This window comes from Macaca fascicularis, chromosome 10 (genome assembly GCF_037993035.2).
Source record: "Macaca fascicularis isolate 582-1 chromosome 10, T2T-MFA8v1.1".
NCBI classification, from domain to species: Eukaryota; Metazoa; Chordata; class Mammalia; order Primates; family Cercopithecidae; genus Macaca; species Macaca fascicularis.
In genome coordinates this window covers 114,451,204-114,708,208 of record NC_088384.1, presented here as the reverse complement: position 1 = coordinate 114,708,208, position 257,005 = coordinate 114,451,204, and the positions used below count along the sequence as shown (strand labels likewise).

At 46.8% G+C, this 257,005-nt stretch overlaps 2 protein-coding genes, 2 long non-coding RNA genes and 1 pseudogene across 9 annotated transcripts; 2 read left to right on the top strand and 3 right to left on the bottom strand.

The window, feature by feature from the left end:
- Window positions 1–67,121: 67,121 nt before the first annotated feature.
- On the bottom strand, window positions 67,122–73,724 carry LOC141407945 (uncharacterized). The gene is made up of 2 exons (XR_012419579.1): window positions 72,086–73,724; window positions 67,122–70,720 (listed from the first exon to the last, which is right to left on the bottom strand). It is a non-coding gene; the product is annotated as an uncharacterized lncRNA (long non-coding RNA).
- Window positions 73,725–85,625: 11,901 nt separating this feature from the next.
- Window positions 85,626–127,510, bottom strand: LOC141407946 (uncharacterized). The gene is made up of 2 exons (XR_012419580.1): window positions 127,269–127,510; window positions 85,626–87,605 (listed from the first exon to the last, which is right to left on the bottom strand). It is a non-coding gene; the product is annotated as an uncharacterized lncRNA (long non-coding RNA).
- A 102-nt stretch (window positions 127,511–127,612) lies between these two features.
- On the top strand, window positions 127,613–179,971 carry APCDD1L (APC down-regulated 1 like). The gene is made up of 4 exons (XM_045363191.3): window positions 127,613–128,347; window positions 168,314–168,452; window positions 171,437–171,989; window positions 177,532–179,971. The coding sequence occupies exons 1-4, from the start codon at window positions 128,299–128,301 to the stop codon at window positions 178,294–178,296; spliced, it is 1,506 nt and encodes a 501-aa protein (XP_045219126.1). The 5' UTR covers window positions 127,613–128,298; the 3' UTR covers window positions 178,297–179,971.
- On the top strand, window positions 144,012–144,384 carry LOC102140749 (large ribosomal subunit protein eL43-like; annotated as a pseudogene).
- Window positions 179,972–194,883: 14,912 nt separating the features above from the next.
- VAPB (VAMP associated protein B and C) lies at window positions 194,884–250,745 on the bottom strand. Of its 6 annotated transcripts, XM_045363190.3 has the most exons (6): window positions 250,456–250,745; window positions 221,448–221,600; window positions 205,721–205,824; window positions 201,445–201,525; window positions 199,376–199,552; window positions 194,884–196,357 (listed from the first exon to the last, which is right to left on the bottom strand). In XM_045363190.3, the coding sequence occupies exons 1-6, from the start codon at window positions 250,511–250,513 to the stop codon at window positions 196,199–196,201; spliced, it is 732 nt and encodes a 243-aa protein (XP_045219125.1). In that variant the 5' UTR covers window positions 250,514–250,745; the 3' UTR covers window positions 194,884–196,198. The 6 variants fall into 6 exon arrangements, with proteins under 6 accessions (XP_045219125.1, XP_065379416.1, XP_073861708.1 ...); XM_065523344.2 differs by lacking the exon at window positions 201,445–201,525; XM_074005607.1 differs by lacking the exon at window positions 205,721–205,824.
- Between the last annotated feature and the right edge of the window lie 6,260 nt (window positions 250,746–257,005).

The following is a 257,005-nucleotide window of genomic DNA, read 5'->3' as shown; positions in this document are numbered from 1 at the left end:
AAAAAAGCGAGAGCTCCAGGCAGTCTGGCCGCGCAGCCGCCGGCAGTCGGGGGTCGTTGGGGGCGCCCGCCCTCCCCAGCTGCCGCTTTCTGTAGGTGGCACTACAGGGTCGTGGAATCTCAAGTGGAAAAGTTCCCCGAAAACTTTGACACCTCCTGCCCCCGTCCCCGCGAAAAATATCTCTGTTCCCCGCCTGGGCCCTGGCCCGGAGCACCCCGCGCCCCTGGCGTCCTGGGCCCGGTTTCTCGCCGTTGGCCAGGCCCGGGGCGCCCTAAGCACCCCGGCTTGCCGTCCCGGGCCAAGTCGGCGGGGTTCGTGCAGGGGCTCCTCGGGGCCGCGTCGGGCAGCAGCTGCCCGGGCCCGAGCACGGCGCCCAGAAACAGGCGGGCGCCCAGTGACGGAGGCTCTGGTCCGGCCCGGAGCCGCCCAGGAAGCCTGAGGCCAAGGGCCTGGCCCAGCGCTCGGCGGGAGCGGGTCGAGGGCGCAGAGCTGTGCTGCTGCGCCTTCCGGGCCCCCGGTCTGTCTAGGGCCGGCTTCCCCTTGCCGGGCGAGGGTGCGGGCCGGACTCCGGAGTGGGGTTCCAACAAAACACCTAGGCCCCAGAAGCGGCCCCCACGCGTCCTTTGTTTCTGCGTGGAACAAACTTTACACACGTGTGTTTTCCGAGGGTTTCCCGTGTGCTGAGCGCTTGCAAAGCGGAGTCGCGCCCGGGGAGACGCGAAGCCGGTGCCCGCGGCTCACCCAGGGACCCCGGCCGGACAGCGGCACCCGCGGGGCGCGTGCGGGACCCCCAGACGACCGGGGGAAACGCCGGTAACCGCCCCCCGCCGTGCTTTTTCTCTCACGGAGAACGTTCCCGCGCGTTCGTTGTGGAACTAAAAATTAATGTCAAACATATCCATTGAGGCAAATAACAAAATGCATACAACGAAACCCACATAAAATCGAGAGAGCCGCGAGCGGGGCTGGGCGAGTTCACTGTGAGAACCCGCCAGCTTCCGCTCTGCGCGGAGAGCAGGGCACTCGCCCGGGGACGCTTCGCTGCGGTGGAAGATTCGGGCGACAGGGGACCGGGTCGCCTCGCGGGCCGGGTTGGGGGCTGCAGGGGCGCGCTGACAGGCCATCCAAAGACAGAGGCCCTGGGGAGGGAAATTCGGGGAGCCTGTGTGCTTAGCGCGGTGCCCCAGGAAATATTTGCCCAATAAGGGAGAGTTCTGTCCTCACCCGCGGCAGATCCCCCCGCGAGCTCTGACCCCAGCAGCACGGCCAAGCCTCCCCCCTCGCCCCTTTAGGGGACAGTTATTTGTAAATAACAACTGAGCTGGTTGTCGGTAGGAGAATCAGATTAGAAACATGGTCCCCACTCTGTTCCTATCTCCCCAGCACTCATCACCTCGCAAAGCAGGGGGTCTTGTTTACTTTTCCTGGCGTTCTCCCCCAGGCTAGAACGTGATCTTCCTACGCAGGGACTGTGTTTTATTCATCTTTGTACCCACTGCCGTCTCATCTGGCTTGGAACAGGCTCCGGATAAATATTTTTTTAAAATGTGCATGAATGAATGAGAGACCTGAGATTTAGTCCCCAAACTCTCTGACCTCCCTCGAGTGGCTTTAAGCCTTTAGAGCCCTTATCTGTTAAGAAAGAAAGAAAAAAATGTGGGTTTTTCGTAATCCTCGTAATCCGTGCCCTGTCTACTTCTCTGGGGTTATTGTGAAGATCAAATAAGATAAGTGAAAACTCTTTGTAAACTACCAGGTGCTGAGCAAATATTGTATAGGATGGTTATTCATTCATTCCCTCCGTTCAGGAAGCTTAACAGAATAATTCCTGGTCTTGTGTTTAAGCAGATGGTGGTCGCCTTTCCTGGTCAGTCTTAAATATTTATTACAGGACAATCTCATTCTTACATTTAGGAAATCAATCAAGCTTCCATTTCTTTGAGCGAAATGAACACTGCTTGCACACATAAATAACGGAAGAAAAACCCTCGTATTCCCAAAACAGCCACCCCAAGCAACTCAAGAGCCCAACAGCAGGGAGGTCATGAAAATCCAAGAAATTGGCATAACAGCCCAAAGGTAGCACCGTGCAGCTCTAACCAGGCTGTGTTTAGGTATGGGATTGTGTGCCTGAAATAGTGTTAATGAAGAGGAAACCCAGAGAGGACATGCACTCCTGGCTCCAGTCACGTCCATGGTCCGTGTTCGCCCTGACCCACACTGGAAGGGAGTTGGGGAAGGATGTAAATCATTATGTTTGAATGTTCGTTGGCTGTTTTATTTTCCTGTCAAGTAACTTAAGCTTGATTTTTTGTTTTTGTTTTTTTTAAAGCATTCCCCGATGGCCAAGTATGTGTTTCCTTGGAATTGAAATCTAGGTTGATGGTTTTACATTTTAAAAGCTTTCATTGTGACTCATTCTTGGCCTGGGCTCGGATTCCGTCATACTCCTTGGGCTTGGTGAGGCTCAGCGTCCTGTTTCTTGGGCTTCATACCCACTTTCTAACATTCTGCCAATGAATCCAATAAGTCACTTTTGGGGACAAGTGTTTCATTGTTGTCATCTCATTCAGTACAGAAGGGAACCCCAGTGAAGCCAGGCCATGACTTGGGCAGGAGCAGGTTTTCAAGTACTGAGAGGGGATGGTTAGCACAACAGGTCAGCAGTGGGACACACACCTTTGGTGAAAACAATTTAAATGAAATAGGATTTGTGAAGCCCTTATGCAACCTCAGCATAGAGTAAGTGCTCCACAAATGGGCAATGTGATTTATCACAACAGTAGTCTTGCTGTTGGAAAGCTCACGTGGGCTCTGCTCTCCCTGGAAGGCATCATAAACTCCAAAGAGAATGGCATGATATTGAGAACTGAACACTTGGAAATCTAAGCACATTTCTGAGCTTCTTGTTCTGGACCTTGGGAATCCAGATGTGTCTGTGGTGCACGCTCATGTGGAAGAGGGTGCTAAACAGTCTCAAAGACACCTTTTAACATTGGCCTTTCTCCCACCTATAGAAAGACAGATGATTGTTTGTTTATCAAGCAGCAAAAGCCCCCAAGCCTAACACATGTCTTGTCTGCACAGATCTAACAGACAGATACGGGCCAGGTTCAGGTAACAGGAGTTGTGTGTTCTACGTCTCCAAACGGTTCCTCAAAACCTTGAGTATTTCCAACAACAGAAAACTCCCTACCTGGGTCTGTCGTCAGCTATGATGCCTCTCCCAAGAAGGGAGACTCCGGAGAGAGGCAACAGTTTTGTTTTGTCTGGAGTCCCGTAACTTTTAGTACCAGACAATTCAATACAGTAGGCATTTCTAAAAATCTACCAGTGGCTGTGCCTAGCTCTTGCTGGGCACTGCTAAAAGAATGAAACAGAGCAAAACTTTTGCTTTCAGGGAATTTGTATCTCCACTGTCTCTGCCCAAATTCTGGCTCTCATCTTGTACATTTTTCCAGCAGTCTGCTAGCAGCCACCCGTCTCTTCCCTCCTCATCCTGCAGCCACAGTGACCTTTCCAAAGCACAAATCTGATCATGTCACTGCCTGATTGAGGCCCTGAAACAGCTCCCTCTGGCCTATGCCAGTCAATCCAAATGACACTCAGCAGAAAACAGGTGCTGTCTAAGTTGAACCAAGCTGGGCATCACTAATATTAACTAATGATGGTGTTTACTTGGTTGTCAGAAAAAGAAAAAAAAGAAGCAGCAGCTAATTAATAGAATAGTCTCCATCTTAAGTGTTTCTCTTCTCACTTTCTCTTAAACCTTCAGTTCCTGCTACCACTTGGCTGTATTAGAATATAGTATAAGACTAGATCTGACTTATTCCAGAATCATGGATTTCATTACAATTTTTTTCCCCATATATCAGTATTTTCTGGAGTTCTGCATTTAGGTTTTCTATGCTCTCCACATGGTGGAGTACCCCTGGGTATTCAAAGCCCTGCCCAACAGGCCCCACCCAAATGGTGAGCTTTTTTCTTTCCAGGACTTGGCTCACAGACCTTTCTCTGCCTGGTGGGGGTAGTGGCGGGGGATGTGTCTTGCCCCTTGTGCTTGGTAAACCCTTCCTTCAAGACTTAGCGCCTCCCCACTGTCAGGTGTGATAAATGTTTGCGGAATGGATGAATGGATGGCTTGATGCACAAAAGGTGAGATTAAATATATTAAGTGCTAGAGAATACCAGATGGTCAAGACTCAAAATGGGTGGAGAGATTAGGGCAGCTCCCTGTCCCCCTCACTCACCCCTTTTCAGCCACACTAGCCTTCTCACTATTCCTCACTCCTCCTTAGCACCCGCTCTGCTCTCCTTCCTGGCTTCTTCAAATAACTGGCTCCTTCCCACCACTCTTGTCTCGGACCACTCAATAGAAAGTAATCCTCCTACCCTGTCCACGGTGTGGGGAGAGGACTCTCCTCTCCCAGGGCCCCTATGTCACCATCATACCAGGTGCCTGCCCATGCTTGGTCAAGTTCAAGACTGAAACAATGTCTAACATCGTGGCTTTTGGTCTTTGAGGCCAAGAAGAAACCTCTTGGGTCACAACACATGCCAGCAAAGCATATCTGCATTTTACTTCTTTTTTGTCCAGGATGATGTTGACACATGTGTACTCAAATAAATCAACCCTCCCATCTTAACCATCTCCCTTGGCAGGAATAATAAGTTAATGTGCCAAACCAGGACTGACCTGGATGACTCAAGCCCTGAAAAACATAAAGGAAATCATTGTGTTTTTCCGCTAGCAGGTATTGAAACATAGCCAGCTCACTCGTTTCTAGTTTTTTTCCCATGGCCATGGCCACTGACCTGCTCATGGTCATTTGTGTGATGTGCAAGTGCAGGGCTCGACTCCAGCCTTCCCCAGACGCTGCCTGTGCAACCAGCAGCTTCTTATTAGCTACGTGGCCATACATGGCTCAATACTCCTTTGGTCGCAAGGGACAGAACCCAAATCAAATGGACTTAAGCTTCAAAGCAAATGTGTTGGCCCAAACATCTATGCGTGGCTGGATCCAGAGGGGGAAAAATATCAACAAGGAGTTTCTATCTCTCAGCTCTTCCTTTGCTTGTGCTAGTTTCATTCTCAAGCCAGTGAACCCCAGGAGGTGGCAAATTGCTCTCTGGAAGCTCTGCCCTGTTATCTCACAGGACAGCAACCCAATAGATTGAGCATTTCTCTTTTCCAGTGGTTTCAAAAGTCCTAGAATTGACTCTCATTGGCCTGTCATGAGTTACATCCTTATCCCTGAATTTTTTTTTTCTTTTTTTTTTTTTTTTTTTTTGAGCCAAGGTCTTACTCTATCTCGCAAGCTAGAATGTAGTGACACAATCACAGCTCGCTGAAGCCTCAACCTCCCAGGCTCAGGTGATTCTCCCACCTTAGCCTCCCAAGTAGTTGGGACTACAGGCATGTACCACCATACCTGGCTAATTCTTATACTTTTTTTTTTTTTTGAGACAGAGTCTCACTCTGCCACCCAGGCTAGAGTACTGTGGCACGATCATAGCTCACTGCAACCTCAAATGATTCTCCCACTTCAGCCTCCCAAGTAGCTGAGACCATGGACATGTGCCACTATATCCTGCTAAGTTTTATATTTTTAGTAGTGATGGGGTCCTGGCTGTTCTCAAATTCCTGGGCTCAAACAATCCACCCACCTCAGCCTCCCAAAGTGCTGGGATTACAGGTGTGAGCTACCACACCCAGCCATAATTTTTTATACTTTTTGTAGAGATGGAGTTTCACCATGTTGCCCAGGCTGGTCTCGAACTCCTGGGCTCAAACTATTCATCTGCCTTGGGCCTTCCAAAGTGCTGGAATTGCAGGTATGAGCAGGTATCCCAAAATTCTAAACTTAGCCAGAAAGTAGTGATTATCAGAGGGGGTCAGACCAGGATCATGTGACCACTTCTGAACTCAGGGTAGGTGGCAGGGTCTGATCCACCCAAACACAATGGGCTACAAACTCGCCTCTTCTGAAATCAGTGTGTTGGAATGAAGGAAAGCGATGTTGGGTGCTCGCATGCAACAGATTTCTGCCTCAGGTCTGTTTTCAATCCACTTTGTGCCCTTTGCACACTGCCATATGCCTCTCCTTCAAACCCACTCCTCTGGCTTCTGGAACTTTGGTCATGCCTGATTCTTCTCCTTCATAATCCCTCTGAGGCCCAGCCCCTAAATTTTTATTCTCCCCAGTGTTAGGTCCTTGCTTTTCTGTTACCTTTCACCTAACCACAGTGGCAGGTCCCGCCTACCTATGGGCCTCCTGCACACACTCTGCCACTCATTCAGAGCATCCATGTGGATTTTCCATTGCACGGAGCTGCCTGGGCGTCTTACACGCTCAACAGTGAACCACTGGCTGCCCATCTGAGCATTCCCTTCCTTCTCCTCTATTCCTTATCTTTCAGTGGCACCCCTAAATAGAGCCTTTAGTATCATTCACCATCCTTGCTCCCATTTGCCCCCACCACCTGCTAATATACCACTCAGGTCCACAGCGTGACAGATTCTGCATCCTAAATATCAACAGTCTGCTCTCCTCTCCATCTTCACTGCTCTCATCACCTCTTTTGCCTGGAAAGTCACAACAGACTGTCTAGCTGGCCGTCACACCTCCAGGGCTGGTCCCTGGTGTGGAATGCTCTCCAAACCATCACCTTTCTAAAACTATCAATCTGTTCATGTTCCTTTCCTGATTAGGTAACTGCTTTGTCTTCCCACTGCCTACTAGAAAAAAATTAACTCTTTAATTTTGCTCTCAAAGCCGGACGTGTCCAGGGTCTTTCCAGCCACTCCCGCCTTGAGTCCTGTGCCCTGCAGAACATTCTCTGCATACTCCGTGCTTCTACCTTTTTTTTTTTTTTTTAAAGACAGGGTCTCATTCTGTTGCCCAGGCTGGAGTGCAGTGGTGCGATCTTGGCTCATTGCACCCTCTGCCTCTGGATTCAAGTGATTCTCCTGCCTCATCCTCCCCAGTAGCTGGCATTACAGGCTCGTGCCACCATATCCAGGTAATTTTTTGTATTTTGGTAGAGATGAGGTTTCACCGTGTTGGCCAGGCTGGTCTCAAACTCCTGACCTCGAGTGATCCGCTCACCTCAGCCTCCCAAAGTGCTGGGATTACAGGCGTGAGCCACTGTGCCCGGCCTTCATGTCTTTTTGACGGAAATCAAGGCTGATTGAGTCAGACCTGTGTCACATTATCTCTGGAAATATGACTGGACAGGGGGTCTGGGTGAGTCTCATTTGATTCTCTCTGGGTGCTCCATTTCTCCTGAGGAGCTAGCTATTCCAGAATCTCGGGACCCAAGACACGTGTTATCTGTGTCTTCCAAAGGAGAGACTTCCATAGGATAGATATTTTTGGGGTCCATAAAGACGCTAGAGTGATAAAACGTGGTGTAACTGAGAGGTTCGTTCTTGCAGAAGTGCCAATGTAGGTAGGGTGCGGTAGGAGGATAAGAGGAGCTGCACTCCAGTGGACTCCCCCATCTAAGCGTGCTTCCTACTGTGACAGTTACCAGCACGATGATTTCCGGCACCTCTATGGTGCCCCAGGGACAAGGTTGTTAACAGTCGGTACCAGGATCTGACTCAATCCATGAAAGAACCAGTTGACTGACCAACACAGAAGTATAGAGTAGCTACCATGAGCCCAGCCTTGTGGGAGACGCAAGAGTTATATAAAGAAGTTCTGCTCTCAAAGAACTCACAGTCTAGCTGGGGACACAAAACCAACAGACGGGAAACAATTAGTGAGCAATGGAGCTTGAAAAAAATATGCCAAAGTGACTATAAAGGCAGCAGCAGTTCAGAAAGGGGAGAGATGATATTTCAGTGAGAGCATCCTTCATGGAGGAGGTAGGGGAAGACCTGTGCCTTGAAGGATGGAAAGGGGCTTCAGAAAGGGAAGGGTGTTCCAGACAAGAGCAAACAGTAGGAGCAAAGCTGAAGAAGCAGGGCTAAGAATAAGGTGGGCGAGAGAGCCTGGCTGATCTGTGCAAGCCTGGGCAAGGTGTGGACACATAAATTATAATGGAGCAGCCAGGCATGGTGGCTCACGCCCGTAATCCCAGCACTTTGGGAGGCCGAAGCAGGCAGATCACCTGAGGTCAGAAGTTCGAGACCAGCCTGGCCAACATGGTGAAATCCTGTCTCTACTAAAAATACAAAAATTAGCCTGGCGTGATGATGGGTGCCTGATATCCCAGCTACCCAGGAGGCTGAAGCAAGAGAATGGCTTGAACCCAGGAGGCAGAGTTTGCGGTGAGCTGAGATCGCACCACTGCACTCAAGCCTAGGGGACAGAACAAGACTCTTTCTAAAAAAAAAAAAAAAAAAAAAAAAAAGAGCAAGATTTGGAGGCCCCAAAAGTCAGGGGTTTAAATTTGATGTGTATTGAATTCACAAACATTTATTGAGTATCTACTGTGTGTCAGGTACTGTGAAATTGTGCAGGACATTAACAGATGAACAAGTCACAGGGCAAGTCAGACACATCAATATCTCATGGTAAGTGCTGCAGTGAAAGTAGCTGCCTAGCAGGCCAAGTGGGGCAACCAGCCAACCCAATTTAGGAAAGATTTAGGTGGGCTTCATGGAGGAGGTGATATTTATGTTAATCCTAGAGAGCACTGGAAGTAGAAGGGGCAGGAGCATGATCTAGGCACATGTAAGGATGTTCACTGCAGTGTTGTTTATCCTGGTGAAAAATGAGAAACAATTTAAACATCCAGCAAAAAGCAACAAGTTAAACAAATTTGGTCCACCCACATGAAACCCCAGGCAACCTTTAAAAAGAATAAAGAATTTCTGTATATTTTGATTTGGAAAGATCTTGGAGATACAGTGTTAAGAGAAAAAAATCACAAGATCCAGAAAAAATATATTGTGTGCTGTCTTACATGTGAGAAAAAAAGTAATATACATTTTGTGGGTAAACGACTAGGCCATCTCTGGAAAGAGACATGAGACATGTGGATAAGAGTTGTTTCCAGATAGAAGAATGAAGAGGGGAATACAGCTGAGGCTGTGACACAATCTTGATGTGAAATGACTCCAAAAGGAGGTATTGCTTAAAGCTTGAGTCTTAGAAGGTGCTGAGGGTTACCCAGGCAGATGGGCGAGGAATAGGGTTCTGGACATAGGGGACAGTCCAAATGAGCCCGGCTGTTTAGAGACCCTGACGGGGCTTGGAGAGAAGGTAGACTTTGGACAGGTGGCTGATAGGCAGGCAGAGGCTGGCCCCTGAGATTGGTGTGCCACATAAGGAGTTCACACTTCAGTCTAAAACCACGCCCTCTCTCCATCCATCAGCATTGATGTGGACCTGTGATGGATTCAGAGACTGTTAACTTGGCCACGCTCAACTGCATTTCCTGGAACTATCTTTCCTGCATGTTTGCAGTTAAGATGGACCACGAGGAATATTCTTGGAAGAGTCTTGCAAGATACAGAAGGCAAGAGAGGCTGCAGCTGTGTTTTGCAGTTGGCACACATTGCTGCTGATCTGCTGACTCACCTCACTGGAGTGAAGCAGCTGCCACAACACCCGCAACCTTCTCCCGCATCTTCTTGCTGCTTTTTGACTTCCGGCCGTGTGTATGTGTTCAGCTGTGTGATGAAGGGCTAGGCTTCTGCAGGACAGCCTCATCACTGTGGTTAGAGGCCACAAGAACAACCGTGGGCTTCAGGCTGCAATCCTGGGACTCTGGCTTGTGCTGGTGGGTTTCCGCCCTCCCTACTTGACATCTGCCTTTCCTCTCGACTGCCTATCCTGTGGACCTAACACCAGCATCAGACTTGAGACGCAGCCTTGCAAAGACTGTTTACCTGGTTCCCACAAATGTGTAAGCCAATCCTCCATAACAAATCCCCTAAAATAATTTATATGTATATATGTCCTATTTCTACTTTTTCAGTTGAACTCTGGCAGATTCACCCATCCTGTGCTAGGCGCTGTTGTGGACTCTGAGGATACAATGATGAACAAAACCAGTGTAATTCCTGCCTTCCTCTCCCCCATGCCCTCCCCACCATTCACTTTCTAGGAGGAGGAATCAGAAAATAACGAATAAATAATGCAATCCCAGAGAGTGATAAATGCCAGGAGAAAACCAAAAAGAGTGACCTACTTGGACCAGGGGTAGTTCAGGGGTGCTTCTCAGAACAAATGGCATTTGAGCTGAGCCCTGAAGGGAAGGAGGGGACAGCTGTGCAGGAGCTCTCTGGACAACAGGCACTTCAGGGCAATACTCCAAGGTGGCATGAGCCCGGAGTCTTTGAGGAACAGAAAGGAGACAGGCAGACCAGAGGGCTTGAGGAGGGAGAGAGATCAGGGTAAGCTGGAACCCAAGGCTGGCTCCGACCTTGTTGGGCTTGGAAGACAAAGCAGGGAGTTTGGATTTTATTTTAAGAGCATCCTGGAATTAAAGGATCTTTCAAAGTTGGCCGAGTAAATGCCCACACACAGCTTTGCCTTTGAAAAGCGGGGATAAAATGTGGTCTTGCTCTGTGTGTGTGGGTGGGGGGAGGCGATTTGTGTCTTGGTTTTTGCCTCGGCGTGACTTACAGACCTTTCCATCCTACACCAGTGCCAGGAGAGTCCAGCTCCCTACTGCTCTCACCAGAATTCCATCTTCCCAAGGAAATCAGGCTTCCTCCTGCTAAGGAGTTCTGTCCAGGCCTGTGATAAAAGCATTATGTGAAGCTGAGTAACTTGTGTGATTTTACGCTTCATTTCCTTGGGATGCCATTAGGAACATCAAGCACTTCTATCTTTATTCGACACAATTTCCTATCCTGTTCTGCCTTGGAACAGAAGAAAAATGAAAAGAGGGAAATGGTATTGGGAAGTTGGATTGGGAGTGGTAGGGCAGCCATTTCAGGGCAGGGCTTTTGAAGCCCCCCAGAGGGAGACGCTCTGGAAACAGGATGGATGGCAGCCACCTTCCCAAGGGGTCACTGGTCAGCCTCACGTTCTCTGGCTCCTGTTCCAAGCCTCAGCATTTCTGTCTAATTGATTTAAAAATAATGTATTTATCGGACAGATGCCTGGAGATCAGGTAGCCCAGAGAAGGGAAGCTATTTGCCCAAGGTCACGCAGCAGCTCTGTAGCATAGTTTGGCCTTGGAGATAGCTCTTTCGACTGCCAGGGCAGCCCTGAGCACCCCTCAGAGAAGAGTTAGTTTCTTCCCCAAGTCTCCTACAAAGACCAGTACCTCCTGTATTTGGTTCTCTGGGACAATTGGTGTCTTTTCTCACTGTGGAGATGTGATCACTTAGATCTTGATTTAGTTCACAAGCAAGAGTGGAGCAGGGTGGGGTGCACAGGCTGGAGGCAACCAACACAGGAAGCATATGGCAGGGTAAAAACGCAGCCCGCCCAGCGTGCAGTGCCGTGTGCCCCCACTGCATTGGACGAATGGGTCAGTAGGTGGATGGTGGTCACACGTGAGTGCTGGCTTCACTCTCTTCTCTCTCATAATTTAAAGACCTGAAGTTCCACCTCCAGGAAGCCTTCCTGGACTAGTGGAAGATCAATCTTTGGCCTGAATCAGTTACCTAGGCAACTTCCACTGTTTCTGGACTCATGAGTCTTTCTGGTAAGGGTCCCAGGACTGAGTCTCAATGGCCTGAAGCGGGTCACTTGCCCATACCTGTGACCACTTAGTGGCTATCACCAGGGGTGTGAGGCTCATCTGGTCTAGCCTGGTCACCTGCTCATGACAGAGCTAGAGCTGGACCAGGCCTCCTGATGTGTGGACTGAAGCACCAGGGTGCTGTCCTGAGGAAAATCAGGGTGCTGTTACCAGAACACCCTGGCAAGCAAGAAAGAACAGCGAGCCCTACAGATGGCAAACAAGGATTTCCTTATCTCCTGGTCAGAACCACTAAGAACCGTGGAACCATGTGTACTTAATTCATGTCTGTACTATCCTCACGCAGAGTGAGGGCTTTGTAAATATTTGCTGAGTGAATGAATAAATGAATAGTAAGTGAATGAATGAACCTCCCGAGTGATAAAGGCAGTCTTTACAGTGGGCACGAGGCAGGGACTACTGTGTGCAGGGAACGGCTGCGGGCTCCACACTCGGTGTGATTGGCCAGTGAGACAATCTGTGGTGCCCAGGCTGTTTGGAGTGTGCAGGGCCACAGCAGGCAGGATAGCGCCCCTGCCAAAGGCACTTGGGCTTGAAGTTAGAGCAGGGAGGCTGGCATGCTGGTGGCAGGGCTGAGGCTCAGGGTGCAGCTCAGTGTGAAATGAGGGCTGCTCTTCTCAGACATGGCAGCCTTGGCCAGCGGCCCTCGTCCTAGAGAAACTTTGGAGGCAACAGATGGATCTGGAGTGATAGGCATGCTAATTTCTCTCACTTCATGGAGGCTGAGCCATCACAGATCAGAACGGAGAATGGATAGGCATTTCTGCTGGGATAGGGGTGGTTGCAGAAGGCCTGTAGAACATCTGGGAGCAAGGATGGGACAGCATCTCTATCTACCCCAGAGGCAGACCTCAGCCTGGCTGGTGTTCCCTTGCTGTCCTTAGTTCAGCCCTCCGGGTCCCAACCAGCAGGGCTGAGCCAATGACAATGGCAATGGAACTGAAGATTTTTGTTTTCAATGCAGGAAGTTCCAACAGGCAATCTTCAGCCTTGGGAAGGGGTGGGCAGAAGGGGCCACCCATGTCCGAAGGCAAAACAAGGCTGCTTTGGGATGTGTTTCATGCAAGTCCTGTGATTGAGTTTCCCATGCGCAGGGAACAGCTTTTTCACAGAGTTTTGGTCTTTTAAAATGAGAGGCACATGGAGGGTGGAAGAATTTGGTGGTCCCCAAGGACCTGCTAGGAAAGAAGCATCCCCAGGCTCTTGGCTCAGGCTGATGAAGCATCTAGGTTTTCAAGACCCCGCCTAACTGGGCTTCCCCTAGTGGGAAGGCAGGATGCCACAGTTTGTTCTGCGCTCAGCGCTGAAAACAGTCTGTCTCACTGAGCTCTCTTTTACAGACAAAGAAGCCATTTCAGAGAGCTCGGGTGACCTGAGGTCATGGAGAGGCAGAGTCAAGATGGAACTCAGGTACGTCTGGCTCCAGTTCCCACCTCCTGACCACTGAATCATGTTGATTTGGGGGAAACCTACCAGCATCACCCATGATAATCTTAGTTAAGGCCACTCAGCTGAGAGCACCTTGTAACCAAGTCCTTGGGGACCTCACAGAGCCGCCAGGAATAGGAACTGGACTCAACCACGGACAGATACTGACAGAGCAGCTACTCTGTGCCAGGCAGGGATCTGGCTGCTGGGGATGCCACTGGCAGCCAGACACAAGCTCCCTGCCCTCTGATGGACCGGAGACACACAAGAAGGATGGTCAGGGAAGGCTTTCAGGAGGAGGTGACATTGATTCAGAGACCAGTAGTAAGCCACGAAGCTGTCGCAGGGAAGAGTATCACAGGGAGTGGGAAGAGCAGGGAGCGGAGGGGAAGCCGTGAGGCTGGAGCATGGCAGGGGCCAGAGGTGAAGAGCCTACCAGGCCATGAGGACTTTGGGTTTGTTGAGTGTAGTCAGGTATTGCTGTTTCCTGGAACATCTACATGTGGGCATCTCAGGGGCTCCCTCTTCGGCTCTGAAAATCTTCAGGCCCCTGAAGGGCTACAGTTCCTGAGGGGAGCAGTTCCTCCAGGCCAGACACAGCCATTCAGGCCCTCCCAGCTACTGCTATGGAGAAGGTTTGGGGTGGCCTTTCCTTTTAATGTTGGTCTGGTGAGCTCCCACCACCTGGGTGGTCTCATCCCCACATCCTGATGGTCACCTGCGCTTGATATCACTTGGGATGAAAGGATTCCAAAGCCCTTCTCCTGAAATTTCTACAGAACATCTCTACGTGACACATGCACAGAGGGCAGTCAGGGAGATTTACCGGTTAGAACCAACCCTTCCTTCCTTCCTTCCTTCCTTCCTTCCTTCCTTCCTTCCTTCCTTCCTTCCTTCCTTCCTTCCTTCCTTCCCTCCCTCTCTCCGTGCTCCCTCTCTCCCTCCCTCCTCCCTCCCTCCTTCCTTCCCCCATTTCTTCTTCCCCCTTCCCTCCTTCCTTGCTCCCTCCCCTCCCTCCCTGCTTTCCTTCCTTCCTTCTCTCCTTTCCTTCCTTCCTCCTGCCCTTCCTTCCACCCTCCCTCTCTTTCTTTCGTTCTTTCTTTCTCCTTCCTTCCTTCCTTTCCACCCTCCCTCCTTCACTTCTTCCTTTTCCTCCTTCTTTCCTTCCTTTTCTCCCTCTCTTCTTCCCCTCCCTCCATCCTTTCTTTCTTCCTCTTTGATCTTTTTGTCTCTCAGCATCAACGAACCTCCAGCTGGCCCTGCTTTTTTTCCAGGAATGTTTATGGCACTCTTTCCCACTTGTTTTTATTTCCAAACATGTGACAGGCCACCTATCAAAGGATGGAATAGGGAAGAAAATGAGAAGAGAGAGGTCGAGGGAGCAGCCGTTGGGTAGCTGCTTCTGGCCTTTGAGTAAGTCCTTTGCCCACTCGATTTGTCAGTTTATTTGGCTCTCGATGGGGAGGCATCCGTCCTTGACCCTCGGAGAGTCCTGAGGGACAGGAGGAGAGGGGTTCTCCATGGCAGTGAGGGGTTCCCCAGCAGGGAGCCTGGAGAGAAACGGCTCCAGACCAGGCTTTCCTGGCTCGGTGATGCTGACAGTGGGGCTGGTCTGCTGTGGGCCGTCCTGTGCATTGGAGGATGTCTAGCAGCACCTCAACCTTAAACTCTGACAACCAAAAATGAACCCAGACATTGCCAGGTGTTCCCTGGACACAAAATCACCATCGGCTGAGAACCATAGGTCTCCATGTCCAGAGACCCTGCAGGGTGCCCCATGGCCAGTGGCCGTCTGGACTTGCTGACCCACAAGAGGCTCTTGGTGACACAGGGCTGCAGCACATCACATGACATGGAGCAGATTTGCCAGCAAGACCCCGATCCAGGAGAGACTCTGCCCCACAGCAGCAGGTGTGAGGCAGCCCCCTACTCCCGCGCCACAAGCATCATTGCCCAGGAGGCCGGTCTGGGTGTCCTGGAGTGGGTGTGGCCTCCTCTGATTAAAGGCAGCAGAGGTGCAGAGAAGCCTCCAGAAGCCTCTGGGGCCTGCTGCTCTGTGTCCTGTGGCAGTACCAGCCCCTGCGGTGGAGGGAGAGATGCAACGACAGGCAGGAGTGTGAGTGTCTCCAGCCATCAGGTTCTGTAGGGGAGCACGCCGTCCCAGGGGAGGCCCAGATGGGCCCAGCAGACCGTTAAGAAAGCTCTCCTCTATGGCTCTCCGAACTGTGGTGAGTATGGCCTGACCTTGACTTCCCGTACACTTGCATTTTTCTTTTATTTCCCCTGGTTCTTGGCTCCGGAAAAAGTAGGGAAACATATACAGTGACCATACTGTTGACGTCTCAGTCAGAGAAGAGGAACGATTTCACAGTAGCGGGGGGAAAGCGCCGGATACCATGTGCACTCATAAATCACGCCCACGTTTATGCATCTGCGGGTGTGGGGCCGCAGATATTTTTCCTTTCTCAAGAAAAGAATTTAAGCTCTAGAAACTCTGACAAGGCCCCAGTAAATGGAGCTTTTCTCCTGCCTGCTAAGGGTGGCTTTCAGAAGAGCGTTTGTCGAATGGAACCTGAGTCACCTTTTCCTGCTCTGCTGGATGGGCAGAAGCCGGGCACACCAGGGCAGGGGTCTCCCCTCTGAAGACCTGACCCCTGGGAAGGCAAGCAAGATTTTCTTGCAGAAAGTTCATGGAATTAGAGACAAGCAAGGTGTCTTCCTGGGGGCGTTCATGGCACCCTAGTGTCAAGGGCAGTGGCAGGCACAGCAGAGGGACTTGACAGGCATCGAATGAGTGACTTCTTGTTCCCAAATTGGCAGGAGGGTTGACTTCTGTGTGCAGAACATTTCCCATTGCCCATCTGGCAGCCGCGTGCTTCCACCCCATCACTGTCATTCCCTCTCTGAGTCGAGTTCACAGTCACTAGGCTGCGAAATGACTGCTGAATGCACTATCGATCAAACAGCACATGTTTTGAACATCTATCATGTATATGCCGCTAGGTTAAGACCTAGAAAGTATATGGGGCTTTGGGGAGGGGAAGGAGGTTCTGTTAGGAAGGAGGGCAAATGCATGGCACACCTAACCCCACCCTCCCCATCCCACACTCCTAGCAGACACTGCTAAACCATCACCACATGTGGAGCTTCAGAATGCTGGTTGACAGAGAGCTCTGGGCTGCTCTTTCTTGGGAAGGGCTTTCTGTGCATGGCTCTGGGAGGTAAGGGGCCACCCACTTGACCAGCCGGAGATGTGCCACACGGATCCTGGCGATCAGTGGTGTAACAGACATCACAGACCAATCACCCGCATGCCACCCTATGCTGAGTATTAGATACCTTTAGGAGGTCATTCCAGCAGTGGCGGCGGGAGAATTAGAGGCCTTTGGGAAGACACCCAACCCTCATAATACAAAGAATCTTAAGAGACAAAGTCACAGATGGTGATGGCCAGTTGAGACCATGACAGTAGGCCCAAGCTTTCTGTGATATTGCGGCTCACCTCCACAAAGGCAACCCTGAAAGACTTCCTGGAGGTGGTGATGTGCCATTGTGTTAGCAGTTTCACCTCTCCTAGGTGAGACGGTGCCAAACTCCTCCTCCTTATCGGAGCCTTCCAGACCTTTCTGTTTGCTAGCCAAAGTGGCCTTGGGCACATGCCTAGAACTGGCCAAGCCCTTCCCCACCTCAAGGACTCTGTTCTCTGGCTGCCTCGGCCAGGAATGGTCTTGCCCTAGCTCATTTGATGGCTGGCTCCTTCCTGTCCTTCAGGTCCCCAAGTCCCTTCCTCGGAGAAGCCTTCCAGCCACACTCTCTCCTGTAAGTCTCTGTCCTGGTTCCTTGTTCATTTCCTTCACGTGTCTCTTCTACTAGGATGTGAACCGGCCTGGCCTGCTCACCATGGTGGGCCTAACGCCTAGTGCTAGGCATATTTAGGTCCTCCATAAATATTTGTCCAAAGAATGAAGAATGAGTGCACCTGCAGTGGTCTCCATGGGAAGTACCGGCCACAAGGCCAGGGCTGTCAGGTTGCTATAGAGCAGTACTTTGCATTAAGTATTTCACCGAATCCTGGTTGCTACTCTGAAGTTGTCCATAACTCTTCCCCTGTGGAAAGCCGCACAGCAACTTATGTCCCCAGCATGAGCTCATCGGTCCTCTGCGAAGTTACTTCTGCATCTCTCCCGACCCCGATCAGTGGGGGCTCTGCTTTCCCTAGGTAAGCACAGGAGGCAAGGACTGGTGTGGTCAACCCACTGGCTGGTGGCTAGAAAATCATCCACAAATCATGTAACCTTGACATGGAAAAACATAAACATCAATGTATTCACTTGGCCAAGGCCCAGTTCCAGAAACCAGAAGTCTGAAATCAAGGTGTGACCATGCTCCCTCCAAAGGCTCTAGCTGAGGATCCTTCTGGTCTTTTCTGGATTCTGCGAATTCCTGGTATTCCTCGGTTTGTGGCCGCATTGCTCCCGTCGCTGCTCTGTCCTCACACGGCCCCTCTTCCCTATGTGTCTTGTGTCCTCCTCTGTTCTCAGAAGGACACCATCATTGCATTTAGGGCCCACCCTAAAACCAGGATGATTGCACCTCAAGATCCTTTACTAATGACATTGGCAAAGAACTTATTTCCAAATAAGCTCACTCAGGTTCCAGTGGACATGGAATTTGGAGGGATTCCCAGGGTCATCAGGGTGTTGGCTGGCTATGGGCAGATGTCCCTGGGTACCCAGGACTTCCCACAGGCCCAGGGGACCCCAGAAGAGCAGCCAGACTGCTGCTGTTCACGTCCTCCTGGTGGTCCTCACGCCTCCAGCCCTGCTCCTCCTTGGCATGGAGCTCTTTCTCAGTGGGGTCTGCTTCTGCCCCCTCACTTTCCGGAGTCGTTTTAGAGATGCCACACATCGCATTTCTTTTCTTTTGGGGCCTGGTGAAGGTAAGATCACGTTGGATTCTATCATCTTCATCAGCATCAGCAGTTTTCACTTTGTGTTTTGTTGGGTATGTGTGTTTTAAAACTTTGTTTTGTTTCTTAAAAGGCTCACTAGGGCCAGAGTGTTTTTAGGGCCTTGTAACGTTCGCCGCAGCTGACAGAGGATCCATTGTCCACGGGGCTGGCGTACTCTGGGGAGATGTAGGTCTCCTTCCTCCTGGGGCCTGGGGCTGGTCTCAGCTGCCCTCGAACCAGGCTTTGCTGGGGAGTGGGCTGCAGAGTGGACTCAAAGAGAGTCATAAACCCCAGGTGGGAGTGCGGCATGGGTCAGAATGCTTGGGTTGGAATGGAACAATTGACAGCCTGGGAGATCAGACTTCTCTCATTCCAGGCCTGGCCGTTACAGGCTGCAGATGCAGGGACTGTGAGGAGCTCAGCCGGGAGGGTGCGCAAGACCGGGCCTCCTTTTCTTCCTGCTGGGGTCTGTGAGCAGGGACAAGTAAACCAGGGCTCTGCCCTCATGGAACCCCCCATCCATGAGGCCAAAAACATGCAAACAAGAAGCCCCGATACAGGGCGAGGAGGGCTGGGGACAAGGGGATTGGAGGGAGTGGAGGGACCCTGAGCTGGGGTCCAGGGGCCGGGAAGAAGGCTTCAGAAGGCCCTGGCTTTTCTCGCTCTCCTTTGCCCACCCCCACCTCCCTGGTCCAATCCAGGTCATCTGGGCCACTGTGAAAGTCCCCCACGGGACTCCTGGGTTCCCTCCTGTACCCCTAAACATTCTCCACACAGGAACCAGAGGGAGCTTTGATAAAGAAGGTAGAGGCTGGCGTGGATGAAGTTACATCAGATGGTCTGACTGGACGTGACTACAGCAAAGTTTCCAACTCTGTATCTTCCTAAATCTACCCAGCTCTCCGACCTCAACCTTCTGTACTGTCTCACCTTATTCCTTGGCCAGTGAGAGCAGTAGCTGGGACATGAGTGAGTTCCAGCCACGGTGGGCATGGTTTGTTCCGAGCTCCCCCAGCCCAGCCCACCCCTCTTTGGAGAGCTCCTTCTCTTCTGGCGTTTCTCTGACTTCTTTGGGGGAGAGGTTGACAAGGATCTCCACCTACAAATCCTCTATTCTGTGAAAGTCACACACCGCTCTGGAGGCCAAAACAACCAACTTCACCTAGATTTGCAGGGTCCTTGACGTCGACCCAGGGCCTTTGAGGAAAGACTTCTCAGTCAGGGGATACGTGTCTCCCTTCAGTAGAAACAGCTAGAGTTTGCAACTGGATTCCAGACGGCTTTGGGGAAATTCACGGCTACCATTTTCAAGTGGCTTCAGCAGCACCAGGCATGGAGGGTGCTCAGTAGCTATTCTTGTAAACCAGATAATAATACGAATAACAAGGTAAACACTAGTGGTTCTTTCTTGGGCCCTTGTGAGGTGCCAGTGTCTGTGCTAAGCATTTTGCATGCTAAACACTTTACCTGTAATGGCAGGACACAGTCCTACCCTCTGATGGTGATGACCAGATGTGTTTGGACCATGGGCACAGGAGACAGACACGGGTGGACATTTGCACAGCCCTCTGGAAGCTCACATCGAGTTAGAAAGACAAGATATCGAAAACTGCACTGCTGATAAGGGTTAAACAGCCGTTTGATACAACAATAGAAGAGATATTCAAGGCAGGGCATGATTAATTGCCTGGCAAATCGTAGGGATGATAAATGTTTTAGGAACTCAGAGGAGGAAGCCGTTTCTCCAAGCAGGGCAGAACAGACAGACACTGGGGGATAACTGTGCCTTTTCAAAGGGGGGCCATGAGGCTGCTCTCTGAGGAGGTCATTGTCACACAGTGGGGGTTGGAAGGGTGCCCTTTGACCTTTTTTTCTTTTCAAGGACTAGGTCAGTATTCGGTCGCCCACTTGCCACAGTCTAGCTGCGCTGGAGTCTTTAGGAAATCAGCTAGTTCAGGGAATTGGAGAAAAAGCGAGAGCATGCTTTTTATTCCCTTTCCCACCATTTCAACCTCTCCAGGACAAGCCATCCATCTGCAGTCTCCCCTCTAGAAAGTGGTACTGGAATTTGGTGTTCACATTATGTGAGAAAAGGCTGAAGGTGCTGGCTTGGAGCCCCCAAAGCATCTGGGGCATCTCCCCCTTGGCAGGTGGGTCCCACATAATTTTACAAAAACATATCATTTTCATGGTAGTGGTAAGACTGATAAGTGTTCGGATTTTGCCCAAAATTTCAAGAGGCTGGAGCTGAGAAGTTCCTTTGAAGCTCTCAGAGCCCTGAATTGTGTTCCGTTTGGGTATCTATTAAGAAAACAGCCATTTCATCACGGCTCGTAACATAAATTGGTTCATGGATGCCCAAGGCTTTATCTCATTAAATCCCGTTGCTCTCTGTAAATGGTGTTCAGGCTGTTTCTCTGCGAGCAAGGTTATCTGACTGTTCAGAAACTCCAACCCTGGATAGTGAGATGCTGCTATCTGCAGATTTGGGAGAGACAACCGGCATTTCCCAAATGCAAACAATCTCAAAAAGCTCACAGGTCTGGAAGGGCGGCAGTGGGGCAGGGGGCAGCTGCTGCCCAGACCAGCGGGGCCTGCTCTGGGCTCTGGCTATCCCCAGCAGTGAGAAAGCAGGTGGCTGATGGTAAATCACAGGGCTGTCATCTGCAGAGGCTGACTGGTGACATCACAGCTGGGGAGGGGGCTTCGGGAGCCAGAAGAGGCCCACAGAGAAGTGTGTTGGTAGCTGAATTAGACATAATGGCTCTACACATATTCTCTCTCTTTTCCTCTTTCCCCCTCAAATCTGACTCGAATTTCTCATGAACAAACCAACATCTGCAAAAGCACATCCTTGTCGCCAATGTTAAGAGCAAATAAGTGGTCCTGGAGCCCCTCCCTGAGCTGTGATGCAGTCTTAGAAGGTGGCCACCATGGAACCCTAGCCAGTGCAGTTCTAGGGGGCAGTCAAGGGCTAGGCTTTGGGGTCAGAATTTGGGTCAAATCCTGCCTATACCACTGGACTTTGAATGAGTTACTCAGCCTCTTTGTCTCAGTTTCTCCACCTGTAAAATGGGTTTGTGATGAGGACAAAATCAATCAGCGCATCCCAGGAGTTAGAAAGTGCAGGGTCTGGGCAGGAGCAGCCATGAGTAGGGTGTTGTCTGTAGGAGGAGACCCTCACACTCAGGGAGGTGTCAGCCTTGCTGGGACAGCAGGTACAGTTCGACTGAACCCCCTCTAATTTTTGTCCAAATCATCTAAAGATTTGGGCCATGGTGTTCTTTCCCATAGCCCTGCCAAGGACAGGCAGAGGACGGCTGCTAGAGAAGGGAGTGGCGTGGGTCAGCTTGCCTAGAAGTCAGAGGGATGCAGGGGGCCGAGATGGGGAAGGCTGAGGTGCTTATGGGTTTCCTTGGTCTGGCCAGGGCCTTGGCTTGGCCCCTGAAGATAGCCCAGCAAGAATTTCCAGGCTGGACACGATGGCAAAGCCGAGAGGTAGCAACAGCCTGGTGTTCACCGCATAGCCAGGAGCAGCGGCAGGAGGCGGGGGAGGGAGGGGAAAGGGGATGGGGAGTCTGTTGTTCTTTTAAAATTAGAAATAAGTTCCACATGGGGATGGTCCCCACGGAAAGTGGCCTCGGCACTGAAGGCCCTGGCAGTCATGTGAAGGCAGGCTCTCAGGGGGACGGGTCTTAGGCAGCACAAGGCACCAAGTATTTCATCAGTTGTCTGAGTCATTAGAGGAAAACAATATTCCGTGAGCCCCCTGGCACACAACGCCATCAGGACACGAAGCTGGAAGGGAGGAAGAAGACAGCCTTCCAGAAACTCTAGACAGGATGCTCCCCAGTGATGAGGCTGGGGAGAGAGAGAAGTTCCTAGAAACAAGAACAATAGTGGCTGCTCTACAGCCCCCAAGGCCCTTTGCCCCACTGGCCACCAGTAATAAGACTGGGCCTGGTCTGCACAGACACTTTCAGAGGCTGCCACCCCTTCTCCCCTTCTGCCAGGATAGAGCCCAAACCCCTCATCTGGCCCCCGAAGCCCTTCAATAGGGGGACAAGAACCACGGTGAGAGGAGCATGGCTCCAGAGCTGACATGCCCAGGAGGATGCCGGCTCCAGGAGCTGCTGGGCAGCCGCTTCCCTCCAGGGGACCCACTTCTCCAGGCATGTGGGCATCATGGTGGTGAATCCTTCCCATTGAGTCCTTGTCATGAGCACTGAGTGGCAGGACACACACAGCTTGCAGAATGCTGCCTGGCACATATAAGTGCTCATTAGCACACAGTAAGTGCTCATTAGCAAGGGCTTCTAGGATTACCTTTCTAGGCTTTTCTGCACGCCCAGCGATGTCTCATGCACAGCTTGCCTCTGTTGTCAAGTTCATCAAGATATTACGAACCACATTCTGAGGATATGCCAGGCAGGGGGCAAACACACAGCAAACGTCATCTTGTGTCATTCCTTTGCAAGGTAGGGCCCCTTTCACTTGTCAGAAAAGAGGATTCAGAAGTGGAAGTGGTTTCAGCAAAGGTCACATGGCCAGAAAGCTGTGAAACAAAGATCTGAACCCAAGACTACATCTTCTTATCCACTTCCCTTTTTTACCTCCTCCTCAAATGCCTTTCTCTGCCCCCTCACCACTTCCATACCCATGAGCACCTCCCCCACTCAACTGTCCTGGCCCACTCCAAGGCCAACCCCACCTGGCGCCATCTTGGTTCACTCAACGGGACCTGGGTGTCATTCCTCAGATCCTCCACTGGCCTTGCCCTCCTCCATCTTGCACTATGGTCTCCTGGGGCTGCGTCTGGCTTCCTTCCAAGAAAGGGACCGCCTGGCAGGTCGCAGGCATCCAACCTGTAGTGTTTAGTGGAATTAGGAATCACATGAGCCTCATGGTCTCAATGGGCCTCACTCTGCTGTTGTCCATGGGTGCCACGGACTCTTCCAGAAGAGCCACTTCCACAGATGCAACAGGCCTTTTGAAGGAACCTAGTTCTCAGCATGAGCCCGGGTGGTCAAGGTGAGAAACCCTATGAACCCACACTTCTCATTTCCTTAGAATTCCTTGGACTCTGTGAAGAGGAAGGAAAGGAAGAAAAAGAGAGGCAAGGAGGAGAAGAAAGAGCAAAAGAAAGAGAAAGAAGATGAGGGAGAGCAGACACAAGAGCAAAGACATAGCAGGAGGGAGTGAGAAGCCAACGTGTGACCTCCTCACACAGCACTGTAAGGACGCATGGAGCATTGATTCCCAGCACGGCATTCCCGATCAGAAATAGCCAATAACCAAACCTCTTAAAGCTCCTGCCTCTAATAGCAGCATTTCTTCCACTGTCGTCAGTGGTAACACACTGATCTATAAAAGGTTTTAAAAGTGCTACAAATAGATCCTCCAGTCCCCTAAAGTCAAGCTCACTGGGGGAAATGGCTAACTTGATTGCTCCCTGCACCGTTGGGTATCTGGACGCGATGAACAGAGTGAGCTCACCTCAGGACTTTTAGGGCAGCCTAGATACTTCCAGAGTGGGGTGGAGGGCCCCCTGGGCTAGGGGCTCTCTGGCCACTGTCCCTCTGCCCTTCACTCCTTCCTCTCTGGGATGGGACAAGGGAGAGGCAAGCAAGGCATTATACTTAAGCTGGTACTCACTCACAAGGGGTGCTAGTACAGGATTGGACTCTGAAGGTGAGCGCCCCCTTAAATTAGTACCCTGGGCATTTCACGTGAGTGGGAGAGAAGGAACACAGGGCTCTGCCACGTGGCCTCACTTTCCTCATCCATAAAATGGGATCACCTATCCCCGTCTTGGCAGCTATTTATTGACCTCGTACATTGCACCAGGCACTGTTCCAGGTGCTGGATTTCCAGAGACAGGAAGTACGTCTGCACTCAGAGCTCACAGCTCGGTGGAGTAGGCAGGGGGAGGGAGGGACCCTAGCCAAGCACCACTGTGTTGCATGTGAACTCCAGTTTAATAGGTCCAATGACTGCCAAGTGGCCAGGGATACAGGCTGGTGCCAACATCTGCAAAGCATGTGGCAAGGTTGGGGAAACCGTGTCCCAGCAGTGATAGAAAAATGCAGGGACACGGGCTGAGGGGAAGCCAGTGAAGCCAGCTGCAGAGCGGGAGGGCAGGGCAGATCACGCCACCCAGGAAGGTTGGCCTGCCTTGGGTCACACTGAGACGTGCAACTTAGGGGCCTCTCTCCGCTGTCACCCTTAAGGCTCACAGCCACTAGGCTGCTTCCCAAACCATCTGTGATCTGGACAATTCTGAGCTGTGTCTCATCCAAACCTACCTCTCCCGTGTCACTGGGTGCCTAGTCTCTTGCTAAGTGTCAGCAACACATTTTTACCTACACTAAAGAGTCATTATGCTGCTACTATTTATTCTAGAAAACATAGGTCCATTTTCAACAGGGCAGGCTTTCTGCCTGCTCTCTCGTCTCCAAAGGAGGCCCCTAATGATGGAGATGTGAGTCTGGTCTGGGCTCAGCCAAGAGCAGAGGGCTCATGTTTACCATGCTCTTCCCAGTTCCCTGCCCCTCACGGATGTTTCCAAATTTCTTTTCTGAGCTCTTCTTTTCTGAGCCGGCCTCTGTCCTGCTGGTGGGCACGTTAACACCAGCTGACAGATAACAGGCAGGCATGTGGAATCACACCTTCCTGCTTTCTGAGGAGGGACAAGAGTCTGGAGCTGGTGCTCCATGACATCTTCCTGTAGAAGCTTCTGGGCTGCATCTAGAATAATAACCCATCAGGAGGAGAGAATCAAGATCCACGCTCCTGATCACAGCCCACAGGTTCATCTCTGCAAAGCGCACCTCTCGCCGCCTCCCGCTGCTCTCCAGCCCTGCTGACCTCCCTGGAATATGGAAGCATGTTTCTGCCCCAGGGTCTCGGCACAAGCTGCTCCCTCTGCTCAGACACCCTCTTTTAGCAGCTCTCCCAGTTGCTCTTTCTTGCACCATTGCACCTACTTTTCTGCCTTGCTGTTCACACGGGCCTTCACTTAGCATGCATCTGCTGAGCGCCTACTGTATGCAAGCCCTGTACTCAACACCAAGATCAGCATGGCTCCGACCATATGGGGTTTGCATTCAGTACACAAATAAGTGTGGACGGTCATTCCAGGCAGTCCTAGTAGGCTCTGAAAACACATGGAGCACGGCCCCTTGATATCGGCTCTGTTTCTCACTATTTATCTGTTTCTGTTTGCTGTCTGCCCTCCCCCTGGACCGTCAGCTTCATGAGGTTGGGGCTTGGTGCTGACATTTTCTCTCTAGAAGCTTCTGGACCATACTCAGAAGAGCAACCCATTGTGGAGGGGGCTGCCTCTGGTGGGGATGGGGGCAACTTTTCCCATGAAGAGCCTCCCAGAGGCTCAGGCCTCAAGCAAGACCCGAGAGGCCCCACTGCCCCCATCTGGGGGACGCCCCAGAGACATGGGCTGGAAATGATTGGAGCCTGGCCTGCAGCTCATGGAGCTTCTGAGAAGAGCAGTGCTGGGAGCACATCTCTCTGCCCTCAGACCCCCGGGTTCTGGCTGGGGACAGCGTCCATGGGCTCTTCAATCCCCTTCCCATCCTCCTCGAGGAGAGGAGAGTTTAATTCCACACGGCCCTAAGCATAGGTGTGGGTGACTCAGAGCAGGCGGATGAGAACAGGAGGCCAGCAGGGATTCCGGCTGAGTGCGGCCCCCGCAGCCTGCAGCTCAGCCAGTGACTCACTCCAGACGCTGCGTGAGTCAGCGGCTCTGCGGCTCCGGCCAGCTCTGACGCCCTCAGCACACTAATGAGACCCCAGCAGGACAGAGCACATGGAGGATGGGGCGCTCAGGCAGAGGGCACAGGAGGGCACACACACCCCCTCCGATGGACACACGTGTGTGCACACAGGTCACACACACATCACACACTATCGCACGCACTTGTACACAGGTGCACACACACACCTTCCAATGCACACTTGCATGTGCACACGGTATACACACACATCACAAACTATCACACACGTACACACATGTGCGCACACACCCTCCAATGCACACACTCATGCACATGGTTCACACACAATTCACACACCATCACACTCACTTGTACACAGGTGCACACACACACCCTCCAATGCACACAGTTCACACACACTTCACACACCATCACACACTCGTACATTCACACATGCACACACACCCTCCAATACACACACACACGCACATGGTATACACACATCACACAATATCTCACACACTCATACACATGTGCACACACACCTCCTCCAATGCACACACATTGCACACGGTTCACACACACATCACACACACTTACGCCCACCCATATACACACATCACACACCCTCATACACACGTTCACATCCACATTCACACACACACCCTTGAATGCACACACTCGTATGCACAGGGTTCACACTCACCTCCACACACCCTCATACACATTCATGTTCACATCCACATTCACACACACGTGCATACACACCCACATCCACATCCACACTTACTATACACACATTCTCATATGCCTACACAGCCCCCTCCCTCTTTCCTTCCTTCCCTACTTCCTTCCTTCTTTTCTTCTCTCCCTCTCCCCATGCCTTCCTCCTTTCCTTCCTGGTTAAGCACATGGGCTTTGGGACCAAGGTCATCCTACCCCAGCCCCGCCAAACAGTGGTGTGACCACGGATGCATGGCTGTGCAGCTCTGTCCACCTTGACTCCTCATCTGTGAGACGTGAAGACTATGAATGCCACTTCCTAGGATGAACCTCCATGTAAAGTGCTGATCGCAACTGGACACACCACAGCACACAGTGTTGGCTCCGGCCCCTGTGGTCAGGATCAGTCACTGAGCTGTGCATCTGATGAGCGTCTGCTGGATGTGCAGTCTGAGCTGCATATCCTCCTCTTTGTAGACACGGAGTCTGGGAGTAGAGACCACAGGTACACAGATGAGTTATACTCCAGACAGCAAGTGAGCCACCGAGCTAGCACCAAGTGGGGTAGGCATAGGAGGCACAGAAGGCTTGGGTTTTGGGGAAGAAAACCATAGGGGTAATGTGGAGGGAGGGTTGACGATGATAAACAGCCGTCCAGCTTTCTAGTTACTGCTGCCAACAGTTCAGGGAGGGTGGTCAGCAGGAATCTGAGAGCGGGGGAGTGGCCTTCAGCCAGAGGTGACCAGCGCTGAGCAGGAAGAACCACTCAGAGGTTTTTTGTTAACCTCTGGATGGAGGAGAAGATTGTCTTCTTGTATTGACAATGCTCTTTTGGTTGTCAAGAGCAGAAACCCACTTCAGTGTAGCCCCAGGAAAAACTGGGACTTTATTGGCTCATGAAAGTGCATATCTGGTGATAGGGTGGATTTCAGGCATGGTGAGACCCAGGAACATCTGAGCTGCCACCAGGAATCTAGGTCTTGCTCTACTCTGAGATTTGGACTTCACATTGGCTTCATTCCTAGGCAGGCTCTCCCTATATGGGGGCTCATGATGGGTCCCGACTTGCAGCCACCCCAGTCAGCCTTCCCACAGAAAAAGCTTGTTTCCCTACAGTCCTTCCCAAAGCCATGATCGCATCTTCTTAACTTGCTGGCTCATGTGTCCATCTCTAAGTCAGCCCTAGTGGCCAGAGGATAGAATGCTCTAATCAGCTCTGGGTCATGGGCTTCACACAGACATCATGGGTTGAAAGCTGGGGAAGGGTGGTCCCTAAAGAAAAACCAGCGCACTGCCACCAGAAGGGGAAATTGAGGCAGGGCTGTTGGAACAATACAGTCCATCTTCTTTAGCAGCAGGGCCTGGGAGGCCTGCTCTCCAAGAGACAGAGAGATGGTGACTGATGGATTGGGGGAAGATAGGCTGAACTTGTGAGTGGAGAGCAATGGGGAGATGGGGACAGGCTACGTCCCCATTTAGAGACTAGATTTCATCCGGACAGATTTCAAGATGTGGGTATGAAGCGTTGAGGTCTATGGTTGGTGGATGGAGCTCCTCGGGGTGGGGGTACTAGACTCCATAAGGAGGGTGTGTTAATTTTCTAGGATTACTACACCAAATTGTTACAAATTGGGTAATTTCAAACCACAGAAATTTACTGAAGTCCAAAATGAAGGTGCCATCCAGACCATACTCCCTCTGAAGGTGGCGTGGAAGGACCTGTCCCTCCAGCTCTCTCCCAGTGTCTGGTGGCTGCGGGGATCCTGGCATTCCTTGGCTCGTAGACACATCACCCCCAGTCTCTGCCTCAGTCTTCACGTAGCCTTCTCCTTATGTCTCCTCCTTTTTAGCTTCTCAAAAGGACACCGACCATTGGATTTAGGGCCATCCCCAGTGCAGGATGATGTCATTTCCAGATCCTTACCTTAATGACATCTGCAATGACGCTTATTCCAGATTAGGTCACAATCCAGGTGGACCTATCTTTTGGGGAGAAACAATTCAGTGCACTCCAGGGGGGCTTGATTTTTGAGGGGCATCTACAAAATGCTATGTTAGCAAGAGATGAGAGTTCCCGTGGTGAGGACAAATGAACACACCCACTTATTTACTGATTGATTCTAAATGTTTATTAAGCATCTACCAAGTGCCAAATGTTCAGTTTTGTGACACTTTCCTGCCCTCACACTGCTTACTGTCCAGCTAAGACACCAATGACACAGAAACTGGCAACGACATGGCTGAGTGGACGCCATGCACAGATGACACCTCCTCCAGTGAGGTGGGAGGTTGGTACAGAGGCCAGAGAAGACTTCCTGGAGGAGGAGATGTGGGCCGTGGCCACGTGGTGAGGGACTGGATGGGAAGGGATGAAGAGGAGAGCATTCGGGGAAGCCCAGGGGTTAAGGTCAGGCTGCACCCAACAGATGCAAGCAGCAGCTGCCTGTGCGGCTCCCCGAGGACCGCAGCTCTTATCTGATCACGGCTGTAAAGCACACACTGATACCTGCATGGCCATCCCTTTCCACCACCGAGGGATGCCTGCGTGTGTGTGTGTGTGCTCATGTGCACATGTATCTGTGTGTATGTGTGCATGTGTACGTGTGTGTGTGCATGTGTGCGTGTGCATGTATATGTGTGGGCACATGTGTGCATGTGTGGGCACATGTGTGTATGTGTGCTTTGTGCGCGCACATGTGTGTGTGAATGTGTGCGCATGTGTGTGCGTGTGTGTGTGTATATATGTGTGTGAATGTGTGTGCATGCGTGTGCACGTGTGTGTGTATATATGTGTGTGCGCGTGTGTGTGTGTGTATATGTGTGTGCGTGTGTGTGTGTATGCAATGCTCTGGCTCAGGGGCAGGGTTTCTGTGTGGGCTGGGGTTCCTGGGGCTTCTGGCCCAGACTCCAGGATTTAGGCATTCCCATTTGCTTGCTGACATATTTCATTGTCCCCAACCAAAGGAACACATGCACAGAGGCCTTGTCATTCCATTGCTACCCAAATGGTTTGGGAGCACAGTTGTCCTCAGTGGCCCCTGTGAATGTCTTGGCTTCAATATGGAGCCTGAAGGATGTTGGGGCAGCCAGCTCTACCAGCTAGACCAGGCTCTATGCCACTGTCCCCAAGGCAGGAGTCCTGGGGCCTCACTGGGGACTTGCCTGGGAAGCTCGGCTTCTCCCACCCCAGCCTCATCCTGGGCAGCGTGGAGGGCACGCACAGGACTGCAGAAGGCCCCTTTGCAGGGTCCCACCAGCTGGGGCTTGAGGGGCCCTGAGGGTTGGTTTCTGTCCCTGGAGGAGGCTTCACATCTCTGTGCCTTCATTTCCCCAGCTGCAAAGCATCATGCAGGGCATGGCCCCTGCTTCAGAAAATGCTTAATGCTACTCTCACCACTAGCTCGGCTCTCCCAACCAGACTTGAGACCTCGGGGAAGTCCCTGAGCCGCTCTGTGCCTCAGTTTCCTCATCTGCAAAATGGAGATAATGACAACACTTACTCATACAGTTCTTCTCAGCATTAAATAAGCCAGTCCATACAAAGTCGATGTATATTAAGTGCTTACCACGCCATCAATGAAACGCTCAAAAAATTACTATGATGATGATGATGATGATGATTTTTACTGTTGCTCATCCTTTAGGTATTGGCAAAAATGTGGCTGTCTCCAACCACTTTGTCTAAAATAAGTGGACTTTGTGATTACCTCCCATCGTGTTCTTTTTTTCCTTCATGGCTCTTGGCACATTTGTAGTGAGATATTTACATGTGCAATTCTTTTATTTCTTGTGCTTCCTCCACCAGACTGTGAGCCTCGAGGGGGTGGGGGCTAAAATGTGCTCCTCACGGCAAGCTCAGGGCCCTGTACAGCCCCAGCGAGCGGCAGGAATCAATAAATATCGAATGAAAATAGTCCTTGGATGATCGAATGGCTTTTGATCTGGTTTGATCAGGCAGCTGTGCCTTGCTGCACCGTGGCTGCGCCTGGCCCCCGCAGTGCTCCGCTAGCTCCTCCTGTGCTAAGGGATGGGGCTATTGGAGGAGCGGAGAGCTACAGGAAGGCCCTTGCTGAGAGGCTGAGAGGCTCTGGCCCACCACTGACCACACATGCTTCCGGCCTGCAGGAGCGGGGACAGATCTGACCCCAGAAAGCAGTTGCTCCTCCATCCTCCTGTCTGAGCTTCATGGGGAAAGTCGGCAATTTAAGCCTGCCTGTCAGCAAGGGGTTGGGTCAGGCGAGTCCAAAGCTGCTTCTTCCCTGGGGGTCTGCTGGGACACACCCCAGTCCCTTGTCCTGGGACTCGACACCCTTCAGGGCTTCCCACCCCAGTTCCTTCTGCCCCTGCCTCTTTCTCAGTGATACCTCCGAGCCTGGGCAGAGTGGCCCTGGGCTGCTCTTGCTGTTGGCTCCAGCCCTGGCAGGGGCTACTCTTGAAGAAGCTTGTGTGAAGTCCAGGGTAGGCACCCCAGGTACAGTCCATAGAGAGCAAATTGCCCAGCAGCCAAGGGCCGGGGCAGCACGTGACTCAGCACGGGAACACCAACCGCGAATCGTCTCAGTTACGCAGTCCACGTTGTGACAAGCCAGGATAGATCTTGAAATATGAGTGAGCCAGGCCTGCCGCGTTTCTCCTCCCAATGCCTCTGGAGCCAGCTCTGTAGCTGAAGACCTCCTGCAACGGCCTTCATTTTCATACATCCCAAAGGGCAGAACTGTTTTTCTTTGCTGACTTGTTCAAGGCACCATTTTCTAAAACATCTAGATTAAGAAAAAAAAAAAAAACCTCTTCACATCCCCAACACAAAACCAACAAACTCACTGTTTTCTCGAGTCCGAACAGAAACAAGTATGGAAGTATCCAGAAAACATACCGGCCATTAGCTGAAGCCTGAAAGACAGAAAGCAGATGACAGGGTAGGGGGCAAGGGAGGAGGGGAGATACTTGTGCAGTTATTACAGTGACACTTTATGTAAAGCTGGGCACTTGGCAGGAGCCCAAATGGTGACCATGGATGAGGCCATATGCTTTGACCAAACCCCTGAGTCCCCCAGGGGCAGGAGTTGTGCTTCAAAGGAGAGCTTAAGACACTGAACAAAATAATTGCCACATACAAGAGTGTTTGTTGTAAAGAATCTAGAAGCCCCACTGAACAAAAATCTAATCGTGAGGATGGGGGTAGGGGGGCGGGCAGTCATCTACAAGGAACCGTTCTCTCAACAGTGGAAAAGCTTCTATTACCAAGATGGAAAATATCAAGATCTTCACACACGACAGAGCCTGGTGCTGTTTGGACAGACCTGACTGAGCCCCGAAGGGGATTTTCCATACAAACGAGACGCAGGAGCAGTTAGAAGCCCACTGCATGGTCCACAAAGGTGCTGCTGACTGCTTCTGTGAGTCCAGTCAGTGGCAGATATCAGCTGTTCTCATCTCTGTGATTTGTATGGAATTGTTGCAGACACAAGCTGTCCTGCAATTTAGGGGCTGCTCACACAGCTAGAGGGACCCCATCGAAATCGAAAATAAGATTACCTTCACCAAGTCCCACCTACCTAAAGGGAGGGCAGAGAGTGCACACAATCCCACCTCTGGGCCTCCTGCTGACGGGCATGATGCCTAGCACACAATCGGTGATCAATACACACTTATGAAGTGAAGGAAGGAAAACATGCTGAGCCTCTTATCCTTCCCTGTCTTTCTACACAATTCTTTTTGTCCTTCAGAGCCCTCCTAAAAGGACACTGACTCCATGGCGTGTTTCCACCTCTTCCAGTACGTGCCCTGTGTCAGTGTTGGCTTCTGTGTGTTCTGTGAGGGTGAGGACCTCTCCTGGCTCTCACCTTCAACCCTCACCTCCCCAGGAAGGAACAGATACTCTGTAGGTACTTATGAGTGTAAGTGTTGAGTGACTGTTGATGAGAAAAGAGGGTATATGATCTGATACACCTAAACTTCAAATCCAAACATTGAAAGTCCCACCCAGTGGGGCACTCTTGCCACCTTGAGAGAAGCACAGCTGATGTAGGGAAAGCAATATGGTAAAAGTAACAGATAAATACAAATCAAAACCACAAGAGACCACGTCATACCCACTAGGATGGCTAAAATAAAAAAGACAGACTATAACAAGTGTCAACAAGGAGACAGAGCAATTGGAACCTTCATTCACTGCTGATGGCAACATAAAAGGTACAGCTGCTTTGGAAAAAGATCTGGCAGCTCCTTAAGAAGTTAAACACAGAGCTACCACATGACACACTATTCCAATTCTAGGTGCATTCCCAGGAGAAATGGAAACATAGGTTCACACAGAAATTTGCACATAATGTTCATAGCAGCAGTATTCGTCATAGCCAAAATGTGGAAACGGTCCAAGTGTGTCAACTGATAATGCATCGCATCAGCTAACATGGTTCATCTAGACAGCAGGGTATCATTCAGCCACAAAAAGGAGGGAAGCACTGATCCAGGCCACAGCTTGGAGGAACCCCAGAAATGTTATGCTAAATGAAAGAAGCCAGACACAAAGGAGCACATATTGTATAAATCCATTTCCATGAAATGTCCAGAATAGGGAAGTCCATAGGGATAGAAAATAGATTTGTGTTGGCTTCGAGCTGGAGAGGAGGGCTGAAGCAGAATGGGGTGACTGCTAACGCAGTGGGCTTTCTTTTGGGGGTGAATGCTCTAAAATTTAGTCTGGTTATGGTTACACAGCTCTGTAAATGTACCAAAAGCCATCAAAATGGGTGAATTGCGTGGTCTATGAATTAGATCTCAATGCAGCTGTTAGAAACAAGGGCTGTGGGTTCAGGTTTGGACTCAGCCACTTCCTTGTCTCATGACCTCAATGCTCCTCTCTGAGCCCTGAGTCCTTCATGGCACAGCCACGAGATCTGTCTCGAGGTGGTCGTGGGAGATGAAATGAGATACTGTACAGAGAGGACTTGGCTCCCAGCTGGGCAGAGAGCAAACCCTCGGTCCACTTACATGGCACCTATTCAAGGAGTGCTTCCTGACATGCCTGGGGACTGGAGGGGGACAAGATAGGGTCTTCCCTGTCACACTGATCTGCACAGCTGGCCCACACCTCTCAGTTCCTCAAACCTTCCAAAGAACACCAGCAACGAGAGAGGCCAGGTTGCTCCATCACTGTTGGCCAAATGACCTAGGGAGAGGAGAAGCAAAGCAGGGTTTGGGGAGCAGACCCCCACATCTGACAGCATACCAACTCAGAGTATGGCAAAAATTCCAGCACAAGGCACAGACATTTTTTTGCCCATGGCTGTGGTGACCCTGCTGTGTGCCAGCCTCGGTCCTACAAGGACACCTGAGCTATGTTCCTGGTCCCAGCTCACCCAGAATCTCCAAGGAAGCCATCACCTGCACCATTTGATGGGTTAGGGCCCCTGAACCCAAACACAGCCCCTTGATCTGCCTCCACCCCACTTTCCTTGCCAGGTCTCTAAGAGCCAGCATTCCGTGGGCCCCTGCCCTGCCTCCGCAGCCCCAGAAGTGCCAACCATGCTGGTGCCATGCTGCCTCCAGCTCTGAGCTGAGGTGTCCTATACTCAGCCAGCAGCTTCTGCTTCTCCCTAGTCCTTTCCTCTTTCTCCCCCCAGCTCTGAGCTGAGGTGTACTATACTCAGCCAGCGGCTTCTGCCTCTCCCCTGGTCACTCCCTCTTTCTCCCTCCCTTTTGCATGGAAAGCATTTCACACCCATTCCTCTAAAAACAGCATCACGGTTGGGCCCAGGCACCAATCTGAGCTCTCCTTGCCCACCTGCCTCTCTGCTCTTGTTCAGAGGAAATGCATTAAGGAGAGGAAGAGCGTGTGGACAGCTGTCTTGGCTACTCTTTCCTGTACTTCCCTCGAAGCATCACAGCCCTGGCCTGTGGGGCACAGGAACTGTTTGCACCCTGCAGACAGAGGGGATCCCAGGGGTGGGTTCATGCTGCCTGCGTTCTCAGAGTCCACAGGCCTGGTGGAAACACACACAGTGTCCATGATGACCAGGAAAGCACACCATGGTCTGCTGTGGTGCTATGGCTGGTGATAGTGGGGAGGGAGGTACACTCTGGGATCAGCTTGACTGTGGGACCCTTGCACAAAGGCCGTGAGATGCTGGGTAAATGGCTGGGCCACTAAAACCTGTTTCTTCATTGGTGAAATGAGGATGGCTGTTGTGAGGTCACAGTGAACAAAGGCAAGCAAAATGGCTTCGCTTTGCACCCGGAGGACACTCCCGTGATTGGCAGCACATTGTTGATTGACACATATATTGCTGAGGTGGCCCACACAACCACATGGTCTGTGTCTCTCATTTCTAAACAAACATGAGCTCACGCAAGGACCTGGTGCCAGGCAACTTGGATCTAGGCACACAGTGAAGAGGATCCTGGGGCCGGAGGGGAGACGCAAGGACGAGGTAGGGGCTCACCTGCGCCAGGCACAGTTGCCAATGCCTTATGTATACCAATCACCCCCTACTCCCCACTGCGACTCTACAGCGGGGGCACTGCCATTAGCCTTATTTGACAGACAAGGATGGTGAGGCTCAGAGAGCTGAAGTCACCTGCCCCAAGGCACACAGTGAGCTAGTGGCAGAGACTCACGGAAGTTGTCCTCCAACGGAAATCCCAAACCACATGGGCTCAGGTCCCAGGTGTACTGCTTAGGAGCTTGGTGGCTTTGGGGGTGCCCCTTGCGCTCCTGTGCCTCAGCTTCCTCACCTTGGGAGCGAGGTGCATGTGCCCACTTCTGATGGAGCCTCCAGGGAGGAGGAGGATGAAGGGCTGCAGGGCTGCATGTTGCATATGACCCCAGAGTGGCAGAGCATCCCTACTGCCTTCGGTGCCATTGGAGCACCCAGGGACACACGGGTGAGGCAGTGAGCCGCCTGTGTAGCCTCATTTGCTAGAGGTGGAGCACATGGAGCCCCTGGTGCGGCCCTGAGCAGTCGGGTGGGTCACTCTGTGAAGAAAGGGCAAGCAGCCTTGCTGGTGACTCTGTGAAGAAAGGGCAAACAGCCTCCCCAGGGAGGCTCCGTGCACAGGCTGCCGGGGCTACTGCTGCTGCTGGAGCCCCTCTCCCAGGCCAGGCCCCTGCCTGCTCCAGTGCGGATGCATAGGCAGATGTGCGTGGGTTGGGCTGCTGAAGTCAGATCTCTCTGAGACCCTGTCGTGTTGGGGCGGCACCCGAGCAGCCTGTTCTCCGCTGCCAGCAGCATCTCCCACCCCACTCTGAGGCTGCAGCTCCCTCCTCTCATCCCCCCAAGGAGACAGGCACCCTCCAATCCTGTTCTTTGCCTGCGCTAAAGCACCGCACACTTATTTTTGCCTAGCTCACTCCTGCTCATCTTTCTTCTAGCCCCAGAAGGGCCCTGTTGACCCCCAGCCCTGTTCTTTGCCCCCAAGACACTCTGTCCTTTCTTCCCTACCTCAGGGCTGCTGGGAGAGCCTGATGCCTCGTCTGCCTCCCCACTAGACTATAAGCTCTGAGGGACTTGTGTGTCGGGGTCTTTGGGCCCCCAGCATCCAGTGCTCCAGGAAGAATTGTGGAAGGACAGGAGGCAGTGGGGAAGGAAGGTTTCCTCTCATGCCAGTCAAAGCCAGAAGGGCCCAGTGAGTGTTAATCAAAGAGTCCTCACTGGAGGAGGTGGCTGATGGGGCCTGAAAGGTCTGGGCCCAGTCTCAGGACCCATTGTCTGCTGCTGCTGCCTGGCTTCACGTCTGATCCCCATGCAAAGCCTCCTGCCATCGACCTCTCCTGGGGCGGGGCCTGGCACAGCCTTGGGCCACTGTGTCCCAGGAGAACCAGGGCTGGTGTCAGGACTTTCCACCGGCCTCATCAGGGCATTTTTGGAAAAACAAATTCCTGGTATCTCAGGTCTGTGGGCTGCTGGCCGCCTGCTTCCTGGTTTGCCTAATACTAAAGCAGGCCCAGGGGCCTGGCATCTAATCTGGGGACCCTGATGGTGGTGGCCTGCCATGCAATTGGCATGAGGTGGCAGCGGCAGCCACTGTGCCAGGGGACAAGTCCATCAGGCTCCTGAGTACCTGAAGTCCGGGCCTTATTTAATTTTGTCCTTCCCAGTTAAAATCACCCCTCTGTCCCTTCTGCAGGAACAGACAGGCTCAGACTAACATGGAGTGAATTTCATTCCAAGATGGTTCCCCCGACCACCTTTTTTTTTTTTCCTTTCCTTTCCTTTTTTTTCTGGCAGGATGTTGATCTGTAGCCCAGGCTGGAATGCAGTGGCACAGTCTCAGCTAGCTGCAGCCCCAACCTCCTGGGCTCAAGCAATCTTTTCACCTTAGCCTCCCAAGTAGCTAGGACCACAGGCATCTGCCACCATACCTGGAGAATTTTTGTATTTTTTTGTACAGACAGGGTCTCACTATGTTGCCCAGGCTGGTCTCAAACTCCTGGGCTCAAGTGATCCTCCCGCCTTGGCCTCCCAAAGTGCTGGGATTACAGGCATGAGCCACCACACCCGGCCTTTTCCCCATTTTCTTTCCTGACTACGTATCTCTAACCTTTCTCCCTGGAACATTAATCAGGGTCTGTGCTCCGGGAAGCTCCCACCTCTTCTTCCCTCTGTCCCTCTCTTCCTTTTTCCTTTTTATTTTTTTCTAGGGAATGGCCAGTGGCTGTGTCCTCAGAGGGCGGGGAGGGAGAAGCAAGCACCACACGCGGTGAATACAGCTTCAAATAGCTGCGGCTTCGGGAAGCCGATGCCATCCAAATGGTGTCTTATGTTAAAGCAATAGAGGAAAAGTGAGAAATGTTTTCTACCTCCACGTCCCACCCAGTCCCCTCCTTAAAAAGAAAAAGAAAATAAGGTTTCTGTACACTCAGGTTCCCACAATGATATAATGTAAGTTTTTAAAACAACACAAACATTGACCTTGGCAGATGGCTCCATGGAAAGAATAGGCATTATCGACACAACAGAATGGCTTAAAAAGACAAGGTGCCTCCCCAAGGAAGCAGAGAACGTGGCGGCTTTGCAAGAGTCTATTCACAGGACGCCAGAGTCAACAGGCCCTGGCCCCTGCAGGCCTGAGGGGGCCCCAGACAGCCCCTCCCGCAGCCGCCTCCTGGACCTGTCTGTCCTTGGGTCCTCAGGGTGCCTTCACTTGTTGATTGTGACCTTACGGATTTGAGAACCCAGCCGGGGTGTGCTTTCCGCCAGGCCCAGGGGGGCCACAGTGGCACCCTCTGCCCCTCAACCCGGCAGGGCACACAGGCACACTTGGTGGCCGAGACTTCTGTCCCATTTAGGATTGAGGAGCAGACCCTGGGAGGCTAGCCAAAAACTGTTAGCTGATCAGTGAAGGCTCTAGTCACTGGAAAAGAGAGAGGGAGGGAAAGGGAGAAAGAGAGAGGGAGGGAGGAAAGAGGGGAAAGGAGGGAGGGAGAGAGGAGGGAGGGAGAGAGGCTTCCTCTCAAGCCAGCATGGGTCCGAAATCCAGCTCTGCCCTTTCTAACCACAAGACCTTGTAGGTGTTCCCCAAACCACATTTGTGACACAAGAGCCAGTGACAGTTCCTGGCTTGCAGGTTGTTGGAAGGCAAAAAAGAAGCTACTGCTTTATAAACACACACTTAGGTCAGCGCCTGCCCAAGGCTGGCACAGTGACTGTTTTACCAGGGGGACATGAAGCCACGAAGGCATGGCAGGCAGGTGGCTCCAGGTGGGACCTGAGGGAGGCCCGCAGGTTCTGACTGGGGGCTGTTGGCGAGAGTCCTGCTCCAGGCTCCAGCTCTCTGGAAGGGAATGCGTGTTGCCTCCACGCCCTGGGAGACACCAGGCTGGGCCAGAGCCAGTCCTGGCCTCATGGCCTGTCTGCAGCACAGAGCATTTCCTAGGACCTCAGGGCCAGGAGCCCAGGCCTGTACTCATCTCCTCTAGAGAGGGGGAACCTAAGGCCCAGAGAAGTCGTCACCTGCCCAGTTCGAGCTCAGTGTCCCCCACTGGCTGGAGACAGCCAAGAAACCCTGTGCAGCCCCACCTCCCTCCCCTGGCACCTCTGCCTGGGGGCTCAGTGGCAGGGTGCATGCCACATGGTCTCTGGGCCTGTGCCCCGTCCAGCCATGTCCCAGCCGGGCAGGCTGCTGCTCTGGCCATCCTCTCTGGGGCCCAGGCAGAAGGAAGTTTCCACAGAGGTGCTCTGAGCTCACGGAGCCCGAGGGCCTCCCAGGCCTTGTCTAGTCGTCAGCTCTGATTAGTGCCACCTGTCCTGTTTATCTGGATCTTGCTGCCTAATCGAATCCTGAGTTCCTTAGTCACCCTGCTTACACATCCAGAGGCAACAGACAAATTTTAAGAAAATGCTCTTGCAGAGAAATGTAAGTGCCAGGGCCTGGGCAGCGTTGCATTCCTGTGCCCTCTGAAACCTCCCAGGCAGAGTCCTTTCCCTGGGTCCTGGGTGGGGGTTCCAGAAGTTTCCCTGAGATATTGACACAAAAGGAATCTCTGCTGTCAGTGTCTACAGCTATAAAATGGGATGGCAACCACAGCTAATGACGAAGGCAGCCAAGGTGTCGGTGGGCTTCATCCCCACGACAAGCGGGTACTGAGGGCTGGCGGGGCCCCAGACTGGGAGGTGGCGGGCAGGAAGCAGGCAAGACAAAGCCCCCAGCCCACAGAGCTTGTCATGTTTCACAGGGAGAAGGACAAGAAACACACACACACACAGAATGGTTGTTGGTGATTAGAGCGACACAAAAATGAAACAGGGATATGATGATGAGAAGACCTGGGGAGGGGAGGGCGTGGGACGTCCACTTCAGCCTGGGTCATCTGGGAAGACCTGTCAGGGGAGGGGACGGTTGACTGGGGGACTTGGAGGTTGAGAAGGCCCCAGCCATGGGGAGAGAGTTCCAGGCAGTGGAATGGCCTGTGCAAAGGTCCTGAGGTGGGACAGGCTTGCTGTGTTCTGGAACACCGGGTGGCCAGTGGGCTGACAACGGGGGAGAGGCAGACAGTGTGGACCAGATGGGGCCTTGTAAGGTCTCCGTGGGATTCCAGGAGAGTGAGTCTGCACTGTGGGTCCGGACCAGGAAAGTGAGGGGCTCACCATCTGTCAGGGAAGTCGTGGGAAAGGGACAGACTCCTCCCTCTCCACCTCAGCCAGGTCAGGCATAGAGAGGGCAAGGGGGCAGCTGGCTGCAGTGGCCCAGGCTCCCTGCACGTGGAGCTGGGTTATGCATAGAGGACACATTGCTCTGAAGCCAGTGCTCAGACAGGGGTGTTCCATGGAGACCTGAGCGCCCTGCCACTGTGCAAAGTGCTTCACATGCTTGGTTGGTGCTCCTGCCCTAGGCTGCCACTTGGCCCCTCCTCTGGAGCCCAGGACAGCCCTTAGTGGTTGAGGCTAGAACCAGACCAGATGTCCAGGAGAAGCAGTTAGGGGTCAACCTTGAACCTTACCATTCCTTACAGTTTCCCCCCAATTAGCATCATTGACCCCCCAGGGTCCTGTGCATGTAATAATTAACAATCTTAATCAATAATAATCATAGCTTTTGATAATCAAGCAAGCACTCAAAGCATTTATTGAGTGCTTACTGTGTGCCAGGCACTGAACTACACATCCTACACAAATCAACCCATCTAATCTACACAAAGCTGCATGAGACAGGTGCTCTGATCAGCTCTGCTTCCAGATGAGAGAAACGGAGGCACAGAATAGTCAAGCAACTTGCCCAAGGTCACATAGCTGGCAAGTGGCAGAGCCAGGAAGGGACCTCCAACAGTATGGCTCCCAAACCCAAGCTCATAACCAATCCTTCCTCTGCAACACCTGCTGTGCGTAATCATAACAGCAAAGCAGCTGAAATTTGTTGGACACCTGCTATGTTCCAGGAACCATCTTTGTAAGCTTTTGCCATTCTTCATCCCTGCAAGGAGCCTTTTAAGGCATTTTTCCTAATAGCTCTCTCTGGTGACATTTTAATGCCACAGGTACACTGGGTATCTGTTTAAGTACTGTTCATGTATCCATGCTTTAAACGTAAAGAATAAAATATGTTTTTCCCCCTTGGGAAGCAAATTCCATCCTGTTGGGACTGCACGCTCCGACCAGACAAGCTCATTCATTCCTCGACAACGCCACAGGTGAGGAGGATGATGATGCCTGTTTTGTGACGAGCCTGAAGTTCAGAGAGGTTCAGGGCTTGTCCCAGGTTGCATGGCTCAGCGGTGGTGAAGGAGCCCCACCCGAGTCCACCTGTCCTGGGTAACGCTGAAGTCAGTCCTCCAGCTTAGGCAGGCCACAAACCTACACCTGCTGCCTGCTTAACTGTTTGAAAGGGCAAATGTGACTCTCCATCAGATTGGAATCTTTGGTTCTGCTCCCCATGACTTGTACTTGCAGCTATGAAGGACTCCAGGGTTCTACTTGTGGTTGTGAAGGACTCTGGGGTGTCAACAGGCCTTCAAAAGACTGAAATGAGAGCAGGAGTCAGAGAACTACCACCCAGGAGATAGAAACATTAAGTGACAATCTACCAGGCCCTAAAGGAGTCTGACGAAAGAACTGATTCACAACAGAACCCACCAGAATCATGGCCTGAGACTTAGCACCTCTCTTTCAGACGGTATTGGCTAAATGTCCACAAATCCTTGTCCCCTGACCCCCTCCTCCTCTTCAGGGCTCTTCATGAACCCTTCCCCTATCCTCCTGGTAAGGACCCTCTCCCCGCTGCATGGGAGCTCCCATAGCCCGTGGCAGGAGGGGTGATCATAGACCAGGCCAGAGTGAAGGGAGACAGAACAGAACTGAGGGCTTGGAATTCGCATGTGGTGCCCACAATGCTCTGTCTCTTGCTCCTTCCACCGTGGCCCATGTCCCCCCTCAGACCCATTTATTTTCATGTGACATGAGCACGCCAAACCTGCTGCCAGCTAGTTGAGGGTTGTCCTTTAACATCCTTGGAAGCCCTTGTTTGGCTCAAATGTGGGGCGGGGATGGAGAGATGTGGGAGGTGAAGGGTGGAGAGTGTGGGTGTCTGCTGCAGGCTTGGGATCTTGTTTTCCCTTTGGCCTTTGTTCTGCCACCTGGTGATATCCCTGTGTCCTCTGGGCCTGGGATATGAGCCCGGAAGCAGGATGTGGCAGGGAGGTGGGTGGCGGGATAGGGAAACCTCTCTCTTCCCTGCCACTGACAGGTTTCATCCCAGGTCTGCAGAGTGCCTTGGGTCAGGCCCACGTGCTCAGCCCACCCTGATAAGCAGGCAGCTTTCATCGGCAAGAATGCTGTAATTGCCGTGTGGCCTGAGCACCCCATGCTAGGGGCCGAGGGAAGCCAGAGTGAGCCTGGTCAGGATGAGGACTCCAAGCATAGGCAAGCAGAGAGCTCACTGAGCGAATGCAGTGTTTGCCACAGCGCCAGACACAGGGATGCTCCACGTGTCGCAGCAAGGGCTGCTGTTGTCACTGTCTTTCCAGGGTTCATCATGATTACGGAAGCACTGTGCTCAGCGCTCCCCAGCTGTGGCCTCCATCCAGCCTTGTGGCAGCCTGGGAAGTGCTCCTGTTTCCATCTCTCTACACGAAACTGAAGGTCAGGGAGGCTCAGGGACTTGGTCAAATCTGAGTAGAGAAGATGGGATGTGAACCCAGGACTGCCTGACTCTGTGCCCCAGGGCTTTAAATCGTGTCTCTGAGCAGCCCCACCGTGCCACCCATCCTGGCCCTGACAGGGAGGGCGGGCAACGTATTGTGTTAACTGGGGAGACAAAGGGAAGACCTACTTCTCCATTCATCCTCAACTCCTGAGCTTGGCCCCAAGGAGACACTGCATGTGTCTCCAAGTGTAGATGGAGGACCCTGAGCATCAGGATGTCCAGGAAACGAGATAAAAATGCACATTCCTGGGCCTCACCTCACCTCCACTGACCCTGAGTCTCTGGGCAGCCGATACCTTCCCCAGGTAGGGAGTTAGCAAATGAAAACACAGGACACCCAGTTAAATTTGAATTCCGAGTGAACAACGAATAACTTTTTAGCATTAGTATGTTCCAAATATTTCCTGGGATATACTTACATTAGGGGATTACTCATTATTTACCTGCAATTAGAATTTAACTGAGCGTCCTGTATTTATTCTGGCCACTCTTTTTCCAGGTAGCACAGATGCCTGAAGAACAAGAGCTCTCCCATGGACTCATGCCCTTTAGGAGCCCAAATTGAGCAGGTCCTTGTGAGTCCACTGCACACTGACCCTATTCCAAGTTCATGGCTCCAGCATGAGAAACACAGGTGAGGCCCCTCTCCTCAGGAAACTCACATTCCAGCTGCACCTCCCAGGGTCCCTGCCGGCTTTCACAGGTGGGAAGACTGAGGCCCAGAGAGGGCAGGCTGGTGGAAGAGGCCCACAGGCTGGTTGGACCCCCGGGGGGAGCCCCTGCCCCAGGCAGGCCTTCCTGGTAGACCAGGGCCATCTGGGCTCAGACTCCAACACCTGGCATCTGCCGAGCGGGAAGTGGCTCACCCTGCCCCACTGGGACCGCTTCCCGCCCGCGTTGGCCAGATGGCTGGGCAGAACTGGGGAGCAGCGGGGCTGGGGGCTGCACCGGAGCCAGTCCAGATGCCTTCACAGGGCGTGGAGCAGCAGTCAGCTCTGTTTTCACTCCAGCCTTGGAGAGCAGCGTTTCTGGGCAGGGGAATACATACATAGGCATAACGCTCACAGCCCTGGGGCTGTTTCATTTCAAAGAAACCTAAGGTTTGGAAAGAATCGAATTAAGCGTCTCTCTGCAGTTTAATCTTGCATGAAATGTAATTGCTTGTGAAACTTGGCTCATCCCCAACCAGGAGCCAAGGGGTCAGTGGCTCTGCCGGGACTTGTGTGCATGTGGGTGGAGGAGGCCATGGAGGTCCCGAGGGGCTTTTCCGGAGCAATGCCAGAGCTCATGAGCTGATCCTCTCTCCTCTTCAATCCAGTACCCACCCCACCTCATCCAAAACCCTCTCACTGGTGCTTAGGAATTGTAGGAGTTGACTCTCTTCCCCCAGGTTCTAGAGGCAGACAGTGCAGAGTCCCAGTCCCTGGACTAATTCTATGACCCTGGCACATCACTTCATCTTTCTGGACATTTATAAAATCCATAAAAAGGAACTGATCATTGCTTCACTGTAGGATTGTCATGGGATTACATGAAACCCAGCTCCCAGTGCTCCATGGATGCTGTCCGAGCTATGGTGCTGCTTTGATCAACTCTCATTTTTGTGTTGGCCCAGTGCCATTGTCCTCACAAGAAGCCCCATGAAGGCAGGAATTTTCTTTTGTCTGCTATGGAATCACCAGCATTTAGCATCTGGAACAGCTCAGGCTCCAGGAATGTTTTCAGTAAATGAATTCATGAGAAAATGGATGTCTTAGAGTCTGGGAGAAGCTGGAGTATAGTTTCAAGGAGCTGATGACAACCTGGAAGGAGAAGGGGGATGAGGGAGTGTGTGGTCCACAAAGTGCTTTGAAAAATATTCCCGCCTGAAGATGGGATCATCATCCCTATTTCAAGGTAAGGAAACTGAAGCTGAGAAGGGAGAATCAGATTCACTCAGGAGGCTCTTTGAAAAACACTGTTGAAAAAATGAAAATATAAACACGGTTTCCAGTTACCAAGAGGGTCTCCAAATATTCTCACATCTTGTTGTTCATCCATGCCCTTGTGCAATGTCCTCCTAGATTGAATAGGGCTAACCTGTGTTAACCTAAACAGGTTTTTGTAGAAACGACCATGTGAGACTTCTGAGGCTAGGTCTGACTTTCTCTGAGGTGCTCACTCAAGGGAAAGCCAGCAGCCATGTTGTAAGGACGCTCAAGCAGTGCTCTGGAGAGGCCCGTGTGGAAAGGAGCAGAAGCCTCCTGCCAGTGACCAGCACCACATGAATGAGCCACTTTGAAGGCAGATCCTCTGGACCTAGTCAAGCCCTCAGATGACTGCAGCCCTGGCTGGTACCTTAACTGCAAACTCATGAGAGACCCCAAGCCAGGACCATCCAGCTGAACTGCTTCTGAATTCATGGTCCACAGAAACTGTGTGAGATAATAAATGTATATCATTTTAATTACCCAAGTTTGGGAGCAATTTGTTATGCAGTAGTAGATACCTTATAAACAATGCACAATTGGAAAAAAATGATTGCCAGACACACATCTAATAACACATATATTCAGAATATATGAGGAGCTCTCTCAGCACAGGAATCAGAAAAACAACTTAAGAAAATGGGCAAAAGATTGGAACCAGCATTTCACAAAAGATATATGAATCGACAATAAACACATGCTAAACATCATTACTCATTTAAGAAACTTAAATTAAAACCATACAGAGATACATCTACACACTTATTAGAATAGAAAAAATAATTTAAATCTGACAATAGCTAGTGCTGATGAGGATATAGAGCAACCAGGCCTCCCATTTATTACTGGTACAAATGTGAAACGGTGCAGCTGTTTTGGAAAGCAGTTTGGCAGCTTCCTATAAAGTTAACCATATATTGATTTTATGACCTGGCAATCCCACTTACAGGTCCTCACACAAGAAAAATGAAAATTCACGTTTGCAAAAACTTGCACGTGAATGTTTATAATGGTTTTATTTGTAGTTGTCCAGTCTGGAAACAACTAAATGTCCCTCAACAAATTGTGATATATCCTTGCAATGAACACCGCTCATTATTAAAACTACTGATACAGGCACCATGCAGATGGATATCGGGTGCATTTCGCTGAGTGACAGAAGCCAGACTCAAAAGGCTAAGTACTGTGTGATTCCAGCCCCATATGATCCAACACATGCCAGGCTGGAAAAGGCAAAACTATGAGGAGAGAAAACAGACCAGTGGTTTCTGGGGGCCAAGGGCTAAGGGATTTTGGGAGCGGCTTGACTCCAAAGAGGCAGAGGACGCTTTCTGGAGTGATGCCACTGTTCTATATCTTGACTGCGGCAGTGGTCACAAGATTGTAAGTGTTTGTCACAATTCCTGAAACTATGCACCTAAAAAGGGTGAACTTTAATCTGGATAAATTATACCTCCATAAACTCGACCTTTAAAAAAATCTGTCATTTGACAAGAGTGTCAAGACCATCCAGTGGGGGAAAAGAATAGTCTCTTCAGCAAATGGTAATGGAATGACTGGACATCCACATGCAGAAGAATGAAATAGAAGCTCCTACCTCATGCCATACAGGAAGTTGATTCAAAATAGATCAAAGAGCTAAATGTAGGAGCTACAACTATAAAACTCTTAGGAGAAAACACAGGCGGAATTCTTCATAACCTGGGTTTGGCAAAGGATTCTTAGATACTACATCAAAAGCATAAGCAATAAAATAAAAAATAGATAAACTGGACTTCTTCAAAACTAAAAGTTTGGCTGGGCACGGTGGCTCAGGCCTGTAATCCCAGCACTTTGGGAGGCCGAGACGGGCAGATCACGAGGTCAGGAGATCGAGACCATCCTGGCTAACCCGGTGAAACCCCGTCTCTACTAAAAAATACAAAAAAAAAAAACTAGCCGGGCGAGGTGGCGGGCGCCTGTAGTCCCAGCTACTCAGGAGGCTGAGGCAGGAGAATGGCGTGAACCCGGGAGGTGGAGCTTGCAGTGAGCTGAGATCTGGCCACTGCACTCCAGCCTGAGCGACACAGCGAGACTCTGTCTCAAAAAACAAAACAAAACAAAACAAAACAAAAAAAACTAAAAGTTTTTGTGCTTCAAAGGACCCTATCAAGAAATTGAAAAGACAACACAGTGAATGGGAGGAACTATTTGCAAATGATATGTTTGATAAAAGAGTTATGAATAACTCATATAACCCAATAATAAAAAAGGCAATCCAATTTTAAAAGAAGCAGAGGATCTGAATAGACATATCTCCAAGGAAGATCTATAAATGGTCAATGAGCATAGGAAAAGATGCTCACCATTGTTTAGGGAAATGCAAATCAAAACTAAGATGAGACACCGTGTCACACCCACTAGGATGGCTAGAATCAGAAAGTCCAATGGCAACAGGCGTCAGCTCTCAGAGGATACGGATGAATTAGAGCCTCATGCGCTGCTGGTAGGAATTGAAAATGGTGCAGCTGCTTTGGAAAACAGTCTAGCAGTTTCTCAAATGATTAAACATAGAGCTACCACATGACCTAGAAATTCCAATCTTAGGTATATACCCAAGAGAAAGGAAAACATAAGTCCAAGCAGAAACTTGCACATGAGCGTTTATAGCATCATTACTTATCATAGCTGAAAACAACCCAAATTTCCATCAACGGATGGATGGATAAACAAAACGTAGTATAGCAGACAATGGAATATTAATTATTCAGCCATAAAAAGGAATAATGTACTGATACCTGCTACAACACGAACTTCAAAAATACTCTGCTAAATAAAAGAAGCCAGTCACAAAAGGCAAATGTTGCATGATTCCATGTATATCAAAGTCCAGAACACGGAAATCTATAGAGACAAAAAGTAGATTAGTGGCTACTTAGGGCTGGGTGTGGGGCATGAAGATAGAGGTGTGATAGTTAAATGTTATATGGTTTCCTTTTGAAGTGAAAGTCTGTTAAAATTGACTGTGATGACAGGCGCATAGATCTGTAAATATATTAAAAACCATTGAACTATGCCCTTAAGTGGGTAAATTGTGTAAGTTATGAATTATATCTCAGTGAAGCTTTTTTTAAAAAAAAAAAAAAAAAGAAAGAAAGAATTAAAAAATAAAAAAGACACCCAGGCCCTGTTGGGCTGAAGATTGAATCACTAATCAAAGGCCCGGGCAAGGCTGCTGCATTCAGAGAGGTCCCTAATGGGCCACATATCTTCCTGGCTAAAAATCTGTCTCGATGGTATTATTTTCAAGGTATTCTCTTCCTGTATTTTTCTCCTCTGTGGAACATGTGCCCCCAAAACCAGAAATTTTATTTTGGGAGGTAGACTTGGACCAGCCCTTGGTCTCTGTAACAAACCTCAGGTGTGGCCTCCAAGGTACAACCTGAGAGAATCCAGGAAGACGCTACCTCCACACCCAGCAGTGGACTGTCCACCGGGTGCTGGCTGCGACTTCACCCTGCAGTTCTGCCAGACAGCTGTTAACTGCCGTGACCCCCAGGGAGGGTGTGAGATACCACGGCTTTGGGTGAAGAATTAGGTCATCTGATTATTTTGTCTCCTTGGAAAAGAAGAACCAGGGACACCCAGAGATGCATGGGGCTTACCTGCTCTTTGCGGGGGAAATTAAATCTGATCACAACTCAGGTCCTCTGATGGGTGACTGGAAAACCAGGTGATCTAAAGCAGGGGCGCTCCAAAGGTGGTCCCCTAGCAGCAGTAGCAGTTCCTCCTGGAAACCCTTTAGCAATACATGTTCTCGGGCCTCACCCCAGACCTGCTGGGTCAGAATCTCAGTGGGGAGGTCCACACAGCAATATGTGTTTTTATTTTTATTTTTAATTTATTATTATTATTTTTTTAGAGATGGGGTCTCACTATGTTGCCCAGGCTGACCTCAAACTCCTAGGCTCAAGTGATCCTCCTGCCTTGGCCTTCCAAAGTGCTGGGGTTGGAGGTGTGAGCCATCATGTCTGGCCCTAATCTGTGGTTTTAGAAGCCCTCCAGGATGTTCTGATGCAAGCTGAGAACCACTGAACTAATGGATGGGTTCATTCAACGGATGCTTGCTGGGTACTCCCAGGTGTAGTTTGAATTGTGGGAGGCCCGAGGGTTAAATACAGTGGAGAGGAAGTACAGTGGATTGAATGGTGGCCCCCAAACGACATGTCTCAGAAACTGCTGAATAGGACTTTATTTGGAAAAAGGGTTTTTGAGACATGATTAAGGAGACTGATATGAGATCATCCTGGATTACCCAGTGATAAGTGTCCTTAAAAGAGTCAGAGAAGGGTAAGACACACAGAAGGCCAGGTGAAGATGAAGACAGGGATTGGAGCAATGCAGCCACAAGCTGAGACACACAGAAGGCCAGATAAATAGGCAAATAGGCAGGTAGATAGATGGATGAATGGATGGATGGATGGACGGACGGACGGACAGACAGACAGACAGACAGATAGATAGATAAGCAGACAGGCAGGCAGATAGGCAGATAGATAGATAATAGCTGATAGATTAGATAGATAGATATTAACAGATAAATAGGCAGGCCGATAGGCAGCTAGATAGGCAGATAGGTAGGTAGGTAGATAGATAGATAGACAGACAGATAGATAGATAGATAGATAGATAGATAGATAGATAGATAGATATTAATAGATAAATAGGCAGGCAGATAGATATTGATAGATAAATAGGCAGGCAGATAGATGGATAGGTAGCTAGACAGGCAGATAGATAGAATGATAGAGAAGCAGGCAGATAGATAAATAGATGATAGATAGGCAGATAGATAGGCAGGCAGATAGATAGATATTAATAGATAGGCAGGCATATAGATACACAGGCAGATAGATAAGCAGACAGATAGATGATATATAGATAGATGAATAGATATTAATAGATAAATAGGCAGTCATATAGATAGGCAGATAGATAGGCAGACAGATACATGATATAGATAGATAAGCAGGCCGATAGATGACAGATTGATAGAAGATACGCAGATAGATAGATATAGAGATACACAAAGAGATGGAGAGATGAGAATAAAGGAAGAGAAAGAGAAAGAAAGAGAGAGATGGATAGAGAGATGGATCGCCCCTAGGAGCTGTTGGACTGAGGGCCTCAGGGCCTCGCTGGCTGGTGGCCAGAGATAGCGGCTCCTTGCCACATGGGCCTCTCTGGCTTCGTCAGAGTGAGTATATGAGAAGAGCCAGAGAAGGAGCAAAATGGAAGTCAGAGTTTGCTGCAACCTAATCTCAGGACTGGCCTCCCATCACTTTCACCATCTCCTACTGGTGTGGGAGGAAGTCAATAGGCCCAGCCCATGCTGGAGGGGTGGGGACTGCAAAAGGATGTGACTACCAGCATGGCTGGGAGCCGGTTTAGATGCTGCCTACCACACTGGGAGAAAACCAAAAGTTTTATTTAGGGTATCATAAGTTTTCAATGCATCTGAATAATCTATTAAGATTGCAGCATGGGTGAGCGTAGATAGGTTGTTGAATGTTGAGTGAATGAGTGACTGCAGAAAAGAATGGAAAGATGAGTAGGTGGGCTGATAGATCGAGGGAAGGATAGTCCACGGCTAAAGGCTGGTTCTGACAAAATCACTTGCAAGATCCCTGCCCTCGGTTCCCCAAGGATATGTTCTTTCCGAAGTAGAGGCGTTCACACCATTTGCCCTGTGACAGACCCTCCCGCCCCCCTCCCCATCCCCTTCCTGCATGGATTGAGCTCTTGGGAAGATGAGCTCAGAGGTGGTTTTCTGCCCAGACAAATGGAAACATGGGCTTCCATCCTGAGAAAGAAACATGTCAGTGTGCTTGGCTCCGCAGAGGGAACCACTGGCGGCCTTAGAGAGCCGCTGATAGATCCTGGAATTCCACCCGCCAAGCCGTCAACTCCCGGCCAACGAGCTTGAATTATGACAGAGGGATTAGGAGCCGGTGGAAACTTGGAGGTCAGCCGTGAAGACATCTGAACATTTGTTTTCTAGCTACAGCCTCGTTTTTCAGCTGCGTGGTACACTTAATCCAGCATGAAGTATTGCATATTAAATGTTCTCCCTGATTATAGATCTTCTCATTCTCAAATGATCCTCGGCACCCAGTGGGTCCTTTCTTTGATTGCTCTTGGTGCGTGTGGTTGTACGTGGCTCAAGCCAAGCCTTTTGCATTTTGCACTTTGTTTTCTCTCGGGAATCTGTGCTGGGATGCTGGCTGCAATGAGAGCTGGGGAGCCTGAAGTATGCCCCGTGCCTGTCAGTTAAACAGTGAGGCAGCTCCTCTGAGACGGGTCCCCGAGTGCAGGAGAGCAGGACTGACAAGATAATTGGTATGGGAAGGGCAAGACAGACACTTTTGCAGATTAGCTGGGCTACTAGGGGTGAAGACGCTGAGCTTCAAAAGAAGCCTCCCAAACTTAAGGCTATTAAGTGATTATGGCTGATTACATTCAGAGGGGCCTCGGCTGGCAGGCCTCTAATTGGCAGCACTCCTGTGATTTTCATGGAAACCGGGCTGAGATGGGGAAGGCTGAGATCACTGAGAAAAGCAGCCCCGCCCAGCAGAGGCCAGATGAACCAGGGACATGAATTATTATTCTGACACCGTGGCAGGCCCATCTGCAATCCCTTACAGCCTTTTGTTCCCAGCGGCCCTCGGCACAGCTGACCCTGGGCTCTTCGCAGGCTGCCCCCATCCACCAGTGGGGGAGGCCAAGACAAAGGTCAGGGGGCTGCTGAGGATTGGGAGTCTCCACTGGCTTTGCTGGCCGCATACACCCTCGTTTCCCTCCAATTCTTCCTTCATCCAGAAATGTATATTGAAGGCTCAGCGGCGGTGAGGGAGCCAGCAACTGTTGAGATGGAGAAGGGCTCCTCATCAGGAAAAGCTGTCTGCACACTGGGCTGAGAAAACAGAGACTAGCAATGGAGCCCCAGAACTTCCCGGAGGAAGAGGCTGGGGAGCTTTCCTTGCATAGCAACCCTACTGTTTTCGCTTCGGTTGTATGTTTATGTAGAGTGCCTTGGGGGTGTCTCATTTTAGAGGTTTGGCTGCTACAATGGAGAGTCCTAAAATAATTATGGCTGAAACAACACAGAAATCCATTTCTCTCTCTCCCATAAAGGTCCAAGTTCACAGTCCAGAGCCGGTGGGGCAGCTCTGCAGTCATCAGAGACCCAGATCCCTTCTACCTCATTCCTCAGTTTCTCATGCACACAGCTTCCAATACAAGATACAAAATGGCTGCTCCAGTTCTGACCAATACATCTGCATTCCAGCAAGTGGGAAAGAATAAAGGAGCAAGGATTGGGCTTGCCTCTTCCCTTTCAACAGCATGATTTGGAAATGGCTTAGACCACTTCCATTCTTATCATGCTGGCCCAAAGCTACACGTGAGCACATCTAGCTGCAAGGCTGGTTGGGAAGTGTGCTCTTTATTTCTGGTGGTCATGTGTCCAGATACATTCCATAAAATAGAAGAAGGGAAAAAGAGCAGTCGATTCCACACACAAATTTGATGGAAGCAGGGTGAAAACAGCAGCCTCCAGCTTGAGTCTCTCTTGGGTGTGCCCTTGGGCTGTAGGGGGACACCCTTCCTTTCTGTTAGCGCTCGAGGCAGTATGCAAAATCCTCCTTGTCCAAGCAGACTTCTGGGACGAATTACTCAGGTCGTTGGCCAGGTGGTCAACCTTGTCTCTCCCTGTAACCACCCCCTCAGGCCCCCACCCGCCGCAACCCTGTACCAGGTGCTTGGCTATTTTGGAGCCCAGGCATTTCTGTCGAGTCTGTAGCAGCATCCACAGCAGACTCTCTGTTTCCTGAGCCAGAGATCCCACTGACTCTTCAGTGTGTACCAAATCCACACCGCCAGCCCCACACCTACATTCCCAAGCAGTAGACACCTGGGACTGAGTGTCTCATCATTTGTAGGAGAAAGCGCACCCTACCATCTCAGTGTTCAGAGCTCTGTGAGGGCAGGGACCTCGTCTTGTTTATCGTTTTATTCCCAGAGCTCAGCACAGGCCTGGCAGGCACAGGCACTCAGTAAGTATTTGCTAAATGAACAAAGACCTTCTTGGATAACGATAGTAATAATAATCATCATCACACCTGATGTTTACTAAGGACTCCCACGAGCTAAGTAAGCATTATACAATAGTCATCTAAAATGGGAATTGGCAAACTTCTTCTGCAAAGGCCAAATAGTAAATATTTCTGGCTTTGTGGGCCAGAAGGTCTCTGTCGCAACTATCCGTCAGTGTAGCATAAAAGCCAACATAGGCAATGTGTAAATGAACGGGCATGGCTGGGTGCCAATAAAACTTTGTTTACTAAAGTAGGTGCAGGCCAGATTTGGCCAGTGGGCCATAGTTTGCTAACTCCTTATCTGAAACAAAAAAGAATGTCCCAAGCTGGGGGTGAAGAAAATCTAGAGGTAGCTCCAGCTAAGATGTGCATACCTGGTAGATTGGGCAGGGCACTGGGAGACTCACTTTGGGTGTTTGGGGGTCCTGGCCTGACTCAGTCCCCCTGTCTCTGAGGGCCATTTCCTCTTTCCTCTATGGAAGAGTGGTGGTACATAAAATGCTGCCCTCTGACCAAGGTTGATTGCGCCAGGGGCAGATGCCCAACCAGAGGTGGCATGTGGAGTTGGTACACAGTCCTTCTTTTTTTTTTTTTTAAGACAGAGTGTTGCTCTGTTGCCTGGACTGGAGTGCATCTAGGCTCCCTGCAACCTCCGCCTCCCAGGTTCAAGCGATTCTCCTCCCTCAGGCTCCCGAGCAGTTGGGATTGCAGGCATGCTCACCATGCCTGGCTAGTTTTCTGTATTTTTAGTAGAGATGGAGTTTTGCCATGTTGTCCAGGCTGGTCTCAAACTCCTGGCCTAAAGTGATCCACCCACCTCGGCCTCCCAAAGTGCTGGGATTACAGGTGTGAGCCACCGCGCCCGACCTGGGACACAGCCGTCTGATCCATTTTGAACTAAGGGCGCAGACGCGGGAGTGGGGAGGCAGAGGAGGTTGCAGAGAGGGCCAGCGTGGCTGGCAAGCTCCCTGAGACCCCCTGGGATTCCCGTTCTGCAGGCTGTGACATACCTGGCTGGGGACAGGGGACGGGGCACAGCCCTCCTTTCTCCTCCTGGAGGCTCCCAGTCTTGCTTTCTGCAGGCTCATTTTTCCAGAGGAGCTCAGGACTTTACCCAGCTAGATGAAGAATGTGGAATACTTGAAATTTCCACTCACACACTCCTGGAAAAAACACATTAACCTTTAAGAAGGGAATAATGGCTTCGTTTTCAAGTGACCTTATGGATTAACCCTCGACAAGCACTTTCTGGAGAAGAACGATAGCCTGTGTCATGGACCCCGTGGGTGCGAAAGATGAAAAAATAAAAGCCGGCAGTGTCCTTTTGTTCTCCCTGAATAAAAGCAGAGAATTGCTGACTGACAACAACAATAACAACACCAGTCCTCGCTCCTACAAGACACCGAGTGTGTCTGACAAGCAGATTGCCTGCTTCAGGACAAAGTCAAGGCTGTCCTTCCCAGGACCTGCTGCCGACCAGCCTGGGGCCGAGCCAGCGGCCTGGCCTTGGGCAGCACAGCGCTTTGCGCTGTTCCCAGCGGGCGCCCCACTGCCAGGAGAAGATTCCTTCCTCCTCACAACAACCTCCCCCAGGAAGAGTTTTCCCACCAGCCGGATCTGCCAAACCCATCCTCCAAATATGAACCCCATAATTTATACGTTGGACAAAACGACCGAATCTACACTCCTTTGGGGAATTTACAAAGCACGTTAGCATAGTCAAGGCTCTGAGAAGTCCTGTCAGAGGGAAACTTGTTTAACTTCGTTGAAAATCATCATTTCCCAAATTATTCCCCAGGAAGCACTGCCCCCCAACCCCAGTCCCTTTTTAACTTTTCTCAAATAACACCTATGAATGTCTGGCAGAACTGCTAATCCACGGAATATACTTTAGAAAACGCCGACCATGGAACATACCCTCTCCAAGACCATTTGAGCTACAGGAAAGACCAGAGCTCATTCTTCATCTCCCATTCATTCATTAATTCATTCATTTATCACACACATGTTGACTCCTTCATCCATCCATCCATCCATCCATCCATCCATCCATCCATCCATCCATCCCTTTTTCATCCATCCATCATTCATTCATCAACACAGGTTCTCAAAGCCAAGCACTGCACAGGAGCAGAGGCAAATCTGAGTGCCTCTCTGTTTTTGCCAAGCTTCCCAGGTGACAGGGAAGATAAGGAATGCCCCCAGGTTACAAAATATAAAAGATGCCTACGTGACGTTCCTGGATATCAAAGACCCAACTTCCAAAGATGCTTTTCAAAAATTATTACAGAGATGACAATTTTGAAAGACTAACAAAAAGTGTCAACATGTAGGCAGTCAAGAACAAGCTTCCCTAGTGTGTGAAGAAGTTTGAAGAAGAAGGCTGGAAGGAGGGAGAAGGTTGAAGGGTGGAGGGGGTGGAACCTTAGCTGTCTCTTCATTCCCACACTGTGGTTCGCAGTTGGTTCTGTGCCTGGCACTGCACTAAGACCCACACCTACCCCTGTGCCTCCTTCATTCAGCAAACATCTAGAAGGTGCTTCCCACGAGCCAGATGCTGGGGACACCATGGTAAACATGACCTCGCTTGCCTCCAGATGACCCGGGAGACAGAATCTCCCCCAGTAATCCTCAAGGAGGGCTCGCAGCTGCCAGAGTGAGGCTGTGAGGCTTGCTCCAAGCCACAAAGCTAGAAGATAGAGCTGAGACTACAATGCAGGTCCCCCTGGCTCCCAAGCCTGTTCTCTGTCTTTTTAACCAGGGAGCAAAGAGACAATTGGTTTGAAGCACCACCAATCCCACTAGGAAATCAATGGCATGCCCAAGAAAGAATGACATTTGCAGTGGGCAAGCTAAATGCTCGTGGTGGATGCAAAGGTGGAAAAGCAGGTACGGTGAGGGGGACAGAGAAGACTGCAGGGACAGGGGCTCATCTCCTGATGTGCCATCTTCCCTCATCTCACCCCGGGGCCCACTCATTTCATCACGGTCCACCCCTCCTAACACGCTGACTGCTAATGAGTGCCATCCAGCCAGCAGCCTCCCCGTCCTCCTGGCTCTTCAAAGGGAAGCTTTGAGCAGCTCTAGGCAAGACCCTTGTTCTCCACTGGTTTCTCTGCCTCCTTTTTCACATAGCCGCTGTGCCTTTGTCACTCCAGAAGTACACAGGGTGGAAGGTGGCTGCGGGCAGTTTCTGCTGCTAACGGCTGGCTGGTGCCATGAAACCAGCAAACAGGGCTCAAATCAGGACGGTGGCTCCATCATGGCCCCAGAGATGCCAGCTCAGCCCAGGTAGCCACAGTTTGCATCCTCACGCCTACTGCTCCTCCAGCAGCCCTGGAAGCATAGTGGAAAACATGCCCTGTGGTGTCACAGCGTGGCATTAGTTTTGCAAATGGAGTTTGTATTCTTTTCCTCTTGCTAATGTAAAAAATTTCCACAAACTGAACGGGCTACAGCAGTACAAATTCCTTTTCTGACAGTTCTAGAAGTCAGAAATCCTGAACTAAGATGTCCACTTTCCTTGGGGAGGCTCTAGAGGAGAATCCATCTCCTTGCCATTCCCAGCTTCCAGAGGTCCCTGCATTCCTCAGCTGCTGGCCCCCTTCCTCCACCTTTGGAGTCGGCAGTGTCAACCCTGACAGAATCTACTTTTCTGATTCTGACCTCCTGCCTCCCTCTAACATTGTCAATGATCCCTGTCTCAACATTCAGATGACATCTGAGAGCTTCTTTTGCCCTGTAAGATGACACATTCACAGGCTCCGGATGTTACCTGTGGAAGTCACTGGGGTTCCATCACCCAGCCAACTACCGAGTCTCCACTTCAGGCCCCTGGGCCCATCTGGCATCTCTCTCTGACCACTGTGGACACTAGCAGGGTCTGGGAATCTGGAGGGCTGCAGGCTGACAGTGGGGTGCCTTGGAAAGTGAGAGAGGAAATTGCTCCTTGCCCTCCAGCCCTGGCACAGCACATGGAGAGCCCCTCCTGGCCATGAAGCACTGAATAGGGGCACCTGGTTGTGCTGGCCTTGGACTCAGTTTCTCATGTACAAATGAGGCTCGTAATAGCACCTACCTCAAGCAGCTGTTGGGAGGATGGAATGATGCAAGCCCAGGGTGTGGTAGAAGCACAATTCAAGTCGGGTGAATGAACATAGAACATAGTTGTTCTATGCTAAGTGATTGTTGCAGGTTGGAGCACAGCACTTCCCTTGCAAGCCTCTCTGTCCTCGTCTGTAAAATGGGTGTACTCCCTGCAGCCCCCCACTTCAGAGGGCTGCTGGAGCTCCACAACCACAGACACTGCAGAGGTGAGGAAGAACGGCCCCTTGATAAGCACGAAATGTGAATGCTGGCTATGATAGCATAGCCGGAGAAGCCCAGCCCTTTCTTCATTTCCTGAACCACCACCAGAGCCCATTCTTAGCCCATAATGACAATAACCACAGCACAGTTGATGGTCATTTTTGAGCCTTTGATAATTTGCCCTGTGCCGGGCACTTGGCTAAGCACTTTACAAAACATCTGTTATCGGCCCAGCTTGGGAGGGGTGGCAGCGTCTTCCCCTTTGCCCACACGAGGACATCAGGGGTAGAGAGACACAGCGGTGGAGTGACCTACCTGGGGTTTCAGTGAAAGGTGCTTTGAGTTCCAAGCCTTTGGTTTTAATGCATATTTAATGCTCCAGCTTAGTGCAGTGACCAGTAGCTGCCTGGCACAGGTACAACTCATTGATTCATATATTCATTCACTCATTCATTTCACACATAGCTAGTGGAAGCTACTATTGAAAGCTAGGGTCTGGGTTTGCACAGTAGTTAATAACTGTTGGAGGGAATGGGGGAAGGGAGTGCCATAATGAAAATCCGCAAAGTGCCTACTAAGCGCTCAGTGTCAAGATGCCAGGTGCTGTGAGCGCCCCGCGTTGGGTGCCGGGGTCGCTGCCCCATTTTACAGATGAAGATGTGTTCCTTCCAATAACAGTAGCCACAGCAGCGGAGCACACGGAGGCAACGGCAACGGATGTGCCTTGCCCTGTGGCCCACACTGAGAGCCGAGATTTCTGCCCAGCTCTGCCTGGGTCTTTTCTCTCCACCTCCACGAAGACGTCCCACAGATGCCTCAGGCAACTCTGCAGGCAATTTCTGCCCATCTCCAGCCTCGAGCTGCATAAACACTGCGGACTCCCAAAGACCAATCGATTCTGTCCACAGCCCTTTGCCTAGCAACCCAGGCGGAACGGATTCTCTCTGCGGGCTGTGTTGATTCTCTGGCTGCCCAGAAACCTGCTCTCTCATTCCTCTTCTCTCTTTCTCTCTCTCTCTTTCTCTCTCTTGTCCCAATAGTCTCAACTGGCATCTTTTTGTAAAAAAGAAATCACCCTTTTCTCTACCAGGCTTGGACCCTTCTTGTTGTATTTCTCTTCCAGTGTTACTGTGAGACAAAGCCAGTCCTCACACATCTCTCCAGGGAGATACTGTCAGATTGAGGGGTTTGTCCCCAGGGCTTTGGGCGGTTTTTCATCCATTCACTCGTCCCATAGACACTTTTTGCACACTGGCTCTGTATTCAGCATCTGCTAGGCACTGCAGCTATGGTACAAACCAGGAGGACACGATCCTCAGCTCCACAGTTTACAGCGCTGGGCAGGGAGGGCGATTTGACACCAGTCCCCAGAGCCCCAAATGCTTTCCCTTGGCCTCAGGATGAGCACATGTAGACAAAGCACTCAGAGCTGAGCCCTACGGTGAGCTCCACAGATGTTTTGCCATGCAGCAAGGGCCTCCAGAGTGTCTTGGACCTCATTTCCTTACCCTACCAGTAGTCCTAGGGCATATGGGAATTGTGCCCTGAAGTTCAGGGAGGTTAAGTAACTTGCCTGAGGCCACACAGTAGCCTGGTAACATTGTAGTACCAGTAGTTGTAGTAGCCTTGTAGTACATGGTAACGTTGAGGCTCCATGCCAGGTTGCCCAATTCCAGAAGCTCCTGGTCTTATAACCACTTGGTATGTGGCCCACAGCTGACCCAGAGAGGAAAGACTAAGGTCCTGCCACAGCCCAGGGACCACACAAGTCAGAAGACCCAGAACAGAGGGCGCTCCTTGGCAACAGAGAGACCCCAAAAGGTTCAAAGTAAAAGGTGGGTGATGGCCCTCCAGGCGGCAAGAGGGAGCTGAATGGGGTTGCGATGTGAGCATCAGACAACAATCACAGGGGCTCCCGTCACGAGGCTGGACATCGCTGCTGAGAGTGCTCCCGCCCAGCCTGTGCTGCCAGGGCAAAGCCACCAGCTAACGGGACCCTCACCACCCGCCTCTGCCACAGCTTCTGTTTCCACATCTATTTCTCAAACAGAATTCAAGGTAAAAACAAGCCAATGGGGGTCACTTTTTTTGAAGAAAGTTACCATTCAGTGTGAAGATCCATCAAAAACGTTTTTTAAAATATGAAACATCTTTTAAAAACACATACTCTTTGACCCAGCCCTTCTGCTTCCAAGAATTGGTTCTAAAGAAATTATTGTGGACGTTCCCAAGGGCCCATAAACAGGGACATCCATTGCAGCATTGTTTACAATAATGACAAATTGGAAACAACCTTAAACGTCCCAAGGAAAACAGGTTAAACAAATGAGAATACATTCACACAATGTAGTACTGTGCAGGCAGTAAAAATGGTGGCATAGGAGGCTCGTATCTATTGACAAAGAACAGTGATTATAATAAATGGTCAGGGGAAAGCAGAAAGTCATGAAACAGTACATTTAGAAGAATCTCATTTTCATATAAAATAGACAGCATATAGAAGATAGATAGATAATTGACAGATAAATGATAGGAAAAAATAGATAATAGGTTATCATTTATTTATTTTATTTTATTTTATTTTTGAGATGGAGTCTTATTCTGTCGCTCAGGCTGGAGTGCAGTGGTGCAATCTCAGCTCATTGCAAGCTCCACCTCCTGGGTTCAAGTGATTCTTCTGCCTCAGCCTCCTGAGTAGCTGAGACTACAGGCACATGCCACCACACCTGACTAATTTTTGTATTTTTAGTAGAGATGGAGTTTCACCATGTTACCCAGGCTGGTCTTGAACTCCTGGCCTCAAGTGATCTGTCTGCCTCAGCCTCCCAAAGTGCTGGGATTACAGGTGTGAGCCACTGGGCCTGGCCTGGATAATAGATTATTGATTTATTGATATATGATAGAGAGATAGAAAGATAGGTGACAGATGGATGACAGCAGGTAGATGGTAGATAGATAGCTAGATGACAGGTAGATAGACATTAGATAGTACATAGATGACAGGTAGAGGATTGATATATAAATGATAGGTAATGAATGATTGGTAGATGATAGATAGAAAGATAAATAGATGGTAGATAGATCAATGATAGATGGTAGAGTAGATAAATGATAGGTGATTGATAGACAAGTGATAGATAATAGATAACTGATAGATGATAGAGAGATAGAAAGATAGATGGTAGAGAGTAGATAGACAGTAGAAAGAGAAAGGATAGAGAAATGGTAGATAGGAGATAGATGATTACTAGATAGATGATAGATAATAGATTATGGATAGGTGATAGATAGACGGAGATTCAAAACATATTTATTGTGCCTCTCCTCTGCACCAGGCACTGTCCTGCCCTATGTCTTGAGGATACAGCTCTCTTGGAGCTTACATCCTCGTACAGAGATTTTCTAGACAGATTTTATTTATCCAGGCCAGGATAGAAGAGTCTTCGGAGTGCACATTCTGAGAGGCACTGACTGAACTATTTTCTAGAGAAATGCTGTGAGGTCTGGGATGGGCTCCTGACCATGTGGGCCGAGAAGACCCCGGCGTGGCAGGCATAGACGACTGTCACAGTTGGGTGCTGGTGCAGGGAGCCTCGTCGGATGATTCCATCTCCTTTTCCATATGTTTAAGACTTTCTGAAATAAACATGGGGGCAAGCTGGGCAGGGGGAAATGACCTCTGGAGTGAGACTGCCTAGTTTCCAACCCGGCCCCCCACTTTGTGAGCTGGGTGACTGCTTAGCTCTTCCTGGGGCCCCCGGTCACTCTTTCAGGGCTGTGGTGGAGACACAGCCAGCCCTGAGCGAATGGGGGCTGGAACGTTGTGCCCATTTGTGTAGCAAAAGCCAAGAGCTGTTGCGCAAGGAATTCGGATGATTTTGATTGGTGACCTGTACCTTCAACGTTGTTGTCAATGACCATGGAAAATTTGGATAATATAATGTAACTGGGAGTGACACGATGCTTATCCCAGATCCTCTGTTCCCCCCACCATTCCGCCACACACACTCAGATTTGCTGCCCAGGGAGGCCCAGGATGGGGTGAGGAACAGGAGGGCTTCAGCAAGAGGTCCTTCTCCATGCCTACAGCCCAAGGGGAGACGTGGACCGGGGCATGGCCAGAGCCCAGCCCAGGGGCAGCACTTGGTCCCTCAAACCTTCCAACCTCACTCAGCAAGCACCTACTGACATGGGGCTGGGCATGGAAAGACTGGCGACCCAGTTGCCTCCCAGGTTGGTGGCTTGCAAGGGAACTGATAGGTGCAGTGTCCCAAGAATGGCTGTGACGGGCATGCTGGGAGCCGCGGAGGCATCTGCTACAGATTCCAGGCCTGGGGAGGTGGGGTTGTTGATGGTGTGAGCTTTGGAGTCCAAAGACCCACATCTGAATTCCAAATACCAACTTTCTGTTTACTCTCTGTGAACTTGGCCGTGGAGGCTCTTCCCAGAGTTCTAGCCCACAGCCCACCATGCAGCACAGTATCCGAAGTATGCTCTATGTGTGGGTGTTGGGGATGGTCCTCCCTGGAGTTGCCCCAGGGTGACCGCTGTCTTTGGGCAGATAACTATGCACACCATGCTGCCTCCTACTACCTCCTCTTGGAGCACCACTATGCGTACATAGAATCAATGCTCTGACAAGTCCTGGAGCACAGCCAGCTGTCTAACTGTGCTTAAGGCTGCATTTAATACTCGGTCTGAGGCATCACTGTCTATAGTTAAGTCCCCAGAAGCAAGCCCTGAGATGAGAATGGTGGGAGAGTGCTTTGGGAGGCAGCCCTTATGGAAGGGACCAGAAGGGGAATAGGAAATGAACCTGGGAGAGGAAGGGGGATAAGCAAGAAGGCTGTAACAAGCCAAGTTCCATGGAGGGTAGCATTGGTTCACCACTGTGGTGGGCTCTGGAAACAGTCCCATCACGGCAAGGGAGCTGAGGTATTTATACCTTCACACCCACATTCCCTAATTATTGGTTAAAGCTGCCCCAAGGCAGGGGATGTGAATTCCCAAATACTTCCTGCTCATCATGTTGGCAGACTAAATCAACTCTGGAAGCCTGAGAGCAGCCTTTAGCAAAGAGACCCAGGTGCTGGAGCCTGGGAGCGAAAGCTCCTGGGAACAGACATGGAAGTGCTAAAGGGACATGAGACATGAGTGGAGCACGGACAGTGTCAAGGCTCTGACAAGTCCTGCAGGACAGGCAGCTTTCAAACTTTGATTAATCCAGCTCATCTGGCCACAAGCCCTCTTCTGTTCCGCCTCTATCACCCACTTCTGGAAGGAATATTCCACAGTACACGCACACAGGTTTTTGTGAACAACACAATCTGCTCTCCTTTATTTTTAACTTTTGGGTTTATGCTAATATTACCTGCTCCACTGCGAGTTCCTTACAGGCAGAAATGATGACCTCTTCCTTCCTTCTCGTGTCCTCCAGGCCTGGCTCCCCCGCAGAGGAGAAGCAAAACAATCTCTTAGAAGCAAATGAATCAATTCACCATTTCTTGAAGCTGCAGAGTTCTGTAGCTGGCTTGGGGCAGGTGGGAAAAGAAGAACTCTTCTCCCATTGGAAACTGTGAGGCATATATATATTTAATGAAGTACAGACTTCCTGTACAGATGGAGCATAAACCAATGACGTAACTAGATCCACCAGCCATTCATTCAAGCTGTGGACAGATCCCAGGGGCCGCAGCACCGGAAAACTGAGTGCTTGGGGACGCTCGGCCCTGACAGTCCCCACACAACCCAAATCAGTTGGCAGGTCACAGAGGTGAGGTCACCAAGGGCTTCTGACCCCTGGGGCCCTCTCAGTGCTACTCTCCTTGAATCCATCCTTCTGGTCAACCAGCTTGGGAGCCTTAGTGAGTGGCAGGGGTGTTGCCAGAGACAAAACCCTGGAGTCTTCTCTGCTCTAACGACTTAAAATAAAGTCCAAACTCCTCACCAGGTTCCCTGGATTCCACAGGATTTGGCCCCTGACTGCATCTCCCACTTCTCCGCCCTCCTCTCTACCCCAGGTCAGCTCACTCCAGTATCCATTCTGTTCCTTGAAACCACCGAACTCATTCCTGCCTCAGGGCCTTGGCACTGGCCACTCCTCTACCTTGAAGGCTGCATCTCAGCTTCCCTGGCTAGCTCCTTCTTGTCATTTGGGCTCCAACATCCCCACCTGGGGTGGCCTTCTGAACCAGCACTCCCACTCCCTCACAACCTAGCCTCTCAAGCTCATTGATTTTCTTCTTAACACTTTCATTTTCTGACATTCTTTTTGTTCATTTGTTTACTTAAGTATAGCCTGGAACGTGGCCTCCAAGAAAGCAGGGATCACATCTGTCTTTGCTCACGACTGTATCCCTTGATACCAAGAACAAAGTAAGTGCTCAACAAACACTTGCAAGGAAAGAAGGAAGGAAGGAAGGAAAGAAAGAAGGAAGGAAGGAAAGAAGGAAGGAAGGAAAAAAGGGAGGGAGGGAGGAAAGAAGGAAGGAAGGAAGGAAAGAAGGAAGGAAGGAAGGAAAAAAGGGAGGGAGGGAGGAAAGAAGGAAGGAAGGAAGGAAAAAAGGGAGGGAGGGAGGAGAGAGGGAAGAAAGGAGGATGGAAGGAAGGAAGGAGGGGAGGGAGGGAGGAAGTGAAAGAAGGAAGAAGGGAGGGAGGGAGGAGAGAGGGAAGAAGGGAGGAGGGAAGGAAAGGAGGAGGGAAGGGAGGGAGGGAGAAGGGAGAAAGGGAGGAGGGACAGATGGGCGGATGGATCATACCTTCTGTGACCTTGCCTCCATTGAATGACGTGAGTTTGTTGGGTAAGCCAGTGATAAGGAGCAGAAATTATAAAAATGATCTATATTGGTGTGTGTATGTGCGTGTGTTCCCCAAAAGTACAGAACCATAGCAAAGATGAAGTTCTTACAATATGCCAGGTACCATTCTGAGCATTTTCGGTATGCTTTAATAACTCAGATAATCAACAACCCTCTTAAGTAGGTGTTACTGTATACCCACTGTAGAGATGAGGAAGCTGAAGCTCAGAGAGGTTGGGTATCTTGCCTGAGGTCACACAGCCCAGGGCAGCCTACTGCATTGCCAGCAGGGCAGACTTCCCTCGGCTCCTGCACCCTAACCTGCTTCCGCTGCCTGGCACCAGGATGGCCTAGTCATGGCTCCTCCACACGGGTGCCTCCGCCACTGCCACACTTTGAGACGCCGAGTTGGCGAGTGCAAGGCCAACATTCGTAGCTCAGTGACTAGGAGTGAGCTATTTTATACACCGCTGGGGACCTGTGAAAGGCGAGCAGCCCCCCCCCCCCCCCAGAGCTCACCGATGCACTGGGCCACAGCTCTGGCATCATTTCTGCAGGGTTTTATGACCTGGCGTGTGGACTGCATCTGTGGCACTGTGGAGGTGTGAGACCTGCGTGGTTTGTAAAAGAGAAGGACAAGGAAAGGCCAGCACGAGCGGGCACATGTTGAACCATGACATGGGGCAACCGTGGGAAGGAATGAATTCCCAGGAGGGTGGGGGGCATCACCCCACTTTCTTCAGCAGCTGAACCCCTCTGAGGGCTGCGTGGTCATCCACCTGTGCTAGGCTTCTGGTCCCAGCACATGGGGCCAAGCCCTCAGACACAGCACTCCAAGGGTTAAGCCCCTTCCCAGCTGTTCCCACTGCCCCCATCCCACTCCACTGGGATAATGAGGGAAATGTCAGCAGAAGCGATTGCTGGGAGCCCTATAGAGAAACTGCCCTATGGAATTTTAAAAATTAAATCTATTTATAATTTATACCCTGCCTGCTTCAAAAAAGGATTTGAGGTGGTTTACGATAAAAGACACATAAAATGGAAAGGCTGTTAAATAGAAAGAGAAGAATCAAGAACACCACGCAGAAAGAAGGGGAGAAAACCTCCCAAATCCCTGCGCTTAGGGAAACGGTAACAGATTAGATATGCTAGTTTGGCTCCCTGCATCCTGGCAGCTGAGGCAAAAAGGGAAATCATCACAATGGGCCACATAACTCTGCCTGAGTGACTCGCGGAAACTCACCACACTTTCACAGTGAGAAGCAGGCAGCCTCGCTGGCTGGGGGGAGAGGCACAGGGCGTCTGGCTCTGTGGTTGGCTGGCTGCCCCTTCCCAAACATTTCTACACTGCCCCTCGGTCATTTCCAGCAAATGGACACCACCCCCCGGCCCTGCTGGCCCCAGCCTTTCCCCCTCACTGTTGGTATCATCTTCCAGATGCTGGATCAGTCCTTAAAGGGCATACTGCCCAGCACCCAGTCCCCCTTCTTCTGGAAAGCAACCCAATTTTACCATTCTCACCTGCTCACAGCACACACAATTTGGATCTTTATTAGTCCATTTTCATGCTGCTGATAAAGACATACCTGAGACTGGGTAACTGATAAAGAAAAAAGACGTTTAATGGACTCAGTTCCATGTGGCTGGGGAGGCCTCACAATCATGGTGGAAGGTGAAAGGCACGTCTGACATGGCAGCAGGCAAGAGAATGAGAGCCAAGCAAAAGGGGAAACCCCTTATCAAACCATCAGCTCTTGTGAGGCTTATTCACTACCACAAGAGCAGTATGGGGGAAACCGCCCCCATGATTCAAATATCTCCTACGGGGTCCTGCCCACAACATGTAGGAATTATGGGAATTACAATTCAAGATGAGATTTGGGTGGGGACACAGCCAAACCATATCAGATCACACTCCCTGGAGGATTACTTGAACCTGGGAGGTGGAGGTTGCAGTGAGCCGAGATGGCACCACTGCACTCCAGCCTGGGTGACAGAGTGAGACTCCATCTCAAAAACAAAACAACAAAACAAAACAAAAAACACATTAAAATTACAAGGCAGTGGCACTCTGCACCCATGAGATCGGCAAGGAGCTGTCCATGTCGATAATACCTGGTATGGACAAAGAAGAGCGGGAAAGACATCTCACTGCTTGTTTCTAGGGTCATACATCCTACCAGCCTTCATGGAGCAGTGTAACAAAATCCAGGAAAACTTGAAACGTGTACTTACTGCAGCCCAGCAGTTGTGGGTCCACAGAGGTATCCCAGAGAAGCATTCGAGTGGGTGTCCAAAGAATCAGAAACGCCAGCTTAGGGGTTCCTCCCCCAGGCAAGTTTGGGGAGCCCCACCATCAGCCTCCCAGCAACTGTGTCCCCTCCTGCTGCCATAGGAGGCTCCTCCCTCCCTGCTCCTAGCAAGACGGTTTACCTGCCTGTTCACAGCCATGGTTCTCCGCACACCCCACCAGGGCCCTGGGGTTGCCTCTGCTTCGCATTGGCTTTCCTGGCCTCTGGTTCCAGAGTGGCACTTGAAAAATATTAATGCCCCAAGTTGGAAAACCCTGGAGCCAGACGAGGGGCCTCTGCATCAAAGCCAGACCACCCTCCTCAACAGGGATCAATAACCTGGAGCTGGAAGTGAGTTGGGTTCAGGAAATAAGCGTGACGTTGGATCCGAGCTGCCAATTAGCCTGCAGCCCCAGCCCCTGCCGGCAGGCCTGTTTGCTCAAGGTGATGGTCAGCTTGTGGAGGCTGTGAGCTTTTTATGTGCCAACCTGCGCCCTCTTGGCCCCTTCGCCAGGCCATTTAGCTATCTAAATCAAGACATCTCAGTCCACAGTGACTGTTAGGTATTCACGTGCAGGGCCGCCTTTCCTCCCCTTGTAATCTAAATCTAATTTATTGGCCCAGGGACATAGGGAGCAGCCTACGCACGTAGTTGGTGTGCAGTGAAGAATATAATATACAACCTTCCGGTGTAATAAGGCTCTTTATAGAAGGTATTATGTAGGGTCTGGCTTGGAGCGCCAACAAAGCCGTGATTAATTCCTGCCTGGAAAATATCCACAATGCAGCCCTCAGAAGGCTCCGTGGGGACGGGAAGGGGGCTTGGCGCCTCTGAATTCTCACGCTGGTTTTACATCTGGGTGGTTTATAAGATTAGATGTGCTTAAGCTCCCTGAGGGCAGGAGCCCTGTTTTATGGGCACCACTCACCCGTCCAGCCATGATGAAAGGTGTTCAATAAACTCTCGCTGAATTAATCTGGATGGAATTGAAGTGAAAAGTTATTCTTTATGCACTATGACTTTGAAGGTTGGCTTCCTCAGCCGACGAGGAATGCTGCCCACCTGCTTCTAAAGCCCTGCTAAGCAAGCTGGCACCTCACTGAATTGCTGTTGCCAGTTGGCCAGAGACAAACTCTTGATCTGTTGGGGCCTCAGTTTCCACTTGTGTGCTGTGGGACAGTGGTGTCCCCAGGGTAAGAGTAAGGGTCACTTGGAGGACATTCATGCAACATTCATGGTACTCACTGCCAGGTGCCCATCTTCCCTGCCAAACACTCAGGGGCACACACCTGACTCAGTAATCCATTCATTCATTCATTCATTCATTCACTCAACAAATATCACATCTCCTTGATTCTTAGATGCACAGCTTTTTACATCACGTGTCTGAAACCAGGACATCTTATAACATTGACATCCATGGCATACGCCAAAGTCATAAACTGAGGTCCGTAGCCGAAATTCTACCTATCATCTGTGTTTATAAATAAAGTTTTATTGAAACACAACCATGCCCATTGGCTTTTGGACAGTCTCTGGCTGACTGCATGGCAGCAGCGGGGTTAAGGGTTGCAGCAGAGATAGCACGGCTGCAAAGGCAGGAGTACTGACACCCTGGTCCTTGATAAGGTGGTCCTTAACACCCTGGTGGTTAAGTCCCTGCAGTGGGATCTGTCAGGGGAGTGGTTACAACCAGTATGGTGGCTTCAGGCACAGATAATGCTGGATTTCAATCCTAATTCCGCCTCCGATCAGCCACATATCCTCCGGCAAGCTACTGTCTGAGTCCCAGGCTCTGAATCTGTAAATGGGGATGTGGAGAAGAGGAAATAAAAGCATAGACAGGAAGCACTGAGTATGGCGCCTGGCACATGGGAAGCACTCAGCATGACAGTCGTCTCCTCCATTATTATTATATCATTGTTATTGTTATTATTATTATTAATGCATGCCAGGCACTGGGCTGTAAGGGGTGGGGAGAGAAAGCATGAACAAAACCACCTCTCTGCTTACAAGGTGAACTTGACAACCCAGAGCACAAGACGGAGAAGCAGGAAAGTGAAATATAGAGAGGTAGATCCTGTGTAGAGGATCCCAGGGGCGGTCACTGACCCAGCTGACAGGTAAGTCAGGGAGGGCTTCTTGGAGGAGGTGATGTCTACACTCAAATTGAGGGATTCCTAGGGAGGAGCCAGTGTTTGAGCTGAAGGTAGGGGTCTTGAGAACCTGCCAGCCCTGGGTTTCAACCCCTAATCCAGTGCTTCCTGGCCGTGCAATCTGAACTAAGTTCCTTATTCACTCTGTACTTCTGTTTCCTCAATTATAAAACACGGATGATGACTACAACGATGACGGCTTCTACTACTACTAGGAATAAGAATAACTATGCCTCCCTCCTGAGGGGACTTAGCAGCAGTGACTGCACAAACAGTTATCTGTCATTTTCTATTTGCCTGGCTCTGGGGACAAGGGAGGAAACAGACATATGCCTCGTCTTTGGGAAGGGAAGAAAGCAAATAAATGAGTAAAGAAATGCACAATCATACATTTGGGTAAATGCTCTGAAGAACAGATGGAGTGCGGTGATAGAGCGTGGGGGAGGCAGGATGGAGTGGGGTTGAAGACAACAGACGAGGGCGTGAAAACACTCAGAAGGGTGCTGGGCACAAGTGGCAGGTTTAGCTCAGCCCACAACCCCGGCAGTGCCCTTGTCCACCACCCCTTGCCTCTGAGCCCTGGAGAGCCAGTCCAGCTCGGTCCCTTACACCCGTTCATCACATCGCTCCCACTGACCGGAGGCGCCAAACCAGCAGCCCAAGAGTGATGTCCCCCGCACAGACAAACTTCATTTGTCTTGCTTGCAAATTGTTTTCATTTCAGAAGTTTGACTTTACTGCTAAAATTTAAAATCCAGAGAGAGCTCATAAAAACCCCCAATTTCCAGCTTATGCCTAAAAAATGGGAAGATCTGGCCATTCTGGACCACTTTCTCTCCTGGCATGAGAAATCTAGTTTGCCACACTCCCCACCCTTCCCTTATCTCATACACCTGTCTGGCGCCCCTCATTTATATTAACTACTTGCCTGGCCCCTTTAGGTCCCTGAGTTTGCAGCCCCTACACCAGATGCTGGAAACTCCACTGGAGCTGACCTGTGCTGGGTATGACCCATGGCCTCTCACATCCACGTCCACGCTTCTCTACTTTTGCTGGGCCCCAGGAGGCCACTCCGTATGGACCATTGGCAGGCTCCTGGGCCCTCTGGCCAGAAGAGGCACCTGTGGGAGACCTGGGGGGATTTACTCTCCTGGCTGTCTTCTGGCCAGGTGGCACTGGCTCTGGATTGCCTTGCTAAAGGCTGCAGCCCCTCCAAGCGCTCCTGCCATGGAGTCACCCTCCCAGGGCTCTGGCCATGGCTCCACCCCTGCCTTATGTCCCTGGAGTGGGAACCGCGCCCGCCATGATGAGTCCTCCTGGACTGCACCATCCCTTCACTGCTTTTTCTAAGCCCTGCCCACATCTGCACACCTTTAATCAAATCTCCTCAAATGACGCCACTCCTCCCTGGCCTCTGATCCAGGCCCACCAGCCCCGGGATCGGGTACACATAAGGTTGGGCGCGTGGGCGGTGCTCAGCACATGGGGCGGAAGGAAGGGATGGACTGCTGCAACCGTGCTGTCTGGGTTTCTCCTAAGACTGTGTCCTCAACCAAGGAGCTGGTCACCTGTAAACCTGACTCTTCACCAACAATCCCTCTGCCACCTCATCAGACTCAGGGCGGAGTCCCTAGAAATGTCTCCCATCCAAGAAATTGCATCCTTCCTTTCCCTAAATTCGCTGGACCACTTCAAATGCACGTTTCATCTGCTCCTAGAGTGCATCAACAAAGCCCATTTTCAATCATGTCGGGGACATGGTGCCAGCCCTCATTACCAGGTCTCCAGGAGGGAATCACAGCTGGCATCAGTGTTTCAGCATGGCCACAGAAAGCCCGTGGCAGGCGCAGTCAACGTCGTGGCCTGCGTTGTGCGGCCTTTGCTAGCTGACAAGCTGAGTTATCACAGAGGCAATGAGGCCCGGACACCTGGCCCGGATGAACGATTTCCTACACCTTCGAGGTGGGAAATAGATGAAAGAGCACCGCCCCTCCCCTGCAGCCCCCTGGGTGTCAGGTGTCCGCAGAGCCTTGTTCCCCAGCCTGTGCTGTGTCCTCCCAGAGGCTGAGCAGCTTTTAACCAAGTCATGGTAGTGACAAACCTTGGCATGTTCAGTGCCTACTGCATAGGGTTCGCTGCTGGGCTGTCTCCATTTTACAGAAGGACTGAGGCTGGAGTCCACATGGCTCACTCCGAATCACAGAGCTAGCTGGAGGAAGAGTAGCGGTTGAGACCCCCCAGCCTGCAACTGTGGCCCACACTGGCCATGATTCCCTCGACCCCTGAGGGAACCAGCCCAGAACTGCCTGAGGGCCTCTGGGAGCTTGGGCTCTTCTTGGAGACCCTGCCTGTCCCACTGATGCTGACGAAGAGGCCAGACTGTAAGGCAGTGAGATGTGAAGCTCAATACCCATCCACGGGTCCCACGAGCCATCTGCAGATATCTGCTTTCATGACGCTCCTTGGATGGCCTTGGGGAGTTGATGGAGGTAGAGACGAGGGCAGCCTGGCATGGGGGGAGATGAAATTCCGACACTAAATAACCCAAGCAGAGCAGCTGCTCCATTTCTGCAGGAGCAGGATGCGAAATGAAGCATGAGCTTGGGGACGGCTCCTCCAAGGCGCCTTGTGAAGGACATTAACCACGCTGGAGTCTGTGCACTCGTCCCTACATTGCACAGCTATTGAGCACATACTAAATGCTAACCTGTGCTAGGTGCTGGGACTGGAGACAAGCAGACAGAGGCCGTGCCCTCAGGAAGCTCTCAGTCAAGCGAGGGAGCACGGACAGTAACAGCTAAGGTCCCGTCCAGGCCAGGGCGATCTGTGCATGGCAAACGTTGTGATGGCAGAATCTGGTATTCCAAGCTCCAGAAGGAGACTTATTCCAAGATGCACATCCCAAACAGCAAACACGCCTTAGAGAAAGCAAAGGGAATGCCAGTCTTTCACTTGCATCTTTTCATAGACAACAGTAAAAGCAGCATCCAAGGGAGCCCCAGTTCACAACACAGAAAAACATTTCTTACACCTATTTCCTCTCCCCAACTCTGCCATCCCGCATTTCCCTAAGACTCTTATTTGCTTAACCTCCATCCCCAAAACTCACTCTTGCCCCAGCACTCCACAGCTCTTTCTTCTTCCTCTTTACTTTCTCTCCTAGCTCTTTTTTTTTTTTTTTTTTTGAGATGGAGTCTCACTCTGTCGCCCAGACTGGAGTACAGTGGCGCCTCCCGAGTTCCAGCGATTCTCCTGCCCCAGCCTCCTGAGTAGCTGGGACTATAGGCACGCGCCACCACCTCCAGCTAATTTTTGTATTTTTTAGTGGAGACGGGGTTTCACCATATTGGCCAGGCTGGTCTCGAATTCCTGACCTCGTGATCCACCCGCCTCAGCCTCCCAAAGTGCTGGGATTACAGGCGTGAGCCACCGCACCCAGCCTTCTCCTAGTTCTTTTAAATGCAGGTTTGCAGCCTCTCCCCAAGGAAAGGAAGGGGCACTTCTCTCCTCCTTGCCGCTTTCTCAGCTCATGCTGTGAACCTTGGTTTGTAGAAGGTAGCCACGCCGCTCAGTTTACCTGGCCAGTTCTGGCATGCCCCTGGTGCCCTGACAAAATGTTTAATAGCTCCTCCTTTCACTCCCCAAAATGTCCCAGTTTGATCAGTAAGTTACATAGTCTCTCTATCAGTATATCACCTCCTGGTGAGGCACATCACCTCCCCCAAGCCCTCTCCATATATGTCTCCTGATATCATCCTCTTTCAAGACAGCCTGCTCTTCCCCCCACATGGGGCTTCTTACTTTGAAATTTATTTTTCAAATTGTTTGAGGGCAGGAAATCTGTTCCCTTTTCCACCTACACTAGGACCTACACAGTGCTTGGGACATTGTAACCCCTAAATACATATTAGTGGATGGATGGATGGATGGATGGATGGATGGATGGATGGATGGATGGGGAGATGGAGGAAGGGAATGAGGGAGGGAAGGAAAGATAAGTGGCAGGATGGTGGGTGGTGAGATGGATATGTGGTGGGAGGAATGGTAGAAGGGATAGATAAACGAATGGGTTTTAAGGAAACCAGTTAGGAAGCTAGTGAAGTCATCCAAGGAAGAGAAGGTGGTGACCTGGGAGGAGTTGAAGATGGAGATAAGTGGGCGATTTTGACATGTCTTCTGGAGATGGACTCAAATGGACTTGGCCATGCTCGGTGAAGAATGGACACGAACTCAGGCTTCCTGCTTGGATCCCCACCAGAGCCTTCACTCCCCAGGCATCTTACCTGAGAGGCAACATCTCCGCTGTTTCTTGAAGTAGCAGCTTACTGTCATGAAAATAGTTTCAGAGGCGAACTGGAATGAATGACCTACACCAGATCTGGGAAGCAGGGCCTGTGGGCTGGAAGAGGCAGGCCTCCAGAGTGGCCTCCACTGGCCTTGCAGGCACCTCTCAGTCACTCCTCCTTAAAGGCACAAGAACCATTCCTGGTTAATAAAGAGTCCTTAAAACCCTCCAAAGGTGGAACACCACTCCCACGACACATCATCAAAAGTTAAATGGAAAATCTGGGATCCCATCTATCCGCACAGAGCTCAAGCACCTGATGTTCAGAGTGAAGCGAGTGGCCACTCTGAGCCTCCATTTGCTTCTGTGTAATACAGAGATCATAGCAGTACCTGTCTCCCAAGGTACTGGTTGGAAGATAACGTGGAACGCGGTCACACAAGGCTCCCGGCAGTGCCTCCCTGACCCATGCGGCGACTGCTGTTTGTTCTGGGGCTTTATACACATATTTAAGGACATATTTATTTTATCCCTGTAACCAGCCTCCAGGCTGGTCTTTCCCTTTCCGGTTTGCTGGTGAGGAAACTTATACTTGGAGCACCCCAGCCCCTCTCCAGTTTTGTGCAGCCAGTGGAAGTGGTCACTGTAGGCCCCACATGGATGGGCCAGGTTGCTGTGCCCAGCCCAGACAGGATCCGATGTGTTTTGCTTTCTGAGTTGATCCAGGACAGGAGCCAGCACACTCTTCCTGCGAAAGACCAAACAGTAAACATTTTTGGCTTTGTAGGCCGTCCAGTCTCCATGGTAAGTATCAAACCCTTGTCCCACAGAAGCAGCCATGAGCAAGACATCCACAAATGAGCGTGGCTGCATTCCAATAAAATTTTATTTACAAAAACAAGCCCAGGCCAACCCCTGCTGTATCACAGAGAATGAAAATTCTTTAGGTGTACATTTTGCTTCAGATATCAGTTGTCGGGTTTGTTCGCATCCAAGGGTTACAAGTGGGCAGTGAAAGCAGCCCATGTCCGAGTGTTTTCTGTGGGAAGGCAGTAGGGAATTCCTCCCTGACATTTCTCCTGGGGAGGAGGCTGAAGTGGGTTTTCTGATTGAATGTTAAGCTCTCCAAATTGCTATACCCATGGAGACATTTTCTTCCTTCCCTCTCTCAGCGTCTTTTGGAAGCACAAATCACTCTTTCTTTGTTGGTGGGCGGTAAAGGCAGCAGGCCAGGGGATTGAGAGACAGGTCACTTCCCAGAATTACTCTGTGGCCACCATCTTGGAACCACTTTCTCTTGGGAATACATGGATGACGTGAATAAACGTGATTTTCACTAGGAAGAAGGTTCAAATGTGTTCTGTAAAGGGGCATGTTACTTCTGGATGCCAACTTGCTTCCTAGAAATGTTTTTTTCTGGCTGAGCATGGTGGCTCACGACTATAAATTCCAGCACTTTGGGAAGCCGAGGCTGGCGGATCGTCTGACGTCAGGAGTTCGAGACCAGCCTGGCCAACATGGTGAAACCCCGTCTTTACTAAAAATGCAAAAATTAGCCAGGTGTAGTGGTGGGCGCCTGTAATCCCAGCTACTCGGGAGGCTGAGACAGGAGAATCACTTGAACCCAGGAGGCAGAGGTTGCAGTGAGCCAAGATTGTGCCACTGCACTCCAGCCTGAGTGACAGAGCAAGACTTCATCTCAAAAAAAAAAAAAAAAAAGGTTTTTTCCAGAAGGTAGGGCTAGGAGGTGGTAAGGCTATGACTAAACCTTAGGTCTTCTGTCATCTTTCCATTGAGCTAGTGGCTTCCAAAGCCATCATGCGTAGGTAGCAGGAAGGAATGGGGTAGACAAGGGGAGCTGAAAACGGATTTTTTTGAATTCTGGGCACATTTATAACAGAACTGTAACTGTATAATGTTATGGTATCACTTAACTGACATGTCTACTTTGGAATGTTTATAACTACCGTAAATCAAGAGGCCGCCAAGCCAGGGAGCGGCCACACATAGACATTCCAAGGAAAACATATAAAATAAATAAAATAATCACACCATATCAACATTCCATTCCCGGCTAGAAAACGGAAAATGTAACTGCCCCTGCAAAAATGCAAGCGCCCAGGGATGAATGTGCTCGGAGCCGAGGCAGCTGGGGCCTCCTCACGAGTGCTCAATAAAGATGTCAAGTGGGAAAAGGTTATGAAGTCAGTAAGAACAAAATGTTTGACCCCATCGAGCAGTCCCGGCCCTGCTACCTGGGTTTGCAGACCCTATCACCAGCGTTCCTTCTTAGGGTCTGTGGGTGGCTGTGATTGTCTGCATTGCAGGGGTGTGGCCAGAACAGTTTTTGTGACTTCCCTCTTTATGACTTCTGTCCAATTTACATTATCTAAAGAAAAATAAAGATTTGTTATCCCCAAGGCATAAAATTCTGCAGATTTACAAACTGTTGGATTTCTGACCTTAGTGATTGTTTTTGGGCTTCAACTACTTTTCTGTCTTGACCAGTGGCTTGTAAAGTACACATCAAAATGAATTCTGGCTAGATAAACATCTGATCATTAAAATTGTGCAGGTCTTTGGTTTGAAGGCAGCCGCCGTAGCGTTCTTAGGACACCTGGTACTTTTCTTCACTCCAGACTCCGGGTGCATGACAGCAGAGGCACAGCCATGAATCCTAAAACTGTAGGGGTTTTTTTGTTTTGTTTTTTAAGTGGTAGCAAAACTCTTTTGAGCCATCTTTCTTGTCTTAGAGCCTTTGAGGTATGTACAAGCTTGGGTAATAAAAACTACCAAAAGTTAAAAATTAATAACCACAGGGATTCATCACATCTTGGAGGACTTTGAAGCAGTCTTCCTTTCTCCCAGGAGAGGACCTTCGCTTTCTGACAGCACTGGAAGAAAATGACCCAGTCGTTTCACCTAAAATCGAGAAGGCTGTTCGGAGGTATTTTGTAGACATTCCACTTTCGTCTTTTTGAGTTTAATGTTTCTTTGTTCATTGAATGAGGCTGGGGTCTGACTGATGACCCCTACCCTTGGGGCTTCTCAAATGAGGGTTCCATCCACGATCTGCACAGACAGCAGGATTCTCTCCCCTCTGGCCCTCCCCCGAACGCTTTGCTCCCTGTCCATGAACGGGAAAGAAAGGATGCCTGCAGAGCACTCCATTTCCAAACAGAACAGGCAGGGATGTCACTTGCAGAATTCCAGATGTTGATATTTGTGTTATTGGATCATAATTACATTTCACAAAAAAATACTGCAAAGAAAAAAAAATGACTGCTCCCTAGAAGTGAGATTTATTGTCCCTTTCTGTCCTTTGTCTGCCTCCTCACGTGGCCTCGTCCCTCACTGAGCCTGTGGTGATTTATTATTTCGGGGATCCCAGAGGGGACACAGCACTGCCTTTCTGTAAAGGTCACGCAGTGAAAGCAGGCTTTATCTGGGTCAGAAGTTGCTTCAGACACCAAGGGGAAACCCTGGATGAAGTTAATCAACACCCACCGCATGGCAGGTCAGTGAGCCCACGCCAGGCGGGAGAGGGTTGACCTCGTGGTGGTCGGATCTTTGCACCACCAGCTGCTCTCCAGATGAAGACATTGATGTTTTCATATCATTTGTGGTTCTGATCTGATCTCCTCTCCCAGAAGAAATCCTAAAAAATTAATGCTCTATGGAATGATGCTTTTAAAAAAGTTATTTTGCTTGGACCTTTGTTTTTCTCCCTTAGATGAGGGGAGGGTGGACCTCACATTTCTCCATAGCCAACCTCTGATCTGCAAGCTGAGGTCCCGGGGGTACCCAAGTCAGAGTTCAGGGCCTATTGAGCATGACCCACCATGCAGGCAAAAAGGAAAAGGGAGCCAAATGACAACTCCGACTTGCCCCACACTTCCAGTTACGAGGCAAGTGCCCTAAGGCCACCAAGGCACCCGCAGGAGTTGTCCGAGGTGACACTTCTAAGCTTTGGCAGCCTTGAAACCCACAGCCATACCAGCCATGTCTGCGAGGCTACTACATGCGTGACCTTGGAGGAGGGAGGGCGTTTCATCCACACTCAGAGGGCCAGGACCCACGTGCAGACGTTTCAGTTAACCAGCACACGCACTACAGGGAGCATCCGCAGGAAGACTGTTCCGAATCAGAGGGTCCCCAACCCCCCGAAACTCCCCTTTTTCTCCAGTTAAAGGGACACAATCAGGTGGGTAGAGCTGCCCGGGAAAAGCCTCTTACACAATGACAGGAGGGAACTGGTGTGGGCAGTAGAGGGTTCCTGCAAATCGTCCTTAATGCCATTAATAAATGCCCACAAAAATCAAACGCAGCGTTGCCCCTTCCTTGGCTTAGGAAAGAGAGTTAAGAAAGATCATCAGCAGAAATGTGCTGGCCCGTGTAGGTCTGGGTCTGGGACTGGGTATCCGGGGCCAGGGCTGGCAGCCTTTTGTGAAACTAAGCTGGGGGCCCCAGCCCCCCGGGCACTCCGGATGGAGCTCTCCTGCGATTCCCAGTGGCCCGACGGCGTGGGCAGAGGAACACGCCGGGATCAGTACAATTATGGTGACTGACTGTCTGCAGCTCAATATTAATCTTTCAAAAAGGCTCTGCTTTGTAGGGAAGGTATTAGGTGGCTCCGACAACTTCTTAAAAACGTTCCTCTTTCTTTATAGAATGTCAAGTGAGATTTCAAAGGGGAATACGTCATAACTGAAGTATGTTTTCCTTAGGGCAATAAACCACCATTGAATTTACACGCCTGCCCCCCAGACCTCTGGATTTCTAGCCAAAATCTTCATCTGTTTTTCAGAGAAACAAAATTAAATAAAAAAAAAACAGGTTGGGGGAGGTGTTTCCTTCAAATACAGGGAAGGCCCCTCCTGGGTGGCAGAAGGAAAGTTAGGCAAACTTTATAAATCTAGCAGGAGAGCTGTTTTTGGCAGTGCTGGAAAGTGGAGTGGGGTTTTTCTGTTGGCCTCACTTAAAACATCACCAAATGGGCCCCCCGATGGCCCCGGTCTACAGAGGGGTGGGTGGGCGCCCGTGTGTGGAGGAGGCAGGCTGGCTCTGGCTCTGGACAGCCACCATCCTGTCTAAGCCCCTGCAAGGAGGGTAGAGTGGGAGAGGGTGGGAGTGCATGGGGAGGGAACTCTGGAGTTAAGTAAGGAGCAACAGCTGCAGTCCGGGGGAACAAAACGAGGCAGGCCCCGATGGATTTCTCATCAACCATGTGGGAGTCATTGGCAAAGGGAAGTGTCCACACACCCCCAGCTCGACCCCCTCCTGCAGCAGCGCCAGCAGGGAGACTCCACGAGTGAGGCAAGCTCGGTGCAGAGATGACCCCCATCCAGGGCCGGTGGCCAGGAGGGTGGCAGGTGAGGGCTCTCTGGGGGAGGAACGGATGTCTTGGGAGACCACAGCTGTGCAGCTGGGAGAAACAGCCAGGGGCTGTCGCCTGCTTTCTGCTGAGAAATGGGACTCGCCCAAGGTCACAAAGTGAGTTAGGAAGAAATAATCAGTTCCTGGCTCTGTCCCTAACAAGCAGAATCCTATAAAAAAGAAGAAAATGACTCTGGGGATTTGAACAAAGAAACCAGGCTATAAATCCACTCTCCACACAGCTGCCAGTTGATCTCCCTAAAATGCAAATCGGATGCGGCCCCGCAGCCCTGAGATGCCCTTCAGAGGCATCCCAGGACCCCTGGGAGAAAGACCTGAATCCTTATCCCTGCCCACAGGACCAGATGGTTCTCAGCCCAGATATCTGGACCCACTGCCAACCCCTCTGTCTATACCCCAGGCATGAGGCCCCCTTGGAGTTCTCTGTTTTTGTCTCTCTCCGTCTCTCTCTCTCTCTCTCTCTTTCTCTCTCTCTCTGTTTCTCTCAGCCAGAAACTCATTTATTTAGGCAAAAACGATTTCTCAAGCCTGGCCTTGATACCTGGCCTCATTCTGAACACTCAGGATGCGATGGTGTGTACACAGTCCCTGCCCTCATGGGGCTTCCAGTGACATGAGGGAGGACATTAACCAAATCATCACGTAGATATTTTAAATGTAAATGTATGGGCCGGTGCAGAAAGGTGCAGGGGAACTGAAGGGCATCTAAGAAGAGGCCCTTCTTTAGAGACGGGTTGGGGAGATCTCTGGGAGATGCAGGGTGACTGCAGGAGGCAGGAGGCTCAGGCGAGTCTGAGCCTGGAGCCTGAGAGGAAGGAGGCCCCAGTCCAAGGGGAACAGGGCAGAGCGAGGCATGATGCCTCCTGGTCTCCAGGCTCCCGGCCTTCCCTGCTGTGGGTGCCACCCGCTGCCCCACTCGACACTCGCCTTCCCGACGGCCCTAAGGCTCAAGTCTAGGCTGGGGCTGTGAGTCATGATGGACCATGACAGGTCACAGGCACCAAGCCCTTCAAGGGCAGCTGCCCCTCTTCCCCGCCCCCTTCATTCCCTCTACAACCTGTGAGGCAGGTGCTGGGAAACTGAGGACAGGAGAAGATCAGAAACTTGCCTAAGTTACAAATCTAGGAAATGGCAGAGCTGGGATTTGAACTGGAGGGTGTGGGGTTTCTGACGCTTCTTTCCCTGCCCTCTCCTGCCTTTCATCCCTGCACCTCAGCACCCACGCATTGGCCAGTCCACAATTAACACTGGAGAGAATGAGAGGAAGCGAATGAATGAACAAGCCACTGAGGAAATACGGTTGACTCACACTTCTCTGGGTGATGGCTGGGCCTCTGTTCACAGGGCCTGTGGTGTCCCCAGGCTGACAGGTGGAGGTGGAGTCTCCTGGAGGGGCAGGAAGGAAGCGGATGCTGTCAAAGCCGTAGAAGACACAGTGTCTTAGCTAATTGCCTGGCCTTCTGAGAAGTCGCACAGCCACGACCAGCCCGGAGGTTGAGCTCCACGTTGAAGAAGAAATGTTAATCAGCTCTTAGGGATATGAAAGGATGCCCTGAAACCCACTGACAGCCTCGACAGGGGCGTGGGCTGGTATTGATCAGGAGGAAATCTATTGTTTTGGAGGAGGGCATGGTTACAGGAAAGACAATGTGTTCAGACTGTAAATTCAGGGGTGAGGAATAGATGAATAGGAAGAGAAGTTGATGGAGAATGGAGAATACACATCCTCACCTGTCAAGACAAGGCGAGCCAGGACCCAGCCAGGTTTGACCAAATGAGCCGGGCACTAAAAGGCTCCATGCCCAGGTGCATGAGGTGCTCAGTGCTGCCAGAATGCAAATAGCCACAGGCAGATGGGGACCCCACAACTAGAGGCAGTGCCCTCTGAGGTCCAGCCAGCCCCCCTGCAGGATAGAATGAGGCCAGGCACAGGAACAGGGGCGGCTTCACGGGCACACGGCTGTGCAGCCTCACAGGGCCCCATGCTCAGCAGAGGCCCACACTTGGTTTAATATTTTTTGAAGGAGCAACCTTGCATTTTGATTTTGCACTAAGCCCTGAAAGTTCTGTAGTTGGTCCTGCTTGGCAGGGAAAGCAGTGGACAAAGAGGACATCTTCAGGGATGGATGACAACGGTATGCTCAGGCACACTTGGGTTCTGCCGCCTGCTTTATGCCTTCCCGATGCACCCATGGGGCCATGGGGCAAAGACTCACTGGGTGTGTGTGATTTCACATTGCCTCACGAACCTGCCGCTAAGGGGGTGCACCTGGGAGACAGTGAAGCGCATCTGCCTGTAGCTTGGGTCACCTGTCTAAACTTACTACTAATTGTGGCCACTTATTCCCAGTGAGGAAGGCTGAGACCTCTCAAAGGTGAGCAGAGGGGCAGAAAAGAGCACTGGGCTTCAGAGGACCCCTTATCTCCCGGGGAAGGGAGAATGCCCCTGGACAGCAGCAGGAAAGCTGGAAAATCCATCCTTTGTCCACTGCCTGAGCCTGGAGCCCTTCCCGGCCCCTCCTGCAAGGGAAGGTAGCTGAGACTTCACAGCGAATGGCCACTAGTCAGCATGGCCTTCATTGCATGAGCTGCTTGCTTCCCAAGATCATTGGCATGAGTCCCCTAGCCAGGGCACCTGGGCATGGTGCCTTCCAGTGCCCACTCACATGATCAAACCCAATGCTTGCCCTGGCATTCAAGGCCCTGCATAATCTAGCACTGCATTCATCTTCCAGCCAGTGCTCTCCCCTCATCTCCCAGGTCACCACTGGGCTGGTCCCCTCGAGCACTTCTCACTGGGCTTGTGGCTTTTCTCTACTGCCCAGAACCTCCAGGTTGGAATTTTGTTCCACCTCCTCTGGGAAGCCTACCTGCCCCGCAGCTTTCTCCCCCTGCCCTCTCCCTGCTCGTGTCTGTCTGTGGGCAACATGGTGCCAGCTTCTGAATTCCCTTCATACTGTTAGCTCCATGATCAAAGAACACACTGGAGTCAAACCTACTTGAATCCCAGCGCTGTGCCAGAGCTGACGACCAGTGGTAAATGAGAGTGACAGTCCCTCCCCAGCAGACAAAATGAGGTAATGCTTGCAAAAGGCATAAAGAAACGAAGGTAAGACAACAGTAAGAATGATAGTCAGTGTCCTTGCTGGTATGAAAAACATAGCAGATCAAAGGCACCATTAAAGAAAGGCAGCTACAGGCCAGGTGTGGTGGCTCACGCCTGTAATGCCAGCACTTTGGGAGGCCGAGGCGGGTGGATCACGAGGTCAGGAGATTGAGACTATCCTGGCTAACATGGTGAATTCCTGTCTCTACTAAAAATACAAAAAATTAGCCGGGCGTGGTGGCGGGCGCCTGTGGTCCCAGCTACTCGGGAGGCTGAGGCAGGAGAATGGCATGAACCCAGGAGGCGGAGCTTGCAGTGAGCCAAGATTGTGCCACTGCATTCCAGCCTGGGTGACAGAGCAAGACTCTGTCTCAAAAAATAAAGAAGGAAAGAAAGGAAGCTATAGCTATAATCCCAGCACTTTGGGAGGCTGATGCAGGTGGTTCACCTGAGGTCAGGAGTTCAAGACAAGCCTGGCCAACCCTGTCTCTACAAAAAGACAATAATTAGCCAGGCATGGTGGCGTGTGCCTGTAATCCCAGCTACTCAGGAGGCTGAGGCACGAGAATCACTTGAACCGGGGAGGTGAGTGTGCAGTGAGCCAAGATCATGACACTGCACTCCAGCCTGGGTGACAGAGCGAGACTCCATCTCAAAAAGAAAAAGAAAGTCAGCAGCTACAGATAGAAACATTGACAAAAAGTTATTCTGACAGCCTGCTGTCAGACAAGCTAGAAAAACTGTCTAAACCGGACACAAGCACATAAAAAGACATAGCAACCTGAGACCATGAAAGACCAACACAGCCATAGACCCGCAAGGGACCAGTGTGGCCACAGCCTACCTGCAAGGACAATAGAGTTTATGACCAGCAGTTCTCTGACTGCCTTCCATGGTGGTGCATGCACCATGCAGGATGGCTGAGTCAAATGACAAGAATATATTTAGCTTGTTAAGAAACTGCTGACTTCTTTTCCAACCAGCAATGTAGGAAAATTCCAGCCCTTGGCCGGGCGTGCTGGCTCACACCTGTAATTCCAGCACTTATTGGGAGGCTGAGGCAGGTGGATCACCCGAGTTCAGGAGTTTGAGACCAGCTTGGTCAACATGGTGAAACCCTGTCTCTACTAAAAATACAAAAATTAGCCGGACGTGGTGGTGCATGCCTGTAATCCCAGCTATTCGGGAGGCTGAGGTGGGAGAATAGCTTGAACCCGGGAGGCAAACGTTGCAGTGAGCTAAGATTGCACCACTGCACTCCAGCCTGGGCAACAGAGCAAGACTCCGTCTCAAAAAAAAAAAAAAAAAAAGAAAAGAAAAGAAAAGAAAATTCCAGTCCTTCTACATCCTCACCAACACTTACTGTTGTCTATCTTTTTAATTTTGGCCATTCTGGCGAGCATGGTGGTATCTCACTGTGCTTTTAATATTCATTTCCCTGATGATAATGATGTTTAACAACTTTACATGAATCGTTTATTACTAATTAGTTATCCATATGTCTTTTTTGATAGAATGTCTTTTCAAATCCTTTGCCCATTTTAAATATGGGTTATTTGTCTTTTTATTATTGAATAGTAAAAGTTATTTATGTATTAGAGATAAAAGTCCATTACAGATATGCGTGTTCAAATATGTTCCCCCACTCTGTGTCTTATGTTTGATTTCCTTAACCATGCCAGCAGTTCTTTTTTTTTCTTTATTTTTTCCAAAAAGTTCCTTCATGCCCCTTTTTAATCAGTCCCCTTCCTCCACCCCCTATATGTTTATCTTTTCTGGAATGTAAATATCTTATAAATGGAGTCATACACTTTGTAGCTTTGTAAGCCCAGCTTCATTCACTCATCATAATACCTTTTATATTCATCTGAGTTGTGTGTATCAGCCCTTCAATCCTCTCTGACATTGAGTAGTTCCAGTAGGATTCCATCATATGGCTGTGGCACAGTTTCTTTACCCATCCATCAGCTGATGGATATTTGGGTTATTTCCAGTTTTTTGCCATTATAAATAAAGCCACTGTAAACATCCACGTATATGTTTTTGGACACATATGTTTTCATTTCCTTCGGATAAGTACATACAAGTGGGATGCTAGGTGTTATGGTAGATGTATATTTAACTTTATAAGAAACTGCCAGGCCGGGCGCTGTGGCTCACACCTGTAATCCCAGCACTTTGGGAGGCCAAGGCAGGAGGATTGCTTGAGGCCAGGAGTTCAGGACCAGTCTGGGCAATGTGGCAAAACCCTGTCTGTACAAAAAATACACACACACACAATTAGCCAGGTGCAGTGGTGCACGCTTGTAGTCCCAGGTGCTTGGGGGGCTAAGGAGGAAGGATTCCATGAGCCCTGGAGGTCAAGGCTGCAATGAGCTGTTTGTGCCACTGCACTCCTGGCAGTGATGCAAACTGGGTCTGAGTGACAAAGTGAGACCCTGTCTCAAAAAGAAAAAAAAAAACAAAAAACTGCCAAACTACTTTCCAAAGTGGCTGCATCATTCAGCCTTCCCATCCACAACGTAGGTAAGGTCCAGTGGCTCTGCGTACTCACCAGCACTTGATAATGTCAGGGTTTTTATTTCCATTTTTATGCTACGATTTATCTGGGTGACTAGTCCACATATTGCCGAGACCACCTCTGTTGGGGAGACCCTAACCCAGCGGCGCTAGAGGAATTAAAGACACACACACAGAAATACAGAGGTGTGAAGTCGGGAATCAGGGGTCTCACAGCCTTCAGAGCTGAGAGCCCCAAACAGAGATTTACCCACATATTTATTAACAGCAAACCAGAAATTAGCATTGTTTCTATAGATATTAAATTAACTAAAAGTATCTCTCACGGGAAACGAAGGGATGGGCCGAATTAACTGTAGCTGGAACACGCCCTTAAGACACAGATCGCTCATGCTAATTGTTTGTGGCTTAAGAACGTCTTTAGGTGGTCTTCCACCCTGGGCCGGCCTGTGTTCCTTGCCCTCATTCCCGTAAACCCACAACCTTCCAGCTTGGGCATTAGGGCCAAGGGCCATTATGGACATATCACAGTGCTGCAGAGATTTTGTTTATGGCCAGTTTTGGGGCCAGTTTATGGCCAGATTTTGGGGGGACTTGCTACCAACAGCGCATGCTTTAAAAGGAAGAGTGTTCTGATGCTGTTGGGTGAAATGATACTTAAAATGTTCATTAAGCCAAGTTGGTTGATAACATTGATCAGGTCTTTTATATCTTTACTGATTTTCTTTCTACTTTTATCAATCCAGGGATGTTGAAATTTCCAACTATAATGTTAGATTTGCCTATTTCTCCTTCCAGTTCAGTTGTTTTTGTTTCAAGTATTTTGAATCTCTGTCATTTATATGCATACACTTAGGAATGTTATGTCTGCTTATGAACTGACCCTTTTTTTTAACTCTGATAATATTTCTTGTTTTTAATTCTCCTTGATGAATACGGCCGCTCCAAGCCTATTTTTGATTAGTGTTTGCATAGCATATCTTCTTCCATCATTGAACTTTATATCTTCATAGTTACTGTGGGTTTCTTGAAGATAGCATATAGTTGGGTCTTGTTTTTATATCCAGTTTGATCATGCCTGTCTTTTATAATTGGAGTGTTCTCAGTATTTGTATTTAATGTTACTGATATGGTTGAATTTATAGCTGCCATCTTGCTAATGGTATAAAGCATTTTAATGATTCCATTTCATTTCCACTGTCAACTCATAAATTAGACCTCTTGTTTAATTTTACTTTTACAAAATTGCATCTTTAATTACATAGTCTTCCTTCAAATAATATTATACCACTTTCATACAACATAGGAAATAATAGATTTCCATTTTGCCCTCTCATTCTTCCTGCCTCTGTGGTCATATCTTTCACTTGTTATACATCCCACTACACATTGCTATTGTTTATGTTTTAAACAGCCAAATCTGTTTTAAATTAATTTAAAAATGAAAAAGCATATTTACATACATATTTGTTATTCTTTCATTTCTTTTGTAGATCTAAATTTCTATCTGGCATCATTTTCTTTCTGCCCTAAGAACTTCCTTTAATGCCTCTTGTGGTGTCAGGTTTCTTCTGATGGATTCTATCACCTTTTTTTTTTTGTCAAAAAAGTCATTATTTGACTCTCACCTGAAAAATATCTTTGATAGGTATAGAATTCTAAGTTGACAAGTATTTTTTTTTTCTTTCAGAACTTTGACAGTGTCATTCCACTGTCTCCTGGCTTGCATTTTCCCCCTGGCTATATAAAAATTTTTCTCTTCATCACTGGTTTTCAGTAATTCAACTATGATGTACGTAGCTGTGCAGTATGGTGTGTGTGTGTGTGAATCTTGTTTGTGCCTAGTTGAGCCTCTTGGATCTTAGAATTTATAGCATTCAACAAATTTGGAAAATATTCAATCATTATTTCTTCTCATTTCTTTTCCTGTCCTCTCCCCCGACTTCTCACCTTGAGACTCAAACTACACATGCTTGATATTGTCCCACAGGTCACTGGAAGTCTATTCATTTTTTTAGTCTTGTTTTTTCTGTTTCATTTTGGATCGTTTCTATTGCCATGTCTTAACATTCACTTCTCCTTTCACCCTATTTCCAAATCTGCTGTTAATCCCATTATATTTTTCATTTCTGATACTGTAGTTTTCATCTCTAGAAATTCCATTTGGTGCTTTTTATCTCCTAAATTCCTCTCTTCACTATGTTCATGTTTTAAAAATAATTGAATATGCATTTAATAGTTGTTTTAATGTCCTTGTTTGCTAATTCTATCATCCTTGTCATTTCTGAGACTGTGTCTCTTGACTGATTGTCTCACATTGTTCAACTTAACATATTTAGTAATTTTTGTTTGGATGTTGAACATTATGATAATTACATTACACATCCCACTACACATCGCTATTGTTTCTGTTTTAAATTGCCAAATCTATTTTAAATTAATTTAAAAATTAAAAATTAAAAATAGCGTATTTAATTAACAAATTAAAATACATGCATATTTGTTATTGTCATTCTTTCTTTTGTAGATCTAAATTTCTATCTGGCATCATTTTCTTTCTGCTCTAAGAACATTTAGACACTTCAATGTTGAGTGTCTAAAATGTTGTTGTCTTCCTTCAAAGAGTGTTGGGCTTTGCTTTGGTAGGCAGATAATTATAAAATAAAGACTTTTGGGGGCAAAAACTTTTTCAGGCAAATCAAACTTGTGGTTCAGTTTGACCCTTTGGAGACTTGTTTATAATCTTGGTTAGGGTGGGTCTAATGTAGCCCTTACTGTAGGAATAATTTAGGCCCACTGCTAAGGTGTGGCTCTTCTGGTTTCTCTAGTGAATGCTCTCGCGGATCTATAAGGACTCCTCATTCAGGTTAACCTGAACTCAAATGCCTCTGTATATTTTGCTTGGACCACACAAGGCTCCTAACTGCCCTGGTCCAGCTTTGCCTTTCTGTACTGTAGCCAGGGTGAGCCTTCAAACACCTAGGACTGGCCATGTCATCCCCCAGTTAAAACCCTTAGGAGACTTCCTGTCACCACTCGGGGGGGAAAAAAAGGCGGAGGGGACAGATACAATATTTAACCTTCACGATCTGTCTTATCTACCCCTCCACATCACATCTCATACTTGATAATCCACCAGCATCAAGCAACTTGCAGCCTCCAAACTCCCACGTGACTACAGACCTCTGTGCCTGCACCCAGGCTTTCCTTGTTGCACCACGAAGCACAGATGTGCCTCTGAGGAAGTTGAGTGTGTGCTGGCATTTCCAAACCATTTGGAGTGAGAAAGGATCAGATAAACGATGGGGATTAGAATTCGCAACCGGAGAGCCCGAAACATCTTCTCTCTCCCTGGATCACTCCCCTGGTGTTCATGGGTCCAGAGTCGTTTGCCTGTTACTGGAGAAGACCTTTGGTCAGCAGTGTAGCCATGGGTCCTCATTTGGCCCCTGCCAGTACACATCTGTGACTTGCTATCCAGAGACGTCTGTCCCCTAGGAGTTGGTGTGGGGGCCTGGGAAACAGCATTTTGACAAGCCCTCTGATTTTGATGTGTACCAAAGTGAGAGAACAGCCATTCTCTCTGTTACAGGCAAGGATTCTGGAGCTAGGCCTGGCTTCTGGTGCTAGCTCTCAGGTCACCTTGCCCTTCCTGGCCTTAGGGCCTTACTCTGTACAGTGGGATCATGCCTCCCTTGGAAGGTGGTAAAGGGTAGAGCCCAGGTCCAGCAGGCTTTCAACCCAGCCCACCCCTCCCTCTTCCCTTTTGACTCTTCCCAAGGCACATCTGCTCTGTCCCCCACGACTGTCTCTTCCCTATCAGGCGCTAGCAGGGGCCTCCTCGCCAGCTCCCAGGAAGCGGTCAACAGCAATCACTGCACAGACGCTTAATATATTCCGTGGGGCTGATGGGGTATCTTGCTTTGTGACCACACATGGACCGAGCTCATGCAGCAATTTAAGGAAACCAGGTTGACAATCCCACTCTGATAATGCAAGCAAAGGCCTGATCTAGGAGGGGATTGTAGGTGGGCCAGCCCCTATACCCGCTCCCTGTACTGGCGAGGAAGGGGAGAGCCGTTTCAGGCAGCGTGGGCCGTGTGCTCCCGCGCAGAGCTGGAACCCTCCCCGCCTGCTGCTGTTCCACTGCTTTGGAAAAAGCCATCCAATAAAATCAATATGACCTGTGGCGGGAGTTGACCTTCCCAGCCCTGGGGAAGGTTCCAGATGACTGGACAGGTTCCTGGCAAATCGGAATTTCTCCTGCACCCAGTGAGGACAGGTTTGGAGGTGAAAAAGCCATAAACCAGCGCGATCCCTTCAAAAAAAATGAGGCAATGTGCTCAAGCGATGCCGGCTGTGAAGCAGTCTTGAGGGGTGGCGAAAATGCTCTTCCTTGGAAGCCTCAGGGTTGCGAGTCACGCAGATGGCCAGGAAGTTACGGAGTGGGGGCGGGGGGCCTCATCACACAACCCTTGGACTCCAGGGAATTTTCCTTGAAGCAAACGATAATGAGGTGAAAAACTTGAGCGGTTTTGAAATTCAAGCACAAAGGTTGCCCCCACCCCCTCTCCCCTCTTCCCTCCCCGCTCCTCCTTTCCCCACCCTCACTGAGCCCAGGCACTTCCAGAGGGCACTTCCACGGGTCTACGAGGGTTACTGCCCAGCGGTTGATGCTTAATTCAGCCACCATGGAGGGCTGGCCATGGGGGTTGGGGGGCCATGGGGAACAGCGACAGAGGTGGATTTCACCCGAATGACGGCAGCGGCCGGCCACATGGCCATGACTCAGGTCCGGTTTCTCCCTCTCCGCCTCTTGCCTTGGATAAACTCCATGTAGGTAGCACCAGAGTGATTACCTGGCTGCCATTTGAAGGCGCCGTGACCTATAATGAGCCACTCAAACCATAAGTCAACATTTATCTGTAGGGAGCCACATTCTGCACATCCAGAAAAGGCGAATCTTCCAGATGAGAAGGACCTTGAAGATTCTCTACCCCGGTGGTTTCCAGCCTCACTGCTGAGTGCCACTTTTGATCTTTTCCCCACCAGCCCTCATGTTTTCAGACTGTGTCGCCCAAACTGCCTTCGTTAAGTAATAATTTGTTTTCCAATTGTTTAATTAATCAAAGACATAAATAACTGCCAACTCGAGCTTTTAATCAGTGTGGAGGGGAGAGACGCCAAAAGCTGATACTTATTAAGCACCTGCCACGCACCAGCCGCTGCCCCCGCACCCTCCACGCTGTCCTTCCACAACCCCTCCGTGCCAGGACATGGAGGGACAGAGAAGCATGTCTCCTTCTCCAAGGTCACACGGGCAGCCAGAGGCAAAGCCAGGACCAGCTCCTGAGTCTGCCCAATGCCAAAGGTCCACTCTTTCTATAGCTGGCTACCGCCTCTTGTCTTGCCACCCTGGGGTGATGCAATTCCAGCCCAAGGCAAAGGAAAGGCATTTATATCCGCCTGAAACACTGAAAATGCCTCCTGCATTGAGCCAAGACTCTTTCCACCACAGATGACAGAAGCCCGACTAAAATGGACTCGAATAAAACAAAGGATGTGGGGGCTGGTTGACTCACATAACTGGAGTCCAAGGTGGGTTAAGCTTCAGGCATGGTTGGATCCAGGAGTTCACACAGAGCTGTGCACTCTCCCCTCCATCCTGCTGTCGCTTGACTCTGGTTCTGCTTCTCTTTGCCCTGGTCTCCATTCTCCCCCACTTCAGATTTCCCCCTCCAAGTCCAGACATACATGCAACTGCCTCCATGATGGCTAAGATGCATCTTTCACACAACATGGCCACAACAGAACTCTTTCCCTGTCCCCAAACCTGTTTCTCCCCAACCTTCCTGCAGCCCAGGAGTAAAGCCACATTTCCCAGCTACTCAAGCCCCATTTGGAGTGGTCCTTCCTTCTCCTCTTTCTCCCACAGCCACATTCAATCCAGCAGTAGGCCCTGCCGGCTCCATCTCCACACCAGATCCCCAACCCTCCTCTTCCCTCCAACTCCCGGCTGCCCCACCCCTGATCTGGTCCCTCCATGACTGTGCCAGCCCTTCACAGTTCCTCCAGCCTGTGCGCTCACCCCGACACTCTCTTTCCACTCAGCAGCCAGAGCAAGGATTTCAAAATGAAACACAAAATCACTCACCTACCTAAACCTTCCCCCTTGCTTTTCACTGCACTTAAAACAAAACTGAAACTCCTTCCTGTGGCCACAGGAAGTGGTTGGACCCCTGCCCACCTTACCAGTGACTTTCTTTACCACTCCCCATCTTTCTCCACAGCCTCTATCAGCACTGGCCTTTCTGTCTCTCACAATGTGTCACCTCCCATTAACCTCGGGGTCTTGGCACCAGCTTTCCCTCCCTAGCTTTTACTTCACCTGGCTCCTTCTTGTCATTCATCTGAGTTCAAATGTCACGTCCTTAGGAATCCTGTCCTGACCACCCTGTCTAAAACCGGCTTCCAGCACATCAGCCTGTCGCCCCCAAGTATTTAGCACAGTGTGTCATTATCTTGTTTACTTGTTTGGTGCTTACTGTCTGTCTTCCCCCGTTAGAATGTAACCTCCAGGGGTCAGGGTGCCTGGCTGGTGGGCCAGCCGCTATACCCCAAGCTCAGGACCTGGGTCCCCCTGCATAGCCCACAGCCATGTTGAATGTTCAGCACATGGCCCTGTTAGGCAAATGGGTGGTTTCTCTGCAAAGCCTCAAGGATCTCATCTCTTTCTGGTTATGTATAGAGATCTTGCCAACTCTGCTGCCCTGTGGTAGAATATTCTGGGAAGTCAGCGTCTGGGGCCCCAGGTGAATGGTGCTTAAGACTGGACAGTGGTTTCTTTCCAGCCCCAGTGCAGCCAAAGACAGGTTCTCAGGGCCTCATCTGTGGACACTGTGAAGAAAAACACATTTCAGCCTCTGATTGTAAGTGGAACTAAATGTTTCTGAAGCCAGCACCTAAAGAAAGGCATGCCGATGGAAGAATTAAGCCTCGTTAGAGATGTTTTTGCCAGTAATGTGGCAGCTGAACAGCAGCCTTTTATGGGAGCTGTAGTCACTACTCAGCCAAGCAGAGACTCAAAGAAGGGGGGCAGGATGGCTCCCCCAGCATGCTCCTGTTGAACCTCTGGCTCTCTGCTCTCACTGGTCCCCTGCTTCCAGCTTCCACGGTTTTATGTCCAAATCCCTTTTCCTGGGAAAAATGCCCTCAAGGACTCACCTAAGGAGAGGAGCTTTCCACATTTCTTAGCTTCTAGAATTCCATTTTCTCAAAGACAGAAATCACTTTTCACCCAGAAATCTGGTTATTTGTATATGGGAGGTAGTCTTATATTAGACTAGAAGCTCCCGGCAAACATCAGTCTTGGGTCTGCCAAAGTCCTAGTATTGTGTACAAGGTATGGAAAGCCTGGATGACTGCCTGCTTATATGTACAGATGATAGGTATATGGATGGGTGGATGGATGGACGGATGGATGGCTGCCTGCTTATATGTACAGATGATAGGTATATGGACGGGTGGATGGATGGACGGATGGATGGCTGCCTGCTTATGTGTACAGATGATAGGTATATGGATGGGTGGATGGATGGATGGATGGATGGCTGCCTGCTTATATGTACAGATGACAGGTATATGGATGGGTGGATGGATGGACGGATGGATGGATGGATAGATGAGTGAATGGATGGATGGATGGCAGATTGAATGAATAAACAGATGATTGTTTGAATAAGTGGTTGGATAAGTAGTTGATTGGATGAATAGATGGTTGCTCACTGCCATTTTTATAGCTGTTCTTGATGACAACAAAGGTAAAAGGGTAATCACATCAGGTTAAATCATTGTATCCCAAACTGATTTCCACAAAATCCCCAGCCCATAAGATGTATCTTAAAATAAGTACTCATCCTTAAGTAGATTTGAGAAACGCTACATACTCTAGCCTCCTTATGGGGTGGTCACAATGCCCATTAGCATGTTAGCCCTGAGAATTCCTTCAAAGAGGGAATATGTTTGGCTCAAGGTATTTTGTTCCATGTTGCCTTCTTGTCTTCATAATGAGCTCATCACAGAGCATCCCTCATCCAAGGTCTTTTAAAGTGGTTAATATTCCAAGCAGGTGAATGAGATGGTGAAGACCCCAGGCTGGGCAGCTGGATGTCTGCTAAGTGGAGATCGGGCCTGGGCAAGAAGAAGGCACTAGATTCTGCCCATCTTCCTCCTTCCCTGTACCAAGCCTGGCAGGGGGAGGTGGCTGTCTCACTTTCCTGAGCTTTCACGACCCAAGACTGAGTCATCCCACTTTATCTTCCCTTTGTTACATTGGCAAGCATTCAGATGGTGCTAGCTGTAGCTATGACACAATGCCGCAATGATAAAATACTGCCTATTCTCCTTGGAACAAGAGGTCAGGAGGAATCTGATCATTTTTCCTAAAGAAATCATCTTGCATTTCAAGCTAAAGATTCTCCAACCTCTTCAGTGACTACAGAATACCAAAACTTAAGACGCAAAGACTTAGAAATGGAAGGAAAAGCCTACCTGTTGGCCCCTTCCCTACTCCCCACGAAGGTGGGGGGGGTGGTGGGCTGTATAGACCTTCTTGGGGCAGGGTCTACACTGCAGTTCCTGTTGGGGACCATTCCTGGTGAAAAAGTGAAGCTGGCTTCCCAGCTCTTTCTGCCTCCCCTTCAGAATGTTTCCCCTGCTTCCATCCCTCCTGACGCATGAACCTTCTACAGACTTCTGTAATGCCCCAGAGGCCTCAGCACACGCCACCCTTTCTGTCTAGCACGCCTTCCCTGCACCTGCAAGGCAACCTCTGGGCCTCCTCTGGAGTCAGCTCAGCCGCCCTGCAAAGCACAGTACCTCTCACCACCCTTGTCTGCTTCCCTCTTTCTTTCATGGAGTGGATTCCAATCTGGAGTTGTTACATCTATCTATTGCTTTCTCCTTGCAGACTACATAGTCACAGTGGACAGGCAGGGTTCACCATCCTCATCGGTCCCTGACACAGTGCCTGGCACATGCTGCATGCTTAGTAAAGATTCACTGAACTGCTGACTCACAAAGTGTGGCATTTTCAGGCATATTCGCAGGGCTCTATGTTTCACGTGGTGCCACCATCACCTCTCAGAAATCTACAACCCATAGTATCATCCAGGTCATTCATGAGGCTGGATGAAGTCTTTGGAGTGATAACCTATGTTTCTTCTTTCCTTCCTTCTGACCAGCCGTGGAGCTGGTAAATCTGAGCGTTTATTCCAAAAAGAATATTGCTTCTCTCTGAGAAAGAAAACACCTCTTGCCAGAGTCAAGATGAACAGCTAGAGCAGAATGCTGCTCTCGAGGCTTCCCTCTGAAATGCCCCAGCACGCAGCACGGGCTTCCAGTGACACCATCCAGAGTCCACTGCATTACCCTAGGAAGAGAAGGGCCACGCTGGGTTGTGGCCTCGGGGCCTGTGGTTGCAGATATTTTCATTCTATGGTTTAGACACTGAAGCCTCCTCCCACTCCTGTGACTGATTCCCACTGCCCAGTGGGTGACGTCACACTTGGAGAAGGCTGCTCTGTAATCAGACCCCTTTCGTGGGGCCGGCTGGAGACATTTCAGAATTCTCTCTTGCTACTTCAAAGCCTTGGGGCTCCCCTCACCCCTTCATTAATTAGAAAATAACAGAGGGAGGCAGTTACACAATTTCAACAGCAGAATCCTTTTCTGCTTGTGGCTTTGCTCTCACTCCTTGGAGAATCCATTGTTAGCTTCCAAAGACCCTAAAGCAACGAGCAGTTCCCTAACTTCCAGTAAAATCCTGCCCCAGGAAAAGGCTACCTTGTGTGTGTCTGACAGACAAGGGTGGTAGAGGAGCTGCGAACCATGATGCTTCTTCCGGCTGCCTCTGCTTTCTGCACTAGCCCCACATCCTACCATCAGCCACTCTGCAAGTCAGATTATTCTCTGGATACACAGTCCACAACTCTGAGCCTTTGCACATACTGCTTCCATTCCCAGAATGAGCTTCCACCCTTAGTGAACTCAAGGACTCCTGCACATCTACTAAAACCCAGTGTCAATATTCCCCTTCCAAGAAGCTTTCCCTGACTTTCCCAGCAGATTCTGGCATCCTTCTCTGGGCTTCCACAGCCCAACGTGCACAGCCCAAATTGTCCTCCAGTCCAGCAATGTGGCAAGATCATCTGTAGAACCCCTGCATCAGGCCACATCTTAGGGGTTCCTGGATCATCAAGGGCACTACCAGATCCTACTTCCCTCTGACCGTGCACAGCTTTTGGAGTTTTGGGTTTGAGACCTGGCTTTGGCACTGATTCCCTGCCCAACTCTAGGCAAGCTACTCCACTTCTTGGGCCCCTGAATTTTTTACCAATAAAATGAGGGACATGAACCTGCCTCACAGGACTGTGGTGGGGGTTGAGAGAAACTCTGAGTGTGGAAGTAAGGAAGACGGGGCACCTTCACATTTTTAATAATGAATCAAATAAGAGGCTGTTTATTCCTGCTCTCTCTCCCTTTCTTCCTGTTCTCTTCCCATCTCCTCTTATCCTTTCCACTCCCTGCATCAGACAAATGGGTTCTGTGGGAAAATTTCACCAGTCCACCAAGAGAAGCACCAATTTGAAACCCCCAAGTCACATGGCTGTAAGGGTTGAGCCTTCCTCTGGGTGAGGCTCTGCTGGAGTTAGCAACAGAGTCGCTGCACCATTTCACCACTCTGTTAAGACTCAATCGATCTCTCCAGCAAAACCTCCTGCAACAGCAAAACTGTGGCCAACAGATTATAAGAGGATTAATCACCCCTGCCCCCGCACTCCCACAGCATTTTGTACCTGCCTCCTTTAAGTACAGTTAATCAAACGATGCACAGAGGGCCTCCCCCGCCCCCAGGGTGACTTCGCTTTGTGCTATGACACCACTCAGGCGTTACCTCTGGGGGAACCTCTGCCAAGCCCCCTCTCCTGGGCACCTGCTGGGGGCCAGCCAAGCTCCTCTGCAACCCCCATTGTCACACTGTCTCACTGACCTTGTCTGTTAATGTCTCTGCACTCCTGGGGCTGTAGGAGTCCAGGTATAAGGGTGCTATGCTTGGAGACCAGTTTCACAGCTTCTCCAGGGCCACTTAGACCTACTCAAGAGAGTTGTATTGGAAAATTCAAGTCCAGGAACACTACTTTTCTTGAACCCCAGAGGCATTTACAGAAGAACTGAGCCTTCTGTGGAGAATATGAGGTACTTCATTGACCCTCTCTGAGCCTCAGTTTCCTCATCTGCTCAGTGAGGACCATGACTCTCTACCTCACAGGGTTCATATGAGCTGTTGTATGTAAAGCCCAAACACAGGGCCTGACCCCTCTGAAAGCTCAATGAATCTGAGAGAATCATGTCTCTGTTATCAAGACAAATGCAAATCCAAGCATTGTATGGGACAAAACAGGAGTCCCAGTGGGGGAAGAGAGAAAACTATTCTATTCTGGTGGATGAAGCACAGTAGCATTCAATTATCACCACCATTTTAAGGGGAATGAGGGAGGGATAAAGAGCTAAAGAAGTAGTTGCCCCTTGAGGGGGGAGTTTCCATAGCTCAGCCCCTCACTAACACTTGAGCTGGATTCCCCTCCAGTGGAAGGTTATCAGCAGGGTGCCCGTGGCAGCATTCACCCCATGTGACCAATGAGGAATCTGAAGACCAGAAAGGCCTGCCCTGAAAGGGAATGAAACCCTGACGCAGGCCACCATGCAGAAGGACCTTGAAAACACGGCGCTAAGTGAGAAAAGCCAGACACAAAACGCTACATCCCCTGTGAGTCCATTCAAAGGAAATGTCCAGAATGGGCAAATCCGTAGAGACAAAGCAGACAGAGACTGCTCAGGGCTAGAGGGAATGGGGGGATAGGGGATGATTGCTGAAGGGTATGGGGTTTCTTCTTTGAGGTGATGAAAATGTTCCAAAATGGACAGTGATGATGGTTACACAACTCTGTGAATGCATTAAGAACTTTTGAGTTCTACACTTCAAATAGTTGCATTGTGTGGAACGTAGATTATATCTCAATAAAGCCTTTTTAAAAAGAAAGATAGGCTGGGCGCGGTGGCTCACACCTGTAATCCAGCACTCTGGGAGGCTGAGGCAGGCAGATCAGCTGAGGTCAGGAGTTTGAGACTAGCCTGGCCAACATGGTAAAACCTGTCTCTACGAAAAATACAAAAATTAGCCAGGCGTGGTGGTGTGTGCCTGTAATCCCAGCTACTCAGGAGGCTGAGGCAGGAGAATCACTTGAATCGAGGAGGCGGAGGTTGCAGTGAGCTGAGATTGAGCCACTGAACTTCAGCCTGGGAGACAGAGTGAGACTCTGCCTCAAATAACTAAACAAACAAACAAACAAACAGAAAAGGAAGGGCATTAGCTCAAGGTCAAACAGGCAAAACGTCTCATAGGCAGGACTCAGCCCCGATCTGCCTACCCTCATTCACGCCCCCAGTGCCTGTCCTCCAGCTCCAGTCCCATTTCTTCAGCCTGCAGACTTCACAGACAACTCTCAGGTCTGAGGACTTGGAGAACCTCTATCCCGAGAACACAGCCCACCTCCCCATAGCTCTCACCCCACCGGGCCCTGTTTCCAAAAGTGTGAGTCGATGATCCGTTTCCTGATCACATCCACAGTCTGAGGCTGTGAGTTTCCAATGGATGGTACATTCTAGAAGCTCCCCCCCTCACCTCCGTGAGCACCAGTTTATCTGATCTGGCACAGACGACTATAAATAAACAGTTAGAGACTGCCCTGTCTGATGAGCCATTTTCTGAGATCATATGAACTTGCTTTTAAGTAGCAGCTTTTCACAGATCGGTTGCTATGAGGCACTTTATTAAAAACCACCCATTTGCAGCTAAAATCCAGCTTCAACCAAATCCAATTTTCGTATCTACTGCTTTTTTAGACATAATGATCAGGACATCGTTTCTGTTTCTATGGGAAAGAATGGATTCAAAGGGCTGTTTTTCTGTGTGTTTTCTCTTTCCTAACAGGCAGGTAGACTATGCATGTTTAAGGCTGCTGTGTGCCATGGCCCTGGAGACCTTCAATAGAGACCAAATATTTATGCTTTGTTAGCGCACACAGACTTCCCCGGTAATGTTGATTAGTGCTAGGGGCTTATCCAACCAAGGTCAGGGGCTTGTGCCCCCCTAAACTGGTCCCATTAGCTTCTCTTAGAAGTAAAGCTTCTGCTTCTTTGCCGCCTGGCTGCAGCCCACACACCAGCCCCTCTCCCGCTAACAAATATTACTGATCATGCTGGAGATTGAATGGGAGACATTGATGGGCTGATGGTGCTCTGTATTGGGGCCAAAACAAAGAACATGCTCTTTTCATAATGGGTCCTCCCCAGGATCTTTGTATCATTCAACCTTTTTAGAAGCCCAAAGGCAGCATGCGTGGTGGTGAGAGGCAGGGACTCAGCATCCCCCAGGGTGGACTCTTGCTGGGCTCAGGCAGCCCCTGGCTGGGTGATGGCGGGTATGGCTTTCGGAGACTCCATGGCTTCATCTCCACTGAGGGTGAGGGCAGACCTGTTTCAGAGGATCGGGGCAGGGGTAAACATGGGAACAGGCACAGAGCACCCAGCACAGTGTTTGGCACAGAATAGAGGCTCAATCCACAGCTGCCACATGGTGACGATAATGATTATTAATACATTTCCAAGGTGGCATATGTTTATTGAGTGTCTTTTCAGCGCTTCATTTTTCAGTCATCATTTGGTTGAATAATTTGCAATTCACTTTAAAATTCGTTAAGAGGGTAGGTCTCACGTTGAGTGTTCTTACCATAATAAAATGAAAAAGAACTGATTGGAGTTGGAAGCTATTTCTTGGAAGCCTTCTGTTTATCAAATCCTCCCTCTGATCTTTCTCCCCCATCTCCTGGTTTTGAATACACGCACACTCATTTAATAAATATTTGTAGAGACCTACTGTGCAACAAGCCTTGCAGGGAAAGGGGAATTTCAAAAGAGCAGGATCCAGACCATGCCCTGGGACACCCGGCAGCTCCTCAAAGAATCAGACAGAAACCGAATCCCAAGACCAAATATATATATAGCCGGAATGTACATTGAGCAGGTCCAGAGGAGGGGAAGGGGGGAAGGAAGGAGAGGGCCCTGCAGAAGAGCAAAGGCTTACACCATAGAGAAGAGTTGTCCATGGGGACAAGTGAGGGGACTGATGCATGGCAGGAGAAGCAGGCGACAAGAAGTCCGGGGGTGGAAATGGAGCTCAGATGTGAAAACTGGAGTTGGAGACCAGGGGGACACTGATCTGCAAATGATGAGAGGGGACGCTCAGCCAGGTAGTGTGGGCCACCAAAAAAGAGCTAGGCAGGAGCTCCACATGTAAGGGAACGAGGAGGAGGTACTAGGGAGGGCAGCATCCTGGGACAGGGATCCTTCCAGAGGGGACCCTAAACTCCATATGCAGAAGGTCAAGGGAGCTCTCCCTGGAGTCTTCATTGGCATATGCCAATTCCATTAATCACTCTGAGTTTTGCAAGGGTGGCTTGTGCTAGTCCTGATGTTTTCCTGTAGGGAGCCCTTACGGTTCTCTACACCCCTTCCTACCAAATCAGCCCCAGCACCTGGGCCACTTGCAACGGCCTTCTCCCAGAAAGTGGCCTCTGGACTTCAGTGTTTTGGGAAGGGGGTTGGAGGGATGATAGCTCACTACTTAAAAAAATTAAAAGACACAGCAATTGGGCTGAAATAAAACTCTCACCTCTGCCAACAACATCAAAGTAGAGATTAAAGGCTGATTTTAAGATTTAAAGGCACTGTGCTGATGGCTTTGGGTGGGACCCTGTTTCTGCAGAATTACTGGTAACAGCAATTCTAGAAACAGGTTATAATAACAGCAGTTACCAGAGATACACTATGTACTAAGGTCTCTGGATGATAAAGTGGATAGAAATAGCTCATTTCCATCCCCAAATTCACTAACAGAGAGAGCAGTTAGCCAGGGCAGACCATGGGTAATGATGCTCGGTTGTCTGTGAATTAATTTCTGGACAGTACTGCCAGGAGCTAATGCATTTTTCAGTGAAGAGGAGTTTCAAGAAATCTTAATGCTAGTGTGGATTGGTTAATCATTATATTTACATCATCTCGGTGGGGTGAGGGGCCAGCTGGGGTTAATGGACATTTTGGAAGATGTGAGAACACAGCCTTGGCAGGAGAGAGATAGGAAGCCATCCATTCCACCTCGGGGCTGACAAACTCTGCCTGTCCTCGGGACTGCTGAATTGCTGCGCGGTCATTTCGGAATTAAAGATGCATCTACTTTCTGATTAGCAGAGTTCAGCTTCTTTTGTGAAACTTCTCAAACAGTTTTATTCCCTGGTTACCTTCACATTTATTCTCAAATCTCTACTCCGTGGAGAGGTTGGTGTCAGGGCAGAATTGACCCAGAAGCTTACTGTTAACGTGATTTATCGATAGTAGTGTGAGATTGTATACAAATTTGGCTTATCATTTTGATGCATTGGCCATACTTGATGATAAGGTGTGCATTACTATAAAAATAAACTTATTGTGGCTCCTGAGTGCCTTTTTTCCCCCTTTTGGCTGCACAGCATTCCCGGGAAATGATTAATAAGATGTTTCATTTAAGTACCAAGCAATCCAGAAACCGAGCAGGAACACAGGGACCTGGATGCAGGAAAGCTTGAAATTAACAGGCAGCCATAGAAAGTATAAGATTAATTTCATTTTCTTTTCTTATCTTATGCTCCCTTTTATGTCTTTCCCTATGTAAAGGGGGAGATTAATTAATCCAGAAATGATCTTTTTGTTGGCAATTTTATATTATGTTTGACTACTTAATAGAAATCTGAGCTACAGCGACGCAGGATGCAGAAAGCGTATCCCGAAGGAGGAGAGGGAGAAGTCATTTTGAGCACAGGAGGCAGATTTCACAGCCAGTTTCAAAGCTGGGAACAGGAAGGGTAAAGCAAACACTACAAGGCATTCATTCATTCATCTATTCATTCATTCCACAGACATTTTCCCACAACGGCCACAGAGCCAGGCTGGGGAGCCTCCCTCATTCAGCCTGCTCCTTTGGGCTGCACCTGATCAAATTTTTAGGGTGATTTGGAACCAAAATGAAATTCAGTACAATTCAGTACATATTTATTGAGCAGCAGCCATATGTTCAGCATCATCCCGGCTGCGTGGGGAATATCAAAAGGGGGGGACATGGTGGCTGTCACCAAGGATCTCGCATCTAATTGGGGAGATAAGATACACACACACAATACAAGGCAATTATGGTAATAGCGTGCATTTAAATACCACTCTCCTGTTTACCCACATTTCATATCAGCCTCTCTACATTGTTGGAACCTCTCAACAACTTGGGGAGGGAGGAGGGCAGATATGATGAGTCTCATTTTGCAAATGAGGGATCCGAGGCTCAGCGGGGTCGGGAGACTGGCCTCAAATCACCCAGCCATAAATGACAGCCCAGGATGCCAGCCAGGGTCGCAGGCTCCCAGCCTGTGGTGTCTTTCAACTAATCAGCTACACTGATTAAATGCCCGGTGGGGGTGGGTGGGGGGCAGCTGCCGGGGCTGGAGAGCTGGCCCTAGCCAGGCCTCCAAGGGCTCCTTTCTGGGGAAGCACAGGTCACGTCAACCTTGCTTTGAATCCTGCCCCAGTTTTCCACCAAGGTCCCCGATGGCAGCAATGAAGGAGAGCCTCCTTCTCTTATCAACTTACTCCTATAAGAATCCTATTCCACCCAGAGGGAAAAGAATAGGCAGTGAGTCCACTCAGGTCATCTTGAAGGTAACCCAGGGAATAGGCGGCTGACTCAAGAACCCTGGACATCACAGATTGGTACTGATCACACGCAGGCCACCATTTTAACATTAGGGCCAGCATCAATTTTAGGGTACCATGTCAACAAGGGCACAGATGATGTCAGAACCCAGCTGTCCCCAAAACCCTGGCACAGGACAGAGCAAGCTGGGGCACACAGTGGGCACTACAGATGAGAACCTGAAGGAATGAGCCAGGCCCGCCCTGGCTCTCCAAAGGGTGGCCTTCTCGGGCGCTCAGCCCAATTTTGCTCAATTTCTCCTCTTGCCTCTTGTGCTAAGTTAGAAGGACAGATGACATCATTCCTCCTCAGACCCATTAACCACATGGATCGATGGCAAGAAATAAAATTTGGATTTTTCAAAAATCTCCACAGCAGATGGCCCCAGGAGACCAATTGCAACAAGATTCCTAATTAAATATAATTAAATAAGCATTAAGAGAGAGACTGATGTTCCCCTCTCCACATTACACCACTCCGTGCCAAAGAGTACAAAATTGAGAACGTCATTGTCTGCAGAAAAGCCACAAAGATCATTCAGCTCCGGCCTCTGGTGACCGAGCTGGGAAAACTGAGACCAGAGGAGCTAAAAATTCAACCAAGATCTGCAGTGATGTAGGGCTGACGACCAAAAGCCGACTGAGAAAACTGACTCGTGCACAAGTGCCCATTTTGGGGTCATGCTGTTAGCATCTAAAAGGCCCAGACACTTGCATGCTGGGCGGCCTTGGGCAAGTTCCTTTACGTCTCTGGCCCTCTTTTCTTTCTTTCTTTCTTTCTTTTTTTTTTTTTTTAAACTGAGTCCGCTCTGTCACCCAGGCTGGAGTGCAGTGGTGTGATCCCGGCTCACTGCAACCTGAGCCTCCCAGGTTCAATCAATTGTCCTGACTCAGCCTCCTAAGTAGCATGCCACCACGCCTGCTAATTTTTGCATTTTTAGTAGAGATGGGGTTTCATCATGTTGTCCAGGCTAGTCTCAAACCCCTAACCTCAGGTGATTCGCCCATTTTGGCCTCCCAAAGTGCTGGGATTACAGGTCTGTGCTTCTTTTCTTCTTCTAGATCAGTGCCTTATAACAGAGGTATAATGTGAATCACATCCATAATTTTTTATTTCCTTGACACATTTTCAAAAAGTAAAAACAAATGGATACTAAATCAAAAGAATACAATTTTCATTATACATTTTATATAACCCAAATCCCAGCAGGTAATCAATATAAAAGTTATTAATTGAGTAGTTGACACTTTTCTTTTTCACCTTAAGTCTGAAATCTGGTGAGTGTTTGACATTTACAACTTGTCTCTGTATGGACTGGCCACATTTCAAGTGCAGTAGTGAATGGTGACCACACTGGCCAGTGCAGGCCCAGAAGATGGGCCTGAGAGTCTCTCACAGGTTGTTGTGAGTTGGGTTTTTTTTGTTTTTCTTTTTTTAAATGAACACAATGTGGCTGGGCATGGTAGCTGAGGCCTATAATCCCAGCCCTTTGGAAGGCGAAGGTGGGTGGCTTGCTTGAGCCCAGGAGTTGGACCAGCCTGGGCAACATGGGGAGACCCCATCTCTACAAAACTACAAAAAATACAAAAAAATTTAGCCAGGCGTGGTGGCATGTGCCTGTGGTCCCAGCTACCCAGGAGGCTGAGGTGGGAAGATTGCTTGAGCCCTTACAAAGGCAGAGGCTGCAGTGAGTGGAGATTGCACCACTGCATTCCAGCCAGGTCAACAGAGTGAGACTCTGTCTCAAAAATAATAATAAAACAAAATAAATAATTAAGAAAATAAACATGATGTGAAATGTGCTTAGCAGCATCCCCACGTGTCATTAGCACCCAGTAAATATTAGCTGCGATGATTATCAGAAAGCCAATGTCCAAAGAATTCATCCAGAAAGCATGACAGTCCATGGCTCCTATTTATCAAATTTTCTCTTTCAATTCCCTTCCACAAACACAGCCCCGAACAGAGCGACTGTCGGGGGAGGGATTTCTTTAGTCTCCGGGTAAAGCTATTAAAAACAAATGGTGGCTTCTCGAGCTCGCCCTTAAAGCAGTCGGTGGATCCCAAGATGAAAATTCAACTGCAGCCAAATTGTGTTATAAATGGTTTTGCTCCACCTGGGGTCTGGACGCCGGGCAGATGTAATCCCCTCTCCTGGGCATACACTGATGGAAACCCCGCCTCACTGCATCAGCCAAAGCCTTTAAATCAGCCGTTATTCCCGGCCTGACATGAGAGTTACAACAGGGTTTTACAGGCCCTCTGCAGGGCTCTCTAAATTTTGTGACCGTAGCTTCCTAAGGCTTGTTCTTACCCAGCAATCCAAATAAAAATAGTGCTATTGATCACAAAGGCATCAATAATGTCAGCCTTAAAGCTACTTGTGCACATTTCTAATTGTCCTGTCCTTTTTATGTCTTTAAATATTACCATAAGCATCTTAGAGATTCACTACCTCTGGTTGGGAGGAAGGAAATCACCCCCCTTCTCAGTCCCAGGCATTGGAAAGCAATAGGGAGGAAAACTCCCATGCTAGGAATAATTGTGAAGTCCCTTTTTGTAAAAAAGAAAACAAAACACTGGCTCCCATGTTAAGCTTGGCATTATAGCTCATCAGGAAATGCCGCCCAATTATGCCTAATTTCTCATTGTTTTCCCAACCGGTTTGCGTCCTAGCAATTACGCTTCGTTCGCAGTAAGAGAAAAGTAAAATGCCCAGCTGGTAGACTGATCAGAAAGCCGACAGCCAATAAATTAATCAAGAAATAAGGAATGAATGCCGTGTTTGATGTTTGCAAATCACACATGTGGATCTCCAGATGTTTGGACTTAATTTTTACAGCCATAAAAACCAAGAAAGAGGAAACTGGGAGTGACTCCAGCAGCTAAGCAAATCCTCCCCGGCAAAGCGACTGCTCGGCTCCCTCTGGAATCTTCTTCTCACTTTAGGTATACTGCCAAGAGAAAAGAGCACCCCCCACAAACCCCTAAGAGCCTTAGGCATGAACCTTTCTGGAGTCCATGCAAGTGTGTGCAGTGTGGAAGAAAATTATCGGCTCCAAAATTCAACAAGAAAGCCACAAAATCAAAATTAATAAATGCTTCATTAAATGCCTGCCGACTATAGCAGTGCAGCCTCCTCACTGCTTGCTGGGTGCAGTACTGATGATGTAGTCGTAATAAAAACTGCATTACGTTGGAGAAAACGGCTGCAAGAATGCCTAAGGATGCCTATTGGTTGTGGGGTAAATCACAGGCAATTGCAACTTTGATGAATTACCTGCCGCCAGATAATTTAAGAAGCAAAATCATTAAACTCCTTCCAAATATTTTTACTGCAAATGAATTATAGTTAGTGTGGGGGTATTTTAATTCGTTTGATATGATGGGGAGCAAGGCTGCCAAATGAAAGACCCCCCTGGACCTAACAGGAGGCTCAAGGTGTGTGCAGGCTTAGGGCACCCTTCAGGTGCCCCCCTTGGCTGGGGGCCCGTTCCCTCACACAGGTAGCTCAGGTAGCCCTAGTCATCTGCAGGGATCCAGCGGCTGTGCTCTGGTAAAGGCCAGCAGAACATGTCCAGTCTCCAAAGGGGACGGACACAAACATCTTTGGCATTCATGTCACGCTTCAAAGGCCAGAGTCCCCTGCTCCCCTCTCCTGCAATGAGCCACCCATTTCTGCCGCTGCTCTCCTGCGTGTCCACGGCTGAGGGTGCGAGCTGGTAATTACATGCTCGCTTAGGCAGGGACGCTTCCAAGCAGCGCTGGAGAGCTGATTAACCACCTGGTTTGTGGGCACAATTCGAAGGGGCACCTGGGAGGCAGCCACAATGACTCGCAGCACGGTCGCCAGGCGGACGTGTGCACAAGGGAAAAAAATACTCCCGTGTCAGGACAGCTCCACGCTCTGCCTTCCCAAGGGCTCGCCCACTCAGCCAAAGGCCCTGGCACTTTGAAGTTTCCCTGTGGACATGAAGGCACCCTGGAAAGGGCTGTGGGAGCAACAGTTCCATGAATTGTCACCAGGGTGATTTTGCGCCCCCTCATCCAGAAGCATTTGGCAATGCCTGGAGACATTTTCGGTTGTCTCAACCGGAGAAGGGACTGCTCAGTGGGTGGGAGCAGGAAGGCTGTTAAACCTCCTATGATGCACAGGTCAGTCCGCACCACCCCAGTGACTCAGTCCCAAAGATCCGTCCCCAAATGTCAGTCACACATCAGTTGAGAAACCCTGACTTAGAGAACCATCCAGACCCAAGCAGCCTACCTCTTGAAGGGTCTTTCCTGGGGACTACTTACGACTCAGGAGGGCCAGAGAACTGAAGTTGGGGGCCCTGACAGTACACCCAGGTCTCCAGGATGGAGAAGAAACTGTGTGGGGTCTCTTGGGTTACAGAAAACCTACTATTTTCAGCAGCCCTTGGAGCTGGATGCATTTTTGATGGAATCAGACCTCAAATGAGGTTGTGAATCACCAGCTTCAAAAAGAAAGAGCTCTCCCGTTATACCCATAAATTAAAGACGAGGCACCTTAGTGCCGTCCTCAGGAGCCTCAAACCTCCAACGATGGGTTCCCCGTCTTTTCTCTCTGTGTGAGCAATGTTCCGTCCTTTCATGTAGATTTCCCTTTTAAGGAGAGTTAGTTCTGTCTGGGGCCAGTTTAGATTATTCTTTCAAATAAAAGAACATCAGAAAAGATTAATCATAGCCCCAAATGGAAAGGGACGAAGCCGTAGCCTGTCATGACCTTCTCGTTTCCTTCATGATAGCCTGCCTAGCCTTGGAGGGAGGCTGGGGCTGCAGTGGGTGGTGGTTTTTTCCAAGTGGCCCTCAGCTCTGAACCCCACTCACTGCAGCGGCTGTGATAACTTCTTGGATTTATGAATAAAGTGGCAACCTTAAAAGTATTAGTTTGGAGTTTCACAATGGAAGTAGTGATGATCAACACATTCAGTCACTATGCGATCAGACATACTTTGGGGGCTGTTGGTGGAATTGCCTTGTGTTGGCAAAGGTATGAGATTAGCACTCTGAAAACAACAATGACTAATTCCTCTGTTCCTGGGAGCAGGGTAGATATTAACTCTATTTTGCAGGAGATGAAACTAACATAAAAAGGTTAGGCAAGGTTTGCCCGGCTCCACAGGGAACTGGCCCTGGAGTGGAAATTAGGACCCCAATGTTTCGGGCACAAAAGAAGGGATCAAACCTTCATCCACGTGATAAATTACAGCTTGAAAAATCCCTTCATCAGTGCTCAGGCCTGAGAGCACCCCATAACCACTGATTCGAATGGAAATAAGGATGGAGAAGAGAGGAGAGGGCTGCAGAGGGGAGGGTGAGGGTGGGGAGGGCCCGGATTCCCAGCAGGCATGAGAACGTGGGAGCTGCACTGAGAATTTCCCCTGATGCGAACCTCCAGCTTTTTTCCAGTTCCAAACACCCTCCTTGTAAACAGGAGGAACTGAAAAACATCTTTGGAAGCAAAGCCCTATTGGCCAATTCCAGGGCTCACAGCTCGGCTGCCAGGTGCAAGGAAAAGCCACGACGGATGATTCTTAATGGTGGGAGCGGAGTTCTGAAAAATGACCCTTTGCTTTCTTCCATAACTTTTCAGGAAACACTGCACAATTATCCTTCTCTTTCCTTGCTTAAAAGTTGAACTGAGCCATTATCCTCAGCAAACGAACACAGGAACAGAAAACCAAATGCCGGATGTTCTCACTTGTAAATGGGAGCTGAACAATGAGAACACATGGACACAGGGAGGGGTACAAGACACACTGGGGCCTGTGTCGGGGGATGGTGGGGGGAAGCATCACAATAAACAACTAATGCATGTGGGGTTTAATACCTAGGTGAGGGGTTGACAGGTGCAGCAAATCACTATGGCACACATTTACCCATGTAACAAACCTGCACACCCTGCACATGGATCCCGAAACTTAAAATTAAAAAAAAAAAAATTGAACTGAAATTAATTTTTTAAAAAACAAGCTGGTTATAAAAGAAAACCATAATGTCCCACCAGTGGGTAATTTCTTCTTGATTAAAGATGGGGGCTGTTGATAAAGCTGATGCCCACTAACCTCATAACAAATGGAGATCCATGTCTCATGCTCTTTTATGACTTGAGCCTCGTCTGGATGGGTTTTCTATGCAAGGAGGGAACATTTTAGGATGTGATTTTTCTCGTAAGACAATGGAACAAAGTAAACAGGAGTGGGGTCACTGGGAATTGGGGGGTGCGGGTGGGTACCATGGATGAAGGTGGGTACCATGGTGGATCAGGCTGGCAAAACCCAAAACCTCTGATGAAACTTAACAGACAAACAGACATCACATGGAATGAGGCAGTACAAGTATACAATGACAACTCTGATGAATTGTTGCCAAAAAAAGTCAAATATGAACATCATCAAACTTCTAGATCTTACTGAGAGCTAGCTACAGGTTTGCAGGACACACAGGGGACAGAGAAACATATCAAAAGACACCATGCCATTGGCAAAATCGAGATTATGGCAAGGGCTACAGGATGGGTGATATGGTTTCCAACAGAAAAATAAGAAAATAAAAAAGGGAATGGAGATTCACTAAAGATTTCCAAAACCAAATCAACCAAATGCAATGTGTGGATCTTTGGATCTTAATTTGAACAAAGTATTTATGAGGCCATCAATGGAATTGCAACATTTACTGGGTGTTATATGATATTTAAAAATGACTGTTCGCTTTTGAGGCACAGTAATGGTATTACATTATAGTGAATGACTTGCAAATGAAATGATAGAATGTGTTTACTTTAAAACAGTGGTGGGGAGAGAATATGGGAATTCAATGAAACAAGATTGGCATGTTGATAACTGTTTAAGCTGGGAGATGGGTACATGAGAGTTTACTATACGATTCTATTTTTCATAGACTCAAACATTTCTGCAATGAAATATGGGAATTTGATGAAACAAGATTGGCATGTTGATAACTGTGGAAGCTGGGAGATGGATACATAAATTTCTGCAATGAATAATTAAAAGAAGAAAAGGCATCTAGAAATGGCTGGATAGAGAGACCAGCATCTATTCTCCAGTGACTGACTGCTATAGACACCAAACTTCTCAAATGTCTGCAGGGGGCAAGTAACAGAAACAGGGATAGAGCAGTCAACAGTTCCAATAGGGCCCTGCCTTTGTGAAATTCAGTCTAGTGGGAGACGCAGACAATAATCAAATAGTCACACAAACATATGACTGCACACTGATGTGTGTTAGAAAGGTAAAATAGACAAAGCACACAATAGCATGGCCTAACCCAGTTTGGGGTTCAGGGAAGGTGTCATTAGTCATTGGTGCAACCCTCCAAATATCTCAGTTCTCTCTTCTTCCGAGTACAAGGTGGGACTGAACTTCCTGGCCCCTGTGGTCAATGTGGCCTGTGACTAGTTTTGGTGAGAGTGAGAGAGACATAAGAGTCATTCCTGGTGAGCATTAATCCCCTGTGTGAAACCTGCCAGAGACTTTTTTTTCCCTCTACCACTGCCTATTGACAGTCCAGGCAGTGGCTGGTCCATGGACGAGGTTCTGGAGCAAAGATGCAAAAGTATCATGGTGGCAGATCCCCTAGCCACCCGACAGGGGACATGTGGCAGGGGTGGAAAATATGTTCTGATGGTTTAAAGCCACTGGAAGTTTGAGGTTGTTCATTACTGCAAGTCAACTAAGCTTGTGCTGACTGATACAGAGGGCTTCCCTGAAGACGTGATTTTGGAGCTGAGACTTACAGGGTAGGTAGGAATTAGCCAAGGGTGATTAGAGTCATAGGGGATGAAAGGAAAGGACATTTCCAAAAGCAGAATCTCAATGAACATAAATGATGATAAAAAAATATTCACGCCCACCCCCCCTTGCCATGTGCTCAGCACTCTTCTAAGGACTTCATATTAATTCCTCACAACTCTTGAGAGGGGATTATTATTATTGTCAGCACCATTTGGCACATGAGCAGTGAGACCAGGCAGTCCGGCTCCAGAGTCTTTGCCCTTAGCTCTGAGTCACACTGCCCTGTGTCAGATTCCAGGACAAGGAGAAGGGCACTCTAGAGGCTCTAGTATAGCTGAAGGAGAAGCCACAGAATGGGGTGGCTCAAAGACAGGCCAGAGAACTCAAAGGCCTGAGTACCAGGAACTCTCAAGGATGCTGACCTATGAAGACAGGGATGCTAGGAGAGTGAAAGGATCAACTTCCTGAACAGATTCTCTTTCATAACTAAATCACATACAAATGACAGAGGAGTCATATCCAGACCTGTAAGGAACTATTACCAGTCAAGAGAAAATACAAACACCCAATATAAAAATGGGCAAAAGACTTGAACAGGCACACTTCACAAAAAGATGTCCAAATAATAAGCACATGAAAAGAGGCTCAACCTAATTAGCCATCAGATAAATCCAAATTAAAAGCACAGTAAAATACTCTACACACTCACAAAAAGATGTCCAAATAACAAGCACATGAAAAGAGGCTCAACCTAATTAGCCATCAGATAAATCCAAATTAAAAGCACAGTAAAATACTCTACACACCCACAAAAAGATGTCCAAATAATAAGCACATGAAAAGAGGCTCAACCTAATTAACCATCAGATAAATCCAAATTAAAAGCACAGTAAAATACTCTACACACCCAGAGAATGGAAAAGCTAAGGAAACAAAAATAAAACAAACACAAGACCCCCAGACAATGGCACATAATCCAAGGTCATAGAACAGCAAGAATTCTCATACACTGAGCTGGGAATGTGGACTAGGACCACTGCTTTGGAAAACTGGTAGTATCTATAGAAACTGAACCTACACAGACCCCATAACACAGAAAATCTGCTTCTGTCCAACAGTGGTGTATACATGGACAAGAATGTTCATACATGTGCTGTTTGTAGTAGCCACCAAAAAGGAAACAACTCAAATATCCATCAACAGCAAAATAGATAAATAAATTATAGCATATTCATAAATAGAATATTGTACAACAAAAATAACAACAGAGCTATACCCACACACAACTACATGGTTGTGTCTCACTTTAAAAAGTTATGCAAAAGGAGCAAGATGCAACAGAATAAAATCTGAGTTACTCCATTTAAAGACAATTCAAATGCAGGTAAAATGAGATAATAATGTGAGATGTCAAAACAGTGGTTCTCTTGCTGGGGGTGAGGGAGGCACAGTTTCTGAGATGGGACAAGGAAGCAACTTCTTGATCTGGGTTGAGGTTCCACAGAAGTGTGCTATATGACCATTTTTATTTTATTTTAAAAATTTTTATAGCTTTAGGGGATAAAAGTGCAGTCGTTACCTCCATATACTGCATGGCAGTGAAGTCTGGGCTTTCAGTGTACCCGAATCACCCGAAGAGTGAACTTTGTACCCCATAGGTAACTTATCAACACTCAACCCTCTCCCACTGACCCAAATCTCATCTTGAATTGTAGCTCACATGATCTGCATGTGTCATGGGAGGGACCAAGTGGGAGGCAACTGAATCATGGTAGTGGATTTTTCCCTTTCTTGTGACAGTGAGTAAGTCTCACTCAATCTGATGGTTCTACAAAGGGCAGTTCCCTTGCACATGCCCTCTTGCCTGCTGCCATGTAAGACCTGCCTTTGCTCCTCCTTTGCCTTCTGCCATGATTATGAGGCCTCCCCAGCCAAGTGGAACTGTGAGTCTATTAAACCTCTTTTTCTTTATAAATTACCCAGTCTTTGGTATTTCTTTATTAGCTGAGTGAGAACAGACTAATACACCCACCCTCCCACCTGCTGGAGTCTCTAGTGTCTATTGCCCTACTCTGTATGCCCATGTGTACCCACTGTTTAGCCCCCACTTAGAAGTGAGAACATGCAGTGACTTGGCTTTCTGCTTCTGACTCATTGCACTTAGGTAATGGCCTCCCATTCCATCCATGACTTCGTGACAATTCTTTGAACCCTTTTTCAGTGTGATATTACAGTTTAGTTTGGAAAAGAAATCACTCTAGCTGCCAAGTACAAAAGGATGAGGATAGGGCACAGGGTAGAGTGGGAGCAGGGAGACCATTTTGGAAGCTGTGACAGTTGTCAGGTGAGAGGCAAGGTTGGCCTGGACCCAAGATGGCAAGGGGGATGTGGAGTGCATGTGTATCCTGACCAGACCAGACGAACCAATCACAACACTCAGGTTTATGCGTGCTGAACAACCTTGTCCTTGTTGTTTCAAAGGATATCTCATTTTTTACCTAGGTGATCTGGCCTTTAAGTAAAGGTTAGCCACCTCCTGATTTCACCAATCAGAGGAGAATCATTTCAGGTGATTTTAAAATAGGGACGCACACCCCTAGTGAGACAAGAACTGCAAAGAAATCTGGAGCTGTTTTTAGGAATAATCATATTGTTAGCAATAATGTTGGTATGTTATTTTTAAATAGATTGATAGGTAGATATGGCTGATAAGCAATTTTTAAAATTATTTTCAGACTAAGAGAGGAAAAAAAATGCCAATATAAAATCAAAGCAGGGCCAGGCACAGTGGCTCATGCCTATAATCCCAGCACTTTGGAAGGCCGAAGAGGGCAGATCACCTGAAGTCAGGAGTTCGAGACCAGCCTGGCCAACATGGTAAAACCCCATCTCTACTAAAAATACAAAAATTAGCCAGGCATGGTGGTGGGTGCCTGCAATCCCAGCTACTCAGGAGGCTGAGGCAGGAGAATCACTTGAACCCGGGAGGCGGAGGTTACAGTAAGCCGAGATCATGCCATTGTACTCCAGCCTGGGTGACAGAGTGAGACTCCATCTCAAAAAAATAAAATTAAAAATAAATCAAATCAAATCAAAGCAATTAAGTATCCATAGTCAGGACCTGATATGCAGGGTTTGGCTGGGACCCACCCTACCACACTAGGACCCTGCCCAGGGACTGAGGCTTGTGCTTGTCCTAGCTGCTGTGGGCTTCCATAGCCCGGCCCTCCAGCCACCACCCCTCCCCCAGGAAACTCGCTCATCCTGCAAACCTCCACTCCCCAAGCCCTCAGACTCTAGATCCTTCATAAGTCCTCACCCTATGAAGTCACCACTTGTCATCAACCGTGTGTGTGTGAGAGTGTAAGTGTATGAGTGTGTGTATGTGTATGGGTGTGAGTATGCAAGTGTGTGTGAGAGAGAGTGTGTGTGTGAGTGTACATGAGATGACTTGCTAACATAGGCCGCAGTCATTGTCCTCACCACCATCACAGCCCTGACATTAATGATGCATATTGAGTGAAATTTTGAAGACATAATAATCGCTAATGTTTACTGAGCACTTACTATATATGGGGCCATTTGTGAGTCTTCTCTCTGCATCCTCACAGCAATAAGAACAGCTCATATATATTGAGGCCACACTGTGTTCTGGGTTCCAGCCTGCAAACTTTACATGTAGTACCTCGTACTCTTCACATCAATTCTACACTATCTGTGCTGGTCAGTTTAATGTGTCAACTTGGCTAGGCTCTAGTACCTAGTTATTCCACCGAGCACTAATGCAGGTGCTGCTCTGACAGATAGTTACCAGGGGTTAATGTCTACAGTCAGGGGACTTTAAGTAAAGATTGTCCTGAATAATCTGGGGACCTCATCCAGTCAGTGGAAAGACCTCAATAGCAAAACTGAGGTTCACTGAAGAAAATGAAATTTTGCCCCTGGTCTAGTCCACAGCTTCAGCTCCTGCCTGCAGGCCTCCAGCATGTCAGCCTGCCCTGCAGATTTCAGACTTACTAAGCCAGAATCCACAGTCCCACATCCAATTCCTTAAATATATACATATATATAAATTCCTGGTTCTGTTTATCTGGTATAACCCCTACCAATGCACCATATAAATTTATAAATGGGGACTGTGAGGCAGGGGCAGGTTTCTAGAGCTTGCCCAAGGTCAGTATATGCTGGACCCGGGATTCAAATCCAGGCAGTCAGGCTTCAGAACTGGCCCCCTTAATGACCACAGCACTTGGTCTCCAGCAGTGAGATCTTCCTTCCTTCCCTGCTGCTCTTCTTGATTAAAGAGAGGCACCGCGGCCAGGGAGGGAGGGTGCAGAGAGGATTGTGGCGGAGGAAGTGCAGTTCTACTACAGCAAAAGTTGAGTTAGAAATTCCTGCCACAGTTGGATATGGGTTGATTTGGGTCAAGGGTGGCAATCAACAAGGTTAATAAAGCATAACTTGGGTTTTTATTCTCCCTGTCGTGATGGATGAGGCCTTTGAAGCAACTAGCAGAGGCCTCACCCTGAGCAACCAAGAAAGATTTGTGGACACATTTATATGAAGGATCTCCTTCCAGCTCCCATGAGTGTTTAAGATGACTTGCTTCAAACCAAGATCAAAGAATAGGCTGGAGATATTGTTTCACCAATTTGTATAAATCAGCTAGACAAACTGTGGCCTTGACAACTACTGATGTTTCTTCAGTTGGAGGTAACTTGTTAAGAAACATGTCAGGCAGCTGCAAAACTCTGAGTGCCTCCTTGGGAAAGAAGCATCGAGAAGCATTGATCACTTGCCGCCTGACTTTACCTTAACTATTTCTGAAGCCATAATTCAGAAGGCCCCAAGGTCCACTTTTCACGTATCCTTCAACCTTTCAGAATGGGTTTGAGTGATCATTTTTAACACTAATGTCTGTTATGTTTGTAGAGTTTCCAAATGGTCACAGACATGGTCTTGTTGCAGCTTCACAACAATCACAGGAGGTGAGGGAGGGCAGCAGAGATTTCTGCCATCTTGCTAATGAGAAATTGAGGCTCAAGGGTATCAAGGGTCCAGCCCAAGGTCACCCAGACACAGTTACTGGTTCACATGCAGGGACTAAGCTGGGGGGGTCTATTCCCAGCCATACATACTTCTCCCATCTGTACATTCCCTCTTCACTTTGCTAATGTTTCCTGGGGGCTTTCTCCATACCTGGTCTTGGGCTGGATATTTTCACTGTCTCTCACGCTCTTTAAATATTTCCTTCTTTTGCTGTAGAGTATGCTTTGAATGGTGGTAGTAGTGGCAGAAGCTACTTCAGAGAATTCCACCAGTGAACATTCTCATAAACACACACACACACACACACACACACACACACACACACTTACGCCAGCCAGAGTGCAGGAGACTTGGGAATCACACAGAGAAGAATCACCTCATTTCCCAACTGCATCTAGGACTGTCTTCCACACTGCAGAGAGGGTCTTTAAATCCACGTAAAGTAATAACATCTGTTAATTTTATCAATTTAGTGGCGCACTTAACATCAGCCAAGCACTTTTTCTATACTAGCTCTTTTAACTCTTTGGATAACATTCGATCTCCACTGTATAGACAAGAAAACAGAAACTGATGCTCAAGGTCCAGTACCTTCTTCAAAGTCACACAGAAAATATGAGACAGAATGCTGACTCCAAAGCCCTGTTGTATGTGCTTTGTATGATTGACTTTGCTTCCTAGTATTTGCTTTTTTTGCTTCATATCATTAATATATTAAAGGACACATTATTTTTACTGCAGAAAGTTTATTTTTAAAAGAAGTTGAACTGCTTCAGATGTAGAATGCTGGAAAGACCATCACTCCCATTCTTACTACTCCAACAGAAAACCAAGCCAGATAATTCGAAATTTTGCAACTTTTCTTTAATCCAGCAGAGCTCTGAGGTTGCAAGGCAACCAGCTAACCTGAAATGTAAGGAAAGATAGGTACCTCTAAGGACAGCCAGGACTGGAAAACTTGCTTACCTGGAGTAGATGCCATCAGACACTGGTAGGAAAAAAAAATAGCTAGAATATTTAACAAATTGCTAAAGGCTGAGCATGGGCTGCTGAGACTATATGGCACTTCTGAGAGCCACAGACATAAGAAGAATTTGCTCTATATGCAGGCTTGTTTCCACAGCTGAACTGGGTGCTCACAAAAAAGATAGGAAAGGGCAAGATGAGAATACTGAGAAAGCATCCCTTGCAGCATAGAACTGGGGGAGGGGGACAGAAACCACTGCAGAAAAAGCACAAATCCTCACCTGGATTTCCCTAAAACGTCTAGGGGAAGGGCAATGAAACCTGCTGCCATGAGGGCACTAATGAAAATGGGAAATTACAACAACAGCAACCCCCATCCTCACACTATTCCTGGTGTATAGTAGGGTGGGCAGGAATGCATCCTAAGCCCAGACCAATAGCTGGGAGATAGACAGAACCACAAAGTGCCTGGCTAAGACTGAGACACAGTAAGCACAACAGAGGATATTCCCCAACCTCCACTACCAGGCAAACAGATATGGAGTAGCAGGTAACTGTGGTCTGTTCCTGGGAGAGGGACAAGAGACAGGAGAGAGACCTAAAAGCTGAGGGTGGAGCAGATGTTGAAAAAAATCCTCTGGCAAACCAACCCCCAACTTAAACTCAAACTAACACAAAAGGACTTTGAAGCTGGCAGCACACTGGGAGCAACTATAGCCAACAATGAAATCTAACATAGCTGAATTCCTAAATAGACCAACTCAACTGCCTATACTGAAGTCCTAGGAGAAATAAAGACATGCTCCATTCCCAGATGTTAAAACCTCAGTATATATTGTCCTACGTAAGATGTCTGGCTTTCAATTAAAAAAATGTGAGGCATTCAAAGAAGTGAGAGAAAAAAACAACACACTGTCAAGAGACAAAAAAATCAACAGAATTAGACACAGCTATGATACAGATGATGGAATTATTAGATAGGAATTTTAAATAACTGATCAAAATGTTATAGACTCTAGCGGAAATGAGAACACCATGAATTATCACATAGGTAAGTTCAGCAGAGGAATGAAACTATAAGAAAAAAAATCAAATGGAAATTCTTGAAATAAAAATTACACTCATAAAAATAATGATTTTGATAGGCTCATTAGTAAATTTAACACAGGTAAGAAAAGAATCAACTAATTTAAGCATAGGTCAATAGAAATTATTCAAGCTCAAAGAGGAAAAGGAGTTTTAAAAATAAGCAGGGTATCCAAGAATTGTGAGGCAATAACAAATGGTCTAGCAGAATGGTAATTGGAATTCCAGAATGAGAAGACAGAATGAGGCAGAAAAAAATATTTGAAGAAATAGTTATCTAATTGACATTTATAAAACACTCCATCCAAGTACGCAAGAAACATTAACCAAAGCAAACCATTTTATGGGCCATGGAACCAATATTAATACATTAAAATACAAAAAATATACATTAATACATTAAAATAGTTGAAATTATACAAAAAGCATTTTTCAAAACTAATGACAGACACCAAACCACAGATCCAAAAAGTTCAGAGTACACCAACCAGGATAAATTAAGCAAAAACAAATACTTAGAAATAGCTTATTCAAACTGCTGAACACTAAAGATAAAGAGAAAATCATAAATGTAGGCAGAGAAAAATAGTACATACAGAGGAACAATAATAAGAATTACATCAGACTTCCCCTGAGATGTCAGGCAAGCCACAAGACAATACAAGTGCTAAAACTACAACAACAACAACAACAACTATTAACCCAAAATGTATCCCAGCCTGTGGGCCAAATCTAGCCCACGGTCTGTTTTTGTAAATAAAGATTTTTCCTGGACCAAAGCCACACAAGTTCATGTATGTATTGTCTATGACTGCTTTTACACTATGACAGAGTCCAGAATTTGTGGACTACAAGACCTAAAATATTTACTATTTGACCCTTTACAGAAAAAATTTGTCAACTCCTAATCTGAAAGATAACTGACTTTCAAAAAAGTAGTAGCAAAAACAAAAGTAGTAACAAGCTGTTGTGTACTCATAGCATACATAAAAATAAAATGTTAATATATGACACCAATGACACAAAAGTGTTGGAGAAAAGAATAATTAACATATTTTGTAAGTTTCTTAGACTAGATATAAAGTAGTATATTATTTGAGGTTAGAATTTTTTATTAAAGATGCATGTTATAAAACTTGGGTCAACAACTAAAAATTTTTAAAGAGACATAAATAATAATAAGCTTTTAGTGAAGATGAAACAATCATAAACAAAAGAAAGGAAATAATGAAGATAAGAGTAGACATTAATGAAATTGAATAGAACTATTCTATTGGTTGAGAAGGACTGAGGGTGAAGAGAGATTATCATCCCCAAGGAAGGATTTAGGGGTGAAGGAACCCTTCTATATCTTGATGTGATGGTTGCACACTGGATACATTTATCGAAATTCCACAGAACTGTACACTAAAAAGACTAGACTTTACCGCATGCAAATTATACCTTAATGAAAAATGGGTAAAAAACAGAAATGGGAAGCAGTATCTTTCATGGCAAATGGAAGATGACCATCTTTTGTTTTAAAGACAATGAAAACAAAGCATCGAAATAAAATTTTGGCTAGATACTGCTCCCTGGTCACAAGCTCTGAGCCTGAGGACTGCTTTACCTCAGTAAAGGAGAGCTTGACAAGTGTTAAGTGGTGTTGAAGATACACCATCTCCCAACAGAGACTTTTTCTTTAACAATACAACCAAGAAAAGATTCAATGATAGTTCGTGGCTTATCTACATAGCACCTGAAATCATTTCTGCCATCTCTGGTGGGAACCACCACACCTCAGGCTGGGCCATCAAGGGAGGCAGCCTGGCTGGGTCCCCAACAGCTTTTCGCTGGGCTTCCCTGACCTCTTCCCAGAGGAGGCACACTTTGCAGCCTCCTTCCTGGTTTCCTTCCCTGGAGTCTGTACATTTTACTGCCCCCAAAGTTGAGAAAGCATCACTGCCTGGCAGGGCCCTAAGTTTCACTCCTTCTCAGGAAATCTGCACTTTCACTGGCTTTTGGAGTCAGAAAACTTCGGAAGTTCTGCCTCTCCTGGTACAGTTGCCGATGACTGAGAACAGATTTCTGAATTTTGAGGATGCTCAAAGCCCTCCGTCAACCCTCATCACACCCAGAGAAAGTCCACGGCTTCACCCCATTTCCACCAGGGGCTCATCCCCCACCCCTCCCAATAGGCATTTGTTGAGTGAATGACTGTGTGATGGGCTTTTCTGGTTTCTAGTTTTCTGTAATAAGACTGTATTTTACCTCGTAATAAGTAAAAAAAAAAAAAAAAGAGGAAAGAAACCTGCACCCCAGGCGACAGAACGTTGTAGGGTTGAAAAGGAGAGTGTATGGCTTCTCACAGCTGAGAACCATGCTGGACACTGTTCATCTCCCTTCAATGTGCCTGGAGTGTTTAATGGGTGAACCATCTAGGTACAGATGGAGAGAGGCTTGCTGAGATCACACTGGTGGACGGTGATTTAGCTGCACTGGAGCCTGGACTCCTCACCCATCGGATCCTGCCTCCTCCTTCCCCTCATCACCACGAGTCAGCATTATCCAGCATGGCCCTGTGGCAAGCTCTGGTCTTGGGGGCTTTACCCACATCATCCCATTTACTCAGAACAGCCATCCAAGACTGGTTCATGTGGTACAACAAACATACAAACATCAAAATCACATACACAACGGTGAGCTGGCCCCTGTCCCATGTCCACACTAGCGCAGACCTTACTGTGGGGACAGGATCACCAGCACTGGTTTCTTTGTTCCCGTCCCCTGCCCCTTTTACATTTTTTGTAGAATATGGATATTGAAATCCACCATACACTCTCTTTTTCAATAAGCCACGCAGCCCTGGAGACACAGCTGGACCCTGTGGATTTGGCGAGATGCAGGAGTGAGCCATCCAGAGCCATCTTGGAGACCAGCTTCCAAGGAGAAGCCCACTGGTCTTCACCAACGCATGTAGACACCCACTGGCTTCCCACAACGTTCAGGCTAAGGTCTGGGCCATGGTGCCCCAAAAACCCTTTCTGTTCACCTTTCTTTGGCGCCACCAGGCCACAAACATCTAAGCTACGATAAATATGGTAGCAAAGAAGACACGGGGGGACTGTCACGCACACCATCCTGTATCACCCACAGCTCTCTTCCCATTTCGTGGCTCCTCCACGACCCGCAGAGTCCACAAACAGCGCCAGGGGCACTCAGACCCCTCGTGGTCCTTGGATGTTGGTGGGAGATCTGGTTTTACTTTGTTCAAATTGTTTGCTAAAACTAATGGCGTGTTTCTTAATTTCCTGGAGCTTGGGGAAAACAGCCCAGGAAAAAAAAAAAAATCAGCCTCTGATTCATTTTCTCCCTTCCTTCCCCAAATGAAAGAGAAAACTCAATGAATGCCCGTGGTTGATAGATGTGAGTACCTTGAATCAAAGCCCTGCTTCCCCGTATGGTATAGAGTCTTGGAGGAGCCTTCGAAGCTAGCTCCTTTCAACAAGTTTCAATAAAAGTGCCCTGCCATCAACAAAGGCACAAGCGAATCTCAGCCCCATCAAATCCAAGCGTTTGTCACCCTGAAGCCTGGTGGGAAGGCTTTTGGGGTCAGGGAACCAAGGGGAGGCCAGGGGTGGAAGGAACAATATCTTGTTAACTTTTTTTCTTGAGGGCAGTTTGCAACTTCACTACCACCCCAACTTGCATTTACCTTGGCCTGAAGAATTGGGACGTTCTGCAGTAAGGTCCATAAATTCCTTTTTTAAGCTAGCATGAGCCAAATATAACAAGTAGCTGTCCAGACCTGTTTAAAAAGAATAAACCCCAGCTAAGCACATAAATAACAGCCCACTGCCTTTTATCATATAAACATGCTGGAAAGCCAAATGCGCTACAGAGCCTAAACACAGATTCTCATTGTTATCTCATTAAGTCCATTAAATATGCAGGAAGGAAAATGCTTTCATATCTTGGGCCTGCTTTAAACTATCAGGGAACAGATTAGAGTCAATGAATGCTGTGAACTCTGAAACTGCCAGCCCTGGATAGGGAGTGTGGGGGGTGCTCCCAGTGGAATCCGGGTCCGCACCTGTCACAGACAAGAGTTCACAAAATCTAAGTGGACTCTGATGTGCACCTCCCTCCCTCCCCCGGCCCCACGCCCCCATTGCTGGAAACTTCAGTGCCTCATCTGTAACTCACGAATCAGGATCAAGAGATAAACCCCCACCTCTGAGACAGAGAGTCGGTAGACTCCAAGCAGAAACTGTGCAAAAGTCTCTTGCCGGTGCTCCGGAAATTGCCAGGGGTTCCAGGCCGCAAGGCGAGACGGCTAAGTTGCTTCTGGCAAGTTGGAAAGAGCTTATCAATTATTCATGCAACTGGATAAACAGGGATTTTATCTTGTAGCATGAATCAAGAGATAAAAATTCCATTTCAAGAGAGAGGGGTGGAGACTAAACCCTGAGTGTTAATTGTAAACTGAAAAAAAAAGAAGAGGGAAGGAAGGGAAAAATAAGGTCTTAGGCTTGGGTTGTGCTGTGAGCACTTGTAAGATCCCCCACCCCCAAATATTGCTTCTCCAATTCCCCAAGACCCCCCAAACTAGGCAGATGGCCAGAAGAGAAACAGAGAGTGCCGTCTGTTCACCTTGAATTTAGCTAACCTGCTCCCTGGGTGACATACCAGCCCTCTTCTTGGCATAACGTGCCAGCCAGAACAGAACCAACCACTTGCAAGCTGATGGTGGGGGGATTTTAAACCCCCAAACACCATCCTTTTAAGGTATTTCTGTTTAGAATCAATGTGCTGCTTCCAGACTGAAATCCAAAGCAGAGGAAAGTGTACAAACAGCTGCCTAAGGCGGAAGGCTCAAAGCAAAACAAAACAAAGGCAAATCCAACATGCAGGATATTTTGGCCAAAAAATAAGATTTCTTTTTTCATGTCCCTTGCCCACCCACTACCCATAGCCTTGCGTCTAACAGTTCCTTAAAGACTAGGAAATTAACCCAAAAGATGAAATTAAGGAATTAGTGGTTTATCAAGGCATTCACATTATTAAATTTGACCATAGATGAGAATATTTATATGTATATATAAAATTCATCCATCCCAGCGTTAGCCGGGGTTGTCCCTGGGCTGAAGGACTATACGTAACTTTCATTTTTCTTCTTTCCACTTTGTATTTTCCAAGTAGCATATTAGGAACACTGTTAATTTTACAATGAGAGAGAAATAATAAACTCAGTGCTTTTAAAATCCTATATGAGGAGCATATATTGATTTTTATAATGCGGGCTAACAATAAACTTTATAACTGACATAATTTGAAGCCACACATGTTCCCTAACTTTTCTTTTCTCCCCCCTTCGACGAAAGCCTCTCAAAACAAGGAATCTGTCACAATAGCTTTTGCCTTTTCTTGTGACCCAGCTGGTGGATGGGAGTGGGGGGCCAATGGGTACAGAAAGGTGAGACCCTGCTCCAAGCAGCTCTTCTACACACCCGAGCAGACATCAGAGGATGGGGACCGAACCATGCTCTTCGGCAAGCCCTGGTGGATCTACATCACTCCAGACTGTCAGTGTCACGGCCAGAGGGACCTGAGTGTCTGGGTGACACCCGACCACCATTCTGGCCATCCCTCTGCCCCTTGCTGTGCCTCAGTCTCTCCATAGTCTCTTTTGCTTACCATACTTTTTGGATCGCAGACACAGGAAGTTGCATTTAACATTACTGAGTTCATGGCATGCTAACAACCTTGGTCTATGTTGGGCTCCTCATCTGTCTTATTTTCTTACTGTATACATTTTTCCCTTTGCCCCCACTCCCATCTCCACACACGTTTCCTTCCTTCCTCCTCCTGAAAGACATCCCCTGGAGTATGTCTAATGGATTGCCTTAGATACACACACGTGAAATGCAAGCAACACTTGCGTGCAGGTTTGTGTTCTGGGTTTATATGAATGTGCTCTTCTGCTCAAGAGATGATGTGCTTTCCGGATCTCTCTGTGCCATCGCGTATCTCCTTGCTCCAACAGCCATGGATCCCTCTTTGCAGTCTTCACATTTGATGGCCACTTAGAGGCCACCACTTCCCACCCCATGAAGAGCACTATGGTGACCCTGAGATGACAATGGGGAGGAGGAGGCTCAGAGACCAGCCTCTCTGCCCCCCTTCCCTGTCCTCTCCTCTCCAGGTGGCTCCCAAGAGGTCATTTGAAAATGAGTGGACCTGGTCTGCAGAGGCCTCCCAGCTCCAACATCCTGCAGTGCTGAGCCCAACATGGGGTCTTGGGTGATGTGAGCCACTCATCCATAAACCCACCCAGTCCCCTCTGAAATAATGGTCACATCTGCCCTCTTACCAAAGACCTGCAGCCCACCAGGCCCCACACTGAGGGCTTTACTTGTGTCATCTCATTACATTTTCCCCAAACCTGAGGATTCTCCCTTTGCAGTTGAGCAACACAAGGCTCAGAAGGCTGTGCCCAAAGGCCCAAAGTCATGTACCTCATGAAGGGCAGCACCAAGACATGAGCCCCATTAGACGCCCAAAGCCTTCCTTCCACCATGAGCGGGCAACCTCTCCTCCATCCTGCATCAACAGAAGCCCTCGCTCAGGCTGAATTTTCTTGCCTCCCAAGTAGAATGAACCAAGCCAACCCATTCTTTCTACAGACTGCCTGCAAGCCCTGGTGGGTCTACATAGCATCAAACGGTCAGCTCCACGACCAGAGGGACCTGACTGTCTGGGTGTCATGTTGATGAAGCTATTGGTGCCAGACCCAGCTGCTCAGCCACCATTCCACAGCCTGCCATGAGTGACCCCGGCATCAGTGAACGGTTTGAGCTGGGCTGGGGACCCAGAAATTTAAGAAAAACAAATCCCCTAACCTCCCAGGCAAACAAGGCTGGCCACATAAGAGCAGGCATTTGCTCTTCGCTCAACAGCACCTGCCTGTCACGCTGGTGCTGTGGCTGTTCACAGGAAGAACACAAGGCCCCGCCTTTGTGAGAAAGCACCCCTTAAGTGCAGGGATTAAGATGTGTCTCCACAGCTTGAGTTAACACATTAATGAATTGTTACTAAAAAATTAACAAACCATTCGGTGTGAGCACCACCCAGAGCAACAATTACGGCAAATGGAGTGTTAGTCATCCACCCACCCGCCCATCCACCCACCCGCCCATCCACTCACCCTTTCACACACCCATCCACTCATTAGCCCACCCACCTACCCATCCATCACCTATCCATCCACTCACCCATTCACCTACCCATCTACCCACCCACCCGCCTATTCACCCACCCACCTATCAACCCTCCCACCTATCCACCCACCAACCTATCCACCCTCCCATCTATCCACACACCCACCTATCCACCCACCCATACACTCATCCACTCACACACCCACCCATTAGCCCACCCACCTACCCATCCATCATCTATCCATCCACTCACCCATTCACCTATCCAACCACCCACCCAACCATCCACCCAACCACTCACTCACTCACTCCCTCATCCACCTATCCATTCACTCACTCATTAACCCACCCACCTATCCACCCACCTACCCACTCACTCATCCACCCATCTCCCCACCCATCCACCCACCCACCCATTTACTCACCCACTCATGCACCCATCCACCCATTAACTCACCCACCTACCCACCCATTCATCCATCTATCCAATTACCCACCCACTCATCCACCCATTAAGCCACCAAACCATCCACCCACTGACCCATCCACCCATTCATCCACCCATCCACCCACTCATCCATTCATCCATCCATCCATCCACCCATCCATCTCACCCCCATCCACCTACCCATCCTCCTCCCCTTCCATTCACCCACTCAATCATCCATCCATCTATCCATCCACCAACCCAGTCACCCATGCATCCATCTATCCATCCACCCCCCACTCATCCACTCATTAACCCATTCACCCACTTACCACCCATCCACTCATCCACCCACCCATCCATGCATCCATCCACCCATTCATCTATTCATCCATCCATCCATCCATCTCACCCTCCATCCATCTATCCATCTATTCACCGATTCATCCATCCATTCCCCCACCCACCCACCCATCCACCCATTAACCCATCCACCCATCCACTCACCCACTTACACATCTATCCACCTAGCCAATCACCCATCCATTCATCTACTGAATTCATACATTCATTCAAAACATATTCACTAAACATTTATGTGCCAGGTGTTAGGTTAAGCCCTCCAACGCCATCCTCCCCCAGCCCCTACCATACACACAATAGCCAGATACAGCAAGAAGACCTATACAGGTTTGAGGGCTGGTGGGTGAGTTCCCAGACAGCCCTCAGGTTGTATTTCCACAACCTGCCTTCCCAGAGGCAGGTGAACAAGATGCCATTCAGGACCTAGGTAGTTTAGGTTCAGTCTGAGGAGCCCGTCTTTCCAGCCCAGACCAGGTTTCCATCCAGGCTCCATTGCGTACCAGCTGTGTGACCTTCAACTTCTCACCATGGAGTTTCAGGGCCTGAGAAGACTGGACCCTACACCCAATGCTTAATTCCTGGACATGGTCTTCTAATTCCTACAGGTAGGGCACAGCTTCATTCTATTTTACAGAGGAAGAAACAGATGCAGAGGGAATTGCCGGGCCGGGACTGCGGTGAGGCACCCAGGGCTCAAACTATGAGAAGGCATTCTCCTGGAGGGGCTATCTGCACCTGTGCCCACCCGAGAGTGAGTGCCTGTTACATGGTGAGCCCTGGGAACCAGTTTGCCTCCTCCTAGCACTGGGCCGTGGTGAGTGGCTAAGTGGTAGCATTAAGATTTGAATTCAGGTCTTCTGATAAACCCAGTGCTCATTCTGTGACAGTTCATTTGTTCTCTCATTCATTCACTCAGCAAACATGTAGTGAGCCCCTACTATGCACAAGGCATGTGCTAGGCTCAGGGGCACACCAGGCACTTCTGAAGGACAGGGACTTGGTTTTCCTGCCTCAGTTTCTTCGTCTGTAATATGCAGGTTGTTGTAAGGATCTGGTCGACTCGGGCCAAGCCAGCATGCTCACTCTGGAGGCAGAAATGGTCACCAAGAGGGGCCCAGCCCACCCCGGCCTGTCCCCTGCTTCATCCAGAGCTGCCCCAACCTACCTTTCTTGGCCCAGGAGGCTGCCTGGATGCTTATTTGGTTATTAGATAACCAGGCCTGGGCACCATTTCTTTGATCAGATACCCCTGATAACAAGCAGAGGAACCAGACCATTTTATCGCATGATTTTGTGGGGTGATCTTATCATCCCATGGTGTTTTAACAGGGACAAGGATGAAGAGGTAGGCATTTGGAGGGGAGAGGGAAGGAATAGAGGCCCTGCTCTGCAATACTTTCCTCCTGATTCCTTCCGGACTTTGGTTCTGGGGGAAGAGGTGGTGTGGGAGATAAACATGGAGCAAGAAGGCTGGCTCTCACTCATGGACATCTGACTCAAGGACGCTTCCCTCACACCCAGCAAGATCCCCTGAATCCTCCCAAAACCTCAGCCCCAGCAGCTCTGACCTCCTAGGGAGGGACCCTGCAGTTAACGGCCCAGAAAAGCCCAGCTACAGAGGCCAAGATGCAGTAATGCCCACAGATGTGACTCACGGCCAACACAGAGCTGGGGCTTCTCCCCAAAACAGCTTTATGATTGCTACCATTTCAAAAGTTCTCAAGTGATTATTTGGTAAGAAAGAGGTCAGGAACCAAGCATATATCACCCTTCCTTGAGCAAAATGCAAGATCTGGACAACATAACTTTTTCCTTTTTTTGATTAAAAATAAATTTATGTTTGAAGACAACAAATGAGTTTTAGCTTCGGTTCCTTCTTTTGCTCTTGTTTGATCTCCTTGTGAGTTGAGGAGAGCCTTGTTCAAACAGTATTTGTCCACTTTCTTTGCTTTTTTCTATTTGTGGGGTGAAATCTGTGTTACCTCGACAGGGGCAGCTCACCTGCATTGTGCTTCTGTTTCCTCACCTGGAAAGTGAGGAGCGCTGGACCCGTCAGCCTCCAGTGCCCTTTACAGCTGCCCACATCCTCCCAAGTGTTGCCCCATTGCAAGGGTGAGAACGCAGCAGGTGCAGGGCCCACCTGTAACTCTCAGCCTCAACAGTTGGGGTTTAGCTAGGATCTAGAAAAAGCACTTTTTGTGTGTGTGCGCGACAAGGTCTTGCTCTGTCGCCCAGGCTGGAGTGCAGTGGCACAATCATAGGTCACTGCAGCCTCGGCCACCCAGGCTCAAGAGATCCTCCCACCTCAGCCTCCCTAGTAGCTGAGACTACAGGCCTGTGCCACTACACCTGGAGAATTTTTGTATTTTTTTGTAGAGATGGTGTTCTGCCGTGTTGCCCAGGCTGGATACAAAAAGTACTTTGGAGTTATGTTTCCCCCATTATTCACACACCTCTTTGAAGAGAAGCTGTTATTTTAAAACAGGCCTTTTCTTTTGGGGTCCTCAGATTCAGAAAGGAGTAGACAACCCAGTGAGACAGGACGTGTTCTGGAGACACAGCACGGTGGTCGGAAGCAGGGACCTGGGGGTTCTGCCACCTTCCAGCTGCCTGGCCTCAGGACAGTGGCCCAAATCCTCTGAACTCAGTTGCCCCAGTTTGTAAAATGGCCTGACCATAATTCCTACTTCTTGTCAATTTGCTCAGATATAAAGTACATGCATACAAAGTACTCAACCCAGCTAGCGCCCGGCCCATGCCACAGTCTCAATAATTATCAGCAAATCCTCTCATTTATAAATAAGCCAATACAACTATTAATGCATAAGCACCACACTTTGTGGAAAAGTTCGTACCTCTAATAGCAGTACAATAAGTTCTGAAAATACTGAATTATGACCCTTCGTAGGACATCAGTGTAACACCCATCCTCCCCGCGAAAAGCCGCTATGCTTGAACCCCCATCAGCCATCTGGGACTTTGAAACACCCACATCCAGAAAGCCCAGAGACTGAAGTCTCAAATGATTATGGCCAGAATAGCATGTAGTTTTAATTTTTTTTTTTTTTTTTTTTTTTTTTTTTTGATATGGAGTTTCACTCTTGTCATCCAGGCTGGAGTACAATGGCACAATCTTGGCTCACTGCAACCTCCACCTCCCAGATTCAAGTGATTCTCCTGCCTCAGCCTCTGGAGTAGCTAGGATTACAGATGCCTGCCACCACACCCAGCTAATTTTTGTATTTTTAGTAGAGGCGGGGTTTCACCATGTTGGCCAGGCTGGTCTTGAACTGCTGACCTCACGTGATGCACCCGCCTGGCTCTCCCAAAGTGCTGGGATTACAGGTGTGTGCCACGGCACCCGGCCTTAGCATGCAGTTTTTAAACTACCCATAATTGTAAATTTTGTACATTGAAAGACAGATAATTGAACAAATAATCACAATTATGCAATTATAAATAATCACCCTGCACAATTCTCCTCTTGCCCACAAAGTTATCCCTTTCATAAGAATTTAACATGTGGCCTGTAGCCATTGTCTGCCAGGGAAAGCTCATACCGATTTCGGTTTCAGAAAGGCCACCTCGCGTCTCATAGAAACCAGAAAAAAAAATGTCATTTTCAGGAAGCAAATTGATCGTTTTCCTCACATTTCCATTTGCATAAGGTTGTGCTGTGGCCTTGTTCTAGACTTTTTCCTATTCCCTGTTGCCTCTGGAGAGGAGGAAAGCTAAGGAAGCTCGTGGGCCCGCGGTCCCTGGGTGGACTGAAGGGCTCTTGTAGCTCCTGGAAGCCTCACCCAAGTTTCTGGTAAGAAATCAAAAGGTGAGGTGGTGTCCCCTGGTCCTCTGTGGGATGATCAGCTCACAAAAGTGGGACATATGAGTCTATCAAATGCTTCAGAGGGGCAGGTGGACTGCTCACTGGTGAGCCCCGGGAAAGGGGCCTGACCCAGTTCTCCAAACCTTTCCCCAAGGAGGCCACATCTCTGTCTTCTCTCTTCTCTCTTGTCTATTCTCTCTTCTCTTCCCTCTGTTTCTCTCTCTCAATCTCTGTCTCTCCCCCCCCCCCCCCGCTTCCTGGTTCTCTTTTTACTTCTCTTGATTTCACTCCCTCCTTCCTTTTCCCTCTCTTTTCCCTCCCCTTACTCTCTCTGCCTTTTTCCCCTTTCCCCACTTCCAATTCTCTTTCTGTCTCTTTCTTTCTCTCCCTCTCTCAGGTCTCTCTTCTCTGTCTCTCTTCATCCTCTCTTTTCCCCTCTCTCTCCTCTTACTTTCTTTCCCTTTTTCCTTTTTCTTTCCATCTCTTCCTCTCCGTCTCTGGGTTTATGGCAACGCAAGGAAACCCGCACATCCCCAGCCCGCAGCCTCGCCCCCTCGGTCCCACTTCTGTTACCCGGTGATCCATGCAGGTGGGAACAATCCAGTTAACTTTTCCCATCCGAGTGATTCTCTTTCTCTTCTTCATTCATAAATCCCATAACTCTCCCTGTCCTCCTTTCCAAGGCGCGTGCACTTAACTTCAAGGCTTGCCTGCCATCCAGGGTGCCGCCAGAGTCCCAGTGCCTGGGGTGGGGGCCGGAGTGGACCCATTGGGGTCCCCCAGCCTGTCCTCCGCCTCACGGCTGCCTTGCCTCTGAGCTGCCACCCTCAGCTGACTCACTCAGATGAGATTTGGGGAGTGGGGGGGGAGCAGGAGGAGGAGTTGGGAGGAGGAGGAAAACCCGCCTGGTCGGCTCCACACTTCGCCTGGATGCGTTTGGGTGTGGTGGGGAGGGGTTGAGGGCCTCATTTACAGACAGAGGCCGTGGCTGGCTTCTAAGCGACCGGGTTGGCCACTTTCACTGAGCTTCTGGGTTTGCTGGGATCCAAGTTGACGCGACTTTTCCAGGAGTATCTGAAAGACGTGAATAGAAACTTCAGGGGTCCCAGGGCTTGAGGGGCTAAGGGGAACCCCCCGCCTCGCTTGACCTTCCAGGGAATGGCCTGGCTAGGGGTGCGCTTTGACGCAAGGAGCGCATCGCTCTGGCTTGGCCGGGACCAGAGTTTGGGGAAGGCCTCCTTGCCCACTGCGAAGACAGGCAACTGCCAGGGGACAGACATCTGGGGGAGTGCTGGGGGTCTGAATGGTGGAAAGAGCTGCACCAGGGGCTGTGCGCCCTGCGCGGGTGTGAGAGCCTCGCCGGGGGCTGTCTCCACCTCTTCTGGAGAGTTGGACCTATGAGTGAGCAGCTCCGCTTACAACTATCAACAGCCGGGGAGGCTGAGCGCGTGTGAGCGCCGAGGGGGGCGCAGGACCCTTGCAACTTCTTCTCAGGACCCCAGCCTGGACGCCGGCGCCCGCTGCCGTCCGAGAGCCCAGCGCCCACGCCTCCCCTTGCGCACCTTGAGGGTGCCCAGCGGGCTGTCCTGCTAGCCCCGCCGGGATGCTCGCAGCCATGCTCCCCTACGTTTGCGTCCTGGTGCTTTTCGGAGGTAGGTGCCACCCTCCCCCATCCGGCAAACTGGCTGAGGTCGGAAGGGAGGGAGCTCGCCGTCTGATGTCCCCTAAGGGCCCTTGGGGACTACGGCCCTGGGCAGGCGCACGCGGCCGCTGTGCTGCGCCCTGCGCGCCCTTCTCCAGTCTCACCTGGCCGGCACCTGCGCGCCTCCAGGCGCTTCCTGGGCCCTGCGGAAGGGAGTCGCGTCACCGCACCATGTGAGCGCCCCTGTACTCTCTGCGCCAGTCGGAGCCTGGCCTGTAGGTACCCAGAGCTGCCCTTTGTGCTGGGCCCAGTGGGACCGGGGCCTCCAAGAAGATACAGGAGGATCCCAGACCCACTGAGCCCCCCGTGGTACGGGACAGGCCCGGTCACTCAGACCAAGGATGCTGAGGTTCTTCGTGCTCACGGAATCCTGACCTGTGCAGGGTCGGGGCTTCGTCCTGCAGCAGGACTTGGGGAGAAGCTAGGGAGTGCTCAGTGGCCCCAGGCTCGAGTTGTGCCCAGCGGGCCTGACAAAGGGGACCAAGGGGCTTCAGGAACCCCTGGTAGAGGAGGCAGTGCCTTCTCCAGGACTAAGGGGTTCCTGGTGGCTCTTCGTGGGGGTGGGGAGTAGGGTAGACAAAACTGTACAAAGGCCAGCTGACTGGAGTGTGCCATCACAGGGGCCAGTCACCACTGACAAAAACGACAGTAACCACAGTTGAAGTGTGCCCAGCTGGGGGCTCATCCCCAAGCACCCTTACATTATGAAAGGCTAAGAATTCTGGCCCTGGGCTTAGACCACCTGATTGGGAAGCCCAGATCAACATGGTATCAACCCGTCTGGCCTTGGGTAAGCATGGCCATCTGCTCTCTCAGTCTTGACTTTCTCTCCTGTCAAATGGGCTCACAAAATCCCCTCCTCCGTCTGGGATGGTTGTGAAGATTACGAGAGCACGTGCAGGAAGAGCACTCCACTTGCGGCCTGGCCCTGAGCTAGCGTTCAGGGAATGGCAGCCGAGAACCCCGGGGTAATGAGGGGCTGCGCAGTCCCACCGAGCACAGGCAAGGAGCAAAGTCTAAGTTACCTCGAGGAGCTCTTCAATCACAGTCTTTTCTTCCCAGCCCCCATATTTCTAGGCAAGCTGTTTTGGGAAGAGCTGGCAAGGGTGTGAATGAGGGTCGAGGGAGGGTCGAGGGAGGGCGCCTCCGCAGTTTGAAGAGTTGCAGATGCACATGTGGAAAGGGACATTCATCCAGAGGCCGCTTCCCCTGGCAGCCTGGGAGCGAGAGGTCACACAGCTGCCCTTGGCCACAGAGTTGATCACGAGCATGAAAAGAGACCACCTCAGCCCTGCTGCTTCTTTAGAAAGGGCAGGAAAATGTGAACTGGCAACGGTGAAAGGGGGCCAGGAGTGGAAGCGCGCCTCTGCTGGGTGCTGAGATAGGGAGGACAGGATGGGGAAACCGGGTGTCCATCTGCCCTCATCCACCTCTTCCAGGCCGTTGCACCCAGTGGGAATGGGACAGTCTAGAGTGGTAGGACACATGCCCCAGGAGCCTGCAGTCTCAGTCACAGCACAGGACTGTTGTCTTTGGCAGGCCCGAGCTTCCCGTCATGCCAATAAAATCACTGTGAGTGTAGAACCGTGGCTGGCGCCTGGGGAGTCCTGCTGCCCAGCTCCTTGGTGACCTTTCACCACAGCAAGTGAGACAGATTCAACAGCAGAGAAGCCAAGAGTGTTCCGGGGGGCTGACGAGAGAGGGGGGCATCCTGCTCCAGGGTCCACCTGCCCTCAATTCCGACACAGCCGCCAGAAAGGGGGAGGATGCTGTTCAGCCTGCCGCTGCAGCTCCCAGCTCTACCCCGGGCACTCTTTTCCACTGAACGCTTCTTTCAAAAGCTCTTTTCACCGCTGGCTGCATCACCAGGTGATGAGACCCTTTGCTTTAGTAAAAGGAAACGGGACCCAGTTGATCCTTCAGCTACTTACATAATTTAGGTGCCTGAGCTGGGCAGGCCTGAACTTCATGTCTCCAGGTTCCAGAAACTATATATATAATGGCACACCAGCCACCCCACCAAAGGAATTCAGATTGAGTACACACATGTTAGGGGTTCCTAACCTTACCGCTATTGACATTTGGCACTAGATGATTCTTTGTTGGGGGGAGGGGCCCGTCCTGTGCATTTTGGGGTGCTTAGCAACATCCCTGCCCTCTTCCTACAGATGCCAGTAGCACCTCCTCCTAGTTATAACTGAAAAAATCTCCAGATATGGCCACATGTCTCCAGGGGATAAATTGGCTCCCCATTTGAGAATCACTGGTATGAACAGATCAAACCCAACGGGTAGCTTTTCAGATGAATCTGTCCAAATCACTGGGTTAGACGGATTTTGTTATTCTTGCTCTGAATGATCAGGAAATCAAAGGCACAGTGGGGCCCCAAGAAAAACAGCATGGCTTAGGTAGTTTCTAATTTGGACGTTGATTTTTCCCATTTGCTCTCCCTCCCTCTTGTATCCGAACATGTCTGCATGGCGGCTGCAGGAGCCCGGCTGCGGTACGGGTAGTCACCCACTGCAGCGAGCCTTCCTTCAAACCCTGTCAGGCCAGATGTGTCTGGTGCCAGTTCTCCAGCTGCCAGCAATGGTTCACGCCACAGCAATTTCTGGCTTTTAAAAATCTCATTACTCAACAATTTGTGCTGGAGGGGGAAAATGAGAAACCATAGCTTCTCCTTTTTTTCTCGCACTTGTATTTTTTTTCTAATTTCAGCTCTGCTTTTATCTCTTGCCATATACTTTGCGATGGCAAGTTATCATTTAGAGTCAGATTAACTAGGTCAAAATCACAGGCTATTCCATAATAAATTAGTTGTTGACGTGGAGCTCTGTTTTGAAACCCAGAATAAAAACTAAAGAAAATTACTTAAATACACTCATCCAAAAATCTAATGTGAATAGAAACCCGTAATCGTATTAGTTATTTAAAACAAACAAAAAAAATTATCAGTGGAGACTTCCTCTTGCTGCTTTGCGATGTGCTCCTCAAAGACGAATCACTGTGGCCAGCTGTGTCACTCATCTTCTGACCAAGGCTGTGATCGCAAAATTCAAAACAACCAGCTCCAGGCAAATATAGCAGCTTCCTTGATTTCAAAACCATCTGGATGGCAAAGCAGTTAGAAGCTACATGTGAAGAAATATTTTTGCAGCGTATTGGAAGTTAACTGTGCTAATGAAAGCTTAAAGCCAGAATGAGCCCCTGATAAAACTTCCAAGATACAGTGGTTCATGCCAAAACCAGCCTGGAAAATGAAGATCAATAGCTCAACGTGAAGGGAAGGAGAAGCCATTAAAATTGGTCTGAGTTTGAGGGCAGCTAGGCTGAGTTGGGGGACTCTTGAGAAGGAAGTGAATTCTGAAGTTGGCACGGAGGGTGGTTTTGGAATTAGACAGACCTGGGTCCTACCTTGGCTTTGTTACCTTCCTGTTCTGTCACCTGGATCCACGAAGCCTCCCTGAGCATGTGACCCAATCAGTGTGTTGGGAATGGTGATAACTGTGACCTCAGGGAGTGCTGGAAGTGTTCAATGAGATGGTATATGGCCAGGACTTAGCACTGAGAACCTGGTGAACCCTCTGTGCTGTCCCTGCAGGGAGTCAGATACTGCCCTAAAGTCCCCAGACATGGGGAAGAAAGAGCCAGGGCCCCTGCTCTCAGGAAGTTGCCATTTCAGCTTCAGCTTGTACGCATCACTTAGCATCTGTCTCCTTTTGGCAGGTGCTGTATTTTCTTCCCCATGAGAACACCTTGACTATCATAATGATATCAACAGCAATAAAATTAATAATTGTTTGGGTTTAACCCCGACACCATGCAGGGCCAGGCTCCATCCTTCTTGCTGCTGTCTCCTGTCATTCTGCCCCAGCCCTGTAGCCAGTGCTACCATCATCAGTTTCCTTATCTGCAGAGTGGGGGTGTTGACAGCGCTCACTGCTGGAGTAGGGTGAGCTTGCTAAGAGGAAGAATTGGGCTGGGCATGGTGGCTCATGCCTTTAATCCCAGCACTTTGGGAGGCCGAGGTGGGCAGATCACCTGAGATCAGGAGTTTAAGACTAGCCTGACCAACATGGTGAAACCCTGTCTCTACTAAAAATAAAAAATTAGGTGGGTGTGGTGGCAGGCACCTGTAATCCCAGCTACTTGGGAGGCTGAGGCAGGATAATTGCTTGAACCCGGGAGGAGGAGGTTGCAGTGAGCCAAGATTGCACCACTGCACTTCAGCCTGGGCAACAGAGCCAGAACAAAAAAAAAAAAAAAAAAAAAAAAAGAATTGTCTAGCAGAGAGGCACTGACAGAGTCTCAATTCAGTGGACGTGTATTGTGTGCCTTCCTGTGTACATGCCACTCACTGGTGTGAGATGCAGAAGACAGAAGGACAAATCAGACAGCTCCCCACCTTCATGGAAAATGGGCAACTCAATCTTAAATGAGCAACTAATTACAAAACTGATGAGCACGTTCCCAAGCAGTTTTAGGGGTGTCGAGCCCAGGCTGGGAGGTTCAAGAAGGCCTCCCTAGAAAGGTGATATGTAACTTAGAACTTGAAAAAAGGGGAGGGGCTAAGTGAATGAGGAGGGGGCAGAACAGACAGAATTCCCAGCAGAAGGACTAGTATGTGCAAAGCTTAGATGCAAAAGAAAAGACAGTGAGGGACCAAGTGGTGGACAGTGGACAAGGTCAGGGGGGTTGGCAGGGGGTGGTTCCTGGAGGGTTGTGGGGCCTCAGAAAATAGTTGGACTTTATATCAAGAGCAATGGAGTGTTCACTGAAGGATTTAAAGCAGGGTAAGAATGAGATGCCTCTAGAAGTGAATTCCCCATCACTAGAGGCATCCAAGAACTAGCTGGATGATGTGAGTAGCACTGGCTAGGAGTTGACCTGGATTTGCTTCCAGCCCTGAAAATGTCTAACTGTAAGCCAGCACATATGCTATCAACAGCTGTTTCGGTCCCTCCCTTCTCCCTGCCCCCATTCAGAGCCTGGTAATAATGACAGTGACAGTGATGGGCTGTACTTACTGAGCCTTCTCTGTGTCCACCAGGGCCCAGGCTCAGCTCCTGACTTACAGCAGCGTTTGAGGTGGGTTGTTAGTCCCATCTTACAACACTCTTGGAAGGTGAAGCTTTTCACTCCCATTTGACAGATGAAGAAACTGAGGCCAGAGAAGTAGGTGACTTGCCCAAGAAGAGCTAGGCAGGGGTATAGCTAAGACTCATTTGCAAACTGGAAACCTTGACAGGCAAAACTAGAGGTAACGTCTGTGCCCATTGATACCATAGTGTTGTCTTCAGTTTCATCATCAGGGAAATGAGAAGAATGTTAGTACCCCTGAGTGAAATCCAATCCAAAAGGCCGTGACGTGGCCCACAGCACCCTGCCTGCCCTGGTCCTGCCTGCTTCCTCACTCAATGCCAACTACCTGGGCAGCTCCTGGCTTGGCCTCCACGTAGGCAGCATCACTCCCTGCGGGCCTTCACGCTCTCTTCCCTCTGCCTGGAACACTCTTCTGGCTCCTTCTTCCACTCAGGTATCTACTCCGATGTTACCTCCTCTGAGAGGCCTTCCCAGAAGGGTAAAATGGACTCATTGACTCCCCTCGCACACACACACAAACACACACACACACAAAAACACACACACACGTATGCATGCACATGCACACACATGCACACACAGACACACACGCACACTCACTCACACTCACACATACTCATGTGCGTGCACACAGTCCTTCCCAGCACCCTGCTCTGCCTTTCTGCACGACACCCCTCACTGTCCTTACACCGTGGCCTATCATTACCTGTTTCCCTGTTTAACGTCTGTTCCTCACTACGAAGTAGGCTGCTCAAGAAGAAGGCCTGGCCTGTTTTATTGACAGTTCTTTCCCCGGTCCCTAGAATAGTGCCTGGCACATAGTAGGTACTCAGTAATCACTCATATATCCAACATAGTGTAAGCAGCAGCAGACGGGAACCCCAGTCACAGCTGCACTGAAGGGCCCTGCCACCGAGGCCCTCCTCAGCTCCTCTGGGGCCTCCCTAGCCACCTCCCCTCCGCCAGTCCTCTGCTCTGTTGTCTTCATCTCTTCACCTCACCACCAATGCCAACATCTAATTGAGGATGTTAACCACTTCAGGGGGCATTTTGAGATTTAAAATGTTTGCATGCTGTCAAGATGTAAAGTCCATCAGCTGGAGTCTCTCTTGATTTATGGACACTGTCTCAGCCATGTTCACTCTCTCTGCGCTCTCCCCTCCACGTGCTCCTTGATCCCCATGTAACAGTTGTCTCCACACACTTCACAGATAATCTCTATTTCTTCTTAGAGAGGATAGTGGCTGCTGGGCTGGAAGCACCACTGTGAGGCAGTCACTCAGAGCCCACCAGCCTGTCCATCAGCCACATTCCTTCTCACCACAACCTCCATATGCACGCATATGCTGTTTCTTCTGCCTAGAACTCTGTTCCCTGCTGCCAGCCTCCCCTTCGCCTGCAGATTTTAGTGGAAATGCTTAGCAGTGGAATTGCCATGGCAAAGTGTGTTTGCTAAATTCTCCCTCCAGCCTTTTTTCCAAATGAGTTGTAGCAGCACCACCCACATGGTGACCTAGGAGACCACTCATTTCTTACATCTTCACTAACCCTTGCTATTATTACTTCTTAAAAATCATGCCAGTGGCAATGCTTGGTGGTTTTTATTTGGATTCCTATAATATTATGAGCAAGGAGAAGCATGTATTTGTGTTTTATAGTCCTCTTGTATTGCTTTTCCAATGAACTGCCTGGTCACATCTTTCTCCCGTCATTATATTAGATGTTCAAACCATTTTTCTTATTGATTTATAAGTGCTCTTTATATACAGAAAAGTAGCTGTCTCTTGTATATGTTGCAATTTTTTTTCAGCTTGCTGTTTGTTCACCCAAGCTTCCTGAAACAGAAGTTGCTGTTTCTCTTCTCTTTCATGTTGACTCCATTGAAACCTGTTTAGGGGTGCATGGGCTACTAGCAAGTGTATATATTCCCCAGAGGGGAGAACAGATGATCAGATATTCCTATCATAAATTACCACTTTGTATGTGTGTGGGGGGGGGGGCTGTGTGTGTGTTGGGGGGGTGTGTATGTGGCAGAGGGAGAGGGAAAGAGAGAAGGAGAGGAAAGGAAAGAGTCAAGGAGAGGGAGAAAGACCAACTTACCTCAGAGAAAAAACAGCTAGAGCACTGTGCTAGCACATTACTTCATTTTATCCTCACAACGTCTCTATGCCATGAACACTATTACCCCATTTTCACCCTACTGATAAAGACATACCCGAGACTGGGCGATTTACAAAAGAAAGAGGTTTAATGGGCTTACAGTTCCACATGGCTGGGGAGGCCTCATAATCATGGTGGAAAGCAAGGAGGAGCAAGTCACGTCTTACATGGATGGCAGCAGGCAAAGAGAGAGAACTTGTGCAGGGAAACTCCTGTTTTTAAAACTATCAGATCTTGTGAGACTTACTCACTATCACAGGAACAGCACAGGAAAGACCCGCTCCTGTGATTCAATTACCTCCCACCAGGCTCTTCCCATGACACCTAGGAACTGTGGGAGTTACAAATTCAAGATGAGATTTGAGTGGAGACACAGCCAAACCATATCAGATACCAGGCACTCAAGTCATCCAGCCAGCAAGCCCAGCAACCCAGATTTGTGGGCCACCAAGTTTCATGCCTCAACTGCCAACCTCCAGTGAAAGTTCAGCTCCAATTTCATGCAAATACCTCCCTGCCCTGATGCCTTTGAAAGTACCAGGAATTAAAGCAAAATCTGGACACCAGGAGACACACACAGTCGGAGGCATCTGAGCTGACTGTTTATATAACATGGCTTAATGGGGAAGATTGCAGCAGGAGACCACAGACATGCTAACAAGAACAGTTTTTTAAAACCCCAATTAAATGTTAATCTGAGAGTTGCTGAAGACAGAAGGATCCTAATTGTTCATCTGCAAAGACTGCAGAATGGGCTGGGCTCCAGAATTCAATTGCCCGGGTTCACATTCCAGCTGCTCCATTGACTGGCTAACCACTTGATCCCTCCAAGCCTCAGTTTCCTCCTTTGCAAAATGATGTTTAACCCATGGGACTGCTTGAGTAGATAAGACTGTCCGTGTGGGAGGCTCACTGCAGACCAGACACAGAGCAAGTCCTCAGTAGATGTCACTCATACCATTTATGAAGGTGACAGGACACTGCCCTACAGATTCCAACCTTTGAACCTGCTACATTGCTTCTTCTGGGTGGCTACAAAGCTAACTTCTCCTTCTGGGATATCAGGAGCTTGGCTGGGGAGAAAGAGACAGAAATGGTGTCTGGATGGGTCAGAGGAAGATGGGGATGTAGAGAAGGGTAAAGAGGTGAGAAGCCCAAATTCCTGCTTCCAGAGGTGCAAGGGGACTCAGGTTGCTTTTGCCTGGGGATGTATCCAAATGGCCCACTCTGGTGGCTAGGATGGTACTAGGTGTTTCTGGGAAGTGGGGATTTGGGGAGTTTGTATTTGTTTCCTGGGGCTGTCATAACAAAGTACTATAAACTGGGGGACTTGGAACAACAGACATCCAAAATCAAGGTATCAATGAGGGCATGCTCCCTCTGAAGCCCGTAGGAGGGAATCTTCTTTGCCTCTTCCAGCTTCTGGTGTTTGCCAGCAGTCCTTGGCATTCCCTGGCTTTAAACTCATCACTTCAGTTCCTACCTCCATTGCCAAGTGGACTTCTTCTCCCTGTGTGTCTCTGTCACTGTGTGTCATCTCCTTTTCTAATAAGTACACCAGTCATATTGGATTTAGAGCTCACTCTGCTCCAGTTTGACCTCATTTTAATTAGTTACACCTGCAATGACCTTATTTCCAAATAAGATCACAATCTGAGGTACTAGAGTTAGGACTTCAGCATATATTCTGCAGGGTTGCAATTCTGCCCAAAATGCCTAGTGTTGTATCCAAAGGGCCCACTCTGGTGGGTGGGATGGCACCAGGTGTTTCTAGGAAATGGGAAATTGAGAAGTAATGTGATCATCCAACAGTTGAAAGGTGAGTGGCAGAGGGCCAAACCATATCCAGGGATCCAGAGAGGGAAAGGAGGCCAAGAGGCCAGAATTTAAATACCCAACAATAAGCAATGACTTAAATACATCTTGAGGGAATTATGCATATAAAAAATCACATATCCAAAAAAATTGACTAACATGGGAGGATATTTATGACATAATGTTAGAACACGAAACACAATGAACCAGGCACAGTGGCCCATGCCTGTAATCCCAGCACTTTGGGAGGCCGAAGTGGGAGAATCACTTGAATTCAGAAGTTCAAGATGAGCCTGGGCAACACAGGGAAATCCCGTCTCTGTAAAAAATAATAATAATAATAATTTTTTAAAATTTGAAAAGAAACACAATATAGTATATTTGATTCTAATTATGTTTTCATGGAGGAGGCATCCTTTTTTTTAAATAAAAAAAGAAAACATATTAAATGAGCAGTTATCTCTAGGAGGTGGAATTATGAGAAAATTCTTTCCTTGTCTCTATGTTTTTCTCTGTATTTTCTACAGGATCAGTTCCATCTGAGGCTGGGGGTTCAAGGAAAGGGGCTGGGTTTGCAGTTTCACAGTTTTGTAGCCTCCTGAATTTGCTAGGACTTCAGCAAGAGAGGCTGGTTAGAAATGTAACAGAGGCTGAGGTTGGAGAAGTGAAATCTGACCTGGCTTCAGGGCTTGGTCCTGGTGTCAGAAGTGGGATCACCTACAGAACTGGGGATCCTGGGTAGTCCAGATGCTCTTAGGCAGACTGATGTTCCTGGGAATGGATTTGGGGAACATCGGGGCCCCAAACATCCAGATGTTTAGATAAGGCCCTGTGCCCTCCCTGCTGTGAGGAGAGGTGCTTGCCAAAGGTGCCCTCAGTCTTGTGGATGGGGCTTCAGAACAGGGAACTGGAACCCCACTAGGGTGACTGAGGCTACACTGTAGCTGTGGGTGGATCAATGTCAGCAATACCTAACATCCATTGGGTACTTGCCCTTATGAAACACTGTAGGAGCATTATATTGTTTCTTCACAACTGTCTTGTGGTTTAGGTACTGCTATTTATCACCACTTGATACCTGAAGAAATGGATGCCATGGGGCTAGGGTGCTTCTGAAGAAGCAGAAGCCTAGGAAGACTACCACCTGGTGGGCTCGTGGCTGCTCAGGAACCATCCAGAATGTGTGAAAGTCCAGACCCAATAAGCCCAGAACTCACAGCTCCCTGGGGGCCCTGAGGTGCTAACAGTCTGTTCACATGGTTGTCTCAGAGGCAACAAGACCTCTTGCTCATCACAGAAAGGAGCCAGGGAAGGTTGGATCCTTTACCAAAGCCAGGGATATGCATTGAGCTACGTGTTGGTACCATTAACCATGGAGCCGTTGCCCTGAGCAATCTGCTCTCTCCTCTCCCTCATCTCAAGTCCTTCTCTGCTAGAAACAAAACTGCAGTGGACAGGTACCAGTTTTGCCTGCCTGGGCTCCATTCCTCCTTCTTTTGCTACAGCAGAATTTCACTGACTCCAGTCCTAGAGGACTTGTCAGTCAAGGTGCTTCATCTCCACCTGAGGTGTGAGTCTCCAGATAGGCCCATGGGATGCTTGCCCCAGGACTTTGAACCTTAAGTGCAGTGACCAGAAACTAAGCACATTCTGCCCACTGAGTGTCCTGGAGAAACTGCAGAGTGGTTCCCACCAACTGCACTCCCAGCGCATCCCTTGGCTCCATGCCCATCCAAGAAGTCCCTTTTTAGCTTACATGAGTTAAATGTTGCTTCTGTTGCTTACAACCAAAGCAGCTAACCAATATGTCTACAAAGTTTATTTTGAGACCATGCCCTCTGAACAGTTAGCTAAATAATATATGTGCTGTACACCCCTGCTGTTCGCTACCCCTAGAGCTCAATGTGCATTAAAAACAAAATATGAGCTGCCTTTCCTAAGCCTCAATGTTAAATCATATAGAAAGAGGGAGGAAAAGCAATAGCTCATACCCAACCCTACTCTTCTCCAAAAGTATGTGTAGATACAGGAGAGCACGACATGGCTGTATTTAGCCTGGAATTACCAATGACCACAGTAAAACAAAATTACTTGTTCTTTGAAATGTACAATTAGAGTTGCTTTAACATGTGTTTTTGGTGGTTGGATGTGGTTTCTAGATAGTTTGAAACTGAAGTCTACTGCTTGGCCCATCAGCTTTAACCAAATTCTGATGGGCTCCAGTTTCCTTAACAGCAACCCACAGACTGAAATTAAGACCAACTTGCCCGTGAGTGAAAGTGCCTGGGCTTTTATGATGATCAGCATTTGGATTTGTTGTTTCTCGCACAGTCTTGCAATACTTTTGCATTTCCGTCTGCCTCTCACAGGAAATCACTTCAAGGTAACCATGAAAATCTCCGAGAAGATCATAACCTACATGACTGAGTGGCTAGCTGCATTTTGCTAGAAACCCCACCCCCAACCTTTCAGGGACTGTAAATGTTGCCTTAGGAAAATTCAGAGACATGTGTTTCTGCCTCTGATGGTGGTTAGGGGCAGCCTGACTTCCGGAAAAGTCGGAATTCCGGTCCCATATAAAGAGTCATGTCCACTGCCACCCAGGACATTCATTATTGTTGCTGACGGGGACCTAGGGAAGAGAGGTTGGGCCCCTGAGTCTCTAGAGCCCTGTAAGAGCTTCAACAAGAACATGGAATAATTTGTAATTTGCATATTTATTGCTAAAGAGCTTCTAAGAGTGTTTGAGTTGAGACCAGAGCTGCTGGACTTCATTATTAAGTGGGTGAAACATATTCCCTGTTTACATAGATAATTTGCTTAGAAAGTTCTTTTCTCTTTTTTTAATTCTGCTTAAATACAAAGACAAACTTCTTTCTCTCTCTACTTCAAATTCTAATTTAGGAGAGCTTAAATGAGTGAGCATGTCTTTACTGTTTCTAGATAACATCCTATAACTTCAGTGGTGAGAATGTCTCTTCATTCAAGTATTCAGTTCTTCAACAAGCATTCAGTGGGTGCCGACTATGTGCCTTGCACTGTTCTACACCCCAGGGATGTAACAGGGAACAAAATGAGCCTGGTAGAAGGTTTCCCCGCCTCCCTTGCAGCTAGGTGTGGCCAGCAATGTGGCCACCGGAAGGACACAGCCCCTGCTTTCCTTCCCCTGGTAGAAATATAGACCTGCTGTGAGCTCAGTTGGACCATGCTGATGAAGGTCACACCTAAGGATGGGGCAGAGCCACACACCAGAAGGAGCCTGGGCAGAGCCATCACACTGGCCCCAACTCTCCCTCCCACAGATGAAAAGTCAACTTCCACCTCATTGCAGTGGCTGTTACTGTGGGTCTGCATCAGAGCAGCCAAAATTGTGTCCTCATTATTGGAATGAAATGAGAAGTTAAAGGGTTCTGCACCAAAGGTGGGGACCAGCCACCCACAGACACATGATGGAGATGAGACTCCAAGAAGGGAGGAAGAGATGTGAGGCATGTACCCAAGGCCTCAGGGGGCCAAAAGCAGTGCCAGGGGCTGCAGATGATGCCTGCCCGGAGGGCAAGCATGGGGGTATGTCTCCAATGACAGAGGAGCTTTTGGACAGAGGAAGAGGAGGCATGTTCTAGACACAGCTCTAGCTCAGCACTTGCAACCAGGGAGGCTGACTGCAGGTGAAGACCAAGGTTATCAAGCTGGGAGCTGTGGCTTCAGCTGGTCTCGAGGTCCAAACAGAACTCAGGTGGCCAGGCCAGACAGACTCTCCTGGACCTCCTCCTTCTGCCCTGCTGGGCCCTCAACACCCTCTTCCCGCCCAAGTATGTCCCTATCAGCTTCCCCCCAGGCCAGCAGCCCCTGGCCTTTCTTCCTGTACAAGGGCCAATTCAGGAAAACCAACAATATTAACAGAATCCTTTTTCTTCTTTCTTTCTTCAAGAAATTATATCCTTGTTAATCAGGAAATGCAATATCTGAAACTGCATTTAAGCTCCTTTAATAGGTTCTCAATTACCGAAGGGGTTCATTTTGGAGGCTAAAATTTCAGCAACGCCACAACCAGCCTACCCCACGGCTCAGATTAGAATGTTGCCCTTCCGAACAAATTTCACTCTTGAGCAAGATGCTTTTGAAGCTAGCTTACATTGTCTTTGCTTGGCTGACTTTGTACGCTATTGAATTGGAAAATGTGGTTTGTATTATAAGGCCTCTTAATAATGTATTTTTTTGAAACAAGGGACTTTTCCATTGCAAATGAGACAGAGAACGCCATAGTTAGTACAAAAACGCCTCAGTCTGTTTTGAAACATAATTTTCATTAGCCAGGTTTTTCACCATAACAGGGATTTAAATTTTATTTTAAAAACAGCCTGCCACTGCCCCCCTCCTCAGGACATATATTTATGCATATGCCTCCACAGGAAAAGATCTAGAGAGATGCACAAACCGATAATATCGTTGCTGCCGAGAGGGGAGAGAAATGATTGAGGTGTGTGTACAGGGAATTCTGCTTCTCTGCATGAGACTTCTCTTTTAATATGAGAATCTATTAATAGAGGCTGCACAAGGTCCCTTCTCTCACCAGCTGTGTAATCTTCAGTAAGTGCTGCTGGTTGAATTGTGTCCCCCACCCAAATCCACATGTTGAAGTCCTGACCCCCAGGGCCTCAGCATGTGTGACCTCATTTGGAGAAAGGGTCTTTGCAGAGGTCATCAAGTTAAAATGAGGTCATTCAGGTGGGCCCTCATCCAGCATGACCTCACAGAAAGGGGACATTTGGACATTTTGACCTATGTCAAAGGAAGACGATATGAAGAGATGCAGGGAGAAGGTGGCCATCTACAAGCCACAAGAAAGACCTGGAATAATCCCGGCCCAGCCTCAGAAAGAACCAACCCAGCCTGCACCTTAAGCCCAGACTCATGGCCTCCAGCAGGATGAGAACATAAATTCCTCTTGTTTCAGCACCCCATCTGTGGACATGGTGCAAGCTTGTAGCACCCCAAGGGTTTCTGGTGTCTCAGGATAAAGACCAAACCGCCCCACTCACCTGAGCCTCAGGGCCAGCTCTGGCCCCTGCACCCTCCCAGCCTGTCTGCCCCATGCTGACCCCCGACATTAGCCCTGTGTCTTCCTCGGCCATGTGGAGCCCACTCACACTGCCGTGTGGGGTTCAGCCTGGGCTTCAACCTCTGGAGGATGTAGCTGAGGTCCCTGCCCCGGGGCATGGTGGGGGTTGAAGAGCAAGTGTGTGCTGGGACTCAGGGAGGCATCTCGGCCTAGAAGGTCAGGCCCGTTCAGACTCAGGCCATGCCACTGTGGCCCCCAGCCCTGCAGCATTTGATAAGGCTTCTATCTGGCCCCAAGGGCCGGCTTCCTGGGCACACCACCCATGCAGTCAGGCACACGCTCCCACACTCAGAAGGGCCCCACACTGGCCTTAACGCTCTGTCGTCATCGTCTTGAAATTCTTAATACTTTTTGAACAAGGGGCCATGCATTTTCAATTTGCACTGGCCGTCAAACTAGGCCACTGGTCCCGGTGCTCCATATTTGTTGTGTGACTCTGGCAGGTGCGGCACTAGGGTTGGCAGATGGCAAGTCGAGGGAGACAGAGGCGTCCTCAGTCCTCCCAAGCTCCCAGTCGGCTGAAGGAGGCATGTGAGCACGAAGCATCCCGATCTGCACCAGTTGGATCCAGTGTCCAGCAGGCCGTGGCCAGAAAGGACCCCACTATTGTTTCTGGAGGAGCACAGGGGGCAGCAGGCTCCAGGGGACACCAGAGGGCCCACCTTGAGACAAGGTCATGGGGGTGTTCTCACCAAAGAGGAGACGCTTGAGCTGAAGGAGGAGAATGAGCCAGAAGGCCCAAAAAGAGCATTCCTGGCAGACAGACCGGCAAGTGCACAGGCCCCAGGGTGGGTACAAGTGGGGCATGGCCAAGGGACTGCCAAGCGCTCAGTGGGTGCAGAATGCCAGGAGATCATGAGACAGGAATCACAGGCAAAGTACAGGGCTCATAGAACTTCGGAATGGAAGGGGCTTTCAACAGGACTCACTTGATCAAATGTGCATTTTTATTCAATATTTGAGGACTACAAAGTATATGTATACTTTGAAACACAGTTGACAGCCGGGCACAGTGGCTCATACCTATAATCCCAACACTTTGGGAGGCCGAGGCAGGAGGATCACTGAGCCCAGGAGTTTGAGACCAGATTGGGCAACATAGCCAGACCCCATCTCTACAAAAAAAAAATTGTTTTAATTAGCTGAGTGTGGTAGTGGTGCACACCTGTAGTCCTAGGTACTCAGGAGGCTGAGGCCAGAGGATCGCTTGAGCCCAGGAGTTTGAGGCTGCAGTGGGCCAATCCCATTGCACTCCAGCTTATGTGACAGAATGAAACCCTGACTCAAAAAAAAAAAAAAAAAAAAAAAAAAGGAAAGAAAAGAAAAGAAAGAAGAGAAGAGAGAAGAGAAAAGAAAGAAAAGAAAAGAAAGAAAAGAAAAGAAAAGAAAAGAATAGCTCTCTCTGGGCTTGGACCTAGTTCGCAGCCACATGGCCAAACTTACCAAGAAAGTCAGGATCGTCGGTAAATACGGGACCCACTGTGGGGCCTCCCTCTAGAAAATGGTGAAGAAAATTGAAATCAGCCAGCACGCCAAGTACACTTGCTCTTTCTGTGGCAAAACCAAGAAGAAGAGACGAGCTGTGGGGATCTGGCACTGTGGTTCCTGCATGAAGACAGTGGCCGGCGGTGCCTGGACATACAATACCACTTCCGCTGTCACGGTAAAGTCCGCCATCAGAAGACTGAAGGAGTTGAAAGACCAGTAGACGCTCCTCTACTCTTTGAGACATCACTGGCCTATAATACATGGGTTAATTTATGTAAAAAAAAGAAAGAAAAAAGAAAGAGAAAAAAGAATAAAGAAACACAGCTGACCCTTAAATCACGTGAGTTTCACCTGCCCGGGTCACTTATCCCCAGATTTTCTTCTACCTCTGCTGCCCCTGAGACAGCAAGACCAGCCCCTCCTCTTCCTCCTCCTCAGCCTACTCAACATGAAGATGATGAGGATGAAGACCTTTATGAGGAGCCACTTCCACCTGATGAATACTAAATATGTTTTCCTTATGATTTTGTCAATAACATTTTCTTTTCTCTAGTTCACTTTATTGTAAGAATACAGTATATAATACATATTATATATGAAATATGTGTGAATTGACTATATTATCAGTAAGGCTTCCAGTTAACTGTAGACTATTAATAGTTAGGTTGAAAGTTAGTTGAAAGTTACTGGTGGATTTTCAGCTGTGTGGGGCATTGGTGCCCCTAACTCTGGTGTTGTGTTGTTAAAGGTCAACTGTGAACATAATGTGGACACCCGTGAGCCCAGCCCTCATCCCAGAAACCACAACGTTGCCCATGTCTTTGTCCACTCACCTGTTCTCCATTTCTGAATTTTGTGTATCCTTTCCTTATTTTTTTTCAGGGTACAGGTGCCCCCGAACAGGGTATTTTTTTAGCTGTGCTTGTTCCTGAGGTTGATGAAAGTCATAGCTCACTGTACGTATTCTTTTGCGTTTGCCTCTGGCACTCGATATTATGTTTCTAAGGTGTGAGCACACTATTAGGTGTGGCTGTAGCTCCTCCATTTTCACTTCTGGATAATATTCCAACGTGTGAGGAAGCTGCAAGTTATTTTTCTCTTCTATCTACGATCATCTTGTTTGTCTCTAGCTTTTGGCTTTTACAAGTAAGGCTCTTAGGAACCTTCTTGGACTTGTTGCTGGGTGTACATATGACAAAATCATAGTCATGATCTCTTAATGCCTCATGACTCACATTAGTGGGGCCCAACCAGTGTGCTTTCTTAATGAAAGAAAAGAGAATACTTGGGAGTGGATGTCTCATAGTAAGAGCCAATATTGTTTCCTGAAACTTCTGTTTCCATTATGTGCATGTTTATGTGCCTGTGTGCACGCACTGTGTGTGCATATATATGTGTGTGCGTGCTTGCATTGTGTGTGAGTGCATGTGTGTGTGCGTGCTTGCATTGTGTGTGAGTGCATGTGTGTGTGCGTGCTTGCACTGTGTGTGAGTGCATGTGTGTGTGCATGCTTGCATTGTGTGTGAGTCCATGTGTACGTGTATGTGCATGCTTGCATTGTGTGTGTGCACTGTGCATGTGTGCATGCTTGCATTGTGTGTGCACTGTGCATGTGTGCATGCTTGCATTGTGTGTGTGCACTGCATGTATGCATGCTTGCATTGTGTGTGAGGCATGTGTATGTGTGTATGCTTGCATTGTGTGTGCACTGTGCATGTGTGCATGCTTGCATTGTGTGTGAGTTCATGTGTGTGCATGTGTGCATGCTTGCATTATGTGTGAGTGCATGTCTCACACATTGTGCATGTTTGCATTGTGTATGTATGTGTCAGTGCATGTGTGTGCAGAGGCGTATATATCAGATGGTGATGTAAGATGTATTTCTGATTGTGATTCACAGAAAATGTTTGTAAACCACTGATCTCATGCTGTAAATGCCTATAAAGTTAACTTAGAAAAGTTATTTTACAGCCGGGCCTGGTGGCTCAAGCCTGTAATCCCAGCACTTTGGGAGGCTGAGACGGGTAGATCATGAGGTCAGGAGATCCAGACCATTCTGGCTAACACGGTGAAAGCCCGTCTCTACTAAAAAATACAAAAAACTAGCTGGGCGAGGTGGTGGGCACCTGTAGTCCCAGCTACTTGGGAGGCTGAGGCAGAAGAATGGCGTAAACCCAGGAGGCAGAGCTTGCAGTGAGCTGAGATCGGGCCACGGCACTCCAGACTGGGCAACAGAGCAAGACTCTGTCTCAAAAAAAAAAGTGTTATTTTACTAAGTACTCATCCCAATTTATGCTCCCATGGGCAGGGTTCCCATTGGTCCTCACCTACACTTGCTATTTTTGGAATTCATAAATTTTGATAATCCAATGTGTGCAGAATATAACCTTATTAGGTCTTAATTTGCACAGCCCTGATTATTAATGCGTTTGACAGTCTCTATGTATCTTTATTTACCATTCTCGTTTCCTCCTCTGTGAAATACCAGCTTATGTCTTAACGTCTATTTTTCTCTGGTATGATTTATCTTCTCCTTTAGATTTGGAGGACTTCTTTACACATCCTGTATCTTAATCCTCTGCTGGTCCTGTGTGTTGCAGATGTCTTTTCATTCTCTTTATGGTATCTTTTGAATAACAGAAGTTCCTCATTTTAATAGGATCGTATTTACCAGGTTGTCTTTCTGTGCTTTTTGCACTTGCACATTTTAAGAAATCCTTTGCTAGCTCAAGATCATAAGATATTCTTCTACATTTTCTTCTAAAAGCTTTAGCATTTTACCTTTTTGTACGTCTAAGTTTTTTCCCCCCATTGGAAGTTGATTTGGGGATATGAACTGACTTCTTTTTCCTTTCCACGGGGATAACCAATTGTCCTGGCTCTATTTCTTGACCAGCCCTCTCTTCTCCACTTATCAGTAACCCTGTCCTGTTATCTAGCAAGCCTCTGTAAATTTCAGGAGTCACCATCTGAGCTCTCTGTTCTATTGTTTTGGTCAATTTGTTTATCTTTTCACAGAATATACAATGCTACAGTTACTCGAGTTTTCAATAAATCTTATAAGAGCTCTGATGCCCCTATATCTTACTGTTTTTCAATTCCTGACACCTTTGCTCTTTCATATACATTTTATAACCACCTTCTCAAGATCCTAAAAAAATAAGATAACCTGTTGGGATTTTGACTGGAATCTATTATACCTATGAACCAGTTTGTAGAAGGTAGACATCTCTTAATATTGTCTATCCTTGAATATATCTCACTTCATTTATTTATATCTTTAATGTCTTTCATGAAATTTTAATAATTTTCTCCAAACACATCTTGCATATTTTTATAAAATTTATTCCTAGGTATCTTATATTTTTAAACTACTGTTGTAAATGATATATTCCCTCCCCACAACTATGTGCTGTTATAAAATATAATTGATTCTTATATATTGATTTCTTTTATCCAGACATCTTTCTAAACACTTATTATTTCTAATAATTTATCTGTAGATTTTGAGTTTTTACATAGACAATCATATCATCTACAAATAGTGATCATTTTATTTCTTTTAAAATACGTATACCTTTTATTTCTTTTTCTTGTTTTGCTACAAGGACTGTCAGTAAAACATTGAAAGTCATTGTCATTCATTGTGATGGAGGCATCCTTGTCTTATTTATTCCTGATCTCAGAAGTTCAGTATTTCATCACTAAGAAATATCATTTAGAATAGGCTTTTTTGGTACATAATGCCCTTAATCAGCATAGATACATATCAAACTATTTCTCATTTTTAAATTATGAATGGGTTTGGAATTTTATCAAATGCATTTTCTGCATCTTTGAAAAGATCTTTTAATCTGTGAATGTGGCAAGGATATTTACAGATTTTTCTAATGTTAATGAGTTGCATTATTAGGATAGACCCAACATGGACATAATGTGTTATCTTTACATTCCATTTACTCATATTTTATTTACAACTTTTGCAACCGTGTCCATAAATGCGATTAGCCTATACCTTTCCTCTCTCATACTGTCCTTAATTTTTCCTTTTCACACTGCCCTCAAAAGGATTCAGGGTCTCTGTCTTGCAAGAGTACTTTCCAAAACCCGGAAGGGTATCGAGTGTGAGAACCCTAGCAATGTGTTCACATGGACTTAAGTTTTTGAAGACATAGCAGATTTCAATATTAATCAGTGAAGACACAGTCTCTTCCCACTCTGCCTTTTGCTGTGAATGTTGAAGTGACCGCGGGCACTTGGGGGATCAGCTTACGGAGAGGTTGTGTTGAGAATTATTTTAGTTAGTGCCGTTAAGTTTGTGTGTTATGCAGCCACTTCCATGTGTCATTAAGTTCTCGCCAGCAAGGTCAGGGTAGGACTGGCTTCCCCAAATACCCCTGCTTCTCACTGTCCTACCTGCCCACTGTCATGGTGTGAAGATGCACCATGAATGTGTCCTCAGCACCAATCACTAGAACTATGGGGCAGTGGAGAGACAGGTGTGAAATGTGCAGAACCAGAAGCTAGTCTAGGGAAAGTTGTTGCAAATCTCATAGCTTATACATGAAAGAAAATTCATAGAAGTTTTCCAAATTTGATAATCTAAAAACTTATGACATTATAATAATGAGTTGTTAAGCTGAAAAAGAAATCTCCTGAATGATCGGTAACAAAAAATATTTTTACAACAAAGGAAGAAGAAAGAATAAGCGGCCTTTCTACTCTTGCCATAGAAAATGAAAATATGAAATCTTTGTCATGTGAAGAGGTAAAGCCAACCCAATCTAAAAAGTGTAGGAAAACACTATTGTAGAAGACTCAATTGAATAATAAAAATAATATATGAGTTCTCTAAATTTTGTTGTGTTTGTGGTACATGTCAGCTTTATAAAATTTGTAATTTATTGTTATTTTCCAATTCTAAATATTTACTTTTATGCCAATTTTGAATTTTTGCATGAATTTCCATTCTTTTTCTTAAGAGGGCCCCCAAAATTGAATAAACTTCAGGCTCTACAAAACGTAGATCTGCCATTCATACTAAGAGCTCACAGAGTGAGTTGGAGATTGCACCCTTTTTCTACTTTCTGGACGAGTTTATGTAAAATTGGAGTGATATTGTTCTTTTCTTCTCTTTTTTTATCCAAACAAAGTTTCACTCTTGTTGCCCAGGCTGGAGTGCAGTGGCGTAATCTCGGCTCACTGCAACCTCTGCCTCCCAGGTTCAAGCGATTCTTTTGCCTCAGCCTCCAAAGTAGCTGGGATTACAGGTGCCCGCCACCACATCCAGCTAATTTTTTTGTATTTTTAGTAGAGACAGGGTTTCACCATGCTGGCCAGGCTGATCTCGAACTCCTGACCTCGTGATTTGCCCCCCTCGGCTTCCCAAAGTGCTGGGATTACAGGTGTGAGCCACCGTGCCCGATCCTAATTTTTTTTTTTTTTTTTTTTTTTTTTTTTTTTTTTTTTGTGGAGATGGGTTTTCTCCATGTTGCCCAGGCTGGAGTCTCAAACTCCTGGACTCAAGCAATCCACCCGCCTCAGCCTACCAGAGTGCTGGGATTTCAGGTGTGAGCCACTGCACCTGGCCTGCCTGGTTTTGTTTGTTTGTTTGGTTTGGTTTGTTTGTTTGATTAGTGTTTGGTGTTGGTTTGGGTTACATTTGGGGCGGGGAGCAGATTTTTAAATTATTCCTCAATTTCTTCAACACTTACAGAACTATTCAGGTTATAAACACACATGTTGGATCATAAACTTCTTTTTTTATAAAAACGTGCTGGATCTGTAGTTTTGTCTCTTTTTCATTCTCAGTATTATTAATCTCTCCTCTCCTCTTTTCCCCCTACTCACTCACTCTCCTTTCCTTTCTTTCCTTTATTTGATCAATCTTAGCAGAGGTTGATCTAATCTCTCAGGGGTTTCACAGAAGCAACTTAGACCTCGTTCATTCTCTCTTCTAGTTTTGTTTTCTATTTTATTAGCGTCTGCTTTTTTCTTCTCCTTTATTTCGGCTTATTCAATTTTTCTATTTCTAACTTCTTAAATTGGATGGTTATCTTTAATTCTTAGGCTTTCTTCTTTTAACAATATGCTCATAAGCCTATAGGTTTACCTCAAAGTATTGATTTTTATCTGAATTCCATGAGTTTTGATGTGTACTATTTTTACTTTTTGCTTAGTTCTAAGATCTGTGTTCTTTTGATTTTGATTTTGATTTCTCCATTGATGCCTGAGTGTTTGGGAAGTGTTTTTAATTTCCAAACACATAGAAATGTTTGAATATCTTTATTACTGGCTTTTAATTTATTTGCATTGCAATCAGAACTGTAGCCTGTGTAATACCAATTCTTTGAATTCTTTGAGACATTGTATGGCCTAGTATGGGGTCAGTTTTTGTAAATGTTGCATATGTGTTTGAAAAGAATGTTCACACTCTAATTGTTGGACACAGTAGTATATATATGTGTGTGTGTGTATGTGTGTGTATATTAGTCCCTCCCTTAACCTCAGGGGAGGCATTCCAAGACCCCCAGTGGGTGCCCCAGACTGTGGATAATACCAAATCCTATGTATACTATGTTTTTTCCTCTTATCGCATTGTATAGGGCAGGCAGTGTATATGTGGATACACTAGACAAAAGGGGGGTTCACATCCTGGGTGGGATGGAGCAGGATGGTGCAAGATTTCATCATGCTACTCAGAACAGCACTCAATTTAAAATGTATGAGTTGTTTATTTCTGGAATTTTCCATTTAATATTTCCAGATCATGGTTGACTGCAGGTAACTGAAACCACGGAAAGCAAAACCGCACATGAGGGGACCACTGTGTACACTATGCTTACATAACACACATGCATACACACACATACACACACAGATGCACACACAGGCACACACATATATATGAAAGGAATTAAACTTGTTCATTGTGTTTTTTAAGCTTTTGTGTCATTACTGATCTTTTGTCTACTTGGTCTATAAATAATCAGAAGAGTTGTGCAAAACTATACCATTATAATGATGGATTTGTCAATATTTCGCTCTAGCTCTAGCAATGTTTGCTTTGTATGTTCTGATATGGCCATCTTTTCTTGGCAGGTTGGACCTTTTGTGGAGTGACCACCTTTATCCCTAATAGCGCTTTTTATTGCATATCGTACTCTACCTGATTTTGATGTAGCCACCCATTTTCCTTTTACTTAGTATTTGGCAAGTTTTGTGAATTATTTCACTTTCATACTTTCTGTGTCCCTATAATTCAAGTATGTCTGTTGTAAATAACACATAGCTAGGGGTTTCAAAATCCAATTAGATAATCTCTGTTAATTGGTAATTAAACCATTTACATTTTTTCATATTTGTTTTTAACCATCTTTTATTTCCAACAAACTACACTTTTTATGCTCCTTTTCTCCTTTCTTGCTTTTTTTTAATATTTAAGGAATTAGTTTATTTATACTTACTCTTATTACTTTATCTTTCTTTCTTCTGGTTTAGAAGTTACACAATGCTTCTATTATTTTAGCAGCTAACTCTTGAAATTATAACATCTTAACTCTTTTCCTGATTAATGCAAGAAATTTAGAACACTAACCTAATCATTTATCTTCCAAATTACATACTTCTGTTTTCCAGGATTTTTGTTCTGTCCTTTTCCTCTTTTCTTAACCCCACAAAATTAGAGGGTATTATTTTATTTATTTATTTAAAGAATTACATTTTCCAATTCTTTGCTTGTTATTTCTTCTTAAAACTAAGACCTTCCCAGCCTGGCCAACATGGTGAAACCTCATCTCTACTGAAAATACAAAAATTAGCCAGCCATGGTGGTGTGTGCCTGTAATCCCAGCTACTCGGAGGCTGAGGCAGAAGAATTGCTTGAACCTGGGAGGCAGAGGTTGCAGTGAGCCAAGATCGTGCCACTGCACTCCAGCCTGGTGACAGAGCAAGACTTCATCTAAAAAGAAAAACAAAAAACAAAAAACAAAATAAAACAAAAAAAAAAACCTTCCCTCCAGTAAATTTTCCTTCCTAATAAATTTCTTTGTTTAGAAGTTCATTTAATAGAGTGTAGGATGATGAACACTTTCAGTATTGTTTATTTGAAAATGTCTTTGTTTTGCCCTTGTTGTTGAAAGAGTATTTTGATGGGTACACAAATCTAGGTTGGTGACTACTTTCTGTTTGGTGCTTTGCAGGGTCAAGTGTTTATTTCTTTGGATTTTTCTTAATCCCACTTGGTACTCACTGTGCTTCCAGTAGTTTAGTGTCTTTTATCACTTCTGGAAAATTGTTAGACATTCTTCTTCGCTGATTGCATCTCCTCTACCCTTTCTTTTTTTTTTTTTTGTCTTTATGGAAGACATTAGTTAGACTGTCTCATGATAGCTCCTATGTCTCTTAACCTCTCTTCTTAGTTTGCATTCCCTCTCTTTTTTCCCTAAATTTTGGGTAATTTCTTTACATCTATTTTCCAATTCACTAATCTCCTTTTCAACAGTGTCTAATCTGTTCCCTGAACCAGCCACTAAGTTCTTATTTCAAAAATGTTATTTTTGTTTCTCAAAGTTGTATTTGTTCATTTTCCAGATCTGCTTGGTCATTTTTACGGCTCATGCTGTTCGCTCATTTTTTAACTTACATGTTTTATTTTATTAAACATTTCATGTATATTATTCTATATTCTGTGATAGATAATTCCAATATCTGATATTCATTTTTTGCTTCTGCCAGCTGTTACTCCATAGTGGATTGTTTACTTGTGTATTGGGGGATCTTTGAGAATTCAGATTTATTTGATCTTAATCTGTGAAAAAATTATAATTGAAAATAATAATGCTTTCTTCTAGAGATTATTTATATTTGCTTCTCCCAGGAGCCAGGGGCATCAGCAGCTTGGGAGCACTCTAGCCCCTGGTCTGCCCAACCTCATGCCACAGGCAAAGAAGACAATGACATCTGTCCTCTGGAGGGGCTCTCCAGGCCCCCCTTAAGCTCACTTTGGGAGCCAGAGAACTCAGAAGCTTCCCTACTTTATGAAAAAGCATAATTTTTACCAAATCTAGTTAGGCACAGTGGGGAAGGCCCTCAGAATATTCAGATAAGCTGTACTGCAGAAGCAGAATGCTGATTTGCATTTTTTAAAGATCATGCTTGCTGCTCCGTGGAGAATGAATTACAGGGGCCAGAGTGAGTGCCAGGGAAACAGCGAGAGGCCCCTGTCAGCCTTTCATCTGAAAAATGATGGTGACTTGAGCCAGAGTGATGGCAGTGAAAATAAACAGAAGGGTATGAATCCAAGTTAATGGAGTATATGCTGATTAACTTGCGCCCCTTGTTTATTTGTAGGCACGGAAATGTGTGATTAACCACAAAGCTTCATTAACTTGTCATTTCCCTTCCAATATTCATATGTTAGACTTGTAAAAATGAAAACTTTGCTTTCTATATTTGCTAATATCCAGTGTGGCCCAAGATCTAAGGACACAGGCACTCTTGTACATCACTGAGGGAAGATCAATTGAAACAGTATTTTTGGAGGACAATTTGGCCAAATCTATTGACATGTTAATGCACATTCAATTTTTCTGTTAAGAATTTCTCCAATGGAGACCCAGAATATTTATACCAAGACATATTTAAAAGGGTGTCCAGTGTATTGTTGTTTTGATAATTGCATGTGTGTGTGTGTCTGGGTACCACGACCTAAATGACCATTAACAGAGGATTGCTTAGCTACATCAAGATTCATCTAAATAATGGAATACTATTTTGTCTTTTCCATAAGAGATAAGTCTGCAACAGAAAACTATCTCTGATAATTTAAGTGTAAAAAGCAAAATGCAAAACGATGTGTGTAGAAAGATTGCATTCATAAAAAAAAAAATCTTTAATAGCAGAGATCGGCATGAAACCATTTTTCTGGGAGGATACACAAGGAACTGTTAAAGTGATTCTGTATGAAGGAAGCAACCAAGGCTTCAGGGTAGGAAGAGACTTGCAGTTTTCATTTTACACCTTTTTTTATACATTTTGAAAATTCCACTGCAAGCCACATATTGCTTTTGTTTGAAGAGTTTAGCCTGTTTTTATTGGACTCTTCTTGATTAGGGCACCGGCCTCACTGAGTTATTACATCTCCTGCTTCTGCCCCTGCATCATCTCTGATTTCTCCGCTGCAGACTGTGAATGTGTGAATGTGTGTTAGTCCCCACAGTCTTAAAAAAAAAATCAACTGTCCACAAAGATCGCTAAACCTATTGTTCAGTTAAAACAATAGATTTCAAATAATAGGTATAGGGTGACCCCATTTTTATAAAAATGATAATTGGATAAATACAGGTATGTATGTATAAGGAAAAAAAAAGCCTAGAAAGATTTATTATTCATTCAACAAAAATGTATTGCCCGCCTACCATGGGCCAGGCATTGTTGTAGAGATGGAAGTTCAGAGGGGACCAAAGTCCCTGTGCTGTGCCTTTTGGCACCCCCAGACTCTAGAAGCTGGAAGGTAATGTATACCAGCAGGTTAATGGCAGTTCACTCTGGGTTAGGTGACTGTGGACGTGCTTTTAAATCATCTTTGTGCTTTCCTGCATTTTCTGATTTATTATTATTATTTTTTGCCCTGTGTATGGCATAAAAGAACTTACATAAAAATAATAATTAAACCATTAAGCACAATCTGTCTCACACATCTCCCTGGTTTCGACTTTCTTCTCTGTCCATAGCCAAGTTGCTATACTCATCCATGCAATATTTGGGACACACAGATGCTAACATTTTTTTTGTTGTGTGTATGGAAATTAGATTTAACTGGGCATCCTGCATTTTATCTGCAACCCTATTTATCAAACAACTTGCTCCCCACTCTGACTGTGCCCCCTTGCCTGGCCTCTGCCTGAGCCTTCTCCCTCAAGCCACTTCCCTGGGGACTCTGCCTCTCCAGAGACTGGCTTCTCCAGCCCATTATCGTCCCCAGGTGCTGTGTGGAGAGGTGACTGGGCCCAGCTGGGTGCCCTCTCTAGATGCTCAAAATGTACCCCCTAAATGTGGTACTCCTCCCCAGTTCTCTATCTCAGACACCTGCACCCCATCCTTCCCATGTCCCAGGCTGAGAAGCTGCACCCCACTTCACCTTACAAGGTAGCCTCCCCATCTTTGGCCCCAGCCTCAGAGCCTCCTTGCTCAGGAATTGACTTGGTACCCACAGGCCCTCTCAAGTCGCTCCTTCCCCAGCCCTCAGATGTGCACAACATCATCTTTAATGCAAGTCAGCAGGGGCCTTAGAGCCTGGGCCTCCCACCACCTGTCACCAGGTGCCATTCCGGCCATTTGGCCACATCTGATTGTTACTGTTCTGTAATTGAGTCAACATTTCTCTCCACATCAACTAGCTCACTCTCACTTAACTTATTTTTAAAAATAATCTATCCCTCTGTGCCTTAGCCTCATCCTAACAGCAACCCAGGATTGACGTGTCAGTTATTGAATTGAGTCAAAATAGACATGAAATTAATCCAATGCAAAATGTCCACCATGGACCCCTGGAACGGTGGGCAGTGCCACCCAGGAGGCACAGCCAGTGTGGAAAACACTGCTTTTCAAAGCACACACCTGATTCACCCCCTGCAAGCCCCCTGCCCACCTCCTGGAGAACATTCCAGCCCCGAGAAGCAGCGGGTAAGGCCTCCCTCCGCACCTGCCGCTCTGTGCTTCTCTAGCTCTCCCCATGACAACCCTCTGTACGGTGCCACCATCACGCATGGACTAATTACATCCTCCTCCATCTCTCTCTGCTGGTTCACACCTCCCTGCTACCTTTGCAGCTCCTGCCTGGAGTGCCCATTATAGCTCTCTCCATCTGTCAAGCAGTTTCTTGTCTTGCAAGACCTCAAAGCACACATAGGCAGTGGGGCCCCTCTGGAGGCCCCTCTTCTCTTTGAGCTCCTTTTGGTAAACTGGACCAGTATTAGGCAGAATAATTGGCTTGGAATGTCAGACCCTGAGCCCTTGTAGATGCCTCTGCGCTCTGCAACCCCATGGCCAAGCACATAGTACGTGCCCAATAAATGCTGAGCCAAGACCAGGGCTGTAAGTGCAGGTGGAAAGAGGCTAGGGGTTTACAGTTACTGGACCCAGTTTTGAATTTAGGCCTCTCCACCTGAGGGTTATGTGACAGAGGCGAGATACTGTCAGGCTTTCCCTTCTGAGCCTCCGTTTTGGGGTCTGTAAGATGGGGGCAGTCATCACCCCACTGGAATGTTTGTGATAAGGGTCGAGCAGATCCATGAATGTGGGCTTCGAAGACTCCAGAGCTTTACCAAAAACGTGCATCTTGTTATTGTGGTGGTAACCATGATACTCTGATGACTCACCCGCTGTGGTCATCCAGTTAGCACTGCTTTGTCCCCTCCCTGAGCTATATGTGCTCTTCCCAGGGTAAGAGCACAGCTGGGCCGGGGTCATGAGGGAAGGTGAGAATTACAAGCCTGTTTATTTAACATTTAGGAAGCCAACACATTTTCCTGTACCTTCTCTGCAACACTTAAGCCAATATTTGCGTCTTTGGGATTCTATTTGTATGGTAATTTAAAAATAGGGTGCGGACTTACAGCGGGTCTTTCTCCTGAAACTCTAAAAGCACATTAATTTTCTAGATGGTAAAATAATGCAATAATTAAATATTACCATTTATCTTAAAATCTGGTAACTCCTAGCAAAATGGGTTTTTCGAAACATGATGTAGGTTTCCCCACAAAATTGCACTCTAGGGAAATTTCTTAGTTTGAATGTATGAAAGAGACCACGAACTTAATCTCAACACAATGTAAGAAAGATTGATTTGTTAAATTACAATAATTTTCTTGCATTTAAAATCTCAGTGCTTCCTGTTGCAGCTGACCCAAAGGCCCCCGTATATGTGTCTTTGGGGAGAGGCCCAAGGAGCCGAGATGCCTTGTTTCATTGTTTATGAAGCTTCCCACATGCCCTTTTATGTGGTTCCAACTGGAGCTTTTGTTCTGTTGTTGCAAACTTCTCTGAAAGAGGCAACGCTAGGTGACCCTTCGCCCTTGGCTTCAGTCTCTAAATATCGTTCTCTGCGCGAGTGGAAAGGAAGATCTCCCATGTGGAAGAAAGTTTGGGCACCAGAGCTGGCCTTGGTGGGCTCCTTCTTCCCCAAGGACTGGGTGGAACGAGGGAGGTTGGGTGACCCTGGGCTGGAGGCCGAAGCTGGAGCCGGCGGTGTGAGGGTTCACCACAGTATCCCAATCGCCCCTACCAAAGCTCAAGAGGGCCCCCTTGTGGAAGCTCCCAAGAACAGCTCGGTGAGTGGTGTGTTTCCCCCCACGCTGGGGTTCCTCCCAGTCACCCCCGACATCTTGGGGCAGGTCTCAGATCCAAGGATACTCAATGGAAACCACCATCCTCCATCCCTATCTCCTCAAAACCTAAATATTTGTGCGACACGACAAGATTCTTGGCCCCTCTGGGGAAGAGCTGGTGGAGAACCAGTTGCCAAGGCTCCATGAAGAGTTCAGTCCCTCAAACTGGAATCCCAAGAGTCTTTCTCAGGCGCCCTTTCTGGGTTCCGAGGGGTCTTCACCGTGATGTATACGAATATCTTCTTTCTTGTTGAATGTGTCAAAACCTTGTGATTATCTTGCCAAAGTCCTGTTCTACAGAACAATGAAAGCTTCAGCCTTCTGCCAAGAGAGCTAATAAGAGTTCAGTCCAACGGGAGACTCCCAGATACACATTCTGTTTGGCAAACACTGACTCCTAACTACACCCCTTAGGGCAGTCACCAGAAAATTCAGTGAGATCCAGGCACGTTCAGAACCCCTTTTACACAGTGATGCTACAAGCTATCATCATCCCCTCACCGGCTCCTCCAAGCACCAGGTGGGATGTTGGCATCAGTGGACAGCATTGGCCAAGTTTGGTATAAATAATGTCTACAGACCAACGTGCAAGCTGGGAACACAGCAGCTAAAGTTGGGCTAACGAGGCCTTGTCTCCAAGATACCGGAACATCTGGGTGAAAAAGGAAACGCTCCCATCCATCACCCTGCTGCCTTGGCTCTTTAGAAACAGCTGGCCTGTGGCTGGGATGTTCCAGTTTCCAACTGGGTGGGAACCTCAGCCAGAGCGAGAGTAATTAGTGTTATCATGGGGCCGAGGGAGAGTTTTCATGGGCACAGTTTTCATTCTGGAACATTCCTAAACAAACAAACAGAAAAACCTAGCTTATGAGCCAGGCTTGGTGGGCCAGAACTCATCTCCCCAGGCCCCCATTCCTTTCCCATTCTGTGGACTGTGCACTTCCTTTCTCTCAGCAGGAGAGGCTAAGCAGAGGCCTCAGGGATGTATCCTCAGTGACCAGCCGCTTCCTCATACACAGCATTTTCCATTGTGATTTAAGCACATGTCACACAAACATGAAGCAGTCACCTTCTCCAGGTGGAACCAGGCAAGGCCCACCTTTGTCCTCCATCCCGTGCTCCAGCCTGACCTGAGACTTTTCATGGAGAACTGGGGGACCAGTAGTGAACCAAACCCTGTCCCTTTGATTGCCTTTCAACCCGCGGCTTCTTAATCCAAAGGACCTTCTGCTCCTCACATCCTCAGACCTGCTCTCCCAGGTACCCAGTTCCTCTTGACTTTCTCAGGGCAGCCTTCAACTCTCCGAGCACACTGAGCAGAGGAGGGCACATTCCAAAGGCTGGGATGCTGAAGGTTGCGGGGAATGGAGGGTACTTTTTTTTTAGAGCATATCATTTCTGTGTTTCCCAAGATAGCAAAGTCCAACCCACTTCCCAACCTGCCTCCCAGCCCTGAACACAAAGATTCTCAGATTAGGTGGATGAGGAGATTCAATTATAGCCAAATGAGAGACATGTGAGGTATCTGAGGACCAGCCATTCACACCAGAGGTTGGGGGCGGGCTCCTTAGAATGCAAAGGGTGTCTCCATATTTCTGTTTGCTGATGCAGCATCCAATAGTAGCGTCCAATCGGCAGACTTCTCGGGGGAGTTCTGGTGGAAATCCCGCATGCCTTTTGTGCAGTGACTTCATTGGAAAGTACATCTCTGGCTGTAGCAGTGCTGTGATGGCTCTGTTTCCATAGCCAGTCTGAAGTTTACTGGCCACGCAGCAGGGGCCACTGTCACAGCCAGCATATCTCCATTTGCAAAAGGCAGCCTCCTCTAATCAAGAGAGGTTATTTTTTGGGTGGGGAGCTATTGCTGAAATTTTTACTTAAAATATGTGTAAGCTTCCTCCAGGTCCAAACATTCTAGGTGAATTACCTCAAGCTGACGGTTTTGAAATAAACGAAAGGGTTTCAGACATTTTAAGAAAAAAAAAAATTGCAAATCTTAATCCAAATCTCAGTATATAAAACAGAGCAACAGGTAGGGACCGTTTGGGCTAAAGCTGGGTCAAAGACTACATCTTACCTACTGGGTTGCCCTATCTGTTTCAAAAATAGCCCCAGGAGTCTTCAGAAGCCAACTTGAAAACATCTGATACAGCAAAATGTAACATGCATGCTCTATCCTTGAGCTAGAGCTCTGCTGTCTAATCTGGCAGCTGCCAGCCACATGTAGTCACAGGGCACCAGAAATGTGGCCTGTCTAAATTAAGTTGTGCTAGTAGTATAAAATATACACCAAGTTCTGAAGACTTGATATGGGGGTGGGGGAAGCACATAAAATATTTCATTAATTGTTGCATTTGTTACATGTTGAAATATAGTACTTGGAGCCAGATAAAATATATCATTAAAATTGATTTTACCTGTCTCTTTTTAGCTTTTTTAACGTGGCTACTAGAAAACATGCACCAATAAAATCACGTGCAGGGCTGACATTTATGGCTTGCATTATGTGCCTATGGAGCTAGTGGAGCCTTCCTGGGGGGTGCAGGACCATCTCAGGATCCTGGTTTCATTAGGGCAGGTTCCAAGGGTGAAAAGAGGCTTTGAAGCAAAGCACCTAGCATTCGCTTCTTAGGCCAGATCCAGCCTATCTAAGCCTGTGACATGATCTGATGCTCACACACTAATCTCCCTTCACCTACTTCTCTTTCCTCTCTACCTGCTTGGATCAGCCTGGGCCCCCAGCCTGCTGGGAACTCCCTGACTGATCACCCTTTCACCCTCAACCAGATTCTTGGCAATCCCAACAACTGTAAACCGTCTCTTTCTCCCCTCCTGCTTCAAGCCTGACTCTAACGGCCACATCCAGAGAGGTGGGAGAAGGGTCATCAAGGAACTCACACACGTGCTGCTATGGATCACAAGCCATTCATTCATTCAATGAAAAGTAGTCATTGTAAATAGCATGTATTGAACACTTAGTATATGAAGGCATTGTCCCAAGCACTTTCCATGACTTAACACAACAAATATGTATTGGGCATCCATCAGGCACTGTGCCAGGTGCTGGAGAATCAGCAGTGAGCAAGATAGATGAGGACTCAGCCCTCAGGAGGCTGGCAGAGTAGTGGAGTCACAGTGAGAGGAAGGGAGAAATGAGGGAAGGGAAGGGAAGGGGAAGAGGGAGGGAAGGAGGGAGGGAGGGAAGGAGGGAAGAAGGAAGGAAGGAAGGAAGGAAGGAAGGAAGGAAGGAAGGAAGGAAGGAAGGAGAAAAGAAAAAGTTAAGAAGCCTAAAGTGACAGCCCACTAGCAGTGAGCACACCTAGCACCCAGATCTTGGTTTCTAAACACCATTTTCCAATAAAAGGAATCAGAGCTCCTTGGAAAAATGGCCAGTTTCAGGGATGGGACTGAAAACAATACAAAATGAGCCTGGAAGATCTTCTGGCACCAGGAAATGAGGAAATACTCCCTCCAAAATGACAAAGACATACAGAAAGGACACAGGAGATTAACTGGAGGAGCTCCCAATGACCAAATCAGGGACAATTTGAGCCACAAAATAAATAATGATAGTAAAGTGTTATAATCAATAAAGTAAAAATAAATATTCAGGAGTTCATAGTAATATAAATAATTGAATAAAAAGATAAATGGGAGAGAAAGGACAGTACATTTTTACAGCACAATTACAGTTAATAAACTCAGAAAGAACTGGGCATAGTGGCTCATGGCTGAAATCCCAGCACTCTGGGAGGCTGAGACAGGCAGATCTCTTGAGCTCAGGAGTTCAAGACCAGTCTGGGCAACATAGTGAGACCCTGTCTCTAAAAACAAAAATAAACTCAAAAAGAGTAATGGAACTAGAGAATGACCATTTGAAAAACAACACCAATAATAATTGTAGACAAGAATCATTGACACTTATCAATAGATGCTAAAATTAGTGGGGGAATGTATAATGAAGTACAAACTATTTCCATTATCTCTGAGTATAGCCCCATAAGGTAATTATTAATCACAGAGAGAAAAGTAGCAATTTAATAGTAGAGAAACTTGGTAGATGCCTCCTTAAGCCAGTGATCACAGTCAAGATCACCAGGAATGGGATGATTGCCTTGGTGTGCCTCCTGAGATGATGCACTGGGAAGGATACACCATCACTTCCACAACATTCTTATCAGAAACTCATGAGCAGAATTTACTCATGAGGAAACATCAGACCATCCCAAACTAAGGGTACTACAAAATAAGAGCCACTACTCTTCAAAAGTGTCAAAGTCATAGAAGACAAAAAGAAAAGAAATGTCTCAGATTGAAGGAGACATGACAGCTCAATACAATGTGGGATCCTGGATTGGATGCTGGACCAGAAAGGGGACATTAATGGGACAATGGATGAAACTTGAATTAGGTCTGTAGACTCGTTAAGAACACTATATCAGTGTTAATGTCCTGGTTCTGATCATTGCACAATGTCTGTGTAAGATGTTAACCTGTAGAGAAACTGGACAAAGCATACACTAGAACTCTTTCTACCATTTTTGCAACATTTTTGTAAGTCTGAAATTATTTCAAAATGAAAAGTCAAAAAAGTAAACCGAAGCAAGAAAGCAGATAATAAATGCCAGATGCGATGAGTGCTGCACAGGAGAGAAGAGAATGGAGTGAACAGAAGAGGGATGCCTGGAAAGGATGTGCTGCCAGGAAATGCCATTTATGCTGAGACCTCCGTGAAGACGGAGAGCCCAGCACAGAGCAGAGAATGGAACAGCACAGGCAATAGCCTCAAGGCAGCCAAAGGTTTGCCCTTTCAGCACTAGGGACTCACAGTGGAAAAGCACTGTGGGATGGGGTGGATGATCTGGTGGTAAAAAGGCAACCAGTTTCAAATGGCTTCAGAGGCTACACAAGAAAGCTTGAACATTGAACCGAGTGCACTGGGAAATCACTGAAGTTGTTGGCCATTGTTTAAATTTCCATCAAGACATTAGGGATGGTTTGAAGTTATACTTTGATGTGAGCCTATTTGATTAATGCCAATCTCTCCAGGAGAACAGGAATTCTGACCATCATGTGCAGCCATATAGAACCAGAGTCCATTTCAGTTCCAGGCATACAACAGGCATTCAATAAGTATTTGGGGCCGGGCACAGTGGCTCACGCCTGTAATTCCAGAACTTTGGGAGGCCGAGGTGGGCGGATCACGAGGTCAGGAGATCAAGATCATCCTGGCTAACATGGTGAAACCCTGTCTCTACTAAAAATACAAAAATTAGCCAGGCATGGTGGCATGCGCCTGTAGTCCCAGCTACTCAGGAGGCTGAGGCAGGAGAATTGCTTGAACCTGGGAGGCAGAGGTTGTAGTGAGCCGACATTGCACCACTGCACTCCAGCCTGGGCGACAGAGCAAGACTCTGTCTCAAAATAAATAAATAAATAAAAATAAGTGTTTGTGTGGGGGAGAAGAAATGAATGAATGATAGTTGGGTCACCTGGGGGACCTCAATTTTGGATGGTCATTGTTATCTGCTGTGGGTTGAATGTAACCCCCCAAAAAAGATATGTTCGAGTCCTAACCCCCAGTACCTGGGAATAGGACCTTATTTGGATACAGGGTCTTTGCAGATGTCATCAAGTTAGGATGAGCTCATGCTGGATTAGGATTAGGGTGGGCCCTGATCCAGGGATTGGTGCCTTTATAAAAGAAAGGAGAGGGAGATTTGGACACAGGTGCAGACAGAGGAAACACACAAATAGGCAAGAAGGCCATGGGAAGATGGGGGCAGAGACTGGCGTGATGCAGCCACAAGCCAAGGGACACCTGCAGCCACCAGGTCCTGGGAGAGGCCCTACTCACACCTTGATTTCAAACTTCAGACTTGCAGACTCCAGACTGGCAAAGGATCGACTCCTGTTGCTTCAGCCACTCAGTATGTGGTCTTTGTCATGGCAGCCCTGAGATGCCCAGATGCTCTCCTTTTGCGTGCCTCAGGTGAGGTGACCAGTTCACCTTGAACTGCTCCTCCCTCCATCTTCCGTGCACCCACCCTCAGGCCATTTACCACACCCACGAGTCCCTTGTACATCTACTTATTAAATACGATTTCATTAAAATATAAAAAGAAAATAATTAAAATAAAATACCTAATATTTTAATATCAAGTTCAGATCAATCCCCTTTTAAAACTCAGTCCTCAGCAAAACAGGCCGTGCAAGTACAAGGTTGTTACGGTAACTACCAACACTTTTAACACCTCCTAAAATCGATGCATGACTGTTGGAATATGAAGTGCTCGCATCGCGCCTAAAATCACCTCGCACCCCACCCTGCATTCATTAGTGCCTTGCTTTGAGAACCTCAGAACAAGCAGATTAAAAGAGAAAAAAGGTACTTTTCTTTTGCTTTTTACCCCCAAAAGAAAGGTACCTGAAAAGCTCATATTTCTCCATCTGCTCTGGCTACAAAGCTCACATCTTTTCTCCACCCTCTTCTCTCTTTGATCCATACCTGCGTTTTTCGTGATCTTTGAAGAAAACATAAATTGTGGCCCCAGGAGTGAAACCTGTCTAAGCCTCCACTGTTCATCTGCAAAATGGAATAACCACACCCACCTAGGAGAATTGCTGGGGAAGGGAGGTAAGAGAAGGGCACAGAGTGGAGGATTCCATCTTTATGAAATATCCAGAATAGGCAAATCCACAGAAGCGGAAAACGGAGTCATTGTTGCCGAGATCTAAGAGGAAAGGGGAGCGGGAGTGACTGCGGATGGGCACAGGGTCCCCTTCTGAGGTGATGACAACGTTCTGGAATGAGATCATGGTGGTGGTTGCATGGTATTGTGAATGTACTAATGCTACCAAATGGTTCACTTTAAAATGGTGCCTTTTTTTTTTTTTTTTTTTTTGAGACTGAGTCTCACTCTTGTCACCCAGGCTAGACTGCAATGACACAATCTCGGCCCACTGCAACCTCCGCCTCCTGGGTTCAAGCGATTCTTCTGCCTCAGCCTCCCAAATAGCTGGGATTACAGGCGTGCGCCACCATGCCCAGCTAATTTTTGTACTTTTAGTGGAAACAGGGTTTTACCATGTTGGCCAGGCTGGTCACAAACTCCTGACCTCAGGTGATCCGCCCACCTCGGCCTCCCAAAGTGCTGGGATTACAGGTGTGAGCCACCGTGCCCGGCCGACATGGTACCTTTGATGTTAGGTGTATTTTACTGGGTGTATTGTTGTGTTTTATTTGGTTAAGAAGCATCTGTCTGCAGAGGAGTGACAATGGCCAAGTCCCTCCACTCCTCCGAACTGCAGTTTCCTCATCAGCAAAATGGGTTCATTGACTGAACCCGTGTCACAGGTGGTTATGCCAATAACACCTGTCAATCCTTTGGGCTCTGCCAGGGTACTGACGCACTGCCGCTGGGAGGACTCAAGGTCATAATGCAGATGAAGCACCTGACCTTGGGCCTCCCACTCAGGAGACGCTGGGCACCACTTGATGATCTCAAGACAATCTTAGCCGAGTGCCCACACTTATGTGTGTACTCAGTGAGTGTCCTTTCCCCGGAAGGCCCCAGGCAGGTCCATACGGTATTTGTTCATGAGGCCTGTTTCTGGTGCTCTGATTCAGGATGACACATCGGCCTCAAGCAGGTCATATTTTAAGCTCCGGTAGCCTGGTCTGAGCAATTGGGAACTCTAGATTTAATTCTTCAGGTAATTTGAACGATGCTATCTAATTTCAAATGTCCTGCTCTTATGAATGCAAAAGCAGCATAATTTTTAATTAGTGGGTAAACAGTAAATAATGAATGACAGTAAGTGGACACCACTGTTAATTAAAAATCCATGGTTGATAAAAATCAATTTGGTCCATGCATTTAACTCCGTCTATCACTTCCCTGCAAAAAGTTGTGTAACTCAACCCACCGCACCATCTACTTTCAGCTGTTATTTCTTTAGTTAAGACTTTTTTGGAGGAAGAGAAAGAGGAAGTGGAGGGAAAGCAAAGAAAATCCAACATTCTACCCCAAGAGCTGTGTTGGAGAAAATGTCATGCAATCATTTATAATTGGTCAATTTTGCTTTTGCAACCTTGAAGTTGAGACTTCATGCATGACCCAGAGGTGACATGATGCTCCTCAAGAGGTGCCCGGCATTGCTTCGCATTTGTGTGTACATGTTCCGAATGCAGCCACACTTCGCTGTATCTCAGAGTCTCCCAACATAATTAAATCCCAGTTCCTCACAGAAAAACAAGATAAATAAAATGCACTCGGCAGAAACACAGAATCTGAGGATTCATGACAAAACACCACTTCAAGGGCCATCTAGTCTCAGTGACTTCAGGGAGGGTGCAGGGGGGGAAAAAAAGTCTTGTTTTCTTTTGAACAGAAAAACACTTCCTCAAGAGCCCAAGTTTTGTGGAAACAATGACAAGATAATTTGCAGGACCCCTTCACTATTTCACTCTGAAACATAAGCTGGATTTTCCTACCAGGCAAATATTGCTGACCCCTTTTGATCCTTTTCCTCGCTCTGTTTTCATCCATTCCCCCAAATCAACACTTTTGGACAGGTTTCATTGACACTGGAGATGTTCAAATTAACCTGCAGAATTGAATCCAGGGAACCCAATGTCTTCTGACGACGCAGATTGCAGAGGCCCCCAAATGCATGAGATGTGGACGCTGCCGCGCACCCATCAGCTCCGGACTTCTGGCGAGTTGTATAGGGACCTGGCCCAACTTTGGTGCCTACCCACCCACTACAACGTCCTGCAACAAATTTCTGCAAATTAGACGTGCTACGTTAAGACAAAACAACCACAGCCTCTCTCTTTCAAGATCCTGCTGGCATTTCATTCACTTGGTAGAGCGGCCCTGAGTGCTGATGAGTCAGTGTGGTGACACCTTGGCCCTGGCTGGGTGGCTATTTGTTTTCATTTCTCCTATTTGGCTAATTAAAGCCAATAATCAGTTGCAGGATGAACCAAGATTACAACAGGGACCTCGGGCTACACCAGCATTTGTACTCATGCCTTCGTTTATTCTGTCGGCCAATGATTGTTGACTGCCCTGAGTTTTACCCCGCCTCCAAGTCAGCCCCTTCTGTGTTCTCTGGGGATGTAAGACAAGCACCGGTGAGGCCGTCACAACCTGAAGTCCAACAACCTGGGCTCACATCCTGGCTTTGCCACATCCGGGTGGCACGTGTCCCGTGGAAGCTAAGCCCATCTCTGAGCTGAGCCTGTTTCTCTGCCCATGAGAGGAAGATAACACTAACACCGACTGCAGGGTTATTGCAAAAATCAGATGGGAATAATGTATAGAAGTGCAAGGGGTCCACACCCAGTTAACAGGTGCTGTCATCCCCCTCGTCATCATCAGCGTCACTCCTGCCGTCTCAGCTGATCACTGGGGACCCCAAAAGTCTCCAGATGCAACCCTCAACCTCAAGGGAACTGAGGAATCCACTCTGCCTCATTTTCCTAAAATACCCCTAGGGCACAGAGAGTTTGGGGTCAAGCAGCTCTGAGGGGGCAGTGGGGAGCCCTCAGCTCTTCTGAACCCCTGTTGGGAAGGTCTGCCTGCGAGGCCAGGAAAGGGACAGAACATGCCATCTGCTCACTTCTCAACTCAGCCCCCAACCCCTCCCAAGGCCTCCTGAAGTTCCTGCCAGGCCCCCACATCCCCTGGCCTGGAGCCCTAAGACTCAGCCCCACGCTGGGTGGGAAGAGCCATGCTTGGAAGCTTCGCTGCAGGAACTGGGCCTCCAGGGCCAGGCCGGCGCCCCTGAGCACAGCCCGGGGCTGCAGTATTTGGACGCTGCTCACTGCTGAGCTTCCCACAGCATCCCGTCATCTGGGCCATCTCAAGCCCGTCAGCCCCGAGTGGAGATGACAGTTTCTGGGAGAGCTGCTGCTCTTTAGCAGCTGAAGGTCTTGGCACTCTCACCTCTGAGCAGCCCAAGAAGAGATCGTGAACAGCCCCACGCCCGGGCTTGACTTGTCTCCAGGCCCAGCCAAGCTCATCCAGGGGTCACTCCAGAGGATCTGGAGCTTGTGCTGCAGTGCCTGCTTCCCGTGTCCATCTTCCAGTCACCTTCTGCCCTGAGCCCAATTCCTCCCCTGGTGTCCAGGCTTAGGGAGCCCTGAAGGAGGGCAGGGCCTGCACTGTTTGTCCTCAGACCTTGGCCCAGGCCTCTGCAGCGGCCATGCATTCTTTCACTTGCCACATGTTCACTGAGCACCAAGTAGACAGCAGGCACCCAGCACCAGGTGAGACCTGAAGCCAGTGGCCTCAAGGGACCTGCTCTGTGCTGGGAGAGGCCAAGCAGCCCCCAGGGCTCCTTGGTGGAGGGAAGTGGTCTGCTCTGGGGATGGGCTAGGGCCCCACTGTCCCCAGCACCTTGAGTCCTGAGTCCCGAGTGCCCTTTGTCCAGGAGCGTGGGTCCTTCCGCCACCTGTGGGCAGCACCTGGTCACAGCTGGCAAGCCCGTGGAAGTTCTGGGCTTCTAGGAGTCTGCTCCACGCAGTTGAATTCTCAGAGGCCTCCCAGCCCCAGAATCTGGGACGGTCTCCATCCAGGAGGCTTGGATTCCAGGGTGATCACATCTGGGAACCCAGGAGGAGATGCGTTGGGGAGGCTGATTCTAGGATCCTCAATATGGGGAGCGCATCACTCTCTCCAGAACTGGGGCACCCTGGGGACAGGGCTGCGATGGAGGGTGCGGGACAGCCCTGCCTGGCTGTCTGTGGCCACAGTGGGGTTGGGAGGGCAGATGGGGTGGGTGTTCTTGGGGCATGCTGGGGTCTTACCCAGGTCTGTCTGCTTTGCAGCCCACACCGCACTGGCGGCTGGGGAGGCTGGGGGCAGCCGCCTGCGCTGGGAACCCCGCTGCCAGCTGCCCTTGCCAGATAGAGTGCCCAGCACTGCAATCCTGCCCCCACGCCTCAATGGACCTTGGATCTCCACGGGGTAAGACCTCAGGTCATCCTGACCATGGGCCCATGGGCTCGGAGACTTCTACCTCTCTGAGACTCGGTGTCCAATCTTTGAAAGAGGCATAATTCACATAGTTATCCAAGAGGCCTGCTATCTGCCAAGCTGCTGGCGATGCTTGCCTCCCCTCCCAGACTGCAATGGGAGGCAGGGACTGTGTTGGGCATCACGTCCATGGACAAAATCCATTCAACACCTTGAGCACCTATTATACAAACCTATTATGAACTGAGTGCCCGGGGTCAGCAGTGGGACGTGCCCTTAACATTTGAACACATGAATGAATAGTATAAACTTGAGATTGCACTAAGCTCTTCAATGCAGGAAATAAAACCAAGGATGTGATAGCAAGTGACCTGGAGGGTTCTTTAGAGAGTGATCAGGGGAGGCTTCTTGGAGGTGGTGACATCAGCTGAGAGCTAAAAGGAGAGGAATCAGCCATCTAGAGGGCCAGGGAAGAGCCAGGCAGAGGGGGCAGCTGGTGAAAGGCCCTGGGGTAGGAAGTGGCAGGCCAGGGAGAGCCTGGGTGCACCCATCTAATTCTGTCTAACCTGACAGGCTCACTCGACATTTCAGAGGCTCAGTTGCTGCTTTGCGGCCAATGGACTTTGCATTCTGTCCTCATCCGTGGTGCACAAACCCTACAGCAGCCAGCTGAGTCCCCACTCCTGGGGCAGGGATTGGGGAAAAGCGTGGCCCCCTCCACACCTGGCACATTCCTCCTTCCCCCAACATCCCCTCCAGGCCAGTCCCATTCTGGGGTCAAGGACTGGCCTCTTGGTGTCCTTCCTGTACCTCCTGAGGTCAGGCAGAAACTCCCAACTGCCAAACATCTGCTAGTGCTTTGGGTGGAGGAAGGGATGCGAGTTCTTCAAGGCCGCTTCGAACACATTTGCAGGCTCAGCCAGGCTGCAAGCAGTCCCCACGCCCACGGCACAGTCCAGGGGGGATCCAGGCATCCACTCGCCAGGGTCACCCAGACAGAACTGGGGTGCAGGAAGAGGGGACACTGGTTGCAGGCCACTCCTGCCCCAAGACAGTAACATTTTGGAGCAGTTCTTCTAAGAAATTTCTTCTAGAACTTTCTTCCTTGAAAGTTCCCTGCCATGCTCTCCAGACGGACCTTGCTGCTTCCTGGGAGAAGAGTGGGAAAGGGCCCAGAGCCTGGGAACCATCGAGCGGTCCAGTGTGACCTACTGTGTCCTCTCAGGCAAATCTCCCCTCTCTAGGCCTTGTCTGAGACCCTCAGGGGTATGGTCACCCCTCCTATTTTTAAGTACCTATACTAGTATTTACTTATCATTTTCTGTAAACCAACTTGCTTTTATTTACTAAAATATATTCATTTATTTTTACAGCTTTATTGAGGTATAACTGGCATACATTGACAGTGTAATGTGATTATTTTTAAAGAAAATGTAATATTATCCTGGATATGGGGACCAGAGCCACTTGTCATAAATTAAAGGCAACTGTAAAATTAAATTCAACGAAAACAAAACAACATAAATCCTCTCTAGATCCGTTGCCGACCCGAGGCTCTGAGTTGCTCTCTCTGGGAGAACAGGGAGGTTGGCACTAAAGACACATTAGCTCTGAACAGAGAATTTCCCCTCAACATTATCAAAAAGATGGAAGAAAAGAAAAGGGAATTATTTCGTTGCTGGGTGATAACATGTTTCCTCTGCTCCAACAGCCCTGCTACAAAAAATATCAAGAAAATAGGCTTGGATCACGCCTGTAATCCCAGCACTTTGGGAGGCCGAGACGGGCAGATTGATTGAGGTCAGGAGTTCAAAACCAGCCTGGCCAACATGATGAAACCTCGTCTCTACTAAAAATACAAAAATTAGCCAGGCTTGGTGGTACACGCCTGTAATTTCAGCTACTCAGGAGACTGAGGCAGGAGAATTGCTTGAACCCAGGAGGCAGAAGTTGCAGTGAGCCAAGATTGCAACCCAGCCAAGTGCCTGGGTGACAAAGTGAGATTCTGTCTCAAAAAAAAAAAAAGAAAGAAAATAGCAGTACAAGAGGGTACCTGGTTAGAGTAAAATCGTGAGGAGGGTGCCTGCTCTTTTTCCCCCCTGACTTCATCCACTGTCCGCCCCACCTGCACCCTCAGTGGGAAGTCCCAAAGGCCTCCTCTGCCCCATCCCGGAGCTGACCATGGATCTAGGAGTCATTCCTCTTTCTTCTCCCTCCAACCCCTTCCCCTGGATCTGTTTGCATCACCAGCAAATGGAGTCTGGGGCCAAGTTCAGCCCACTTTCCAATTTTGTAAATAAAGTTTTATTGGCATACAACCATGCCCATCCATGTACATGTCATCTATAGCTGCATTAGCTCTACAATGGCAACTTTGAGTAGTTGCGGCAGAAGCCACCCAGCCCACAAAAATAAAAATATTTATTACCCAGCCCTTTACAGAAAAAGTTTGCCGACTCCTGGTTTATACCTACAAGCCCTGTCACAGGCAAGGATGAGACCTGGTCAGGGCAGTGAGCCTAGAGAAGGGGGAGACAGGACGGGCCACCGTCATACCTGATCACTACTCTCCCCTCCCTGCATTCACTCAGCAAGGACGGCGGAGGGCGCGGGGCCGGCTCTGGGCCAGGTGCCCAAAGTCCAGTGGGGGAGGAAGCAGGCAGGGCATCCCGGAGCTCCCAGGCCTGTGGGTCCCCAGATGGTTGCAAAAGGGCCTCCAGTAGGGCAATTCGGATTGAAGGAAAGGAGAATGAACTAGAAGGCTTGTGTTGAGGCCATGAGGCATCCAATGCAAAGCCACAGTCCCAAGGGTGGCTGACTGAGAGCAGTGAGGGGAACTGAAGTTGGAGGGGCCCAGGCCTGAGCTGAGGCCTAAGAGAGGGATTGGGGGGAGAACGGAGCCCAGCCCAGAGGAGAGAGGGGCTCGCGGCGTGGTGTTCCCTCCGTACCCAACCCATCTCCTTCCACCCCTGCAGCTGCGAGGTGCGCCCAGGACCGGAGTTCTTGACCCGCGCCTACACCTTCTACCCCAGCCGGCTCTTTCGAGCCCACCAGTTCTACTACGAGGACCCCTTCTGCGGAGAGCCTGCCCACTCGCTGCTCGTCAAGGGCAAAGTCCGCCTGCGCCGGGCCTCCTGGGTCACCCGGGGAGCCACCGAGGCCGACTACTACCTGCGCAAGGTGGGCATCGTCTTCCACAGCCGCCGGGCCCTGCTCCACGTCTCCGGGCGCCTCAACCAGACCCGCGCCGGCCGGGACTGCGCGCGGTGGCTGCCCCCGGCCCGGGCCTGGATGCCCGGGGCGCTGTACGAGCTGCGGAGCGCCCGGGCCCAGGGGGACTGCCTGGAGGCGCTGGGCCTCAGCATGCACGAGCTCAGCCTGGTCCGCGTGCAGCGCCGACTGCAGCCGCAGCCCCGGGCGGCGCCCCGGTTGGTGGAGGAGCTGTACCTGGGGGACATCCACACCGACCCGGCCGAGAGGCGGCACTACCGGCCCACCGGCTACCAGCGCCCGCTGCAGAGCGCACTGGTGAGTGGGGAGGGGGGGTCTCGGGGGGCGAGCTCGGAGCCCAGCCCCGCAGCTTTGCAAGATCTGGGCCGGCCCAGGGCTCTGGCTGTCCGGCTGTCATCACTGCCCCTCCCCACTCTGGTCCACGTGCCTCAGGACATTTGCGCACCCTGTTCACGCTGCTGGAGACATCTTTTTTCAGCCTTTACAAGGCTGGCGGGCCTCGGGTCGGCCTTCCCACGCTGGTCCTCCCCAGCCCCTGTCCTCGTGGGCACTGCAGGATCTCGTTTCTGCCCCTGCTGGGCACAGAGGCTTGGACGGGAGTCCCCCTCCCTTGGTTCTCGGCTGAAATATCGCTCCAGTTCCCATTCTACTGTTCCCTGTTTCCCGCGAGTGACCTTGCCAGCTCTCAGCCCGTTCTGAAGCTCCGTTGCTGACTTGTTTATTGCCTCTCCCTCTGGCGCTAGGTCCTTCACAAGGGTGGGGTCACAGCGGGCACCTAGCACGACGGGTCAGGCACACGATCAGGACCAATAAATGTGGATGGATGAATTAGGGAGAGGGCAGCTTTCCTCCAGGGTGCCGCTGGGGCTGCGCACACCAGCCCAGATGCCGGTCCCTTGAAATCTCAGTGCGAGCCTCACACCGACCTAGCCGCACAGCCACTGGGGCTCCACTCCCACCCACTCCCAAACCAGACGGCGAAGACACGTGGCCTGGGCTTCTTGTGAGAAGGCCGAAAGGGATCCGTCAGGTCTGGAGGGAGCCCGGGGTTCTGCATTTCCAGCAAGCCGTCCGGGCTGTGGGGAGGCTGCAGTCTAAAGGAAACCGCCCTGTCTTTGACATGCTCCCCCTTGACTCCAGCACGAATTTCATTTAAGCTGATTAACCTAGATTTTAGATGAAGCCATGGCCCGCATACCATCCTAATTTGGGGAAGATCTAGTAGCACCCCACACACACACTTTTTTTTTTTTTTTTTTTTTTTTTTTTTTTTTTGCCAGGTGAGCAAACAGGCAGAAAGAAACATAACTTTACTGTATAATGGCTCCTGGCACATAGCTCAGAGCCTGGCTCCTACAAGGGTGTGGACCTAGGACCTTCCCAGTGTCAGAGAACCCTCTGGTGGCTGGTGAGGCCTAAGGACCCCTCTTCAGAAAATCTGTTTTTAAAAGCATAAGAGAAAATACATGGGATTTAAATGAAAACCGGTTCTATTAAAATAGTTACCCAAGTTTTAAAGTATTAATTTGTGATATAGAAAAACGATAAATGTGAAATCTTTATTTGCCCTCATTTCAAAGCAGGGATGACTGCAAACCATGTTTCCAGTACCTGCAACGCTGTTAGCGTCATACAAAGTCAGAGGTTCTGCTGACGCTACTGGGGCGCGTTGCCTCCATTTACAATGAGAAGAAATGTTAACTTTTATTAGTGAAAGGTTAGTGAAAATGAAGTTGAGGTTAGCATTCCAGGTGAAAAACCTCTGTACAAGGCACCCAATGAGTATTTCTTGAGTGCACAGATGAGCAGATGGAGGGAGGATGGATGAATGGGTGTGGATGGATGGATGGGTTCAGCATCCCCATGAAGTCCTCTTGGAGCTCTTAGGCCACCTTCACATCATTCAGCATGTATTTGTTGCCTACTGTGTACTAGACATTCAAGGAACTAAACCAGATGAGGCAACTTCTCACCCCTGGCAGCAGCCACTTGTCACTGCCCCAATGTGGGAGCACTGTGGATGAGACAGACCGGAAGCCTGCCTTCCTCCCCCTCCCCCTCCCCCTCCCCTTTTCCAAACTGAGGATCTCAGTAGCAGAGGAGGAACATGACACGAAGTTCTCATAATCAGAAAATCAGCCTCAGAGTTCTTTTTATGACCTCGAAATTATTCCCTTTTTGGCAACCAATGTTCTAGGCTGGTGTGGCGTTAATCCTACTTAGTTCAGAGAAGGCGCTAGTGGTGAGTTGATTACTGGCCGCCACCACCTCATTAGGAGGGGAAACTGCTCTGAATGCAGAGAGGACAGATCCCCGGGGGCTGCGGAGGCTGACAATTTCATGCGTCCCCAGGCAGGACTCTGGGGCCATGGCTGTCCCTGCCCTCCCTGCTGCCTGGCTAACCCGGGTGGCCAATCCAGCCTGAAATGTGATTGAGAAGCAAAACACATAGAAATGAATGCAGAGATGAGCAGTGCCAGATGTACAGACATTAAATTAAAGGTCTGCTCACCAGTGTCTCCTCTCCTTGGGAAAAAAAATAAAGAAAAAAGAAAGAGAAAAGACAGATAATTTCAAAGAAGGAACTGCTGCAGAGAAACCCCTAAGAAATGAATCAGTTGTTGCCTTACGCTCTCTGGGGCCCACGCCCTGCCCACGACCCAAACCAGATGGTAAACATGAACATTTTTAGAAGTTAATTTAAAACCAATTGGATCCCCAAATTCATTGCCTGGATATAGAATCCTAATCAATCAGCCAACACCGGACCAAAATTATCTGAGCCTGGTGTCACCTCTGGGGGTTAATTAGAAACTGTTATGTAGTGTTTGAGAAATAACTTTATGTAACAGGCTTAAATGAGTAAGAGTTTGGTTTCTGTACAAGTGTGAATTCTGCCTGCCGGGGGCCTTGTTTACTAACGCAGGCGACTTCAGACCTCTGCAGAAAGATGCCCGGAAGACTTCCCATGGAGCCGGGAACCTTGTCTCACCACCTTCAAAAGCACCAGAGAAGGAAATGCCTTTTCTCACCCCTCTTTCACCTTAAAAGTTTGCTGGTTCTCAATTTGCTTCTGCTCTGCAGAAAACTGCTTGCCCCAAATTACTAACCAGCATCCCCAAACGTCCTATCTGCAGAGAGTATCTTTTGTTTGTTTGTCCTTTGTGGTGGGTAAGGAGAGCTCTGGGGTTATTTGGCTGTAATGCATTACGTCCTCTCAATATACATTAGTGTGACATGGAGCCAACTCCCATCAGCCGGCATCCCCATCACCAACACTCCAGCTAAATATCAAGCTTGCTTGCTCCTGTCACAAACATTTTTGCAGCCATTTGCTAGCATTTCAGAGAACCATCAAGCTCTCTGGGCCAAAATCCCCATAACCAAAGCCAATATGGTCTCCAATGTTATATAAATCAAGGAAACTTAAGGTTCATTATAGAAATAAAAAATAACAGCTTATAAAATGACACCCCCCCCCAAAAAAAAAACACTGTTATCAATCATCCAATATTTTCTTTCTAAGCCAGAACTTCTAAATGTTACTTGTCTGGCATGAAACTCACTCAGTACTGTATGGAACTCAGCAGTGCTATATGGAAATCTTGGGAGTTTTGCAAGAAAAAATATATTGGAGCTAATTTCCCAGCTGGGCCTTCAAAACGCCCCCTTCCTGTGCCTGTCCTGGCTGGACTGCAACTCTAAGTTTCCTTCTGGAATGGCAACAGCAGGAGATGTTTGCTTGTTCCCACATCAGCTTTGACAAGTTCCAAGGCCATTTACCTTCCAGAACGGTGCTCTGGCCTCAAGTCTGGGCAGCAGCTGCTTTTTTAGAAATAAAATAGGAGAAGGGGAAGGAGAGGGAGAAAGAAGGAAGAAGTCTGTATCGCATTCCTTTTTAGTGTCTGCTGAGCCTTTTCACTCCAAAACGCAGACTACTCCCACGCAATTTAGTTTAGCATCTGTTTCCTGTTAATGTGTTTTATGGTAAACGCAGCTCACGAGAGTTTGTAAGGCAGGGACAACTGTAAATACAGGCAAAGATGGAGGAAAATCAACTCATAGCCTGGGACAAGTGAGGGTGTGGCAGCACCTGAAGACCTAAGTGTGGTCGGTTTTCCCTATAACAAATAACATGAGAATGAACATCTTTGAGCCACAGCTCTTCATGAGATTTCAATTATCTCCTTCGCACAGACTTAAGCAATGGGCTTCCAAAGACATAATTTTTTATTTTTTATTTTTTTGTGAGATGGAGTCTTGCTCTGTCACTCAGGCTGGAGTGCAGTGGCACAATCTCAGCTCACTACAGCCTCTGCCTCCCAGATTCAAGCAATTCTACATCAGTCTCCCAAGTAGCTGGGATCACAGACGTGCACCACCACACCTGGCTAATTTTTGTATTTTTTGTAGAGACGGCATTTCACCATGTTGGCCAGGATGCTCTTGATCTCCTGATCTCATGATCCATTGATCTATCTGCCTTGGCTTCCCAAAGTGCTGGGATGACAGGCGTGAGCCACTGCACCCGGCCTATTTTTTTTTTTTTTTTTTTTTTTTTTTTTTAGATGTTGTCTTGCTCTGTCCCCCAAGCTGGAGTACAGTGGTGTGATCTTGGCTCACTGCAACTTCCACCTCCCGGGTTCAAGCTATTCTCCTGCCTCAGCCTCCCGAGTCGCTGGGATTACAGGCATGTGCTGCCACACCTGGCTAATTTTTGTATTTCTGGTAGAGATGGGTTTTCACCGTGTTGGCCAGGCTGGTCTTGAACTCCTGATCTCAAGTGATCTGCCCACCTCAGCCTCCCAAAGTGCTGGGATTATAGGTGTGAGCCACCACGCTCGGCTCAGACATGTTTTGATGGCTTTTGATCCTTGTTGCCATATTCACTTTCCATGGGGTAGGTAGAGCAAATGATGTGCACCTTCCACTGTGAGATTTCTAAAGACAAAAATCCTCTATTCTCTACCTGTAGGGAAGATGTAACCTGCTATGAGCACAGGAGAGTGGGAGCTCAGACAGCCGGGTGCAAGCCAGGCTGCATTTCAGCTGGTCTCTGCCACTTCCAGGCCGGACAACCTGGGCAGTCCAGCCGGTCCTCTGGGTCTCAGCTCCCTCAGCTATAACACGTACCAGTTGCCCGGGAAGTGCTTAGCATAGTTCCTGGCACTTCGGAAACACCTAGAAGAGTGAGCTAGAAAAAAGATCAACTTTCACGGTCAAATTCCAGGACCAAGCACACTGGGCTTGAGCAAGGACAACTTCTGTCAGGTCCCAAGACGAAGGCCACCTGTGCTTCCATTCATTTCTCATTTATTCATGCAACAAATGTGTGCTTGCTGCGAGCCAAGCCCTGTGCTGTGGGGATGGGGTAGCCGCAGAGGCAGTTGGCGCTTTCTAGGGCGTTTTAGGACTGTAAGGCATAATGCCTTCCAGTTTGATGAGGGGCGAGGGATAGAGAGAAGAGAGTCTCAGGGGGTGGAATGAGGAAGATAAAAGAGGGTGGTGTGCCAGCCCTGAGCCCCACCTTACATGGGGCATTCGGGAAAGCTCTCTCTGGTGCCCAGCAGAGACCTAGTAAGAAGGAGCTGGCGGGGAGTTCAGACAGCAGGAGACCCAAGGCCCGAGGATACAGGGGCTGACCTCCATCAAGGAGGCCCTCCTGACTGAAGCAAAAAGGCCGTCCTGACTGAAGGCAGGGAGTGAGAGAGAGAGGAGGGAGGGACAGGCCGCACCTCACTCTGCCTTTTCACCCCTACAGAGCTGGGGTTCCTTTCCAGGCTGCACCCCAACTTCTCCCTGTGGGACAACCACCGTTTTTCTGTTTGTCTTTCGCCAGCACCACGTGCGGCCGTGCCCAGCCTGTGGCCTCATTGCCCGCTCTGATGTGCACCACCCGCCCGTGCTGCCGCCCCCTCTGGCCCTGCCCCTGCGCCTGGGCGGCTGGTGGGTCAGCTCGGGATGTGAGGTGCGCCCAGCGGTCCTGTTCCTCACCCGGCTCTTCACTTTCCACGGGCACAGCCGCTCCTGGGAAGGGTATTACCATCACTTCTCAGACCCAGCCTGCCAGCAGCCCACCTTCACCGTGTATGCCGCCGGCCGATACACCAGGGGCACGCCGTCCACCAGGGTCCGCGGCGGCACCGAGCTGGTGTTCGAGGTTACACGGGCCCATGTAACCCCCATGGACCAGGTCACCACGGCCATGCTTAACTTCTCTGAGCCACGCAGCTGTGGGGGTGCGGGGGCCTGGTCCGTGGGCACTGAGCGGGATGTCACAGCCACCAATGGCTGCCTGCCGCTGGGCATCCGGCTCCCACACGTGGAGTACGAGCTTTTCAAGATGGAGCAAGACCCCCTCGGGCAAAGCCTGCTCTTCATCGGACAAAGGCCCACTGATGGGTCAAGTCCTGATACCCCAGAGAAACGCCCCACCTCCTACCAAGCACCCCTGGTGCTCTGTCGGGGAGAAGCCCCCGACTTCTCCAGGCCCCCGCAGCACCGACCATTGCTGCAGAAGCACCCCAGCACAGGGGGTCTTCGCGTAGCCCCCCTCCCACTTCTGCCCCTAGTTCTAGGGCTGGCTTTCCTCTACTGGCTATGACATTGGACTTGACATCAGGATGGTGGCTCTGGACACCCATTCAACTCTTCAGACTCCCTCCTGGAAACTGTAGGGAAGGAACCATTCTCCTCTGCTCTGTCATGGATGGATGCACAGCCCCACTGCTTCCAAACTCTGCCTGCATTCCATGTGGCTCAGGGCATGAGCTTAACACCTGCAAAGCCTATACCACATCCCACAGCCCACGTCCCAGTCACGCACTTGGACGCGGCAGTGATGTTCATTGCTATGTGAGTTTCTAAAGATCACTCCCAATTTTTCTACTTTCCTTATCCTTGGCAGCCCGCCAACAGGTGCAGTCAGGTGGCCACATGGAACCCCCCCCATCCCACGCTGCTCCCCGTTCTTCCCATCCTGACCCTTGGGATTCCAAGATGGGAGCAAGAGGAGACCCTGAGGTTCTGCCTAGGGACAAGGCCTACTGCTCTGCCATGTCTGTAGGTTGTTGTTTAAAGATTATTAATTCGAATTTAGCAATACGATCTCTAAGTGGTGCCATGAATTAAAGATGCCACTTCGGGCTTTCAGTGCTTCTCAGCTTTCTGGCGAAGGGCTTGTGTCTTCAGAGGCAGCTCAGCTTTCCTGAATCCTGACTGCTGGCATTCGTCTGCATCTGCCTGTGCTTCTGTGAGTCAGACCTCAAGCTGCCAATACTGCGTGTGGATAAATCCAGTTTTCCCGGGCCAGCATACAAATGAAGAGGACTCCATCTGAGCTGAGAAGTGTGGCCTCCCCAGAGCAGGCTGCAGCCTCCAAGCCTCCCTAGCCCAAGCGAATGCCAGTGTGCACCAGGCTGGCTGCTGGGGGCAGGTCTTTGGAGGGGAGCAGCGTTTCCAGCCTTCTGAAAGTAGTTAATAGTAATGACCGCCATAACACTAACATGCTCTGCAATTCGCCCTGCCCAGCCATGCTCGGTTGCCAAGATTTCCTGTGCTCCCTGACAAACAAAATCTCCGAATGTGTATCTTTGGGTCCACCCTAGGGAGAAGTCGGGGTCGCCAGGCTCCATGGCGACATCTGGACAGCTCCACCTTGCCCAGCCTCCTTGCCATGATCCTAATATATTGGTGTCCTCTGCTCAGAGAGGACTGTCATCATGGTGGGAACAGGCTGTGCCTCTCCAGGGACTCTACCCGAATTCCCAGGGCCTCATCTGTACACTGAAATTAACTGGCCTCCTGGTGGGCCCGAGAGTTTTCAGGACTGGGGGCTGATGACTCACCCCCTCCTTCCTCCTCCTGATCTCTATCTCTAGCTCTTATCACAGATTTTGAACAATTGTCTGTGAGGTTAATGATGCTTTCAGAGGGAAGCCCTCGTCCTGCTTGAGATTGTGTGGGGTCCAATCAGCCTGCTGAAATTGCTCCCACTTATTACCCATTCTTCTTCTTTAAAAAAAAAAAAAAGCCCATCAAGTTAGCATTCTCTGTAGGTCTCAGACAGCTACCAGTGTTCCTGGCATATTTACCAAAGTACAAGAAATAATTACATTATTTACAGTTTCAGACTACATCGGGGTTGGGGGGTGGGGACGGCGGTGGGTGTCGATGATGTGTCCACGGCTGAGCAGGTCTTGTATCCGAGACTTGAAGCAATCATGCCACCATTTATCATCAAATTTAAACCTTTTAATAAAATTAAACAGCCTGAAAAATGCTCTTGCTGGTTATTAAAGTCAACCAAGGGAATTATGGTTCTAAAGAAAGGAAGCGGAATGTCCTCCAGAGAATGTGTGAAAGAGAATAAAACCAGTGGAGGTAAACCCCAGCTCTCTCAGTTCTGCTCTCATGTCACTGCCTGCCCTGCTGAAAACCCCCCAGGGGCTTCCACTGCACTCAGAATAAAAGCCTGACTTCTGGCTCACTGTTGCCTGCAAGGCTCAGCCACGGCTCCCCATGCCCTGGCCACACTGGCCTTCTTTCTGTTTCTTGGATCACAGGAGCTGTTGCTGCCTTGGGGCCTTTGCACAAGCCCTGACTTCTGCCTAGCGTCTCTTCCCAAGACCTTCAGAAGCTTAGCACTTTGTTTTCAATCAAGTCTCGGACCAGATGTCACCTCCTGAAGGTGTCACCATGCGCATCCCAAAGAGCAGCCCCACTTCTTCCCCGGTCCTTCTGTCAATCCATTGCATCACAGGTGCATGTTCTTTATCATGAAAACTGATCACTGTCAGAAATGACCTTATTTGCCTAGAATGTAAGCTCCAACGAAAACAACTCGGCTCTGACTCACTGCCTGCAATCTTTCCAGAAGGGTCCAGCGTGCCTGGTGCATGGTAGAAAGACCTTCAATGAATATGGCAGACTCAGCAAATGTTGGTCATCGCTGTGAAGCCTCACACTGAGACCTGTGAATGGGCCACCTCCATCTACCAGATTCAGTGACCCTCGGGAGGCCCAGCTGAGTCAGTGAGAGGGCTGTGAGTCTCTGCGTCTTGCACGCGAGGACACTGAGGCACAGAGAGGAGAAGTGGCTGGGCTCCAGAGTCTGAGATCCAGGACTCTGTCTCACAGCCCGCGGGCTTGGGGTGTCCTCCTGACTCTTGGAGGGAATGGGATTCCTTGATTTTATTTGGGGAAGGCAATTTAGTGTTGCTTCGTGGGACGTGGCGTGAGCCATCCCTAATGAAAAGGAGTGTGTTGAGCAGGACAGCAGCTTCCTGGATCCCCTCAGTTGGACTTAGTTGCTCTCTGCTCGCTGGGGCTTGTTAGTTTGGGGGCAGGTGATGCTGCTTGGAGCTACGAAGGCTGAAGAAGGGGCAACCATCCCTTTTCTCCCAGGCAGAGGGTCAGGGCTTCCAAGACTCTGGGCTGATAAAGGAAGGGGTCGTTTCAGAGGCTGAGGGGCTGAGACTCCCTGGCGACAGGGCCAGAGGCCCATGGGCACCAAGCCTTCCTTCCAGCCCTTTGCTCCTGCCCCTTAAGTCTCTGCCCTTCACATAAAACGTGAGAGCGCTCTCATCCACAGAGGGGGAGGAAAGCCCAGAGTCCTATTTCCAAATAAAATTAATGTTCTCCATTGCATGTTCAGTCACGCTGAAAGGTGAGGGGTGGGTGGGAAGCCCATGCAGTTGATAATTTCATTGTGCAACTCCCAGGAGAGCAAATGAGCTTTTTTCCCTTAATAAAAAGTTGAAATTGTATACAGCTCTCAGAGGTCCATTAACTAACAGATGCTGGTTATCATAAGAAGCTCTTTGCCTTTCACTAAGCCCATGTTTTTAATCTCCCAGCGGTGCTACCGGGCTGAGCAGCAGCGTGTGGCTTGGTGACGCAGGCCTACCAGCACGTGGCCCTGGTCTGTGCATCCTCTCCTGGGGCACAGGTGACTCAGGCATGAGGGGCTAGAGCTTTCTGACGCAGAATGGAGCACTGCATCAGGGCCTGGTCGGGGCTGATTCATACCCATTAGCATTGCAGACTGGAGCCAAGCAGGGAAGAGCTGTTCCCACTTCAAGAGGGGACTTGAACAGTAACGTGCAGCCTCCAGTCTGCTCCTGATGGTTCTGAGAGACTGAAAGCCTGCTCCTTCTCACACACACAACCCCCCTTAAATGGATGTCAGCATGAACACAAATGACCTGTCGACATTCCCCAAAACCACCCTTCCAAGCTTCCAGGCAGCTTGGAACCTCCACCTTCCATTTCGGCCACAGTGGCCTCCTTGCTCTCCTGCAGTCCCATGGAACCTGGTGCCTCTCAAGGTCTTGGCTCCAGCTGTCCCTCGCCTGGAAGGCTCTGCCCACGTCACCCCTGACTACCCTAAAGGTAGCATCCACCACAGCACAGTCACTTCATCACAGCATTTGTCAGTAGCCAAAATCTGAAAAAATTCCTGGTTGTTGGTTTTCACCTATTGTTAGCCCCTCTCCTCTAGCATGAGCTCTGTGCCAGCAGGGTCCTTGTCTGTCTCGTTCTCCGTGGATCCCCAGTGTTAGAATGGTGCCGGGCACATAGTAGGAGGTAAATAAATACCAGTTAAAAGAATACATGTTCCAAGACCTGGTTGGAGACTCTGAATTCAAGCAGCAGGATGACACCCACACACTATACTGGCTTGGAATTTTGATGTTGCTGACTTTTTTTCTAATCAGGTGGGCAGAGCAGAACCAAGGCCTGTGAACTTGAGGACATCTGTTTTCTACTAGCCAGGATATTTCTAGAATAGCATTAAAGACCACTGCTATCCCCGAATAGGAGGCCACAGGGCCTGGTGAGAGGTGCCTTGAGACTCCATCTCAAGCTTCTCATCTCCCAAAGGCCAGGGAGACTGGGAGAGCCTCAGCCTCACACAGGTACCCAAGACTTCCCTTTCTTAGTTTTGGAGCCTCTATCTCCCCCACCCCCCACCCTGCCAGCTTCAGTTTCTTTATCAATAAAATGAGCTGAAACCTGATAGTTCCTGAAGCCAACCAGCCCCAACACCAGTTACAGGAAGACCCAAAATAGTAAGTGATTCAAATGGAATCAATAACGTATTTTGAGAGAAATGGCAAAAAAAAAAAAAAAAAGAAAAAGAAAAGAAAAAAAGAAAAAGCTGGGCGCGGTGGCTCATTCCTGTAATCTCATAACTTTGGGAGGCAGAGGCGGGCAGATCACGAGGTCAGGAGATCGAGACTATCCTGGCTAACACGGTGAAACCCCGTCTCTACTAAAAATACAAAAAATTAGCCAGGCGTGGTGGCACGCGCCTGTAGTCCCAGTTATTCGGGAGGCTGAGGCAGGAGAAACACTTGAACCGGGAGGCGGAGCTTGCAGTGAGCCGAGATTACACCACTGCACTCCGGCCTGGGTGACAGCAAGACTCTGTCTCAAAACAAAACAAAACAAACTCTTAGTGAGGATAGGTCTTTGTCCTGTGATATAGTATGTATTTCCTAGGGGTTATTAATAACCTACTGCTCTCACTCCTGCATTTGACACTGTTTTTAATCCCTCAGGAGAAAAAAAATTACCAAAACTTAGGTGGTCACTCCTTCTGGTGAAATCAACTGCCTGTTTAGTAAAAAGACTCAGACATTTGCTGAGCACCCATCATGTGCCAGGTGCTATGCTGGGTGTCTTAGAAGGAAGGCCTTCCAGACTTCCAGCGAAGGTGGGGCAGGCAGACACCTACCTTTAGCTCCACTTCCTTCTGAAGTCCCAACAAATTATGGGAAAGAATTAAAGGGCACAAGATCACATGAATAAACAGAAAAGTAAGAAAGAACATAGCCAACAGGAGATGTCAGCACGATTCTGGGATCTGGCAAGCTGATGGGTAATTTATCACTGGCGGGAGATTACAGAAGGTGAAAAGCAGCTTGGTCGAGGGGCGCAGCTCAGAAGCAAGTCCACTTGTGCCATGAATCCCCCCTAAGGCTAAGGAAATGGTGGCCCTAGGCATGGCAGAAACCAACAGCACAGTAAGGCTAAAAACAGGAGGAATCTTTGAAATGTTTTACAAGTCTGTAAAAGGAATTCTATTCCTAGATCCCATCCCTAACTACTGTAAGAAACCAAAAGTTTAACCCGAAAATCTTTGGACTTAGCAACAGCCCAGGGTAGAGTATCATGCTAAAAATTTAGATACAGGTTAAGTATCCCCAGTATGAAAATTCAAGATCCAAAATGCTCCAAAATCCACAACTTTTTATGAGTGGTGACACAATACTCAAAGGAAATGCTCATTGAAGCATTTTGAATTTTGGATTTTCAAATTAGGAATGTTTAACTGGGAAGTATAATGTAAATATCTGAAAATCCAAAAAAAAATCTGAATTACAAAACACTTCTGGTCTCCAGTGGAACAACATGCAAAAAATACAGAACAACAACAAAAAAGAACAAAGCAATAAAGGGCTATAATATCCTCAGTGAAAAAAAAACATACATACATCTTGCAGCAGGTTGCTGTAACAAAGAATAACTGGAAAAGAAAGATGTCTTGAAAATTATAAATATGTTAGCAGAAAAAAATAAAAAGGCTGGAAATTAAAGTTGAAGAATGTTCCCAGAAATAAAAGAAGAATCAGGAATTAGAATGGTGCTTGATTTCTTTTTTTTTTTTTTTATTATACTTTAAGTTCTAGGGTACATGTGGATAACGTGTAGGTTTGTTACATATGTATACTTGTGCCATGTTGGCGTGCTGCACCCATCAACTCGTCATTTACATCAGGTATAACTCCCAATGCAATCCCTTCCCCCTCCCCCCTCCCCATGATAGGCCCTGGTGTATGATGTTCCCTTCCCGAGTCCAAGTGATCTCATTGTTCAGTTCCCACCTATGAGTGAGAACATGCGGTGTTTGGTTTTCTGTTCTTGTGATAGTTTGCTGAGAATGATGGTTTCCAGCTGCATCCATGTCCCTACAAAGAACACAAACTCATCCTTTTTTATGGCTGCATAGTATTCCATGGTGTATATGTGCCACATTTTCTTAATCCAGTCTGTCACTGATGGACATCTGGGTTGATTCCAAGTCTTTGCTATTGTGAATAGTGCCGCAATAAACATACGTGTGCATGTGTCTTTATAGCAGCATGATTTATAATCCTTTGGGTATATACCCAGTAATGGGATGGCTGGGTCATATGGTACTTCTAGTTCTAGATCCTTGAGGAATCGCCATACTGTTTTCCATAATGGTTGAACTAGTTTACAATCCCACCAACAGTGTAAAAGTGTTCCCGTTTCTCCACATCCTCCCCAGCACCTGTTGTTTCCTGACTTTTTAATGATTGCCATTCTAACTGGTGTGAGATGGTATCTCATTGTGGTTTTGATTTGCATTTCTCTGATGGCCAGGCGCTTGATTTCTTAAAGGCAACACTAGAGGCTGGAAATCGGTGGTACAATGCTTCCAAAATCCTCAGAATGATTTAAACCTTGTGTTTTATACCCTGTACAACTATCAATCAAGTGGGAGAGCAGAATGGGACATTTTCAGACATGTAAAGTTCTCAACAAAATTATGTCCCACATACTCCTTGCTCAGAGACCTGCTAAAGGATGTGCTCCCCCAAAATGAGGTAGTAAAACAAAAGAGAGGAAGTTAGAAATCCAGAAAAGAAGGGATCCAATCCAGAAGAGTGCAAAAGGAGTTCTGAAGATGAGAGTGAGTGAAGGCCCTGGAATGAGAGCTGTGCAGTAGGCTTAGATAGCAGTCAGTCCAGAGAGGAGCAGGAAAACAGAGAGCTCCAGGAGTGATCTAAGAAAACCAGAAAAATCAGATTGCCTGAGGTGTTGTGATTGTGCTGAGGAGATTTACACTTCTATCAGGGTCTGGGCTAAATAGGTGACAGATATATTGGAAGCTAAGCAAACAAAACACTAAGATTTAGTAACTCCGGCAAAACAAAGGATTACACATAAAAGGGAAATAGAAGCATAGCACATCCAAGGTACAGCTGTAAACAATATCTCAGTAGTCTTAATCATGCAAAAGTATACTGATGTAGCCAAAAATTATAACATGACTGAGAGGGAGAGAGAAGGAAATCTATGCTTGGGATGTGGTTGGGAGAAAGATTATTAGAGCTAAATCCCTCTCTTCCTTAGGAGGAAATCAACAGATAATATATAGAAGTGAAAAATCAAGAAAAAGTAATATAACCACATTATTAGGAAATGTAGATGTTAATATCAGAAGAAACAGTTCAATGTGCTCAACTGGCTACCTATGGGAAGAGGCAGCCCCGGGCGATATGGGCCTGCTGCTTTTCACTATGAGCCTGTTATAGCTGTTTGGCTTTTTATATTATGCACACAAAATACTTTGGTATAAAAAAAAAAATGAGACCACCACAAAACCAAACCCAACAACAACAAAAACCTTGAACTTCCCCTCCAATTGCTTTCAATCCAGTAAAGGGCAGACTCTGTTAAGAGAGGTTTCGAATGCTCTGGGAGGCGAGAGTGGTGGAGCACAGAGGGCTGAGCGGGGCAGCCAGGCCCACTCATGAGAGAACAGAGCATTCGGGAGTCTGAGCTTCTGGGAAACAGGAGGAAAAGTGGGACCATGACAGGATCCTAGCCGTGGCCTGCCAGCCCTTCCTCACATATCAGCTGGAATATTCTAGGGTGGTTTTCTCATTACTAATGGAGAATATTTTCTTTAGTGTGGAGGCACTTTCAGGGCCAACAACGTGACTGCATGGTGGGGTTAAAATATAACAGCGGGTCTTGGCTTGACTTCAAAAGCTTCCTGTCTTCCCTACACATTTCTTTAACATTTTTTGAAGTGGCATAAAGGTAACATTTTTTCAGAAAGTCCGTAACACTAATTTTGTGTTTCTCCAAATTTGTACTATTTTCTTCTTTGAAGTGATTTTAGCAGTCAAACATTGCTAAGAAAACAGAGGCCAAAGTTCTACCTGGAAAAAAAGAAAACCCTAGACTCTTAAGTGCAATTTCTGAGAGTATTTTCAGTTTCTAACGGGGCATGTCACTCCCATTACTCCTTGGCAAATTATCAGGTAGCAAGTTTTGTCTTCTAATGCACTAACCAGAGATAATGGCAAATCAGTGTGGTCACTTCTTCAAAATAGCTCCTCGTGTTGCTGTTTAGAAAACTCCTTCACAGCTTGGGTTTTAACGCTTCGGTTTTTGGGGTTATTTTGTTTTGTTTTGTTTTTTGAGATGGAGTCTCGCTCTGTCGCCCAGGCTGGAGTGCAGTGGTTGGATCTCAGCTCACTGCAAGCTCCACCTCCTGGGTTTATGCCATTCTCCAGCCTCAGTCTCCCGAGTAGCTGGGACTACAGACCCGCCACCTCGCCCGTGTTAGCCAGGATGGTCTCGACCTCCTGAGCGCGTGATCCGCCTGTCTTGGCCTCCCAAAGTGCTGGGATTACAGGCTTGAGCCACCGCGTCCGGCCAACGCTTTGGGTTTTAACTCTTTAACGACCACCACCATTTATCAGTCTCTCTTACAGAAGCTCTCTTTGGTCTGGGATGCTAACATTTGCCTCCCCTACACCCTCTGTGAAGGCCATGGTTAAAAGGACCCCAGGGATGCAAGAATGACATGAATGCAGCCAGATGAGAGCAAGTGAGGTGGCTAGTACAGGTCAAGAATCAGAGCTCTAGCAGTTGCCATGAAGGGTTATTTCCCCCTGCCCAATCCACTTCGATACACTTTGCTGCAAGTTCTTTTTCTGTTAGTAAAACAAGGTAGATTCCAATTTCCACATTCATGACTGTGCCCTTAGCCTCTTCATTTCTGCTGCTCTGCCGTCAGCCCTTTGTGAGATAAGCCTTTATTCCCTTTGACCTTACTTCACTCTGGGTCCTCATGTGTGTTTTCAAATGGCCTTTACGTACATAAACAACTGCTCAACCCAAGAACCACAAACTCAAGGTAAGATACCACGTGCATGTTACAGGTGAGCAAAGATCAAAAAGTTAAGATGGCACAAGGTGCTGGCAGAGTAAAGCAGCAGACCCTGCGAGGACTATGAACTGGTATGTCCTCTTTGGATGCAATGTGGAAGGCATCTAACACGATTTAAAATGCAGGCTTCCTTTGACCCAACCATTGCTCCTCTAGGAATTGATTCTGTGATATTCTTGCTCATTTATAGGAGTATTTGTTGTAGCGTTGTCTTTAGCACCAAGACTAGAAACTGCTTAAATGCAGCTCAATAGAGGGCCGATTAAGTAAATTAAGGGCACATCCATACAGAGGAAAATTATAGAGCCATAAAGAATGATGTGGGCTAGCATGAAATGATCTCCAAGATAAACTTCAAAGTCAAAAAAGGAACATGCACAACAGAGCAGTTAGTGTGTGCTGTTGCCTGTGTATTAGAAAACACACAGTTGGTCAGGTGCAGTGGCTCACGCCTGTAATCCCAGCACTCTAGGAGGCTGAGACAGGAGGATGGCTTGAGCCCAGGAGTTTGAGACGAGCTTGGGCAACACAGAGAGACCTCATATCTACAAAAAATAAAAAAGAGAGCCAGGCATGCTTGTGCGTGCCTATGGTCCCAGATACTCAGGAGGCTGGGGTGGGAGGACTGCTTGAGGCTGGGAGGTGGAGGCTACAGTGAGCTGTGGGGGTCACACCACTGCACTCCAGCCTGAGTGACAGAGTGAGACCCTGTCTCAAAACAAAAAGAAAACACAAGGCTGGATATACACAGACATATATGTGCACAGATCTCTGGAAAGAGTCAATACATGGAAAGTTCAGGATATCTCTGGAGAAAGGTTGGGGAATGGAGGAAACCTGACTTTGTATACTGTGTACCCTTTGGTCTGATATGAAGTCTTACCATTTTCCTACCTTACTCTTCCAAAAGAAGTTAAAATGGTTTTCATTAATGTTTTAACAAGGTAACACTGTAAGATGGGAGAACCATCAACCACTACTTAAAAGACAGAATCCACCCACCTTTCAAAGCTGGAAGCAATTTACACAGATGGGTACTTTTGTAAATCAATGATGACACACACTTCCCACAACAGGAAAACACTGGCGTGCAAGCTGGTCCCTGTGCTTAAGCTCTCTGGGCAAAAGTTTCCTAATCAGTAAAAAGAGGACGTTGACCTAAGCGATCTCTTAGATCTGTTTTCTGGTGCAAGGTATCTCTGATTTTAATTTAAACCAATTTCATGTTCCTACGAAGCAGTGAGAGTCAAGCAACGGGCTCTAGTCCACACTCCAAAGCCTATCTCAATGGAATGAAGCCATCCATTCAAAATAATTTTACACTGAAGCATCCTTTAAATATATTCAGAGCACAGAATTTATTGAACATAATATGGAGACAGCTAGTACAAAAGTTTATGCCTTGGCAGGGCAGGTTTCATCAGGCTGATATGGAACATGGGAGAACATGCTGTTAATGGCTCTTTTGGTCTGGACCCTGCAGAAATACATCTCCTTCTCTCTGGGAAACATCATGTCAGCTGCCAAGCCATGGGTTTATTACATATCAGATAACCAAAATGTGCAACGGTGAAGAGTCCTTTCCCGCACCAGCTTTTTAAATGACTTCCATGTCAAAACAGCAAATACAATGAAAACTACAGAAAGGAAAAATTATGAAAACTAAAGCATTCTAAGACATCTCTTAAGATACTCAGTTCCTAAAATGTTAACATACATCGAAGACAATAAACACATTAGAAACTGCAGGAATCTTTTTTCAACATAGGGAGAAAGACGTAGAATAGGGAGAGAACAGCATGGGTTACTGAAACCATTTATTCAAAAAGGAGAGGAAAGGTGAAGGGAACACTGAAATAGATCACTTTTAGTTTCTTATAGGAAGTTCCAAATGGCAGCAGTTTATAAATAGTCTTTAAAAAGGAAACGACAGCAACAGAAATGAGAACCAAATATATTTTGCATTTTTCTCTCAGTGTATAAGCTTGAATCACCTTACTTAGGCTACATACGAATGAAAAATATAAAAAGTCACTCCCACTGACTAATTTCTCAGCACCTCATATAGTAGCAGCCAGACAGACGGTACTTATGAAACGTTTGCTAACGAGTGAATGATGAAAAGCAAAAAGTAGTTCTTGTACACATGGTCTCAGTATCACAGACAATAAATTCTGACCTTTGAATTCACATAAAAGATGCAATGGAAAAGCACTTTAACATGGATGCTGCACGAGAGGATTAACAGCTGAATTCAGTCTATTTCGTAAAAACAAAAGAAAGATGGGAATGCAGGCAGCCAGTTCGGAGAAACAGCCAGGACTTTTTTGTCTGACATGGAAAAACCAGCAAGTCAATGTGTGAAACGTGCACACTAATTTCTCATCTTCTTAAACCCTAAAAAGCCCCGCAATCTTGTTAGCACTAAGCCTGGATGAAATTGTGTTAAGATATCTGATTAGTCTCCCTTAGTTGGCATTTTCCAAAGGAAAAAAAAAAGGGAACCTGTTTTATTTCAGTCAGACATGGCTTTGGGTATCACTGAAACGAAGCTCTGACAGAAGCTCCACCTGCAGAAGCCCAGGCGGGCTCCCGCGGCTCATCAGAATGCCAGCAGGAAAGCAGGCCAGCAAGTGAGCATCCGTCCTGCACCCACATCCATTAGCCAAGTGATTACCTCTCCATCAGCCCTGGGGTGTAATAAAGCAGTTGTAATCGGGCATTGTTACAGGATCAATGTTTCCTGGTTTAAAAATAAACATCAGCATTTATCTAGCAGCAGAAAGCGATTCTCCCATAGTACTGTTTTATTCAACTGACATCTTTTAATCAAAGCAATCCATATCGTGGCAACATTCCAAGGTATCATAATTGCAAATATTTATGGCAAGTTAGATAATAGCTACATTTTTATTGCTATACTTTTCTTCCTTCTTTTTTTTTTTGAGACGGAGTCTTGCTCTGTCGCCCAGGCTGGAGTGCAGTGGCACGATCTCGGCTCACTGCAAGCTCCACCACCCGGGTTCATGCCATTCTCCTGCCTCAGCCTCCCGAGTAGCTGGGACTACAGGCACCCGCCACCACGCCCGGCTAATTGTTTTGAATTTTATTTTTTAGTAGAGACGGGGTTTCACCATGTTAGCCAGGATGGTCACGATCTCCTGACCTCATGATCCGCCCACCTCAGCCTCCCAAAGTGCTGGGATTATAGGCGTGAGCCACCGCGCCCGGCCTACACTTTTCTTCTTTTTCTACAGATTTAACGCAGACATTTTCTAACAAATTAATTCCATTAAGAAAAAGAAATCTCAATTATATTCATGAAGACAACCTCTCATCCACCTCCACCGGTTTCCCTTTTAACTATTACCCATAACTGTTTATGTGAGTTCGTGTCTTTTAAATTTTTCAAAATACCTCTCTGTAACTTAAATAAAATGAAGCCCCCTATTGTTAAGTGCCATAGATACAGCTAAAAACATGGCATGGAGGAAGGTCAGGGCCCCTCGGCACAGGAGTGGGCGAGCTCATGCACCCCAGCTAATGTTCTTGGTGGCTGAGCCTCGTGTGCTAACGCTGTGGCTAATGGGATTCAGAGGCTGGAGGAAGAGGTCTGTGAAGCTGGCGGCAGACCCATTCTCACAGCCCCCCAAGCTTGCCTCTTGGCTGATGCTCCTTATCAGGGGCTTCTGTTACTTGCTCCCTTAGCTGATTTCCTGGAGAAACGCAGTGCTAATTCAGGGAGAGGCCTGAGACATCGGCAGCTCAGCTGTTTTCAAACCTCGGCAGGGCACTTCTGTAATACCAATTTTAATGAACTGCCCTCATTCACATTTAATTTACAAGTCATGTAAAGCCTCCATATAAAGCGTTCCCATCATCTCCTTGCCGAGACAGACTGGTAATATTCTTTCTAAAGCCCCCAAAGTCATTCCCCAGGAGCATCGGGCAGAGATCTTCAGGCAATGAGAAAATGGAATATGCACTTTTTTCACTGTCTGGAGTGTGCTCAGTTTGCAACAGAAAAAGAAAAAGCATGTGAACTACAGTCTTAATTCTACTTACTTTAGTGTGAAAATAACAGGTATGGAGGCAGACACATAAAAGATGTACAGACGGGCAAAGTAGCTGAAGGAGGAAGGCTTCATCCACTCAGTTCCCTGAAGCAGATTTTCAGAGCTGAAATGGTATCTTAGCAATGCAGGCCTTACAGAGACTGATTTAGTTCTAAAAAGTTGCCCAATTTAACCTCCTGGAGCCTTTATTTCTTCATATGCAAACAGAGCCACCTACCCCCCAGTACAGTTGCAAGGATTAAGTTCAATGTGCGAATATACTGGAAATGTTCTATACAGGTAAGGAATGGCATTGAAACAACAGTAACTTGCTTGAAAAGGTTCCTATCAGAGCAGATCTGTCTGAGGAAAAGGGGGGACAGGGAAGGCGTTCTCCAAATCCAATTAGGTCACAGAAACTCAATTCGCGTAGGGCATGCGTGATCTCAGAGCTACTCTTGGTGTTCCAGAAGAGTGGTCGTTGGCCTTATGGGATTTGTGTGTCATGAACTAGCGTCATCCATCTATACTTTGCAGGGTCCTTTCTAAATACAATTCCATTCCAGCCTATCTTTGAGAACACTCCTTCTCAACAGCAAACATGGCCCCAAGCTTAATTAAGAGAGGTCTCAGAGTGGTAACTTTTCATAGTTTAGTTTGGTTCTTTTCTCCTTCAGGCCAGACAGCCCGGGGCAGGGGAAGCCACGAGAGGCCCTTCAATGAAGTGTCATGTCCAGCAGGGGGAAGCACTGGCCTCTACAGCGAGAAGGTCTCAGGGGTTAAATGTTATTCAGGTGTTCAGAGTGACACTGGGAAGCCCAAGACCCCTCTCTCTTGATATACATATTTCTCAAACTACAATGAGAAATGGGCCATTCCTTTAGAGAAGGAGCTGAAAATGACAAATGACATGGTATTTTGGCATGGATTCTGAGTTTGCAAATACAAAACTTTGTGTAGGCAAAAAATATAGGCACGGTTTGAAAACTGTCAAGCCACTGACACATGGCACATATACTACACATGCACACATGCATGCACACACAGAGCCTGGTTTCAAATTAATCTGAAAGGCTCTTTAGCTCTGAGTTCTCACTACATTCAGTTCTATCTGACTCAACACAGCCTGCAAGCCGAGCACTGATATCTTTCGATAGCAATTCTGTTCCTAGGATTTGTTTGAAAGCGTTTAGGTTTTCACGGATCATTGGAGGTTCTTCATTTTTCCCCCTTCTGTGTTAAGGAGGTATAAGCCGTCTCTCTAGCCATAAACTGGCCACTGGTAAAAATCAATTTTGATTTTATCAGTATATATTACTGCTGGTGCCAGCAGTTTAGAAGACTAGAGAGGGAAAACATGCAAACTAGGAGGAGAAAAAAGGTAAAGCCAGTTCCTCACACCTACAAATAAAATAGCCTGCTGTCTTTAAGAGGTCTTTTGTATCGTGCCAAGGAAGCTTAAATTATCCATTTAAAACGTCAATCAATAAAAACTTTCAGGAGTCTGTCGCCGCTTCCATCTCTTCTGCATTTGTGAGCACTATGACTGGCATTTCCGAAGCCAAGGCTGCCCTCTCTGAGGTGCCGTGGAGCCAGTAACACAGGAGCAGATTGGAGGGCAGTCTGGCAGCAGCTCCCCCATGCACACTGCCCGGCAGCACCCTCCTCAGCCTCGCTCTTTCCATGCCAGTTTCATCCCGATTATCCGACTCTTAACCTCTTGGGGCAGGGCAGGCCGTTGTGACAGGCCCCATATTCACCTCCTCTTTGCCTTACTCTTGTTTTCATTATGTAATTCTAGGAAAGACACCCTAAATGTGCATGCATGTCCAAGTTCTCCAGGAGCCATGCCTGCTCCACGTTCTTTCTTTTCCCGGCACATTTTTGGCTGCCAGGATGACTGATAAAATAACCAACCTTCCCATCACTCACCTGCTTCTCTTCCTGAGGATTTTCCTTCTGCCACTCAGCCAAAAACCCCACAAACGTGTTCACCAAGTGCTAACCTCTAGAAGGGAGACAGACTTCAGAGGCTGATTTTTAGCTGCAACCAAAATGTCCACATCCTCCGAGAAGCTGAACACCTTCTCCTAGATGTACACAAAACTCTAAATCACATTCAAAGGTCTAAAACAGAGTAGTTTCTCAATATTCTTTTTAAGAACTGCCACAGACTCACAGGCCAAATCCCATGACCTGGCTGTTTTTGTGAATAAAGTTTTATCAAAACACACGGCCATATCCTTTAAAAACAAATAGAGCCCTGCTCTAGTGTAATGGGACTGTACTGTACCCCTACGTATGTTGGGGACCATCTAAGCACTCTCCATGAGGGCAAGGACATGAGGGCCTGGAAGCTACAGAAGGACTTAACTGGCTGCAGCACCTACAATTAGCAAATTTTAGTCTCCTCACGGAAAATCAGGCGGCAGAAGGCATGTGCCTTACAGTTCGGTCTTTTCACTTCCTTTTATAAGCACTGGGGGCCACATGGGAAAAAACCTGGAGACAAATTCATATTGGGGTGACCTCCCTGTCTGCACACTCAACGCAATCCATGGGTGCCTGGGTAACAACTAAGTCTGCTCACCATTTCTGTGAGTACCTGGGATTCAAAGTCAACTTTTTTCATGAAGACAGGAAGTTCCTTACTCACCAACCACAGACTTCCACTCCTCCTGTTTCAAGGCACCTGACCCAGCTTAACACAGCCAGGCTTAGGAGCAATGTGGCTTGATGTATGTGACTTCTAAGGACTGCCTTCCTTCTGATGAACTTGTCCTCTCAAACCTGTGCACAGTGGGACTGTGCCCAGAACGCCTGTTACTAGTCTCAATGGCATGGTTCCCTGACCTAGAAGCGAGGCTGCTTTTTACTGAAGGCCAAAGCAATGGAAGGCCAAGGGTGACCAGGTGCTCAGCTTTTTCAGCAGTTTTATTTTTCATACTGTCAGCTGAAGACAACCAAAAAAAAAAATATATATATATATATATACACACACACACACGTACATTTAAATCATGAAACACATATTTCCCAGTGATAGAGCTCATTTTAAAGTCAACCTTCCAATGGCAAAATAATAAAAATGATAAAATAATTCCCCCCATAAAGCAAATGTGACAAAATGACAAAAGAATTCTTAATTTTGGGGCTTTATTATAATTTTTCTTTTCAAGATGCTACATAGTCAAACAGAACTGGATTGGTCTTTTATGGCATAAAATTAATTCACAGTCAAACTCTCAACTAGTACTAGAAGGATTAGCTGAAGAGTCTCTCTCTCCCACTGCTCCCCACCCCCAACTGCTGGTGCCCTCGATTCTAACCTTCTGCACCCCGATCCATTCGTCCTGACTCCAAGCTAGGTCCCCAAGGAGAGGTTAGGCTCAGACTTGGGCCTGGGTGCTAAAAGTATGAGTAATGGTTGAGAGGTGGTATAAGAACAATCTAGAATACTGACTACTCTTCATTAAAAAAGGTAACCTAGAGTTGACTGTCACTACAGAGAATTTCCCTCCCTATGACAGTTGTTATTTACTGACCCAGAAAAACACTTCCTGACAGCTCTTCTCCAACATTCCAATAAACCCCACCTCCACATGACCAGACTCTCCAGAGACAGAGGAGCCCACAGACCTCCAGCAGCAATACCAGTTCACCCACCAGAGTTTGGCAGCACACAGCATTAACTGTACTCTTGTGACAATAAGAAAACATGAGATGAAATACATTAAATAAGTTAAATATGCATTAAACATCTCTGAATAACAGTTCAACTTCACTACATGAACCAATAAAAATTTAGCTTGGTCCCTTTAAGAGAACAAAGCACTGCCATTTATTTCCAAAGCGCTGGGTCAATCAGTCAACACACGCCTCTCACTTATGACGAGTACGTCTGATGCTGCCACAGTGCAATTCCTTTGGGCTTCTGACTCTGTTCATCAGTCCCAAGGAGCTGATGGCTTGGACAGAACTGAAGACATGGAAAGCAGCCTGGGCCGGGAGTGGGCCACGTGGGGACTACTGTGTGGAGATGACCTCACTCCCCACCACGCTGGGCTCCAGCTCCCCACGGGCCAGCACCAACAGGCGAGGAAGAGTGTCATTTTAAGAGAGGTAATCCAGCATCATGTACCAAGGCCTACCAATGTTTAAAATGACATTTACAATATGCCATTGTGACATTACTCATGGTTTCCCTTGTCATTAATAAAGATCATTCTTCCCCCCACAATCAGTTACTATACATTTTTAACTTTCTAAAAGATTGTTACATTATATTTGTGTGTGTGTATCTGTGTATGTGTGTGCAGGGAGGGGTAATTTAAAGGCAAGACCTGTGAGATGTCATCATACATTAATTTCTTTTTACACATGGTTATGATAAATTTAAATCCCATGATATGGTGGATCCATCAATCCAATTTACCATCCTGTGCATGCTACCTCTACAAGGCAATCTTCCCAATAATTACACCAACAATAAAGAACAAAACCACCAGAGCCAAGAGCCGGGTGCTAAGGCCTTCTTCCTTCCCAGTTGGGGCTAGCGCTGAAATGGGGCTGTTGCTCTGCACTGTCTTCCTCATCCGCAGTCCATCTTCTTCCTATGGGAGCAAATGCACATTTCAAAGACAAGCCAAGGCACCAGAAAGGGGAGTCAACCGTACAGCTTAACAGGATGGGCTGTTCATGCCCAGTGTTGGCCGACATGATATGGTCCAACCTCATTTTGCAAATGGAGAAACTGCAGGCTACAGAGGGGAAAGGGCTAGCCTGAAGCCACAGAGAAAACAGTCCCCTCTTTTCTTTCATACATTCCACTTGATGCTGCTAGTTATAACAGAAATCTAAACAGGGTGCTCCTTGGTTTCCCATGATTTACAGAAAAAAGTTCTTAAAAGGGTCAACTGGGCCCTTTGCACCCTCAGCCCCACCCACCTTTACGGCCATGTCTTTCAGATGCTTCTCTTCAACCCCAACCTCTCTGTCCTTCCTGCCTCTAATGAATAGCCTTCCTTGATCAAATCATCAATTTTTTAAATGAGAGGCATTTCCCAAGACATAAATATACAAATCATAAGAAACTACAAAGTCAACTGGACACGGTGGCTCATGCCTGTAATCCCCACACTTTGGGAGGCTGAGGCGGGTGGATCACCTGAGCTCAGGAGTTCGAGACCACCTTCGTCAACATGATGAAACCTCATCTCTACTAAAAATACAAAAGTTAGCCTGAGGTGACAGAGTGAGACTCCATATCAAAAAAAAAAAAAAAAAAAAAAATCTAAAAGTGGGACATCTGGAAGCTTTCAAATGCAGAGCTCTGTACATAGCTGGTACCTGATGAACTACATCCAGACTGCTGGATCAAATGATATTTGGAATATTAAAATGTGACTGGCCTTGGTACAGTCATCTCAAATATTTTCTACTTAATGCATAGATTTCTCATTGACGAAGCAACATTCTTTTTCACACATATAAAGATGTCTGACCGTATCCCCCACCCTCCCCTTGTCCCCAAACTACATGGATATGTAAGAAATGAAAATTTTTTTCTTCCTTCACCTCCACTGCCACAACTGCCTTGCACTTTCCTAAGAATCTGCAAGTTACCATGTAGATCTATGATGCCATTTCCATGCTCTCAAAGCCAAGCCCACATCCCTGAAGAGGGACATGCATCAAGCCATTCTATTCTGGCCCAGACTCATCTTTGCTGAAAGATCTCTTGATAATTACCTCATCTACTCATCCCCAAACCCCACACACCAGCTGTACTTTCTTTTCTTCGCTTCCTTCCATTCTCTCCCATCCACCCGAGTACCTAGTAGGTCCTGGAGACCACAGGCAGATGAATCCCACGGAGCTGACTCTTCCTGCAATTTGTTGCTATCTCTGTGGGACATTTATCACACTGGCTTATAATAATTTCTGTGTATGTCTCTCCCTGCTATCCCATTAACAGAGAGCTCCTCAAGGGCAGGGACTGTTTGTGTTTGAATCCACAGTGCCAGGCACATATTAGACCCTCATTTGTTGGCCAGATGACAGAATAAACCAACACAAAACAAGAAGGCAGCGTCTGGCAGAATAAAGAATGTTCTAATGTCGAGATTAGTCTGATCATATTTTAAGGATATTCTGCTCATGGGGCATGGCAATATCACTGCACAGTGATAAACAAGGTGGTGTCCAACTGACTTAAAAAAAACAGCTAACTACACCATTTATTTTATTGGGTTATATAGAAGCTATTTCTACCTATTTACCACTTTAAACAGCACAGAACTCTGTTTCAGAAGAGAAATACACTCGAGGAGAAGCTTCAGGCATAGCTTAGATTGTTAGCCAAAACGTAGTGTCGGCTTCACAATTTACTTACACGTTAAAGAAGTTACTGACTGAGGCAAATCAAGATCACTGCAAAGGAAGAAGATGATGCCATTTCCCAAATGTTGTCAGTTCTCCTATATCTACCTCACTGTCAAGAGTAAAAGAGAAGAAAACTCATACTTTTAAAGCTGGAAGGGGCCTTAGAGGTGTTTAGCAAACAGAGGCCTAAAAGATGCTGTGACCAGCACAGATTCAGAGCTGTTTCATATTGGATGGGAGCAACTTCCACACCACCACAAGCCTCCAAGCCAAAAGAAGCACTCTCTGACTCCCCCCTTCACCACTCAGTACAATACAACCTTCCATTGCCAATGCCAACTGCCTCGTCCACGAGCTAGAGGCTCAGGTTTTCTTTCCATAATCTCCACCTCCTAACCACTGTGAGGCACCCCACCTCCAAGCTCATCACCACATCAACAGTTTGAGGAGCCAAAACTGCCCAGACCTATTTAGAGTCTTCTAAAATCAGAACTATACCTGCATTAAATCAGAGTATTGGTCAGTACTTACCCTCTGAAAAAAAGATTCTCACCCAAGTGAATGGGGATGGCGTGGGGTTTAAAAACGCATATTCAAAATAAAAACTGCTATTCTGGTCTCAACATTTATTTTCAATTTACACTAATGGAAAGTGTGAATTTTGGGGGGTTTTGTTTGTTTGTTTTGTTTTTGAGATGGAGTCTAGATCTGTCACCCAGGCTGGAGTGCAGTGGCGCAATCTCAGCTCACTGTAACTTGCGCCTCCTGGGTTCAAGTGATTCTCCTGCCTCACAGCCTCCTGAGTGGCTGGGATTACAGGCGCCCACCACCACACCCAACTAATTTTTTTTTTAATTTTTTATTAGACACGGGGTTTCACTGTGTTGGCCCGGCTGGTCTCCAACGCTTGACCTTGTGATCGGCCTGCCTTGGCCTCCCAAAGTGCTGGGATTACAGGCGTGAGCCACCGTGCCCGGCCGAGGTTTTTCTTTTTTTTCCAAGGGGACAACAGCTTAAACAGTAGAGAAACTTCTGATCAAGGGACAGTGGTTCTTAATTTACACAGATCCAAGGACCCTTTTGAGAATCTGATGAAAGCCATGGAAATTTCTCCCTGGGGAGAAAAAAACAGCCAAATACCAAAAGCAAAAGAAATCTATACATTCACTGGCTCATCAACTTCCCCACCCAAGAAGCTAGTGAAAATGCCCTTGTTCTCTGTAGATTACCAGAAAATAAACTATTACCTTGAACTGCTTGTTCTCCTCCCGTAGCCTCTGAACTTCACCTTGCAGCCTCTTACATTCTTCCATAACCTTCTTAACTTCAGTGTCATCCAAAGAAGAACTCAGAGACTTAGACACTATTGGTGTTTCTGTCTTTGATGCAGTTGTGGATATAATTTTATTTATTTCTACATCATGCTGTTCAAAAACAAATGAAAGCCTAAGTGTCACGAACCATGTAATAAAGGACTTTTTTATGCAAAGTAAAGTAGTTCTCAGCAAACACCAAACGTGGTAGCGTTTCATCCACACTGTAAAATGTCACATTTATTTTTGAAATGGATCATTTTATTTGGTATCTTAATAATCTAAAGCAACTGGGCCCTAGAAATTATGGATAAGGGTAAATAATGAAGTTTAGCTGAGACTAATACTTCAGAGAAAGAGAAAAAGGGCTGTGTATATTGCACTATCAAATTCCTGCCATGCAAAAATTAGCATACTGTAATTGTGCAAGCTCAGGAATTATTAGCCACAAATTACTGTCACCACAAAGATGTGAACATCCCTAGGATTGTCTTGGTGGAGTAGGAAGCTTGGGAGAGTAGTAGACAGAGGGCGAATTATTTTACCAACTTAGCATTTGGAAGCTGGGATGAAAGTGTAACAAGCTCAGGGTCTGCAATGTTTCAATCTTCGGAAGTTATAAACTCCCCTCATTTCCCCTGCCAAGATTGAGCTATGATCCCCTCTTGAGATTTACTGGGGATGACAGCCAGTCAGTGGAGGGAGGGCATGGAAACACGCAGCTTGTCAGGGAAAAGTAACTGACGATCATTGACCTGGGTAGCAAACTGAAAACCAGGAATCTAGCTCTCCCCATCATTTTCCAGATGAGAAGAGTAGGCCCTGTGAAGCAAGGTCCCAGGCTACCAAGTCAACCTATCACAGAGCTGAGGCCAGAATACAGGTTTCACAACTTGCAAACTGACCTTCCTGTGACAGGACGTACACTGGGAAGAGGGAAAAAAAGACCACTATCTACTTAAAGAAACATGGTAAAAATAGTGGTAAATGATTCAGCAGAAATAAAATATCAGGTAGTTTTGACACAAATCAACAGCATTCCCGCAGACCAGCATAGATACTGTTAACAGAACATTTCAGGGCACTTCTATTTCCCAACTCGAGGTATCAACAGCTAAGATAGTTTCATATGCTGCATATTTTCACAGTTTTGGTGTTTTTATAACAATTAAAATGTTTTCGACTAGGTTGAAGGGAAGTCCAAATTAGCATTTCAGATACAGTCCCCTTTCTTCAACTGGTCACAAGTGAGGACCATCAAGGGTGAAAGCGGACAGGCTAGAGGATGGGGCTCCTTCCTTCTCCCCGCAGGCAACACCGGAATGAGATCACTCTCAGGGGGGGGTTGATACTGCCCTCCAGGACACATGTGGCAATATCTGGAGACATATTTAGTTGTCACAACTGGGGAGTACTACCAGTATCAAGAGGGCAGAAGCCAGGGATGCTGCTATCAATAGAAGACCCTACAGTACACAGGGCAACCTCCACCACCAAGAACTATCCATCCCAAATATCAACAATGCTGAAGTTGAGAAATCCTCATCTAAAAGCAGCCTTTGACTGAGGAGATAGATAGGGTAAAAGGGGTAGGGAGGCTGACAGGGCACTTTGTAAAACAAGAGAACCTGAAAGCTTCCCACCCGTCCATCAAGCACCATGATAAAGGGCAAATTATTCCCTGTTTTACACTCACCCACTGTTTAACAGCAACCTATACCTTCGCCAGGTCATAGAAGCTCTTAGGATTTATGACATCTCAACGGCCATCGGGCTGCACTTTTCAAGGGGAAACACTGTTTTAATCAGTTGTCTTTCCCTGAGTTTTTCAAAGGCTGATTTCATAAAGGCCCACTTACTTGCTGACCTCAGCTTATTTTTTTCTTCAGACATCAGATAAAGGAAAATAATTTGCCAACTTAAATCTTGGTTTTGCAGGAAATGGTATGCAAATAAGTATCAGCTTACAACATTCAATTATTGTTAACTATAAACATACTTACTGGTTTATCATTCTCTGCTGGCAATTCAAACACACATCTAAGTTTTGAATCCATAAGGTCTTCCGGTTTTGCCTCCTTCCACTAAAACAATTTAAATTTAATAATCAAGATATTATTTACCTGGTGGAAGAATAACTTTCTTCCTATAACTGATAATTTCAGAAAAATACTCTTAATGAGAAAGCCTAGAACTATATCAAATAAAGAACTGAAGTCTGCTGAGATTCCAGTATTTGTAACATGACAAGATTAAATACACTCACTTTCTCGAAATATTTATTACACTTCACAAACCCTGAAAGTCTTGCTGCCTGACTCTTTAAAGTCAACCAATGCTCCCCATGTTGCTACTCTACAGGAGAGGCCTACCACTGAACAAAAAGGAGTCCTCTAAATAATGTCTGGATGACCAGGTAACCTTGGCTCTCCTTATGAAAATAAAACTTGTTTTAGCCTGGGCGTGGTGGCTTATGCCTGTAATCCCAGCACTTTCGGAGGCTGAGGTGGAAGGAATGGTTGAGCCCAGCAGTTTGAGACCAGTCTAGAAAACGTAAGGAGATGTCATCTCTACAAAAAAAATTTAAAAATTAACTGAGCATGGTGGCACATGCCTGTGGTCCCAGCTACTCAGGAGGCTGAGGTGGGAGGATCACTTGGGCCCAGGAGGGAGGCTGCAATGAGCCATGATAGCACCACTGTACTCCAGCCTGGGGGACACTGAGAGACTCTGTCTCAAAAATAATAAATTAAAATGAGAAAATGAAACTTACTTTAAAGGCATATCTAGAAAGTGTAAGCGCATATTATCTGGGAGTAGTTTTAGAACCACTCTGCCAACTACCAACGGAACACATTCATTACCAAATCCCTCCTCTGTCACTGTGGCAGTGTCTGGGCTATCTCTACCCCAAGACCCATCTCCATCCCTCCAGGCTGTAGTGACAGCACCTTCCCAGCTAAATCCCATGTCCTAAGAGGATATGCTCCTGATAACTTCTCCTTTTGGCAGCAGAGGATGGGAATTACAGGGTATTCTAGGATCATAGACCAGGATAGCAGCAAGGTGACGATATAGAAAAAGAAGGCATCCCCCACCCTCCGTGCCTCCAACCCTTCCCAAAACCATGCAAGAGGCAGCTAGTATAACACAGGTACCAAGAATCAAAAGTGGGAACCAAAAAGTGGGACACTAGGGAACTGCCACAAAAATTATGACAGATCCACTAAATGGAATAGCATGCTGCCACTCAAATGATGCTGAAGAGCATTCAGTTAGATGGAGGAAATGTCCAGAATATTAAGTGAAGAAACCACAGAGAATACTGAAGTCTGCTCCTCTGCACACACACATCTGTACACGTGTGCCTACCACATGAGTCAAAAAAATATCAGGCAAGGATCATCACTGAATGCTAAAACCACCAGGTGAGACTGCTGGCAAGCAGGATATTCACATGGTCTCAAAGTATCAGATGACTCAGAGTATCACAGATTACCTATTAACCACAGGGGCAAATGTGCTTTGTGCTCTGACACTGGGGAGAGCTGGCAGTCACCGTCTTAACCAAGTGATCAAACAGCATCACCAACAGCAGGACAACCTGGTATGAAATACCGACTATGGAATATTCTTGCCAAAACACATTTAACTTGAATTTAATCATGAGGAAATAATCGAACAAATCCACAATACGGGACATTCTATAAGTCAACTGGCCTGGACATTTAAAAAAAAAAAAAAAAAAGTAGTTCAAAGTTTGGGCAGGGTGCAGTGGCTCACACCTGTAATCCCAGCACTTTGGGAGGCAGAGGCAGGAGGATCGCTTGGGCCCAGAAGTTCATGACCAGCTTGGGCAACAGAGTGAAACCCCAACTCTGCAAAAAAAATAAAAAATTAGCCGGCGTGGTGGCATGCCTGTAGTTCTAGTTACTGACTGCACCACTGCACTTCAGCCTTGGTGACAGAACAAGACTTTGTCTCCAAAAAAAAAAAAAGTTCAAAGTTTGAAAAACAAAAAGGTTTGGGTGTCCTCTACTAAAGGCCACTTTTGGAACAACTAGGAAATAATGAATATTAATTTATCACATAATAATACTGAATTAAAGTTAATTTTTTCAGCTATGATTAATAGTATCATGGCACTATAAGAGACTGTCCTTGCTCTGAAGCATTTAGGGGTGAAGTGCCATAAAATCTGCATCTTAAGCAAATAAGAAAGTTTGTGACAGAAAGGAAGCAAATGTGACAACATGTTAACAAATGGTAAATCTAGGTAAAAGTTATATGAGTGGTCACCATGCTATTTTTTCAACTTTCTGTATCTTACAATAAAAAGAAAAACACTTTAAAATAAAGAAAAAGCAGGCTGGGGCAGTGGCTCATGCCTGTAATCCTAACACTTTGGGAGGCTCAGGTGGGCAGATCACTTGAGTCCAGGAGTTTGAGACCAGCCTGGGCAACATGGAGAAAACCTGTCTCTACAAAAAATTAGCCAGGTATGGTGGTGCGCTGCTATGGTCCCAGCTACTTGGGAGGCTGAGGTGGGAGGATCACTTGAGCCCAGGAGGTGGAGGCTGCAGTGAACTGAGATCACTCCACTGCATTCTAGCCTGGGTGATACGGTGAGATCATGTCTCCCCACTGCCAAAAAAAAAAAAAAAAAAAGGAAGAAAAACACAAAGCTCTTATTAATGATGGTTAGACCTAGTAGAAAAGAACTATGGGTCACTTTAAATTTTTTTCATTTGTGTATTTCCGAAATTTCCCACAATGTACATTTAAAAGAAAAAAAAGTAAACTGTTATAAAAATAATCATACAAGGAACTAAAATGACTCTTTACTGGATATGCAGTGCCTGGCCTACGACACACTCTGATAAGCAAGTGTCAGACACTAGACCGACGAGGCACTTACACAAGGCTCACTTCATACCATCGTGAGAGCTGCATTTTTATCCCTATTTTACAAATGATCAAAACTGCAATAGATTTAATAAAATCTGCTCCCAGCCACAATGTTAGTAAAAGGAAGAACTCAGCTCAAAAACACCCAAGCCCATGCTCTTTCCACTATGCCATGCAGCAAAAGCCAAACAGAACACACCCTTGGATCTTCCATTATTTTCTATCTGCCATGTTTCTTTGATCACACAAATTAACATGAAGTTAACACATCATGTTGCAGAAAATCAAAGAGAAGCTTTTCATAAGAATTGTTCTCATGAAAAGAAGACAGCCTATTATCACTGATCTCTCTAAAACTCAAAAATATCTGGCCTCCCCCTTCATTTTCTGCCTACAAGTGAAACACCAGTGGTGATGCTTTTCCAGAACTAAAACAAAAGACTATGTGGCGAAGTAGGGCATGGGGTGGGCTTGGCCTGAGTTGCCTTTGGTATGAAACTCAGAGGAGAATTGCAGTATGGTGTGAGGAACAGCAGACTCAGGTGGGCAGGCCTGCCATGAATGACTCGGGGCCCCATTTTGGGCTGGCCAAAACTGGAGAGCAATACGAGCGGTATGAGGCAACCCTGTCCTGCTTTCCCGAACTGTAAGGACAAACGCATCTGTCCTTGCTGAGGCTGTGGGTTGTACTGTACATTTCAATTCAACTCTCAGCCCCAGAATGCCTATAGACTTATTCAAATGTATAAAAAGCTCGTTTTGGGGGGAATGTCCATTATACTCTTTTTTTTTCCCCAAAACCATCACTAATATCACTTATTTGTTTTATAAAAATGAAGTCATCTTAATTTTATCAAAATTAGAGAAAAGTTAAACATATATTTTAAGCAGGGGGAAAATAATCATATTTACTAGAACAAAGCCACACACACGTATGTCTAAATGGGTGAGGACATTCAGCACTGACATTCTCACATGGCTCTTGAGTTTGTGGGGGATGAGAAGACAGGGTAAGAAAAGGCAGGACAATGAAAAGTATCCTTTTCTATCGGGGCAGAAAGGAGAGGCGAAAGGAGGCAATCCCTAACCATTCAAGACACCAGCCACCAGTGCAAGGAGCTGCTGAAGCACACTGAGCTCAGAAAGGTCAGAAAAGAACAGCCTTCTAGAAGTCACATAAAATGTTAAAATTATTCCTCAAAGTTTTAGAAAAACCACAAAGGTAGTTAAAGTACAAACCTTCTGAAAAAAAAAACTATTCCCTTTTAAACAATTTTGACATATTTTGCAATGCATGCACCCACAATTCCATATCTAATTGGTTTTTTAAATTATTATTACTGAAAAAAATAAGAAGCATTCAGTACTTACTACTGCTTCCATATCTGAAGTGTCAGTTGGAGCAAACATAGACTGAACCATAAACTTGTGTTTACTTTTCTCATTGGGATCATAATCGAAAGGCTGTAACATCACTGAGAAAGAAAATATTTCATTAGGAGGGTCAGAGCTTGGTTGTCAGTGCCATTTATTATGCTAATATTTGTACTTTGGTTGTAAAGCAATTTACCGGCATTCTCTTATCTCTTAGGATGGACGCCCCTGGTGGAGTAAGCAAGGGTGACTAACATCTCCATTTTGCAGGTCACCAACCTAAGAGCTACAAAATCAGGGCATGACAGAGCTGGGAATAAGGCCGAGGACCCAGTCTTCTGATTCCTAGTCCATGGATCTTTCACTACTGCAAGCCTACCATACATGTCTGCTATAGGCCTTACAGAATCGGGAAACTGGGTAGCAACACCATCTGCCTGTTTTGCTCAAGAAAACATATCCAAATGATCTTTTCAGGAATTAAACGGAATAATCTAAGATGTTTAAGAACATTTAAGGAACTGTTTTAGCTTCTCTCCAACCCATTTCTCATACAGCTAATCAAGGTAATCCTTGAAATACAATTTTGCCAATACAATACTAGAAAATTTTTACAAGCAGGACACTCACACAGCAGGGAAAACAGCCCCCTTTTATTTCCCTAAGAACCTAGAGAAATCTCACATAGAGGATCCTGTGGATGAGTCACACCCACTGCATGGAGGAAGATGCCTTCCTACCCCAACTGGCTCCCTTCAACCTACTTCCTAGAGTGCAGCTGGGCCTACTCCTATCAAATGATGGCTGCTTTAGAATACATTACTTTGCTACAAGGTTTTGGCTAATCCACACATCTAGTTAAGTTCCCTGAAATAACTTCACATGCAGAGAAAGCCTACTGTGGCCTTGACCACAACAATGGGCATGGACTGAGTGTTTCCATGCGCCAGAAACTGGGCTCTGTCCCTTACGTCTACCATTATCTCATTTAATCCTTAAAAAGTAGGTACTATTGTGGGTGGAGAGGGGCTATTCCGGTGTCTACTTTTCAAATGAAAGGAATGAACACGGAGAGGTGAATGTGCCCAAGGTTACACCTTGGTGGAGTGCAGACTCAAATCCAGGCAATTGGTGTGGAGATCTAAGCTCACAGCCACCACAAAGGACTGGTGCCTTGTCCTCTGACAGTATAAGCCTTACGTTTCTCACCAGCAGGGCTTCTACTTTCTGCTGGGCCCTCATCAGCATTCTCTCGCCTTGAAACCCCAACTTAGAACCTCCCAGGTGCTTCCTCTAGAGTCACAAAATCAAACAGTCAGCAGCAGATAGAGAGCAGGATAGCCCTGGTCTACAAATGAAGAATCTGGGATTCCACAAAGTGAAGTGGCTCCCTCAAAGTCACAATATCAGGAAGCGGCAACACTGGGACAGAGAGCCAAGACTTGACTCCAAGTGCAGTCTACACCCCTTTCGCCACACTAGTCACTCCAACACGAGCTAGATTTATATCTGGCACCCAGGCCCCATGACAAAGCTAATGGAACGAGTCACAAAACAGGACAGAAATACCAACTTCCCCCATCCATCTCTCAGGGATGCAGTGGCACTTTCCATCATGGGAACAGAGAAAGTCCACTGAAACCTAACCATGCACCGGACTTAAATGCACTGGTGTCCCTAGTCACCCAGACAGCTTCACTGCCCACAAGACCTACCTGAGTGCCCTGAGCTACAGGAAGCCTTGCTGGGAGACTTCTTCAGGACAAAATTCAATAACTGTCAGAAAGTAAACCTTTTATCAACGTAACTCTTTCTCTGGCATCACTGAACTGGCAAGAGCTGAACTTTCCTATAGACAGACCTGGAACATTTACCTACCTGGGCTTGACATTTAACCTCAGGGACAAATGACCAGACTGGAAGGTCAATGCTTTTTCTGAAAGCTAAATTCCCAATGTGTTTTGTTTTGTTTTGTTTTTTCTGCCCCCAAGACTGCAATAAGGAAGACACACATTATAAAGTAAAGAGCCAGTGCCTTCACATGTCCTGTGAACTTTCCTGGACAGGGACTGTCAACCTTCTTTGGAGCTGGGACACACTGTTAGATTAACATTCCCTTTCTAAAATTAAAGTAAATTCAGTTTTAAGAATTTCAGGTCTTGCTTGGCTGTGACAAAATCATGCTCTGGTATTTTTCAGTTTAGGAAAGAAGAGAACTTTGACCTGAACTACTCTTAGATTTTTGGCAGGGCACAGATCTAGTAGTAAACACTGTCTCCCCTTGAGCCTCTGTTCTCCCAGCCGTGAACAGCTATTGCACCATTCCCAAGTCTACCACTCTGGAGAGCTCTGAGGAGGAACAAGGTTTATTTGTAAAGAGCCCTGATGCTCACATGACAGCAATCTAAGGAAAATGCTAATTTTTAGAGAAGCTATTTAGACAAAATAAAAAAAAAACCAATGGATCCAGAGAACAGAACACACCCCCAAAAAACAGCCCCAGGAAGCTCTGCCTGCCCCTTCCCATTCACCACCTTCCTAGAGGCAGTGGGAGTAAAAAAGTACAGCCAAGGGCACTGTGTCCAGAGCTCTGCCTGGGTTCTAAGAATGCCCCAAGGGAAAACAGGCCTTTCCTTTCCATTTCTCCACCATCCCTCAGCTTCTTCATCCCCAATACTTTCATGATGGCCCAAGAAGGAAAGAAAGGAAAAGAACCTTTACGCATGTCTCCTGTGTAATAGGTACCATAGAAGGCAAATTATCCTTAGTTCTCCCATTTACGACTCACAACAATCCATCAAAGCAGCACATATCTCCTTTTTCAAGATAAAAAGATAAGGGCTGCCAGGCACAGTGGCTCACACCTGTTAATACCAACACTTTGGGAGGCCAAGGCGGGGGGATCACTTCAGTTCAAAACCAACCTGGGCGACAAAGCAAGACCTCATCTCTACCACAAAAAAATCAGCTGGGCATGGTGGCCTATACTCACAGACTTTTCCAATGAGATCAGCAGGAAAAGAAATGAATGTGATGGTTTTGCAAGTGTACGATGCAATATGCCAACATTTGGAAGCTCTGCAACACTCAGCAAATGGTTTCCAAACAGTCCATGCATGATATCACAAAATCCATTCAAAGTACAGGAGAGACTGTAGTCCCAGTTACTTGAGAGGCTGAAATTGAGCTGGAAGGACTGCTTGGGCCTGGGAGATGGAGGCTGCAGAGAGAGAGCTATGATAGCGCCACTGAACTCCAGCCTGGGTGACAGAGCAAGACCCAGTCTCTTAAAAAAAGAAAAAAAAAAAAAAAAAAGATAAGGGCTTAGAAAGGCGCTAAGTGGGCTCACCTGGGTCCCACGGCCAGCATATTAAACAAGAGTGCCAGGGCTCAAACCCAGCTTTGACTCTAGAGAAAAACAATTTACAGTACTTATTATCAATGATAAAATACAAGCTTTCAGGCAAAAATTATAATTGTGGAAAACTTATCTGCCAACCACAGCTTCATGGTTCTGCAAATACAGACTTTTCCAATGAGATCAGCAGGAAAAGAAATGAATGTGATTTTTTTGCAAGTGTACGATGCAATATGCCAACATTTGGAAGCTCTGCAACACTCAGCAAATGGTTTCCAAACAGTCCATGCATGATATCACAAAATCCATTCAAAGTACAGGAGAGACTGATGTGTTTTAGTGAAACAATGTTCAAAAAGTCACAGACATGGCCTCAGATTCCACATCATACTAATAACCTTGAAGAAAGTAACACTTGTCAAGTTTTGGTGTAGTATCGAAGAATGTTCAGATTTATCTGAAAAAGCATTAAACATACTCTTCCCTTTTCCAACTACATTATCTGTGGAGAAAGCAGTTTTTCTCCATATGCATTCACCAAAAGAACACATCCTAACAGACTAAATGTAGAAGCAGATATGAGAATCCAGCCTGTCTTCTATTGAAACAGACACTAAAGAAATTTGCCACAGGGCAGAGTGGCTCACGCCTATAATCCCAGCACTTCAGGAGGCAGGGGTGGGTGGATCACCTAAGGTCAAGAGTTCCAGACCAGCCTCACTAACATGGTGAAACCCTTTCTTTACTAAAAATACAAAAATTATCTGGGCTTGGTGGTGCACGCCTGTAATCCCAGCTACTCAGGAGGCTGAGGCAGGAGAATCGTTTAAACCTGGGAGGTGGAGATTGCAGTGAGCCAAGATTGCGCTACTGTACTCCAGCCTGGGTGACAGAGCAAGACTCTGCCTCAAAACAAAAAAAAAAGAAAAATGAAATTTGCAGGCCAGGCACGGTGGCTCACGGCTGTAATCCCAGCACTTTGGGAGGCCAAGGCGGGTGGATCACATGAGGCCAGGAGTTTGAGATCAGCCTGGCCAAGAGGCAACCCTGTCTCTACTGAAAATACAAAAACTAGCCGGGCATGGTGGCGGGCACCTGTAATCCCAGCTATTCGGGAGGCTGAGGCATGAGAATCACTTGAACCTGGGAGGATGGAGTCTCACTCTGTCCTTCATGCTACAGTGCAGTGGCAAGATCGTGCCACTGCATTACAGCTTGACCAACAGACTCCATCTCAAAAAAAAGAAAAGAAATTGGCAAAAAATGGAAAAACGCGTCAAGTTTCAGTCTTCTCACTAATTTTTTTGAAAACTTATTTTTCATTAAAAATGTTACTGTTAACATGTAATTATGTCATTCTTAAATGATTTTACAAATTTTCAGTTTAATTTTTAATATAATATTGATAAACCCCACAAACCAAAAAGCTTTGTGGGTCCTTTTTTTTTTTTTTTTTTTTTTTTAAAGAGATGGGGTCTTGCTATGTTGTCCAGACTGGCCTCCAACTCCTGGGCTCAAATGATCCTCCTGCCTTAGCTTCCTGAGTAGCTAGGACCATAGGTGCCTGCCACTGTGCCCAGCTGCATCTTCATTTTTAAGAATGTAAAGGAGTCCTGAGACCAAAAAGTTTGAGCACTGTTATGCTACAACAAATAGCACAGGCCCTCCAGGAGGTAAACAATATGGTTAAGTAAGTCAATGCGGTTAAGTAATAACACACTGGTGGCTCTAAGTAGTACCCCTCTTGGTAGAATCTGCAGTTTAAAAAGAGAAAGGAGATTTACACAAACCAGGTCTTGAGTTTTCGGGACGTACCTGGCCCTCAGGTGAAAATAGAAGCACATATGCATGCACACACATTCCTTACGGAAGGAATGGGGCATTACCTATGCTCCTCTAATCAAACGCCTTTGCAACTGCTTGCTCTACCTCCACAGAAGGGCACTGTCTGAGATATACTGCCCCCTTACTGCAGACCTTACAGATGTCACCAGCACAGCTCCAGGCCTAGAACATCCTACCTACCAAGTCACCACAGTGTAGACATGGAAGGACCATTTCATGGGCAGGGGAGAAGACATAAACACCCACCACAAGGCAGTGGGTGTAAGCAATCACTTTAACGGAGCCCCGGCGACAGCCTGAGGTAGCAGGTCCAACAGCCCTTCTGCAAAAGCAGAGGACTGAGCAGATATATACACAGATGCCTAAATACACTGTTGAATAGAAACTTTTCAATTGGGAATAAAAACCATGCCCTACTGGCATGTCAACTTTCAGGAAGTTCTAGGTATAAGGTGGGTACTTATGGGAGGTTTCTGATCTGATAAAAGGTTTTTGCTTTGGAGAAAAAAAAAAAGTCTAACAAGCACCATGGCATATGCTTCATTTTTTAAATCTCAGAATCTCATCTTTGAAAAGAAATCTCTTCACATTTTACATGCCTACAATCTCAGCTCAGGCCCCAAAGACTCACTTCTAGATTTCTACCAGCCTGGAACATCTAAGGGGGGTGCTTGCCACCACCAGCTCTCCTTGGCTTGTGGGCTCCGACATCAGTGAGCCACAGTGAAGATCTGGGACACCCAGATTCTGTGAAACTTCATAAACTCCTGGAGTACCTCGGTATCCACATCCTGCTTAACATGGCCCCTAACTCACATCAAATAGTTTGTATTTTTCAGCTACTATCATCTCATGTCAAATTCAATTTGCTCTATCCTGTTAGTGGGAACTTTATAAAAACATGACAGAATGCTACTAATCATTAGTTCTTTCAGCTCCATACGTGCAAACGGTGACAGAAATTATGTACTTTTTTCCATGGCAGGTTATTAAACAGTTTCCCATTAACTTATTTCACTTTCACTTTTTTTTTTAAAAGAGATGGGGTCTTGCTAATGTTGTCTAGACTGGCCTCCAACTCCTGGGCTCAAGTGATCCTTCTGCCTTAGCCTCCTGAGTAGCTAGGACTATAGGTGCCTGCCACTGTGCCCAGCTGTGTCTTCATTTTTAAGAATGTAAAGGGGTCCTGAGACCAAAAAGTTTAAGCACTGTTATGCTACACCAAATGGTATTCACCAGTATCTCTTCACTTGAATACCAGAGATACTGATGATAAAGCCCTCTTAAATGAATCATCTATCCTACTTTTAAAATGTATCTGCTGATACATTAAAAAGAAGTCTGTTACCAGAAGACAGCCTGGAAGCCAGGTCACTACTCATCCACATTAACGCTTTGTGATACAATGCCTGTTGTATTACAGATTGCAAACTGGGATCCTGTTAAGAAAGGGCCTTTGGGGTCATAACATTGGATCAATAATATCAGAGTTTCCTCAACAGAAAAGAAATGCAGAAGATACGCTACTTAAAACATATACACACACCCCTTGGAGAAATGATGACTTGATTAAATGCAGCATAAATGCTGCTTCTGAGAACCCAAGCAAATCACAGATCACTTTCATCTGCATCATAATGGTAACAGCAAATAAAGTCTAACAAGCACTATGGCACATGCTTCACTTTTTTTTAATCTCAGAATCTTATCTTCGAAATCTCTCTCTCCACATTTTGCATGCCTACAATCTCAGCTCAGGCCCACAGATCTCTCTAGATTTCTCCCAACTAAGAGATTTTTCCAAGTTTCTTCTAGTTTCTTTCCCAACCAAATCACCCTGCCTAGCCCCTACAAACTCCACACATTTAATCTTACCTTAATACCCTACTTGTATCACGTTAATTCCTCAAATCAAAAACCTCCTGTAAGAGTAACTATGTCCTAAGTAAAAGGCAATCAGTTCAGCTTTTCACAATCTGGCCCTTCTTGGATTTCTTGGTATCTCTTATTGGAGGCCTCCCTTCTGCTCCAACAGGTGTGCACGTCACTCAGGCCACACACCATGCCCCTATGTCCTTAGACCCAGTGATGCTCTCCGATCATCATCAAAGTCTCCTCTTATCATGTCAGCCTTGCCTGACACGTTTCTCTTGATTCTCTCTTACTCTACTCACATGTCAATATACCCCATCTTCCAGGACTTAATCCTCTGACAGAACACTGTAAGGAATAGCCAGGCGTGGTGGTGCATGTCTGTAGTCCCAGCTACTTGGGAGGCTGAGGCAAGGGGACTGCTTGAGCCCAGAAATTTGAGGCTACAGTGAGCTATGAGAGCGGCATGCACTCCAGGCTGAGCAACACAGCAAGATCCCAACTCCATAAATAAGTAAATAAATAAGGCCAGGTGCAGTGGCCCACACCTGCAATCCCAGCACTTTGGGAGGCCGAGGTAGGCAGATCACTTGAGGCCAGGAGTTTGAGGCCAGCCTGGCCAACATGGTGAAATCCCATCCCTAACTAAAAATACAAAAAATTCTGGGCATGGTGGCACACACCTGTAATCCCAGCTACTGGGGAAGCTGAGGCACAAGAATCGTTTGACCCCGGGAGGCAGAGGTTGCAGTGAGCTGAGATGGCACCACTGCACTCCAGCCTGGGTAACAGAGAGAGACTTTGTCAAAAATAAATAAATATATAAATATAATAAAATGTAGATAAGAACCCTGAAGGGAAAAGTTCTCAAACTTCAGTGAGTATCAGAATCACCAGGAATGTTTGCTACAACACCAACTGCTAGACCCCACCTCCAGAATGTCTGTGTTAGCAGGGACGGAGTGAGAATGAGCACTCCCATTTCTAACAGGTCCCCAGGTGGGCTGCTGCTGCTGCTGCTGGCCCAGGGCCTGCACCTGGAAAATCTGTGCTGTGCTATACCTTCTAACATCACAGTTCCTGCTGAAACACCATTTCATACCACAGTGCCTACTGTGGGCACCTTACTTTGTTAGGAGACTGTCAACTCCAAGACTCCTAAGCTCCTACTGACATGTTTGCCTTTTCTCCCCAGTGAGACTGAGCCCAGAACTTAATGTTTTAATAGCTCACATTCTGGGTGCTAATTTGCATTTTTTTCATTAGTTGACAGGTTTGCACCTTCTTCTCTTCCAACATTCAAAGTGTTCCTGAATCATGCTCTCCCTAGAAATATCCTTGGAGAAGCCCAAAGACGAAACCCTCCTTTACCACCACTAGCTGGCTTTTCTTCTGTCCTACTTCCCAGAGTCACTCCCTCCCTTCCAAGTGGGCAAGATAGGGCTTCCAGCTTCTGATGGCAGTGCCCTCAGTCTCGCACTCCCTATCCTCTCACAAAGCCTGCATAAAGACTGTCCTCTACCATACTGCGCTTATAGGATCGGAATGAAGTCACTGATCCACTTTTTTGAGAGTAATCAAAGACACAGATACATAAATGCCAAGCAGAGCTCCTGATGAGCTAGAGATAACCAGCATTACCTAAACAAGGCGATATAATTCTAGCCTAAAGCAAAGAAGTCGGACATTTTAGACTGTGAGCAAATTTATCATTTCCTTTACAGTCCTCAACACGTTGAGATCGTGACTACCTTGGTGGACCTCTGCCTATTCAGGGGTCCATGGATGGAACTCTGAGTCTAGCAAGTAAATAATGAATTGCATTTACTAATAAATCAGTCAACACTGAAGAGTCTTTGTGTTCTCTACAGGATTTTCCAGTTTGTGTATTCTGTCTTAGAAAACAAACTCCTCACAGTCTGATTAATTTATTTGTGCAGAGACTAGTACAAATGTGCTGACAGTGAGGTCTCCTTTCTCCAGTATCAATGGAAGATGAGGACTGCTATCTACAGGCACTGGCCAAATAACAAGGCTTATTCACTCTTTTTTATAAATATCTTTTAAAATGTAAATCTTTTTCAAAAATCCAACATACTTTTCAGTCTCCTCTAACATTTATAACGGAATATAACATACCCCTTTTCTGATTACTCTTATGTGGTGACATGAACCCCCATTATATACCATATTAGTGAAACCTGCAAGCTGTGTCTCTTGGGGTTGATCACCTAAAACATGGAGAACAGTTCCCCGAGGCTTAAGGAATTCCGGCTCCCCAATGTTATTTCTGAATGCTCCGCACTTGCTCTCTGTGGTGTTCTTGCCCAGCACGTCCACTGTCTGCTACGCGCTGTCACATGGGCCACTTTCAATGTGGCCACCTCTCTACTCCTTTCCCTTTATTCTGATCTGTGATGGGCTGGCAACCAGGACAGGGTTAACAGTAAGTCTAAGGTAAGAATAAACAAGACAACATTCAAGACTGGAGAGCCCTCAAGTGTGTAAGTATGCAAGGACCCGTAATGAGCAAAAAGAAAATCACTTTTGGCTTCTTAAAACTTTGCTTATTTTTTGCTTCTCAGTTATGCTGTACATAGTTGAAGTTACCTTCAGCTAACTGAGGTAGACGAAATGTATAAGTCCTCTCGATCTTGATATTTGAAAATGTAACGAATAAACTATGTCATAGTCACAAGAAAAGTAACAATTCTTCATTAAAAAGCTAAGTATTACAGTAAATGTGTAAAGACCCTTAAAAGCATAATTAAGCTGAATTTTTGTGGGCAATTTTCTTTTTTCTACTTTTTGTTTAACCAGAATCTCATCTGGTGAAAAAGATTAAAGACATCTTTTAAAGTATGAATGTGAGTTGTTGTTATCTGAGAGTAATAAGCCTGGTTCATGGAAACCACTTATAAAAAAGTTTCGCTTTTCAGAGACTTCCAAAGCAAACAATCAAACTAAGAAGAATGCTGCTGTTAAGAAGCCCAAACACCCCAAACGCAGCTCCCACTATCAGTGCTTGATGGATAAATATTTGGCTTCTTTGTCTAAGGGCTCTGTGCGCTTATACCCTAGTGCTAATCACCTGAAAGGTGCACCCCGGTTGACTGATCCAGGGCCACCAAACAGCTATATTAAACCGAGTCAGGGAAATCTTAAAAGGATTAATTATTAATCACAATACTATCCATTTAAATTAACTGATCAATGTTTCCATCCAAGAAGAGCTGCTGATGTTCATGCTCTGTCCTGAGGATTTTTTTTTTTTTTTTTTTTTTTTTTTGAGATGGAGTTTCCCTCTTGTCGCCCAGGCTAGAGTGCAATGGCACGATCTTGGCTCACTGCAACCTCCACCTCCTGGGTTCAAGCAATTCTCCTGCCTCAGCCTTCCTGAGTAGCTGGGATTACAGGCATGTGCCACCATGCCCAGCTAATTTTGTATGTTTAGTAGAGACGGGGTTTCTCCATGTTGGTCAGGCTGGTCTCGAACTCCCAACCTCAGGTGATCCACCCACCTCGGCCTCCCAAAGTGCTGGGATCACAGGCATGAGCCATCGAACCTGGCTGTCCTGAGGATTTTACTGGAAAAACTTTATGCTTTAAATGTGATTGAAAAGAGTGCTGAAAAGGGCTGTATGTCAGGAATGAATACTGCTCCTTAATCCTTTGAATTCTAATTTAAAATACAGATTCAGACACTGGGAGTTTTGTGTTTGTCTTTAATTCATTTTCAATTCCCAAGGTACACTTAGTAAAGTACATCCGTACCTAAATATTGGTATCTTTAATGACTCTTTCCAATGCCCCCCTCCACACACAGATATTTTGCATTTCTAATTTGCTTGGTACACAGGCAACCAATGTACATAATTGAACTACAAATGGAAGCATGCTTGCTACTTTAGTGAAATTAGAATTCAGTGAAGGTTATAAAAATATTAAACTTAATATCATATTACAGGAAGCGTAAGTATTTTTGATGGGCCCATAATTTTACCACTTCACCTGCTGTATCCGCTGGCAAACATGGTTTGGAATATTAATGGAAAACTCCCTCATTATTAACTGAAACACTAAAGAAAAAAAAAAAATCCACAACCACCTAACAGCTTACCATAAAGAGATTTTCAGAAATTATGTACCTTAAAAATATTTTCCCACCAAACAGTTCAGAAAATAGATTTAATTTTGTAAAGCCAGAACAACTGGGAAGATCCCCCACTGCCTCAAAACAATTCATTAATTCAAAAAGTTCTTTATTCCTTACATTTGAAATCTCAGGAGGAAAAATATCCAACGTCCCGTTCTCCAATCCTTATTTAAGTGTACCTATTTTGCTGAGGTCCAGATTAAATAATTCAAAACCATCTCTAGTTGATAGTATGTATCATGGAGCAAGGGGCCAAAACCACAGCAATTCTGGGCCAGTGAATGCAAAGAGAAAGCCCCCCGCACCCCCTACCTACCATGCTGTCTCATCCAACAAGCACAAACCCCAGAAGGGGCTACAATAAAAATGAGATAAGACAAGCACCTATGGAAAGGACAAAGAAAAAGATTCAAATTATAGGTCCAGGGGACCATATCTTAAAGCAACTCTTTGGTAAAGCCCACACATTATAAACCACTGACACAAAAAGTTTAGGTTATGCCTGTGTCCACTCTTACTTTACCACGTAAGTTTATAAAAGGGAGTGTTTTTAAGGACCCAATAAGTGATCTGCCATGTTTTGAAGAAAATAGCATGACAGGTCAGAGCCTGAACTTTTGAAGCACAATGTAAGGTCCCTTGAATATGAGGGTAATGTGAAAAGGTAAGAAGAGCTTCACAGGGTATGTCTCAAAGACATCTGGCTTTCCATGTCACAATCTAGACCTGTGTGCCTTCAAAACCTTGATCCCTCTGGCCAGCACAGGTGCCAGCTCCATGGGCAGACATCATTACCATCAACCCTCCCTCCCTTCCCACCTTCCTGCTTCCCTCCTCTCTTTCTTTCCTTCCCCCTCCATCCCTCCTCTCTTTAAAATAATGATTTATAGCCTTCCCAAATGGCTAGTGCATCCCAAGGGTTTTCAGAAATGGGAAAAGCACACTGGTCATGTCCTTCTTAGGTATGCCCTGCCCACTCTGGGTGGTGGGCAGGGCAATGCTAGCAGTATTTTAAGTTGATTTGGTGGCCACCTTTTTAAAGATTATATCTGAAAATGTACTGGCAACTTTTCACTATAAAACAAATGAATATTATACAAGGAAGAGAAAATACAAATTTCTTCTCAAAATTAGGAAAGGTCCATAAACAAACAAAATGTAGGGGTTGATTTATTTCTAAACAGTCAATTCAAGTATTATGCAATCCACCTTCTTCAAAAACTAGCCGGATTTTGTCAAAGCTAGAAGAAGAACAATGTACAAATGTACCACTCTTGTACCATGCTGTCGATTCTGCAGTATTTGTAAACATTCTGTAAGGCAGACACTATTCTCCCTACCTTACAAGTGAGAAAACAAGAACCTAGAAAGGTTAATAGGTTGGTCAAAATTCAGCCAGCTGGTTAAACAGCATAACTGGTCTTCCTGTTCAGGTTTCCTAACCTCAAATCCACTAATCTTTGAAGAGAGTGGGTAAAACCAAGCTTGGCCATGTGCACCTCCGGGGAAAAGGGGAGGCTGGCTTTTGGATAATCTGCACTGCCTGTCCACTGGTATCCTCCTCCTCCTGAGGACTCTACTGACTCACCAAGATGTCATCATGTAGCTGTATTAATATCAAGAGGACTCCCGGAAAAAGGCAGTGCTTTTTATCCCAAGCTATGCACGTCTAATAAATGATGCAGTAGTCCCTCAGCAATACAACTGCAGCAAATGGGGCTGGTCTCCTTTGCTGACTTGCAAGGCTGTCCTAGAAATGCAATGATATCTGGCTTCACCTTGGTTCCCCTCAAGCACTGGGATAAATACCAAATAATAACAAAGGAACCCTTTTCTAAGGTGCAGATATGATCTTGTCTCATCTAGGAAGAAAGTCTACAGACACATGGACATTTTATTATTCAACTACTTTTCCCCCCAAATACATTAAACTTTGAGAATGATGGTACTTTTTATATTCATTCATAAGTGGGGTCATCCTCTAACACTACTGAGGCAGTTTAGTATGACAGAAAGAGCACTGGATCAGGAGCCAAGCCACCAGCTTCAAATAGCAGTGCTGCCATGACCATCCACGTGACCCTTGATGACTATGTCACACTCTATGCCTTACTTCATCTGCCAAAGGAAGGCCACAACCACAAAGTCTTGGTCTTCCTTGTGTAAGCAATCATAGATCAGAACAAAGGCAGAGTTTGCTTTTGCTTTTTAAAACTTCCTATGATGGGGAAACAATGGATCTTCCTGAAAGAGAGACAGAGATGCCGGGCGCAGCAGCTCAAGCATGTAATCCCAGCATTTTGGGAGGCCGAGATGGGCGGATCACATGAGGTCAGGAGTTTGAGGCCAGCCTAGCCAACATGGTGAAACCTTGTCTCCGCTAAAAATACAAAAATTACCAGGTGTGGTGGCACACACCTGTAATCCTAGCTACTCGGGAGGCTGAGACATGAGAATTGCTTGAATCTGGGAGGTTGCAGTGAGCCAAGATGGCACCATTGCACTCCAGCCTGGGCAACAAAGTGAGACTCTGTCTAAAAAAAAAAAAAAAAAAAAAAGGCCGGGCGCGGTGGCTCAAGCCTGTAATCCCAGCACTTTGGGAGGCCGAGGCAGGTGGATCACGAGGTCAGGAGATCGAGACTATCCTGGCTAACATGGTGGAACCCCGTCTCTACTAAAAATACAAAAAACTAGCCGGGCGTGGTGGCGAGCGCCTGTAGTCTCAGCTACTTGGGAGGCTGAGGCCGGAGAATGGCGTGAACCCGGGAGGCGGAGCTTGCAGTGAGCCGAGATCACGCCACTGCACTCCAGCCTGGGAGACACAGCGAGACTCCGTCTCAAAAAAAAAAAAAAGAGACAGAGACATACACCTACACCCACCCATACATATTTATATTTTATATCAGAAAACACACTAACATTGTACAACTACCTACTGAGATTCTTTTATTCAGAAAACCATGCTGCGTTCCCTGTTCTTACTGTGAAAATTGGTAATTTTCATCTACTGACAAATTTGCTCAAATTTGATACGGGCATGGAAATCGAGGCGGGAAAGTAGATAAAACAGGGGAATAAAAGATTTCAGCTGCCCTTGACGTCAACAGAAAAATTTAAACCATACGGATCCAGAGGATATGGAAATGCCAAAATCCCAGTCCCTTCCTTTCTCCAGAGTGCTGCGCTGCAGTTCAAAGAGCATGGGCTTCAGAGCCAGTCAGAATGATCCACATCTTGGCTCTGTCACTTGCTAGCTTCATGATCCTATGACCACCAGTCTACTTCTTAGTAAAATGGAGGTAAAAACGCATCCCTCACAGGGCAGGTAAGAGAAATGATATGAGATAGCACATGTGCAGGTCCAGCACACAGAAGTCACTCAATCAATGCCAGCTTCCACCCTCCTGACTTCAAGATAATAACCTGATTCGAGAGTCCAGATCAGGTCTTGCAGACTCAGAGAAGCACAGGGGGAGAGCTGGCATGGGTACACCATAATGAGAGAGACCAACAGATGCAGGGAATAAGAGTTTGCAGAAATGATCAGATAATGAAACACCTTATATTTTTCCGAAGAGGTGAGTCATTTTTTTTTAGGTGTCAAATGAATAGCCAAAAGTATCACAATCAAAATCTATCATGGAAAAAGCCAGAGAGGTACTCACTTCAAACGAGCAGTAGCTTCTATTGATGCAGAAGCCTCTGTGACAGTGAGTCACCTGATATTTACAGGATAAACACACACTCCCCCAGAGCTCCTTCTTGGCTGGAGAAGTTCTAATGAGCTGAAAGTTTATTCCATTTCTAAAATGCATTTAAACTCCAACCCATCACTGACATCTCCTTAACTCTGAAATCCAATTCTCAATTTGGGCACTTTACCAGCATCTTTTCAAAAGCTGGATTTTGGAAAATATATGCACTCGCAGACAGAAGGGAAAGCCATCAGACATGCACCAAACTGACACCCTCGAGTATATTCCAATTTCCTCAGCCCTCATCTCCCTTGGCGTTCCACAATCAGTAAAGTGCAGTGGCCAATCATTGGAAATGGCATGAGCTTAATGTCAGAAATCATTTAGCTTAAGTAAGAAAATAACTCCATTTAGCTTTCTCCCACAAAGTAAAATTAAGTTTGTTTAGCCCTTTTATATTTATTGCCAAAGGGCAGATTTAATTTCAAGGGAGTGAAAACAAAACTCATTCTGAAGTGAGGTCTAAAGTTATCACTTCAGTTTTGCTCTAACTATTGAGGTGCAAAGGGGCTGTAAGCATTGAAACAAGGAGGCATTAATTATGAAAAACAGGTGACTGGGACCCAGCTTTCTGATCGGGGGTGGAGGATTGTGGGGTGGAGGATTGTGGGGTGGGATGGGGGGGTGGGTGGAGAGAAGTCTATCTTCTTCTTTTGCTACACTGCAAATAAACTTTAAGAAAATCTACTGTCCAGGGGCCTTTTGAGTCCACCCTCCAGGCCTCATCTCCGGACTTACCAGATACATTAATTGAGGCCCCTGCATCAATGATTCCACTGTTGGGCCTCACACAGTACCTACGTGGCGCTGTAGTCTTCACCTTAAAACACACATTTCGGTCTGTCGGATTGCCAAGCTTCAGGTTGGTGGTGACAACATCAGTGAAGGGACCTGTAGAATGAGACAGAGACTGATTGGGGGTCTCATGAGGAAAGTTGAGAAGGTTTGTGGAAAGGAGAGCTATAAATACAGTTAAGGGAAGATTTGAGATCCACAATTATCTCATTAACATGCCAATGGATGAAAGAGATGAGCTGAGGTTAATGTACTACCAGTAACGTCTAATATTTACCATGTTCCCACTATTTCACTAGGTACCTAGTGTAAGTATTCTAACATACAGCATCTCACTGAACCCTCACAACTTTATGATAATTGCTGTTTTGTAAATGAGAAAACTGAGGCTTGGGGGGACAAGTTACTTGTCCAAGTTTTCATGATAGTGGTAGTGAGGATCTGTAACCAGATGGCTTGCATCTAAGGCCAGTTCTTACCCATGCTAAATACTGGTTTCCACAATAACAATATGAAATCTAACAGGGAGAGCACAAAGGACTAAACTCGGTCCAAAATGATTATCTAAAGCACAGTGTGCCAAGAGGAGCAGATAGAAGAAAGACTTTGAGGTGTTAATGGTCTATAAACACAGAAACTCTCAACATTATAGTGTTGCCACAGAAAACTTTGTATCACCTTAGGCTATAGCAAGAAGTTCAGAGTCCTGCTGGGCAGTCCACACCTGAAACATTACAGACAGTATTAACTACTGAGGCTACCGGGAGGGTTCAAACAGGCTCAGTGGCCTGAAGATACTTTTTATTACTATTATTTATTCACTTCCTACTTTATTAGATTTTTTTAATTAAAAAAGTAAAACATGCTTCTTAAACCAAACAATAAAAGATGTATAAACAGGAATAAGCTTTCCTTTGTCCCCTGAGATAACTAATATTAACAATATGGGAGATCTTTCCACATCATCTATGTTTACACAAACAATATACATGCACACATGTGCAAGGGATGGGGGCTAAGAAATAATGAAATAATACTATTCCTATTACTCTGAAAGTTGCTTTTCTGCATTTACCCCTCTATGGTGGACATGTGATCTCTGTGTTTATTAGTCAGGTGGCTACAAAAACTGAGGTCCTTTTCAACACCTTTTCAAATTTACATATTTTTCACCTGTAGATAAGTATTTCTGTGTTTCCTCTAGGCAAGTTCTTTACTCTGGTCTTTATATTTGCAAGGAAATCAGAAGTGAAGGTGGGGAAAGGGTGTGTGCTTGTGTGTTCACAAACAAATACGTAATGTTGACCTAACAAAGTCATTCAAATGTATGTTCTGAAAAACTTCTCGATGAGACTCGAAGCTCCTAAGGACAAGGATTATGCCTTACCCATCTCTGTAGCCCCAGCACCGTGGCTGCATGAAATAAAGGTCTCAATCCACATATTCACCAAGAAAAAAACCACCCGTGTGTGGATTATCTCCAGCAAAATTAAAATCTCAGGCTGGTGTCTCTACTCTTGAGATGCTCAGGGCATGAAAAAAAAAAAAAAAATCAATCTGATATGGGCTTACCTTAATACAAATTAAGAAATCAAAAATGGTGATAAGGAAGGAAGGAAATGGGACTCAATCCCAAAATCAAACGACAGCCAGTTCTGCTATGAGGCTTATTCTGAAAACATAAATTTGATCCAACATTACTCATGTGCATATTAGAGGGATATTCTGGGCATAAACAATTTTCATATTTGTTTCTGCGTGATTTTGTCTGCTATCAACACTAGGGGAACACAGAAAACTGCTCCTTGCTGAACCCAACCGCAAACAAATACAGAAAACTTACAAGCACACACACCTCAACCACCTACGGGATACCTCAGTTCACCTTGTGGGTAATGAGCCACACCTATCCACACCTGGTATTACAACTTTCCATATGATTTCAGGTAATCCTCCTTACTTCAAGAAAACAACTCTTCTGATGTCCATATCCACAGACAAACTTTGGGTCTTTTTCAAGAAAAATGCCATATCTGCTGTAGCATTTGTGGTTTTACCAGCACCCTATCTTTGTGCATGCGTCACCAACAAAGGCTTTGAGTGCTGTGCTCCTAACCACACTTCCCTCAAAAGCCCTGTGGTTTTTACTGAGCTATTCAGTATAGTGTGGTGATTCCAGGAATGCATTACAGCAGAACTGACTATACTACTGCATCATCTATTGTTTTGTGAATTATTATTACAAACACTATTCTCATTCCACGAGCAGTGACATCTTCACAGATGCAACACTCCATGAGAATTTCTCCATTTGCTTACCTTTCTATCACAAACAACTCTATCACTACACTCTAAGTCAGCTCCCCATTGAAAACTAAGAGTACAAAGGAGGCCAGGTACCTGTGGCCCAAAAGGATTTTCAGCTACAGTAAGGGAGAGCCAGATGCTGATGCTGCTCCATCCTTGCATCAAGTTCTTGGCATAAAGGGAGAAACAGGACACTTGGTGCTGAAGCAGTGCTGGGGAGATGATAGAGGCAGCACTCTCCGTGACTACCCTTTTCCACTCTCCAACACAGGCAGTCTGACTCATAATAAAGACGGAGAAAAAGCTGTCCTCCAAGTCTCTCTGCTTGCTTAAGGAAGGGATCACTTCAGCACTCACAGAGTAGGGGGGAAAAGACTAGCTATGCAAGCTCTGATTTTCTAGGGTCAAAGCAGCAATAAAACACACACACAGACAGGCATAAAGGACACACAAACCTATGAGGGCACAAGCAAATCACCATGTACATCCACTCCCTGACCCTCATCTAAAAACTGCAACTCAGAAGAACTCCACATAAGCACAGCAGCACCGCAACACTGGGGGAAGGGAGAAAAAAGTGGACAAAAATGTGCACGACATAAAGAGACACCTGAAATTAGGGTGAGCTTTCAAATATAAAGCCTAAGGATGACAGGTACTCAACGACAGTTTGAATGTGATTCAGAAACTCTCAGGCCACAAAGCGTTCTAAATCAAAGCTTAATCAAAGCTTAAAGTGACTAGTTTCAACAAGATTCTGCCTCAAAAACATGGAAGTATCTTCAGAGCAGAATGCCAAGAATTCATAATGGCCCCCAAAACATCCAAAAATACATAGATCTTTTTTTCTAAAATGGTTTGAAGTATAGTGAGAGCAGCAAACCAGGATGCTGGCAAGATTCCACTGTGATGAAATCCAGAATACTTGCTAGTTTCCAATTCAGTTTCTAGTCTCTTCCTTCCCTCCTCTCCCCCTTATGAAGTTGGGGTGTGAGGATCCCAAATTTAAGTATTTGTGTATTTCTTACACTGACCTCTTCTTCAAAGTACTCTACAAAAATAAGCCAAATGTAAATGTAAATATTTAACTGTTTTTAAAAATTTCCCCAGGTTAATCCATTGCATCACAATTAATTGCTGTTACACAGCAATCTTAATGGTGCTTCAACTTACATAAATCACATAAAAGGAAGTTTAAATTGTTAAAAGACAAGCAATATCTGTAATAATAAACAGGATAAAATAAACATCCCAGATTTCTCCCTCTGCAATACTAGGTCTTTACATGCTTGGGATTTCTTGGCCTTTCACGGGCTTTTATTTGTAAAAATCTGGAGGGAACTATACTGAAAATATATGCAATGAAACAACATCATTGGTAAAACAACAAAGTCCCATAGGTAAAAATCAAGATAGTTTGTAAGAACAGGCCAACCTTCCTCTCCCTACTCTGGTCAATTTACTCCAAGAATTTTATTGAAAATAAATTATATTCGATTTGAATAATTATAGGAAATAAACTATGTTAGTGTTCTCCTTTTCCCCTGTATTAATGGATTAGTATACACAAAACCCTCAATAAAAATGATGTAAAAGCTTATGAGCATCATTCAGATTTTTACTAGTCACTTTCATTTCATAAAACTGCCATTTCCATTAAAGCATTATGTAAAAAATGGGATTTTACTATACCAACATGCATATTTATCACCAATGAATTTAAACACTACTTATAAAGTACAGAGTCAATTTTACAAATGAAATCTCCTTCTAAACTTAGAATTTTTCCTTTTTAGAGATAAAAAAATGATGTGTCTCTAGAACCACAGCATATACTTTAAATCATTTTTAATCTTCTATTCCTTATTTCAGATAATGTCTGCAAAACTAGGAACTAAGCATCTAAAATGTGAAATGGGAGGTTAAAAAATTGAAAAAACATGAATTTGGGAGAAATTGGCAATACTCTTTGAAACTGTTACTCTTTTTTAATAATGTAAACAACGCCCTTTACATCCTAGATTATGCATATACTCACCTGTGAACATTTGTGTGAGTTTGTTGAAGATGTTATGAAACAGCACTAACTGAAAATGAATTCCTTGACATGCTCTAAAATGTATTTAGATAAAGCTAAACATAGTATAATTTATTTCCTCTACCTTCCCCCAGGACCCACTGTGCTTGGATTTTTGTCATTTTAAATTGTGTTTAAGGAAATAAGAGGTAAGAGTAAGACAGTAAGAGGGGCTAGAATTGACCTGTTTTAGAAGGCAAATACTACAATACCAGCAAAAACTTGCATACCATTAAAAGTGAAAGAAGAAATAGTTGCTTTTTACTCTTAGTTACAAAAATTGGGCCTTAAGATGTACAAAGTTCTGGTTTAAAGGTCAAAGAAGACAGTCACATTCCAGAACAACATTAAGAGGTCAGGTTCCAGGTGTTGAAAATGTCATAAAAAAATGGCTGAATAAACTTGTCAGGAAACCTAAGAGCATTTTGTGGGAAAAGTATTCCATTAAATCTTTAAACAGTCTCCTGATCTACATATGATTTAAATGTTTTTCTGTAATTATTCATTCAAGACCCATGGAAGAAAAATTAAAATCCCTCCTTTCAGGAAATGTAAATACTACCTTTTTACAAAAGAATAATTTAAAAGTTCATGTCCCATCAAATTATAAAAAGTAACAATGAAAATTCCCAATGAACTGAAAATTCAATCTAGGCCTTACCTATCTATTACCTCAAGAATTGCATAACATCCTATCTACTAAATGGCAAGACAGATGTTTTTAAGGAGTAAATATACAAGTTTACCTTTTTTTTTTTTTTTTTTTTTTTGAGACAGAGTCTCGCTCTGTCACCCAGGCTGGAGTACAGTGGCACATCTCGGCTCACTGCAACCTCCACCTCCCGGGTTCAAGCGATTCTCATGCCTCAACCTCCCAAGTAGCTGGGACCACAGGCACATGCCACCACACCTGGCTAATTGTTGTATTTTTAACAGAGACGGAGTTTTACTACCTTGGCTAGGGTGGTCTCAAACTCCTGATTTCCAGTGATCCACCCATCTTGGCATCCCAAAATGCTGGGATCAGAGGTGTGAGCCACTGCGCCCAGCCACAATTTTACTTTTAACTCAGCAATTCTACGAGAAAATAAAGGCTAAAATATATTTAAATACCAAACTATAAAATTCCTAGAGGATGACAGAATAAAATCTAGATGGCCTTGGATTTGGAGGTGACTCTACTTACAACACCAAAACAAAATCCATGAAAAAAATAACTGATAAGCTAGACTTCATTAAAAATAAAAACATCTGTTCTGCAGAAGACAAGCAAGCCACAAGCCAGGAGAAAATATTTGCTAAAAACATATCCGAATAAAATACTGTCAACCAAAATATACATAGAACTCTTAAAACTCAATAATATGAAAATGAAGACCAGGTACGGTGGCTCACGCCTGTAATCCCAGCACTTTGGGAGGCCATGGCAGGCAGATCACGAGGTCAGGAGATCAAGACCATCCTGGCTAACATGGTGAAACCCCGTCTCTACTAAAAATACAAAAAACTAGCTGGGCGTGGGGACGGGCTGAGTAGTCCCAGCTACTCAGGAAGCTGAGGCAGAAGAATGGTGTGAACCCAGGAGGCAGAGCTTCCAATGTGCTGAGATCACGCCACTGCACTCCAGCCTGGGCGACAGAACCAAAGAGACTCCGTCTCAAAAAATAAATAAATAAATAACAGTAAAATAACAAAATAAAATAAAATAGGCAAAAGATCTGAACAGCCACCTCACCAAAAATGTACAGAGAGCAAATAAACATATGAAAAGATGTCTGGTCAGGTGCGGTGGCTCACGCCTGTCATCAGGAGGCTGAGGCGGGTGGATCAGCTGAGGTCAGGAATTCAAGACCAGCTTGGCTAACATGGTGAAACCCTGTCTCTACTGAAAATACAAAAATTAGCCAAGTGTGGTGGCCCATGTCTGTAGTCCCAGCTACTGGGGAGGCTGAGGCAGGAGGATCACTTGAACCCAGGAGGCAGAGGTTGCAGTGAGCCAAGATTGTGCCACTGCACTTCAGCCTGGGCGACAGAGTAAGACTCCATCTCAGAAAAACAAAAAAAGAAAAGACGTCCAATGAGATACTATTACACATTTGTTCATTCTCTTACTGTTAGGTTTTAGAATGGCCAAATTCTAAAATACTACCAATACCAAGTGTTGGTGAGGATATGGAACAACAGGAACTCTCATTCACTGCTGGTAGGAATGAAAAATGGGGCACAGCCACTCTGAAAGACCATTTAGCAGTTTCTTACAAAACTAAACATATTCTTACCATACAATCCAGCAATTACCCTCCTTGGTATTTACCCAAGTAAGTGGAAAACTTATATCCACACAAAAACCTGCACATGGATGTTTATAGCAGCTTTATTCATAACTGCCAAAATGCAGAAGCATTTTGTGAGTGGATAAAATAAACTGTGGTATATCCGGACACTGAAAAAGTGCTCAGTGCTAAAAAGAAATGAGCTATCAAAGCCATGAAAAGACACGGAGGAGCCTTAAATGCATATTCCTGAGTGAAAGCAGTCAGTATGAAAAGGTAGCATACTGTATGATTTTTACTCTATGACATTCTGGAAAAGGCAGAACTACAGAGACAATAAAAAGACAAGGTGTTGGCCAGGAGTGGTGGCTCACGCCTGTAATCTAGCACTTTGGGAGGCTGAGTGGGGGCGCGGATCACTTGAGGTCAGGAGTTTGAGAACAGCCTGGCCAATATGGTGAAACCCCATCTTTTAACTACAAAAATTGGCTGGGTGTGGGGGCACACACCTGTAATCCCAGCGACTCAGGGGGCTGAGGCAGGAGAATAGTTTGAACTCAGGAGGTGAAGGTTGCAGTGAGCCAAGATCGTCCCACTGCCCTCCAGCCTGGGTGATGGAGCAAGACTCTGTCTCAAAAAATAAAAATAAGAAAATAAAATAATGTGCTGATAGAACTTAAGGGAGGAAAGAACAGGAGGAGCATAGAGCATTTTTAGAACAGTGAAACTATTCTGATATTATAATGGTGGATACATGTCATTATACACTGTCAGAACCCACAGAATGTACAACACTAGAAATGAATACTAATGCAGACTACGGACTCTGGCTAACAATGACATGTCAATGCAGGTTCACCAATGGTAACCAATGTACCACTCAGTGTAGGATGTTGCCAGTGGAGGGGGCTATTATGCATGTGTGGGGTAGGAGCTACATGAGAACTCTGTGCATACTTTCTGCTCAGTTTTCATGTGAACCTAAAACTGTTCTAAACTATGTTTTTTTAAAAAAAAAAGGAAGAGGAAAAAGTATTTGGTCTTTTATATTAATTCACTTTCGGTTGTATCCCCCTTAACATTTCTAACATTAAATATTATTGAGATTTTGAAAATCTGTATTGTGTGTGTGTGTATATATATGAATAAAGATTCTTTGTTGTGCAAAATGATTGCTCCTCTTCTAGAGTTCATGAAATTCTGGTTTCACAAATACATATCCTTCCTTTGTAATTTATCTTCTGATGTAGCTACAATACTTTGAAACTCAACCTATATGTTACTAAATAAGTTATATACCAATTTGATATATAATCTATCAGGTCTCAGCTTTCTAGATATAAGTTTAGAGTTAATAGCTTCACAACAGTTTTTTTCACTCTGCATAAAAAAAGCTGTATTATTTTATACTCTTGAAAACACAAATTAGGTACAGCATCTCTCCTTTTCACAGCCTCTCCAAAAAACCAGTTACCATATTTCATTTCAGCTCTAAAAAGATTACCTTCTGGGAAGGTAATAATCTGTCTCCAGAAGCCTGTGACTTTTGATGGATTTTGTTAAGACAATAAAAGTGTGCTTGAGGTTTCAATACAGAAGACTGTATGTGGGAAAAATACACTAAAATGGAGGGACACAGACACTCTAAAGTAAAATCTGTTGGGTATCTTATTAATATCTTTAAATTTTACCCTTTGACAGTCTATTTTCATTAAAAAGTATCCTATTGCTTTCTGCTGTCCATACCCATCTGCAGTGCACCAATCCCCACGTTATTTCTTTTCTTGTTTATGTAAATCAATCTTCCCCTTCTAGAATGGAAACTCCACCAACACAGACTTTTTCGTCCCTGTTGTTCATTACTGATCATCAGCACCTAGAACACTCGCAGGCACAGAACAGATGCTCAATAAATATATTTGCTGAATGAACAAATAGCCATGCCATGCTTCCATCTACTTCACACAATGACTGTATTCTTCCTCCATGCACCCACTGTATGCATATCCAGGCTCTGGGTGAATAAATACCGAGACGACTGCTGCTCCCGTTCCAGCATTACACCCTTTTCATCTTCTGCATAGGACATATTTTGTTTGTTCCTTTCCTGTTTCCACATGGAGTGGGGGGCGTGGCGGGGTGTCTATCCTATTCATCACCAGATCCTCCGAACTAGAACAGCGCCACAAACACAGGAAAAATGTATGCTGCATGAATAGGAGACTTCCTCAGAGGTCACTGTACTCTGATTCTGCTGCATTTCCTGTAAACAGACACCTACTTCAAAACCTGGATCTGAAATCATTCTAAATCTGTGCTGCTTATATATAGGTCGAAGGTATTAAAAATGCTCACTGTGTCAATAATGCTTTCATCATAATTACTGTATGGTGATTTTTTTTTTAAAGTTGCCCCCTCCCTAAAAAATGAAAGACACCATACTAACAGATATTCAAAGAGAGTGAGCTCTTAAATAACCATGAACTCAAGAATAAGGACAGTGGAGAAGTTTTCTTAAAAATCTATTTTCTTGATTGAATTGTCAGCTCACACATTAAATCAATGCTTTAGAAACAAAAATAAAGCTTTAAAGCTTTGCAACCAATGTGTTTAAATGACAGGCATTATATTCCAATATTCCAGCAGAAAGCCTAATTGTATAGCTCTTATTTTGAAATAACCACATAAAAAGAACCCTACCCATAGACACATAACTTTCCTGAAGAACTCTTAGAATGCAAAGTGTTTTAAATTAATCAAGTATCCTCCTGGTATCCTCGGGAGCCAGTCAGCTACTGAGAAACATCACACCTGTTATTGCAGCAAGAGAAATCAACACCAAGAACTCTCACCGATGATGCCATCAAAGGCACACCAGAAGCCAGCTTGATTGAAACAGACTATACCAGCCTTGCAGGCTGCTTGCTCAATTCACTAGTTTCCTAGCTCTTTCAGAGCAGAAAGAAACAAAACCCAGGCCACCAACTCCACGGGTGGGAAAACTAAACCGGAAGGCATGCTATTGTAGTTTAATAATTCCTCAGATCAAACTCAGGAAAGCTACCTGAAAAAATATAAAGTTAGACAGTAAGGAACAGCCTGGAAAACTAAGATATTTACAGTTTATATAACAGATAAGTGACTAGAATTCAAAATATATAAAGAATTATCTTACAATAAAAATGCTAAAATTTCATGAAGGAATACTATACAACTCTTTAAAAGAATGAACTACATCTGTATTTCAACAATTGATGGGTCTCAAAAACATGTTAAGTCATCCATACACCATGACACTACATTAAGTGATCTAGAAAAAAATGGAAATAGTTCACATTAAATTCCTCTGCAGAGTTAAAAAAAGAAAAAGAAAAAAAACGGAGGGAGTATGAATCAGCAGATGTGGAGTACAGACATGTCATAAATTAGTGAAGTTTTACTTATTAAAGAAAGATTTAAAACAAGTCTTCTAACAAATTATTAACATTTAGCTACTCCATATTGGGGTATTTATATTATCTGTATTTTTCTGTACTTAAAATTTTTTTCATATACAGAAAGCTACCTGTAGTTTATGTGAGATCCAAACAAGGTTCTTTTGAAATAATTTTCTACTTGTTCAGACTTGTAAAGTTGTTGAAAACTGACAAATCAACATTGATAGTCATGCTTGTATAATTTATAAAAATCAAGGTTATCACTTAAAACATGTTTAAAGTTGCAGTAGTCTCATTAATTCAAGACAAACACCCATGTCTACAATTCTGACAAAAGCTGCTGTATGAACTTCAAAGACTAAAGACCATCTAAAGATAAATACTGTCACTACTTTTCTTTAATGCACTAGATTTTTTTTATAATAGAAAAAATGGCTAAAAGGAGTACATAAGAGCTGAGGCTTCATACATTCTATCTATATCCAGCACTAAGATTATCATGCAGTGGAAGATTATTCACAGATTAATTTTGTATCAGTTCTAAAAGGATCTTAGACGATTTAATAAACTGAATTTTTTCAATGCACTCTTTATCCCATTGACTAGCGGACATCTAGTAATTATTCTCTACTTGAAAGACCAAAATTTCTGATCACAATGATCACAAAAATAAATAAAAAGATAAGCAATATTCTACTCCAAATAAAAATCTATCTAACTAGAAGAGTGGCAAAACATGATTCACATTTTACACAAAGCAGGATGAGTCAAGACAGACAATATGCTCAAGTTAGGGGTATGAGTGATAAAATAGCATGGGGTCCAGTTTCTCGTGGTTGTAGTTGTTTTAACAGTTCAAGTGCAAAAAGTCAGTATCAACAGAAGTAAAAACTTCCCCAAAGTGTTCCATCTTTAGTGGAGATGAGAGCATGTGAAAAAGCCTCCACACCAAAATCAACACACCCAATTCACACCAGATACACAGAAGAAGGGAGAAGAACAAGCTGAGCATTCTGCACCTCGACGATCCAACTGGAATTTTCAATTTGTGAACAATGAGAAACTAGTAGAATGTGGTTTATCAGTTAGTGTGTAATCTGGTCTGGTTCCTTTTCAATAAAGAACCTAAGTGGCTATACCAGTGGTAAGAAATTATCAACCAGGTCAGCAGCTTCTTAAACTCAACAAGAGGCCAGAGGAAAGGCTGTGAGACTTGGATGAAAAATATTTTCTATTTTCCCCTTTCTCTGCCTTTGGAAATTATGCTCATTCTTCAAAGTTTTGCTCGAATGTCTTCTCTTTTGGAAAGGTTTACCAAATCTCTTTAGTCAGAAGAAATTATTCCTTACTGTTCTATGTCACAACAATAAGCTGACTGCCAAATTTCTATCTGCAGCCTGGCCCTCTCCCCTGAGCTCCAGACTCAACTACCTATTTAACATCTCTCGTTGCAAGTGTACTGAGCATCTCAAGTTTCTTATGTCCAAACAGCACTCTTGAGTCCCCACTCTCCTGCCTCAAACTCAATGCTTCTCATCTCAGTAAAGAAACCACCACTCACCCAACTGCTCAGGCCAAAAGCAGTCTCTCTTCCTCTACATTTAATCTACATTCCTCTATATTCTTCTACATTTAATATAGAAACCCTGTCTCTACTAAAGATACAAAAATTACTCAGGTGTGGTGGCACACGCCTATAGTCCCAGCTACTTGGGAGGCTGAGGCAGGAGAATTGCTTGAACCAGGATGGGGAGGTTACAGTGAGCCGAGTGAGACAGTATCAATGCACTCCAGCCAGGGCAACAGAGCCAGTCTCCTTCTCAAAAAAAAAAAAAAAAAAAAGACTCCTGGCCAGGCATGATGGTTCACACCTGTAATCCTAGCATTTTGGGAGGCCTGAGCTCGGGAGTTCAGGAGTTCAAGACCAGCCTGGGCAACATGGTGAAATTCTGTCTACTAAAAATAAAAAAATTAGCCGGACATGGTGGTGCGTGCCTGTAATCCCAGCTACTCAGGAGGCTGAGGGAAGAGAACTGCTTGAACTCGGGAGACGGAGGTTGCAGTGAACCGAGATTGCACCACTGCACTCTAGCCTGGGCGACAGAGTGAGACTCCATCTCAAAAAAAAAAAAAAAAGAAAGAAAGAAAGAAAAAAAAGAAGAAATAAAACTAGCTGGAAGTGGGTATGATGAAGAAACTCCCTGCACCATCACAATAAATGAAATGGGGATAGCCAAGGGCTCCTTCATCTGGAGACTGTCTCCAAAAAAAAAAAACTCCTACTCAGAATCCTCTGTGGCTTCCTATCTCACAACAAAATCCAAAGTCCCTCTTGTGGCCTGCCTACCAGTAAGGCTCCTGCCCTCTTCTTTGAGCTCACCTCCTAGCAGGCCCCTCCATCACTCTAGAGCAGGCATAATGACCTTGCTGCTCCTTGAACACACCAAGCTCATCACCACCTCGCACTTGCCCTTCCATCAGTCTGTAATGCTCTTCCCAAATGTCTCCATAGTTCACACACACATTTTATACAGGTCTCAGTTCAAATATCACCTTCTCAGGTAAGTGACCTTCCCTAATCACCCTACTTAAATGATCTTCCCTCATCACCCTATTTAAAATTGCACACATTCCCAAATTCCTTTATCCTGCATTGTTTTTAGTTGTTTTTTTTCCCATTTATCACCTACTACCTGACACCACATCATATATATTTTCTGTTTTTATTTAATGTACATCTTCCCCGCTATAATTAGATGAGCTCCATAAGGTAAAAGTTTTCTCGGCCTCTCAACAATGCTTGGCACGCTACAGGTACTCAGTAAGTAACCAATGAAGAGAATGGTTCAGGTGCTGTGCTAGGCTCTCAAGCTGGAGAGAGAAACAGGACATTGCAGCTCCCACCCAGAACACACAGAACAATCTTGGGGCCCATCCAGAATTAATGAATCAGAATTTCCAGGACTGAGACTCCATAATGATTTTTTCTTTTTAAAAAATTATCAAATGTGACCTTAGCTCATATTTAACAGTGCCAATCTATTCTAAGTACTTTACATGTGTTAATTTGTATCCTCCTAACACACCCCAGAGGGAGGAATTTGAGGCACAGACAGGTTAAATGCATCACTGAAGGACACATGACTCTCAGATGGCAGATCTAGGGTTCACTCTCTTAATTCCTGGGCAGTATACTACCTCTAACTGCATCGAATACTGTATGAAAGGTAATCTATAAAGCACCCTATCAAAAGGGGAGGGTGAGGAGTACTGGGAACTGATCACTGAGGCAAGCCCTGGAGTCTGAGAAGCAGATAACACAAAGCACACTTTGAGCTGCAGGGAACTTGGGTAAACGTACAGTGTGATAAAGCTGTAAGGGACTTCTGGGGGCATCACATGGCTGAAGAGGAAAGGGTACGAGAGGGGTGAAAGAAGCTGAGGCTGGAGAGACGCAGCGTGGCCTGACTCTGAAGAGCTTTGCTGCTGGCCTAAGAATTTGGAGCACGAACCTATCCGTAAGATCTAGAGAGCCAATGAATGTTTTTAAACCAAGAAATGATATCAAATTTCAATTTTTAGAAAAATATCTCTGGAAACTGTATAAAGGATAGTCCGAAGGGTAAGAGAAGCAGGTAGACAAATTAAGAGACAGAAAGTTGAGACATAGTGCTACTACAATAGTCTGGAAGGGAAAGGACCTATACTCAGGATACAACAGCAGAATACAAAGAAGCAAAAGGGCATAGGAGATGTTGCTGATTTAAACAGACTGAGTAGATGTGAAAGGTTATGGAAAAGGGGGAGCAAAAGACAAGTTTAGGATTTCCAGTTTGCCAACTTGGTGCAAGGGCCACTCCCAAGAGCCAGAAGCCACAGTCAGTACCGATGAGAGGGTAAACTGTAAATACAGTGTGGAACATGCTGAGTTTGAGGTGTTCTCATGACAACCAGATAGACACGGATGTCCAGTAGGCTGACAGATCAAAAGATCTGCTTGGAGATACAGATTTGGAAGTTTTCTGTGCAGAAGTGGAAGATGAAGTCATTATTAATGAGGCAACATACAGAAAATTGTTAAATTGAGAAGACTGAAGCCAGAACCTGAGAAACCTCAACACCCGGTAAAAGAGATGATAAAGAAGTTCATCGGAAAAGTCAAAGACAAGTATCACAGAGAGAAACCTGGGGAACTAAGAAGGGTTTGAGTGGAGGGGTGGGATCTGATGAAAGAAGGATGAAGATATCAGAAACTGAGATTCACAGCTTCCCCAAAACTAGCTGTGATAGAAGACTGGGCATTTGCTTAAGTGGGGAAGATCTAGAAAACAAGATTTCTTTTTAGGAAGGGGCAACTGAAGAATGTTTGTAGGCACAAGGAAGGAATCAAGTACAAGAGAAATTTGAGACAGCAGTAATAGGCTGACTAACAATGCAAAATACTGTTAAGTGTTGGGAAAGGAATGGGGTGAAAGAACACACACCTAAGAGGTAGTCCTGACTCTGAAATAGAAGAGGAGGATAAATAAAAACCTAAGTTTCTACATGAGAGAAAAGTAACCAGCATTTAGTAGAAAATGTTCAAATATTTTCTGAGCAAAATGCACTGTGTCTACATCAATCGGCTGTACATAATGGGCCCTGCCGAAAGGCTTCATTACTCCTCACCACTGAAAGTCTTCTCTTTTTCCCCCCTCTCCTTTCTCAGCTTTGTTTTTGTTTTTGAGACAGAGTCTTGCTCTGTCACCCAGGCTGGAGTGCAGTGGCATAATCTTGACTCACTGCAGCTTCCACCTCCCGGGTTCAATTGAGCCTCATGCCTCAGCCTCCCAAGTAGCTGGGATTACAGGCATGCACCACCACACCAGCTTAATTTCTGTATTTTTAGTAGAGACAGGGTTTTGCCATATTGTCCAGGCTCATCTCAAACTCCTGGCCTCAAGTGATTCACCCCCCTCGGCGTCCCAAAATCCTTGGATTACAGGCGTGAGGCCATTGCGCCTGGCCTCTCCTTTCCCAGCTTCCTTCTAAACACCAACCCTTCCTCGCCTATGCCTTAGACCCAGAGACCATTAACTCCCTGAGAAACTGCCATGCACCATGCACTGTGCTAGGCACTGGGATCTGGGGAGAAGAGACACAATCTAAAAAGAAAAAGAAAAAAAAGAAGGGGCTTGCTGACTAACAGGGGAAAGGAGTCATGTATCACGTAGCCAATGACAACACGCTGGGACACGTGGGAGCCAGGGGAACAGGTACAATGTGAGTGAAGAATGTCAGGAAAGTGACCTTGAAGAAGTGAAGCCCGTGCTGAGCCTCAAAGGTAAGCAGGGGAAAGCAGTGAAACCAACAAGAGAAAAAGGAATCAACTAATTTTTAGTGGTGGAAACAGCTAAAAGCTGTTACTTTATGACTACATACAGGGTAAGTCATGATACAGAGTATGCCAAAGCCCCATGGCCAAGGAGAACTAAAAGGCTGGAACACAAGCATGACGAAAGATGATGCTGGAAAGATGGGGAGGGCAATGTGGAGGGAGTGCAACAAGTATAAATAATTTTCCAGGTTTTGTTAAAGAATTTAAACGTTATTTTTGGCAACAGGAAGACATTTAATGATTGTAAGCAAGCAAGAGATATGCTCAGATTTGCATCTTTGAAAACCACATCAGGGTGGAAAGAAAGAGAAGACTTAGACAAGAAGACAGGTTAAGAGGCTATTACAGTTGTGGGAGAAAATGGGACAACCATAGAGGGAATGGGGAAGAAGGGACAGAATTGAGTCATAGACTCTCTGAGTTGGTCAAATGCATGAATGTAGGTACCATTCAATGAGACAGTAAGAAGGGGGAGGTTTGGAGGAAAAAAAGAAAAGATGGTATAGAGTTCAGCTTGGGTCATGCTGCATTTAAAGTACTGCAGTCTTTTATATGGGCTTGAGTCAGGCCTGGGTTCATACATAAGTGACGTTAGAAGCTAAGGGTACTGGTAAAAGTTCCACAAGGGGGAAAAGGGAAGACACGGAGAGAGCAAATCTGAGAGAAACAGGGAAAGGAGAAGAGGGGGAGGTGGTGAACCTGTAACCTACCAACCAGACTGCATGATGAGTAGGCAAAATTGGCCACATGGGCAGAAGAAAAGCAGAGAGAGCAATTAGGGAGGTCAAGAGAAGTGTGTCAATGAGCAGGATGACAACAGGCGTCAAATGGTAGGGAGAGCACACATATGGTGAAGACTGAACATGCAATGGGAGATATAGTGATGAAGCAATGACTGAGCTCCCGGGCAGTGACTAGAAATGAAGAACAGAAAGAAAAAAGACAGCGAACTATGCTTTCCAGAAGCTTACCATGATAAGAAGGAAAGTGAAAGGAGTAGCTAGACAGTGCAAAAAGGACTGACAACACAGTTTTTCTTCTTTAAAGGTGGAAGGGACAATACTCAGATGTTTAATGAAAATGACTAAAGGCCAAACACTATTCTCAAGGAGTGCTAGGTATGTAAAGAAAGAAAAAGAAACAATCTTGCTTTGAAAGAGAAAGGCAACAAAAGCATTCATTTTCCCAAAAGAGCCGACCAAGTGTTCTCTGGATTTCTCTAGATGACTGCTCATGTTTCTTCCACCTTTTCTCTGAGCTAGGTTAGAGGTGAACTATGCACTAAGATGGGATCCTCCTGCCCGCAAATTACATGAAAAGTTTTGATTGTGTGCATCTGCACATTCTCTCAAGAGTAAGCCATGGCTCTCCTTCATCCAATTAGTAAAGCACTGCCTGACTTTACAAAGGTCAGAAGCACAAATTTAGATTTTCAGAGGAGTCCATCAGGATATATTTATATGCCAACAAATCAATTCAACCAACAGATTGAGAATTCAAATAAGCCTCCACAGGGACAAACCTCTGGTTTTTCAGCAAATTTCTCTTTTTATTCTTATGTCTGCGTCTATTTCAAATGCTCATAGCAAACACTGAAAAGATGACCAAGTCCAGGGTTGTACCCTTCTTTGGGGTACTAGGAAAAGAAAACAACAATAAGAAGAGAATGTAGTCTATTAGTCACTACTCAGAAATACCAAAACAAACAACTATAGGAGCTTACATTCTAGCAGCGAAAGCCAAGCAATAAGTAAATGAAGCACATAAAGAATAAAACAAGACATCAAAGTGACATATAATTCGTACAATAAGAGGTGATATAGAAAAAACTGGATCAGAGTCCAAGAATACTCAGGAAAGGTTAATATTAGTAGTGAGCTTTCAAACAGAACAAGAGGTTTCACTAATTAAATATTCAGGAGCCCATGGGAACAAAGTACTGGTAGGTGCTGTGCGAAACACAAGCTGGTTCCTGTCCTCAAGGGGCTTTCCATCTCTCTTCTTCAGCTAAAATAAACTTAAGTTCTCAAGCTTAGAGCTGGAAGGACCACCTAGAGGTACTGAGTTGAAGCCTCCTCACATCACAGAGGAGGAAACCAAAGCTAAGCAGGTTAGTCCAAGTGCCTCTAGATGACAGCAAGGCTTAGGAACCACAGACTCCCTTTGTAATGCAAAGCACACAGACTTGGGAGGCTGGAAGACCTGGGTACAAATTCACACTCTGCAAAGGCCTCTCGTCTCTAAAACAGAGATGGTCATAACATTGACTTCTCGAGTACGTACCACTCCATTTCTTCCCTTTTTCTACTATATTGTAAACGCTGAGTGATGGAACTAAAAGACTAAAATAGTACCCAGTCAACCCAGAAATGCATAGTTTGCACGACAGGTATTGAGGACATGAAAGACTCGGAGTAGAGAGTGGGGTGGTGGAAGGGAAGGTACAGTTGATAGCATTAGCACAGAATTTTTGACACTAATAAACAGCTCACAATAAGAAGTGACAGAAGTTCTTAGGGGGAAACACAGAATTTGTTAAAGGATCTTTTTTTTTTTTTTTTTTTTTTGAGACAGGGTCTCACTCTTAGCCCAGGCTGGAGTGCAGAGGCACAGTCTCAGCTAGCTGCAACCTTTGCCTTCCTTGGTTCAAGCGATTCCCACCTCTCAGCCTCCTGAGTAGCTGGGATTACAGGCATACACCACCAAGCCTGGTTAATTTTTGCATTTTTAGTAGAGAGGGGTTTCACTATGTTGACCAGGCTGGAGTCAAACTCCTGAGCTGAAGCAATGCACTCACCCCAGCCTCCCAAAACTGGGATTACAGGCATGAGCCACCGCGGCTGGCAAAAGATTAAAAGTCAGTCACAGTCATTCTAATGTCCCAGAGCAATGCACTTTACGTAAGAGGTGCCAACGAGACAATTATTAGACTACAATTACAATAAGGCACTTTTTCTTTCTTTTTCTCTTTTTTTTTTTTGAGACAGAGTTTTGCTCTTGTTTCCCAGGCTGGAGTGCAATGGCACGATCTCAGCTCACTGCAACCTCCACCTCCCCAGCTGAAGTGATTCTCCTGCCTCAGCTTCCCAAGTACGTAGCATTACAGGCATTACAGGCATGCACCACCAAGCCCGGCTAACTTTTGTATTTTTAGTAGAGATGGGGTTTCACTATGTTGGTCACACTGGTCTGGAACTCCTGACCTCAGGTGATCCACCCACCTCAGCCTCCCAAACTGCTGGGATTACAGGTGTGAGCCACTGTGCCTGGCCTTTTCCATTATTTTTCTATCCCATTTCTCTTTCAAGCCTCTTTCTCTAGGCTCACTCCTCATCTTCCTAACAACATAATAAATAAGAAAGCCAAGGGCAGTCACACCTCCACTTATCTTTTAAGGGAAGAAACACAGCCAGCATAATGACCAAAAAAAAAAAAGAAAAAAAACATAGCCTTGCAATCAGATAGATCTTGATTCAAATCCCAACTCCAACCCTCAGTCAGGTTCATAACTTGGGTTAATAACTTCAGGATCATAACTGTACCCACTTCCTAGGCTTGCATTAAGAATTAAATAAATGAACGTTTAGAAAAATGGCAAGCACACAGTATAAGCTCACCAAGTCACGTATCTCAAATGCCATCTTCCCTGTGAGATCGAACACCCAAAGCAGAATTAACACAGCTTTTTCTAAGCTTTTAATAGGGGCAGGCCATAAATATCTTGTCCCCATTTTCCCTCCTTGTCTCCCAATACCTAGAGGCTGGAAACTTTAAGGGCTAAGCCTTCCTCCCAGGTCTCCAATGCAACCTAGTGCCTGGCCCACAGGAAGCTTTCAGTATGTGGTAACTGAACCAAATCTCAGAGTCACGTTCAATTCCCCCAGAAGGAGTCATCTGTCTATAAAGAAAACCTCAAAGGATCTGCAAAGGGCAGAAACCCAAAATAGCTCTAATTTGGACAATCATCTATTATGTACAGACAATCCCTGATTGGTTTGGCTTGCAATTTTTTTTTTTATTTTTATATTTTTTAGACAGATTCTCACTCTGTCGCCCAGGCTGGAGTGCAGAGGCGTGATCTGGGCTCACTGCAAGCTCCGCCTCCCGGGTTTACACCATTCTCCTGCCTCAGCCTCCCAAGTAGCTGGGACTACAGGTGCCCGCCACCACGCCCAGCTAATTTTTTGTATTTTTAATAGAGACAGGGTTTCACCATGTTAGTCAGGATAGTCTGGATCTCCTGATCTCGTGATCCACCCGCCTCGGCCTCCCAAAGTGCTGGGATTACAGGCCTGAGCCACCACGCCCGGCCTGCAATTTTCAATTTTACAGTGATGTGAAGCCATCACAATTTTGACATATTTTGAATTTTGATCTCTTCCCAGGCTAGTAATATGCAGTACATGAGATATTCAATATTTTATCATACAATAGGCTTTGTGCTAGATGACTTTGTCCAACTGGAGGCTAACTTAAGGGTTCTGAGTATGTTCAAGGTAGACAAGGCTATGATGTTGGGTAGGCTAAGCTGTATTAAACATGTTTGCAACTTATAATATTTTCAACTGATAATAGGTTTATGAGGACGGAACTCCGCTGTAAGGTGAGGAGCATCTGTACGAGATCATTACATCCATGCATGTCTCTAAATCCTTTCTGATCCAATTCATATGCCTGGCATATCATCGTCTTGTGAAATGATGACTTCCCAAAGTGTACCTCATATAAAGTAAAACAGCACTTTCTAATCACCTTAAGTTTACCTCTTTGAATAGTTGAGAGAAGTCTCTATTTATTAACTCGCCCTTATTTGTTTCTCTGTCCAAGACAATGGCTGGTCAGGAAAATGCAGAACTAAAGGCTTTGTAGCACCACTTACAAAGTTTAAGGTGGCACTGCTAAAGATCATTTATTTTAGACATTCCTATCTTAATAAGTGCCCTTTACAACTTCTTGAATTCCCACTCTACAAACCTGCAAGCCTATGAAATCCCTACCACACACAAGCTTTGCCCTGCCTTCCAAAGACTGGATAGCAGGACAAATTACTCACAAGGTAATGCTTTTAATTTTTTTTTTTTTTTTTTGAGACAGAGTTTTGCTCTTGTTGCCCAGGTTGGAGTGCAATGGCATGATCTCGGCTCACGGCAACCTCTGCCTCCCAGGTTCAAGCGATTCTCTCCTGCCTCAGCCTCCAAAGTAGCTGGGATTATAGGCATGCGCTACCACGCCCGGCTAATTTTGTATTTTTAGTAGAGACGGGGTTTCTCCATGTTGGTCAGGCTGGTCTCGAACTCCCAACCTCAGGTGATCTGCCTGCCTCGGCCTCCCAAAGTGCTGGGATTACAGGCGTGAGCCACCATGCCTGGCCTAATGCTTTCTAAATATATAGAATCATGAAACCATCAGAATCTGATATAAAAGTGAATATTCACAAGGTAAATCAAAGCATTCTTTGGACTCATCTGTCTGAACTTTTTAAAAAGTAGGTCAAGAAATCCCTCCTAAAAAATTCACAGAGAATAACTCTTAATTGATGTTCTCAAGAAATTGTCCAGACAGCTATTAATACTTCATTAATGGTTTTAAATTATCTGCCTCCCTCTCTCAAGAACAAACCCCTTTATGAGTTAACTCTAATGAGCTGATAGTGGTATAAGGGAAAGTACAAGGCTTTGCCTGTGCCACATTCACTAGTGCAGACTCATCCAGCGGAAAGTTACCTAGCCACTGACTAAGTCATCTCATAGGACTGTTACACAGATTAAACAGTAACATAAATATGGCAAAGCACCTCTTACCACAGTTCCTAAACTGTGTGGCCTATCTTCAGGAATTAAAGCATTTATCCTCTAGAAATGTTTGTTCTTTCTTTATCTTTCTTTACCTTCACGTTGCAAAATGTATGTCAGCCACTGCTTTTAACTCCAGACCCAACCCAACGGGGTGTTGGCGGGCACATGTCACCACTGACAAATATGACCACTCCGAAATCCTTAGGTTCCATTTTCAATTCCCCTCCATTCTCTAGCCTTTCAAGACAACTCAAGGAACTTAGAGCTCTAAACCACACCACAAGGAAGTAATTCAAATCTAGGTAAAGGGTCTAGGGGTACATCCCACTGTCTTAAAGTACAAGCTAAAAGATGAAAAACACTGCAGTCTCAATCTACCCCCAAAACATTTATTGCCCTAGTCTCCACTTCCCAGATGGGCAAAGGCTAAAGGAGCCTATTGAAATGCCAACAGTGTAGTAATTGAAACACATTACAGGTATCAGCGAATGTGCTCCACCACAACACGAGGTAGGCATGCACACACACACCCCCCAAAAGCCTGAAGACATCACTTGACACAGGTGAAAATACTAACGTGCTAACCAAAGGTCAATATTAGCCCTTCTGAAAGGATGAAGGAAAACTCCAAGAAAGCATTTCTATAGATTTACAGTACTATGCAATTAATAAAAATTGTTATTAAAAGAAGGTATTCCAAGGTTTTCTCATGGGACCATGCCATTTTCTCAACTGCTTCCCAACCCCTAAGACCGCATGCTAGGGGATAAAAACCCTAAAGTACCATAAGACATTGCAGACATCAACAGCTTCTGTTAAAAGGATGCACTTAACATTTTGAAAAATATTCTAGAGATATTATTTTACCACATTCGGTTATTTTGTTTCTTAAATAATCCTCAAGTGACTGTCAAGTTTAGTAACTTTGTTTCCATAACAAAGCTCTTTAAACAACTTTTCCTTGTGTAAAGCCAGCTGCCCAGGTCTGTCAGGTAAGAACTTCAAAGAATGCACATACCCACTGAGCAAGGCCAAAGCAATCCTGGATATCCTATGCTTGGTAACAGCCTGAAAGGGGCCTAAAATGATAGGAAAAAAAAAACAAGGATGCCAGTCTGGAAACCATAATGCAACTTTGTTTTTAACACAATCCTCAGTGCAAAATAACTGCAAAAGGCTTTTGTTCTATTTTATTAAAGATATTCTATGGCAACCTTGTCTTGACTAATAGAACTCAGTACTCTGTGTGTTCATCTTTCTTGTCATCTCATTGAAAGCTAAGCCCATTTGTCCCAAATCATGGTCATCCTTTAGACAGAAAATTTTTCAAAAAAGCAGGAATATATAAGACACTCTTGGCCTGGTGCAGTGGCTCACATCTGTAATCTCAGCACTTTGGGAGGCCGAGGTGGGCGGATCACGAGGTAAAGAGATCGAGACCATCTGGCCAACATGGTGAAACCCCATCCCTACTAAAAATACTAAAATTAGCTAGGCATGGTGGCACGTGCCTGTGGTCCCAGCGACTCAGGAGGCTGAGGCAGGAGAATCGCTTGAACCCGGGAGGCAGAGGTTGCAGTGAGCCGAGATTGTGCCATTGCACTCCAGCCTGGCAACACAGCAAGATGCCATCTCAAAAAAAAAAAAAAAGACACTTTTGGAAATAATTCTTTATGTAAATATTCAAGTTTTGGTTCTAAAAATCAAGCCTAGGAGCAGTATTTGAGTGTTAACCAATATAATATACTCCCTTGACTCCTCCCCTAATTTTCAACTACTTAGCAATAATAACACAGGGTCAACGTTCTCAGTATTTTGCCTTCAGTATTTGAAGGAAACATACGTACAATTTAATAAATAACAGACAGTGTTAATGTTTAAGACTTCAGCTCTTTAATAAGCATCAATTCAGACTATTTTAGTACATCCACACTTGGATGAAAAGCTCCCAGGTAATTATGAAGATAACTGTGATTTATGTCACAACCACTCACATTCAGGAAACATCATTGCTTTACAAATATAAGCACATGGTCAAGAACTATACATTTTTCCCCCTAAGGAGTTAACTGTCAAGAAAAGGGAGTGAATAGGTGGATAAAAGTAAACTAACTTCCAGTCCACATTGTTCTCCCAGGAACAAGATTTCAGAAGTAAATGGTACTATCTATGAAGATTTAAGTTTGACTCAAGTTAAATTTAATGCCACTTTTGTTAAGCAAGCTACTTAATAATTAAATAAACGAAGATAATCTATTCAGGATGGATCTAAACTACTACCATGAAGAATCTTCAGCACATGGGTGACATTTTGTTGTGCTGTAAAACACAGCCTGCTCTGTGTGATCAGGACATGTTAAGAAAATCAGTGCTGTGCTAAAGTTAAAGAATTAATGTTGTACTTGGCATATGAAAGATAATTACTGCACTGAATGAACTGTAGATCCAAAGGGTTTTCGATTTTGTAACTTCCTAAACAATCTTAAATTACACATCAACTTGAAGGGCTGAACTAAAGAGTCTAAGCCAGCTTTTCCTATACAAAAAAACAAAACAAAACAAAACAGCATCTTTAAACTATCATTCAGTGTCCAAGTTTCTATTTTCTCCGAAAAGTGGTACTCAACTACACCGATTCATTGGTGCCCTCCCATCTGATATCCCTAACGGCAGGACTATCTAAGACTTCTTGAAGGCCATTGGTTCAGTCAAGGAGTAAAGCAAAAGTAAATGCGTCCAGTTATGTTTAAATGTTAACTGGCCGGGTGCAGTGGCTCACAACTGTCATCCCAGCACTTTCGGAGGCCAAGGCGGGCAGATCACCTGAGGCCGGGAGTTCGAGACCAGCCTGACCAACACAGAGAAACCCTGTCTCTACTAAAAGTACAAAATTAGCCGGGCGTGGTGGTGCGTGCCTGTAATCCCAGCTACTCATGAGGCTGAGGCAGAAGTGCTTGAACCCAGGAGGCGGAGGTTGCGGTGAGCCAATATCATCACGCCATTGCGCTCCAGCTTGAGCAACAAGAGCAAAACTCTGTCTCAAAAAAAAAAAAAAAACCTTAACCTAGTGAGTATGGATGTTCAACAGACCACTTCCATGCGACAATATCATTGCTAGGGGAACGGGCTAGGGTATAAAGAATGATCTAGAGTCTTGAACTATGACCAAAAAATATGTAAGACATACTATTTACCACAGACGGACTCTCATGGAAGGGGAGGGAGAAGAGAATGACAGAAGAGCGCTACATAATGCCTTGAAAGTGACTCATTTGGAAAGCTCTCTTTAAGCTGGACAACAAGTGGGATCTCAGAGTGAGGAGATGGCATGGAAACATTTAGGCCTTGGAAGAACTGAGATCAACAGAAAGAGTGACAATTTAAAAAAAACTCCTATGACTTAGTGAAAAAGACAAAAAGAAATATAAAAGAAAACACACATTTAGGCTGGGTGCAGTGGCTCATGCCTGTAATCCCAGCACTTTGGGAGGCCGAGGCGGAAGGACTGCTTGAGGCCAGGAATTCAAGACCAGCCTGGGCAACATGGCAAGACTCTACCTTTATAAAAAAATCCAAAAATTAGGCCAGGCGCGGTGGTTCAAGCCTGTAATCCCAGCACTTTGGGAGGCCGAGACGGGCGGATCACGAGGTCAGGAGATCGAGACCATCCTGGCTAACCCGGTGAAACCCCGTCTCTACTAAAAAAATAGAAAAAAAACTAGCCGGGCGAGGTGGCGGGCGCCTGTAGTCCCAGCTACTTGGGAGGCTGAGGCAGGAGAATGGCGTAAACCCGGGAGGCGGAGCTTGTAGTGAGCTGAGATCCAGCCACTGCACTCCAGCCTGGGCGACAGAGCAAGACTCCGTCTCAAAAAAAAAAAAAAAAAATCCAAAAATTAGCCAGGAATGGTGGCACCTGTAGTCCTAGCTACTAGGGAGGCTGAAGCAGGAGGATCTCTTGAGCCCAGGAGTTTGAGGCTACAGTGAGCTATGATGGCACCACTGCCCCCCAGCCTGGGTGACAGAGCAAGACCCTGCCAAAAAACAAAAACATTTACTTTTACTCTCTCAGAAAGATACCCCTAGTCTGAAGGAGCTTAATGTTCACTTACTAAAAATATCTCATGAAAATCAATCTTAAGTCTAGGCAAATCCTCCTGTGTCATGCTTCTTTCAGGAAGCCACCAGGCTTTGTCCTTTCCATATTTATGATGCAGCACAGTACTTCCTATAAAACTGCATAAGGTCATATAAATTTGCGTTTTTTCTTCTGTAACATCCTTAAATTTAATATACCACACAAAATTCCCAAGATTAAAGAGTCTGACAATATACAATCCCATATGATCAACTTAGGCTGCATTGAAAAGATAATTTTTCCTTTGAATGGGCATTTTAGTTATTACCTTCTTAAGTAGTTAGCTCAGAGGTTCATCTAGGTGAACCACCAGAAATCAGAGTCATCACCCTGAGTAACCTGGAAGAAACCAGTTAAATGTGCCAGTTTTCATCCTGAAATGAATTATCTCTAAGTAAGTCAGGGTATTGAGTCTCTATTAATTGTACTGTCTTAGCATTCAGTTTAAAACAAACAACACAACTCATGACGTCGTTTAAAAACACACACAGATGTCTCTTCTAAAGTTATAAGCCAGAGGCCTTCAACAATTTGGTACCATCTCTCTTGGACCACTTCCCCAGCAAAAATATCCAGTGACTTTGGCATTATTACTTTGGCCAATCCAGGGCCAGAATGATCCCTCTTCTCTGCCACACCTTTCAGGTACAGAAGTGATGAAACCACTTAAGTGGTTAAGTGGTTGTCTAATCTCTGTATAGTACTATGCACTTACAAAGCCGCTAACAGCCATGTCATTCCTTTTAAACACTTTCTACAAGAGGCAAGGTGGACATGAGCATCATCCCCATTGACCAAAGAATGACCCCAGGCTTTGAGGAGTGAAGTGGCCTAAGGTCACACATCTTTCAGTAAAACAACTGAACAAAATCTTGAATTTTCTCAAATGAGTGCCTCTTTCCATAACATCCTATTAGACAACAGAGTTTGTACTGGGATTTGGGGGTTTTCAGAAAGTTAATGCAAGGAAGGACTGCTCAAGGAGAAGCAACACAATTTTAACTTGGACACTGGCTGCATCTATGCATAAAGGGACTGAGGTCTGACTCTTGTCTACTCACCAGCCTTGTCTGCCATCTTGCCGGGCAACCACAACAAATTTTCTTTGTTGCTGTCATTCACAACTACTAGTGGTGGCTGGGCACAGTGGCTCACGCCTGTAATCCCACCACTTTGAGAGGTCAAGGAGGGCAGATCACTTGCGGTCTGGAGTCTGACACCAAACTGGCCAACATGGTGAAACCCCGTCTCTACTGAAAATACATTTTTAGCCAGGCGTAGAGGCACACGCCTGTATATAATCCCAGCTACTCAAGAGGCTGAGGCAGGAGAATCGCTTGAACTTGGGAGGCGGGGGTTGCAGTGAGACAGCGCGTCTCTGCACTCTAGCCTGGGTGACAGAGTAAGACCTGCATCTCAAAAAAAAAAAAAAGAAAAAAGAAAAAAAAGAACTACTGGGCATCCCAAAGGAGCCCAGTCATCTCAGTGTTTGTGCCTCTGTGCATGCAATTTCCTCTGTCTGAAATGTTCTCACCCTTTCCTTCTTTGAGCCTTCTTCTACTCAACCTTTATAACTGAGCTCAAATGACACCTCCTTCAGGAGCTGACCTCCTCAATGCTCCTGGGGCACTCTGAACTACCCTACATCATTGTCCTGTCCTGGCTGTTGTTCTCATCTGTCCCCTTCCCTAAAGTACTGGGAGGAGGTTGAGGGAAAATGGGAGAGTACAGCTGATATGACTTGGCTTCTCCGGGTATCTGACACACAGATCAGGTACTCAGTAAATGTTTGTGGACTAACCGAATGAACCCACCAATTCTCAGGAGAAGCCAAGCCAGGCCTCCCAGACAGAAAAAGAACTTCAGACAACTCAAGTGGAAACCATGGCTCACCACTTTAGCCACCTGGCCTCCTTTTCCAATCTGGCGTTCCCAGAAAGCCATGAGCGCATCATGAAACCTCAAGTACTATCCTGGAATTTCGATCCCCGGTAGGTTTGGTGGGGTTTTTTTGTTTTTTTTCATTTTAATTGGAAAGCCTTTGGTTCTCTGTAAATTCAGAGTTATTTCACATTGTTAACTTGGAAGGCAAAGTGACAGCCACCGTTCTGGAGTATTTCCCAGCGATCAGACAGCATAACGGTTAACAGCGTGAACTCTGAAGTCTGGGTTCAAATGTACCACTTGCCAACTGGGTAACTTTGCATAAGTTACCCTACACTACTTCCCAATAAGACATATAAACTGGAGAACCTCTGGCCATTCATTAATACCAGCTGAACATCTACTGTGAGCCCGCTGCTAGCGATATAGTGGAGACCTGACCTTCCAATCTACAGTAAACTTCCATGGAGTCAAACTGTTCCATTTCCTACACAGCACTTAGCACTATCTGCAAAGATCACGTGTGCTGGTTTGCCTGTCCTCGTCGGAAGGTAAGCTCTATGAGAACAGAGGCCTTGTCTGTCTTGTTCATCCATCACCTCCCCAGGGCCTTCCACGTATCTGTAACGATGTTGTGTGCTGGTTTGTCTGTTCTCGTCGGAAGCTAAGCTCTCTGAGAGCAGAGGCCTTGTCTGTCTTGTTCATCCATCACCTCCCTAGTGCCTTCCACATCACTGGATACAAGCAAAAAGAAGGAATGAGCATGTCAGACCTTTTACCTCGTGGCCCTGGTGAAGGTAGGAAAAAAAAAAAAAAAAAAAAGAACAACATAGAAAACATAAAGGCACAAATTACAGAGATAATAGTGTCTGGGAGAAACCAGGGTCATGGTTTCCCACCACCGCAGGTGTTGCTCCAGGCAGCTCTGCGGAGCAAAAGGATCCCAGCACCTTGGCAGCCTCCCTCAGCTGCATCCAGGAGGCACCATGAGGGAGGCAGTGAACGGAAAATGGGACCAATCCCATCAGAAGGCCTGAGGAGGTTCATTTGTTGGTTCAACAGGTATTTCCTAGGCGTCTAATGTGTGCTGGGTACACAGCAGCAAACTGACAAGAGCCTGTCCTCATGCAGTTTCCTTTCTAGTGTTGAAACAGTGATTTTGAGTACGAAAAGTGCGGTGCTGACCACGAAACAGTGACAGAATGGGGACAGCAGGAGAGCAGGTGTGCACGGTGGGCTGGGTGGCCACAGCAGGCCTCTCTGGGCAGGTGATACCTCAACTAAACCCTGAGGTCAACACTGTCACAGAGCAGGGGAAGAACCTTCCAGGCAACAGCAGCGGCGGAGGTTCACACTAAAGTGATCACAAACTGGTCACTAAGTTACAAGGCAAAGTGACAAGTGCCTCGAAGGCAAGTCCCAGGAGGCTGGGGGTCGGGGAGGAGGCACAGGCCCTAGCTCCTGCACCAGTCCTCTAGGGTCCCGGCCGCTCCGCGCATTTCTGGGGCGCGCGCTGAGCGCCAAGGCCCGGCCCGGCCTCGCCGGCCCCCACGACAGCGCCGTCGGGGTGGGGACGAGGGCCGACGTCACCCGCCGCGCCGGACTCCGTCCCTCCAGCACTGGGGCGGGGGCCGCAAGCATGAAGGTGGCGGCCTCTGGGGCTTACCTCGGAACTTGAGCTCGTGCTGCGGCTCGAGGCTCAGGACCTGCTCCACCTTCGCCATGTTCCTCAGCGGCGGAGCACCTTTGGCGGGGAGACCCCTGAGAGGTCACCGGGGCGGGAAGCGTTAATGCCGCGCCCGCTTTAAGTTTTACAAAAAAGGGGGGACCAGTCGGGGCACGGGTGAGGGTCTTCGACGGGGTGCGCGCGCTGGGGGGGGTCGTTCTACGCGGTGCAGGCTCAGGGGCGGAGGGCGAGGGCGAGGCCGCGGTGCCCGGCGAGCTGACGGCACGCACGCACGCACGCACGCACGCACGCACGCACAGGCGTACACACGCACGCACGCAGCAGGCTGGCCCGCTCGGGCGGCGGGAAGCTGCGCCCTGCGCCGCCAGCTCCAGGGGCGGGGACTAAAGCTGCGCGCGTGGAGCCCCACCCGGGACAGTGCGCAGGCGCGGTACAAGCCACGGGGGCGGAACTGCAGGGCAGCAAGGGGCGGGGCTTCGCGCTGCTCAGGAGGCGGGGTTTGTAGTCCGGCTACGACTGCAGCCGCGAAAACTATTAAGGGTCCGCTGGGGGCCAGCCTCGTGTTAAATGCTTTATTCAGTAACAACAATTAGAATAAACTTCCACTTTTCTCTTGCTTATGTAGTGCCAGGCACTGTTAGAGACTTTGAATAATAGTCAAAGTACTTAGTATAAACATGATGTTTATGGGTGAGTGATATGGGCTAAGCACTGTGACGTCTTGTAAATAATAATTATAAATATAATAAACTACCAATTATTGCTTATTTCGTATCACTCTGCTGAATGCTTCCAATGACAACAGCAGCTACAATAAATACAAGCTACTCTACGTTAAATGTTTATTAGGCAACTGGCACTGTGCTGAATTTTTACTAGTAAATTCGATTTGTTTATGCAATAAATATTTAGAAATACAATGATCAGAAAAGCTAACCTGATTCCAATCCTTTTACTGTAGCCTAGTGAAGAGACATTTTGAATAAATAACCACACAAGTAAGTTAAATAATTAAAAATTGCTGGAGAATCCAGATCTGCTTGACCTCAAAAATGGATACTCTACATCATGATTACCGTTTAAATTGTATTTCATTATATCATGTTCACTGTGAAAGTAAAATAGGTGTTCTTAATAGTCTCCTATACATACCAATATAGGTGAAACAAACATGGCAAATTGCTAACAATGGCTGACTTGACATCGCAGGTACATGGTTTTCTTGTACTGTTTCTCCCACTTTTCTGTATACTTGAAATTTTTCATGATAAACAGGTTTCTTGGAAGAATAATCTTTGTATTTTAACTGTAGCATTTAGTCCATTTACATTTATTATATTTACTAATATATCTGGAATTATTTCTACCATCGTATTTTGTTATTTCTACTTGTCCTGCCTGTTTTGTTTTTCTTTTTTTTTTCCCCTTTCTTCTTTGGGGTTTATTTTTATTCTCATTCTTGTTTTCTTCACCTACATACTCTATTTCTAAGTTTTAGTGGTTACTTGAAAATTTTGGGCATGCATGCTTACCTTGTGAAAGTCCAGTATGTTTAAATATTTGTAAAAATGTCTTTACCCTGTTTCCTTAAAATATGAAGACTTCGGAGTACTTTAATCACCCATCCTCTAAATTAGACACCTTAATGTAGTGTATGTTAAGTTTAACCTTTGCCATTTTAACCCCAGGAGACATTATTAAATTGTTTTATACAGTCAACATTAATTTAGATTCAGCCACACAATTACCATTTTTATTCTTCTTCTTGCATCTTAGCTTTCATGAACAGGATCACTCTCCTTTTGCCTGAAGTAAATCCTTTAAATTTTACTTTTTTGTAGGTTTGTTGGTGCAGACCCTCTCAGTTTCTGTTCGTCTGCAAATGCATTCGTTTTTGTCTTTTGTTGTTTTTTATTTATTTATTTTCGGAGATGAGGTCTTGCTCTGTTGCCCATGCTGGAGTGCAGTGGCATGATCATGGCTCACTGTAGCCTGTATCTCCCAGGCTGAAGCAGTCCTCCCACCTCAGACTCCCATGTACCTGAGACTAAAAGCATGCACCTCCATGCCAGGCTAATTTTCTTTATTTTCTGTAAAATCTCACTATGTTGCCCAGGCTGGTCTCAAACTCCTGGGCTCAAGTGATCCTCCAGCCTCAGCCTCCAAAGTGCTAGGATTACAGGCATGAGCCATTGCACCTGGCCTTGTCCTTGTTCTTGAAAGATGTTTTGGCTTCCTTGCTTGAATGACAGCTGTCCTCTCTCAGCACAGTTGATTGCCATCCACTGTTTGCCTGCTCCCCCTCATTGCTCCTCAGGAGTCCAGTGACAATCTTACATCGTTCCCTCATAGGTTGTTGGTCTTTTCCCCCTCTTCTCATGTTCTACAGTTTTACCGTGCTGTATCTTTTTTTTTTTTTTTTGAGACGGAGTCTTGCTCTGTCCCCCAGTCTGGAGTGCAGTGATGCCATCTCAGCTCACTGCAACCTCTGCCTCCCATGTTCAAGCGATTCTCCTGCCTTAGCCTCCTGAGTCTCTGGGATTACAGGCACCCACCACCACGCCCGGCTAATTTTTGTGTTTTTAGTAGAGACAGAGCTTCGCCGTGTTGGCTAGGATGGTCTCAAACTCCTGACCTCAGGTAATCCACTCACCTCGACCTCCCAAAGTGTTGGGATTACAGGCGTGAGCCACAAAGCCCAGCTCATGCTGTATCTTTTTATTTATTCTGCCTTGAATTCTTTGGGCTTTCTGAATTTGGTGATTGGTGTCTTTCATTATTCTTGAAAACTCTCAGACAATACCTTTTTTTTTTTAATTTAATTTTACTTTTTTATTGTGGTAAGATACACATAACATAAAATTTACTATCTTTTTAAAGTATACAGTGGTATTAACATTCCTATTGTTGTGCAACCTCACCATCATCCATCTCTAGAACTCTCTTCATCTTGCAAAACTAGAACTCTGTACCCCTTAAACGGTCATTCCCCATGCTCCCTCTCCTAAGCCCCTGGCAACCACCATTCCACATCCTGCCTCTATGAATTTGACTAGTCTAGGTACTTCTTGTAAGCAGAATCATACAATATTTATCCTTTTGTGACTGGCTTATTTCGCCTAGCATAAAGTCCCCAAAGTTCATCCATGTTGTATCATATGTGAGAATATCTCTTTTAAATGTTATATTGGATGGACACAGTGGCTCACGCCTGTAGTCCCAGCAATTTAGGAGGCCAAGGCAGGCAGATTGCTTGAATCCAGTTCAAGACCAGCTTGGGCAACATGGTAAAACCCCATTTCTACAAAAAATACAAAAAAAAAAAAAAACTAGCCACGCCTGGTGGTGCATGCCTGTAGTCCCAGTTACTCAGGAGGCTGAGGTGGGAGGAGCACTTGAGCCCAGGAGGTTGAGGCTGCAGTGAACCATTATACCACTGCACTCCAGCCTGGGGTAACAGAGTGAGATCCTATCTCAAAGAAAGAAAAAATAAAAATGAATGTTATCTCAACCTTATTCTCTCACTCTTTACATCTTGTAGTGTGATTAGTAGTTATTCAACTAATATTTTTCAAACTGTAGGTTGTTTTCCAATAGTGGCTTATAAAAGCAATGTAGTAGATTGTTACCAGTGTTGAGAAAGAATGAAATAGAATATATTGGAGTGTATTGTATTATTTCATGAAACTTTTGTTTCAGTTGTATTTATTAATATACACATATTTATGGAGTAACAAGTAAAATACATTTATTACTGTGGATTGTGAAAGAAACAGAAGTCTCATACCCTTCTCCATGTCTATTAACCTCTCTATCACATCTTAATCTGTCATCTTTATGTTCCATGTTCCAGATCATTCTTCAGATCTTTCTTCTAGTCACTAATTATCTCTTAGGCTATTGATAAACCTGTTTCAGGAGTTTTTCATTTTGTTTGTTATTTTTTTAAAGTCTATAAGTTCTATTTTGTTCTTTTACATATCCAAGTAGTTATAGGTTGTGCTTTTTTCCTTTTTCTTTCTTTTTTTTTTTTTTTTTGAGACAGGGTCTCCCTCTGTTGCCCAGGCTGGAGTGCAGTGGTGTAATGTTGGCTCACTGCAGCCTCTACCTCACGGGCTCAAGCCATCCTCCCACCTCAGACTCCCGAGTAGCTGAGACTACAGGTATACACCACCACACCTGGCTAATGTTTGAATGTTTTGTAGAGATGGGATTTCACCATATTGCCCAGGCTGGTCTCGAGCTCCTGAGTTTATGCAATCTACTCACCTCAGCCTCCCAAAGTGCTGAGATTAATGGCATGAGCCACTGTGCCTGGCCACATTTATAGGTTTTTAACACTGATTCCCAGCTCCTCTGCCCTCCCCTAGGGAATGGTGCCATAACAGAGCTTTAGTGTTGGTCTCTTCTGCCAGGTCACTTTGGTAAGGGGAAGCCCACGTTCCTAAGCCTATACAGAGCCATCACACCTGCCACCATGACCTCTGTGTAAATAAGCTCATTGAGCACACAATAGCACAGTTGCGGGAAAGGGTAACTGTTGTCTGCAGAATATGCCATCTTGTCCACTCAATTAATAGAGTCGCTGCTGCAGTAGATGTCTTTGAGTGAGCGTTCACATGAGATGCCTGTGTGTGTGTGTGTGTGTGTGTGTGTGTGTGTTTTGTTTTTTTTTCGAGACAGAGTCTTGCTCTGTTGCCCAGGCTGGAGTGCAGTGGCATGAACTCAACTCACTGCAACCTCTGCCTTCTGGGTTCAAGCAATTCTCCTGCCTCAGCCTCCTGAGTAGCTGGGATTATAGTCGCCCACACCATGCCCGGCTATTTTTTGTATTTTTAGTAGACACGGGGTTTTACCATGTTGGCCAGGATGGTCTCAAACTCCTGACCTCGTGATCCACCCACCTCGGTCTCGCAAAGTGCTGGGATTACAGGCGTGAGCCACCACGCTCGGCCAAGACACCAGTGTCTTCACACCCATCCTGAGAGGTATCCAGTACTTCCTCCCAGACCTCCTCACCAAACATCCACATCTGCTCTCTCCATCCCTGATCATCCACTACCCAGGGGCCCGTGCACCTCTGTGCTCTTGGTCATTTCTCAGCCACACAAAGTACACAGCCAAACACACTGCTTGAGATTCTAAATGTGTGAATTCCATTTATGTTGTAATCCTGCAGCCCACCCAATTAAAGTTTGAGTATAATTTTCAGCAAAGTCAAAAATCTACAGCTAGGCCAGGTGCCGTAGCTCATGCCTGTAATCCCAGCACTTGGAGAGACTGAGGCGGGTGTATCACTTGGGGTCAGAGGTTCGAGACCAACCTGGCCAACATAGTGAAACCCCGTCTCTACTGAAAATACAAAAAATTAGCTGGGCATAGTGGCAACTGCCTGTAATCCCAGCTACTCAGGAGGCTGAGGCAGGAGAATCACTTATCCGGGAGGCAGAGGTTGTAGTTAAGCTGAGATTATGCCATTGCACACCAGCCTGGGCAACAAGAGCAAAACTCCGTCTCAAAAAAAAGAAAAAAGAAAAAAAAGAGAGAGAGAGAAAAAAAAATCTATGACTACAAGAAATAAAGGATTATTTAGGGCTCTGTAGAATCTCTCCGTTTCTCTGACTGTGATTTAAGCTGAGAGTTTAAAGATTGGAGCATGTCCTTTGCTTTCCATAATAGCTCCAGTTAACTCAGAAATAGCTGTCTCACCCCATGGTCCTGAAGTCATCACTACCATGTAAGTGTGGCAGTCCCATGGCTCTCCATGCCCTTACTTCGGTGGGAACATTGTCACAATCAAATGATATTGGTAGTGATGTCACCATGAGCCATTGATTACTTGTAATCACTGGTGTATGGTAAACTGGCTCTCTCAGGGGGGAAATAATATCTTTAGTTTTTGCAGATTCCTTTTTATTTCCTTTTCTTTGTTTTTTTGTTTGGTTGGTTGGTTAATTTTATTTTTTTGAGACAGGGTCACACTCTGTCACCCAGGACAGAGTGCAGTGGTACGATCATAGCTCACCATAACCTCAAACTCCCGGCCTCAAGTGATCCTCCTGACTCAGCCTCCCAACGTGCTGGGATTACAGCTGTGAGCCACCATGCCCAGCCAGGTTTTGCAGATTTCTATGGTATAAACACTCCCGTCATGACTGATTTTAGGCTGCCAATGGGATGTCACTGAACACAGAGTTGAAAAGAGGTGTGTATGACTGGGTCTCACTAGCTGGTATTCAGCACACCTGTGCTTGTATTCCATATTTCATAGGCACTGCAATCAAGCATGAGGATGTGGCCAATCCAGTCCCAGAATCCCTTCTTCGAGAGTCTGTTTCCTGGGACAACTCTTGGTACCAAGTGCTCTGTTAGTCAAGGTCCAGCCAGGGAAGCAGAAATTACACGAGCTGTTTTAACAAAGATAACTTAGTATAAGGAACTGGTTAAACAGGTAATGGAGAACTGTCAAAGCCAAAAGAAGACGACACTAAGGTACCACAAGGGTAGTAACTGCAGGAAGAAACTACCA

Bases quoted from the DNA above. Each gene is read 5' to 3' on its own strand.
- VAPB (XM_045363190.3), bottom strand. From the start codon at position 250,513: ATGGCGAAGGTGGAGCAGGTCCTGAGCCTCGAGCCGCAGCACGAGCTC. The intron at 221,601-250,455 runs GTAAGCCCCAGA...CTCATTCTACAG, and splicing joins GCACGAGCTCAAGTTCCGAG to GTCCCTTCACTGATGTTGTC. The intron at 196,358-199,375 runs GTAATAGTTTAT...TTGCTCCCATAG, and splicing joins AGGAGAACAAGCAGTTCAAG to GAAGAAGATGGACTGCGGAT.
- APCDD1L (XM_045363191.3), top strand. From the start codon at position 128,299: ATGCTCGCAGCCATGCTCCCCTACGTTTGCGTCCTGGTGCTTTTCGGA. The intron at 128,348-168,313 runs GTAGGTGCCACC...TCTGCTTTGCAG, and splicing joins CGTCCTGGTGCTTTTCGGAG to CCCACACCGCACTGGCGGCT. The intron at 168,453-171,436 runs GTAAGACCTCAG...CCACCCCTGCAG, and splicing joins GGACCTTGGATCTCCACGGG to CTGCGAGGTGCGCCCAGGAC.